Source organism: Excalfactoria chinensis, chromosome 20, assembly GCF_039878825.1.
Source record: "Excalfactoria chinensis isolate bCotChi1 chromosome 20, bCotChi1.hap2, whole genome shotgun sequence".
Classification (NCBI taxonomy): Eukaryota; Metazoa; Chordata; class Aves; order Galliformes; family Phasianidae; genus Excalfactoria; species Excalfactoria chinensis.
This window is the reverse complement of record NC_092844.1, coordinates 4,939,195-5,217,395: the sequence shown is the minus strand read 5'-3', so window position 1 is coordinate 5,217,395 and position 278,201 is coordinate 4,939,195. Positions and strand designations below refer to the sequence as shown.

Below are 278,201 nucleotides of genomic sequence, written 5' to 3'. Positions count from 1 at the left end.
AGCTGGTGGGAGCTGGGGTCCTCCCAGAACCATATGATCTCTGCCAGAAATAAACATCAGTTGGAATGGAAGGGCTCTGATAGGCACAATCTGTTAGCAGCAAATTGAACTGTCACCCTTGTATGTCATGTTCATTTGGCTGATTAAGGAGATATTAATCTACTGTCATTATTACAGTATCTGTCATCCCGGGGAAAAAAAAAAGACCAACCACAAGGATATGCAGGCAGCCTTGCTGGATATACATACACAGAGCGGGGAGAGCGGAGGCGTGCAGAATACAAATGAAACTCCCAACTGCTACAAATACTGAACCAACCAAACTGAGTCCTGGTGCATGCACAGATCCAACAGCAGGGCCTGCCCCAGGGAGCGTCCGATTTTGGCTGGTTACCCCTTGGGGGCAGTGAGATGAAATCGGTACCGTCGAGTTTTGCCTTCTCAGAACACAACCATTTTTAGCCATCTACAAAGTGGGTGCAGTAGGGTGTAGTGAGATGGGGTTCCTCACACTAAGCTGCACGATTTCAGCAGGCATCCTGCTCCCGGCATCGCCCTTCCCATCCTTTTATCTGAAGAGACCAACAGTGACTCAGCAATGCACAAACCATGAGCACCCAACACCAACACTGCAATGGCACTGAAGGAATGCCCATGTCCACATTGCCAGCTGAGAAGCACAAGAGCTAGACTATTGCTTTGGAAGTAGAGGTTGGATGCAGTATCTGCTATGCAGTAACAGTGCACTGAATGTGGTCTGCAGGATTAAGCACGAGATTCCTCCAGTGTAGGGAACTTAGAAATACAACGGCTGACTTAGAGCAGCACAGAGCTAATAGCAGTAAACACTGACTACAGATCTCCCCTGAAGAATAACTGGGAAGAATCTTTTTGAGGTCTAACACCTGTAGGTACAATTCCCACCGTCTTCCATGTGGAAATTCTGGTAAAGAAATTAAAACTTTGGGTCAGTTTCAGACAGAGACAGTTCAGGATATCGATGTCAGCGCTGGTTAGCAGAATCCTTTAATGAGAGGCAGATGGCCACCACTTTTATTAAGGGCATGGCTGCCACTGAAACAAAACTGTAATGAATATGCACACGCACAGAGTCCTGCCTGCATAGGTTTTTACTCAGTTTTGTCCTGGGAACACTGAAACGACCTGAAAGGCTCGAGAATACATGACTCAAATAAGCCGCTAGTTCTACATTTTCTTGGGTGAGGAAATGTATGCTGAGCTCCCCCAACCCCCCCGTGTTTTTGCATCAGTCTTCATAGTTTATGTTTGAATCAATAACTATTTTAATACGGGGAGTTTAGAAAAGTTTGATTCAAATTCCTTTGACACAGTTCCATCAACATCCAGTTATAGAGCCATTCTGCATATGACTCATTAAATATTTAAAAGATTCCTATTATTGAATTAACTATTTATTGATTTATAATTTAAAAGATTTATGCTTGGCCATTAAAAAAAATTCCGAGCTGACTTTCACTTAAAGAGATGTCAGGTGCCATTTGCAGCTAGTGAATGTCTAATGTACCCTTTTCACCCCCAGAGTGAAGAAAGGACAATTACTCAAGGACCTCTGGTTCAATATTCAGACTGTTTAGATGCTGAGGTCTGTGGTTGCTTTTTGTTCCTGCGGCATTAGATCACGCTCAGCAGCCTCTATCCATCCCACAAACCTCAGCCTCCGTGGAAATGCACAGCTTGTAGTTTCTCTCCCGTTACATTTATTGATTTACATCCTGGGTGAATTTTGCTACCTTGAAGAGGTTTGCTGATTATATTCTGGTTGCAGTGATGCTGAGGTCATGAACACACATGGACACACGTATGCACATAATGCACAGCTGATCCTTCTTGTCCAGCACTGCTCTGAAAGGAACTAAGGCAACAAAGCATTCCAGGCTGGGAGCCATGCCTCTGGAAATTAATGGGCCTTTCTAAAATTAAGGATGGAATTAAGAGCTCTGCTGAATCAGAACCACAGAAATTAGAATTTACTCTGAGCACGGTAACATTAACTCCCAGCTATAAATCCAAGAGTTATCGGGCTATCACTGCTCTTTCTATAAAGAGCCGGAGTAAGAAATATTTATATATTGCCTTTATTTAGCACCTTTAATCTGAGGCTCACAAACCACTTTACCAGCATTAATTATTTAAATCTGGAAGAGCCCCTAAGGGGTGCCTATTATTATAATACTCCTTTTACAAATGAGTAAACTGATGCACAGGAAGGTTAAGTGACTCTCTGAAGGCCACACAAAGAGTCCACCCAGAGCCAGCTATAGGCTTTCAATGAGAAGAGAAAAGGGACAAAGCAGAATAAACGCACCGTCTGCCCAACTGTACAAACTCAAGACATTCCCAAATACAGACAGCAACACTACTTGGTCTAAAGGAAGAAAAAATAAAAGGAAAACAAAACATAGGAATGACTTTTGTCTGTACGCAGCCAGTAAGGGTCTGCTTCAGATAATGATCTCTCACTGTTTGTTTTACTTTTGACTTTGGGGACCTACGTTTTAGTGATATACATTTTTCTACAACCCATTCTTGGCTCGGTATCAAACCCACGCAGAGTAATTAGTGCAGGTCTGTCCGCCAAGCAGAGGAGCAATGTGCCATCCTGCAGAAATGCTGCCTCAGTTCCTCCAATCCCTGACTTGTAAATCAAGATTTCTATGAATTTCTAATTCAATTTATGCACTGACATCACCAGTGGAGGAGAAGTTTGCTCTGGAGCTGCCATGGCCCACTCAGAGCTAAGAGGAGAGTGTGGCACAGGGCTTGGCAGGGCTTCCAGCACAGAAGCCCTCACCTGCTGCCCAGCATGGTCTCGAAAAGGACTCTGGTTTGAGTGCAAGGAGGGATGAAGATTCGCCCCTCCAGGGACAGTGCTGACAGACAGGCTCCTTATCAGCTATGTCATTTGTAATGGACTGGAAACTGAAAAGCCCACAACAAGGAATAAAAATGAGCATCCGCCTCTCTGCAGAGCAGGACCTCTCAGGCAAAGATAAACCATCTGCCAGCCCCTGTTAGGAGCCGTGTGCTCACACCTTGCTGCCTGTCTGAGGCAGGACACACAGCCCGTTCCATTGGGAACATCCCCAGGCCTTGGCCGTTCTGTCAGGAAATCAGCTCCTTCCCTCTGCTTTTCAGATGAAGGCTCCTGAGCTGCAGGCAGGTATCAGTGATGCACAGGCAACGTCAGTGCTATCCATACCCCTCCAGGAACCCCACCTCCAAAGCCAAGTGCTTCCTCCTGCTCATAGGCTGTGCTTGACCTAGAAGCTGCTGCCGGGGTAAAAGTAAGGTACCTTTGGCTACATACATCACTGCTGAAAACTTGCATCTGGACACTGAAGAGCCCAAAAGATTTGTTCCATAATCCATTGCCAGGCCAAAAAGATTTGCCTGCATTTGAAGGTTTTCTAATGTTAATCTTAGCCAACACAGCAGCGAATATGACGTGTCACGTTTCGTACAGTACGATATATAAAGCTGACTTTTACGTATGCAACTACACAGAATAGTTGGGAACAGATGCACAAAGTAGCAGCTATTCGATATTTAAGTACCTGAGAATTACAACATTGCTATGTAAATACATGCATGCACAGAGACAGGCAGACTGGAAAGGATACATACATGAATAGACTAATTCAAACTGATTGGAGGCAAAATGAATTATTCACTTAAGGTTTTTTGTCTGCATTATTCACAGGATGCATTGGAACACAATCATCCACTTGGTCAGCAGACCTCTATCCAAAATTCACCATGCTGGACTTACAGGAGACAGAGAAAAGGTTATTCCAGAAATTGAGGTTCAACCCAGCTCTGCATTTAATCGTAATCACTGCACACCAGGATTAATAGAACATCATTCAGAGACTGAGAAAGCAAGTTATGATAAAGAAGCTGTTGGAACAGGAAACATTTGATTTCCCTGGAGTCCTGTAAATCCATTTCTGATGTCCTTTCAAATTTTCTGTTATTTGCTGCAAAAAATTTTAAACACCAGTAAGAGAGCGAAGCAGCTGACGTTGCCATTTACCATGAGAAGGATTGTGTTTGGGCCTCGCGTGTGCAAACTGGTTCAACGTGCTTAGCAGATACATCAAAATGAGAGACTTCCTTGAGGAGGCTTGGATTGTGGTGGCACGCTGGATCAGCAGCTCCTTGCCTTTGCCTTGCCTCCCCATTCCCACTGAGCCCCTTCTTGCTCTCCCACAGCATCTTCCCCTACAACATCTTATTGTGGGTACCTCCAAACCTCCCCATGCCTGCGCTGCCAGGCTCTCCCTGGAGTAGGCCTTGCAGGGTTCTTGTGCACTGCTCAGCCTTTTCAAAGTTCTAGCAAAAGCCGGCCATAAATCTGTGCTAGGCACGCAGCAATCCAGCCAAGAGGGCTCTAATACCTTAGGATTTATTTTATTTTATTCTGTTGACTTTAAGTCAACTAATTTTGTACTGAATTAATTCTGATGCTGTTCTGGGTATTCTGCCAACTTTTAAATGGAGCCACCCAAGCAGAGAGGGCCAGGTACCATCTCCCAGTCAGATGCCAGCTTCATTTAGCAGCTCTTCACTTAAAGGCACATTCCAAAACAGGAGATAACAGCACATACACTGGATACACCTTTATAAGCTCTCCTGACTCTCCACGTTTGGTGATCCCTAATCCAGCAGTGCTGCCCCTTCCATCACAGCAGTAGCCCAGTTAAACACTCCCAGCGTGACTCTGGCAATTCAGACAGTGTGTTCAGTTTTCAGCTGTTGCAGATGCACCGTCGTGCTGCAGGCAGGTCGCTCTCTTTGTGACGTACCTCACTGCTCACCAGCAATGTGTGCACAGCGTTCTTTGTCGGCCCTCTAACCTATTCAGACTGCAAGATAACACCAAGAAAACTATTTTCCACAATAGGGATCTCTTGACATGAATGCTTCCCCGTGACATTAAAAATGACAGCGTTGAGAAGCTGATAACCAGCGCGTGATTCTTGCAGGAGTCAAAGCAATTGGAGCTTCCAGTGCACACACATGGGCTCCATTTGCTGCTGTGCTGAGGAATGAATTCTTCAGAATCTCAGTGCGTCTCTTCTTCACAAGCGTGGAAGCATCATTCATTTTTAACTTCATTTTTTATTTTGCCACTAAATAAAGGAAAACACACCGACAAACAGATTTAAATCCCTATATGCCTCAACAGCTTTATTTACATGCTTTCCTCCACTTTTGTCATGTACACTGAAATATCATTGCTCGTGTAAGAAAGTGTGTTCTGCTGCTTTCCTGGGAAGTATCAGCACATTAAAAGCACGAGGGATCCAGGAGTAAACTCCCTTTCCTCTCATCAGACTACAACGCTTCCCAGAAGGATGAAAAGCATCTCCTCTATTTCCATGATTGGGAGAGACAACTTTCAAGCCAGCTTTCAAAGCCAGTGCTTTAGATTCAGCTTTTTGTCACTTCTGCTCCACTGTCATTTGACGGAGATGCCATCCGTTCTCAGCGGTCCTTAAGAGCAGCACGACGGTGCTGGAGCCATCTGCTCGGCCACAGAGCACTGCCAGGCTCCATCCACGCTGCTGAAGTTTAAGAACTCAAAACACATTTTGAGCAGCAGGTCACATTTACCAAATCCTAGCCATGCATGACTTTACTTTGCGAACAGCCGATTCTTATGTTTCTTCATCAAGGAGTTTTTCTTCCTGCTTTCTCAGCTGTACAGTGTCTCTGCCTTTTTTTTTTTGGCTTGAGGTCTCTGCCTAATTATCTGTAACCTTCTGTTCGAAGATCGCTGTCCTGCCCTGATAAAAACCAGTAACTTTGAAAACAAACTGGGTCTTAATTTTCCTTGACAGCCCTTCTTTAAACATGTGGGCAAAGCCCCAGCTTAATTAAATGCACATTCGTATTCCAAACAAATTAAGTACAATTAAGGACTCTGAGTTATGGGTATCTATCACTCGGCGATGTTTTTGTAAAAATTACCACATTTAGATCAAACACAGAGGACCCTTTGCTTAATTGCTTCATTAGGGCCCGATGCAATAGGCTTCATAAATACAGGGTCTGATGTCTCTTTGGGAATTGCCCAAAAGACGGCTCTTAAAGTAATTGCTTCCACATTTCTCCCCGCGCAGCGTTCATACGCTCACTGATCAACATGGGATGGCTCTCAGACACACCAGTGGCTGTGGGCCCGTTTCCTCTCCCAGCCCACGGCTCTGCCCAGCTCCAGGGCAGCTGCCACGAGTCGCAGAGCTCAGGCAGGGCTGCCTGCAGCACACGGGTTGCACAGTGTCTTCCCAGCTCTCCCGTGCAGAGCACACTAAACCTTCCTTTGCTCACACCTATAGGCAGGACGACACTTAGAGGGAGCCCAAAATGAGTTTGGTTTTCTCCTGATGGGATGCAGAAAGAGCAGCAAAAGGCGACATTCAGTTCTTCCCCTTCCTGCGTTTGTTTCCTGGCTCAGCGGACGCTCAGCGCTGCAGTTTCCCTGCGGTGTGAACCAGGAGCAGCAGGAATGATTGCAGCAGAGCCAAGAGGCAGTGAAAGCCACCTCAGCAGAGCAGTGAGGCACGGTGTGTCATTCTCAAATGGACCGTTTGCAGAAGCGGTGGCGGTGGGGTTTTTTAATCAGGTACTCCTGGTTCTTAGCAAGAACGAAGTGTAACCGAAGATTTTCCTTTCCAGTCCTCTCTCCCAGCTCATTTTTATCTATTTGTTTGTTCATTTGCTTTTTGAATGAGGGCAGAGAACGGAAACATGGAAAGTAAAGGGAAAAAAGAAACAGGTCTCCCACAGAACAATTGCTCCCAAGTTTGGGGTGCTGGAAATCCCCATGCAGGACAGGGATACCCTTTCCCCTGGTGCTCCCAGTGCCTGCCCAGCAGTTCCTTGAGCACCCTGAGCCTATAGAAACCTCAGCTTTGCAGATCTGCAGCTTTTATCCTGCAGATAACATGGGGATAAAGAACACAGCAGTCACAAAGAACGCGCTAACATCTCTTCTGTGAAACAGAAGTCAGCCCGATTTCCACATGCCGTAAAAGTCCATCAACCTCCAGTGGCCGAGGAAACACAGCTACTTATTTTCTGACTGCTTTATTCTCCAGACCAATTTTCCTCAATGCTGAAGAAAAAAAATGAGCGGCAGATTGTCCAGTTTATGACTGGATGGCTGGCAACAGAAATCCTATTTCCAAACTGACCCCTGCTTTCCAGCATGGCATTCATTAATTCCACAGTCTCACATTTCTAGGAAGATGTCAGTCATGTATGTGATTTTTCTATCAGCTATTAATGCCAGATCACAAGGTGAGAAAGCAGGGGTTTTAATCTCAAGACCCTCAGGAGATGGAGCTGAATACATTTGGTGTGAGCCATGTGTCTGGAAATGTCAAGGACAAATATTTTTAAAGTAAGGAGTGTTCATATCCATGTGTAATCTTAAGTACTACAGAAGTGATCCAAAACACAGCCCTTTCCTCCTTGTTCTGATTGTTCAGCTGTAGCCAGCATATAACTGCAGCTTCCCAGGAATTAGCTAGGCATCTCTGCACTTAGAAACTTGCATATTTATACTGAGCAACATTTTAAGGCTGTTCTAAAGTCTCTGCCCGTGACAGGATGTTTAGTTTTCTATTTGCAGAAAGGAAAAGTTTTATTGTGAAAGTTCCCTGTCTGTCTCAGTAGCTGTCTGTTCCTCTGCTCTGAACACACGAGCAGTTCCTCACCCAGCATTTTGCATTGTTCCCCATCAGGCTCTGATCCTGCAAAAAGGCACCAAATTTATGATGAACAGACCAGGAGAAACAACAGGCACTTCCAGCAGCAGAAACCTGCCTTGCCAGCCTGCAGCATCAGCAGGACACCTATTTCATGTACCGCTGATCACTGCTGCAACCAAGGGATGATATCTAACTGACAAAGTGCTGCCAGCAGTCACTCATTTGCCCTTCACGTGCCGTCACTCATTTTCTTTCCTTGAGCCTACTGACAGTTATTCGAGTTCAAGACAGAAGGCTGTATGAATTGTCAGCCTTCCAATTGATGCAGGCCAGGTGTGCTCATTTATGTGCTACCATCAGCAAAGTGAGAAGGAAACATTTCTGAAGAAACAGCGATGGTGTGGAACCCTTCTGAATTCTTTTCCTAGACAGCTTGCTCTGCTGCTGGAAACGCAGATCCGAGCCTGCTTTTAGCTGCTAACTGCCATATAACATATTATCCTACTTACTGCACACAGTTCCAAACGTCTTGTATCTGGAAGCAACAAGGGAGAAGGCTCCTTTATCAAGTCAATCTCAAATCTCATTATGTTCCTCTACAACAGTTTCCGTAAACATTCAGCAATTTTCAGTGTCTGAGCTGCGCAGCTGAAGAGGTGCATAAACAGGCTCCACTGAAATGTGAAGATGACTGATAATGTACTAACATTGAGACCCCTTGCTGTGATTATTACCCCCTGAGTGCTCCTTACAGAATGTGCCTCTTATCTCACACTGACAACGCTAATAGAATATGCATAGCCCTATTAGCATACAAGATAATAGCACCCTGGAGGGGACAGAGCCATAAAACTTTAAGTAGAAATCAAAACAGAAGGAGGAAGAAAAAGGGAACATTGTCACAAGGAAAGAAAAAAAAAGAGAGAGAGAGCCCGAGGGCAAATTTTGCAGCAGAAAACACACGTAGTCATAATTCTTGTTCTAGTCACCATGCGAATGGTAATAGTCCTCGGTCCCATGAATACTATCAGTGCCACGTTTGCTGTGAAACATTAATTGAGATAATGTGCCCCTTTCGGATGCAGCAGGGAGTCGTACGTCAAATTGTACCACAACAAAATTATGGCAACATCTGCAAGGAATACACAACAGCAATTGGGGCGCCCTGCACTGGGGAAGCCCAAGTGGGCCTTTGCCTTTGCAGATGGCATCTGCAGGAGCTGCAAGGAGAGCCGGGCAGCCGCACATACCTGCAGCTCACTGCTCCTCAGCCGCCGCAGCTGAAAACCCTGCAGGTTGGCCGTGTTATCTCTTGACCCTCCTTCAGTCACTGCATAAAGCCTCGAACAGCTCTTTGAACGCCAAGGCCTTTCTTTAGTCACGTCTGCCCGGTGCATTCACATTTGTTCCATGTAACCGTCCATTGTGGCAGACCTTTCATTGCTCACCCATGGCTGGCAGACAGCCACGCATTCATATGCTTTCCATCTTACAGCAATAGCCAAAGTAAATCTTTCAGTGCTTGGCACAAGAGTGTGAATTCAATAAAAAAGGCTTCAAACAAGTTTGAGATGGCTTGTCTCTAAACAAACGAGGAACAGTGAGCTTTTCTAATGCTCATTGTGGTTCAGTTCCTGCCTGCAGCTAAATGCAGATAACCCCCAGCAGCACTGACAACCCCGTCTGGTACACCAGTCACCTGTCAAGTGGGCACGCCAGTGCCCACACATCCAGCCCAGAGGGCTGGAGAGAAGTGACCTGCTCCTTACCGGGAGCTTCAACGGGGACAATCAAAGCTCCTTGTTGGCTTCTTTGTGAGATGTGAAACGTTGCAATATTAGCACTGAATGCTCAGAGCCCGGGGTAATCGCCCCGCGCTTTTTCCCTTACAGAAAGATGGTGTCAGGAGGTAACAAGCACTGGATCCCTGTGGTGCATTTTGAAGCATCGTGCAAAGTTTTCTGGGATTCTTCATAGCATTCACTGTGGTTTCTATAGAGCTAAACTCTTTGTGAAGTGGCTTTGTGTTGCAAAGTTTTTGCAGCTTGTGGGAGTCTGCTGCACTTCACTTTGGTTGATGGTTTTTTATGCTGCTGGTTTCAGCAATTAGAACACAGTTGGAAAAGATTCCAGTAAAGAAAATCCAGCCATTTTAGAAAAGGAAAGTGGAGAGGAGCTTATAGGAAAGGCTCCTGAATGCACCTCTGTAGTGTCTATGTGTTTAAGCAAGCATGAATCCTCCGCACCCATCTTATCACAGGGAAAACTGGTCATGTCAGAAACAGGTGTGCTTCTCCGGGGCACTGAGTGGTGGTTCCTATCACTTAACCACAGCTGAGAAGTGCTTGCAGATGTGGGAGTAATATTTTGTGCATTAGGGGATTAGCAACTACCAGCTTTAAATTGTTCTTTGTACTAAAATAATACTACTAATAATAATCCAAAGATGCTAAAAGCTTGGTGATAAAAGGATTAGGAATATTATAACATGGCAACAGAAACAGAAAAACAGAAAAGTTTGTGCTTTCTAGAGGAAAGTGACTTACTCCCACGTCAGCTTTGATCTGTAACTTTTTACTGTATCTCCTTACTTTCATACCTTACTGCAGTGAGGCCCAGTCCCTGTGTTTGGGTCTTGCCACACTCACACGCTGAAGAGCACCTCAGTTCAGCACTGCACCCAAACACAGGCTTCTTTCTAAACGTTTAACCTACAGATGTCAAGGTTTTGCTTGCGAACATTTCCTGGCTACAACAGTGGAAAATCTCCCAGTAAAAATGTGTTAGTTGTGTATTACTTACATATTCATCCACAGAAGAATGGATGCTCAGCACAGCAAGGCTCTGTGCGTGCAAGGGAGAAACACGGCGCATGTGTGCACTTCAGAAAGACAGACTGGGAAAGCCAGGAATACCAGGCAGCTCATTTCAACAGCACAGGCAGTCATTTAATGCATAAGTAATTATTCCAGAATAAATAAGTATCTTTTTTCCCTGTGCTAAAGCATAACTTTTATTTAGCTGACATTATCTCCAAGGATCCTTAGCAGCCCAGGACACAGCGAAGTATTACAGTGCAGTCTGGATGCTGTTATGTATTTATTAAGTTGTATCAGGGCCCATTTAGTAGCAGCTCTGCAGTTTATCAAGTAAATATCGAATGCCAAATACAAAAGAGAAGAAAATAGCAACATAAAAAATTTATCTTTGGGGGGAGGAGAGGGAGAAGGAGAGAGAGAATGGTGCTGATAATGTGATTGTGCCTTCAGCAATAGTGGCTAATATCCTTTTGCAAGGGGCGCGGTGTAAAAATATTCCAGGGCTGGGGGAGGAGAAGCAAAGAGTGGGGAGCAGAGCTGTTGTTTGTTTGTTTTAAAGTGTATTCTGGTTGCAGGCTAGGTCAGCGGGTGGCCAGACTGAGAAAATGAGTCCCCCGGGCTGTAATAATTGTAACTGTCAGGGAAAAAAAGTCAAGGTCTTACATAGCAGTGGTCTGCTCTGACTTCTGACCATGGAGAAATATATATGAAAACTACTGCCTGGGGCACTATGGGAAGAAACCAAGAGGTTTTAACTCCTGGTGGCTTGTGCTTATGAATTGGAAACCTCATTTTGCACCTTGGTGGTTTGTATCTTCGTGATTGTTTTCATTTGCACTACAAATGAAGCTAGAGATCCTCCTCTCCTCGTGCCCGCATCCGTGATGCAATGAGCACCTACTACTAAGCCAGCTTTGCATTTCTGAGTACCAAACAGCATGGAGACCGATAACTGATAACTGATCTTTTAACAGTGAATATTCACAAGGAGAATTTGAATCTAATTATGTCTGCAGCATGCTCATTACTCACCAGAGAGCTCCACAGCTGCCTGCAAGGGATTACTCCAGAGCTGCACACAGGTAACTTCACTGACATCACCAGAAAGAACCCTAATATAAAAACAATGCAAGAGAGAGGTAAGAAGCTGAAAAAGTTAAACCATGCAAGAACAAATCATGTAAACAGGAGAAAAAAAGAAGCCATAAATTTGTCGCCTTTTTTCCTTTTTGCATTAGATTTTGCTTTTAATTACACAGCCATGGACTGGCAATGAAACTGGTCAGGCTCTTCGTGAATCATCAAATTAATCCTTTATTTAAGAAAGTGTGGGAGCTTTCATGAAAAGTTTGCTAACAAATCCGAGCCCAGAGCATTTTGGTTATTCATTATTGAGTAGAAAATATATATACACATAACGAGACCCCAAATAAAGCATACAAACACCAAGCAGCAGTTATTCTCAGTTTGATCGTGACAGCAGCATCCAAGGTGTTGCCGGTAAATGAGGATAACTGATGCTGGAAAGTGATTTACTCCTTGGAAGCCACCACAGTAGTGAGCCGGGTAACTTTTATGGGCCCCATCTGCACTTTCCCCACTTTCCTTACAGCCTGCCTGTGTCTTGTGAAGGAAGTACAGCACACAGAGTGGAGACGGAGAGAGCAGTAAATGTTTGTAGTAAGGGACTGAGTCCTGGAGAGCAGACAGGCATGAGTATGAGAACACAGCCATGGCATTCGTGCCTTTTGGGGTTACACAAACAGCTCCCCTGCTTTGCCTCCCAGTAGCCCCAGATCTCAGTAATTCACACTTCATTGCGTTTTACAGAGGGGCAGCAGAAAGAAGGGGAAGAAAAAGGAGGACACATTTCAGAGCCTCAGTAAAGGCCTTTTTCCCCCTGCAAGGAGCAGTGCTGGGAAGAGCACGGCAGAGATTCAAAGCCCAGCATGAAACACAGACCAGAACCAGAGCACATTTACACCTTCTTATCCCACACTAAACTTCATCACATTATGCTTAGAAGAGTATAGTTTCCAGAATAGAATCCAGTCTCAGCACAGAGATTTCAAGCACAGAAAAGCTCCCACATCCCTTTGGTGGTCACTCCAGCAGCTAAGGGCATCCCGTGCTAAGAACTGCTCTGACTTTGTCTCCTCACCAGCAGACTTTTTTCCTGCTAATGAGGTCCCAGTGTTCCCTATCTGTGAAGACACCCCATGTGCTGCAGTGCGCAGCGTGGTGCTGAGGTGAGTGCTAAGCAAAGTGCACCAAAGCACCTGCAGTGCCTCCAGGTTGCTGCTTTAGGAGCAGGAGTTGGAGCTCAGCTCCCATGGGATGCAGGCAATGCTGAGTCCTGCAGAGCCTCTCCTTCAGTGATGCTCTCAGGGCTCCCTGTGCCCCCACATCCCCAGAGCACTGCGGTGCCCAGCAGGGTCAGCCTTAGCCCCGTGCTCAGCCCTCACTGCCCTGCCAAGCAAATCATCGCTCACACGGTTTTCTATTTTAAGGTGAAGGTGATACGTGTGGAAGATCTCAATGTCACCACAAAGCAGGGAGGGAGGCTGAGAGGAAGAGGAAGGCAGAAACCTTCACAACTAATGTCAATTTTCTGCATCAAATATTTTGATAATTAAACAAAGCTGATCAAGAGAGGAAAACAGCATGTCTCCAGAGCTCCGGAAGCAGAGGCCCATTAAATAGAAGAGTCAGAAAGTGCCAGAGGCGGCAGCCTCAGATTAATGGCACTCCAGTAATAGATTTTCCCAGGCACAGTCACACAGGAGACAACTACTGTGTAGCCAGAGCAGCGAGGAGGCCGTTAAAGCCACAGTAACATTAAATCACCTGGTACCAGGGGCGAGGGATGGATGGGAGAGCATGGGCTGGAAGGAGCAGGGAGCAGCCTGCTTGCAGACAGCAGGACCTCTACAGCAGGGGAAGCAGCAGCTCGGAGGTACCATATACACACACACAGACTGACAGCAGTGCCAGCAGGGAGACAAATAATCTCTTCCCCAGACACCCAATACCTGAGCACTGCAGTGTTGGGTTTTGCTGAGCCTGGCCATGTGTCGGTTCGGTCGCTCTTCTTTTCTTAATCAAGTGCTGGCTTTATCTCTAGCAGTTCTCCATTACTTTCAGGGTGTTAAAAACACCCTTTTGAATGTGTTTAAATGTATCTAAACTTCAGGAAAGGAATAGGAAGGCAAGCAATGAGGTGGGCAGGCAGCCCTGCCTCCTTGTTCTCCCATCGGTTTTATCTCAGCAGTGTTTGAACTGATCCTCCTTGAAATGGCCATCTTGTCTAAATCATTTCTATCCACTTTTATAATACAATAACAACAGAAACAAGGGCTTCTTCCAAGTCAGGCTGGCATGGATTAGAGTCCACTAGGAGAGCACTTTGCTCCCAGCTGGGGTGGATAGAAACCAGATGAAGTGGCTGAAAATCGGAAACAACTTTTTAGACGTACTTGAATCCCGATACGATCACATCACAGGGATGGGTTAAATTTATGATCTTATCTGGGATTTTTGTTTGTAATCAATCCCAGGCCCACTGGCTATCACTCACTACGAGCTTATGATTTCCCTGTGCTAACAAGGAAAAGTCGGGACATCAAACTCTGATATTAGCAGATAGGATCAGAACTGGAACGCCACACAAAAGAATGCAAAAAGTGACACCCAAAACCAAAGGACAGCTCTCTGCAGGATGGGAGCCTCAGCCTCTGTCCATTTTGGACCATGCTGCACACATGGACTACGGTGTGTGCAGAGAACTCCAGTTTCCAGGCAGAAGGATTTGGGGATAAAAGCTAACAAAACAAATTAAAATGGAATACCCTGAGATCAAAGTACAGCTTCAGCATGGAAGTTCTGTATCTTGACTCATGCACACGCAGCGCAGTATGCACCAAACTGCACTGATTTCCTTGTTTTTTCCTAGTTATAACAGCTACACACAGTAAATGTCCTTACCAGGTGACTTTGCAGTAGCAAATAAGCACCAAAGAACTGGAAGGCACAAGAACAGCATTGCTGAGTGCTGTGCGCAGCCCTGCAGACAGCGAGGAGTTCAGCTCCACACGGAACTGCTTTCTTCTCATCTTTGCAGGGCTCTGAGCCTAACAGTGTGACAAATCTGTTAATGTTTCAGCAGGCAATCTTACATTTGTACATCCCCTTCAGTCATTTTCCATATGGAATTGGAAGTGGTTGTATTTTGTTTTTTTCACAAACAGTCTGTTGATTTATTTATTTATTTGTTGCAATAGAAGCATAAAAACCTCGTTCAAAATGGGAAAGTTTCAACCCAGACATTCAGATGGTTTCAGAAATCAGAATTAACGGGCAATCGCTGCGAGTTTGGTAAAGAAAAAGAGTTATATCTGGAATAGGTGGGATCAGAACAGAGGAGGTTAAGCGGTTTGCCTATGATCACTCCAGGTAGGAAGGTGAACTATGAGCCCCAAGCTCCAAAGCCAGTCCTTTCTCATAAATACTTGGATACATTCAGGTGTGCGTTTGGTCCATGAGCTCACAATCAACCCTATACAAGCAGCAGCCTGCGGTGTAATGAGCCCCCCAAAGCAAACACCACTGCAGCAGGGAAATGGCTAGGGCCAGGCTCTTTTATTGTGTACAAATCATATCCATAAATCAAGAATGACTCATCTGAAGTTATTGGTGTTGCTGTGCTTTAGAATGAATGGATCAGAATCTGGTCCGCACATTTCACACATTTCTGAGAATCAACTTTTGTAACTGTATCAGTAGCCTGGAATGTCTCCTAATTGGCACCAAATGTGAAACAGCTCATTACCTGGGTAGGCAAATAGCTCTAGAGAGATGTCAGAAACTAATGTAAAGTACGCATAGGAACATAAAGAGCAAACAAGTTCCATGCACAGATAGGAACTGAGGTGTAACAAGCATTAAATAATAGCTATAAAATTTTATGTATGTACACGAATTCCAATATTACTTCATCCAAATTGATGCTTACATTGAAGGTGTGTGCTGTTCTCTGTGTGATAAAAATATTACTCATAAAGTCTGTAATTGTGTTGTACAAATATCTTGCAAATCTGTACCGCTGTACGTTGATGGCAAATGATGGAGATTTATGGACGCGTGGAATCTTTCAAACCTATGAGACAGTGAACAGCTTAGAAAGCAGCTGTGGAAATACTGTGTTACCCACAAGCTTTGGCACTCAGCAATACAGGTGTGCACTTTGGGGCTGATGTCCCTCGTGCGACCCGATAGAAGATCAAGGTTGAGACTTGTGAAGGAACTTGAGCACGGTGCCCACAAGATGCTGAAAGCCCAGCATCAGGCAACCACCTTCTTTGTTAATCTTCAGAATAGAAAGTGCTTGAGGATCCCAATGTTTATTCAAGCAAATAAAGTTAATAAATCCTGTTAAAATGTTACTAGAGTTTTGCTGCTCTGCTTGAGATTTGTACCCTCCAGTCCCAACGCTGGCTGGGGAAAGGAAGTGCCATTAACTAATGCAGGAAATAAATCCTGCTTTGTCTACAGCAAATGTGGCTCCTGGACATTCCTGCCAACAACAAACCGTGAGTCTGAATGATGCTGCAATGAGAGCAGAGATGTTCCTGCTGGCAGAGCACTCAGAGTCAGACCGACAGTAGCAGTGGGATGGCAGAACCCCATGCTGCCGGATGGACACAGCCCAGGGGCTGGGATGGAGGAGCTGCATCCCAGCAGAGGGAGGCAATGCTGGTGGTGGGTACCTCCCCTTTGGAGATGGGCAGTGCTGCTGCAAGAGAAATCTGCTCCTGAACTGTCCCTACAATTTAATTTGTTCTTTGATAAAAACTCAGCCTTGGCACTGCAGGCAGAGCTTTGGTGATTTACAGCACCGGGTGACATTTCAAAAAAGATAATGTGGGTAATGAATTATTTGCTGATCCAAACCAACAATTGGACATACTTACTTTTCATGGATTTAATCTTTGCCAAGGCGTTAGCTAGCAAGCATGAAATATCACTTTTTGAAGGCATTCTGTTGCATTTATGCAGTGTACAATTACATTAGGCAGCTTTATGACACATTGACTCGGTCGAGTGTGATGCAATGTAATACAACCAAAGTAATACGAGCTTTTAAATGCAACATGATGGCAAAAATCCATCTCAGATCTGATCTTTGTTTCATTTCAGATGCCAACTGTCATAATTCACAGGGAGTCAAATCCTTCTGGTTTCGCTCACGTGGGCTCTATCAGAGCCAGAGGGATGTGTCCGTATCGGCACGGAAGCGGCGTTCACTCAAACTGAACATGCAAACAAATGGGTTGTGCTCAGCAGCACGCATCCCTTACGCTGGAGCCCAGAGAGCTCCACATTAGCTGCAATTCCTTTTCAAGCAGAGCTACACACGGGAGGCAAAGCTGGCAAATAAGAGCACAGTATCTCTGAATTCTATTTTGCTGGCAAGGAGCTTGGCCCACTGAGTGTCTCTGCTTGCACAGAGGATGCTGTGAACAGGCTGGCTGCTTTAAGGACCCCATCAGCATCCCCTGATCAAATGCTGCACAAGAAGTAGTATCCAAACCTCGAGAACAAGTAACACACGATAACACATTTCAGTGATTTCCTATGAGCAGAGCCCTGTGCTCGAATGGCAGCAGTCACAGCAGGCAGACACGGGGCAGGGTTAGAGTTGGATCCTTGCACTGCTGCTGTGCTGTTTCCCTGCATGAAGCACTTCAGTCTGCTCCTGCACGGCCGGGATCGGACAGTAGACAGCAATGTGTCCATTCCAATTTCGGTTCTGATCCCGGGATATTTCTAACTCTCTCCATATCCTTGATAGATAATGGTTTAATAAGCGATCTGTTTTTTATTTAAAGGGTCGGTAGTAAAACCCAGATCACATTTCTCACTTGGTGGGTTAAAAAACCGCTTACGCTCATTTCTGCAATGTAAAACGACACTATATCAAATCAAACATTTCCAGATGTGGCCAGCTTGTGTATGTAAGTGCAAGAGCAGCGAGCGTTTATAGACAAGCTTCCCAGGTTTTTTTAATAGGATTGGAACCCCACCTACTGGCAAAGACTGTAATAGGGATGTCAGGACAAGAACACATACAGGCTTCATTCCTGGACTGGAATGACAAACCTGCAGAGGGGTTCCTAAACATTTGCTCTCACTTCCATGCAAGCCAAGTGCCACTGAAGCCACTATGGGCAAATCAGTGCTCAGCTCTTGTAAAATCCTAAAGGCTCCAAATGTTGATTGCACAGAAAAGGCACAAAGGAAAGCATGGAGAGACTTAAAAGCTGACTGGTGCTTCCAGCACAAGATCATAGTATCATAGTATCATAGTGATGAGAAAGTGTCTACGTGAGTAAAGTGATTTTGCTCTTAATTTTGATACTTGAGATCAGATTGACCATACACAGCCTTTATTTAGATAACAGTCCTACAAGTCTGAGGCATCACACTCTTGTAATGAACAGTGAAGATGTTGTGATGCCACAACACTTCTTATGGGAAATGAAAAATCAAGACAGATTGGATAAATATTCCAAATGCCTGCATCTGAATCAGACAAGCCTGAAAGTTTTCTTGTATTTCATCTAAAATTCACTGCTGGGGGCAGGGAGATAATGGGGGGTGTCTGACATGAATCTGTGGCTCAGTGTGGTTATCTGCTGTTAGGGGGAAGGTTCTCTTCTGCTCCTCAGAACTACCAGCCCCACTACTCAGATCATCACTGTGGGCTCAGGTCTCAAATACTTCTTTAATGTTAGCCCTTAAATTCCCATTGCAAAACACAAGACAGCATCCAGCCCTGAAACATGCTGCACAGTGGGACTGGCTCCCTGACACTCCTTTCTTTTGCTCTTACCCATCATGCAGCAGAGAGTCCAGCCAACGTCTACATGGCAATGACACAGAAGGAAAAAGTCCAGATGCTGCCTGACAAAGAGGAGAGAGATTGGGCTATTTGCAGTATCTGGCATAAGCACCGGGCATGTCCAAATACAAAGAAAAAAAAGTCTCTATCTTGGGCCAAAGTTCTAAGAAGAAAAAAAAGAAAAAGAGGTTTTCAGGATGTGAGTCAGAAAGTCCTGGAAGGGTTTGCCTTGACGAAGTAATGATAACGGAAGGATAAGTGAAAGCATGGAGCTAGCTGGTGAGATAAGGCTGAGGTGGACACATGCTTCCTGCCCACGAGAAGGGAAACAAGGCAAACTAAGTCCGAACGTGGCAGCTTCCAAGAGCTCTGGGTATGGAGCAGCTCACTCCTAAGCAGTGCAGTCCTCGCACTCTGGGGCACTGGCATGAAACAGCAAAACGAGGACAGGATCCACCTGGCCAGGAGGTTTGTGAGCATACCTGCTGCAGGCACTGCCAGCGGCTGCCAGCCCTCCTCTGCCACCTCCAGGGAGCCCAGCAGCTGCACCGAGGGGCTTCCAAATCAAAAGCAGTTTGCATCAGCACTGGGTTTGCTTGCTCTGCTACCTTCTGTGATCAAAGAATTGAAACAGTTGCATGTCTCAGCTCGCTGGCAATAAAACCTGCAGTTGATTGGCTTTGTCCTAAGCCCACAGCTACAAGGAAAGCGCAACCACAGATTTGATGAGAAAAGAGAAGGCGAACACCCAAGCTGCATTTAGCCACATTCTGCATCTTCCTAACCTGCAGTCTCTTAAGTGCCACTTACCCAATTAATCCAAGCTCTTCTACTTTATAAGCAAAGCTGTAACATATTTAAACAGCTTAGAAACTGCCCACCAAGCCATGCTCCCTATCTTATTCATCAGCTGCAGGACTGACTGTGCATTAACTAGGAAAGCCCATGGCTTGATTAACACTTCCCCTGCCACTGCTCTGCTGATGTTGACTTCTGCTGAGATTCTAAGGCTGACGTTTCCCAGCTTTTTTAGTGGAGTGGATCTCATCTCAGTAGGGACTGTCCCTTGGACCAGCTCCTAGAACATCCCTGCAGCAGCTATAGTAACTATTTTTATAGGCAAGTTTTATTAGGAAAGTATTTTAAATGGCCTTTGAATGCAATTTAGCAGCTGGAAATAAGGCAGTATGCCAGCACCATGTGATCAGACAATTCGTGGAGCACCAACAAGTGCTACCAGAGATCTCTGGTGCAATATGGACCGTGCATAATAGAAGACACTGGGGACATTCAGTGAGCCAGGAGGTGCCCTGACACTGCAAGTGCCTAAAAGGCTGAGCTATGCTGTTCCTGGATCCCTTACTAGAAAAGCCCCTGTTTTCAGAGTCCTAAATCACATGCTTGGAGATAAAACGGCTGCAGAAATGGTGGGTTTTGTTACACAGTGGATGTCAGTTCATCATAAACGTGTGTGAGGACAGAAGCAGTACCAAGTGTGCTTCTGTGGTCATCAGTGCAAGAGGAGTGTGAGTTACGTGCTTATGGGGTTGGTTCTGACCAAATGATATGGGATATAAGACAATGTAGCCCAACATATTCATCTTCTGCCTCATACCCACATAAGGCAGGAAAAGACCCACTTCCTTCTCCATTCTGACCACAGCTAAGTTTGATTCCAAACAAAGACCTTTTTATCCTCAGCACCCTTTAAACAGCCCTCTGCACAGCACTCACGTCATCAGACCTAGTGGGATTTCTCTTCTCGAATGTTTTTCATGCTTTCTGTACAGCAAATATCCTCCCCAAGAACTGCAACAGAGCTCTGCAACAAAAGCTTGATGGACAGACTGGGGAACTGAAGGTCCCTTCCAACCCAAGCCATTCTATGACCTGTGCTGGGTACCTGAGATGTAAGAGCTCGGTGGTGCAGTCTGCAGGCTCCAGCCCTGTGACATGGGGCTCCATGTGGAAAATGGGATCCATCATCTGAGGAGCTGAAGAAGACGCCTCCACCAAATGTTTCCAAAGTCCCCAGAAGACAGAACTGCCCACAGACAAAGGGCTGCCACAGGCTCCTTACACTACAGGGAAACGTTTCTCAAGGGATGCAGAGCTCTCGTGCTCCCAGTGGAGCACAGGTGTGGACTGGGAAGTGCTGAGCACACACCAGGCCCGGCTGCTGAGGCCAGACTCTTCTGAGTGGCCAAGGCAAGAAACCAGACTGGCATAGTTGTAATCAATCACAGGTCTAAGAGAGTAAAAACAAAGCTTGAAATAGCTGAGGACCCAGTTCTAATCCCAAGCAACACTGGCGCAGCCACATGCAGAGTTATGTGGTTTAAACTCATGCAGATGAGAGTGGAAACTGGCCTCCAGTTCAAGTGCATGCTGAGGGAAAAGACAGCTTTCCTTTTAGACATGACTCCAATTGTACAGTCTGAGATTCAATTAAGCTTTGCTTTCCTGACATCTCCTTCCAAATAAAGGCTCAGTCTTTGTGCTAAGCATTTTTAAAAATAAAATAAAACAAAATCATACATTTGGCAGAACCTGGACATTCCAGTTACTAAATTGTACTGTACTTTATGCAAAATTTCAATGCATTAAGAAGAAGGGGGAGGGCAGCCTCTTTGACCAGTGTCCAACTGTTTAGAACTGTTAAATATGAGTTTTTGCCCATGTTTACATGTGGAATGGAACACAGCCATTCAACCACAAAATGTTCCCAAAGCAAACATCCAAAACCTGGCTGCTGGCAAGGTATATTGACAGGATCGCCTGAAACCAGTCATTCACAGAATGCCAAAACAACAGATTACCATTGGTAAAAAATACACAAGGTTATTTTCTTACGTTCTGGGAAGAGGCCATCACAAGTGACAGGAAACAGCGACTGGCAAGGCCGAGTGTAGGCTCAGGGCTTTTTCATCTGGAGGGAGAAAAAAGATCGGTGTTATTTCAGATCTGCAGAAAAGCATGCGAGTAACACAATAAAGCTAGCACATGTTGCCAATAGCACATATGGGCAACTCGAATTAGAGCATGTATATTCTGCTAAGTCAGGACTTGCAGCATGATACATAAAGCAGAGGGAAAGATGGACAAGAAGGACCTAGATCCCTTTGCCAGCCCTTGAGTTGGTTCTTGTGCTTGCCATGCCTGCTTTTAAAACCAATTGCATTTAGACCCTCACAATCTTCATGCAACTGCAGCCCTCTTGCTTCACAAAGTGCCACAGCTGCGCCGTGCCTGCCTGCTGCCTCCCCTTCCTGCCCCGCATCTTGCACATCACTGAGAGGGACTCGCTGACCAACCAACAAATAGAAATGCTTTGCCACAATGTTTTCTTTTCTCCTACATGTTCACACCTCCCCACCAGCTGAGTGATCCCTGTACACACAGATTCCTGTTATTATTCCTCCTGTGCATCGACACCTTGTTGCATGAGCCGCGTTGATCGGTTGCAGGTGCCCCTCTCTATGAAACTGGCCAACGACCCACTCACAAATTTGCTGCTCTTGTTAATATTAAAATCATATGGCCAATACCCTCCTAAATTGGTTCAGGCTTGAGGTACTGCTGCTTCCCAGTAGGAACGGGGCTGCAACAGGCTTTCTGCAGGCCCTACTATTTATGGTAAACACTCCGCTTTGTTGAAATAACTTAAAATTCTGAGATAAACCCATTCTAGCAAAGGAAATGTTAAAGTGGCACCACCAGCTCTGCTTCAGAATGCTAACATGAGCCACAGTGCAGCTGCACCAGGAGGTACTCACTGCACAGGGCTGCTGGAGACAGAGGGACCACATGTGCCCTGCTTTGATCAGAAGAGAGAGGGAAACTCTCCTGCAACTCTTGCTCAGAAATGTTGGGCTGGGTTCCCACATGGATTGCCCAGAGCAGGAGAAGAGCTGCTTTCCACCTTCCCGCACCATTTACCTCAATCTGCAGCATTTGTTTGCAGGTCCCGGGATCATCTCCAGGGAGTTCAGCCACCACCAAAACAAAATCAAAGCCCTTCAATGGCCTTCAAACATGAGGCGTTATCCCAACAACCTCTGAGATTGTCCTGGAAATCTTACCAATGTGTCATATTGAGGAGGCATGCAGATACAGCCATTGTGAGAGCACATGAGAGCTGCTATCAAAGTCGTGAAAGAAATGCATGCATCTTCCAGCAGGATTTTCCCAGAGTGACTGCATGCTCTCGCCTAGCACTGCTTGGGAAGGCCACCCCAGAAGCTGCTGGTTTAAGGTAGTTGAAGTGGGATTAGCCTCCATGAAAGACTCAGGAATACTTTTTCTCAGTGAAAGTTTACAATAATATTTTAAAGACTCTCAACCAACACCCATAGTTAAGCTTTGAAAACAGATAATGCATTTTTAATGGGATTGCACATCTGACAAGGAATTTGACTAATTCCTCTGATAGCAGACAGCTTCCTCCCCATAATTCATCTCAAAAGGATCAAAAACCAAAACACTCCTTGCCATCTCTGCAACAGCCCCCCCTTCCCAGTGCTTGGAGAGGCTCAGCTCGGCTCCATGGCGTGGAGCAGGGCAGGTCCACAACCCTACAGCCCTTCTGCCACAGGAAGGGATGGAGTGAGGATGAAGAGGCTGAAGGCTTCAAGCCAGGGGCTGAGCTGCTGACTCTGAACCCCAGGTGTCACAGGTTAATTTGCAACTTGGAGCTATCTGTGGCCACCAACGTCTTCAAAGTTGCTCGAGTCAGATACTTCTCTGCTCTGGTGCACCAAAAGTTGTGAAACACTGCGAGCTGGTTGAATCTGAGGTGTTTGAAAAGAAAAAGCATGAGGAGTTTCATTAGCTTTCTATATTACTCGCCCTAATGAGGATTTCCTGCTCATAATCATACTCTTTGCTGTGGATTAATGCCCTGCTCCAAAGGAGGACACAAGTCAGTGCTCTTCAGAACCACTTGGCTGTGCCTTTAAAACTATTCCCAGCATAATCCCTTATAGACGATCCACAGCACAAAACCTAGCAAGGTCTGTCAAGGCATTTTTAGCATTTGCTCTGTTAAAAAGAAAAAAAGAAAAAACAAACAAGAAAGAAACCCTGAGGTATTAGGGTGCACTAATCTTTAAAAAGGTTAATTTATTCATAGAGATTTTGACAGAGATGTATGGCTGGGCTGGAGTCCCAGGCACCTCTTCCCAAGGGGAGCTGCCAGTGCAGAGACGGCTTCCCTGATACTCAGAGAGGGCTCCAGGACGGGCCCAGGCAGCACCACCCAGCAGGTTCTGTTGCATCCCAGGCACTTCTGCTTCTCTGAGCAGCCCTGGAGCTGCTTCTGCTCCCAGCACGACCTTCTGCACACTGCAGACCTGTGCAAAGTGCGGGCAGTGAAGCATCACACTGCAATGGAACCCAGTGAGTAACCAACCCAATACTGCAAGGAAACTGGGAGTGTGTGGCTGAACTTCTCAGCAATGTGCTGACTGCTGGCAGCAGGGTTGGGATGGAATGGGATGGGATGGGATGGCATGGAATGGGATGGGATGGCATGACATGGCATGGGCAGCATATGGTGCTGTCTCAATGAAAGCTTTCAGACACGTCTCTCCAGGCAGATTGTGTTTCTGCTGGGTTTTACAGAATAGCATTCTGGGTTCCTAGGTATCACCTCATATTCTTGTTCTCAGGCAAAGTTTAGTGAGACTTCATGTAATTCTTTGGATATTCTAAGCTAATTGATGCTCCAGCAAGAGATACGGTGTTAAATAAACTGTATCTCTGAAATAAAACACACTGGAAAAAGTGGACCATAGTTTGAAATATTTGATCATGCTCTATTTTTTCCACTGGGAACAGAGTTTGATCCGTAACTGCACAAAGACCACTTGCAGATTAAAATTGTCCTCAGTCCTTGCAGAGCCTCCAGACCCTGCAGAGGCCTCTGGGGCCCCCAGCTGTCAGGATACTGTAGGAACTCAGCCTGATAACTGATTTGGTTGCTTCTTTTTAATTTGCTTGGGGTCTGTGCAATTAAAACTAAAGTTTCCACAGGGTGCAGAAGGATAGAGCTAATTTGTGAGTGCCCTCTTGTTTCAGCAGCAATTGCTGAATGTCAGGAATACCTGCACTGTTTCTTTCCAGCTCTTTCCCAAAAGAGGAACGTATTCCTACTGATACAGACGGACCATACCTGGGATGACCTGCAGCCAGCCTTGCTCGGCCTTCTGCATCTCACCTGCATCTCACCTGCATCTCACCTGCTCCTCTGGCACTGCAGAGGACAAGGGACAGGCTCAGTCAGCATGAGCCAAAAGCAATAATGCTCCGCTGACCAGAGCTAGTTAACTGCTAGTTTAGATTATTAACCTCTCGTGTGTAATGAGAGTCCTGAGGCTGCTTAAGCCACAAGACCGAATTTCTCCTAACCACAAACATGGAATCCTCATTAATATGAATCTGAGACACTTTCCCAGGAAGAAATAATTTGCAGAATGTAGAATCCACCCAGAAGCAAAGGATGCTGGATTTAGAGCTATGCCTGAAACTTGGGCAGTTCAGTTTAATTCGTCCCCAAGGAGAGGGAGGAAGGTCTGCAATGAGAAATTGATTTTTGTTTTTAATTGCCAGGTGTCACCGGGCCTTAAAGAGAAAGTTTTCTGATGATTTCCCCAATGCCTCCAAATACTTGTAATTATTTTCTGGGGAATTTTACTTGAAAAATGATCTATTTCTAACTGAATTTAAGCCTGTGTTATGCAAACAGTAAACCAGCTTGTTTGAAAGTAATCTTTACCCAAGGGCTAGCAGAGGAATAAAAATAAATAAAGCATGAGAGGTTTTTACAAAACCACAGACACCACCAGGCTTTCCAGGTCCGGAGGAAGAAAATCTCATTCTGTGGACTCCCCTTCATATCTGTGTAACTTGTGTTTTCTAAGATGTGCTTCAATTGATATTTGGATTGAGTTACCCAACCAGCAGCACCTGCTGCCTCTGCAGCGGAATGCAGCCTTATCCAGCGGCATGCAACAACTGGCTGGGGGCAGAGAGCTCAATTACTGCATGCATCTGAAGAGAAGGTAAAGGTTTAGCAACGTGGCAACCCATTTTCAACTAAATGGTTGATTTTACTGCTGTTTGACCCTAAGCCAACATGCTGGGGTTCCCTACATGACCACAAGCAACATGGTGTCCCCAATGGCAGGGTGATGCCCTGCCTGCAGAGCAGCTGCCCGCTCCCATACGGTCCTGCAGCCAAGCCCCGGACACAGCCCTGTGTGTGATCTGTGCTGCAGCAGCTCCCCTCCAAGGGACTTCTGACCTGACGGGCTTTGAAGTAGAAGCGAGCCGTTCTCCCAGGTGGGATTATGCTGTAACAGAAACAGGAGGTGGCTTTCCCAATTGTTCTGCCCGCTCCTTGAAACACGAATCCCGTCCTTTATCCTCAAAGAGCAGCAGTGCTGGCTGAAACCTGAAGACTGCAGGAAGGTGGAGGCATTTCTCTGAAGTACGACGGGAAGGACCTTAACCTTGTAGTGCCAAGATAACACCCTGTGGGAAAGTGCGCTTCAGAAACTCACATCCTCTGATAGCAACAGCCCAGCAGAACTGCTTCAGAATCGATGTCCTGCAAAGCATCAGCGCGTAATGCGCCATCCCCGGTGTCTGAGCTACTATGCTGGCAGGAGCTCCCCGTAATGACAATCGCATCCCCCCCTGCACACACTGGTTTGCATTACAGAAAACATGGTCCAACAGAAAGCCAATTTCTCTGCTCTGCAATTGGGTTTGGACTAATTCCAAGCAGTCGCTATCTAACAATCTCTTTCCAGGAGTTCCCACTCACTTCTCCTGTATCAATCTATTTTTATGTTGGTATCTTGTTTTAATCTTTCCTTTCACGTGGATGTGAGTGCAATACCAAGAGCAGATGTGGCTCATTTCTGTGTACAACAAGTCTCAGTCGTAATACATTTAAAGAGCTTTCTCAGGTGTGTTTGTTTGGCTTCTGTAACGTGTGGACAATGTTTTTCATTAGATTTACTTCTGGCAGGTTTAGTTGAAATCAGAAGGTTCAGTTGGGCAGGTTTTTCTCTCCCACTCCAATTTAAACCTATTTTGCAGCTTTATCAACAAAGGGATATTACCAATGATTTCACTATTGTTTGGCTCAAGGTTGTGCTGGATGTCCCACATGTCAGACATTGCATTGCTGCCAGCTTTACCCACAGGGCACGGCCGGGGCAGCCCTACCAGCTCACAGCTGAACCAGGAGGCACAGGGCAGCTCCTGCCATGCACACCGCGCCTGTTCTGCGCACACACAGCAAATGTTATTCTGCAGCCTGTCGATAAGGAGTATTCCACCAGCATGAAATTCCCCTCAAACCACACACTGTGCAGGAGTGAATTTAAACAAGAACTCACAACACAATGGCAAGTAATAATGGACTACACAGGTTTCATTCCTGATGGTCATCGCCAGCTCAAGTGACAAATAAATTCCACAGGCTTCCACCTCTTCCTGAAATACAAGAGCTTGTGGGATCAGTGAGGATCAAGACGAGCCATCGAGCGCTGCCAAAGCATCTCAGCAATGGGAGCTGCTCAGCTTTCCTCTGTCTGTGGGCCACAAAGGGCCGTCACACTCACAGCCACTTATCTCACTCACACTGCTGCAGGATTTTTAATGTTGTGCTACAATTGTCATCTTGGTATAAGTGAACCTCCTGCAGTGGAACCGTATCAGACTTTCCCTAACAAAAGTACTTCACATTTTCATTTAAAATAAATAGGTTTTCATGAGCAAGGTGTAGAATCCCCCCAGTGCAGTTCAGGAACTTCATGCAGCTTAATATCCAAATAACGATGAGTGTGACATAACCCCTTCTGACCATGCAGATATTAGAAGGTCAGCTGCAGCCTGACACAGACCTTCATGGCTCCAATACCTCCCTGTGACCTTCCTTCCTCTCTAGGTACGCAGTGATGCTCAGAGCTCATTTCGGTGTGCGCATCCGAGTAACAATCCTGATAGTTGTACGATTTTTGCTGGGTTTTCTTTTTTTTGTTGACATTTTACACAGGACAGATGTTATCACCAACGCTGCTCTTGTAAACTAGATACGGAGATGGCTTGGATTGAGTTACCTTGGTAAAATAGTTTAAAATAAATAAAAGGATGGTTGGTCTGTCTCGGATCAATTAGCTTGATTGGAACTGTCAGGTTAAAAAGGCCTACATAAACAGTTGTGTATCTACCCTTAATGGAATTAAGCACCCAGGACAAGCAGTAAGGACACCCAGAGTGAAAGCCCAGATGAAGGCATTCACCCCTGCACAGATGTGGGTGATGTGTGTGTAAGCATCTCCTAAAGCTCAGTCTGAAGATGCCTTCTGGAGATCAGAGGTTCAATTCCCAGCAGTCACTAGAAGTCATAAGGCTGTGCTAGTTCCTTTTTCATGCTAACAAATAATGCCATGGAAATATAAAGGTGGAGTCGAGGATGCCTGGAGATGAGAAAGGTCACCTCTGCTTCCTGGAGCTTCTGAGCTCCCTGCAGAGGAAGGACAGGACATCGCTCCAAATCTGGGCTTTAAATTGCTTAAGTACTGCAGGACTTTCTTTTACATCTGCCACTTTGAGCCGCTCAGACTGACACTGTCATCCAAAAACACCACCTAAACAGCTCATCTTTGGTTTGAGCTCCTTTGTACACAGATAAAGAAAGGCATTATGTACCTTGCTAAGTATCACCTACGGCCAACGCAGTCCAAAACAACCAGGAGGTTTAAATTCCAGCTTTCCAGAAATCACTGGATGCTGTGAGGCCTTCCCAGCTAACAGCAATGAATAAAGCACAGAAACAGAGGTACCTACACAAAGAATTTGGCCCATAGCAAACATACGTTATTGTAAAATTGTCCAGAAAATAGATGCTGTTCAGACCAGAAATTACCTTAAATGACTGTTGAGTTGACTGGGTTACAATATTTTAAGGATCATAAAAATAAATATAGTTGTCCAAACAGAGAGATGCAGTGTGTTGCCAAGTCAAACAGCCCGCACGAAGGGGTGCTCGCCCCGCGCAGCGCTGGGCTGCCTGTAAACTCCGAGCGCGGGGATGAAGTGACTCTTTGTTCAGTCTGTGTGTTTAAAAATTGACGAGTGCTCCGTGGTATCAATCATGCCTGTCAGACAGCACAAGTGCAGATCTGTTACACTTAAAGGGTTGTCAAATGAGACATGATTTAATTTGTCATTTTTTTTCTCTCTCTCTTAGTGCGGCATGCACGTGCTCTTCATTACTCTTCATCATCGGGGAAAATGAATACATTTTTTGTATAATTTTTTTTTTCCTCGGGAGGGTGGAGGGATGGTTGTTTACCAATGACCCAGCACTTGTGAAGAGATCATAAGCAGCTGTTCCCTACATGCCCTCACGATCGGAGAATTTAACGGAGCTGCGGGAGGGGTGGGATGGGAGCAGGGCGCTCAATGGACAAAGGCCTTGCAACGCACGGCCCTGCAGCCTGCAGGCACTGTACGGGACTCTGCAAAGCTTCCCTCCCCATCAAACTCCTGTGAAAGAGATTTGCTCCTGGGATCTTCTCGTTGTTCAGGGAATAGAACCCACGGCAATGTTGCCCACTTTAGGACTGCGAGATGGAACTCAAAAACCTCCACACTGCCAACATCTGCACACCCCACAACAGCAGGGAATTCAATGAATTGTCACAGGGCCTTAGAGAAGGTCAGAAACCAAACATAAGGGCAAACTGATCAGCTGCAGCTCTATGTTCAGCCCAAACAACACCATTCCAAGCAGCTCATCTACAGGAGGCCAGGAATATCCCTGTCCTTGGAGATGTTCAAAGCCACATTGGATGGGCTCTAGGCAGCCTGACCAAGTGCCCGATTTAGCAGCTGGCAACCCTGGCCCAGCAGAGGGCTTGGAACTGGATGATCTTTGAGATCCCTTCCAGCCGAAGCCATTCTGCGGTTCTATGAACATGAACAGCTTAACAGAGCTGATGACTCTGGAGCAGCCAGCAGCAGGAGGGAACCAGGGGGACAGCAGGCCCTAAGCACATGCTTGATGGCTTTTCTGAACTGTGTCCCAAATGCTGCTTTACCTATTAATGTGAATAGCCCTATTGAATTTGGTCAGGCAGCCCATGGGAATATAGATAGAAAACCTTGGCTCTACTTCGGTAAACTAAATTTCAAGAACAGTCTGAGTATACCATAACAAAGACCCTAAAGCCAGCGAGGACCATGAAAGGAGCTCATTTCATTACTAAATCAATTTATAAGTATAAACACGGAGTTATCTGACTAAAATATGGGTTTTCCCTATTTGAAATACTGCACGTCCAACTTACTTGATGTCACCAATAGGCTCCCCTTAAGGAAGGAGGCAGCATGCTGCCTTTGGATACCCAACCATAAATCAAGAGATTTCCTGAAGTCTGCCTGGAATAGTGGAGAGTAGCCAAAATTACATGAAGTGCTATTTGTGTGCTATTAGTTGTGGGGTGTGTGGGGGGAGTGTGGGAAGGAAAAAGGGGGAAGAAGGAAAACCACTTTCTTAATAGTTCCTACGATATTTGGAAAACATTCATTCATTGCATCCATTTATCAGGCTTCCATGTAATAACTCCGGGTCAAAAAAAAACCCCAACCCTGAAGGGGTGGCAGGGAGAGGAAATCGGGGATACTGGGTTTTGACTGGGAAAAATTGGACTGTTGTCAATGTTTCCATTTAAAAGAAATATCATAATTACAAAGCGATGTTTGTGTCTAGGTGCCACACAGTGGTAGCAGATGAGGTCAATTTGTTCTGCTCAGCAGTTTCACATCTGAACAACAGTTCAGTCTTAGAACTTTTAAGGCTGTATATTCAGACAGTGCAGCACTCCCACATATCCACTGCAATGCCCCCAACAGCTGGAAGAGCCTGGCTGTGGGGAGGACCATGTCCCACAGCAAAGCCCTAAACCTTGTGCCACTCAGGGCCAGGTTGTGCACCACTGCAGGGCTGCAATGTATGGCAATCATACGTTGTGTCAAAGATGGGATCCCTAGGAGGGAACACATCACCATCACATCACCATCACCGCACACACGAGCTGGGCTCCTCCCGGCCTGAGCTCCAAAGCCATTCCCTGCTTTCACTGGTGACCAAAACATCACAGAGTCATCTAGTGGCCAAGGGAGATCCTACAGGGGAGTGCTTCCATTTCCCAACATGAAAAATGGAAAGGTAGCGAGCAATTAGCTCCTGGTATCTGATTTCATTGTGAATTTGAAAAATGCAACAGGAATCAAGAAACCGAAATGAAATGAAATAAGGTGCCCACGTGAAGCCAAAGCCCGAGGATGGGAGCGAGCTGCTATTCGAGCATTTGAGCTGTCGTGAGTGACCTCCCCTGCTGAGCACTGATCCCAGCTGACATGCAAAAATCTGGTGTCAACTGTCATCTGCACGGAAGACAGATCTGACTGCAGCGAGATCACAAATCCTTCCTCTCATTCTTCAGCAGATCACATCCATGGTTGTCTTTTGATGTTTCTAGCTGGGAGAACACTTCTATGAAACAAAACAAAACAAAAAACCTCTTTGGGAATCCCTGTTGGTGCAATGTTTTTGATTAGTGCTAATGTTTTTCTGGCAGGCTGTGAAAATGCATTTAACTATAATTGAGTAGGCATTGTAATTCCAAAGCTTTATGAAACAAAAATCCACAGAGTGACAATCTGATACAGAAATCTGGCAGAAGATGATGTATTTTGCTCCTCAGAGACAAGCTTAATGGAATAAAAATATTGATCTAATATAGAAAGATTGGATATATGTTTTCCTATAGCTTCCACTATTATCAAGGGGGCAAGGGAGAAAATTCTTAACATGAAAACCCATTCATATTTGGAATAGTTTCCTCTTAAAGGAAATGGTGTAATTGTAATGTCAGTGCTCACTGTGCTGCAAAGCAGACAAGGCACCGAGGAGTGCAGAGCAGAGAGGAGAGGCGCAGGGTGACGGCACGGCCCCATCTTCCCCACTGCTGACTTCTATGATTCCACTGTTCCTGATTTCACTCCAACTGGAAGCAGAGGAGAGGGAGGCAGGAGGAGGAAAGCAATTCCTTTCCCTCACTAGAACCAGTTATCCTATGCTTTATTCTCTCGGCCAGAGATGGACTGAAATACCTTGCAGGCCGTGTCCTGAAGAGCTCTTCATTACAGTGGCCAGAAGGAAATCACGCGTCATCTCCACTCAACCCTAGAGCTGGCAAAAGCAAACCCTGCTTGACTCCCATACAGTGCATTTCTGAGAGTACTTGTAATTAATGCTCTAAATTGGACTTTCTTGCAGGAAAAACAAATCTGTCGATGGAACAGACTTTTTAATTTGTGAAACAAGGCGCTCAGCTGTGCAGCAGGAATGGTGACACCACCAATTTGGCTCTGCTGGCTGATGCTAACCGGAGCAGGGCCGCAGGATGGAGCACCATCAGGACCCGTCTGCCACCAGCCCTCCATCCGCGCAGGGCTCAGTACATGGTCTCTCCCTCTTTGCATTTTGAAAGGGGAGAAAAAAAAAAAGACCGAAAAAAAGACCAACCCAAAAGAACACTGCGGATAAAGAAAAAATCACAGCATCGAATCAATTAATGCGAGTTCTTCCTAACTTCCATGCAAGCTTTGCCTTCAATTAGCATGATCTCACTGAACCCTCTTGTGTAGGCCTGGAGCAAAAGCAATGGAAACTTTCTCCCTTCTTGTTTTAATCTTTCACCAAGTCCTGACTTTCGCCTCCAGCCCGTCTAATTGAAACTAATCTTCGCGGGCGAGGCCTGTCTCTTTCCCTTAATCCCTCTCTAAGGAAGCTCACATGGTCCCAATTACAGCCACACCGGCCCCTTTTATTCCCCTCCTCGTCTCTTTCTGCCAGTTTCATTTTTTGAAAGTTTGCATTATTAACTCCATGCTTGCGAGTTCCTGTCTGTCACGGGGGCCTAGAGATGTTATCACTGGTTGCCGATGTATAAGGTTACCATGAAAGCATTTTATGGATTACATTTTGCAAAAAGGCGATAGAGGGCATGATAGCTAGCACAGTGGCGAGCTTTATAGGAGTTTATATCTGCAATAAATGAGAGGCCAAGGAAGTGTTTATCTTGGACTTAAGTGTATACCTGCTTAGCTATCTGAAGGCAGAGACAATAACAGCTAAGAGGGGATCGCTGCCATTCACTGCAGGGCTCTCACAGAGGTGCCTGTGCGATGGGAGGCAGGCAGAGCCACGGCCAGCAAACCCGGCCGGGAATGTGTTTAACATTACGGAGTTAATGAGGTTATGTGAAGGCAAAGATAGCACTCGTTGGTTCCCAAGGTGGCTCCTGATCCCAAGGCAAAGCCGAGCCCATTAATGCTGGAGCTCAAACAATTTATTAAAAATAGACAATTCTCTTTCTCTTCCTTTTTTTTTTTTCTATTTTTTTTCTATTTCCTTCTCATAACTTGCCTAGTCGCAGGCAATAGCTTCTGTGTTCCTCCGGTGCCATGATTTATTGCTTGCTTATATAGTTTCTGGTTCAAAGCTAGCGCATAAATCAATCATGGTGGTTGCTCCCCTGAATACATTCATTTGAACTCCTTCTGGAGCCCTGAGAAGCGCAGCTCAGCACCCCACAGCCACCTCCCTCCTCCCCATCCCCAGCAAAGCTCACTGAGCATGAGCACACACATCCCCAGACTTCACCTCTGCTCTTAAGCAGGGCAGCAGCAGAACAGGATAAACCTCCTGCACTGGCATTACAGATGCGTGCAGCACTGGAACCACAGATCTGCCCGCTCCTCATTCTAAGTGGATGGCAGCTGAATTCTGGCCTTTCTGTAACTAATTATGGGAGCATAGAGACCACCTGGGTTATTCAAATTGCCAAAAAAACAACCAGCCACAAGAGTTATATTTGCTCATATTGACTCCCTTTGGAGAGGAAGGAAAAATGAGGGAAAGGAGCACACGTGAATGCCATCCCTTGCAGTGAATTTGTATCTCGGTGTTATGTACCCAGCTTCACCAGCCATCCAGCCCCAAGGGCAGGAAGGACAGGCTCCTGTTCCACCTGCTGAGGGATGCTGCCTGCAGTGAGGCTGCTCAGTGGTCAGCTGGAATCCCTGTGCTCCTCATCCATCTCACCTCCCATGGTCAGGGTACCGCGGGGTATTTCCCATGGGCCTGCAGGAGTGCTGGATGTCAGCTCTGCAGGCAGGACTTCAGTAATATCTCACAGGAAAAAAACCCGATCAGACTGAATGCACCAAAACCAGAAATGTAGAAATTCCTGAAGAAAATGTTTGAAAAGAAAAAAACAACAAAACATCCATGTCAGCCAAAACATCTTTCCTGTCATTTCAAAGCATTTCAGGTTTTGAACATTTTGAACATTTTTAAACACGTTCAATTCAGTAGCTTCAAAGCAACGAGTAATTTAAGCTACAAAGAAAAAAGCCTCGTTCTTTTTCAAATATCAAAATAACGTATTTTGACAAACTCAAAGCATTTTTCCAAAACACAATCCAAGTCAAGAATGTCAAAAACCATCCCGCAAGGAAAACTGGCATTTTAGAGACGAAATAATATCTTGCACATCTGGACAACGAATTCTTGGCCAACGTTAACTCCTGAGCTGTGCTCTATTTTGCAGTGATTCCACCTGTAGAACTGCAGCAGACCCGCAGTGAGGTCCTGCAGCAGCACTGCAGCTATTTCAGGGACTCCTGCATGAAGCCTGCTCACACTTGGGCCTTATGTGTTCCCCATCTGTCTGTATAATGGCAACACAATGTGTCCTCTTCTCCTGTTGCTTTATGTTATTTTTACAGACTTTACACAACCATAGGAGAAAATACATCAACACGTGGGTACATATGTGATTTTCGATGCCCTTTTTTTCACTGGATGATTAGATCTGCTTGGAATCCATTTGTGTCTGCCTCCTTTTCTGGCCTAGGAAGCACAGTCAGCAAGAAACTTCACATTGCAGCCTCTGGTTTGCTGCTGAATGTTTCACATGCGAGCTGAGAAGTAAAACCTCATGGCGTAACATCACACATCCTATGGCACAGCAAGAAGAGGTCATTCTTTCCCTTTGCCCGAGATATTTATGAGGACCTAAAGTATGATTAAGTGAGGAGGATGGTGGAAATGAATCCTTCTAAACAGTGAAGCTTTGGATTCTCCAACTAAACGAATGGCTTTAATTCCAGATTTATGATCTTTTCACAGCTTGGTGATGATGAGTAATGACCTATCTTCACACTATTAAAGAATTTATTATGACTATTTATCACTAAAGTAACATAACAAGATTTGAAGAGGCACAAAATAATGCTAGGAGAGCAGCCAACATTGTCTTAGCTGTGAACTTTCCCAGATGCCATAAGGCTGAAGAGGGGTAGCACAGGAGGGTGTCTGCTTCTGAGCACATGCCCTGAAGGGAAAGAATCAAGGGAGAGTGTGCAGCTGGGTGGGAGAGAGCCCAGAGGGAATACCCCCAAGGGGAAGAGGGAGAACAAATTCACGTTCGCATGCACAACTCTTTGTCTCTTTTTCCAGGATCTGAGGGATGCTCTCCAAGGATGTCCACAGTCACACAGGATTCCTCACAGCATTCAATTCATACCTCAGACATTAATTTGAATTCTCCAGTTTTCAGTTGTAAAACTCCATCAGAATTACAGCTGTCTTTGATGCTTTTCAGGACCCTGAAGCAGCCTGAACCCAGCAGAGAAGGATAAAAACCCACAGCACTTCTGCCCCTCCATCAGCTTCAAGCTAAGCACTGAAATTCTACTTGACTTCCATGCCAGTTACCAGCAATTCTCATAGAGGAATTTCAAAATTGAGCTGAATGCTGAAAATTCTGCTCCTGACAGTCACACAGGCCAGCAGAGTAATTCATCTCTCTGCAAGAGACTACAGCCATGCAAGGTGCCCGAGCTCCCATCGCAGTGGTTATGCACTGAAGCAGCTCTTCCCAGGGAAGTGGGAGCAAGAGTGGATTTCCTCCAGTCTCGACACATAAGAGAGATCAGACCTTCCCACTTTTGAAGCAGGCTGTCAGTAAATGTCATATTTTATTTTGCTTCCGAAAGACAAACATGGCAACACGTACTTTGTTAGCAGGCCAAAAGAATTATAACTGTATTTTGCTGAAAGCAGTGTTGATTTCGATTTAGCCTAGCACTTCTTGTAAAACTGAATTACTCTGAATTCACTCTAAACAGCTCTGACATTGGCATCTTTATAACATGAGCGCCGCTCGCTATAGCAAGAGTGCAATTGATGCTCGGGGGAAGGCAGCTCCTCTCGACAGCACAGAAATGACAACTCAGGCCAGGACACAAGAGCCAGCAGAGCAAATGAGAAGAGAGAATTCATAGAGGAGAATGGCTTCAGGATAGCTGCAGCTGGTCCCCTGCCAGGTGACTCACAGGGACAAGGAGCAGAACCTATGTGGGTCCCTGAAGTCTCCAGCCAACAGGCCCCATAACCCAAGCTGGCCATTGAGCTTCACACTTCTGCTCCCATGCCACAAGAACTTGGTACTAACTGTCAACATGTGTAGAACTCAAAGACAGTGGGCACTGCTGAAGCGATCAGAGCAGCTGAAATGTAATTTAATGGGGTTTAGATCTGGCCTAACCCCTATGAGGCAGTGGCTCCTCTCTTTCCACAAGGTATTTTTGTTCCATAATTCAAGGAGTTCCAGGAAACTCCACAGGGTCAAACCCAGGTCTGAGCCAGACGCTGCTCTCAGGCTCAATCTTGGGCATCCTTGGTCACAGCTCAGCCCCTCACACAGAGCTGCTGTGCTGACCCCTGATACTTCCTCACATCTTTAGGAAAATGTGCCACATTACCAGGCAGAGCCTGACTGCGGCAGCTGGTTGTGCTGTAACCATGTAGGTGGACGAGGGGAGTCACTAATACCACGGTGATGGTTTCTGTGTTCTCAGAACTGGATCTCAGACCCCATGTGCCAATGCCAGGCTCCAAGTTCCCAAAGCCCATCTGTAGCAATCATTAAATAAACTCTTAACAGTGTCTTCTGCAGCTTTTAATAGACTGGAGTACTTACACTGTCAGCTTTTAGTGGGCAAGATGTAATTTTCCAATAAACACCACCTCTTCCAAAAAGCAGCACTTTCTGAACTTTTTCCAGAATCCAAAGGTTTTGGCTGCAGCTGCAGCAATGGGAATCAAATTATAAAAACAAAATCCCTCCTTTCACTCCATGCTTTCAAATGTTTTTCCAGGGCTGAAATGAGAGGCGTGCTCACTATTTGTTTCTGCTTCTGTTGGCTTTTAAAAGCACAAGAGGGTAAAGGAGCTGGATGGCTGTAACTTTCACAGCTTGCTTATGTACACAGTGCCATAACCTTTGTGTCTTGCTGTGAGCAGCTGCACTGCAATTGTATTAGTCTGACTGACTGTAAACTGTGTGGTAATATGTAAAACATATTGTGAGTGATGATGACTAATTGGAGAACATCTTGCGAGACAATCTAAACGTGTGTAAAATGTCATCCAGCTGTAAGCTGCATTCTGTCGTGGACTGGCTGTATTACTTACCAGAGCTTCAGGGGCTCAGCAGCAACTTCAGAGGGAGAAGATGAATGGCACAAGACAAAGCATCCCATGTTTCAGCCTCTTCCACTTTCAGGTACCAAGTTCTGGTAATGGGGTGCTGGTTTACTTGCAGATTCAGAGCATCCTGACTAAAGGACCCCGATTGCCAGTGGGAAAGTCAAACAATTGAGCTGCGTTTCAAAAATCTCGATAAAGTGCTAGTTGTATTCTGAACTCTTGTCCCTATTTCTAGTGCTCTCATGAAGGGACTGAGCACTACTAGCAAACCGTCACGCTTCTGACACTTCTGCAAATGCCAGAGATACGGGGCAGCAGTCATATTTGAAAAGGCAGCAGATCTTATGGTTAAAAGAGTGATGTTCCCTATTGGAAGGATGTTATATGTTGGGCACCAAGGCTTGCACTGGCTGAGCGTTAGGCTGCCCGTCACGCTGCCCTACACAAAGCATTCCTTCCAGCTCATGTCGCAGGGAAGGTATCACCCTACTGCAGAAAGCAAGAACTCATCTGTAAGAGTCCCTGTGTGGGTGCTAAAGCACATCAGTGCTGCAAGGAACTTCAAATCAGATTTCTAAACTTTCTTTAACAAATGACAGATCTCATGCATAAAGCACCACGTGGTGCATATCAATGAAGTGATCTCCTTTAATGTACATAGAAGGGGAATCAGCTCTTCTCTTAAATACCACTAGGCAGTGTATTTTGGAAGCAAGAAAGATCTTACCCTTATTTCTAAGGGATGGACATGACTGACCCAGAAAAGGTATGTCAGTCTGAAATAGCGTATGGTTTATGCAAGCAGAGCTGTCCTGTTTTCTAACATTCCTTGCCTATGGGATTCGCAAACGGCAGTTTCAGTGCAGTACAATCATGACAGGGGTACAGTAGATAAAATATAACAGATAATTACCATTAGACTCTTACAACTTTTGTCTAGAGGAGCCCCTAAACTTACAGCAATGGAAGCTGGAAGTCCTCATTAAAACAGAGTGATTTATGTGTAGAGGAGACTCCTCGAGACTGTGCAGCAACGTCTCCAGACAGTTACACTGCAGATGCCCTGTGCCTTCGCAGCATAACATGCATTTAAAAACCTTCAGCAGCAGACCCTCAACAATGTCTCCCATTGTTCCCTTCAGCTCACACTGGACCAAAACAATAGGTTGGTTGTAGTCCCAATAAGCTGGAACATATCTGCTATCTGGTGCGCGGGCAACAGTGAGGTTAGCTAAGGGTAAAAATAATTCTGTCCTCCTAGGTGCTGAAAACCCTTTCATTTGTACTGATATTCAAGGGCCTAATTTAAACAGGGACCATCTCTTTCCGAACACATCTGACTGGCAGTGCAGGGTAGAATTACAGCTGTATGGTCTAGATTGTCCATCATGCATTTAAACGCTATCAAGACGATGCCAATAAACCTCACTACAACCGCTGCTCCCTGGGGATCAGAACTGGCTGCCCTGCAGGCCCTGGAGCTGGGAGATGCCTCCAAGCAGGGCAAGGTGCCCTGCAGCAGCCGTGGGCACGGGGTGCAGCGCTGGCAGAGCTCGGTGTGCGCGGCCGCCTGCGCTGACCCGGCGGTCACCTCACACCGGTGCTCCAACAGAGCCGTTTTGTTCCGCCCGCGGTGGAGGGCGTCCAAACAGCGAATGTTCAGTGAGGGCAGGAAGAGCGTTTGAAGCAAATTCTTGCAGAAATAAATGTGAATTTACTTAACTTACCATGTCTCCTGCTTTTCCCCTCGGCCCCCCTTTTCCTTCCTACTGCTGTTCCTCAATAGCATCCCTCTACTTTCCAAGTCATCCTTCACACTCACCGCTGTGTACCTCTCTCCCTTTTGCCACCCACTGCCTATTTCTTTATTTTCTTTTTCTAATTTCTTTCCCCTCCCTCCACCTCAGCACAGACTTCTTTCCAGGTGAGAATATTTTACTCGGTGATTCCAGTTAAAAAAAACATTGTAAAAGAACCAGCTCCTGCTGCTTTTCGCTCCTCAGAACACACTCGCGTAAGCCCATGGAGCAAAGGGCTGGGGCACCAGCAGCAGCAGACCTGCATGGAAATATTTGTTTCCCTTGTTCTTGCCTCTAAATGGATCGGAGGTTTGAGGGCTTAGTCAACCACTCAGATTTTGTTGAGGGTTCCTGCATTTCGCATGTTGGTATTTACACATTAACTAACCTGCCACGCTGCGGCCAAAAGCATGAACACCAGAAATGCACAGCTTCAAAATCCAAAGTTTAAAACAATAACTTTCAACCATAATCCTGCATTTTGAAGCCATCACTACTACGGGGCTCAGTCCACCTCCAAGGGCTTGGGATAAAACAGGAAAGGTCAGGTGAAGGAAGCACCACATCACCACATCCATTGAGCTGAACACAGCTATGTGCTCTGGGAAGGACGAGCAGCACAAATCCTGGACATCTCCTCTCTGGAGCATTTGCTTGCAACCTGCCAACACGCTCCCAGGACTGAGGATTGCTCTGTATGGCAGCAGGCATCAGGTGCTTCTGGTACACACCGCATGGGAAGCGTTAAATCCTCTCCTGCTCTTCTGCAAGGCAGCAAAGAATAACATCCAGGTTGCCATTAAATAGGTTACATTAATGCTTGGTATTAAATTTTAATGTAGTGATTATACAGGAGAAAAACTGTACTTCAGATTAGGAAGGCACTAAAGAGTTTGGAAAACATCTTTACTTTGAAAGAAGCATTTATCAGGTAGTTCATAGGATGCTGCTTACTTGTCAGAGCACTCAGGCAGGATGTTCAGAGCAGGAGAAGTCTCCCATTAATATGAACAACAGATTCAGCAACTTCTTCTCTTTCCTTTTGTTCATCTCCCCAAACTGGGCTGGAATCTTGCTTCCAAACTTAAAACAGCCACTAAATACAGGGCCTGGTCAGCCCACCTTCCCAGAGCAGTGTCTCAGGAAAGAACAGAACCCATTGAGCAGGGATTCCCTTTAACTAAACCCATCAGTGCAGACACTGACTAAAAATAAATAAACTAAAAACCTCAACAACTTCTTCTGGCAAATCCTCTGCAAACCCAGCACAAGGCAGGGTTCAGTTGAGTCCCAGAGTCACAGCTCACTCGCCTCCAAGGGGATTTCATGGTGTCCATCTTTCCAGACAACCTGGAACGCCTTGGATTTTCCAAAGGAGGAGCTGATACGGCCGTGCTGGGACAGCACTGGAACTGCTGACCCCCAGGCCCAGGTTCTCCAACAGCAGGAGGAAACAAAGAAGCTACTGTTTGCTGGGAACCAGAGGAAAGAAAAATAATTTTGGCTGGACCGACATTTTCCAGTGAAAACCCTTTTGGTCAGAAAACTCTCAAGTAAGTCCACTGATGGGAGAACACAAGTATCTTGTCCTGTGCTCCAAATGGTCCCACAACACAACTAACCAAGAGGTGTTACCAGGGAAGGTCCTTCCCTTGCATGCATCAGCAGCAGAACAGCTGGTAAGAAGCTCTGCTCAGGTCAAACTGGTTACAAAAGCATTTTCCAGAAGTACTCAGTAGAAGCAGAAGAGAAGCTTCCAATACGGTGCTATTATGCAACATTAAGAACTAAATATGAAACTGGAACGACACAGAGGCTTCGTGTGACAGGCTCACAGAATCACAGACATCTCCGCATGGCCTCAAACCCCTTTTTGTTTCACTGAAAGGTTTCTTTGCCTTTTTCTTTATTTTCAAACAAAAGATGAAGATTCAAACACATTTCCTGAGGTGACAAGTGCAAGCCCTGCGTTAGCTTCCCTGCATACAAAGACGTTCAAAATAGCTGACAATCACAATTACTGTTAGTTGCCAACAGCAGCCCTGCTGCCTTCACTTCTTGCTTCCTTCAGGTGCACCTTGAAGATATAGCAAACAACCACAGAGCCAGCAGAGAGCCCGAATAAGCTAGTGTCCCTGGACTTTCATTAGCAGAAAAGCCACAATTAATTTCCTTAGGAAAAAAAGGAAATTGAAGGGTTGGTTTTAATCTTGTCCTGGGCTGAGTGAATCCAAGAGTCGGCGCAAATGGGATCCCCGTAAATCTAACAGCAGCCACAGTGAAACATTATCCTGCGCCTTTTTAAGGAAGTACTTAGTGTAAGAAGTAGCAGAAATGGTTAGTGGAAACAGACCCTTGCCTCGGCGCTGCAGCCATCGCTTGATGCTGTGACCCGACCAGATGTGTCCGTTCAGAGGCAGCACGGGGCCAGATAAGAACCCTGGCCATGGAATTAATCAGTTCCCATTCTCTTAACCCCTCACATGCCTGTGTAGGACCTCACGATTTCTGGGGCACTTGGGATTGAAAAGAAATAGGCCAAGCCTCACCTGCCCACTGCAGCCCTATTGAGAGAGCAGAAGGCCGGCCAGCCCAGGGACAGTGAAGCAGTGCATCTGCAAAGCACCCATAGGAACTCAGACCCCCAGCCCTGCTCAGACGGCTGCTGGCAGCCCCTGCCCAGGCCCACGTCCTTGGACATGCCTTATCTCCCATAGACAGGCAGGGGAAGTCTGACCCTGCAGGAGGTGATTTAAATGGCTTGGGAGTGAATGACACAAAGGGATAACCCTGAATGGGGGAAGCTGGAAGAGAAGCTTGGGGAGGGCCAGAGAGGAGAAATGCACCTCTGAGGGCAAAGAGGAAGGTCTTATCTGACAGGAAAACTACTGTGCTCCTCCTGCCCACCTGTGCCTGAGCAACAGCATTTCAAGCTTCTTCATGTTGTGTTTTGTATTTAATTTTCCAGTGAACACACTCTTTTATCATCCAGAACCGTGAAAGTAAATTAAGAAGAAATGGTTTTCTTTCAATTAGACTCACAGTTGCTTTGAGTAACTGCCTATAATTCTATTTAATGAAAAAATAAAATCATTATTCCAGTTCTCCCTGTGCCCTATGACAAGCACACAGACGGGCCCCATTAGCAAGCACTGTAGATTTACTTAATTAGAAAAATATTTTGTTTTCACCAATTCACAAAGAGAGAGAGAAAAAGAGGGAGAAAAAAGAAACAGAAAGGATAAAAAAAGAAACCTCCGGGCACAATATTAATCTAACCTGTTACCTGGTGCTTAATAACTTATAAACGAAAGGCATCTATCAATCTATAATTTAGCTTTCCCTTTGATCTGCTACAGCATTTGGTTGCAGCCTGCTCAGCAGGCCCACCAAGGGGCCAGGTTATCTCTACCAGCTCCATCTATTTTATCTCCAGTCCTAAAAGGTGCTGTCAGACAATGAGATTCTCTTATGCAGCTTCCACTGGACTGCTGGTAAAAGGCAGAATGTCCAGCAGGGATCCATCACCATCACTGCCTTTTGGCATCAGGTGTCAAGAGTTTTCCTGCTATTTATGAGTTCCTTGAAACAATGCACTTTCATTTTATCTGCATCTTGCTTTTTTTATGATGATTATTATTCTGCTGTAGCATGAATGCCTCCAAGAAGAGGAAGTTTCAATTAGGATGCTGAAACCCTAAGCTGTAGTTTTATGGCTTTAAATTAACATATAGAGATTTGCTCCAGGTACCGTAACAAAGTCAACATCCAGCCCTGCTATTTGATTACACGAGCTGATAAAGAATTTATGGAACATAGCACAGGAAGCTCTGTGTTACTGGCTGCCATTCCGCAGGGCAGTGCTGCTCACGGGGAAGCGGCAGAGGAGATGTGATGCACCAGGGCTGAACCAGCTGTTGCCTATGGGCTGAGCATTGCCCTGAGCTGCCACCCAGAGCCACAAACACAGCAATCAGCTCCACAGAGGTCACTGAACTTCCTCACTCCCATACGGCAACTCAGAGCCCAGCTGAGCTGGGGGCTTGCAGAGCTCTGCCCATCGTTACAACCTACCCCGAATTCTGAAGGGCCAGTGATGTGCCAGCACGCAAATTCCAAAGCATAAAATCTTTTGGTCTGGGGGAGGGAGCGAAATATATATGGTTGGAGGTACCCACCACAAACTGCTCCCTTTTGTGTGCGAAGGACTTTGCAAGCAGCTGCCTGGGGATGATTCTGCAAGCTGAACTCACAAGGTAGCAGCTCCCTCCTTTTGTGCCGGCCCCAGCAAGTCACTTAAAATAAGAAAGTCAAGGTTTCTGGAGGACAACTTTTGTCCTTACAAACAGTGCACTGGTACCCTCTGCTGGTACAGCTTTGTCATGGCAGAAGGATGGGCATAGCATTGCCGGTAACGAGAACAGCATCACGGCTGCAACGCCCTTTGAGTTTAACTTCAGCCAAGCAGATATTTCTCTACTCAACCCAGCAGTGAGAACCCCTCGGTTCCCGTGGAAGGAAGGCAGCCAGCCTGACCCTGGGCCAGCCGTGCAGAGATTTCATCAGCCCGCACATCTCCCTACAGCCATCACAGACATTCTGCAACCACAGCACAGAACCTGTCTGCCTTCAGCCCTCAGCTCTACCCCCCTCCTGCAGCGCGCTCCACAGCACCCAGAGCACCTCCTGCAGATGTTTATCTAACCCACTCCCCAGATCTCTGATGACAGACACTCCACAACCTCCTCAGATGATGTCTCCCCTTGTTATGACAAAATTTCTATTGCCTTTCATCAAATGATTGATTCTTGACCAGATGAGAAGTGCTCTTGGCAGACTAATGGGGGCTAATTCCCAGACTGACATTTTAACCATTGTACAAGCAACAGAGAGAGCCTCATTTGGGTATTTACCCATCGAGGATTTCGGCGCAGGCACAGAAACCCAAACCTCACACCCAGGGCTGCTGCCAGACAGTATCCAGCACCAGCTCTAACACACCACGTAATGCAGACATGGCAGAGAGGAGCAACTGCTGCCCAAAGTGCACGGAGCCCTCTGCAGGGCCGCTGCCCCGTGAGCAGGGTGCAGACAGCTGAGCACAGCGTGCACCCACAGCTGTGTGTCCGTGAGCTGCCTGCAGTGGGAGCACGGCCACCCGCCTCCATTAATCTCACTCTTGCTCGTGTATCAAAGTGCAGCGCTTTTTCTTGTAGAAATGATTAAGCTGCTAATTAAGTTGTTTATAACTTGTTTCCCTGGTTGCTAATGATAATTAACATGCAAATTAGCTGAGGGAAGAGAGGCACAGGGGTCCTCATTTCATTACCAAGTTAATTACTGTTTGCATACTTAAACGTAACAGTTATAAATGGTGGCATTTAATGTAATGGCCAAGATGATAATTATACCAACGACATTTTGAAAAGTCATTTCACTGTGTGTTATTTTTCTGGGTGATTAATGTTTCCATGCCTGGTTGATGAACTTAGTTCAAACCAATATGATTTAGAAACTTAGGGCAGCCAAATAACTTATCCCTTAACAATGTGTTCTTATCCCCATTTGCTTGTCAAGTAGGGAAGGAACAAGAGGAAACAAAAGCAGTCGGTTTCATTACTAACAGAGGAGAAAAAGCAGGCTGGTTACCATTGTCTGCATAATTCGAGTTGGCAGGACATCAACCACGATGCTGCAACAATCTCCTTTATTTTATACCTCACTGCTTGTTATTCTTCATGTTCTGTCAGTGCTGGGAGATCTCTGCAGAGATGCAGCCCATCGTACTCATCGGGCCAGCACCATCCTCAGCCTGAGCAGCTCACCTAACACAGCAAACAACACAGCACAGATACAGAACCTGATGATGGCCGTCCTGCACCGGCCATTTGTTCAGGTGTGCCCCAGTTTGTCCCAGCAGCTTCCTCACTGAACACAAGGTGCTGAGAGAGTTGTCAAGCCTGGCCAGGCTGGCTAAATGCTAGGTCAGAAGAGATGGAAAACCCAGTACGTCAAAATATTTTGCTATTAGATGTTAGTCTTGCTCCCCAATTATATGTGGTGCAACTGACACTGATCTCAGCAGTCTCCATCTAGAAAATCTTGTACTTGCAAAGTTGGGCTGCTATTGAAACAGCTCAGCGCAGGAAATTTCAGGTAGAAACTATTAGATTTATGCAACTGAGCTGCTGAATCCCACAGTTAAATTGCAGAAAATAACCGAGAGCAAAGCATGTGTGTGGTGACCTTTGGGGTTTTGTGCTGTTACTGCTTTAATCTCTAGAATATAAACAAAAGGATTATTGCTTTCTCTAATGGAGTGACAATTCTTGTCTTATAATCTTGTTCAAGTGCATCTTAATCCTGCTCTTCATCAGGGAGCCCTGCAGCACTCCACACTGCTCTTGTTGGGGGAAACAGATGAAAATAGTGCAGTGCAGAAGGGTATCGTGCTGGCTTTCTGAGTGCAGGAAGGTACGCAGGCACAGAACGTTACAGGATGCTTATCATATTCAAACATACATAGTTATGCACTGCAAAGCCGAGGGAAGGTTTAAGATCATCACCTCTCCAAGGCCTCAATGAGCAGCTTGAGTAAAGCACTTCATTTTACAAAATCCATTGAGGTTCACAGTAACTGGGCTGGACCATAAAGACTAAAACTTCTGTGACCCACACCACTTTTCACCCATGTTTTTCAAAGTTCTTTACAACCACTGATTTAATCTCCTTATAGCTTTCCCAGGATGTGTTCTATTTCTGTGATTAGCCAGGACTCAAAGGTCTGACCTATCGGCAGGCTATCATAGCATCAAAGGCAACCTACAGCAGACTGAGAACTTGAACATCCTGAAAAGAAAGGTTTGGGTACGTTTTTATACCAGACAGTGTTAGGAAGCAGATGTGTCAATAGCAAAGTTTAGAGCAGCAGATTCCAAACAGAGACCTCTAAGACAAAGGACCAGCAGCAGCTGCTGTCGTGGGGATACAATGCCAGGAGTGCAGATTTCCTCCACGAGAGAATATCCTAACTTTGTTTGACAACAGTTACCAGCAGACTAATGCTCCTGGCAGACTGCGGGTGTGGAACTAAATATGTATAGGGATGAAATTTCATCAGGTGGCTTAACAGCTTAGTACATCAGCAGAGAGCTTCTTGACTTCAGTGCTGTGGGCATTCAGTTGCCCAGCCTGTATAATTTAGTACAAGTCATCTTCATTCCCTGCCCTACACTTACTTACACCAGGCCAAATGAGAGCAGAATTTGCTGTCTGCTCTCCAACCAACGTATCAAGAGAGAAGAGTGCTATTCAAGAATGTTACTCGAGAAAATCAGCCACGTTTTCCCCTTCTTTTTAGCTGTTAATGCCTCACCCCATCACACTCCTCCTATCAAAGATGGCTCATTTTCTAAGCAGCATCTCGTGTATTTCTGGTTTCTCACCTGCAGTCCCAGCTGACTGATTTAAAAGCCCTCAGGGGAAGGCTCATTACATGCACTGCAGGCACTGAGAACCCTTAAAAGTACAAGATTTCTCAGCCAGCTCCCCTTGAAAAGAGTTACTGCAATGTGTCAGCGCATCTCCTGCTTTGCAAAGCCACTTGTGGTGCCTTTAATCCCTTCCCACTCAGCTCCCTTTAAAAATTAATCACCACTCAGAGACATCATGAGGAGCTATTGTATTGTACTTAATATTTAATGACAGTGTAGCAAACTTAATATTTAATGAATGTTTAGATAAACACCTCCGTGCTTTTTTCCCTTCTTCTCTTGCCTTTTTGTTTCATGATCCTAGAAATAGAGCTTGCCATATCTGCCCCATAGGATAGGCAGCAAATTGGCTGTTCAACTGTGAAAACCATGAGGAGCCAGGCTCTCTAAGCTCCACTGCTGCCTGTACCGAGGGGTTTCACAGCAGCACCCACACACACTGCTCAGACATCATGCCAGGCCACAGCCCTTCCCACCAGGGAAGCCCATCAGCTTTGAGCTCATACAGATGCTGTTGCTCTCGTCCCTCTGGGGGCTGAAGGAAGGAAGCTGACTTCAGTGGAGCTTAAGTTTGCTGTATAACACTAATCTGGCTGCATTCATACCCTGAGTAAAGAAAACCATCTCCTCACATTGCTGCCACCTCCCTGGCGGACCTTGTTCATACAGACAGTACCAGCATCCCTCCACACACATCCTTAACTAAACAGGGGCTCCTAAGGAAACAATGAACAGAGGATAGCAGCATCCTCCACGTTCTCTGCATGCAAAAGGAGGCAGTGCTCAGCCACACAGCTAAGTCAAATGGCAGTAAGGATTTGTGCAGCCTGGTGCAGCTCCCAGCACAGCCCATGGGGCTGCAGAGCCGCACACGTCCCATCAGCTCCGCTCCTTTCAATGGGATTTCTATTTCAGAACTGCTTCTTGTTATGCCCTGCAGTCTTTCTTGGCAATATCACCAGAGGCCTGATGTGACAGCAACGCTAAATTATATCTTGATAGCTAATTAAAGTAATTAAAGTGAAAGTAATCAAATCAAAGGAACGGCCAAACTCTTAATAAAATGTCAAAAAATCTCCATTCATCACCAAGGGTTTTTTTTTCCCCCATGTGAACGTCCAACAACGAGGCTGAGGTCCCGGGCTGCCCGTCCCATCCCGCCCCGCTGCGGCCGTGTTTGCTGTCTCCAGGCAACGCCTGCCCGCTGCCCGCCCCAACCCGCACCGCCATCCTACCTGCCTGGGGAGCCGCGGGCCGCCGAACGCCGCTGCCAGGTACTGCTGGGGGGTCAGAGGGAGGGCGAGACCCCCGGGGCCCCGCGAGGAGCCCTGCCCTGCTCTCGGCTTCATCCTTCCTGCCCACTCGTGGTGCAGACATGCAGGGTGCGGGTGTTAACTTTTGTTGTGTGTTTCTTCTCGTGGCTTTGCTCCCCAATAAGACAACGTCCAGCTCGTCACAGGACTTTGGCTCGTGTGTGTCCATAGGGATCTGCGTGCCCCAAGTGCAGAGAAATGGAGCTCAGCAGCCCCTCATGCTGAGTTTCTGTTTTACAGGCTGTTGTCGATGCTCAGGTGACGCTCCTTGGTGAAGATACGGGTGCTGGCAATGTCACCGCAGGGGCTCGCCGTGCTGCTCTGCAGAGAAGGGGACCAGCATCTCGCCCAGCAGGAGCTGCCCACAGCCACGGCTTTCTACGTGGCCGCCTTCAGCTGCAGTGCCCCCACAGCCCTACAGAAAGTGAACTCGTTGGAGAACGGGCTCTGGGAGAAAGTGATAGCCACCTTGGAGATGTGGTGCAGGGGTAAGAGCCAGATTCCCAAGATCCAGAGCAGGAACGTGGCCATCGCGTCGCTCAGAGTGGAAATAGCCGCTGTCTTTCTCTCCACCCTAAGTCCTGACAACGTGCTGTCCTCAATATATAAACTGGAGGCCCTGCTCAGGCGGGGATGCTCAGAGGAGGTGGTGAGCAAATGCAACGTTCTGCTCAAGGCTCACCCAGAATATTCAGTAGAACTGCTGCTGCTGAGGGCGTTGGCATGGGTGCTGTCAGGGACACAGATAAGGAAGGGAGTTGCAGACTACATCCAAGTGTTTGTGAGGCATCAGGCTGAGGCAGTGGCCTATGTGTGTACCAGGCAAAAAGAACACCTGCCACAGATCACCCAGGCCTTCTCTAATTTCCTCTCAACGTATCAGAAGGAAAGCCCAGACGGCAGTTCCTTGGACCAGTGGCTGGGCAATTGCTATGCCTTCTTGTCTGCAGTGGCACCAGGTGACGTCTGGGTTTGCAGAGCGCAGGCAGCTTACCTCTTCAAGAAAAGCAAATTCGAGGAGTGCGTGGCAGTTTGTAGCAAGGCCCTGAAGGGACTGTCAGTAGATAACAGTCTGAGAGATGAGAAGATGCTGGGTCTGCTCTTGGAACGGGCTGCCGCGTATTTCTTCTTGGGTGGCCGGATGCAGGAAATGATGCAGGATTTAGCAGAAGCCTTTGCAGCAACTCCTGAGCTGGCAATGAAGCACTTTGAAGAGCTTTTCTCACCACCTGACACTGAGAGGATAGAAGAACAGGCTAGAACTGTCCTGGAAGTGAAGTTTGCAGCATACAGGGAGGCTGTGCGTGCTCGGACCGAACTCAGAAGCAATGGTTGTAGTGAACTGCTCCCTTCTGTAATCCAAACAGTCCTTTTCCTCCTGCGTATCTCCCCGGGTTCCAAACGTGAGCTCAGTGTCCGGCTGGCAGACTGCCATCTCCTGCATGGACACATCGGAGCTGCCTTGGAAATCTGTGACCAGCTCCTGGCAGCAGAGCAGAAAACTTATCACAATACTCTCCTGGCACTGCGAGGATTCTGTGCCCTCCATTCTCATGATCATCAGCAAGCCCTGCAGGACTTTCAGAAGGTCATTGAGCACGATTCCCCACATCCTAACAGCTGTATTAAAGCCTTATGTGGGCGTGGGCTTATCCGGATTTCTGGTGGCAGCCATTACTTGACAGCCCTGGATTATATCACAGCTTGCCAGTTAAAGCCAGAAGAAACCATCTTCACCATCAAGGCCTACGTGCCGTGGAACCAAAGAGGATTGCTGCTAAAGGTTCTCCAGGAAGAGGGACAGAAGATGCTCCAGAAGAAGAGGTACCAGGAGGCAGTTCAGCCTGTGGACAGAAAAACAAACACAGCTGAGTTTGGGTAGCAGGGACTGGATTTTTTTACACATTTCCCAGCCAGTTCTCAGGGCTGTAACTGAAGCACAGCAGAACGTGCTAACTCACTCAGTGTTGTCTGGTAGATCAGGACGTAAACACAAGCCCCCTCAGACACAGGTCACTGCTCCAGGACCCCATTAACACTGTTCTTTTGAGTCCATGCAAATTTTAACACACGGTTCTTCAGTGGAACCAACATTTTTTCCCCCCACTGTCACTGTTACGTTTTCTTTTCCCACTGTGGTGTCAGCTATGAATCACATGTTGTTAACCTTTCTTTAGATCCACAGCTGCATAGGAACATGCTTTCATAAAGGACAGTAATGATAGAATTAAGTGACAGAGATTTCTGTGGCACTAGATATGGTCAAATGTGTCATCCATTTGATACTGGCCTGTATCTCTGTATCTCAGATGCAGGTGAGATGAAGGTGTTCTGTTATTGTTAGTAGCATTTTACCTGAAAGTTGTCTTTTTTCCTTTCTTTTCTTCTTTTTTTTCCTTCCTTCTTTTTTTCCCTTCAGGGATGCCCTCGGGGTTTACCAGCTGGCTTCTCTCTTGATGGAACTGGACCCTTCTGATGAAGCATCACGGATCCTTTGTGCCGATGCTCTGTACCAGATGGGCTGGGTAGAAGAAGCTCACAAGCTGCTCTCATTAGCACTCTCCAGAAATCCACAGAGATCTCCCATCCTGGCTCGACTCGCACTTCTGCAATTAAAGAAAGGTTTCATGTATGATGGCAATCAGGTAGGGAGCACCTGAGAGAACAAGGAACTGATCAATGATGGTATGGTGAATGTGAATGTGGCTAGCAAGTTGTGCTTGAAACCATGGAAGAGATTCCCACAGGTTGGTTCTCCAATCAAGGATCACTAAGTTGAACTACCAGGTCCCACCATCAGAGGGAACTATTGCATTTTTTAAAATCCCATATAAACTTTCAGCCAAAACATGTTCAGGTTTTGTTGCCACTGATTCCTGTGAAAAAAATACCCTAAATAAAATAGAACATGATGCCTTTGAATAAACTATGAATGACTGACATGACTTTACTAGAGTCAGTAAGTAGCCCTTGGAAGCTGGATTCCTATCTGCAGCTTTTGGCTGCAACTTCTAGATGGAATACGTGTCACCAAAATTCTCTCTTTAAGATGTTTCTGTTCCATCTGCTTGTCAGATGTGTCTGGTGCATCAGGATAATTTTGCTCTTGTCTTTCTGGCTTCTCTGGCTCAGATTTCAATGCTGAGTACCTGCTAAGCACACTTACTTTCCTGCAGGAAACATCTTTTTATTCTTTTCCTTAAGAACTGTAGTAAAAACTGCTCGGTGATTTTCACTGCAGTGAATGGAGGCAAAGACATCATAAGTCAGGCGGGACTCCTTTCCAGGAGCAATCATCCTACAGTTCAGCTGTATTTATAACAAGTTCACAGGCAGCCTGAAAGAGCTGATTCTGCTCAAAGTAACCAAGGCAAGATTAGTGCATCCACTAAAATGACTGCCACAGCTACAGAGGTGATAAGAAAAGATAAGAGGTGATCATTTTTTCCCCAGCATGCTTTTACTCTAGGGCCAGCTGAGGAGTCAGGTAGAAGAGATTCACGGCCTTTGGGTGGACCATGGCTGGCACAGCAGTAAAACATGAGAAGCACTGGGAAAGAACACACTTGTCTCACTAGACAGTAATATTTCCAGCTGTAGCAGTTCTTTACTTCATTTACCTTCCCATGCCAATCTCTCCTATCTTTGTCTCTCACGTTGTTAAGCTGCTAAAGAAAGTGATCAGAATTGGGGACACCTCCTGCCTCCTGCCAATCATGGACATTTTCAAGGATGAAGACCGGAAGCTGATGCAAACTCACTGCCGTTCCAAAGCACTGAGCATCTTGAAGAACAAACAGGAAGATGCTGACATAAAAGAGGCCATTGCCTATCTTTCTTTTGCCATCATTGCTTCAGGTAAGATTATAAAGATATAGACAGGAGATTTACCTCTATGGGAAATCAGATCAGTGGGTGATTGATTTTCAGTGAGTAACTGTGTAAAGGTAACTAAAGTAAGCCAGAAAGCTGGTAATGAGAAGACAAACCAGGCATTTGGGATCCTGTTATCTAAAAATGTACTTTTCCTTGAAAATCGCAAGTAAGCCATTTGAAAAGGCTACTGGAAAAGGCTCAGCTTTAGCTGTTTTCAGCTGCTGGCTTCAAGGCAGGAGGGTTCTGGTTTAGCCTTTGTTACATCAGTTAATGCTCTACAAACCTGCCTACCAATGACATTTATTTGGGACCTCCTGTTCCTCATAATGAACATCATGTAAATACAATCACTGAAGCAAGTAACCTGTCTTCCAGTTCCAACATAGCAGTGACTGTGTGGTTCCAATGCAAAAGAGTAAATGCACCCACTTGCATGGATCGTTATCCTGGCTTTTCCTCAAGAGAGACATTAGGCTAATATGGAAATGCTTCTGGCACATTCTAAGCAAAACCATATTTGTATGGAAATCTGCCTTTCACCCAGAGAAAATGTTATGACAGTAGCACTGAGAAGAAGAGAGAGTGGTTTATGAAAATGGAAAACTGTTAATTGCTTTGATATGGTTCCATTTCACAGCCCTTACATTCCAGCTTATCAACCCCCCACCTGCTAGAACAGATGCTTGTTAAGAAATAGACACTGTCTTTATGGGAGCCAATTGAAAGGGCTCCAGACTGATAATAACTTTTGGTACAGAAGTTTTGGAGCATAACAGGAGGGAGAAAAAGCCTCATTACTGTAAAATAATTGCTAGAGGCCTGTCTGCAGGCTCGTCTCTGCAGGCAGCTGTGCAAGATGCTGCATTTGCCCAATGAAAAAATATTTGCAGTGGCACTGATAATTTATCATCCAGTATTGGGATGACACAGTTATTGATTGCAGCTCTAGGCAAATTAAGATCCTGATCAAAACTGCCTTGAAAGGAAGGGGTGTGTGGACGGGGGAAGGATTTATGCTCTGCACACAGTGGATGAATGGACCATCATCTTCATTGTTGACTGTATCTTTTATTTGGGCAGCACGTATTTTAAAGCAGAGAAGAAGACATTTAGTACCACAAATTCCAGCGCATATTAAGTGTGGCAGTCAATTAGACAGTCCCATCTGGATTGCTGTCTTAGCCAAAACAACTTGTACTTTCCACAGCATGGAAATCTATCACCTCATTTTCACTTAGCCAGTTTGAAGCCCTTTGGTGGAGCCCAGTCAGCTGCACACAGTGGGATTTTACTGTGCCCTATTTTAGATCAGTCCACTTGAGATCTTTAAAGTAAGCATGACTGCATTTCCCTCTTCCAGGTGGCTATGCTGAAGATTGCCTCCTCATCAGGGCTCAATGTTATGGGCACCTCGGTCAGAAGAAAACTGCTATTTTTGATTTTAATGCTGTCTTAAAGGAGGACCCCGGCAATGTGCATGCTCTCAGTGGGCGAGGATTAATTTACCTTGCTCTAAAGCAGCAAAAGGTATCACTATTAATTTGCTGGTGAATTTTCTGGTAGTGTAACATTAGCATAAGATATCCAGGCTTTGCCATGGATTCATTGAAAGGAAGAGTTTCTCAAAGAATTTGCTCATTAATGGCTCTGGTTTGGGCTATTTGTGTAAACAGTCCACTTGACATAACTGAGATGCTTTCCCAAATCTAGAGAGAAAGAGACTGAACCTCAGTCGTGCCATATTCACCATCACTACAATACATTGATCTGCAATGCTGCAAACTCTGTCCTATATCTGAGCTCACGTTTTCATGTCACAGTGTTGTGTTAGATGAGATGCAGCATCTCGAGCTGATGTGACTGGGTTGAACTACACACTCCAAATGTTAGGTTGGCAGCTGTTCTGTGAAGTGTGAGATAATTCGTGACCATTAAGGTTTATCACAGCCAAGTGCGAACCAATGGGCAAAACTTATCTTTGCATAAAATGGTCTAAACAGCACATTTACATTGCTCATTGCTGCAAGGAAAGTCTGAGACAGTGTTGTCGCTGTGTAAAACAATGAATTTTCATTGCTGCTTGGAACTGTCTGGCTGCAAAACCAGCTGCTGTCTGGACTTCAGCACAATCATCAATCTTCATTCCCCAAGCACAAGCTAGATGTAAAGTCTGGAGGATGCAACGATGCCAGATCTGATTCTCATTGCCGGAGATCAATTAACAATTCTGTTCTTAGAACTTTTGCACCAAGTATCATTGATGTATCTATCTGTATTCACCCAAGGACAGAGGGAAGTGGAGGGAGAGAAATGTGCCCTCCCTTATCCAATCAGTGCACACCTTCGAAGGGTATTTTGAAAGTCAATGCTCTTTTTGAATCTTTGATAAAGTTTTGATAAATCAATTATCATTATCAATTGTCCATTACGTATAATACAGTCCATCTTAAAAGTCCTCTGTACAATGCTAACACTGGCTGTTTGCCTGCCAGTTTGTTTTTGGGGATAGCAGAAATTTGCAGTAATGAACAGGTTTTACTGCTTGTTTTGCATGCTTAGTCATTGATTAAAAATGGAAGGCGTTTGATTCTTTGGTTTATAGACTGAATCTGACAGTTCTAATTAGATGCCATTTCGGTTTCAGGGAAGAAAAAGAATTAAAAAGACCATAAAAATTATCCTTAAAAGTTCTGTTCAGTTGATCTTAACTGTTCAGGCCATATTTTTCTAATGAACAGAGGGAAAGAGATTTAAAAAGATTAGATCCAGCCTAGGAGAAGAATAAACTCCTTATTGTGAGTTCAGTTCCTCTCTCCTTCTAGTTGGTGAGAGGAAGCTTGCACTCTTGTTGAAACCTACAAGACAGGAAGAATCTTTCCTGGCTGGAATTCTAATTCATGCCTTGGAATCAGTCATTCAAAGCTTTGTGTTCTTCTACCAGCTTTGCAAGTAGAAAAGTCACAGTACAGGAATAAGAAAGTTTCTAAGTGTGCAACTGAGAACTGGAAATGTTAGAAAACAATACATGTTGTATTGGTTTTTAATGTACAGATGGTAACAAAATGTACAGAAGGTATAAATGAATAAGTAAAGGAAAAACTCACCAATGGTGGTGCCTTGGCTGAAGAAGCTGGGGCAGTCCTCCCTGGTGAGCAATCTCCAAGAGATACTGCTCCAGTGGGAGTCAGCCCTTAAATGAGGTCTCAGAGGGGATGGAGTCAAGCTCCACCCCTCCCGGGAGCACAGCTACATCACTCTCACCTGTGCTCCCACAGCTGACCCCATACTTGCCTCAGCTGATTAATCAGAGGTTCAGGCTGTGATTACCAATCTCCCATACACATGTCAATATGTAGGCGTTGATACCACTTCCTTTTTGGTCTCATTTCTACATAGGAGGCAGTGCAAGATTTGATCTTGGCGCTGAAGGCAGAGGCAGGAATGGTAATCCCAGCAATCCTCTCTTTAAAGCTTGAAGCCCAAGAGCTGGTCGCTCAGTGGCTCCTTCAGCACAGCAGGACTGTGTTAGCTGAGCTTGTTGCTACCAAAGACTTTTCAAAGGAAGAAGGCACCCTCCGAGACCTTCTTGTGATTGCAGGAGCATTAATAAAAATTCGCAAGGAAGCACAGTACCACATCTTCTATACGGATGTTTTGATTGCAAATGGTAAGTACCGAGTCTTTAACCCAGCTAATCATTGCAAGTGAACAAATGATTAGTAAATTCAGAGAAAGTAAATGTTACATAGCAACAATACAAAATGTCAGTCGTAGTTTTCAAGAGAAGCTTCCAGAAGTTTTGGGGGAGGATATGCAGTAATTAATACCCTTAGGTATGAACCGTGCTCAGCCTGCAGTAGTAAGCTTTACTGATGTTGCTTTCTCCACATGGAGTGAGTTACATAGCTTATACTGGTGTTCACCTACAGGAAGGTATGAAGAGGCCCTTGTTCACCTTCAGGAGGTGTTTGGCCATTCCCTTGCTGATGAGCTTGCTAGTGCAAGACTGGCTGTGTTGCAGCTGAAGAAGAGGAACGTGCCAGCAGCAGCTCACTCATTCAGCACCCTAGCTAAGAAAGATGAAAGGGAGCTGGAGTTTCTCCTGAACTTTGTAGATGCTAAGCAACAGCAGCATCTCTCCCAGGTACAATCCCTTTTTGATGGATCTGGGGGGAAAATAATGATGTTAAATAAAGATGTTCATTGTGTTGTCCTGAACGGAAGTATGTAGGAAAACATCATCAGAAGAATAGGAAATAAAGTGGGTTCTTCCTCCATCCTTCACTCCAGGCCAATCTGAGATTAGAGAGTTTGGACTCAATTTCTTTCATTGCTTCAGTCTCTAATAATTCATCACTACCACTTCTTACCACATGGGGAATTTATTGTTGGTCTCTCTAGCATACAACCTGTTTGTTCCCACTGTTAAAGTGCAGGGAATGTGAGGAGGAGCTAGAGATTTAACAAGATCACTGCTAATATTATACTCTGAGTGAGTTGTATGGTGCTCAGAGCTGGCTTCTGGGGAAAGGGAATTCATGTTGTGTTCATTTTCCTTCTAAAATGAAACAAAAGGTTCTGATTCAATCACATAAAATGCTTCAAACCTTGTTATTCTTTCATGCAATCTTTAGGATTTTACATATACTCTAAAATGACTACTCTTTGAGATTGGAAAGATTTGGCATTGGTTTTCTTACCTACAGCTGTTTAACATAACAGTAACAAATTGTTCCAGTCCCCCTGAGTATATATTTTTCACTGTTTTTTTTAAGTTTCTCTCCCAAATTGCATTCAGCTCTGAGAAAGCATCTCCAATAACAAGACAGGACAAGGTCGGATTGATGGTGAGGAGCTTTAACATTCACTCATGCATCTGCAATTCTGATTACCCAGAAGCTCTGTGTTCTGAGAATCAGTTTGCTTCCTTTTATTCAATTTGTAGATTGAGTGTGCCCTGGTGAGAAGCTATATTGTTATGTTTTCTCCCGGGTTATAAAACAAACAACATGCTGATATACTAAATGCATCTAGGGAGGAGTGCTTTGTATGTATTTTAGAGAAACAGCAGGAGGATATAAGTAAACAAGTATTAATTTACCAGTCCCTGGATATAGCCCATTACAGAGAAAAGAGCTCCTCTCTCCTGAATAATGTAGAAAGTTCAGTCTTCTGGGGAAGAGTTTGGAGATTTTAGAGCCAATTTACAATCTTTCACTACAAAAAGTTGATAAAGGTACAATCAATGTGTCTATGAGGACCCTAAGGAGGAATCTATAAATGAAGATAAGTTTTACAGCTAAATTTCCCTTGCTGCCACATCACTCTTACTGTATAGAGGTCTCACAGCTGAGTCCTTCCGTGCTGCTTTCTGAGCCAGTGCAGGAGGGATTGTTGTGCTACCAACCTGAAATAAATGAATTCCTCTAGTTTCAACTGATGGCACAGATTAGTGAATTCTTAACAAGGGGAGAGGCACTTTATTTCTGCCTCTTTCTTTCAGTAGTGGAACAAAGGATGGAACAGAACTCCTTACCGGTGCTTATTTATCACAAAAGATTTCTCTGCCCCTTTTGAGGATGGAGATGGCTGGGTTGATTTCAAGATTGGAACTGTGGTGGAAGGAGACTGAAATGAGGAGTTCAGGGCTTTACCCAGTGTGCCATAGTCTGTCTCTAGAGGAGCGTTGTCTGGGGATTAAAGGTATTCCAGAAATAAATCACCGTTATCCTGGAGTCTGCTCTGGAAAGCTAGAAATAACTCAACGTGAGCTGCACAGGAAAGGGTGGAGCAAGGAAAGCTTCTTGATGTACTATTTATTTTTTTTCATGAAAAACAAAGTAATAACGTTCTTCCATTATTTATAGTGCAAGGGGTCCCATGCTAAGGAATCTGTAAACAACTGGGGAAGCCACAAGGGAATAGGAATCTGAAAGGTTTGTTAGGCTGCAAAAGGTCAGAGGAAGGGAGTTTGCTTGCTGCTGGTGCAGCTTCAGCCCTTCAAGTTTCCCATGTCAGAAGTTACATGTGTGGCTGATTGCCAGCTCCTTGCCCAGGGATGTCCAGAACTCCTACAGCATTTTCCATCATTTTGTAGCAAAACTGAGTTCTTCCTAAACTGTCTGGAATGGCTGAATGATTTCCTGTCACTGCTCTCAGACGTGGTTCTCAGATTTGATCTGCAATATTGATCTATTTCATCCAGAACCTGTTTTCCTAACCTGCATTAAACAGTAAGCAGTTCGATCTAAGCAGCCAACCATAAAACCAAGGCTGGAAGACTGAAGAAGACCTGTGCCATGTCATGTGAGGCTTTTAGAGACTGCTCAAGCATTGCTGTTGAGGCAGTGGCTGAGCTAACTGAGATTTCAGTAGCTACAAGCGTCCCAAATGTGTGACATCCCATGGAATCAGGCTGGTGAAAACATTTATCCTGTGCTTCGTATCTCAGCTTGTTTGGCTCAGCCTTCCATACAACCTAAGCTGCTGGTAGCAGCCTTGTTTATAACTTAAATACTCACTCTGCTGCAGCATGTTAAAAGCTTTGTTTATTACCAATAAGGAGAGATAATGAGACATCCATTTGAGGCAAATAGGTCTAATGGAGTTTTCTTTATTGACCTTTATAAGACTAAAAATTATGTGGCTCTCAGCCTTCTCTATTTTCATGTTGTTTTTCTCTTGAGATAAGGGCAGATAGTTCACTAATGGAGATCAGCACAGCCACCAGTTGGTTTGTTTCCTGTAGCTTTGGGATACTTAACAGAAGAAACCAATCTTCACTAATTAGCTCATGCAAATGTCTGTGGCGCTAACACAATCAACCAGAACACACCATTTCCCACAGTCACCTGTTAGAAAAGATGGCAGAAATGTGCTCTCATGAACAGAATGCTATGTAGTTTCAGTTAGATCCAATCTGTTTTCAGTTCACATAGCAGTTCTTAAGGACATAAACAACTTCAGAAGAAATGTTCTGAGCAAGTTTAGCAGCACATGCAGAAACAAGGGATCTGGTTCAGTAACCCTTGAGATAACAGCAAGCGCCCATGGGCTGATTGGTTTTTATATCTGCCAATTGCTCATTCTCCCACTAGATGCAATTTCAGCAGTTGAAAACGTTGAAAAACATTTCTTTGGTTACCGTAGGTGTGTCCAGGCTGGACTAGTTAATGTACTTCCTCACTACTGCCCTTCTAATATCAACTAACTTTATGTCCATAGGTAGCAGCCCAAGAAGGAAATGTTCTGATTAAAGGGCATCACTATAAGAAGGCTGTTGGTTTCTTTACCCTGGCTATCTTGACAAGCAAAGATAACCCAAGATACCTCCGACAAAGGGCTGCTTGCTTTATGCACCTGAAAAAATATGACAAAGCTTTAAAAGATATGGAGAAGGTGATCGAGAAGCATGGCTGTAACAGTCTGAGAACACGAGTTCAGGACCACTGCTCAAAGGGACACCTGCTATTGTCAGTGTCAGAGGAAGAAGCAGCAGTCAAACAGTATATTGAAGCACTGCAATTGGATGAATCCACGGCATTGTGCAGCATCACGAATGGTTCTGGCAGTGAAAGCGTAGCAAAAACTTTTCATAAGGTTGCACAGTGTAATTTTGAAATGCAGCATTATGAAGAGGCCTGGAAAATCACAGATTATGGCCTTAAAATTGATCAAAACAATCCCGACCTTAAGAAGCTAAAAACAAGACTCAAGCGAGAGGCATCCGGCTGTAGCATACAGTAATGGATCCGTGGGGATCTTCCAGTGACTGTTTTCTTGTTTGCTTGTGAAGCTGCAAGAATAAGGGAAGGACAAGATGCTCCTTGACCACCATATGCATTGGACCACAGCACTGAATGTAGCACAGCAAGACAAGAAGTAAATAATATCAGAGTGAAACAAAACTGACCAACAGAGCTAATAAGAATGAGGCAAACGGCATTATTCAATATCCTTTACAATCACTGTGGAAGAAAGTAAGCTCCACTTTGTGAGGGATATCTGGCTAAACTGAGTAATTAATTGCATACCACATTGGTTCCAGCCACAATGAAGGAAAACATTCAAATTGCTTGCAGTTCATGAAATAACAACACATTTCCTTGCTATTTGTTTGATTAGCTTTAATGCACACTGTTCAACTAAATAGCTTTATTTTGTGGGCCAAAAAGCTCACTCAAAAGTAACATTTGTAATGTGTTTGTGAGTTTGTGAAGCATCCTGCGTTCCACCACCCAGCTACCCCACTCCTGAATGGCAGTTAGTGCCATTTTCTAATGGAACTGCAATAATCAGCAGCAACATAATGGAGTGGGGCGGTACAAACGCAAAGCAGAGCCTTCTGTCCTGGGCAACGTACGTAAAATGAAGGATGAGATCCAACAGAGATGAAACATCCGACCTAGTGATGAATGCTCTGTTTTCTGAGGGACGGAGGCAGCTATACCACAGGTAAGAATGGGTTTCTTTCTCTTTCGAAGTCTAGAAAAGTTACTCTGATTCTAATCCCAGTGACACTGATGAGCACTTCTTGCTCCTAATTGGCATCAAAATGCTATAGGGAAGTTTCTTTCTAAGCTTGAAATCCAAAAGAGCAGACAGCAGTAGATCACTGGATTAACAGCCTCTCTGCTGAGAGCAGTTCCAACTTTCTGAATTTTCATATGTAATTCACAGTGACTGAGATACTCTTAATAATCCGAGTCTTTACATTATGTATAAATGGGATACTTGGTTTTCTTCCCTTCCCTTTTACACCCAAAGCTTTTTGTGCTTCTTTTGTTAAGGAAAACAAAACTGGGGAACAGCGTTCCTGAGATCACCTGGTGGTCATGGAATGAACAGGGAGGATGATGCAGTTCTGCTTCCCAGAATAATATTCCATTGAGGAAGTTTCAGGGTCTTTCAGGCGTGCTTTATTTTGTTAAGTGCTGTGCTCTATTTTGTCGCTTAGAACAGACTGCATTCAGTGCCCCTGGAGCATTTTTTCTTTAAAGACAGTAGCCAAATTCACCCCTGAAGGATTGCTATAGAGTTACACGGAGGAAAAAAATGTTTTCAGCCTGAATAGCCTAAAACTGCTATTTCTTCAAGAACCAGGAAGGCATATCACTTCTTATCTGTTAGTCATGGTCTAGATTAATGGCTGCTTCTCTCTGCAGATCCAAACTGTTCTCATCAGCATTTTTATTTGTTTCTTTTATCTTCTTTGTCTTCTGTGCACATTAAAGTACTGTGATCAAAGTCCTTATCTCTGTCTGTGCCTGAGCTTCTGATTTGTTCTTTATTTCTCCATTGTGGGCTTGCTCTTCCAACTAATTTCTTGGAATATCAAATAGATCTTTCTGATTAGTCACAGTGAGAGGGGTTTGATTAGCAGCATCATTGCATTATGCATGCCTAGCACAATTTCACACTCAACACAACCCATTCTGACACTCATTTCCTGGTCTCCTGGGGAGCAGACAGGATTAAAGGTGACCTATTTCTTTCAGTTACTGCCCAGGCCTTGCACCTAATGGCCAAAAGCGTGCCATGTCCACATGTTCACATATCTCCACCACTCTATTGTTATGCTTTGCCAGAAGACATTATCTTTCAAAAGAAATAACACACCACAGTTGTAGGGAAGGAGTCCTTCCTTCCACAGTGCCCAGCATTTTTTATTATCCAGCTACCACTGCTGGCTTTTGATACAACTCTGAGGCTAATTGTGATTCTTCACTCTGTGCTAATGAGTCCATGAAGACCACCTGAGATGTCTTAATAGCATCACTGCTCTTGAATGTGGCTCTAGTCAGACTGCTGCTCTGTTAAACAAGCTACCACAGCAGCCATCAGAGGCATTGCTCTTGCTAGGGAGCTAGGTTTGGCTGCCTTCCTTTTAGGCTGCCTCCCCTGCCAGCAATAGCTATGCACCAGAAATCCATCAGTATTTATCAGCAAACATCTCCCTCCCACCCCAGGCTGGTAAGTCTCGTTTTTATCTATTGCCTTTACCCATATCAGGGCCTGGGACCACTCAGCTGAATCACAACTATTCCATTACATACACGCTGTTTTCTAACAGGATATTGTTTCCAATTCCAGACTGAAGAAACGGGACAGAAGAAGCCATCCAGTGATCACTTCTGTATGATTCTTTAAAGTTAAGCTGGAATTTTTCAAGATCACAGAACTGTTTCCAACTGCTTTGAGTTTTGTCACTCTTTTCTATGCGTGCAGCTATAAAGAAATTCCCTTGTAACATCTGCTTCTTGAAAGTCTCCTGCGCAGCACACTTCAGGACATCATTACGGTACGCTGGTAATGAACAATGAAAGCTTTGAAAACATGACCGTGCTTCTACACAAATGATGGTTTGTCAGTCATGGCTTTATAAAGTATTCCACGTTTTTAATAGGGATATAAGAGGAATATCAGATGTGAGAATATTTGTCACACTGTTATGCAAGTTTCCTGACTGTGTGCTGCAGTCCAAGGAACAGCTTAGAAATAAAGGAAGATGGGCTGCTGTTAAATATTCAGATGGAAGCTTTTCTCAGAGCTCAGGCAGAGCTGAACAAAACTTTCCTGACTTTAAAGTATTTTTTGCTTTGAACTCATATTATCCTCATTGTTTTTGTGATGTGCTCCCAGGCACTAGGAGAACCTAAAACTACCAGTGATGGATCACATGCATCCTTGAGGCTGACACACTGCCTGGGAAGTCATCTTCCTGACTTGCAGTGTAATCCGCTGAGCTTCCCATATTTACAGCGTGGTGGAAACGTGGCTCACAGCCACACAAACCCAGTAACTTTAATGAGTTCCTGTGTTTATAAGTAAGGACAGTCCACTTGACTTGCAGAGGCAGATGTTCCACTTTAATGACAGCTAATCTAAAAGCCATTCCTTTTACTATCATTTTTCTGCGGAAGATTAACTGTGTTATTGTTGTACTGCTTCTGCTTCGAGCAATTTCCAATTTGCCAAGCTCTGAGGACTCACTGTCATCATTAATTTAATGGCTTACATGAAATCATCCCTGGCATTGTAATGCTGCCTGCCTTTGGTGTCTTGGCTATTTCAGTCATATGTCAGCTCAACCAGTGTTATGTCAGAACCTGTTGTTTCCATCAACTGTTTCTTAATGACCCCTTCAGGAAGGTGACTCGTTACTTAGAAGGCACAGTGCTCTGGAGCCTGGGGGGTAGAGGACAAATGCAGGACGGCATCACTGTCTGTGGTGAGCAGCTGAGAAGAGGTGAGGACCGGCCAAGTCTAACCAGCCAAACTAGCAGTGAGTCTAAGTGTCTCACCATTGAACCCAATCATTTTCATATCCATATGTTCGCTGCATAAGAATTTCCCCACAGATTGGAAAGGAAATTAAGAACAGTATCTGATAACAAGTTTAAATGTTTTATTCCTGAACTGCCTTGCAGTAAATGAGAAAATTGAGCACTAAAGCCACAGGGGGAGTGTTGGAGTGAGCAGGATGATAAGGATTCCACAACATTCCTGCTCTGCACTTTGTTACGCCCCTCAGTTGTACTTCCATCTCCTGGTCAGCACTGTGTGTTGTGTATTCCTGCTCCAACGCAGGGAGCACACCAGGCAGTGTCACAGCACGGTGTGCAGGGCCCTGAACTCACAAGGGAGCCACGTCTTCAGCTCCAGATCAGTAGTGGATGAAATGAGAAACAGACTGATGATTATCTTCTGTTTAAAATGACCATTTTATGGAGCATCTTGATTGCTTAGAAACCCCAGATGTCGTATTATAAGACATTCAAACCCTGGTAATACACTCAGTATATTCTCTAAAAATCACGTTAAAATACTACAGCATTGGGAACATCTGCCTGCTGGTAACAGTGGAGTTCCTCTAATACAGTTTGAACAACAGAAACATTTATACTTCATCATTTGCTTTCTTTTGCAACCTGACCGACAATATTTTTGCAGTGCCATTTCTTTTCTTCTCCTGCATCCTGGGCAATAAAACCTACTTACTGAAGAAAACAGGTAATTAGCCATCTCTATAAATTACCCTCTGTCTACATCATTAATGTGTTTGGATGTTTTAATTGATTGCATTCTCAACTGTTTTGGATAGCTAAAATGCCAGCTAATGTGATCCAATTAAGCCTCCTAATAAACCTGACTGATGAACTGCAATATAATTACACAGTAAGTAGAGATGTAGAAGGAAATGCCATAGAACTGACAGTTTAGAATAGACTGTGTCATTCTGGGAAGACTCAAACCACTTCCCAGCAAGGAAACTTCGACCTGACTCTAACTTTTAATGGGCTGTATCCAAGACCTGATTCCACACACCTTTTAAGCACATGCTTAAGTCTGTTCCCACCTACAAGTAAGATTTCTTAAGTTGATTTTGTTGCTGTTACTTGTACTGTATGACACACAAACAGCAATACATGTAAGACTTCACCGGTGAAGGCTCTGACCTTACAAACACTGAACCATTCACATTTCCAGAGATCCTCACACCAGAAATATGATGTACGCTTCCATCGGTGCCCCGGAGGCAACACATCTAAAGATGGCACAGCATCTTTATGACAGCTCTAGAGGCCTTATTTTAGGCTCAGAGATTATAGATTTGATGGACTAATTTGTGTGAAATTCTTTGCTCTCTATTTTGCCAGACAAGACACAATGGCTCCTCTGGCATAAGCAGCTATTAATCTAACCTTGACTTTGATTCTTTATGTGACTGTTCCATCTGTAAAATGGGGATAATACTTTATTTTCAGATATTTGTCTATATCTCTTAATTCTGGGTACAAAATACTTTGAAGATGACATGCTATTATAGAAGAGCAATGGATTCTCAACAAACCCATTCCCCAGTCAGTGATGCTAGCTGAGGTCAGCCCTGTGTTCTCTCTGATGTTGCACACTTCCTTGTCCATTTGCACAGCTCTCTGGCACCAGTAAATCCAGAGCTTCAGCCCTCAGTGGGAACAAGAAAGCATCCAGGGCACCACCTCAGGCCATGGATATTATTGCTGAAAGTAAGTAAAAGTGTAACAATTCATCAAAAAGCACCTTGCAGTTTGTCTCTTACGGATGGTGTACACATTAGTGAACATTACTGCTGATGTTTATAGCCATCCTGTATCTGGAAATAATTTCAACTAAAATAATTTTAAATCATTGTGTTTGCAATCCATCTTCCCATGGAGCAAAACAAAGCACATCCCTTAATTCATGCACATAGAGTTATAGAAGGTTGTGTCACTGAAACACAACTGCAATATTCAGCCCTGGAAAATCAGACACTGTCTTGCAGAATGCCTTCTTGCCTTCCTGACATAGATGCTTGAAAATCTCTTGGGAAAGAATAGCAGCATGTCAAATTAAACTGAGAACTTTCCTAAGAATTAATTACTGTAATAGGAGAGACTTTTCTAAGTGCTAATAAGCTAGAAAATCGTGTTATTCCATTAAGGATAGCAGTGGTACTGTTTGCTGCACCATCTGCTTTCCAGTGTAGATCAACTGATTTTTAATATGGTGCAAAGAGTTAATTCTCCTTGATAAGTCTGCAGTCAAACCTGTGTGTAAGGAGTGTACAAGGGAAGAGAGGGAGGTGTAGGCACAGTACTGGGCAAGCCAATTCCTCAGGAGAAGCCCTGGTAGGATATCAGTGCTGGTAATGAGAATAAGCATTTGTTTCTGACTGCTAGAAAACGTGAACGTCTGATTCTGTTGCAGAGAGCACACCGACCACCTGCTTCTGGAGCTGAGAAATATTCCCTGCAACACAAAGGTAAGACATCTTCTCCTTTTTACCAGCTGCTCTGTGCAGTGAGCAAGCATTTAGAAATGCACTGCAGAAACCACTCCTTTATATCTAATAGCATAGCACTGCTGGCTGATAATATTTGATGGTGTTCAAAACGTCTTGTCTTTAGAGAGAGAATGAGGAAGAGTTTTGAAAGAGAATCTAAACTTTGAGGTTTTACTGATTCTGATCTGTTTTGCATGTGCATCTACTGGGAGGTTATTTACACTACACACACCTGGTTATCCAACCAGCTAGGAGAAAACATCAGTCATTAATTTATATACATAGCTATATATATGTCCTGCTAGTTAACAGATCATGGAGTTAGGCTGTCTTTCAAAGACAGTCTCATCATTCTGAACACAATGAATTATCCCCTGCAGTCTGCATCCCTGCTTCTCTAAACCCGAGGACATGGTTGTCCTGGAGCCATGCACTGTGCTCAGTCACTGGGGACTGGGCTGCAGTTGGTTTTTTCATGTCATACTGCACATTTTCTGCAAGCTTGGAGCACTTCCAGGCAGTCTTATGCCTTCCCATTGACTTGGTTGTACCTGCCCTGAAAAACCACTGTGTACATACCTAAGACACCTGAAGTATATGCTGTGTTTGCCAAAACAGTGCAAATTTGAGCCTTAAGGTGGCAAAAACATCTTTTCCCAATAGAAAATGATATCATTAATCAGGCACCTCCTTCATTCTCTCCAATAACTGCAAGCTTCTGGATGACTGCTTTGGGTGGTGCACTGCTATTGCTTACCCAGCTGCAGGCTTACAGCAGAAAAAGATTTAACGAAATGATTTAGAATAGGACCTGACAGAACATGGAAATCTTATTAATCCATTTCCTCCATGTTTTTACATTCCCTACCCCAGAACAGGCTCTGCACTACCTAAACCATTTGTCACTGATTCCTGCTTGAGGAGTGATAATGGAAACATTTTCTTTACAAATAACAAGTCATTTATTTCAGAGCTAAGCTGCACAAGTAACAGGAATACAAAGTGTTCGTCACTGCTGACTTTCCAAGCTGAAGTTCTGATCAGCCCAGGAAGTGCAACACACAAAGTTCCTTCTATTTCCTATTGGAAACGGTACACCTTTTCCTCAGCTGTACAAAGAAGTGAAACCGTGACGGATACACACAAAAAATGCTGGATATAGTCCCCATCTCCTCCCAAAAGAAAATTAAAAACCATCTGTGGTATTCTTGTTATGACCAGGACAAGGTGTTTTGAGGGAATCTGCAAATTATCTGGGGACATAAGAGATCTATTTCCTTGGTGCTTAGGTATGACCTTAATTAAGTCACTTCAGGCCTTGTTTGAATCACTTATTACAGATGTTGCTTTGTTATTTTTCTGTCCTTTGGCTATATGGGGGGGCAAGGGTTCACACATCAAAATCCCTCGTGGCATTCTCAGACCCCACGTTAATCACAATCCACAGAAAGCAGTAGGCACAAAGGTCATGGGTTCTTGGCATCTTGATTCTCCAGCTGCCAAATGGGAAAATTCGTGTCCTTTGGTAACTTAAAGCCTCGTTACAGAAGTATCTGCATTAAATCTGGTGAAGCACTTGTCTACTGCAATATGTAGACCTTCCTCAGAGCCAGCTGCATCGCATGGCAACAATACTGTACAGCCAGAAAGAAGGTTCACGTGCATAGAAGGTTCTTTTGCTAGACTCCCTACAAAGAGAAATAATAGATCATCTGGCACGAGAATTAAATAACTGTCCTTCTAAGCAACCTTCACTCCTGTGACTAGCTCTCACATACAGACAGCCCGGATCTGCAAGCTCAGTGGGGTTTGTTCAGACTGAGTTCTTGGATTCCTCTTCAGATGGAGGGATGAGAAGAGCTGACAGAAGCCTAACTTAACATGACTCTGAAGAAAAGGCAGGTTCTCAGAGAGGTTTTAAGGCAGAGCACCGACTGGTAGAGGAGGCTCAAACTCCTGGCAGAAGAAACTGGCATTCATTGTGTCCTACCCCATTCACGGAAACACTGCTGTGCTCATATTCTTGGAACACTCTGTTTGCACATCCCAGTAAACAGCACTGCCACAAAGAAGCCCCTGCTCTGCCCCCAGTGCTTCCCTGTGGCTGCACTCAAAGCTGAGGGTGCTGGTGAAGATCTCAGCTTGAGGAGTACCAGCCTTACAGTCTACAGTTAACTCTGGCATAAGTTACAGTAGCTCCACGCACAAAACAGGAGACAAATAGAACAAACTGTTCTCCCTCCATTACAAAGTCAGCTCTAGAAAATAATTGCATGAAGGGAAGGGAAATGACAAACCCATCCTTCTACTGTCTTACCCAGCTGTTAGCTTTTAGATTTTCAAGGGGAAGCACAAAAGGAGTTCTGCGCATTGCCCACACCTATGTAGAAATCAGTGTGCTTCCACTCCACAAACTGTTGCTGTGTATTACACTGAAACCAGAAGGTTACGGTAGGTTTCAACCTCTGACTCCTCACTCCTCCTTTGAGCACAGCAGCCAAGTAACCTGGTGGCACATTTCAGGAAAGCTGGAGGAAACTGAGCAGCAGCGGTGCAGCGTGCAGGCTGTGAGCACAGAGCCCTCAGCCTGCCTGCGTGATGCAACCCCTCCTCCCCCTGCTGCTCAGGAGCGTCGGCTTGAAGCTGGGAACTGCACACGGCTGAGCTCAGAACTTTGGGAATGGCTCTGAGAAGACCGAGGAGCTGGGAGTCAGGAGCTCCAGCATGCCCGGGAGCTGACACGCTCTGTGGGAGCCTTCTCCTTTCCAAAGCCTCCATCTCTGCTAAGGACAGGGCAGACACAGCTCAAAGACACTCGCATCTGGAAGGATCTCTATTTGGATTCTGCTGCTGCTAACAGAGCCACTCACATCCACAGAGGAAGAGAGGAAAATTATTGGAAACGGCGAGATACTTTTCAAAGCGAGGAGTGGAAGGAGGCAGATTCTCCCCTCCTTCCCCTTTTGGGAGAAAGGAGTTGCCCAACTGCTAGTCATGAGACTTTCTCACACTTCCCAAAGCAGGCTCCTGGAGCGATGACACGGCACCACTGAGTCTGGGTGGCGTAGCCCAGCACAGCCCCAGCAGCACGCCCTGACTGCAGGCAACCTGGTAGGCACGGAGAATGGAGAATGAGGTTGGCAAATCTGTGGACAATCAAATGGACAAATACATGTAATAACCTGGAAGTTTTCTTTACCTATCTTTGCTTTTATTCTGCTTCCTTTTACTCCCCGATTTGTCATGCCTTCACCCCATACTGATTTAGCTGTGCAGCTAATTCTCTCTTACCGTCCCCTCCATAATTTAGAGTTACGATAATGGGGAAATCAGAAAGTCAGATGGATATTGTGGAAAAATCAACAAAATCTGGGAAGAAATCCTGGCGCTTCGTGGCCATTGGGCTGGCTGTCCTGCTGCTCCTCATGACTTGCTCTGCAGTCGCCCTGGTAATCCTGTATGCCAGCAGCAGAGGTAAGTAACCTGTGAATAATTGTCCTTTTCCCCTGCAAACAACAGTAAAGTCTTTTCTGCAGAGCCAAATGAAAGCGAAAATACAGAGAGAAGGTGAGCTCACCTCTCTGAGGGACTTTGCTATCATCTCTGCCTTGTTCGAAGCTCACCGAGAGGGGATTGTGGCATTTGATTTCATTATATGAAGTAAGATTTAAGTGATTTTGTGCATTTTGTCGAGTTTATCATCTGTCTGACAAAGGTCAAAAAATGCTGCACTATTTTAGGGGGGAAGTTTGCCTATGTGTGTGTGTTTTTACATTTCCATATTTTATAGTACAATATGAAAGTGTAAGATAAGTGTCAGTGCTCTGCTGGAGGGGGAGAGAGACTTCTTTAATACTGCATCGTGCAATTTGAGCTCCAGGTGAAATGTGCTTCAGTGACTTCTATGAGAATGACTTGCCAGAAACCTGACAACGAGGCACATTTGATGTGCTCTGCCTGAGTGTATTCATTGCAGAGCAGGGAAACTCCCCATTTTGGGGGAGTAATAATTCAAGAAAAAAGCCTTTTATTATTGTTTACTTCTTCACTGCCAGCAACTGAGTGCTATCAGCATTTGTTCCAATGCTGGATGAAATCCCTGAGCGTTTGGTATTCATAACACCCAGCAGTAAGTTGTTCATTTTTATTCTGCTTAAGAGAGGAGGAAAAACTCCCATAAGCTAAGTCCTACAGCAGGCATTTCTGTATCAGTACACTGAGCTATGAAGAATTTTTGTTGCTTGGATGCATAAAATATATGAGAAACCTGCTGTACTCATTGCTTCTTGGATCCAGGCAAATCAAAACTCGGGCATTCATATTTGTCCAAATCTTGGTCTCACATCCAGAGCCATGAGAAGAGTCTGTGCTGTATACAAAGCCAGTATATGCACACACACAAAAAGTAAGCTTGTTTGTGGGATAGGAATTCCAATATATAAATATTTTTCAGGCCTGTATCAGCAATTAAGCTTTCATTTGAAATGTTTCCCAGATTCAGTCATTCCTGAGGAGAACGTGAGTGCAAAACAATAGCAGAACTGAGGTGCTGCTTGGCCTCTTTGCTATTTCGTTCGTGGAACATTAAGAGTTTGTTCTTCTTTTATCTACATACCAAGATAAAACAAATGAACAAAAAAGAGAATGACCGAAGCTCAACAGCAGTTCCACAGATCTAGGAGCTCTGCGGGGATTTTTGATATCTTCATACTCATAAATCCTTGCCTAACTAAGCTAGAAAAAGTTTAGTAAGAACAGCAGAGTAATATTTGGGTGAGCAAAGAACGGGATGCAGACAAGAGAAGTCGTTCGTTTTTGAATCTGACTACAGCATGTTCTCAATTACATCTTTCCATCACCACCCACACACCCATCTTGGCAGCCTTTTCACAGCTCTCTCTGCTGTGTTCCACAAATATTTACCAACCTCCAAATCTCATCACTTGTAGCAGTTACAGTTTGAAGAACATTTCAACACATATTGTAGCTGTCAAGTCACAATCAGTGACTTCTCTGAACAGATATGAATTGCAAACAATTCGAATTCTCATTTAATTGCCAGTCCTGACCACTCAAATCATCCATTTAATTGATACATTATTCACCTTCTGGCACACAGGTTTGTAGGTTCCTCTCAGGTAAGATTTGCAGCTGTTTATTTTCTTTCTGCTTGCATCCCTCCTGGTTATCACCAGTCCCACCTATCACACAGGCTGCTAGAGCTGAGGGCCTATTCCTGCACCTGTTAGCATTTACAAACAAACAGAAACGCAGTCCTTGAAGTAAGGAGCACCTTGTTCTGGGATTGGATTTCCAAAAGCCATGCCATGCCCCTTGCGTTTCCTATGCTGTTAATGGAATAAATGTGCATTTAAATAATGAGTTTGCAAGAGCCTGCTGACTGTAAGCAGTAGCTACGCTCAGCACCGGCACAAAAAGAAAAGGTTATGGCTGAGATCTGGCTCATCTCCTAGACTGCTGATGGCTCTTTGGCTCCATGAATGTTATTAGTGAGGCATCCTCGTCAAAGGAGATGCAGAATTTAAAGAAGTGGCAGCTAACACAAAAGTCACTGCGAAATGACATATATATCCAAGAGTGATACTGGAATGCTGCCTGAATGGGGATACAGGCTCATTTCATGTAATAGTGGCACATATTTGTTTCTTGTTTGGGTTTTTTCCCCCTCTTTTAGAAGCTACTGCAAGACATTTCTACCATGGAGACAATGAGCAGGTGTGTTAAAACTCACTGCTGAGAATGCTGTTGTCCTTCTTGCACAGAAATGTTCCATGTGTATCCACAGATAAGAGATGTCTGATATCTTTTACTGACACAGAGACTGAACTGTTGGTGGATAACATAACATTGGTAGTGACCTCCATCTAATTCTCTCTGCTCTCTTACTCCTTTCTCTACAGGCACTCAGTATGGTACCAATTCAGGCAATATATGCACCACGCCTGGTTGTGTTACAGCAGGTAACGATTCTTATAATGATTATTGTAGAAGAGATGCTTTACAAGTGGTCTACCCAATCTGGGCAGGCTTTAAGACTGGATAAGCGTTAAAGGAATAGAACTATTTCTGCCAAAGGCAGTAATTACAGCTGTCCTCAAACACAGCTCCATGTGCAAACACTGGGACCAAAAAAAAAATCAAAAGTGCTGTTATTTCTCCATTATTCATTTTCATGGTAAGGAAGTAGTATAGGAAGATTTCTGTTATGGTCAATGGTTCTCTGGCCTAAGCCACAATTGTATGAATTGACTAACACAGTCTATACCTACAAAGTATCACAGAAATCTCCTTAGAATTAATTCTGCCAAGGAGAATGGATTATACACACAGGGCTATTCATTTCAAGCATTTACTGGTATAACTCCATCATATGCAATTAAGAGAGGTAAGACCACAACAGGAATGTTCAGTTACCCTCTGGAAACACTGACTTCATAGGCAGGTGCTCATGCTTGTAAGTCAATGAGCTGTGGGAGAATGATCCTACTGTCATTGTGTTGGTGGCAGTCTCTGTTAGTCCCAGAGATTATTGGGTAGTTTATGGAACTCAACTCTCTAATTTTGATATGTAGCTGCTAGAATCATTCAGAATATGGACACAACAGCTGATCCTTGCAAGGATTTCTACCAGTATGCCTGTGGGGGCTGGCTGAACCGACATGTTATCCCAGAAACTAGCTCCAGATACAGCATTTTTGACATCCTCAGAGACGAGCTGGAGATCATCCTAAAAGGTAGGAATGAGGCTTCTCTATCCTTGGTTACACACTTGTGTTTAGTTTCAGCTCTCACCATGTATTGTACATGACAGAGAAAAGTGTTGATCATGATTGTGATTTTTTTATCTCCAGTCCTTTCATCTCTCCATCTTTTACAACATCCATTTTGTCGTAACATCCTGTTCTCACTAAAAATTGCCCACAGGTGATTTGGTACTAACTTCAAAGGGAGATGGACAAGCTGCGTGCATGTCCTCCCTGACACTTTGTTCTTTTGATAGCTCCTTTAAAGAGCACTCCAGTTTAACAGTAATTGAAGCCTAAGGTTACAAGTATTTTTCACAGACCTGAATTCTCAGTGATTTCTATGAAAAGATCAAAGACCTGCAGGGCAAAAATCTCACGGCAACGGTTCTTTCCCCAGGTGTGTTGGAGACTTCAGATCAAGGGGACAGAGAAGCGTTTCAGAAAGCTAAGATACTTTACAAGTCATGCATGAATGAGAGTGAGTCCCTACTTGTTTTGCTCCTTTGTTCACTACCAAATGTACAACCTGAACAAAGGTCCAGACAATATCTGAGTAATCTCTGTAGCCTTGTCTGAAACATCATTCTTCAGCCAAATGGATACAGATGCCGTGGTGTATGGCATGGATGCTGCTCACCATCCTCAAACATGCAAAGCCTTTCCTTCTGAATGCAAAACTGCAATTCATTTCATTCTTTCCAAAGCCATTCAATCAAACTAAAGCAGGAGACTGATGATTTCATGGTCTCTCTTGTTTTTTACAATGATAGATTCAGTTCCAGATTTAAGCTATAAGGAATATTATCTATTTTTCTTCTTCCTCCATTCTTCCTCACCCTACCTCCCAGCTCCCCAAAACAAAACAGTATTTGTTTCTCCTCTCTCAGGTCTTATAGAGCAGCGAGATTCATTGCCTCTGCTAGAGGTCTTAACAATGGTTGGAGATTGGCCAGTGGCTTCTGCAGACTGGAATAACACCAAAGGTAATACTGTGCCTGAGAGAGGCAGAATAATTTACTGCACTAACATGACAGATAGCCTGACTCTTCCTTCTGAAGCAAAGACTGAAATGTAGGATGCAGCACATACATATATGCCCTGTTCAAATCGATACATTAATAAATAATGTGTATTTTTCCTTTTATCTCCAAGAACCAAGCTGGAGCATGGAAGAGAAACTCTCCATAATGAACTCCAGATTTAACAAACGTGTCCTCATTGACATGTTTGTATGGAATGATGACCGGGATTCCAGCAGACATATCATCTATGTAAGAAAAATATTGCAAGGAATTATTTATGTGCACTAGAATTATAACATGTTTCTTATTTCAGCTTTCTATGAAGTCAGTGTGTATACACAACTGGCAAAATTTATGTAAGGGTTCAAATGTCAGATACATCTCAAAGTCATTTTGGGAAGCACTCCACGGTAGCATAATTTGCTTTTTCAGTTAAAGCAATGGACCTTTGCTCATTTACAACATATTAGGGTTGAAAATTCTTGTGACTTAGAAAATGATTGTGACGTTTACTATATAGCAGGATACCATATTTCAGAAGTTGGTATATATACATTTCAGAGGCTGTTCATGCATGAAGTGTAGCCCACAAGTCAAGCAGCTTCTTTTCTAAGTTGCTTACATTTATTTTTCTGTCTCAGTGACTACTTAAAGACCTTTTTCAATAACCCATGCTAAGTATCCATCCTGTCATCACCTAGATACTCAGAGACAGAGGTTGTACCTTTCATCTCACCTCAGTTTCTAGAGAGCTGAAGTTCTTGAATGTTTGGTGATAGCTCATTGTTGGCCATTCCAACACTGGATGGCATGTGCAGCATCTTAGGGATGTTGCCTTTCAAGGACACCTTTGGACAGCACCAGTTCCTGCTCATCACTAACTAAAGAAATGTGTATCATCTCCTTCAGATTGACCAACCTAGTTTAGGAATGCCATCCAGAGATTACTACTTTAATGGGGGCAACTACCAAAGGGTAAGTACCCCTAGTAATTTATTTACTATGTGCTTCTAAAGTAACATCATGAAGTATTCCTGTTTCATCAACTTTACAAAAGGACAGAACGAATGTCTAAATACCCACAGAAGAGGCTAATTCACACCGATCAGAAGGTTATGTGAACAAAATATATCTGTGTTTTATAACTTTTAACAGTTTTTAATTTTAAAGGATAACTTTCAGTAAAAAATGTGAACCTATGTTGTTTGTATCTTCTAAAACCTCTGGCACTGGTTGCTATCATAGAAGGTACTGAAAACTTGGTTATCAATACAACCCAAAGTGACAATTCCTCTGTATTTGAGCATACAATACCAAAAGTTTTACATGGAATGGCAAAAGCAATATTAATTAATTAACATAATTACTCAGTTGGTAAGAATCTGCTACCGCTTCCTTCCTCCCCGCCTTGTGTTCCCCCAAAAATATATGGCAGTTGTGAGACTAAATCCTAGCTGCTCTTCTGCTGCAAGGCTCAGGGCAGAAGTGTGAGGTTCCTGTGAATACTTATCAGGCTGTGTTTGCAACAGCTTACTAATTTATCAGTTCCCAAGCTCAAAATAATGCTTTTGTACTTTTTAATCATCAATTATGTCATACTGGCAGTGAGGATTTGCAACTTTACATCAAACTCATTTTCCTGGCATGAATTGAAGAGAGTAGAGAGAGAACAATCAGCATTTCTTGGCTGTAAAGAAAGATTTAAAGAAATAAAAATTAAAACAAAAGAGGAAGCTCAGCTTTATGGCTTCATCTGAATAGATTTCCATGTATTATATGGTCTAAAATACATGCCTGTGAAATTTTTGTGAGCTTGTTTTTCCACACCTTCTGGCCACCTTTATAAACTGCCAACTTCTGTTCATCTGTCTCATAATACACAACATATAATCTGCATAAGGCTGTGTTGGGAGCAACAAAGAGCTGCTCAAAGTTTGCTGGGAGCTGCTGGAACCAGGATTCTGTTCTACTAGTTTAACCTACGTAGTAGCAGTTACGATAAAAGGGATATTTATGCATCCCTGCTCAAAAATCCTACTTGGAACGCCTTGTAGGGGGTAGCAAATCAGGCACAGTACATGGATTATCTTTACTTACAAAAGAAAACCCAATAGCATTTAAAATAATTAAATAAAAAGGGCTGTGTTTTTAATTTTTATGAATAAAGAGGAGAGACAACCCCTTTTTATTTGCTATTTAACAGCTCACTTCCCACAAACAATGAGCCAAACTGATGACCCAAACTCCCCCTCTGCGTTGTCCAGCATCTTTTGGCACAACTCTTACTGAGGCCTGTGGGAGTCCAGCCTGATTAAGGCCTCAGCACTCAGCCTAAAAACACAAACCATTATCATGTAAGTGCCCGGACTCGATTTCACAACAGCTATTTTATTTATCTGGTTACCGAGGTCTGTGGAGGAAGAAAAGTATGCAATAATAGGTAATATTAAGCTTTTTTTGTATCATAGATCTGTGCTCAGCAACCAGATCTCTTTGCAAGGTGCATTCTGAGGCGTAACTCAGAGCCATAGCTTTATCTTACAAATAAAGCAAAGGTATCACTGGGACCCATCCGAGAGAGCTTTTCTTTCAGTCGGTAAAAACAGAGTTTAGAGGATTTATGGTATTAATTTCAGAGAACCTAAACCCTTCCATGTTTAGCCCGGTATTTTGGCAAGTAGGAATCACTAATCCCCATAGTGCAAATGCAAGCACAGTGCTTTCTTTTTGCTCTGGTTGAAATTCTAACCCCAAACTGCAGAGTTAGCTTGCGTAGGGATGTAAAAAAAGTTGCTTTTGTTATGTGTTTTGAGACTGGGAACTGCTCTGCAAAGTATTACGGGATGAACAGAGGTCCGAAGGATTGCAGTAATGTCTGTTACGGTAAGGAAAAGGAAAATTAAAAGAAAATTAGGAGTGTAAAAGCTGTGCCACTGAGCCCAACTTTTCCACAGCAGACTAAAAGCTAACATAACAATTGTTTGCTTAATGAGAAATAACAGTAAACCTTTTCGTTCTTCTGTGCAGGTAAGAGAAGCTTACCTGCAGTTCATGATCACTATTGCTAAAATGATCCGAGAAGATATGAATATATCCAAAGATGATTTGTTTGTCCAAGAAGAGATGGCAAAGGTTATGGAGCTTGAAACAGATATTGCAAATGTGAGTAGAGCAGTGAAGATCTTCTCTGGATGTCTGGGTAGGAGGAAGGAGGAAGAGTCTCACTCTATTTTTTCAGCAGTAAAAAACTCATGGCCAGGAAAAAAAAAAGGAGGGGGGTGAGAAGGAAACTTTCTGTGCCATGAGCAGCCCAGAAATCAGAGCCTCTGTGTGTCTAATTATCTCTACTGTATGTGCTGCTATCATGTCTGCTCTAACCCTTGCCATACTGTTTGTTACATGTCTATATGTGCACACACATTCACGTGACTTCAGCCATTGACATCTGTGCCAGTTGATTACAGTAATAACTTTGTGAATGTCTTCAGGCAACTACCCCAGCAGAAGAAAGGCACGACGTTACCTTGTTATACAACAAAATGACCTTAAAAGAGCTACAGGAAAAGTTTGCATTGAACGTAAGTGTTCTCTAGTGACTGCTGCTTCTACTACCAACACTACAGTGTTCAGTGGTATGGACTGTAGAAAGTGTGGACAGTTACTAAGGCACTTAACACCATGAGTATGTGTCTCCTTTCTGCCTAGGAATTTAACTGGACCTTCTTCATCCAGGGTGTCATGTCTTCAGTAGGTGTTCAGGTTGATCCAGAAGAAGAAGTTGTTGTATATGGCATGCCCTATTTGCAAGAGCTGAAAGCAATTATCTCCAAGTACTCAGCAAGGTAAAAAAAGTGAAATTTGAACAATTCTGTGACAATAGTCACAGAAATACAGTGGAAACAAATTATTAGGCCCACTTGCTAGTTCTTCTAGAGCTTCTCTTAGAAAAGAGAATCATACAGCATCACTGTTCTCCTCTGACAGTCTGCACTAATGTTACTTTTTATAAGGGATTAAACTCAGCTTTGCTTTCCACACAGCACCATCCAGAACTACCTCATTTGGCGACTGGTAATTGATCGAGTCAGCAGCCTGAGTCGGCGTTTCAAGGATGCTCGGGCCAGCTACAGGAAGGTATTTCCCCTCTGCCAGTATTATGCTCTGCAGCCTCTTTAGGAAGAGAGTCCCCCATTCACCAAGTCAACACAAAGACATTGTTAGAGCATGTAATCATGAAACAAAGGGACAACAGGAACTTTTGCTTTAAGTTAGCTTTCTCATCAGGCAGCAGTTTGGCAGAGGAATTTTAATAAAAGACGTGTTGGCAGAATTGATCCTGTGGTGTTTTATATTCTAGGCACTTTATGGGACAACACTGGAAGAAGCCCGTTGGAGAGAATGCGTGAGTTACGTCAACAACAACATGGAGAATGCAGTAGGAGCAATGTATGTCAGGGAGACATTTGCTGGTGAGAGCAAGAGGATGGTATGTAGTTTCCCCTTTGTACTATTGTACATCCAGTGTCCACAGTGAGCATTCCCCTCCATCTGATCTCCCAGCCTATCTTATCTGGTAAAGATACCCACCAGCCATGAGTCTGAAAGCATAAGAACTCATTTGTGATTCTCTCTTAAATGCCAGGTACAAAACGCTTTGTACACATTCCTGGGAAATCAGTTTTCAATTGGAAACCCTTCATTACCTTAATTGTGTTTGGGGAAAAAATAGCATGTAAATGATTTGTTTTTTAACTGCCTCTCTTTTAGGTCCAAGATTTAATAGATAAGATTCGTGAAGTGTTCATTGAGACCTTAGATGAGTTACAGTGGATGGATGAGGCATCTAAAGCAAAAGCTCGTGAGAAGGTCAGAGACAACATGAAACTTCAGTACGCTTCCATGAACATGAAATATTTGGAATATTGCGGCATTACTGTTTCCAAATGAGCCAAGTTTAATGTCCGTTATCCTGTTACTTACTATCCACACTATGACATTGTCCTTTTCTTTTTTCTACCCTTTATTTGCTTACATATATTTTTATTTCCCTTAATGAATCTTGTGAACCACATTATTGACTTCAGAACTATTGGCACTGTTGCAATACAAAGAAAAAGAAGTTAAACTGAATCCTGTCAAATAATGCTTAGGGTCTGCACATTTACCATAGTGGTCGGTCACACGTGGAGAGGAGGAGACTGTATGTTCCATGTTTGGCTTTCTTTGTTTGTTTGGAGTCTCACCGGGCAATAGGATGTTTTCAGCTATTTGCATCCCAGTTCTCATAAACAGGCAGGCAATAACAGAAGTGAATTTGAATCAAGAAAGGTTAAACTCTTTTCTTCTAGGCGTTGGCAATTAAAGAACAGATTGGCTACCCAGATTATATTTTGGAAGACCAGAATGAAAAGCTAGATCAGGAATATGCCAATGTAAGTACACTGTATGTACCTCAGTAAGTACCTCACCTCTGTATAAAAGCCTACACTTACTTTCTTGCCACATTGAGTACTTACACCTAAGTAGCTATCACTTCCAAGTGACGAGAAAGCATATCAACTTGATTGTATGAAACATTTTGGAAAGCTCTTTGCATGCAAAGTGATACTTTGCAATCAAAATATTTTAGAAGCCGCATCCAGTGGCACAAAGAATTCCTCATTCAGCACATCTTACCAATACCCAGATATCTTTCTTCAGCTAAACTTCAGTGAACACAACTACTTTGAGAACATCCTAGAAAACCTGAGAGCTGGAGCCCAAAAGAGCTTGAAAAAACTTCGAGAAAGAGTTGACCAAGACATGTAAGTTTCAAGGAACATGTACATGTCAGGTACATAATCCTAAGTCCTGAAATAATGGTGTCATCGTGTTAACTCATGCTTCAGATAAATAATAATGCTTAGGTTTGCATCTCCTGGAGGATGTGAACATTGTCTGCTTTGCTTAAGCAGGGAATACTTAAAGTTCAGAGCAGCTTACAAGTAGCAGTGTCAAGATAATGGCAGGTAGAGCAACCAGGGCACCAAGTGACTCTGAGAGGACAGAAGATGTGGGAAGAGGAACATCTTAGGCTGATGCTGCAGAACACTTGCCGAGAGTTCATGGCTTCAGACTTACTGCCTTGAAGTGGGCTGACCAGAAGTTTATGTCAGGTAGAAGAGGAGGAGGGGGGATGGAAGGGGAGAAACACAAAGGATAAAATACTGTCAAATGATGGGTAAGAATTATCAAGAAAAGCTTACTTCAAACAAGAATTACTTCTCTAAGTTAACAGTCGTTATCCAGGAAACAGTGGACTCCAAACGCAGACATTGGTACATCTGATTCCAGGTTTGCAGTGACTGTGATTATTCAGTTCTAATTAAAATTTTTCAACAGATAAGTTGGGTCTTAACTTCTACTTTGAGTAACTGCCTTCTGCTGCTCCGAATGTCTTCTGAATGTTAATTTTGTTATGAATGTAATACTTTTCATTTCCTCCTAAGCTCAGATAGTGTTAAAGTGACCTGCTAAACAGCCACCACATTCCACCCCACAGTCATTGTTCAGCATCCAACAGCAAATGTATTTCTCACTTTAATTTGGTGCCCTTTTGGATGATAGATGCCAATAAGTTTCCTATTATTTCTTTCCAATTGCATTCAGTGGCACCCTTCTTCCCTATCCCAACCCTTCTCTTAAATGCAATCTACGTTTGTGAACAAAGAGTAATTCTGTAAAAAGAATGTTTAAAAAATTCACTACTGATTTTGTGTGCAACATTTCTTTTTAGATGGATAATTGGAGCTGCAGTGGTCAATGCATTCTATTCGCCCAATCGGAACCAGATAGGTAGGTTAATAACAGTTCTAAACAGCTGCATGGAACTAGTTAACCAGTTATTGCTTCAGAAGCGTGCAAGACTGCTGTCTGGAGGCAAACCTGCCTGAGCCTTTGTGGAAGCTGAGGGCAAGGTAGGCAGGCTGTTCTTTTCAATCAGCAGCTTTGTTGATGAATATTCAACTCCCCACCCCCCCTACTTGGCAGGCATAGTTCATATACTGTAATTGGAACAGCCTTATGTTTGAAAGCCTGAGACAGTAACTGCTACTATACAAGTGCCAGCTTCAGCGACCAGGGAATGCTCAGAGTGTGTTCTGGGCTGTTTCTACTCATGTTTCCACATTCCTGATAAACATAAGGGCAGCCTTCCAGTTTGCTCTCTGTGCAGATGGTACAGAAATAATTTTGCTGAGAGCTATACTACGCTAAGGAAACCTGCCTCTGCCTACAGGATGCTAGAGCTGAGATATTCTGATGAATTGCTAGCCTGATCCCTCTTGTTCCTAGTAGCCAAGATCTCAGATGTAAGAAGACATGATGAATGTGTCTGGTTCCATGTATTTCCGTCTCTGAGCACGTGCAGGTGGCCAGAAGTTCACATTAAACCCAGAGATACTGTAGAGTCCTTGCTGAACTCTGAGCACCTCAAAACAGTAGAGGAACCAAATAATTTCTACTCCATCGTGTTCATTTGCATTCCTCTGTAGCTTGCCAATAGACGCCACCATGGTTCTGCACATGTACTCACCATCAGGCCACACCATCCCTACTTACTGACACTGGTTTTATACTGACTGTAATCAGCTGTGAGCCGGCCTTCCCAGCAGTGAACTCAGGTCTTAAAGAAACCTGGTTCCTCTACAACTTGTAAACAACATGGAAGTTGGCTTAACTTGTAGATGAATATACAAGCCAAAAATCCAAGCACAGCAGCTGCCAGCAGTGTAGATGTTAGTTAAACCTATTTCTTCCTGTCTCTAGTTTGTGGAAACTGATTTTCCACACTAGTTTCAGTCTCCTGCTTCCTCCTTACTGCAGTTTGTCCGACGTACTTCTGCCCAGGACTGCATGGATGGAATCTTTGAAGGCATGAGTCTTTGAACAAAGTATCTGTTACATAGTTACAACGTTTCAATTACTAGAAAATATCTTACCAGAATTAAGTGCTTTCAGTCTTAATTCTTCTAGAAGCATTTATGTCTTTCATTTTACATAAATGGGAAGAAAACTAAATCCCGTTGATTCTATATAAGGCTTTTCTCAGAGAGACTGAAGAAGGATCAGCCTCCTGCTGCCCCCCACGACTGACATGGAGTGCATTTGGAGGTCTGCAGCAGTTACTGCTCTGCATGTTTTACATGCTGAGTGTTTTTGGTGGTAATCAGTATGATTGCTCACCTTTCTGCACCCAAAATAAAGCAATAAAACATCCATTAGTTCCCCTATAAAATGACTTTAAAACACAAACTGTACCCATCTCCAGGAGACAGTTACTAAACTTCCTGTTCTTCACTCACTGCATTGTATGTTATAGATCAAATGAGGCTAAAGCTGAAATGTAAATGATGCTTGGTTCTCAAAAGAAATGTGCTAAATTAAACCTTTATTAACTTGTCACCCTCCATTTATCCAGAGGGAAGCAAATTCACATGAGGAGGCACAATGGTGTGTGTTTCTAACCATCTTATATTTCAGATTCTCTCCTGAGCTTTAAACCAAATAACCACTTGTCTGCCAGGCGTGCAGACATAAAGCCATCCAGCTCCCAGTACCTCCCTCTCTCTCTTTGCAGTGTTTCCTGCTGGGATCCTACAGCCTCCATTCTTCAGCAAACACCAACCACAGGCCCTGAACTTTGGAGGGATTGGGATGGTTATTGGGCATGAGATCACTCACGGCTTTGACGACAATGGTGAGTAGATAACTCAGAAAGTATTCATTGCGTTGTAAGAAATTAAGATGATACACTTCTGTGACTGAAGGATCCACGTACAAGTGAAAAGAAATCTGTGCACGTTCTTCCCTCATTCCTTCTTTGTGATAAAAGAGCAGCAAGCACTGCCTTGAAATACAGGAATCGTTTTTCTCCCCACAGAAACTTATGAAATAAATTTACTTTATTACTTTTCTATAACGTACTGTAAAACAGTCTTGAACAAAGTCCCACTCCCAATCCTGTAACCCAGTAACATATTGGGTTTTTCACACAGGTAGGAATTTTGATAAAGATGGAAACATGTTTGACTGGTGGAGCAATTTCTCAGCCATGCATTTCAAGGAGCAGTCTCGCTGCATGGTTCACCAGTATGGGAACTACACGTGGGAGCTGGCTGGAGGACAAAATGTAAGTATAGCTGCCAGGAACAGGCATATATAGGATCTTTTGTTTTAGGACATGTAGGGGAAACAGGCTGATGCAGGTTTGAAAACAGCCATCTCAAGTACTTGGTTCCAAATCAGCAATAGAGTGTTTGGAGATAAGAATTCAGCAGTTCCCACCACCTCGTGAATTAAAAACTCCTAGTTTTAGATTTACTTCTATTCTAAAGCCTGCCTTCAGTAAACCAATAAAAAGGGCAAATTTCTATCCAAAATTTGGATGAATGAAAAAGCACAGACTAGCAAAACAGCAGCACTTCTGTAAGCTGGGCTAACAGTAAACTGGGACCAGGTGTGCTTTTGCTGCCTGATCCAATTAAGAGTATTTTGCAGGAAGGGGGAAAATCTGATGTTTGCTACTGTATCTTGCCATTCCTGCTGGTGTACCAGCCCAAAGGCTGTTTGTTTTATATTCTTAACCAAACTTCTATTCTAAACTATGTCTCTTATCCTGTTAATTCCTCATCTGCATGCTCTCCTTTCTTTGTCCTATCACAAGGTCCCCACTACCTTCTGTTCCAGACATGACCATCAGCTGTGCTGCAGCTTGTGGTTCTTAGGTTACTGGTTACTGTAAAGGAATGATTATTCTTTCACAGGTCAGTGGAATAAGCACGTTAGGAGAAAATATTGCAGATAATGGAGGAGTCCGACAGGCTTATAAGGTAAATTTCAAATACGCTCTGAGTTATTTTTACCTGATATTCAGCAATTCAAAAATCCAGGAAGCTTTTTATAGCATAGAAAAATTGACAATTAACATGTAATTACCCTGTTGATAAAGTTTGTGTCCCAACAGATCCAAACCCAGTGTAGGATTGCTGGCACTCTTGCACCCAGGAGAGCACTGTTAACACTTTGATGTAACACAATGCTTGATGCTGCATACTGCAGTTTCAGGTAAACAAGGGCTATGTGCATAAATAGGCACAATGTTATGCAGAAAAAAGGTGAAGGACTCTCAGTTTTCTAAAGCTCCCAGTTCTGAAAATGGCAGCTACAGCCACAAGCAGCTGATGACATGGCAGCAGACTAATTTCTACACAATACAGCTTAGGCTGCTATCTGTAAAAACACCACTGCAAATCGTCCATTTCAACAGGGGAAGGCAGCTCCTCGCCTCAGGGAAGTCCAGCATCGTAATCCTCTAGGTTTACAAACTATCGTTATGAATAGGAACTCAGTATTTATTGGCACAAAGGTTCTTTCCATGTGGAGCTCAACCGTGAGCATGGAATGTTCTTTTCTAAGAATAATCCCAGCAAATGTCAGGGTAAAACTTTTACTCTCCGGTTGTGAATATGGTAACGGTTAAGGGTGTTTATAGAAGAACATCCTGAATTTTGAGAAATCTAAACTGAAAAAGTCTGAATCTGAGGAATACCATTGAAAGTAATTACTTCACTAATGTGAATATAAACGTGATTCTAAGATGTGTTACAAATGTGGAAGAGCAGCGTGGTGTGACACGTCCTGTATGCAGAATGTCTGAGGCTCTGTGCTGCTGAATGCATTTGAACCCTCCAGTTCTACCTTTTGTATTCTGTGTGCTCTGGGACTATCTCAGCAACCACAAGAATAAGGTGATAGAACATTTGAAATTAATCAGCATGAGGACACATTAACTTGTCTCCATTATGTCAATATACCTAAAAAAAGAAAATTGGCCAATTAATGTGTAACAATAAGAGGTAATGGATTTAACATCAAGCAAGATTATTATCTGCTATTTTATAAGCAGTTACCTGAAGACACAGAAATCATCAGCACAGAAGTATAGAGAAGACTTAACACTTCTTTTCGAGATACAAAAAATCCTACAGAAAAATTAATGTAAAAGCTGATGATTTTAGCTCAAACTGCAGTCCCAGTCTTTCTGTCTCTGTTGCCTTATTGAGCCAGTATGTACATCCATCTGTAAGCTCACACTTGAGCTGAAAGCACCTGCTATGTGGTGCCATGCTTGCTTGCTGAGACACAATAGCAAACACATGGCCTGGCAGAGTGGCAGGTTCTACCTCTGGGTAAAACTAATCCAGAATGGATCTCCAAGTGTCCTTAAGGAATGAACACCATTCCTTGCAGCAGAGGTCCACTCGCCAGTAACAACTGCCAACCTAGAACTCAACTTCCATGTAAGAAAATGCTATTTTTTCCCTGGTTTATGATCAGTTTTCAGTTCAAAGATTTCTCCAAAGATGACTGCAAATTATCTTCATGTGTCTAATTAGAATACCCACAGTGACTTGTGCCATACTATTTGTATCAAAGACAAAAATGAGGAAAACATAGAACAGAAAACATACTGAGTTCACACACAACTCTGAAATCTCTCACGTAAGCATAGCACTCAGAACACCCATTGTGGATGAATAGGCCGTCCTGTTGCTTCTCTGAATTGAATCCATGATAATTTCTAGGCTTACTTAAAATGGCTGGAACAGGAAGGGAAGGAACCAAAATTGCCTGGACTGAATCTGTCCCACAAGCAGCTTTTCTTCCTCAACTTTGCCCAGGTAAGAACACTCAGAAACCCACAGACAAGCCTACAGTTGAGAGACCCAAATTGCATTTCCTTTAATACTGATCCACTAATTCATTCTCCTTATGTAGGTCTGGTGTGGCTCCTACAGACCAGAATATGCTAGCCAGTCAATAAAGACAGATGTTCACAGCCCTCTGAAATACAGGTGGGTTTATTTACTAATTGATAGCATTACTCGGTTCAATCCTTTGCACTAGTGAAGTGCAAAGCCAGAGAGCAACACACGGCTAGCAGCTACATGCTAATAGACATGGTAAATTCAGGCTAACAGAGAAATTCTCCCCCTGCAGGATGCTGCTCAGTCTGAATTTGCCAATCTATAGCGAATTGTTGTTCGAGCCTCTCAGTAGTCATGTCAGCTTTGTTCTTCTTGCAGAATTAAAGCGTGTGGTGCTCTGAGACTGTAACTGAGTCCCCTGACTCAGTCAGATCGTGAACATAGTTTTCTGTTTTTCAGAGCAATTATCTCCATGCACTGTTCCCATATAAATAAGTTTCTTCTCTTTGTTCAGGGTGATGGGATCTTTGCAGAACTTTGAAGCCTTCTCAGAGGTGTTTCACTGTAAAAAAGGCACCGCCATGCATCCTGCAGACAGATGCAGAGTGTGGTAACCAAAGGACTACTGGCAAGAATGACATACTCTGGTGACACAATGAACAGTTCTTGCCAACTGTGTGCCTGATGTTCTCCCACTCAGTCACAGCCAAGGCTAATGGTGCAGCTACTGGAGTGAGAATCAAGGAAACTGCAGCACTCGAGCTTTTATGGTTCCACTGGGACGTATGCAAGCATCTCAGTGACTGATGGGCTGTGCTGAACTGTGCGCTCCGGAACAGAAACGACTGTTGGAAATGACATCCTGACTGTTACTAAGAAACCACATCAGGGTTACAAAGACTAACTCTTAAAACAAACAAACAAACACAACCCAACAAACCAACAAGCGACAGCACATCTATTTTTCAGAAAGCAACAACGGTTTTAATATGTCTTACAATGACGCCTTCTGAGACTCAGCAAACCTGTTGGAGGTGTTTCACAGAACTGTTTTCTAGTATTCTGATTCAGTTTCTAGCGCTTTCTTCCCAAATTCAGGTTCAATTTAGTTTAAATTCTCATGTTGCCTGTCTACTTGCACTTTGATTACTGCTTTGATGTAAGAGACTGCTACTTGTCTTAATATGTTACCACGTGAGCTGTATGTTCAATGCCTGTAGGCTGCTGACTTCATGCAAAGCTGTACTCTTCTATTGCACTTGAGTCCTTCTGCTCCAAAGAGCGCTGTAATGTGACCTTAAAGTGAATATTGCCACATAGAAAGTCACATTCATAGGAATACAAAATCTGTTGTTATAGATAAAACCATGGGGTCTCTTCCTTCAGAGATGTATTTAAAAAGATGTTTATTCTTGTAGGAGTGTATAAAATACTTTGGGGCAAATAGCAAATGTGAAAGTGGAAACAAGTTGTTCTAATCCTGTGCCTTTTCATTTTGCCATAGTCTATTTTACAGTATTTACATTTGAAAGATGTAATATCATTTTTAATTAAAAAAAAAAACAAACAAAAACAAAACACAATGAACAATTCAGCAAGGATTTTGATATAGAAATAGCCGGGTGATCTTCTTCAGTAGGTGTCCTAATATGATGATGATGATATTTTAAAATGCCAACATTTAATACATTTTAATTACTCTTCCAGCAAATGTTTTTCTTTCTAGCAGAGGGATCACTGGAAAGCAAGATATTAACTGCCGGTGCTTAGCTTTTGAAGTGCCAGGTCACACTATTTGCTTCACATATTTTGTTTGCAGATGACAAACAAGAGGTTTGATTAACTAAACAATAGGGAAAGAAATGAAAACCCCATAACAGAAGCAGCTTTGCCCATCAGAGATGATCTACTGAAGTATATATTGAAGTATTGAAGCCCATGTGACAATAAGAGCAGGATAAATCACTGAATAAAGCCCTCCACATTCCTTTATGAACGTTCATTTCACCTACTAAAGTGAAATTGAGTTATAGGTAAATTGTAGCATTTATTGCAGCTAAGAATATATGGTTCAAATGCATTTTATTTCTATCTGAAAAGTAGTTCTAGAAGATTACTTTCTGAGAGAATCGCTGCTACCTCAGGGATTAACCACTCATCCGTGCTCTTCAAAGTCTTAGAGTTCAGCACAGAATAGACAGGAAGCAGTCACACAGGGTTTAGTTGCAGGTTTATTTATTTAATCTCTCTTCAAAAGATGAAGAACAGACTGCTCAGCCCATGGAGTTGCCTACTGCAAACAAGCACCACACATGAAGTGTGTGAAAAGCATGAAGTTTGGCTTTCACCTCAGTTAAGAGGAAAATTGCTTCATATCCAGTTCTTTTCTGCATTGCACCTCAGATGACTCTGTATAGAGATGTATTCCAGGAGAAGCAATCCAAATCATGTTAGGTTTTGTGTTCAAGCTGTGCCAGCCCACTGAGGAGAAGTGCACTTGAGCACAAATTCTGACAAAGCCCCAGATTTAAGGCAGGTAGGTAAGAGGAAGAGATGATTTTTCAGTGGGAATTGCTGGATTCATACATGTAAGTGCCTGAAAACGTTAGGATCGATCCACACTCGAAAAAAAGGCAAAGAGAGAGCACACTAACAAGCTCCAAGAGTCCTTTCCACTAAACAGATAGATAAATAGATAAATGATTGAATTATACATGTAGTAGGCTTTATTCTTCTCAGGTGTTGCCTATATAGCTATCAACATGATCCAAACCCCCTCCTTAGAATGAAATGCTGTCCACGGCCAGAAAGTGAGGTTAACCTTTCTCATCACATCTAAAACTGATGCTTCACAGAAAGATCATTTGACTACTATTTCCTATTTGGAAGAGATTAACTTCTTTCAACATCAGACATCTGGTTACAAGACAGTCAAGTGCTCTGATAGATCAGCTTTTGTAATTTAATTTGTGTATGGTGGCAGGCAAAAATAAAATCTATTTAACTGCATTTTGTCCATCTTCACTTATTCGGGTTCTCTATACCACACAGTAAAGCTAAATTTCATATTCAGGCAATGAAACCTTTTCCTTATGCGTGTATCTTCCAATGGCTCCTCCAGCAGGCTGTGCCCACACCATTCTTTTATCAGCTGCTCAGAGATTCACCAGCACAGTTAGGGACCCTTTGGAACCCGGTGAGCACAGATTTCACAACAGGTTCAGGCAGTTTTCCCACCACAGTGAAAACGGTTTTGTATGAGGGTTATGAAAAGCCTGCTAAAGATGCAGCCAGTAATACAGTCCTATTAACAGCTTTAACCAGGCTGTAACAGCTGTAAGTTTACTACAAATATTACAGTGCTACTAACGAGTATCAAAAGTGGTCCTGGAGCTAGTCAGATTTGCATATAATTGTTATGTGAAAGTACACGCTACTGTCATTTATTACTATATTCAAACAGCAGTTTTGGCCTGGAGAATTATTTTATATTCATTCACTTAAGTCTTAGCAGAGGGACTATGAAACTGTCTGATACTGATTGCTAGGAAGTTGTTGCCTACTGAGAAACTCAGGCAAATGACAGCCATATATATATGCCAAGCAAGGGAAACAGCATATAACTGTGCAGAGGTCAGGTGGAGGAGGTTCACATGGCTGACAATTTAATTACTCTGCAAAATCATTAAGCTCTGGAGATGTGCCATTAGAAGTTCTGGCACATGCAAGTGCTAAAGGGATAATTAAAATATGCCTGGGAGGTTTCATTCCAAGTTATTATAACAGCACAAGGAAGTTACTATATTTTTTCACGTAAGTTTATTATGCCTCCCACCTGCAGAAGAATCTTTCCATCTGTCACTTTGTGTCTTTGCCAGCACAACCCAAATGCATGAGCTACGACTTCCCATGACAGACCCACACGTGCCCTATTGCAGTCATACTTCCCCTCTCCAGTTACAGCCCCCCATATCCTGAGAGCTACCAGTGACCTACATGAAACAAGAACAGATGTAAGCTCAGAGTAATCATAAGCCAACTAGAGAACAGCACTGCCTACTGATCACTGTTTCTTTTTCATGGAATATAATCGTGTGCAGGCAGCAGAATATGGTACATAATCACGTGCAAAGAATGTTTTCAGAAGGAGTAATACAGAATATGTACACAAAACTCTAACAAGCTGCTATTTTTGCCTTCTTAGTTTGGAGAGCATTGCTTCAGCAGTCCCAACAACTTCCCACAATCTGAAGTCTGGCATACCACATTATTTTGGACAGATAAGTCTGAACACAAGACTGAGGTAGTGTCTGGCTGGCAGTCTTTAAACAGGGTTGGGTGAGAACAAACAACAAAAACACACGCACACAAAAAAAAATCTAGTAATCATTCATACATACAGTGTTACATAACATAAGCAAGAGAGCATGAACCAGAAAGAGCTCCTGACCAAGGCACACGTGCTCCTACCTGAGGCTTCATGCTTTCATCAGCAGATGGAGAGCTGTGATGACTTTTCAGCTGTTTTCAAATGAACGCAGTCACCTGGGAAGCCCTGAGTGTGACCATCTTTGCCTCCACCTGCACAGAGAAGTAACGTATGTTATTGTTAAGAACAAAATTGTTCTAAAAACAACAGCTACAGTATTTTTTAAAGAAATGCCCAATGTCCCAGAGCTTTCACTACTGAAATGGGGTTTATGTACTCCAGGAAAATGCATATTTGTAACCCGGAGAGCTTTCAGACACAAAGTATTTACCTACACATTTGCCCTTCTCAAACCAACAGGACCTGTCAGCCTCTCACTAACAGCATTACTTTTATCATTTGCAGCTGTTTCCAGGCTAAGCCATGTGCAACATGTTTGTGTCTGTCCTCTGCAGCCCCCCAACCCCCACCACGCATCTCCAGCAAAGCTAAGCTAGTGGACAAATATACATAACTGGACAGAAACTTTGCAGAAAATACATCATCCTAATGGAAAAAAATCTGTTCACAAAGGTGTTCAGCTTTGTTGCACACCTAGCAAAAATCCAATCCCGTGTTTACCAGAATTGGGAAGTGAAGATTTCCCTTCTCCCACGCTGCCACCTGGTGGCAAACGAGGGTCCAGCTCCAACAGACCAAAAGACACGCTGCACATCTGCAAGCGCTTTCAGACTCCAAGTACTTCGCACACACGCTCGCTGTAGCTACAATGGTGCTGGCAGGACAGGTTCTCTGTAGCTTTATGTGTCGTGCTGGAAATGTTTTATGCCAAACAGGGTACAAGTTCAGTTCAAAGCTTTCCCTATTCGCATACAATTACAGTGTGATACACAGAAATTGGGAGCTGGAAAAGGCTTTCTAGCACCGACTGACATGCGATGAAACAAACACAGAGTCCCACGCAGTACCTCGCAGAGCCACGGCCCTCCCACGGAGAGCTTGCCGTGAGAGCTGCGTCCCCTGGTGGCCAAACGTTGCAATACTATCAAGCTGCGCAGGGACTGAAGTCTGATATTCGTGTTACAATCCGCCAGCAGTGCTAACTAACTGAACAGGGTTTTGCAGTGAAGCCTTCCGCATAATAAATACTCCAACAACAGCTATGCACGACTGCAGATATTTACATAGAAGGTAAGCCAAACCCTGCTGCCGCCATTTCTGGTACCATTTACATCACAGTAACACACCACGTGCAGGGCTGGAACTAAGGTCTCACTTAACAGAGTTACTGCCAAGAACTCCAGAGTGCAGTGGGCTGTCACTTGGCAGCAACTCCTGCCACAGCCCCTGCATCCCCTACTGTGCTAAAAAGCATAGACAGGACGCAACAGTGATAATGTGAGGCAGAACAAACCATTCCTGTTCATAACATACTGTTGCTTCACAAGCACCTGTACTCCACATACTGAGCTCTCAAAGAAATGAGGAGAAGGTATCAGAGGACATGCAGCGCTGATGTAATCAAGGCTGTTTCCTGTCAGCATCAGGTGAACTGCAGGGCAGACTCAGCTCCTAGGACCAGATGGCCAAGTTTAAGGCTTGACCACTCAAGGGAGGTTTTGGGAGGGGCAGAGCTGAAGGAGGAGCTCTATTTGATTCAGCTGAGAGAACATGTAAGTAACAAATGCTTACCTTATGGGGGTAAAGGTGTAAGGCAGTCATGTGAATATACAGAGTAGACATGGACAGGAGCTCCTTTAACTTCACTTCTTTGGAAGACTGACATGTGAGTGCTTCCCAGGGACCCAAGTGGCTACATATATACATTCTATATATATATACATTCTATTTCCCACAGAGCACAGAGGACCCAGAGAAAAGCTGCACACAAATGCATTTTATTTCTCTCTCCAAACACAGAGAGGCATACACAGTATGCACGTAAGCCATAGGGCTGTCCCAGGAATGGGAGAAACACTATCCACCATGAATTACACCACATAATACAGACAAACAATCATCATTATAATGAAGATGCTAAAAAAAGCATAACTTACACCCATAATATATAACATTGACAAATTGAGCATTTTACCTACTCTTTTCTTTAACATAAAGCAGTAACACATTATTTTTCTAAATCGAAAAAAGCAGCAAAATAGTAGAAATATTCCACATAGTTTCCTAGCTTCAGTTCATCCATCACACTTTATGTACTAGGACTATCAAAGAAGAAAAACCCAGGACAAAGCAAACACCGCCTTTGACACGGGACAAGTTGTGAGCTGATGGGAGAAAATGGAAGTTAAAGTGTGCATGAACTGAAGTTGCACGTTTATCCTCCAGAATGATTGAACAAACAAGAGTTTGCAGTCAAACTAGAGCAAAGCCAATGGCTCTTACATGCCATGACAGCAAAATTCTCCTACTGCAATTCTTGCCCATCACAAATGTAACTTCTACAAAAATACCCTCCTTCATTTGGAAGAAATTTGCCCCCAAACTGGGCAACACACTGTGTGCTGTATCACCAGTACCTACACAGCTTCAATACCACACAACAGAATGCCTGAGCTTTTGCCAAAGGATCCCACAAAAGTCAAAAGCATGCCATTCTTTTCACACATAAATAAAATATATGGGGAAATAATGCACCCTACAGAAGAGAGGATCAGAGCTGGACTATCAGATGCAGTCAGATTCTTCCTCTGGACTCTAAAAGGCAAAGATTCACTAAGTGAGAGCTTCCCTGACTACCAGGGCCTCCAGAGAGTACCGGCGTCTTTTGGTGATGCTTGCTTCAGGGTGCTGGGCTTGCTGGGGGAAAAGAAAACATCTGGAGCAGCTGATTGGCTCTTCTGGAAGTGACTTAGGAGCTTGCTCTGTGTTTCAGTTCGGACTTTGTGAAGAGAGAGGAAATGGAAAGCTTCTTGCAAACACCGAGAATAGCCCTCTCTGAAGTCAAACTGAGAGCTTTTATGGAATCCTGAAGCTAGAGAAGGGAAGAAAGAGAGAGGGGGGGAAAAAAAAAAGTAGTTTAGAGCAGTTGTTCAAGGCAAGAGATTCACAAAACTGTCACGGATTTGTAGTAAACTAGAGGCTGAAGTAAACTTGATACTCACTCTTCATTTGCAGCTGGCTCTGCTGCTTCAGGTAGCTGACAGTCATCTCCAGGATGTCGGCTTTCTCCAGCTTGGAGTTGGGCTGGTGTCTCTGGAACTCCTTCTCCAGGAGCAGCTTCAGCTGCTCAATGCTGCTGTTAATCCGGTCACGGCGCATTTTCTCCACCACCGGCTTCCTGAGCTGTAAAAAGCAAAGGGAAAGAGACTATTAGATATCCTCTCTGCCATTTCACACTGTTCCTACACAATGTGGACCAGTTTCTCAGCTTTTGGAAACTGCTACAAGAACAGCTGTGAGCATGGCTCCAAGCTGCCTTGCTGTGTCTGGACTTACTTTGTTTTTCTCCTTTGGTGTCAGCAGGCTGTCGGGCTCCATGAAAACAACGCTGGGAGCCATCTGTCCTGAGAGGGGAGGAATGTCTCGGAGTGGAAGTCCAGGCGAAATGTGTTGCTGGAAGCTGCCTCGGCCCAGTATTTATACTGTGCAGCCTTCCTGAGAGTCTGTGGGTCTGCGGCTTGGTGGAGTTTCCCACACTCTATGGCCAATCAGAGAGATAGGCAGCACAATAGCAGAAGCATCTATTCTTGCATGCTCCAGTGCCAGTGAATAGCCTGGGGATAATGACCTTCCTCCAGATGAGCAGGTGGGGAGTGCATGGTATGGGATCAGAATTACGTGTCAGAAGCTGGGAAAGAGCTGGCATTCAATGGGCAAAGGCTGCTGACTAATGCCAGAGATCAATGGCACTCCCAGCACAGCCCGACAGCCACGGGTGCACAGGAAGGAGGCGGCCAGCGGCCGTGGAGGGCAACGAGCCCCCCGTGCAGGCTGTGTGCGGCCGCGCTCCTCCTGGGGATGCAGGCGGCACACGCTAAGCGCGCGCTGATGCAGTGCACACACGAGCAGCTTCTGGCTTCCTGAGATAAAGAGCAGGAGTTCTATAAGGCCGTCTGCCTTGTTCTCACAGTGAGCCAGGGGCACACCGTTTTTGCCCAAGTGAAACAGGAAACAGCTTTTTCAGTTTGCCTCACTGCAAAGAAATACCTTTAAATGTAAATACACACAGCCAGAAAAGTTTCTATTTTGATAACTGTTCTCTTTCCTTGAGATCTTATGTATCTCTTTGGAACGCTCTCAAGCCCTGTCACAAGCACCCAATGTTCAAATATCTACAAGGTAAAACCCAAGAGGAGAAATAGCTGAGTTTGGGGATCAGCTCAGTCTCATATGCTGCTTTCATTTAATCTATGCACAAAGGAGTGCAGAACAAATTCACATAGCCCATAAAGTTGTTAGAAGATTCTGATTCCTCATTATTTTGCGCTGCAAAGTCTCTGTTCAAAAAGAGTTAAAGGTGCTGCTACTTGCATCCTATAAATAGATGCTTTATTTATGAGCTCCAGCCACACACAAACAGCCACAGGGAATGGCAGCAGTGCTTTCTGCATTCGCACCCAGGACCTGCACAGAGAAGGGCAGCAGAAGGGCAGAGCAGGCCATGATCCACACATCTGAGCTGTGCCAGCCCCCAGTTTGCTCCAGGTGTGCACTGCGATCACATCAGTTCAGCTCTCCTTTATGCGAGCTTCAGTGTATCCCTCTACAAGCACCAATATGGGAATGTGAATTGTCAGATAAATTACTGTAAAGTAATGCTAGGGATTATGTCTGGGGATCTCTTACTGAATCAACAAGGGTACTACATAAATACTGTGTCTACATTAATACAGCTTGTGTGTTCATCTATATACTGATACACACAGATATGTGATCATGCGTGTATTTTGATGTGAATGCATTTACACATCTACACTTCTCTCTGACCCTGCAACTCATGTATTTGTTTGCCCAGGTAAGGCTTAAATGACCTCTTCCAGGATCTGCTGTTCCATCCCCATTGTACTGTTGGTGAATAGGCTCCCTTCTTTGCGTACAGAGCAGCAGCTGTTGGGCTCTGAGTCTTTTATGTCAAGTTGTGGGAAAGTTTTTGTGACACCATTTCACATGTTCTCCTCAAAGCTTGTGGATTATCTTTGAGCTCATGTAATGCCACCTCTGAAACCAATCTTTCGCTCTGTGCATCCCTCTTGGGGAGATTCTCTGAAAGAGAAACTCCTGAGTACCAAGGAGTTTTTTTTAGCTCATTAACAAGTGCATGAGGAATAAACATGGCAATGCTGTGACCAATAGGGTCCACTAGCAATTTTGCTAGACACAGCTTCAGTTTCCCAGATTAACTCACTAGGAAACAGCCATAAGAGGCATCATTTCCTCTCGCAGTTCAAGTTGCTCAAACAGGCACTCCAGTTTTAGCTTACACAGGTGTTCAGTGTCAGACGCCTTCTCTGTAACCCCAGCACAGAACTTTGAAACTCAGATTCTCAGGAACCTGTGCATTATAGGGTTGCTGTACTGCATGCCTCACTGCTGCAACACATGGCTCAAGTGAAAAGAGAATAAGAAAGCAATAATAATAATCACCATCCCTAGAATAATGCTAACAGAGCCATTGGACTTTACACTAAGGATCATGAATTCTCTATTATACAACTTTTACTATAATTCCAAACATACACGATATTGGACAGAGAACTTACTAGGATCCCAAGATACTGGATGTGGATGTTTGAAATATGGCATGAGTAATGCCCCAGAACCTCTGCCAGATGTTAGCTCTGTAGGAAGACTTAAGGATGCTGCTGCTTTCCCAAGTCCTGATGCTCATTGCCCCCATGGCTCCTCTCCTGATACATGCAGCCCAGATGGCCTTTTGGGAGCAGGGTTTCCCACTGAACACAATGCAGAGGCAAGCACCGTTGCTAATGCGGTTTGTAGTCAGGCACACTTCCTTTGTGACAGGAATGAATATAGTTAAGAAATGGTGTGGGAAACTCCGAGGTACACAAACTTCCATGGCAGTATGTTAGAAAGTCATTGAGAATGCCATAATGCTTGGGAGCAACGGCTCAGAGAACAGGAAAGATAGCAAATTTTAGGAGACCCCACCAAGTGCCTTGTCCTAAAAATCATACTAAGGTTAAAAAATAGAACAGGCCCAGATTTTGGAACTATTTGGGTCCTCACTAAAGCCAAAAGGAACTCTGGCGTCCACAAGGAGCAAAGCAGACTGCAGCATTCAACCTGTAGCTGAGCTGCAGCTCCCTTGGGGATCTCTGACAAGCACCAGCATGACATCCGCACAAAGTAGTCACCAACTCCTCAGGTAATGTAAGGTCTGCATGAGTGTACAGATCCTCTTGGTGTAGAGGAACTGTCTTTTGCTCTTAGTGCTGTGCAGCAAAGAGATGCAAAAATGTCAAAGTTTTGGTGATGGGTGCCTGGATGTGGCCTATACTGTTTGTGTTTTAAAGCTCAGTATTTCCAAGTTTGTTCAAGGAATGGCCACTGATTGACACGTGGAGCTAGGGAGCAGTGCCCTGCTGTACCAGTACAGGCAATGTGCTGTACTTACTTTTTCAATCATTGTGGCAAACATTTTTTTTATCAAGCACAAGCCAGTCTTTAGTAAGGAAGCAATATGGCTCAGAAGTCTTAGTGTGAACTGAAACCACCTCTGCTGCCTTCAGAGGGACAATTCCCTTTGGCCTTACTGGTGGAAGACTAAGGTTCTGCTCCTGCAGCTCATTCTTGAGCCATTTCCCTCCAGCCCTTCCTCACTCTGCTGTTTGGCAGTCAGTCCCCTGTTCTGGGCTGTCACAATTTCTGTTTCTCTGCATGGCATTCTTCACTTTCTTCCTTTTACTCAGACCTAATTTTCCCCTTCAAGCAGGTTTTTATAATCTGATTTTTCGTTCTGTCACTCTTTTTCCCGTCTGTCACAGGCAGATGTGGTCTGAGGACAGGAGTGTCTTACAGCCACTCAGACTGTGTGAGTTTGGAGTCCCTTCCAGTTTCCCACACTGCTCTCCTATTCAGTGCATTCAGGCAGAGGATAAAGGAAGTGTGCCATGCTACAAGCTGAATTAGAAATGGTGTTTGACTTCCTTTTGTACTTCACAGAAACCTTGCTCTGGGTAGACCATCTGCATAGCACTCACGGTGGAGAAAACCATTGATCAAGGCCTGTCAGCCCAGCTGGGGGAACTTGGGAAAGTAATTCCTTGTGCCACTTCAGTTCTTTAGGGCTTAACATCTGGCTGGAGGGGGAGGCGACAGTTGATGGTTTAACAGTCGTGCTTCCTTTCAAGTTTGGGATGCTGTTTTGATCCCCTATAAGCCTTTCTGAAATCCTGTTTTTAATAACATGGAAAGCATCCACAAGACCAAGAATAATGCACTGGCTTTGCATTTTCAAAGTGCTTTACAAATACCAACTAATGAATTCTCAGCAACCTCCTCTGCAATATAAGAATGTATTATTAGCAAAGTTTCTTACAAAGGCAGAAAATGAGGCAGAAAGAAGAAACCAAAATTTCAGTGTTTCAGATAGCCTACAAGTTGCAGTCTAGTGCTCCATTTTAGACTTCTGTTTTGCAAAGATGCTCAGAACTCACTCCTGTCGTCATTGGCTTTATTATCTCTGAACAGCTGCCAGCACCTCAGCTTATGGGAGAATAGGGATTACCTGCAATGGACCACACTTGGAGCAGTGCCCCTCCTCAACTAAGCAGATGCAAAAGTTCTCCTTTGCACCAAAGTTCAGTAGTGGCTTTTGCCAATGTGATTCAGTACAATTTGCTCAAACTAACAAAATAGCTGAAAAGGAAAATGCACTCAAATGCTCAATCAGGAAATAAACTTAATGATCAGATCGACAGAAATGGATTTGATCTCTCTGGAAAGCAAATCAAGAATTAATTTGTTTATTCATGCTCCCTGGGACCCACCAAAATCTCAGCGTTAAACTGCAGCTGCCCCCAGTCATAGTGCAGAGCTGCCTGTCAGCACCACCCAGTTCATCCAGGTGCTTCCCAGCAGTTACAGCTATTCTGGGACTGAGGCTCCTCAGAAGAGAGGATACACCGTGCCCTGAACTACATCAACACTCTGTAAGAAGCTGAGCAGAGTTTATATGATAATTTCAGGTTTGAGACAGCTGTGCTGGATGAAACCAGGGCTTAGAAGCGCGGAAGGATCCATATTGCTGTAGTGAACAAATCCAGTTCTGTCTGTGTGTGGCTGCAGTGCTACATGCTCCATACACCGTCCATAGCAAAAGGTGTCTGGACAGACAGACCCCAGCAGCAGCTTTTGGGGATTTGTGTCCAATTCCTGCCCACAGCGTCAAGCTGCAAATACTCATGGGCACAAGTCCATGCTGCCAGCTATACAAGGTGGTGTTCTGGAGGTTCCCAGTCCTACCTGCAACCCTCTCTAGACTGTTTTTTCTTTCTGGTCAGGCTCTTCCTGTTGCACTACGTTCCCTTGGGCCTGAAGTCTGACAATGCGCCTTGCACTATGACATGATGGTGAGGGCAATAAGCTCCACCTTATGTGCAGTTAGTTCCTGAATGTGTCCCTCTGCCAGTCTTCTGGCAAGGAGGAAAAACAAACAATGTCAATCTAAGCACAGTTCAAATACTCAGCAATCAAATGGTAAGTAAAAATCCACTAATATACTACTTTTACTATAACGATCAAATAAGTTTTGTTAAATCCCTATGACTTTCTACCCCATGTAATCATTTGTTGAAACCCAAATTTTGACATCTGAAAGGTCAGCAATGACGACAGGTCAATGTAAAAACTGAATACCACTTTGTTCCAGAAACAAAACCAAGGAAGTTAAAGGAGCTCAGCAGCAGCAACAGGCAGCTCCCTTCCCTTGGCTGGAGCTGAGCAGGTGACTGCTGGGCTCCAGGTGTTCCTAAGGGCTTTGGAAAGTGCACTGAATTCACCCACCAGGGTTTGGGATGCTTTAGTCTCAAAACTGGCAGCATGTCTGAGCTAAGTGCTGTTCTCAGCACTCCTCCTGAGATAGGAACTGTTTCATTTCTGAGGTGACAACAGACCACTAACAGAGTAATTACAGAGCAAGGTGTAGCTGAGTCCCCTGGTAAAGACAGAAGGACAGGATATTTTCTGTGATTGTTTTGTATGGGTTGCTGAAGGAGGGTGGTAAACACATAACATGGTGGCTCCCGCGAAGCCTGCTCCCAGGGCAATGTGTTCCTTTGAGACATAATTGATTCCTGCCATCAGGCACCAGCCTGCTCTCCCCCAGGGTCAGCGCTTTCCCACATCCAACCCTATTATCCCACAGACCATGCCTTTTGTACAACACACTCCAGCTATTCATGTGCAAAGCAGCTGTAATCCCCAGACCTTTCAGAGTCAATATACCAGGAAATAATAAATCCCTCTTGTGCACTCTTGAATATGCTGAGAGGTGACTTGTGGGAATTTCAGCTGGGCAGAAAAATAATAAATTCTCCTTAATTTTTAATTATTTTTAATACTCATTGTAGAAAAACTATGTCATTGGGTGTATGACTATTTCAGGGCCAGCCACACAAGCAGCTACATAAATTGCTTTTGCCTCTAACAACCCTGAAAACGCAGATCAAGTTGTCTCATGTTTCTTAATGATAAAAGTCCACTTATGCACCTGGGAATAACAGTACATTAAGTATTCAGAATCAAAAAAAAAAAAAACTAATTCAAGAGGTTAAACATGTAAAGGGTGCATTTTACAGTAATTAATGACATTTTTTTTGCCTGGGCTGTGATGTTTAAAGAAGGCGTGATAATGCCACGCTGGGGTTCCTCTCAAACACAGCACCCTGCAGAGAAAACCTGTGCCCTGCACTCTCCTGCCTGCAAAGTTCTGTCCCCAGAACTGTTCCTTCTCCACTTTGCTCTCACAGGAGTTTGTCAGGATTCCCAAGCAATGCCTCTTCTGCCAGGAAAGCACAAGGGCTCTCTAGCACCCACCGCAGTTCCTAACAGGGCTCTGTCAGAATGTCCAGTAGCACTGCTGCCATTTCCCAAGAGAGCACCCTGAGGCACAGCATAGCAGACCAACCAGCCAGGACTGCAGCTGAGCTCCTCCAGCCACCCCTGAGTGTGAACCAGCATCCCTGCCCCCCTGTGCCAGGTTGCCCCTTTCTCCAGTGAAAATGGATTCCTGAGTAACTGCTGCCTGCACGGCAAAACGTGCTTTTCAGCCTCACTCAGTGAAAAAGCCGTGTGAGTTCATAGTGCTCTGACAGAAGCACAGGCTTCACAAAGGAGTTATTAGCAACAGGCTGTGTGGGTTTGAATTTCTCTGCGTTTCCCATACTTTTCCCCTATTGACAACATTTCTTGTAGGGACAATAGAAGTGTGCCTTGCAACTACTCACAACATTAGTGATGGTGCTTGAACCTGAATGATTTAAAGGGAAAGAATCCAACTCCCAAAAGACCATCTGGCTATCAGTTATAAGACAGCAATAAAGGTCAGGCCTGCTTCTCAGGAGTCAGGAAAAAGATGTTCTTTGACGCTGAAGAGTCTCTTAAATTTAACCAGCTTGGTACATGCCTACCTGTCACCTCCTAACTTCAAGGCCTGACACCAGTGCTCACTTGCTAGGAGGGAGAACACAGGACACCAGGTTTTGGAGGAAGTCCATTCAAAGGCTACAGAACAAAGGGCAACATCTTATGACAGCTGGCAAAAGCTATGGCATGGTGTCTGAGCTGTATCTTATCTTGCACCATAATCTTTTGACCAGTTCAAAGTGTTCATGAGATGACTTGACTCCTGGCTTTCCCACAACACAGGAATAAAGGGCTCTGAAGACAACATCTGCTCTTAACAAAGAGCTAAGCCCATTCAGGCCCATACAATGAACACCATGAAGCTGGCTATTTCAGCAACACTTCCCTCCTTCCTGTCAACTTCGTGTTAAACTTGGGCTTCACTTGGATTTCCAAACAAGAATTTGTCCTTGGCTGTCTTACCTCACACACACTTCCCTCCACCGTTTCCACTTGTAGATCCTCAGGCAAACTCCATGCACAAGCAGCACACTGGGAGATGAGCACACCTCTGCCCCTGCAGGCCAGGCTTCAGGCAATGGGACACAGCACAACTTTGCTCCAGCAGTTCTTGATGGTTTTCAGTGCTGCCTCAGTACACACTGCAATCAGACAAAATCAGAGTTGATCTAAAGAGTCCACACAGATTCATTCATTTTCTTACCTTTACCACAAAACAACATTTGCTTATTTTTTAGTGAAATGTTTTGTGCACATAAGAGCAAGCAGCACTATTCTCATCTTTCAGATGAGAAAACTGAGTGGGGCTGGTATGGTAAAGGTCACACAGAAGGGCAGCAGTGTGCTGGTTGAGCTCTCTTGGGAGGTCCAGCTTGCCATGGTGCAGGGGATGCTTCTAGGTGGGATGAGAAGATGCCATGCTGCAAATCTCAGGGAGCAGGAGAACTGGAGATTGGCCTTGGCTACTCAGTCCCTTGGACAACAAGCGTGGGGCTTTGGGATTGCACCTGGTGCTGTTCTTTAGCTCATCCCAACCATCATGCTCGAAAGAATCTGCAGACTCCTAGCCAGTTCTGCCAGAAGGCATATGCCTGTAATGAAAGCTGTGCAACGCTGTCCCAACAGGGTTATGGTCCCTGTGTGTTAATGGGGAAGAGGCAAACAGAGGTTACAATTTCTACTTCTCTCTTTATTCAGTTATCCACCATCCTACCACCTGACTTCAGTCTCTGCACAGCATTAAGACATGCCAGGCCAACAAACTCTTTGTTTCACCCTGATAACATCAGTTCACTCACTACTGCAGCAGAAAAAGTGCAATGACTGCATGGACAAGCACAAACATGCACACATGTCCTGGCAAAGTGCAGCTAGGAGGCTGGCTGTGAAGTGTGCTCTTCAGAAAGAGTAACAAGATGTCCCTGGTGCTGTCGATTTGCACCCTAACAGCATTCCCCGCCTTCCTTTCCTGCCTTCCCCCAGAAGCGTGCCTTCTCCACGCCACAAATGTGACTGGCACATGCAGGGACTCAGGAACGCTACTGAGCGCAGACAACCAGCTGGAGGGTCAGTGTTTTCCCAGATCCCTGGGCAGCCCAGCAAAGCCAAGCTGCACACTCCACCAGTCGGTGTGGGCAGAAGGTTATTCTCTCCAGGGCATTTGGGATCAATGCACCGTGCACTGATGGATGCTTCCCCTATTGTTCAGCTGCGTGCCTGGATTGGCTGAATGGCTGTGGGAAACACCAGCAACCTCCAGACTCACATATCTGCTAAACTCTTCGGTGTATAAATAGAGGTGGTCAGACACTGCCAGAGCACAGCCTCATGCTCAGCACAGCAGCCCACGTGGATAGGCTACACCCAGGGCTGACAGCACCTGGAATGGCTCCCAGTAACACCTTCATGATCCACATGGATGAGAAACTGCTGCCAAAGGAGAAGAATAAAGTAAGTAAAACCTTTGACAGGATCACATTGATCAGGATTGGTCTGTGCTCCATGCAAGGCACTGCCTCTGCCAAATAAGCACTGCATGGGAAAAGATGAGAGAATCTCATCCCAATCAGTCTTAGGGAATATAAATAGGATGCAGTATAAAATGAATATGAGCGGGTAACAGGTAGGAAGCATGGCAAATCTCTCCAACAAAAGAAAGTGTCCTTGAACTTTGTGTGTAACAGAGAATGGGTCAGAAGGCAAAGTAGGTCAGGCCCCAGAAAATCTCTAATAAGTGCTGCATTTATTTTACAGCTCAGGAAGCCGGTGGTGGAGAAAATGCGCCGTGACCGGATTAACAGCAGCATTGAGCAGCTGAAGCTGCTCCTGGAGAAGGAGTTCCAGAGACACCAGCCCAACTCCAAGCTGGAGAAAGCCGATGTCCTGGAGGTGGCCGTCAGCTACCTGAAGCAGCAGAGCCAGCTGCAGGAGTCAGGTGAGCCCACAGCACCATCACATCACATGCTCCCATGGGCCTCTGCTGTACCAGAGATCCCTAGGCTGACCCCTCAGATCAAGGCCCACAATCAAGGCTCAGGCTCCTGAAAGAAGCTTCAAGCATAAGCTGCCACTGCTCCATGCCTGAGAAACAATCCTAACTCACTGTTTGCTTTTCTTTCTTTTCTAGCATTCGTTCACAAGAACCCAGAGCAGGACTTCAATAGCGGATATCTGCGGTGCTTAAAGGAAGCAATGCATTTTCTATCCTACTACGAACCCAGGAAGGAAACTCAGGCCCAGCTCATCAAGCACTTCTGCAAAGCTCAGATGGGCACAGATGTCCTGCACTCTCCTGCCGCACGCAGTGCACCTCGCTCACCCTGTGTGTTTGCCAGAAAGCAGCCTGCCCAGAAAACTGCCCAGAAATCTGCAGCAGTAGCCCATACCATCTGGAGACCCTGGTAGACCTGCTGATGAACTTTGCTTTATTCCTCTCTTTTGCTCAAAAGAAAAAGAAAAAATAGAGGGACTTGTGATTTAATAATCCCTCTTCAAAGTAGGAAGCATTGCTTTCCAAAGGTGGGAGGGGGAAGGCTTTGTTTTTCTGTTATGAGAAATGAAGGTCTCTTAGTAGTTTCCCTTCACACTGAAGGACTGCGTGTGTATCTTGTAGCAGATTTGCTGCTCTTGCGGGTGGCTCCAAGCCGAGGAGGGGGGCTGAGCTCCGCAGCAACCTGGAGGTAAAGCCCTTGGCTTCCACCCCACCTCCTGGCTGCTGAGCCCGGGGCTGTCAGTAGAATCTCTCTATGAACTCTCTGGGTCACTGGTTCAAGTGCTGCATTGTCTGCAGACAATGTCCCGACCTTCCTAAAGAAGGAGCACTTCTGAGAATGTACTTTGTATCATAAGGCCAGCATTGAGCTCTCCTGAGCGAAAGATGTTATTCAGATTCACTGATGCTTCTGAAGTTCCTATGCTATTCATAGCACAATTTCTTACAGATCGTTATTATGATAACAGATAGAGTAGGGAAAATTCTCTTAATATCCAGTATGTGCTGCTCTCTGAGGAGGGAAAATTGATGCCTTTTGTAAAGGAAATACCTGTAATATATCTTGGGTGAGGGTGGGGGAGGAAGGGAGGCAATCAGTGCTGTACAAAGCATTACGCTGAACATGCTAAAGAGCTTAAGAAGCTTTTATAAAGTTGTGATGTGTTCATCCTGTGCGATGCTCAACTTTGGTGTCTTTGCTGTACAATACAATAAAAATGGTTTCAGTCTGTAATCCTTTGGTTTTAAATGATTAAAATGGATAATGCTCTGGGACTCAACGCTGCGGGCAGAGCTCTGCAGTGGGGAAGCCAGCAGAGGTGCCATTTCGGAGCCCTTCATTCCAGGCCATAGTTGATACCTGTGACACACACTTGGCAGAGCAGGATTTCAGATCCTGCAGAGGCATCTCCAGGAGAAGCAATCAGAACCAAAACCGGAGGTGAAAGAGAAGGGACAAACGGAGTGGTGTAGCCCCAGGTTAACAGCAACCTATTTAGATCTCAGCAAATCACTTATTTCACAACCAGTTTATTTTCCCTCATTCCTCATTAATTTGCTCACCAATCTGAGCCCAGCTCCTTGCTTTCTGTCCACTTAACAGGTAGTAACACATAAAACAATGGCTAAAAGGACAGTTAATTCGATAGCAATCGAAGATTAAAATAGCATTTCCTCTCCTAAATCATTTCCTCATAATCTTTACTTCTTCTCTTTCCCTGACACCTACCTAGGGGTGCAAAACATACCAGGAATGGGGTTTGTGCCTCAGGAACTGAAAAACACCCCCAGGCTTCAGACTGCTCCCCACCCTCCTGCAGAAGAGACGCTTTCTCTGCTGACTCTCCTTTACATGGTCCTCCCATGTTTTCCTCACCCCAGCTCAATTCAGCACACAAATCTGGCATATCCTCTTACAGGAGATTTACGAGAGGCTGCCTACACGCCTTGCACCAGCTGGGTGCCCCAAGCTCAGAGGGATTTGCAGAGGCACAGGGCCCACATGCAACCTGGGTTGCAGCCCTGCCAACCCTGGGCAGGTCCCTGGGCACGGAGCACAAGGGTCAAACTCAGATTGTCCAAGCTGATAAAACCAAACTGCAAGCTCTGCTACCTGCACCTGGCTGGTACATGACCTGCCATGGACCCTTTGCCAGCCCAGCACCTCACAGCCTTTAGCTGTACCTCATTATGGCCACATGGCCCCTTTGGGTTCTTATTTTACACAGAACACACGAGCCAGGTGAGAGCTGTTCATCCAGCTGCCAGTGAAGTACAAGATGGGTTTCTGGTATGGCTCTGCAGTTCACTAAGGCTGATACCAGTGCTGAGCCAGATCTGTTTTTCCTAACAAGATATGCAATAATTCAGAGGAGATATTCTTAGCTTTACTGGTTGCTTAGTGATGATGAAAAGTCACCATCTTGCTGTGCTCAACCTGCCTTTGTCAATTAGCACAAGCCTCTGCATCCCAACGAAACTCAAGCTGTTCATCCACGCCTGTGTATTTTTAAACCACACCCAATTAAGGCAGCGAGCAGCCAAGGGATGGGGCAGCTTCCACCTTCTGCCGGCAGTGAGCTGTGCTGGGCAGCCGGGGCCCTCCTGCTCCTGGCCTGCCAGAGGCTGCGGGCCTCACCTCCCCAATTACTGGTGAGCAAAAATCCAGACCTCCGGTTTCACCCTTCCTAGCGAAGCAAAGGTTATGTTTACAATTTATTAATTATTATCACTTATAATAATTGAATGCAAAGCTTCTTATTGCTCCTCTGTCCCCTGGGGTTATGCTCCCTTGCCCCAACACATTCCCGCGCCTTGGGAAGATGTTGTTTATTATGCTGATCCCACAGCCCAGGAATACTCTCCTGACAAAGCCCCTATTAACCTCAGAGTGTGGGCCTGAGTTTCTCAGAGTTTCCCACACTTTCTTCCCCATTTATGACATTCAAAGGGACCACAAAGGAAGCGTGCCTCACAACAGCCCGCATTAGTGACGCTTTTTGGCTCCGCATTGTGGTGAGCAGCAATTCCTGTCCTGATAGGCCATCTGGAGCACTATTTTCCCAAGGAGCACATTGATCTATCAGTATTATGTGAGCCCTTTTAAAACTTGGGAATGTTATGCTCTTTGACACTAAATAGGTGCCTTGAGAGGGGTTGTCAGAAAGATTTTAAACCATTTATGGAAGGCATAGAAAAAAAAAATGTAATTATTTCTTTAAAAACACCATCAAAAGCATTTCTGAGACAGGCTGACGTGGATATAGGAAATGGTCTAAACTAAAGATGCTCTATGGCAAGGTGCATCAAGCACAGCCCCAGGCACACAGGAGCGTGTGGCTGCAGTCAGCCCGTGCCAACATTGCCACCTCCCAGCAGAAGCAGGGCTCCATGGCCCAGCAGGGCTCCAGCTGTTTGGATATGGATGACCTCATGGGTGCTTTTGCAACTCATGACCACAACGGGATTGACGGAGGAACCACTAACAAGCCCCTGGGTGCACAGCATGGCTGCTGCTTCTCAACAGTGGGCCTACACAGCACATCGCCCTCTGAGAAAAGGAATTACTGTGCCACGTTCAGCCAGCTCTACACGTTTCTGTTAATCCTGCTTCCGAGCCCCACTGCCAGCCTTCCTCCTGGCTCCACACAACAGAGGCACAGATCCCTGGCACAGAGGGGGTGAGGGTCTGGACCACCAACAGGTGTCAGTGGGACAGACCAGGAGCTGACAGCTGGATTTCAAGAGCCCCAGCTGAGCAGGCTGCTTACAGAGGCTTTAGTACAGAGCAACCCGTCGGCCTCCAGCACGGGAGTTCTTCCCTTAGCAAAGCATTTCCTGACAGCACATCCCACATGGGATGCAAAGCAGGGACACTCCAGGGAGTTCCTTCACCTGAAATTCACGTGGGGAAGTATCTTGTTGCCAGTAAGTCTCCAGGTCTCAATAATCTATACAAACTTTAGGGGAAAAAAAAAGAGACTTGATTCTCTTTGATTGCTCACGAGCTACCAGGGTAGGTGAGGCGGACCTGCTGCCCTTTTGGGGGGAGGGAAGCTGGAGCTGAAGGGGGCTGCTGCTTTGTGCACGCTGCAAGGCAGCTTGCCTGGTTCACCATTCACATGGGATGGTGTGAGCCCGCGATTCCAAGAGGTTCCCACATTGCCCCATTCACAGTGTTAAACTGCCAACAAAAGAAGTGTGCCTCGGTGAGTCCCGAGCAGAAAGCCAACGCCTGCTGCACCATCTGCCCACGCCGAGGAACGGATAATGCTTTAATCAGCGCGAGCTGGTTTAGCCCTTGGGAGCCATGGGACGCTGCTGATGGGATGGCATTATTTAAACCACTCACTTCATATCTCCAAAACTGAAAACTGGGTCACAGCTTCCCTCCCACCTTGCTGAGCCCTTTGCTGCTGGGCCTTCCCACAGGCCACAGCCATCCCGAGTGGGCACAGAGCTGCACAGCACTTCCAGAATGGAGCAAAGGCATACAGCAGGGCAAGAAACAGAGCCAGCCACAAGCTGACAAAATAATGCTGGGAATCGATCTCCAACAGGACTCACGCTCTCTGCTCAGCATTTTGCCAACTACCAGCAATGACAACAGGTTGTGGCCTTGCTGACGGTGATGCTAAGGGCAGGGAAGCAGGCTGACACAGGAACATGTGCAGCTGGCACAGGAAACGAAAGGTTTCCTCATCAGTTTTGAAAGACTGGCAGAGGAAACAGAGAAGGCTTCCACAAACAAAGTTGTAGTGAGAAATGCGTACTCAAGCACTAACAGTGCCAGCCTGGCTTTGCTCCCTGTTCTCGGAGCCAGCCTCTGACCTTGCATTTGCAAGGGCATGACTGCCCTGCCAGCTCCGCATTGGATGGAGCTGGGTCAGCAGGCCCAGAATCTGCAGCTGCCTGGAAAACACCTCAGAAAGGCAGCTTTAGCCACAGATCCTGCCTGCTCCCTTCTGCTTCCTTACCTGTCCTGCAATGCACAAGGCGAGCATACTGAGAAGGCTGAGGGTGGAAGAGAGGGGCTTCGCTTAGAGGCTCAGAACCAAGGGAACAGGGAGGCATTTGCAAAGTGCCGTGAAATCAAATAGGACTCATTTGGGAAAGGCCTCGTAATCATCACATGCCACGGGCTGCCGTAGGAGAGCCCAGATTATCCAAACAAAGCAAGGAAGAGCTCTTAATATACCTTGCAGAGGGACTTGACACATTTAAACAGGGGAAAGGAAAATATTTCAAGCTAACAGCTTAGAGCAAGTTGTTTCACGGGTTCCTCCCTTGATTTCAGTCAGTAGTTGCCTAAAAATTATCTGGTACTGTATTCATCTAAGCACGGTTTAATGTCAATGAAAGGGTTTACTCCCTCCAATTCTGCGCCTTTTCCTTTTCAACCTCTCTTTTGGTCATAGGGACGCAGCATTATCTCTTCCTGGGATCAGTCTTCTGTGCTTAATTTCAGCACGGCCTGGGAAAAGGCAGCACATTGAGATGTCGATGTTCCCAACATCAGGCAGAAGCTGGATTATAATGATGGCAAACGCTTTCCCACGTTCTTACCCCAGCTCCCTCATGCCAGGCCCTATTGTGTCACACACTCCTTGGTCCACCTGCTCCTTTGGGAGCAGGGTATTATCCCCAGGCAATTCACAGTCAATTTACCATGCTGTAATAGATGCTGTCCCTATTGTCCCAGGGCACACATGGATTGGCTATCGACTGTGGGAAACTCAAAGTAGCTTTGGACCCATACATTTGTATGCAGCTCCTGTGTATAAATAGAGGAACTCTCCACTGCTTTCCCCACCCGCCAAGCAGCCCGCTTCGCGCTGACAGCAGCTCTCAGTAATGGCACCCAGCGCTCTCTCCCTGGAAATCCTGACACCCAAAGAGAAGAACAGAGTAAGTATCCACTCCGACTGCAAGGGCACACGGCTGAGAAGGGCTGAGCCTCTTTAGCAGCGGATGATATAGAGATGGAAGGGGAAAACCTTGTCGCTAACTGTCCTACTGCTTTGTGTTACAGCTCAGAAAACCCATTGTAGAGAAACTGCGTCGTGACCGGATTAACAGCAGCATTGAGCAGCTGAAGGTGCTGCTGGAGAAGGAGTTCCAGAGACACCAGCCCAACTCCAAGCTGGAGAAAGCCGACATCCTGGAGATGACTGTCAGCTACCTGAAATACAGCCGAGGTGAGCGCACGCCCTGATCCCCGACTCCTTGCTGCCCTTGCTTTCTGGCACAACACCCGTCTGAGTCTGCCTGTCTAACGCTTCTTTCCTCATCTCCTCTTTCAGCTTTTGCAGCCTCTGCCAAAAGCCTCCAGCAGGATTACTGTGAGGGGTATGCCTGGTGCCTCAAAGAAGCTCTGCAATTCCTGTCTCTCCATTCAGCAAACACGGAAACCCAGATGAAGCTGATCTGCCATTTCCAGAGGTCACAAGCAATGCCCAAGGACTCTGGTTCTCCTTCTGCACCCACTTCCACCCACCAGCCCTCTGCAAAACAAACATCAGCAAAGCCCTCCTGCAACCTCTGGAGGCCTTGGTAGGCCAAAAGCACACTCACCATCACCTGGACATTCCAGAGGAGACCATGACTTGCTACAGAAGTCCCCCTACTCCTCTCACCAGTAGGAAAAAGTGTTTTCCTTCCGCAGAGCATTACTGCACGGGGATGCCTGCTTCCCTTCTTCCAGAAGGACTGAAACGTTCCCACTATGTGGAAAGAAAGTGATTCTGAAGGAATGCAGGATGGAACCCTCCTGTTAGGAGGACCGAGTCGTTCAGAGAGGAACGCCGACTGTTCTTAACCTCAGTGAGGTTGCACGGGTACATCCATTGGGAAAGCTCTATGTGCTGAGATGGTCAGGTTAGTGTTTTCAGCTCAGCAGCAGCCCCCCCTGCGTGCCACCCTGCTCAGCACCCCCAGGCTGCAGCTGGGGCTGGGCTGAGCACACACGTGTGACAACCGGGCTGCCAGCAGGTTCTATGATATTTGTAGGCTGTACCGAGATTGCTTTGTAAAAGGGCTAAGCCATCACTCCAACCGTGTAGAGGAAATTCCTCGGGATGTCTTGCTCACAAAGTCAGAGTGCTGGTTGTGAGGTTCAGGATATATATGCCTTTTATAAAGGCGAGAGCTCCTTCTAATATCCTTATAGGAATGAAAGTTACGGCCCCGTTGTCGATTTTACATGAAATATTTATCGGTCTTTTATGAAAGGCAGTTGTACAAATTATATTTACTGTTCGGTTACCCCCACTGGGGAGAATGTAAACTCAGTGCTGTCCTTGGAGGATGTTATGTGTTACGTGTGAGCTGCACCATTGCATAACTTGTGTCAGAAACCACCCTGAGCTCAGGAGTTGCACAAACTCTCATCAAAACAAAAACAAATAAAATTGAGTTAAGAAAGAATAACTCGCTGCATTGATTGAGTCATTTGCATAGCTCATTTCCCTGCGTTTACTCTTGGTTTGTGAGCTAAAGAGGCAGATTTTGGTACAAAACCACGCAGAGCCGGGAGCAGCTGCCACTGCTGCACATCAACCCAAACCCCCAACGCTGCTTCCCAGGAATGAACACAAAGCTCCATATGAACAAACGGAGCTCTCCATGAGGCAAAACCAGACGCCTCCCCACTCTGCAAGTGGTTTGGAAGCTCAGAGCCACATCTGCCAAGGGGGGGTCAGAGCAGGGGCAAAGGGAGACGTCACACCAACCTCTGATACACACAATCCATGTTCCTAACAGACGCAGTTTGCTCAGGCACACTCAGTGCTGTGTTCAGTGGCCTGTGAGTCACAAACGGGCTGAACCGTGAGGGTGTGAGCCTGCAGCTGCTCAGCACACTGCACACAGCAGGCAGACACCAGCAGGGCTCCCACACAGAGCCACGAAGGGAGGAGCACAGGCCTCGTCTGTGTGGGTACAACACAGCCCAGCCCCACAGGGGGGGAAAGGAGCTTCACACAAACAGTACTTGCCACCAGAAAGCAGCAGCCAACACAGCCCTGACAACACTCCTGCTGTGCTGGGCTTACCTGCGGCCCACCAGAGTCGAATAAGGGGTTGATGTAAAGCCTGGATGCCCGCAATGCGGCCGTCGGGCCCCGCAGGGCGCAGCATCGCCTCGACGGCGCCGCGCTCCCCTCAGCGCTGAGGCGAAAAGAGGCGCGAGAGCGACCGTTACTCCGCGCACGCGCCCAGTGCCGGCCGTTACCCCGCGCACGCGCACAGCGCGGCCGTTGCTCGGCGCGCGCACGCCCCTCACCTCCCGCCTCAGCCACGCGCCCCGCCTCGTTAACATGCAAATCTATGCGCATACATTTGCATACCGATGAGGCCGCGCGAGGAGCGGGGCTAGCGATCAAAATGGCGGAGCGGGGCGGCAGAGGGAGCGGCGGGCACGGCAGTTTGGATAAGAGCATCACCCTCCCGCCTGACGAAATCTTCCGCAACCTGGAGAACGCCAAGCGCTTCGCCATCGATATCGGTAACCGGGCGGACACGGCGGCGCGGAGCGGGGGGGGGAAGGGCGACGGCTCTCGCTCTGCTGCGGGGACTCGCCGCGGCCCGTCTGGCGCTGTGCGCGGGGCACGCTGGGACATGCAGTCCCCAGAGCTGCCCGGGTCGGCGCGGAGCGCTTGAGCTTGACTACAGCTCCCGGCACGCAACGCGCCGAGGGGGCGGCGCGAGGCACGACGGGATTGGAAGTCCAGCTCGCGGGCTGCGGCGCTGTGCGGGCGGGGAGCGGCACTACAGCTCCCAGCGTCCCCCGCGCGGCGGTAACGGGCAGCGGGGGAGGGGGGGGGTAAAGCCCGGTGAAGGGACGGCGGGGGGCTGCCCTTGGTAGAGAGAGGGGCGAGGAAACGGGCATGGCGGGATGAGCGGGCGGTTTTAACACGGGATCCTTGGGCTGCTGAGCGCCAGGCGGGGCCCGGGGCGGACTGCAGGAAACAGGCCCGAACGGCCCCGGGGCGCCACAGCTGGGGAGCACTAATGGGGGCCGCCCCTGGAGCCCCTATGGGAGCTGTGAGAGGGGGAGCGTGTAGAGCATCACTGGTGGGTGTTCACCATTTAGCCAGTGGTACATCCATCGCAGCTGCACTGATTGTTGTCATTACTGTTATACAGAACACACAGGGGAGCGTCTCCACGTAGCACAAAGTCATTGAGGGGTTTTTCGTTTTGAAGAAGAAAAAAACCCCTCACCTGTGAGCCATGAGCAGCTTTGGATTTTGTTTACCAGAGACGTGAAAGCATTGCACGGTGCCCTGAAATAAGAGCTGAGGTCAGGGGAGCTTTATTGCTTTTGTTACTATTAGTGTCTGCCAGGGATTGCTCCGCGCTGACCTCGCTTGGATGGAGAACGCCTGCTGTTTTCTCTTACAGATGGCCAAAAAATCCCGTGTTGATCTCAGCACTGTGGAAGGGACGAGTGCTGCTATGCAGGCAAAGCTACAGGCACCAGCAGATCAGTTTTCCACTTAGTTAAGCTGCATTCCTTGGTTACGCTCGTTGGCAGAGCGTAGGGCACTTAGCAGTTATGAACAGACAGACTTATTGCTAGGATTTAGGTTTTAACCCAGAAGATGGTTATAACTGTTTGCTTGGTCTCGCATACACGTACTCAGAAGGCAGTGTGCCAGGTCTTTGGGCAGAGGCCAGCTGTTTAAACTCAGCTATGAGACAGAACTGTAGCACTGAGAAGTACGGACCTTCTGTGTGCCCTGTAGTTATGTTTGAGGTATGAGTACAAAGTTAAAGCTGACTTTCTGTAGGATAAGGGTGCTCGGTCTGCAGCCCACCCTGCTTTAATCTGAGTTCAAATTACTGTTCAAAATCAAGTTCCTCAGTCTGACTTCATGCATTGCTCAAACATGGCAAGCTTACCTATAAAACCTCCTTGTAAGCAGCAGATGTGGCGGCTTCTAGAACGTTTTCAGATACACAGAGTGCATACTGTGCTAATACGTGCTTTGCCTTCAGTTAGTTACTCAGCTCAGGTAGCTGAGGGTTTCAACCAAGCTACCTGTAGAGCAGGCAAACCTAGTGGTAGAGATGAGTAAGAACTTGTGGCGATGGCTGGGGATGAAGAGAAACAAGAAACATCAGCTGCTGTACGTGGATTTCCTGGAGTTCTTCCATATAGTGCGTTTGCCATTAACTATGCCAGGTCAGGCTTTAAGACAAGGGTTCTTTGATCACTGTGTTATGCACTTAGCTTAATTGTATTTGGCCTTAGAAGAAGAGAACTCAGCTAAGAACTCTTAGGTAAAGCATGTGTAAACATAAGTTAGGTTGTTTGCTCTAAAGTGAGGCGTTAATCATAAGTTGTCATCTCTTTTAACAGGTGGCTCGTTAACCAAGTTGGCTTATTATTCAACTGTGCAGCACAAAGTGGCAAGAGTGAGATCCTTTGATCATTCTGGAAAGGTAAGGACTGCATCATTAATGAATTATGTGAGATTGACTCATAACCAAGGTAGAACCAGAACTGGAAGTGAGATACTGGGCTTTTCATAGTACAATAGAAGCCTTGTTTGAAAGCTGCCTAGTACTTCTTTCTATAGAAAACATGACTTGCAATTTACTCAGTGCTTCTGAAAAACATGTAAAATGTTGTTTCAAACGTGTTTCGATTTCATGCTCGGAAGAAAATTTACTATATATATTTTAATTGTTTTCTCTTAAAGGACATAGAAAATGAACCTTTGTATGAAATATCAGTTCAGGAGGAGATCACAGCTCGACTTCACTTCATCAAGTTTGAGAACAATTATATCGAAACTTGTCTAGATTTCATCAAAGACCATCTTGTCAATACAGAGACTAAAGTCATCAAAGCTACAGGTGGTGGTGCCTATAAATTTAAAGATCTTATTGAGAAGAAGTTGGGGTTGAAGTAAGTGAAACTGTTTAAAGCGAGTTCAGTGTCGTTGAAGTGATACTTCACTGCCTTGTCGTGGGCAGACTTTCTGCTTTGCCATTCTACCCTTAAAAGCCATCTGCATAGCAAAGCGGAGGCTGGAGGAGAGGCGTGCATCTTGGTGGGGTCAGGCTGAACACAGTAGTTAATCAGCAGGAGTTGCAAAGGGATGCTGTATCATTAACTGGTCGGTAGGGGAGCCACTAGAGAGCCATGCGGCTTTAAGGAGAGGCAGTGCCAGGGAGAAGTGTGTTGTTATCACAGCTGTTCTAGAAACGATTGGTTTGCAACAGCTGGGTTTTTTTTTTTACTTTTAACTTAAATTCCTCTGTATTATGATGATGTTTTTCTATTCACCTCCCAGCTCACAGCATTTCAGTGGTGCTATCCTAGTTATCAGTGGCACGCTTCAGACGTGCTGTTGAACTTTCAGTCACCATCCAACCACACAGAACCTCCAGCTGTGTATAAAGTACAATCTTGGAGCTATAGCAAGCAGGAAATAAGTTTGTTACAGACAAGTTTAATTGGGAATTTGATCAGATACTGTGATGGGTTGTATTTATTTTAATTATGAGTCATTACTGAAAATCAAAAGATGATATCTACAAGGAGGCTGTGTTATTAAAAGCCAAAATATTGCTGGCAAGCTTCTTTTTAATTCCATATGCAGCCAATACCTGTAGCTCCCTGGGTTCTGAAGTCACAAAAACCTTCTGCTGATTTTCTGAGCCTGCCCAGAAGGTAAATAATTGAAACAACGCAGTAATTTATTGCATAGATCCTGCCTAGACTTCATGCAGAAGCAGAGCCTTGCAGGAAACTGAAGGGTTCACCATTCACACGTTTATCAAAAGCCACATGCTAAAAAAGCTGCTGTAAGTACAAATAATCCTATCATTCACTTACACCAGCATAGATCATGACCTGATGCTACTGGAACAGGACTTCAGAATGCCACTCACACAGTGTATTTCTCAGTTCCTAAGGTACCCTTTTCATCTCATTTACACTGCTTTTTTTAATAACTTGTTAGAAAATAGTTCTGTTGCATTAACTGCCATATGGGTATCCTGGCCTACTTTGTCACACGGGCACACATATAGTTGTGCTAGCACTGGAGCTGCAGTGGAGGTGCAGACAGGAGCAGGAGTACTTTTACTGAGGGACAATTAATGTAAGATCAAAGTGACTGTAACTACAACCTCACTTTGGTCTGTGTGTTGAATGGTGGAGCACATGCAAATCTGGCTTTCGTGGTTTAAAAGATCTGAGCTTCTGCTGCATGTAAAGACTTGTAAAGTCTTAAAAACTCATGTTCTAAAAGAGCACTTGCTTATCCATAAGGCTGTGAAATTTATAAGTTCTTTTCCCTTCCCCGTTTCAGAGTAGATAAAGAAGATGTAATGACCTGCCTGATCAAAGGATGCAACTTCCTGCTAAGGAACATCCCCCATGAAGTGTTTGCGTACCAGAAAGATTCAGACACAGAGTTCCGATTCCAGACAAATCACCCAAACATTTTCCCATACTTGCTGGTGAATATTGGCTCTGGGGTTTCAATAGTGAAGGTGAGTGGTTGCTAAAATCCGTTGCGTCTTTTTGTTGCTTTGGTTTGGTTTTGTATTTGTAGAATTGATGATGATGAGCTGAAACTTTACAGTTTTACATTCCGATTTCATACAGAGTTAGGAATGCTTTTCCATTCCTTACTGTAGTTCATCGTTTTCAAATCAGATTCCATTTGGTATTTAGAGAAGCTGCTGTATGAACTGATAGGACGAAGGCTGCCATTATGAACAGCTATAATAGGGCTTTCTAGATAAATGTGCTCTGTTTTGTTGACAGGTAGAATCAGAAGACAAATTTGAATGGATAGGAGGGAGCTCAATTGGAGGTGGAACCTTCTGGGGTCTCGGAGCGCTGCTCACTAAAACAAAGGTATCAAACCCTCAATTTTAAGGAGTGTGTGAATATACAAAATGCGAAGAGAAAGCCTGAAATAGTGGAATGACAGACTCTTTAAACAGGGAGACACAGTAATTCAATATGGTATTTGTATGGGAAATTAGAAGCCCAATATCAGCACAGTAGATGTGGAAAAAAAAATGTATCTCTTGCAGAGCATTCTTTTATTTGAAAACTGTTGTCTTTGTGCAGAAAGAGAAGGGGCAGTTTTGTTGTGCTTGGGACAATCTTAATGACCTCCCCGTGGAGCACTGTGGTCCTATACTGTTAGATAAAGGCTGAATGCTTGGTCTATGTTCATACTTCTAATGCTTCTGAAGCATAAAGGGAAGCTTTACACGCAAAAGGATACAAGTAGAACGCAGGGACAAAAGCGATTAAATGCTCTGTGGCAAAATAGTGATCCTGTGTGTGTCTGCAATAGTATCCACAGCAGCAAAACAGAGTGCCTAATTATTGCAAAGTGTGCGAGAGCAGGAGGGGGGGATTTGTACCTCTGCTATTCTTTTCACTTTCAGGGACTCAGCACTTAAATCTCGGGTTGGTGATCTGCCAGAATAAGGCCTGCTCTGCCTAACTCAGCTCTTAAATCATGCTGTTTTTTCCTGTCTCAGAGTTGCATGTGACTTAAATAGGAGTCACTAAATGTCACCAGTGTAGAAAAAGCTAGAGTTACATATGCACTGGATAAGAAAATGTCAAAGGGAAGACCCGGCCTCAGAATATTTTGTTTGGTGCATTTCATAAAGAAATCTTAGAACATGACAACGTCTGCTTTTTTTCTTTAATGTCTTTGTAGAAGTGGGAATTAGCAAATTGATGACACAAACTGCTGGGATAACGCAGATGGGTTTTTTTAAAGCTGAATTTCAGGGACAATCATTTCTGTATCTGTAAAGGCAGACTTTGTTCATTTTTTAATCTTATATTTTTCTATGCCTGAAGAAGACTTAATTCTACTCACTGTAGCTGTGTTGCTGACTTCATTCCAAGACGAGAGATGTAAAGGTTCTGTTTCATATGTATTAATCTGGAGGAGATTAAAGATGATAGACCTGGGATCATTTTTTGCTAACTTACTTGCTGAAATACTAAAAATCCTTCCTATGGTGCTGGATAAAGTTGTTTTTCCACCTTGTTTTAATTCTTTATCCGCTGGGGTTGCACGTAGGAGAGAACATGGCAAATTCTGCTTAACTTAATGCTGTACTGGTTCTGGATGACATCATTTTGCCAGAGAGCTTTCACTTCTCCAGAATGCTGCAGAGCAGACAACGTGATTCATCCTGCACTCAACCTCAAGTTTGCAGGGAACGTGCAACAAAACATGTGCGGATTATAGAGTCACAGAATGACTGAGGTTGGTCCTCTGATCCCAGCCCTCCGCAGATCATTTAAGAGGATAGTTGTGCATTTCATCATTAAAGGCTCTCCACGTAAGATCAGTGATAAGATGTGGACTCTAGATAGAAGTGATTCATCTTTTACTGGCAGGGTTGGTTCCAAGCCAAAGCCCATATTTTTTCTGTCAATGCTTCGGAGTTCTTGCTGTGTGCACGAGGATCTCTGTCCCAAATACCTGCAGTAACTCTGCTTCTCGTCCTCAGAAATTTGATGAATTGCTGCAACTCGCTTCCAAAGGACAGCACACAAACGTAGACATGCTGGTGAAAGATGTGTATGGAGGCGCCTGCCAGACCCTGGGGCTAAGTGGGAACCTGATAGCCAGCAGCTTTGGGAAATCTACTACAGCAGATAAAGGTATTAGTAGAGAAAATTCTACTGAAGATTTGCCATACAAATAATATCTTATATGGCCTGTCAGATTGGATTTGCTACTTGTTGTACTTGTTCATGCCATTTGTTCCTGGCCTTTCAAGCAGGTTTCTTTCAGGCAGTTTTCGTTCTGTCTTCAGATTGGTTTCTTTTCCCCTAGATGTAAACAGTCCCTTTGAGCATTCTTCAGCTGTACTAATTTAGCTCAATCTTTTCTTCCTTTAAGAGTTTTCCAAAGAAGATATGGCAAAAAGTTTACTACATATGATCAGCAATGACATTGGTCAGCTTGCCTGCCTCTACGCCAAACTCCATAACTTAGATAAAATATATTTTGGAGGATTCTTTATTCGGGGTCACCCTGTTACCATGCGCACAATAACCTTCAGTATCAACTTCTTCTCAAAGGTAATGAAAACAGAATTTTTCCTGCTTGCGAATTCATGTGCCTGGGTGTCTTTTTCTAGGTGACTGGGAAACTTTGCTAAGTGGAGTCACACATTAAGTAAGGGCTGCTGGTAGGTAGGTAAGGCAGGGCCTTGTCGTGGGAGGGGTAAAATAAATGTGAATTTCCTGGGAGTTCTGTCTGGCCTCTCTCTATTTATTTGTTTGGTTGTTGGACAGCTGTCTTGTAGCTGCCAAGGTTTGAGCTCTTACTGTTTGTTTAGATAGCTACCATTGTTATTCAATTCCTCTTGCTGACTTCATCTATTTCTTTTCACCCCCAGGCTATGCAGTGTTGGATTGCTCTGCTGAGATAGTTAGCAACTAGTATCAGTAGTTGTTGGTTGATTTTATTATTATTATTATTATTTTCATTTCTTTTTAAAAAAGAAGCAAGCTGTAATTCTTTGCAGCTTTTGAAGCTGTGGAAACGCTAAAGGTATTTCAGTGGGAAAATGGTTTAGTCCAAAAGCTGACATGCTGCTCATCACAGGTAGATCAGTTCCTCCTCCATCACAATGCATATCGCAGTATTACAGTTTATTTTTTCCTCAGTGCTTCAGGCAAGAGACTCCTATAGAACGTTTGTATTTCCCCTTGTTTCAACCTTGCAGTCTTTCTTTAAGAACTTGGTTGAGTTTCAAGAAAGCTCCAGCTTTAGATTCTTGCAAGCACAGTTTTATCTGTCCAGAATCTCGCTGTGAATGATGCATTTCCTCACTACAGCTAAAGCCAAGTGTTAACTTTTCTTACATGACGTGCTGTAGACAGAGCTTATTTTCCTTTAGAGGGGACAACGTCTCACAATAAGAAAATGAAAGGTGTTAGATGGGGGGATGGTCCTGTTCTCCCTACCGTTCCTGTTAACGTTTAAACTTAATTAAATTCATGGGGAAAATGCTTGCCTGTGATAATATACAGGGTGACTGTTGTTGTTGCATGTTCAATACAAGATAAACTAAGAGATGGCTTGGGTGTGGTGGATGCAGAGTGTCACACATTTATGTTGTGTTCTGACCAAGAAATCAGATGATCTTACACTTTCAGCCTGTTCAAGCAAGAGGAGTTGAGTACTCATGGAATAATGCAGCAGTCTTTGCTAGTGAAGCACTGGCTTCCCTCTGCTTCTGTGGTTGTGCAGGCTTAGAACACACACCACTTCTGCATGTATTTTTTTTCCAGCTGCCTTAGAATTGTGGGATGATGTATGTTAGCAGCTCCTCCTGAAGCTGTCATTCAGAAACACCCTTTTTTGGTGCACCATTAAACTTACTGAATGTGTTAGAATGTAGTGCAAATGAATATTATCATCTTCTAGTTGTTTCTATTAAATTTAAGTGTAAATCTAGTGACAAAGAAGTACGTGTTAGCCATCAGGGACCATCCAATTGCAATGTTTCATATTGTGGCAGGGAGAGGTTCAGGCATTGTTCCTGAGACATGAAGGCTACCTGGGAGCCATTGGGGCATTTTTAAAAGGAGCTGAACAAGACAGTAAGTACAGCATTGCTATGTTCTGTATATGCTGTGTTCTGAAATGTCAGTGTAATGTCCAAGTTTCTCTTAAGAGGCTGCATGTAAGTTGTTGCCTAGATAAACACATTTGGCACTAATAAACACAGATGCTGGGCTTTGCTTTCATATATTTTGGCAAGGACGTGATAATTTCTCACTGTTTTCCTGCTTGCCTCTGAGAATCCAGCAGGATTTGGCTCTTCTCTTTTCTGCCTTTCTGCACAGAGCAGTCGTACCTCTAAATGCAATCAAGGAAACTGAGTTCCTGAGAACTTTCTTCCTCTTAAAGAGGCCAGCTTCTGAATTCAGTTAATGTACTGAAGAACAGCATCTCAAAACTGTGTTCATTGCAGAGTGAAAAGCCTCATAAATGTTTATGAAGGATGAGACACTTCTTTCCAGCATTCTTGGGGCATAGGATGCTTTGGTTGAATTCTGCCATTTGTATTTTCTTGTTTTTTCTTGTACTACGTGCCATTCACTTCATCAGAGTGGAACAAATAACAGGTTGCTAATAGTACTTAGTTTTAGTAAATATCAAGTGTATCTCAGAACAGTGGATGTGGAAGTCATTTTGTACCCACTCCATAGATAACAGCAAGGAACTTGGCTCATAGCTGCTTAGACGTGGGAGATGTTCTTTCTGTTGGACATACGGTGTACGTCTGAGCTTCCATACACTCAAAAGGAAAAAAAATCTAGAAGTAACTTTAACGCTCACGTCAGACTTTGTGCTCTGAGAGTTTTGCAATCTATTTTGTTAATGATGGACTTGAAAAGAAAAAAACTCTCCAATAATAGAAGCCTTAGGCACCCATAGTGCTTTGAAGACATCCTGCTCTTTATAGCCCGTAATGATTAAAGAATGTGTTTAAGAAAGAAATGGTTTTTGAATTGTAATTTTCTCATCTCACTCAGTTTAATTTGAAGCTCTGTAGAGTTAGATAATTCAGCAAGTAGTTAAAACGTTCCTATTGGGACTTAGAGGGGAAAAAATACATTTATTTTTAAAGACAAATGGCTTTAGCAGTGGAGCAGCTTCTCTGTAGAGATGCTGACTCCAGACTCATTCACGCGAGTGTTTTCAGTTTTATTTTCAGATTATGTGTCTCTCTCTTTCTCTTTTCTAGATCCAAATCAATATAGCTGGGGAGAGAATTATGCTGGGAGTTCTGGTCTTATGAGCACATCACCCGATGTCTACCCCATGCAGAGGACCCGGAGTGGTACAGTATGTGGTTGCCTTTCCTAGAGCTAAGTGTTGGCACTTACTGATTTGAACTTAGATGGCTATTTGCTCCTTGCCCCTGCGACTGTGCTGTATACCAGAAGTGGCTGACATGGTGTCTTATGTCACGTGTGGTGGTTTGACGTGGTATTTCTTAGAAGATTGTGGCTGCTGCTTTGTGTTGCTTGGCATCACTAAAAGAGGGAGACGTCCTGCTGCTGCTGCTGCCCTTTCTTTAAGTAGCTTGGCTTTGCTGTGGCACTTCAGAATCTTGAATGTGATAGATTCAATAGGATGCCTTGTTAATGGCTGCATGTGCTAACGTGCAGATGTCTGCAAATCTGAGTTGTCCGATGATGGGATTCTGTGGGCCTTGTGCTTGTTTACTTTCTAGTAAATTAATTTCTGAATAAGGTCTAATAAACCTCTCTTGTTTTTCACCTAGTTTGACATGTTTGAAATGGATAGGTTGGAGAGACCGCTGGTTAACCTGCCGCTGCTGAAGGACCCATCAACCTATATTCCAGACACTGTTGACCTCACGGATGATGCCATGGCCAGAAAATACTGGCTTACTTGTTTTGAGGAGGCGCTGGATGGGGTAAATATCAGTGGAGCTGTACCTACAAATGGTCTGCACAGTTAGAAAATCTTCATGTGGGAGGGACAAGCGAGTGTGCAGGAAGTGAAAAACAGAGCAGATGAAAAGCAGGTTGCACGAAGGAAGAATTCAAGTGGTAACTCCAGTGCCTCGTTTCTCTACCAGGTGGCAAAGCGTGCAGCAGCCAGTCAGCCAGATTCAGTTGATGCACCTGAGAGAGCTGAAAAGTTCCGACAGAAATACTGGAACAAACTGCAGACACTCAGACAGCAGCCTTTGTAAGTGTCTTCGTTTCCCTGCTTTTGTAATCTGGCCACCTCTGATGAGCAGAGCAAATTAAAAGTTAACTGAAAGCTAAATAAAAGCTCTTGTTCTTAAGCAGAGCAAGCTTAAAGCTAAGTGGGCTGAAGGCAGTAACAAGTTGATGCGTCAGGTCCTCTGAACAAAACATGGGATCCTCCATATTAGAATTTAACTGAAAAATTCTATCTGTCTCTGTAGAAAAATGACTAAAGGTCTACAAGTTACTGAAAATGTATCTGGCATCTTTGTCCCAAACATTTTCCCTCTCTGTATTTAAATAATCCATGCAATAGATTTACCACGTAGGGGCAGCATTTAGCACATGTAGCATGTGAAGACTTATAACTGAAGTGTTTGTCTTACATGCTAAAACTGTCTGGAATTCATCCTATTAATGGAGGAAACAGGAGAAAATCACTCTTTTTTTTTCTGTTTGAAGTAGTTGATCTGTTTTCCCCTCTCCTTTTTAAAGTGCATATGGCACCTTAACAGTTAGAAGTCTTTTGGATACAAGGGAACACTGTTTAAACGAGTTCAATTTTCCGGATCCTTACTCGAAGGTAAGCTGTTCTTGCTTTACAGGGCAGACAGTGTGAGTTCAAGACGCTGTTTCTGTACTCTAATGCTTTGTATAAGTAGTGGCTTACATAGAAGAGATGAACAGTATTAACTGGTTAGCTGTTGCTGTTCTCAGGACAAACGGTTGTTAATTCAGATAAGGCAGTGCCACCAAGAGATCTTGATGTAAAGATGGCACTCAATTACTTCCTTTTTAAGGAAAAAAAAGAACTAGCTGTGTAACATTTGAGCTCATTGGAGATAGAAGTGGGGGGGGGGGAAAAATCGACAGTCCTTAATCATTTAGGATGATGAACCTTTTGATGCAAGATTAAAACACAACCCACACTTTCCCATCTTCTGCAGAAGCCTTCTCACGCAGCTTACCTGGTTTCACTGTTGCTACTTAAGTCTCTTTTTGGTGTCCATATATACTGCCCATGATCTGCCATACCTCTCATGTATTAAGACAAGTAATTCTTAGCCTACACGTGCTAGCACTAATAAAGCTTTCTATTAGAATCCCAGGAAACGTTTTTCTTGTTGGTACTAAGCATGCTGATAACAGTAACTTGTTGGTCCATTAGAGGCCATGAACGTAGAGGAGAATGCTTGAACGCGGTCTTGGGACTGAGACAGCCAGTGATGGGTAAGAATTTTTTGTCCGTAAATGCGATGTTTCATGTCTTTCTTACAGGTAAAGCAGAAAGAAAATGGCATAGCCTTAAAATGTTTTCAAAGCGTAATCGAATCTTTGGATTCATTAGGCTGGGAGGAGAGGCAGTTTGCTCTGGTGAAAGGACTTCTTGCGGGGAATGTCTTTGACTGGGGAGCAAAAGCAGTCTCAGAGTAGGTGTTAAATATTTTAAAAGCACCCTTTTAAGATATAGAATATCCAACTGTTGTTTGTTTTGGTTTGGTTGTTTTTTTTTTTTCCTTTTAGAAATAAGTAAATGAAATGCACCGATCTAATTGTAGTTTGTATTTCACCTCAATCACGTGTTGGTTGTTTATTTGCAAGCATTGCTGCGGTGCAGCAAAGTTTGTGTTTCCACCCTTAAAATCTGGCAGAGGCAGCACTGATGAATGTTTGAATTCAGTGACACAGCACTTCATGTTGCAGTCTGGCTGCTGTGTTTGTAGCACTGTTACTAGCTCTGCTTTTGAGTATGTGTTACATTTAAGCTGATATCATGTTCTTATAGTAGAAAATCTGCTCTCTGTAACCCACAGTTGCCCTGATATCAAACTATATATTCAATGGACTATAAGTTAGGTTGCGTGGTCTCTTACAATAACTAAATCCCAGTTGTTTTCAATCAGCATACATTTCTATGGCCATTTTCAGAGTTTTGTTTCCTCATATCCTGTCAGCAGCCATGAATTCAGAAAAGGATGTAACTGATGATAATATGGAGTAGGGGAGGTGGGCAGTTTTGCAGCTAACATTCAGCACTTCCCTTCCCTTTGAGGAGTTTTTCCCTTTTGAGTGAATAACAAAAAAGTGCAAGTCAATCCCAAACAAGGTGATTCAAGGCAACTTGGACTTGTGTTAATTCTAATGCTGCCCACAGCTGCAGAAACTTGAACTGACCCCAATCACAGCAATTAGTCTCATTGCCACTTGTGTAAGTGTAGCTCTCCCTCTCTTTGAGGAAGAAGCTAAGATTAAACATCGCTTGGCGTAGACTTAAGGCACTTTATCCTTTATGAGACTTGACTGGCAAGCACTGCCCACATAGAGTAATATTTTAACTGACAGCTTAGAATCTAGCCTCATTATGTACATCCTCATCACCAGCTAAGTTTGAGGCTACTTTGCTATACATACAGCCAATAGGAATAGCTTGTAAAATCTCTCTAGTTAATTTCTCTTTTTTTCTGCCTTCACACAAATACAACTTAAAATGGTGCAGACCAATATCCAGATAAAACTATAAGTGTTGTTTTATGGCTATGATCATTACTACAGTTATGGTCACATGCAGATCTAAAGTGTTTTGTGTTTGGTTTTTTTTCCACATAGAGTAGTGCTTGCTAATCTCTAATTTAACTCTAATTTAAAGTACATACAAGCCTTTTGTTTTTAAGGGTGGATCTATTTTTCAATCATTGGACCTGTCCATACTCCCAGTTATAATCACTGCAATAAAATTGCTGACCACCTGCTATATAAGTATTCAAATTAAGTGAGCTGAAGTTGCTTAACTGCGTACCCTTTATTTCTCTTCTGATACAGTGTTCTGGAAAGTGAGCCACAGTTTGGATTTGAAGAAGCCAAGTCAAAACTGCAAGGTATAGGGGGGAGATCTGTAGTGTTGGTTAGATCTGGATGTTGTGTTAATAAGGGAGTATAGAAGAGTGTGATGGTGTTTAATGACAGTTGTGCTGGTGACAAGGACTCATTAGTACTCACTGGTGTTATCTGAAATACAGCTGACAGTCTCAGCAGAACGTTGCTTTTTGTGTTCTAAATTATGTGGAACCCAAAAACCTCTCTCCTTGTATGGAAGCCCTAGCTGCTCCAATACTCAGAGTAGCCTGTGCTGTTTCTTATAATGGTTCCAATCCTGCCCTAGCAATAGTGTCCTGAGGTACAGCAGCACCATCCTCAAATAAGCCATTGTGAGAGCTGGCTCAAGTGACTCTATTGCTCTCAGAAAAATTCCACTCCAAGACCAACTTCCAATAATTAAGAGCTCAGGAACTCCTTAACATTTAAAATCTGAGCTCAAATATTTCACATCTTTAAAGGGACACTTCCTGCTTTGCATAATGTACAGATTGACTCTTTGCCTAAAATTTATGCTAATACAATTTTGTCTGTGATGCAGAACGTCCCTGGTTAGAAGATTCCTACAGTCAGTGGCTGAAGCGGCTGAAGGTATGATTCCAGAACTACCACTAACTGTTGAGTAATTGAATGCGTTAACTCATGAAACAACCTTAAGCTTGTTTCTAACAGATTTACATAGCCCTGCTAATTGCTAATTAAGGAACTTCAAGCAGCATCCTGACAAATCGTTCTTAAAAATTACTTGTTATTCACTGCAGAAGTTCTTCTGCTCATATGACCTGGACTGAACTGCATTTTGTAACATCAGATATAGGATAAACTAAAGGTTAATGGAGAGTAGGAAATGTCTTTTTATTTTAGGATGTCACTGCCCCCAGCAGTCCATCCTGCCCTTTCCTGGCAGAAGGGAATCCTGTTTACCCTACAGCATGCTAGCTTATAACAGCCACAAAGGTAGGTTGACCCTAAAAACCATACAGGCAGCTATCCGTGCTGCTGCTTGTATTCTAGAGAATGGTATTCTCCAGCTGCATGGCATAACAAAACATGACTGACAGCTTAGCCTCCCAGCAGCAGGATTACAGGCCTAACCACCCCTCTGGAGGAAGTTCATGTTCACAGCTGCTGGAGTCAGACTTGTCTTTAATTAATTATTAATACTAGATAAATAGAGGGGTATAAAATCCTGGACCTTAAAATCACTGTTTCTAAATAATACAAACTAGTCAGTGAAATGAACTAAATGAATCCTAAATGCATTGCTTTTCTCTTGCAGGAGGGTCCCCCTCATAAATGTGCCTTAATTTTCGCAGATAACAGTGGAATAGACATAATTTTAGGCGTCTTTCCTTTTGTTAGAGAGCTCCTTTCTAGAGGAACAGAGGTAAGTGTTTTTCTTTGTACAGCCAATATATAATGGAGCTTTTGTAACTGCTGAAAGGTTTGTTAAATACCTCCTAGCAGTGCACTTTATGAGACTGGCTTTTAGCACCTAAATTGGGAATGATCCAATTGGAGTCAATGAGCTTGTCCCTAAATTCCTGGAAGTCTGAGGTCTAAGTAAATATACTGCAAAGCAGAGTTGGGGTGAGGTCAGATCTAAGCTTTCTAATTGAGGATCTGTAATGTCAGAACACCTGGCGTAGCTGGCTACTTTGAGAGGAAAATAAGGACCAGGCCTCCAGGCTTTCTCTTCTCTTGATTCTTCTGTTACTGTAAGCCAGAGACAAAGGCAGTCATCAAACAAACAAGAAGCTCTTACACCATATATGGACTGTGTTAATCAGTGAACTATTTTGACATCTTTGCCTCAGGTTATATTGGCTTGTAACTCTGGCCCTGCCCTAAATGATGTCACCTACAGCGAATCCCTGATTGTTGCTGAACGGATAGCAGCAATGGATCCAGTTATTCAGTAAGCATATAACCGGTCTTCATTGTGTATCTAAAAAAGCACAGAAGGAAGAAGCAAGTTCCTCATTACATACATAGGTCCTTATTTGTGCTTATTACTGTCTGGAATCTGCAACTAGAAGTAAGGTAGAGAGGATTCACTTCAATGATGATGAAAAACTTAGAAAGCAGTTCTTATTTATATTTAATAGTATATGTATCAGTTTCTTGTCAGTATCATCCCTGATAAGCACTCAAGCTACTAAAATGTTGTATTTTATTTGTTAAAAAAAGAGTAGTAGAAGGAAATATGTGTCATTTCCAGCCTATTTCCTGTAGAGGACAGGTAGCTGAGCAGGGAACCTGCTGCTCATGGAAGAGTGTTTCTGGGTGATTTCCTAGCAGGAAAAGAAGCCTTTGCAAAGAATGCTTAGATATTCTTTATGTCTCTTTACTATATTTACAAGACTGTAACTTCATTTGTTCCTGTTTTTAATTAAAGATCTGCACTGAAGGAAGAGAAGCTGCTGTTGGTCCAGACAGGTTCAAGTTCTCCTTGCTTAGATCTAAGGTATAATGGCAAATTTGTCTTTGTCAAATGAAGGATGACATGACTTTGTATGTATTCTGAAGTACTTTGGCCACCCTTCGCAGTTGCTTGGTCTGTTTTACAGACTTGTAATATTGATGAAGCCTTAGTTGCTCTACAGCTTACTTATCAGTTTGGTGTTCAGCAATTACACGTTGTCAGTAACCCACCTGACCGTAAGAAGCATTTCGCCTAGTTAACTATTTTTAACTGAATTTCTCTCTTGGTCACAGAACTTAACCTGTGTTTTCTCAGAAATCCCATTTCTGTACACATTTAATGAAGCTTTTAAAACTAACATTTGACCCCATTTATTTTGATTAAGGTGTTATTGTTTATTGGCATCGGTAATTCCATCCCCTGCCATGTTTTCTATAAGTGACAAAGCCTTTAGGACATCTGCTTTTTCAGCTATACCATGTATAAGGACGACTATTTCTAAGCCATACCTCTCATTTCAGCCGCCTGGATAAAGGTCTGGCTGTGCTGGTCAGAGAACGGAAGACAGACTTGGTAATCATTGAAGGCATGGGTCGTGCCATCCACACCAACTACTACGCAGCTTTGAAGTGTGAGAGCCTCAAGCTTGCTGTTATCAAAAACTCCTGGCTTGCCGATCGCCTTGGAGGGAAAATATTTAGTGTCATTTTCAAGTATGAAGTGCCATGTAAATGATAGAGATCTGGTCAACTGGGTGAACAGGAGCAGCAGAACGGACTTGCACTAGTTTTACTTTAACTGTAAAGAATGTATTTTTATTACAACAGGGAAAAGAGGTCACAGGAAATTCCATATTTATATTGTGCTTTTGTGACTTAAAAAGCAACAATATGATTCACTCTATAGTATACACACTCAAATATATATATGTATATCACTCATTGTTTATTTTGGTAAGTGTTTATTTTAATGATGCAGTATTTGTGATGAAAAGACTTTATTTTTTTGTTCTGTGAGACATTCATATAGAAATATATTTAAATGTCAATGAAACCTTTTTTTATACATCTCTGCCTACTCTGCCAGCAATGACATGGCACATACCAAATAGTTTTTAAAGTGCTAAGCGAATCTGACATTGTATTTTTCCATGTCAGCTTTTAAACTTACCCAAACAGTCTCATGCTCTTTGCAGTTAATTGTGTTGAAGGACTGATCCGTCTCCTAATCTAACGAACTTTGTTTCAGCTGCATTTAAAACAGAACTGTTATGATGTGAGAGCACATAGTAGATAACTGAACAGCACTACCACCAGTTAGAGAACTCTTAACTCCTACTGCTTCCACTGTTACTAACAATCTGATTGGGGGGGAGGGGGCAGGCTGCACCCATACTAAATTACTTAGCAGTAATCAGAAGTTTAAGTCTACATTGCATTCAAAGTGAATCTGTAACACTTTATTCAGGAATAACCAGCTCTATCCCTGTCACAGACACATTAATTTCTATTTCCTTCAGTTATTTAATGCAGGAACAGACAGGAATTAGTCTCTCTGTTCATACAGTGCAGTTAAAACCACTTCTAAGTAACTGAATTTGCAGCCTGCTCCGTCAGCTGTGCAGTACATAAATGCAGTGACAGAACCATGAATTTGCAAGACAGTTTGTTCATGCATCAGCCATTCCACCTCTGAAATGAAAAACAGCTTAACAAGAAAACCACTTAATTTGTAACCAGAGGAAACTGTTCCCTGTGAATTTCAAAGATTCTTTTCTGACAGCAAGAAAGTAACAAAACATGCCCGTTGTTCACTCACCCTTTTTTACTGAATTTGTACTTTCTTTAACTGATTTTGTTTGCCAGTGTTCACGTTGTCCTGCTCTTGGATTTGAATTATGAATCTTATTCCTAAACACTTCCCAGTCAGGTTAATGAGGACAGACTGTCTTCTGTAGGCAAACAAGGAAACCTGTCTTGTGATGGAAAACAGACGCTTCTTAAATCTAGTTCCTGATCTGTGATGCTTCCCTTTCTCAGATTTTAGGCCTTTGTGTAGAATACAATTAAATCCCGCATTATTGGGATAGAAGCATCTGTAACGTCCTTTCTGATTCAGAAACGACCTTCGCAGTGATCACTATCATTTGCCTAGAAGAGGGCAGAAGTACAGTCTGTTTATAATTAAAATCTTAAGAAGCAGTTATTCTTGATTAGAAGAGTCAGATGAAAGCTTTAATTTTCAAGATTGCACCTCATTCTATAATTAGGCTTCATATTAACGTGTCCCGAGCCATTTACTCCTGCAGGCATTCGTGCACTTTCATAGTAAACTTCTAAATTAAACATGGATGTGATTCCCCCCACCTTAACCTCCCTGAATTTCTAGCAGCTGCACTCTCACTCTTATCAATTTAAATACCTCCAAGCTGCTTGGTTTTCTTCTATAACCAGCTCCACCATCAATCCAGAAGTACTGTGTTTGTAATTAGGAAACTAACACTCTAGTCTTGCAGAAAATTATCTTCCTACAGCGATGTAGCTCCTATGACATATAAATGGTAGAACATTAATATATGCCCATTCTTTAAGCATTTATTTTAAGCATTAGCCCTCCCTGAAGTCTCCTGGCTTTGTCTTGTATTTTCTTTTATACGTAGACGAGTGCACATTTCTTCTGTGAAAATGGAGCAACAAGATTTCTGGAAAAGAAGAGGGGAGAAAACAAGGGAATAAGTTTTTCTGTATCGTAGAATCCAGCTTTTCAGTGTTCACTGGACTTTCATTGCAGTGGATGGAGAACAAGAACACCAAAATACTCATTCAAATTCTAGTGCAGTTTTATTTACATGTGTTTTCCTGCTTGTCAAATGACTTGAGAATAGCCATACTTGAGAATAAACTTGTTATGGATGACTTACTGTCCTCTGTACACATTGGAGTATTGGAATGCAGCCCATCTGCATTACAGTCAATGCTTCTATATAACATTTTAAGCTTCTTTAGTATTTTATATTGCTCAGGCTACATAACTGTCACACAGCCCAAGCAACGACATCGCAAAGATTTTAAAGAGTTAATACATAGCATCTATTTTCCCACCCCATTACATTTCTTTCCTTAAACAAACAAGATTGCCATGGGAAGAAAGCCAGCATTCTGCACAGGGGAGCATTAATGCCCACATTAAACAGAAGGGATCCCAAGAGGAAAACAGAGATGATGACAGTCACCCACCTTGACATGTCCAGCAGCATGTCTGCTCTTATTTGACAGCTCCACCATAGCTGCAATCACTCCTAACGCGAGGCCAATTGCAAGAGTAAGAAAGAGCCCACCCAGAGCTTGGGGCTGCAGAGGACTCCATCTCTCTCTGCTTTTGTGGAGGCAGCTGGATTCCCACCACTTGTTACGCAAGTAGTCGAGATCACCCGATTCACGCAGTTTGAGGACAGCAACTGATAGCTTCTTAGTCCATGGCGATGCTGGCAGCAGTGGAACAAATGAGAAAAGCACGTAAGAGAGATCACAGACACTAACATTTTTAATCAACCTGCTACTATACGACAAGCAGGGTTAGCTGGGTGCTGCTTCCCAACTTTCAAATGGCCTTTCTGCAGAGCACAGCAAAGTAGTGTGAGTGCTTTCGTAGATAACAACCATTCCTATCCCACCCAGCAACAGAATAATGACCGTACAAAGGCCCTTTGAAAAATACCATCAGTCATGCTTGCAAGAGAACAGATTTGATTAAGAGTTCTGCATTCTTGGTATTAAAAATAAACAAACAGAAAAGAAAAACCTGGTATCATTGGCAGTGGGAACTTTTAAAAGCTACAGTTCAAAACAAGAGTGAGCATTTGATAATTCAGCTACTGAATGAAAGCACTGGATAGCTGGGTTAACAATTTGTAGTGGATTATTAGTCTTAATACATGGAAAATGTCTCAGTTTCATGTCACAGCTATGCCAGGCTCTCTGCTCTAACAGGCTATTTCAAAACCACGAAATCCAAGTGGAGAAGTGGGACAGAAGCCATACACAAGGACTAACCCTGGGCAGTGGCGATGCCGTATCCTCTGTCTCCAATAACTTCAGGGGCTCTGATCAAATTGCAGTGTCTGGCGGCTGCAAGGTCTTGAGAGATTGATTCACCAATGAAGGCATAATTGGATTCCATCACACGCTGAACTGCTTCCTGGTAGGTTTTGACTAAAACGTGGTCTCGTCTCTTGTCCATATATTCAAAGATCATCCGATGGATGGGATTCTTGGAGTTCTGCAACCCAAGAATTCAAGAGATAAAGTGATGTGTTAGTTACCCAGACAAACATTTGCCTACATGTGCAGTGACTGCAACAAAAAATAATAGAGAAAAGAGGACTTAAACTATTTACCTTTGAGCCCTCTGTGATTAAAATTATCATCTAATGTTCAAGGTACACAAGAATAACCCCTGAAGACTCGTACCGTTGTCTTAAGCAAGGGTACACTATTAACACAATCTTCTGCATGCTTTTCTCTCAGAGAAAAGGTGAAAGAAGGGATAAGAAAACAACATATAGCAACCACATTAAAGTACAAGAGAACTGACAGAATCAGTCTGCAGAGGTGGTGTAAGACCCAAAGTGAGCTAGACAGCTTGGCTGCACTTTAGCAGTTCTAAGGCAGGCACCTTGAAGAAGTAGAAAGTGGAGGAGCCATCCAGCGTCCCAAACTCGATCTTTCTTTGCTTCACAAGATCTTCAAACGTTTGGATCGTGAGCTGCTCGCTGCCAGAGCTCAGCAGCGCAGTGAAGTTGGCGATGTAAGCAGCCAACAAAGCTATGGTGAAGAGCCACCAGATGGCAGCGATGACCCGCACGGAGAACGCCTTGGGCCGAGGGGTGGCACCTGCGGGATGAAAGGAGCCGACACAAAGTACGGTGGTGAGAGAGCTCAGGCAAAGCCAGCCACCAGCACAAGTCCCTAATCAAGACATCTCTGAGTTTTAGCACTGCCAAGTGTCCCTATTTCAACATCTTGTCCCTCAGCACCCTAACCATGCAATACAGCACAGCACTGCCATGGCCTGCTGGATATGCAATCAGCTCCTCCCAGCTCACCTTGCAATGTGAGCGCTCCTGCACCAAACCAGAGGCTGTTTAAGAAGGTGAAGTGATTCTCTTCATTCTTTGGCTCATTCCATTCACAAGGGCTCAGCCTATGAGGAAATAACAAGACGAAACCAGACACTAAAGAAAAAAACAATCCTGCAGCACGATGTGCAACAGTGCAGACAGCCTAGAAATGCCCTATCTTTCCATTGGAGGTCCTCCTTTACCTGTAGCCCAGTTTACCTAGTAGACAAAAATGCTCCTGGTCAATACCTCAAGTATTTTGCAACACTGAAGGCTCAGGAGGCTTTTCTCTGTAGGTTTGCCAGCTACCTTCTTGAACCACTGCATGATCTAATCTCCCTGGGGCATTACTGCCTAAGGAGCAGCAATGGCTCTATTCTTTAGTATCAGATGAAGGCTGCTCCTCAGAGCAAATCCTTATCTACAAAAGATTGTGCACAAAACAAGAAAAGCAGCAACAGATATTTTGTTCAAGACTGCAAAGTCAGTGCATGAAAATAGTCCAGGAGACAGGAATGCAGGCAGGAACATGGTCAGAGTAAAGAACAACTGTGAAAAAAAGTGAGAACAAAAAAGCTGAAGCACAAACACGCCGTCCTTCTGACAAGAGTGGACAATCCACACCAAGAGACACGGTGATTTTCATTGGGAGATCCTACTCCTAATCTGCCTTTAAGCTTTATTAGCTCTGGTTCTAGATTTGTACAGAAAGTTCCTCAAAGCAAAATGCACCCTGGTACTTAAAATCCCTCCATAGCTGGGAAAGCAATTGACTTGAGCAAAACCTGCAGAACACATTTATACCTGGCAACAAGGAAGAGGCAGACACACGTCAGCACGTAAGCAAATAGGAGGCCAGTCCAAGTCTCCTTACTGAAAGGAGCCAGGAAGTGGAAGAAAGACATCTCATCAGAGATGGTGTCCTTTCGAAGCAAGATTCCAATCCCAGTCTGCAGGAATGGTGTAGTGAAGGAGACAACCTCTTCCCTTGCTGATGTGACTGTCAAGGGAGCCACTGCAATGTCTGCTTCCTGTAAGAAGAAGTTGAAATATAACCAACCATCCCACCTGCCTGAAGATTTCTATCACTCAAACAGAATGCTTCCCAGGCTGAGTGGACAGATACCTACATGGCCTATCGCCATGTCAGCACAGCTCCTGGGCTTGTTTGCTTGTTAATGCTGCAGTTTGTCCAACATAAAATGAAAATTACCTGTCTCAGAATCTCTCCAATCATCCCTGTCCAGTTCCCATTGGAAGAGATGGCGCCATACTTCCCATCTCCCACCACCTTCACCTTATAGCTGAAGTGAAGCATTGAAGCAAGTGCTTTCAGCAAATCAATGCAGTATCCCTCCAGTTCTGCACTTCTCACCATGGCATAGGGATCTTCCTGCATAAACAGGGAAATACAATTACATGCCACCACTATTTTCCACTTCAGGATAAAAACAACTCACAGCTAATGTAACTTAGACAAAGAATAGCAGAATGAAAAGGCTGAAACAGCTTTCAACTCTATTGTGACAACACTTGAAAAGTACTGATGAATATGAGTGTCAAAAAAGGCAAGGTGTAACTCCAGCTATCTCCCAGCTACAGTGTTTTGTTATTGCCTTACCAAGATTGTTGTGACAGTCAAAACTGGAAGATTCTCTTCTGGTCCCCTCAAGTCATTCGCCTACAAATAACAAAATAAAGGGAAAATAATTGGATTTCCCCACTTATCTAGGGTTTAACATTATAACGTGTGTGTGTGTGTTCCATGACAGTAATTAATCCATCAGAAGCATTTTGCTTTATTGCACGTTGTCAACAAACAAATAAAAATCTCATTAAATGTTGTCACAATCCTTCAGGTACAAAGTGCAAGTCTTCCAAAGAGAGATGGGTTTATGCTGCTGACAAAACAGCTAGCAGCCAATTAAGGCCTCATTAGAGAGCAATTCCTGGGGACAAAACAGTGGGAATCCTGAGATGAAGAGGAAACATGAATGCACTTTCACGTGGAACACCAAATTCAAGAATGCATCTTCCAACCTTACTATCGTTTAACTGAAGATGCTTTCTGGTCACTTCACAACAGTTCATGCTTTTGCTACCAAAGCTGTCTTTGTAGATTAAAGGCATTGCACACCACGACCTCATCTACTTCTGGATTTAATAATATCCAAGAGCTTTTGCATGTGTGACTTTATTGGTATCTCTGCACCAATGAACTTAAACATACCTTAATCATAGCATCGTCATTCCTCATTGCTCCTGAAAAAACAACAACAAAATCAACTCCTTGCAAGGTTTATGTTTACAGTTCCTTAAAAGTGAACTTTCATAAACTCATTTCACTTAGATAAACGGAATGATTGTCCTCGACTCAGTATTAATGTCAAGCAAACTGAGGCAGAAATACACACAGATTCAGGCTGCAGAAGCTTCTAATTCTAGCTTCATTATTATCACTCACACATTGAAAAACAGTTTTTGCAGAACTGCCCTTCCTGATGAAGGAAAAGCCGGCAGTCCTGCTGCTTCACATGAGGAAGATTCCCCCCCAACTCCTGCCAAAGCCCATCTGTACACCTAAGGAAAAGCCCTGTAAGCAACCTGAAGTTCATCAGCATTGAAATCCAAGACAAAAGGGTTTCTTAACAGGTTCCCATTGTTGCAGCAGACTGAAGGAGACCATCTTGCAACCACTGGGGCAGAAATCCTTCTGCACCTCATCCAATTGCTTTCTCCCCCAGAATTACAAGTGTTTTGACTTTTCATTCCCGTGAAAATTGACTGAAGAACGCCTGAGTCTGTCACCAGATCTGCTATTGATCTGTTGTTCTGTATTACCTCTCCTCCTTGTGTCTGTTTCCTCTTCAGTAAAAATCCGCTTGTAAAAGTATTATTAATGAGATTAATTAAGCCTTTGGCTCTACTCTTTGCTCCAATGTGCAGCTCTTAACAAAATCTGTTGAATTATTTGATCCGCAGTTTCCTTTATATCCTAACACTCAGAATACCTCAACTCCCCAGACCTGCAAAAGGTCTGAGCTGTAATAATAGAGATGCAGAATTAAAAACACGATCATGTCAATATATGGCATATTAACTACCCCGGATGGTTTCTTTATTTCTAGAATGTGCAACATCGTTCTCCATGGAATCAAAGAATTCACAGCACAAAAGCCAAAAAAAACCCCAAGATAAAACAAAGAAATCAGAATGCTTTCACTCTTCCAAGGAAAAGCTGAGAGTTTCTCATTAAATATAACAACGTATTCATTCATTATGTATTATTCATTCTTTGCATTTGCATTTTCTTGTCTTGTGCTCAACTCTACATTATTGTTAAAACAAAACCTGCTTTTTCCCTCTCCTCCACAGTTCTCCATGGGAGCTGGAAATCTTCACAAAGGAATTCTCTTGTCTCTTTTCAGAAACTCATTAGAGCCAGTGAAAGCTGTTTGAGGCTCCTTTTTTGAAGACCTGCTAGGGTTTCTTGGAAGAAAACAGTCTGTACCGAGGGCTTCAGCTCCCCCACAGCGGCACTGGATGCAGCTGTTCAAAGCCCCATTGTAGGAACTCCTGAAAGGGCCATAAGTAATCGAGTTGCAGCACTAACTCTAAGTTCATCACAGTGACACTTCTCGGAAGCCAAGTCCTCATTATAAGGCATCACAAAAACATACCACAAAGGGTCTCACCCCTCCACTCTTTTCCCCAAAGGTTTGCTGCTGCAGGAAACCACTGCTTGTTGCTTACTCTGGACTCAGACACAGAACGCCAAAAAGCCACAATAAGATTGAAACAACAGCATTTGTTTCAGCTGCAAAAGCAAGCTCCCCAGCTCCTCACACTGGGGATGCAGTGCGATCCAACCAGCTGACTGCTGTGCACAAGTCACTGGCAGGCTCCTTCTGCCGGCCCTAAGGTAGGTCCTGGTAATGTCTTCATAACCAAATCTAAAGCAGATTTTAAGACTGTGTCCTAATCTAGCACTAAGATTAACAAGAATGAATAAGCTGCAAAAGAACAAAATCAGACTGGAATGCAGCTAGCATTTTTGGCCAGATATTCTCACCTGTCTGGCTCGATTCTCTCAGGAGCAGCACAGTTGTAACCACACAGAACATAAAGTGAAGTCCTCTGTCCATTGCAGCAGAAATAGTTACTGTTTAGAGGAAACTTCCTGTTGAGGTTAAAGGAAAGTCATTAATACTGGTTTTATGATTCCTCGGTGCTGAGTTAAATCAGTACATCTTGGATTTTCTGCATCTCAATTCTGAAGAGTCCCAACTCAAACAAGGGTCTCCAGGTCACATCTGAGACCAAACAGAACAAACATTAAAGAACAGGTCCCAGGGAGCACTTCAGTGCAGAAAAAATGATGTGATGAACATATGAAGTGGAGGTATCCACTGCCTGTTGTATTATATAATTCCCAGCCAGCTCCCCACAGAGGAGAGGAGGTTTCTCCTCAGCTGCCAGGTTCAGTGTGCAGGCATCAATAAGCAGGAGATTTATCAGGAGGTCCTTATTGCAGAGACAGAAAAGCAAAGTGTTAAATTTCCCTTGTTTGGGTTGCAGAGGAATAAAAAAGCAGCAAGAACGATACGCTTGAGCCAGCGAGGAACAGCTGTTCTGTTTCGTTTTCTGGTAAATTTAACCAGTAAATTATTGCTGCTTTTTCATTATGATTGGGTACGTACTATAAAATGAGCTTTATTTCAAGTGTTCTCCATCAAAAAAATAAAGCTATTCTGAGCTGGTAATAAAAATGAGAGCGTTGTTATCACACTGGCTGCTGTCTGTCTAAAAGAAGAATTGCAAAATTAGTGCAAAAAGAGCATTTTTGCAAAGCAAATACACTTCCTTAACTCTGTGTTAGTACTAAGAACATTTAGGGGTAAACGGAATCAGCTACAGTGAGAATACTGGGAGGACAGATGACTTCAGTGCCTTGCAGCCCATAAGGAGCTGCTCAGCTACTGCTTAAATTAACCACTGCAACATCCCTTCACCACCCACCTAACAAAGTACTACAACATTTCCTCAAGTTTTACAGCAGAGCAAATTAAGGATTTAGGAGGTTACTTCGTTAGAATTGGCTCTAGAAACTTCTGAGTCTTATAAAATGTGAAGAAAAAAAGATATTACTCCTCAAACTCCTCCTGCATGTAGTGCTGAAGGGAGGCATTAGTATCAAACCGAGCAGTGGGAAAGATGAACAGCCATCAGCTAAAAAGGAGACAGCCTGTTGCACACAAGCTTCAATCTTTGCCAGCTATGAGCATGGCAGTGATTGAAGGCAGCATCTCACTTACGGCAGTTCCTTTAGGCTCTCCTAGCTTGGTCTGTCTGACCAGGTCCCAGCTGCAGCACTTCGATAGGCAGGCAAATGGAACTGCTGGAACTGGAAGGCTCGCTGCATCCACGCTGTTATAAGGCCAGCGGGAGGAGCCAGGCACGGGGCTGTTAGAGGAAGGACGTGCCAGCCGGCAGAGCAGGCTCTGGGGACATCTTTTGCCTTGGAGACAGAGGAAGGGGAGCACCCCCAGCAAAAAGAAGTTTGGAAGCAGGTCAGTCCAGCTCAATACTACATTGAGACTGGGAAAATACAAGTACCTCTCCGTGGCCCGCTGTGTGGTCCTGTAACAGCTTTCTTTCTGCAGTACCATGTCCTATTCAGCTGTGCCGATCTCCTGTTTACTGCTGCTGCAAGATAAAGGCTTTCTCTGCTCTGTGATTGACTGAGATCAGTTGAAGGATTCTGGTAAAACATCAGGACTCTCACAAACCAGTTACATACAGCTACTATTTCCCCACATCCCAAAATGCTGAAGAAAGGCCTGAGCTTCAAGGTAAAGCACAAACTCTGGGCTGTACAGAACTGTGCACACAGACGTGAAATTCCTGACTCCTTCATCCATCCATTTACAAGCTCCACTTCAGAAGTGAGCTGCAGTACAACCCTGCCAAGTAGCTGACTCTATTGGGCCAGGTCATTTATAAATACAGCATTAAGGCTTGGAAATTACAAAGGATTGCTTTCACAGGAATTGAGCAGAGAGTAAATCATTACAGCACATCCTGCAGGGGAGCTGGAACAAGTCCACACTCGAGTAAGAAAAAAGAAATACTTCACACTTACTTGACTTTAAGCCGTGTTCAAGATGGAAATGTCTCAGGCAGCTCACACCTTCCTCCCTGAGCCCTTTCTATATATGCCATTGAGTTAATCAGTCATTCAACACCAACTCAACTTGTCTTCAACAGTCAAAATTTGCTTATATTTCAATTTTTAAAATGCTTACAGTGATGCATTTGGTGATACCAAATTGGAAGGGTGGGACTCAGAGCATTGCAGTGCAGGGGAGCTCGAAGATTACTTCCTCCTGCACTTCAGACACCAAATGGTGCACATCATTCTTATGACATGAATTACAGCAAGACGCTAACGTACACTATAAATGATAAGCACATTCTTTCTATAGGACAAAACTAAAGATACCAAGAGATCCATCCAGCTCGGATTTCTCTCAGCTGCTCTGAACTGCTTACAGCTCCACTTCAGGCACCCGGTTTGGTAACTGGCCCCTGATTTATTTTCCACTTTTTTATGTGATAGCCACACTTTGAGGTTCGGGCAAAGCTTTGCACATAGAGGGAGGTTAACAAAAATCAGACAAGTTAAGGTTCCCAGCTGCTTCTCATGAATATTTTTCTAGGCTTTAGCAAGATGCACATTATGGTATGTGATTTTTCACAGCTGGCAGCTAATGAGGGCTCAGCCACTAATAAGCTCAGCTACAAGCAGCTGTAAACATCTCAGCACTGTCAAAATGAGTTTTTACAGATACAATCAAATGTTCATCATCAGTGATCTTCAACACCAAGCCGGAGGAATACAGACCATAAATGCCAAGGACAACCGTGCACTGTTAAGACTCCTAAAATGACACTTTAATGAACTGAAAACCATCCGGGACAAGTCTGTGACCTCACAGGGAGAGCACAGGATGAAGGAAGATGGCTGCTGTTACTCTGCATGCCAGCAGGAACAGACTCAAATGGGCCTTTTCTAGACAGTTACGATCATTACTGTTGCCTACAAAACAAGATTACAAGGACCAAATACTTCGCCATTAAAAAGCCATTAAAAAGATCCATGCGCTTGTTATGCACACTTCACTGAATTCTTACCTGCAGCTTTGGATGAGATAGAGCCAAGCAAGTGTTTGTTACATTAGTTGAACCTCCCTATGCATTCTGCCTTTCTCTCTAACTTCTCTTTCACCAGCTTGATTTTGAGACCTCCACTATTGTTCCAGTTCACATAGGAGAAAAAAAAACAAACAATCTAAACAGTTTTGCTTTGAGTTTGTCGCTGTTGTGAGGGGGGGGGGGAGGGAGCAAGTCTTCTGCAAGGTGCATTAATTTAACAAGTATGGCTTAATAAAGGACAAAAAAGGATTGTGGATCTTGATCTTTGAAAGGACACAAATAGACACATTAATGTTCTAAAGCTGTCAATCTGCATGTACTTTCTTGCTTTAAAGATAAATAACAGCAGCAACTCCCTGCAGCTCTTCAGCCCATAACTGCAGTATTACAGGCTGACTTTCTTGCCTAAAGAATGTTAATGAAATGCACTTTGTTTTAAGATACAGTGCAGGACTGATCTTGGCAGATCACACATTCTGCTGATGACCTGCTTTTTTTCTTCAGAAACTGCAAAGATATTGTAGATTTACTTCAGTGCACGTTCCAAACCTTTGTTGCACAAACCTCAAGGGCCTCTCATCCAAATTATGAAGACAAGTAATGAAGACCAGAGCCAGGATGGAAAACTGCAGGAGCGTGTTCAGACAAAGCATACTGAAGATCATTTTAATATATTTCATCAGAGAATATTACTCCTCCCAGCCCCTACCTCCTTGTTATGCTGAAATCAACCATAGTTAGCTGCACCTTTTGTTATCACAGAGTTGAAATGTTGGTGACTGAACGCCAAGAACTCCCTTCTAGCCCCACATCCCACAGGTGAACTGAGGACCTTTCCAGGTAAGAGCATGAACACAGTAATGCACATTTTCACTGTGCGCTTTGCTGGGATAGGAAGAGATTTTTTGAATGCAAGAAGTATTTTCAGTCAGATTTTAAACAACCTTCAGTGATGAAACAGGTCTACCTTACATGAAAAAAAACCTGTACTTTATCTTTGCATTGTTCTGTACAACATCCACTTCCTTGGCTGTCTCAGAATAGATTCAGTCCTTGGGTAGCGCCTGTTTGGTTACAAACTACACGACTCCCCCAAGGATTTCCATCCAAACTGTCCTCACTGGCTGCCAGCACTCGTTCAGAATTATCCACATGCTGTGTGTCACACATCACAATGCCAGACTCTACCAATACTTGCAGAGAAAATCTGAGCAGGATCTGAAATGGATTTCATTCTGAAAAAAGAGTAAAATTAAATGTTATGATGGCATTGGAAAAGGGTTCTGTTGCAGTTAAACAGTCAACAGCTGGAAGATTAAATATGTTTATTTTAGTAGTACAAGGTGGTTTTACAAACGAATTTTGAGATTTTGCAATATACACAGAAGAATCATTACAAACAAAAGCAAAATATTTTCTCAATAATAGGGACTCTATGCAGCTTGAAAATAAAATTAAAACCTCTGTTTCTCTTTAAAATGCATCTCAGTAAACAATCTTCTCCATCATAAAATACATCTATAATAAATGACTTTGGAGGGGGGAGATGGGATGGAGGAAACACCTTAGGGAAAAAAAAAAGTACAAAATAAACTGGGGAGGAAAAATGATTGTTCTCTTTAGCTTGCTAGATAACTCTAAACATGTTCATCTAAAAAAATTAAATATATATATATTTTAAAACGTATCATTGAAAATTTTGCATGGCAGTGCAATACAGAAGTAGTAAAATTCATCCAAAAAAGTGCTATGTACAGCAGCATTGTTAAAATACCTTAAAGAAGGGATGGTTCTGATTTCAAGAAAAGATCAGTGTGCTTTTGAGTCACTTCTGAACTGGTGTCAGAAGGTGTTTCCTGCCTTTTCTGACTATTTCCCCCTTCTCATCTCATTCCCACAGATGATGTTTTGAGACAAGAAACAGTCACAGCTCAGTTTAAGTGTGTGCATGTGTACACATACAAGCCGACATATACCTGCATACACACGGATGCATACATATATTTATATATGTATATTTATATATATATATATATAAACAAGCTTGGTTAAAAAAAACAAAACAAAAACATTCCTTTGGAACATGGCAACAGATTTTCTTTCTTCAAAGAGTGCAACAATGTGGATTTTCATTGAAATAAACAAGTCCACAATCAAAGATGGACTTTATCTACTATATCATTAATTAAGGACAAAATACCACTGCAACTTTGACTGTTTCCCAGATGCCTCCAGCTCTTCAAGAAAACACCAAAACAAGTTACATGATTTCAAATCTAGCCTCCTTTCATGGATATATAATTAATAAGGGTAACATTAGCTGTCACTGACATCACTGGTGTTTAACTGCTAGACAAAGCAATTAATGAACATAATAAGGAGCAAAAGTTTTGCACAGAGCGATTTGCAAGTGCAAAGAAGTGGTCACACGCAAAGGAGGCCAGATTTGAGGCTGGAAAAAACGTGATAAAAAAAGGTCAGATCATTAAGACTGTAAAAATGTGTCTCTGATTTCACTTGGTCGATCGAATTCCACAGACGGATGACAGGTCTAACAATCGTCTGTTATTTGGAGTCAGGATCTTAAGTACCTTTACCATCGAGGGAGGGCCAGGAAGCACTAAGCCAATCAAGGATATTTTGTGCCTCTCAGGTCACTACATTATATGTAAACATCACCTTACTCAGTGCACCCCAGATTTACAGTTTCAGCATAAAGAAGACTTCTGTGTCAGTATTATAATCAGTTTGGTTCTTAGGCTGGGATGTAAACACAGCAGGAGAAGCCATATCCATACAAACTGCTTTTGCAACGCTGCAGGCTCCCTCTGGATTTCCTCTCTCTTCAATGGGACTCCCACCAAGCTGGCCCAGGCTTTGCAGTCGCTGTCTCTCCTGAGCTTGCTTGGCTCTGTTGGCAATGTACCTCACCCTGCTCTGACTGCGAGATGATGACCTGCGAAGGAGTCCTAAGCTCTCTGCCTCCTCTTCAGATTCAGTTGGATCAAGAGTGATGGGGGAAGTTATATCATTTTCCTGCTGAAAGGCTGTTAGCTTCTTCAGCTGCTCAGTCAATTCATCCTGGGGTTTGACAGAAGTTCTCAGGCCTGCAGAGCGACGCTGCTCACGCATCGATCGAGTGACAAAACTCCTGCTGATGCTACGATATTTGCTTTCAAAAGTGCACACAATATCATCAGAGGTAAGGTCTCCAAGACTCTTGGATTTTGCCTGGTTATTCCCAACCTTATCCTCTGCTTTGGATTTGTTAGAAGATTGCCTGAGACTTTCTATGTACAGCCTGCTCCAGGTATGCCTCCTAGGAATGGATGAGAATGCATCCTGAGGACTCCTTGCAAGAGGACGAGGGCATAACTCATCCACTGGCAGCTGGTCAGACCTCAGGTTAGGATTGGATTTACTCTTGCTCACTATTGGCATTTCATTACCTGATGTTGTAGCAGACCGCGGGCGAATACCCCTTCTCATGGCAAGGGGCTCAAAGTTCTCATGACGCATGCCAAGATCTGGAAGGCTTTTGCGAGCTAGATTAGGTAGAGACAGATCTATCACAGTGTCATTGGAGGACATGCTGGAAGAGGAAGACATGCTGTCACGATGATTGCTACAATCTAGCTTGCTCCAGATCCGGTCATTAACAGTAGCATCAAAGTATACTTCTGCTGCTGGAGATAGGCTACTTGGATTTTTTATTAAAGCTGAGGAGTCTGACTTTTTCAGCCCTTCACTCTTTGACTTCCTTATTAACATGTAAGAGCTTGTCTGAGAAACAGGTAGAGCCTGTGCAGCCTGGGCTTTCTGGAAAATATCAGGAGACAAAGTTGGACGTGTGCCATTAGTCACACTGTTTTGCAGGACAGCTGCTGCACCAGGTTTTTGGCTTTTCAGTTCAGCGGTGGTTTTCAAGTCTTTCAATATCTGCCCTGTTTGGTCATTCTGCATCTGGCAGTTTTCAACAGGCTGGCCAGCACTCTTAGCTTCTGCCACCACCAGCCAGGCTTTTTGAGGATGCACAGCCAAATTAACTTGATCTTCAGCTTCACTGCATGCCTGTGTCCAACCATTTTCTTCTTTGAGAAATCCTGCCATGCTTGTCCTCTTACTGTCTTGGACTAATACATTAATGTCAGCTGCTTTTGTGGCTACCTGCACTTGGTCTTCTGCAGCCAAATTTGGTCTTTGTTCTGTAGTGAGCAGAGGTTCTGGAGGCCGGTTCGATGGGTTGCTTCTTTTTGTTTGAGATTCAGTGGAATAATCAGACACAGACCCTTCTTCAGAATCACTGTAAGGAGTAATGGTTAAAGGAAAGAAGAGGCTGGCATGATGGCTGTCATTTGCAATAACAGGCTCTTCAGTGATAGTTTCTAGGCTGCATAAAGAAGTGACTGACCTCTGCATCGAGAAATGGCTGACATCTACTTGGGAGACATGAAAGAAGAAAAAGAAACAAACAAGAAAAACAGAGATACTGCATTAATTAGCTATTACGAACTCCACTGCATATATTAATAGTGATATATATTTTTTGAAATAACTGATGATTTCAAATGCCTAGCAAAGGCAGCGGCGTTTTTGGTTCTTTCCATCCATTTCTTTGTGCCTTTGGGTCCTCTCTTAGATTCTAACTTCTTCCTCCAGCACTCAGCACCAGCTGCATTGCTCTTTTCCTTCTTCCCAGCACTCAAACATGACAGTACATCAGATCATAATCAGATCCTCTATAATCATCAGAACACCTTCAGTAACCAATAGATATGACCTTAATAATCAGTTACTCAAAGAAGAGAAATATTGTAGGACTTCTGGAGCAGATTTCAAAGTAAATCAATCTGTGTCAACCACCTTTTAAAGACAAAGCAAAAAAAAAAAAAGCTTCAAAAAGTTTTCCTAAGTTTGCCATTATCTTATGAAGATGAAGAAATACAGAGATGCATGCTTCATGAACACCAGGCTGCCAATTCAATCCTCAAGAATCATTACATCCACCATACTACCTGATAAAAACCCAACGCTCCATCTGCAATGTTTATAGCCTGTACCCTAAGAACTGAAGCATTCATGCCAAAAACACTGCTTCTCATGTCTGCAAACCACAACGTGAACATGCTTCAAAACAAAAAACAAACAGGAGCACAGGCAACAAGGTGCTTGAATCAGTGACACTCACTTGACAGTTACCTTTAACTTGCTTGTCCTTTCAGTTCTTAACTAGAGAGGGAGAGTGTGCATGTAGAATAATAGGACAGAACAGAGGAAAAATCCAGTTAATGTAGGGAAGGCAGGTGCAGGTAACAGGATAAATTAGTGCTGAGGGAGGGAAGGGAGACAGACAAATCTTCAAATGTTTTTGTAGGATTCTAAGAATTTCTGACCAACCAGAGCATTTAATAGAATCCATAAATGGACAGATATTAAATCCACTGTTTTGCTTTAGAATAACAAAAAACAATTTTTGCTGGTGTTCAAGAAAAAAAAAAATAATAAATAAAAACAGAAACATAACACGAATGTATTGCCACTAGTCACAAAGAAAGCATCTTGGATGTTGAAGGCTTACATGCACATGAAGCCCATCCGGACTAATCCAGAGCTGGCCAGACAAATGAGCTCTTCCTCACCCCATGCAGGCCAGGTCAACCATACAGACTGCAGCAAAACACTGGAAACTGTAATGCTTTATGTTGCCATGAAGGAGACAAACTAGAAGCTATACCTTCCTGTCTCACTGCTGTCACATATCCCATCAGCAGAATGTTAATTACGAAACACAGCCATATTAGGCTGATGTTACTGGTTTCCTTGGTGCCTTGGCCCAAGCACTAAAACAGCAGGAGGATGGGGAGAGCATGCTGTTTGTACAGTGTTTGTCACTGGACTATTGGCATTCAGTCTAAGTGACTATTTCACAATGTTAAAGGTTTGCTGGTTCCATGCTTGAGAAGTCAGATGGATTTAATCAAATTTCAAGCGTATCACAATATTTATTTAGTGACTTAGGGGGCTAGCAGGGGAGCTGGCACTGATAATGGGAAATGACTCCTTATGTCACACTCCTCAGAGCTTATGAAAAGCACAATGCCAATAATTTAGGCATAGGAAGGGTTCTGCTGCCTTGGATTAACTTCAAGTCACAGGAATTAACAAACTTCTTTCTCTCCTTCCCATTACCCTGGTATTTTCCTAAAAGCTCAAAGCAGATAAAAAGAATCAAAAAAGAGAGAGAAAGGGAAACGGTAGATGTCCAATTAAATCATATTTGTCAAAGAAATAAAGTATTTTAAATATCTATATGAGGCTTTCAAAGAGCTCACTATACGAGAACAGCCAGAATCTGCTATTAAAAGAAGGACTCTGTCACAAACACAGTTTTGTGAGTACAGATATGGTGACATGGTCCTAGCAAGCACATGCACAAACCTGGCTTGAAACAACAACACAGTAAAGTGTTGTAGCTTAAATAATCTTCCTTCAAATGGGAGAATTTCACTTTGCAGTTGAGAAATGTTAACAGTTGACGCTGCTTGGCTCATGTCAGGTGACATCAGATCACACACCTCATTTGCTTTGTATTATATAACTGGGCCCTCAGGTCACAGTCAAATTATATATGTAATACTAAGCACATCTATAAATGCTTGCTTACTGGGGACTTACATATATAGGACCAGAATGATCAAGTGTGATCTCTTTAATAACCCAGACTAGAGAATTCCCTGAACTGATGTCAGCAATTTTCACAATAAACTGCAGGTTCTTTGAGGAAGGAATTTTGTTTGATTGTTTAAAAATAAAATAAAATAAAAAGAACATTAAATATCAGTTCTGTTGTGGTTATTGTTCAATAAAACGCAACGTAAATGATGGAAATAACATTCCTTAAAACAGATTTGCTACATTCAATCTCTACTTAATGCTCTGGTTTGGATCTTAAAATTTCCTTAGTATCATACCACATTCACTGAAAAAAAATAAAAGAACAAAAAGAAAAAAAAAAGGGAAATAAAAGACCCTGAAGAAGCAATCCAAACATTCATGGACTACTGACAGGTTTTACTACTGCAGACGGACAACCAGGCATGGAAAGGACTAGTCTAAACCAGGCACATCTACAAAAATAAAATAAAATATTTATGCATTTTTCTTCTGTAATTGCTAAAAATAAAGAAAAAGAGCTCTTGGTAACAAAACAGCACACAGGAGCTTCTAGGTAAAGATGCTATGCAGAAGCTGAGACAATGACGTGATCTAAGGTGGAGAAGGGTGAAGAAAATCTGGTCTTACCAGTAAAGAATATAGGGGATTTACTTCGAATTTCCTCCAATTTTTGAACGAATAAGGCATTCATTTCCCTCTGTAGGGTGCCCACTTGCCTTCGAGAAGTTTCAGAACAGCGCTTGGGAAATTCTGGGCTTCCAAGGCTTTCTAGACTGCTGGAGTTGGAGGATATAGAGCCATTGCTGGCTGCAACCAAGTTGATAGTGCTTCCATACTTGCCACCTGATTGGCACTGCCACCGCTGCCGGGAATGAGCCTTTATTCCATGACATTTAGATTCAACATTTTTCTTCCCTGAGGTCACGAAAGACTGGGTGCTTCTCGTTAGATCATCAACATCTCCAGGGCTACTGCTAGACTGCAAATCTGACTCTGGTCTGGACTGAGCTTTAATACCCCAGTTTTTAAGCTCTAACCTCTCTTCTCCAGTTATACTGCTATACTGATCATGGTGAAGCAAATCTTTAGCAATAGGCCTGGTGGGTTGGTCACTCCACTTGCTTTCTAGATCTGGGCTTTCTTTGGAACCAATCATGCATTTCATGCAGTTGGTGGCCACTCCAATCCTACCAGAGCTGTTGATGGCGCAGCGTGCAAAGACACTTTGCTTCTCACTCTGCTGCTCCCGGAGCCGGACCCTGTTAGACCTCTGTATGGGTTCACTGAAAGCAGCACAACTTTTGGCTTTATGAGAACTATGGGCCTTACCTTTCAACCCTTTGCCATGTACCTCCCCACTGGCACCATCCCTGGGAGCTGGTGACAGAGAAGCACTTTCTGTCTCTTGCTCGAAGTGAGGCTGTGAGGCAGCTTCTGCTTCGTGGTCTTCACTGGCCCCTTCAGAGCTGTTGTCTTTTGTGTCAAAAACAATTTCAGGAAAGCCCTTCTTCTTCTTCTGGCTTTTGGTGGGTGCACTTGCTGTCCGTCTCAAGATGTGGCTGCTAAAGGAATGTTTGCGATGGAGCTGACCAGCAGCATGACTGTCCAGGGAGGCCTGCTTTGGATTTCTGAGAAATAGGCCTTTTAGGCCCAGAGCTTGTTTGACCTGGAAAATTAAGAAAAAAAAGAGTCCTTAAAAGAAAATGGAAAACGATTCCTTTGGACCCAGGAACTCCAACGATCCAAGTCACACAATGATTCTATGGTTCTATACTCGTGCACTGCACACACATGCACTTACACACAGTATTCTGCCATATTTCTAACACCAGCATAGAAACAAAATAAAATAAATGGGACAGGAAATAAAAATGTAAAAATTCCGTAGCAGCTGTTTTGCAGAAATTCACTTTTTTGTGTGTGTGTTTGCATTACATTTTCCAGCCAGGCCTATCTCTGCATTGGTCATAAATTTCTTACTAGTTTATAGATCCCTACATTCAAATTTAAAGAACGTGTGTAAATAATTCCTTCAAATTATTACAACAGAGGAATTAGAACATCCTACTGCTTACACTGTGAACTCATGTCCTAACAAGCATCTCTATCAGAAAATACTACACAACACTCAGGCTTCTATATCATGTTGTGATTAAAATAAAGCTACAAACACCACACATTGATGTTATCTTCAAGTATCATTACCAGCTTTGGGGCTTTGCTAAACTTGAGACCTGTTGGCAAACAGAGCACCTAAAAAAAACTGAGCATGCTTTTCAATAAAAAAAAAATTCACCTGCAATTTCATACAGTTGAATGTATTAGGATAGGGCCAATTAGAATTGTTGAAGAATTAAATTAAATTTGAAGCATAGCACTGGATTCTTCAGCTTATGTAAAACATAACCCTTGTGCAAAACTGCACATTAGATTCTGACTAAACCGATCTTTCCTGTCTCTTTAACTGGGCATGGTAATACCACTCAGACTTCAGACAAGAAATTTGCAGCATGCAACAGAGGTTCCAGCAGGAACAAAACAAAACGTTGTGAAAAAAGTAGAGGAAGAAAGTAAAAAAAAAAAAGAAAAAGCCAAACTAGCAAACAAACCTCACACAAAACAAGCTGTAGAAATGGTGGCAATTTCAAAAGATATTTTAAAATCATTTTAACTTCTCGTGCAACATCAGATGGTTACAGAATTTAAATGATAGTGACATTTTCAGCTAAATCATATTTGTGTCTTATTTTATTATTGACAATAACAAATCTGATGCCAAAATCTTTACATCTTTTGTAGCTGTCAGGAAATACACTGTGGACTTAAGAATATCATATATTGTTTTTCAGTATAAACAATACTGGTTCCTCACTTGAATTAAGCAATATTGCAGGTACCAATTGAACATCTGACCCATGATCTTCAAATATTTCTCTTTCTACCTGTGTGATTACATTTTGATCATTTCCTACCATACAATACATCCAAAGACACTCATGTATGTTTTCAACACTGAAGAAACACATCATAAACAAATGAAGTTAGTCACGTTGAAAACAGAGCACTTCATATACTTCAGTACTTAGGTATGAAAAACACATAAGCACTGTCAAAGATCTCCCCACCATCATACAGTTGATTTACATTTCAGTGAAACTGAAAGAATTTCAGCATTCCTGTGAACATTCCAGGTGTACTTGCCAACTTTTAAAGCTGATGTATGATAAAGAGTAGATTGCTCTTGATCCATGCATACAGCCTCACACAAATAAAGCAGAGAAAGAAGCATTACCTTTCTGATCTACTTCTCCTTTGTTGCTTTTATTTTCCCATTAGATTAGGCTCTCTTTAGTAGCAGTAATTCATTTCCTTAAGTATAAAAAATAATAAAAATACAGTACAGTAGCCTATGACTGAAAAGCATTGTGAGAAACCCATGGTAAATTTGACTGGCATTAATGCAGTTTACTTATCACATGCCAAAATCCACTGTGAGAAAGAGATAGCTAAAAAGAGACCTAGAATGGACTTTACAAATATATAGAGAGTAAGATAAAGAAGGCAGGGATTGTCTTCCCTACTTGTGGAAGAAACAGTGCTAGTAATACCCAGCAAAGAGAAAGTAATTGAAATATTAATAAGCATCCTGTGAGAGCCAGGCTATTTAACAGTCCGCGTGGATCAAAGTAGACTCAGCTTCCTCTAGGAAGCTTCAAAATGAGATTCTGCATTTGTTAAGCAGTGAGGAGAAAAACGTTCCGCTCCGATTGGTCAAAGTTGGCAAGTACACAAATTTATTGCTATAAAAATCATACAATATAAATATTTGCAATGTTAGGGGGAAAAAAATGACACAAACACACATATGCGTATCATTAAAAACAAAAAAAAGAAAGAAAAGCACTAATGGAATGGGTGACAGGCAATGCAGGGCCCAGGTATCATTCCTGATCATTTGGCGCATCTTTGTAAAGTTAGACACTATGGCTTGAATCAATTGACTGATTCAAGAATGCAAAGATAATTTTGGTTAACATAAAAAAAAAACAATAATCTTAAAAGAGGTTAAAAAAGAGCCGTTTTGATGCAGATCCAGAATATGTGCTTTTATAGCCTCTATTCCAGCTTTTACAGGGCCATTTCATTTTTCAAAATAGACTTATGAAGAGGCTTCCCCACAATTTAGAAAAGCATTCACTGCTAAAGGTTCTTTTCCACATGAAAGAATTGCAGCTTACGAGAGAAAAGATGGTAAGCAAAAACTCAAAGAAGAGAGAGATTATAGAAGGACTTTTATCCTGGATCTACTTCATAAATGGAGGGCTCTCCAGCTGAACAATGACCCAACAAAACTGACCAAGTCAAATGCCACAATCCATGGTATGAACTGAAGGGGCTTCAAAATGCTAGTAAGGAAACACTGATGCTAACGAAGTTAGAGGCATGCAGGTGTGTGGTGGTGGTCACTACACCTCCCTGAGTTAGGAGGGGGTACCTTCAAGGCGTCTAAAAATGTTCTGCTTCTAAAAGTAGACTTTTTTTGACATAGAGAAGCCCACTGAAATCACAAACAGACAGAGTAAAGGCAAATAAGACACACAACAACAGAGAGGGAGAGTCTCATCTAAGAAAAAAAAAGGAGAAATTCCACAATACATCAATAGACTACAGAAGAGACGGACAAAGAAAAGAGTCTCCAGGAAACAGTGCAAGCTAGAAAGAAATTTCAGTTAAACACATGTTAAAGCAAAAGAAATCTAAGACTGTTTTTGTGATGCCAAACTAATGAGAGGGTAGAATATCTGCCTCTGGAAAAGCTAAAAAGCTTAATGTTTGCATTGGAATATTTGGATTAGTAAAGGATGGGTAAAACCAGACCTATAGCTACAGTGATTTTTCTGCCCATAATTAGGAGAGGGACAGCAGAAATAATTCTATTTTTAGTAGAACCTTGTTGACAAAAACTCACAGCAAAACATGAACAAGACAGATGAAAAGTGAAAGGGCTGTGTAGCATCTCTTTCATATTTTCAATTATTTTTGCAGGTAGGACTGCAGATGGGTTTACTCATAATTACTTAAAAATAACAACAACAACAAAACCTTTGTACAAGCTTTCCTTCCAAGTCCTTGCATTTTAATTAGGTTGTGCACTGCATCAACATTTCAGCACCAGAAAATCGCAAGAGACTGCAATGATGATGAGAAGCAACAAGGGGTGTGTAATATATTGAGAACATGAAAAGGGGATAAAGCAATCAAGAAACAAATTAGTGCAGTAGATTGTAAGCTAGCAGATAAGGACAGGGGAGAGATACTGTGATACATAAGGGTCGTTTAGCTGTTTAATAACTTACCAAGAAAATCTACTGACCTCAAAACAGCTGCCAAAGTTAAACAGGCATGTCACCCTACTTCAAATTATAACTATTATCACCAGTTACTCATGAAGAAGCTCTTAAGAGCAAATAATTATGAAAGATAGATGAAGTAAGGATGAAAAGAGTGATAATGCATCACAATATTGCCAAGTAAGAGTAGCGGTGCAAACTCCTAAAAGACTGTGAACACAATGTCTTTTGCAAAGAATCACAATCAGTATCAGTGATTTCAGTTACTAACAAAGGATATCGAAGTACTTGCTATCCCTGCAACAGCAGCGCAGGTGTCACCTGAATGCAGGGCACAAGTGGAATATAAAAACCACACACAACACTGGGTGACAGAATAGAATCTGTCTATTCTCCATCATTTTGACTAAGAATAGAACAGAACAGAAGAAAAAAGATGAGTAGCGCTGGTAAGGTCAGTCATCATGTCTGCTGGAGCCATACAGCAAATAGATGCCTGCTTTCATTAAAGGACAGAGGTGAAGGACACAGCCACTAAGAAGGTAAGATCAGTTCCCACTGGCCTCCTGACCAAGGGTGAGCTTATCCAAGACTTGCCACAAGTCTGGTGAGTTTGAAAGAATGAGCAACAGACCTGAACACAGGAGCTCCAAAGAAATTCACAATCAAAAGTAAAGCTTTTTCAATCTTTGTTAATGCACACATCCAGCAAGTGTCTGCAAGGCTTCTGAGAGAATCACATCCCTACTCACAGCCATAAAGGCATGACTTAGATACTACACAGTTCCTTCAGACACAAAAATACAGTCAGGAAAAATATCAGCATTGAATTACTCAGCTTACCATTACTCTTCCCTGAAGAGCATTAAGCGGCCTCTAATGACCTTCGTGTTAGCCTTTTATTTGTGACAGGCACTACGATCAGATATTAAAATATATTCTCTCTCTTACTCAGACCAACACCATCTACCTCTCTTGCTCCATAGAGCTAAATTCAGACATTCATAATGAAGCAACAGGGAGTTTCAGGCAGGACTTCCATCTCTATCAGGATGAAGCTATACCTGCCCAGAGACTCTGGTGTCAGATATCAGATCAAAAAGCAGGAACTGAGCTTAATATCTCATTTCAAGAGATATTTAGTATCTCATTTCATCCTCATGAAAGCCACGCTTTCCAGAAACAGCTCTTTTTATAAACTTAAAATGAAGCTTTCCTAGTAGTTATTTCAGTTTCACCTCACTAAATTATAGCAGTTTAAAAAGCTATATTCCTTTGTAAGAATTACTTCAATTCCTTCTGCATGAACACCGCACACACAAACAAAAACAACCAAAAAAAAAAACACCTTCGCATTCCCATTCAGTTTGATGCTGCCTCCTGCTGTCAGGATACTGATATATCACCTTGTTGAAAGGGTTCAACCTCACACTGAGTGAATCTAAACTGGTTTTGAGATTCTCAAGGCCCTGTAAGACACTCAGATTCCTGAATCTCATTGAAATTTAATCAGTGGAAGCAATTAAATCCAGTTTATTTCCTCACGGTGCACTCATTTCTAGCTGGCCCAGGAAAAGTTAGAGCTTTATTTTTAGCTTGGGAGTTATTTACATGAATTAGGTGTACTTCTGCACATGAAGCAAGCACGCTATTACTAAGAAATGAACAGTGAAGAATAAGCCCAATGATGATTATGAAGACCATATTTCCCCTGCACATCAAGTGCTATAATGGAAGAACTCCTAAGCAAATAATGTCTAAAAACTTAATTAAATTTAAAATGCAAAATCATCAGGCAGACCAGGCCTCCATAGAATAAACTTTTCAGGAAGAAAGCATTCATGGTTCTATACTGGACACAACCATATTTATTCCTAAACGTGTGTACATTGCAATGAAATAACCTCCTTTGGCTCCCTCAAAAATGTACTGCAAGAATCTCACAATGTATCCTAGGAGCTGTCTTTTGGTGTGTACTCAGATTTTAGGCTACCATGACAATCACAGAGATGAAGTTAGAGTAAATATGTTTGCATGGACCCTCACTCTGGCTTCTCTGGTGTGATACAACTTCCTGTCAGGTCATTTACATACACAGACTATATAACACTGCACTGTCAGCGCTTACCTTACCACAGATGTCATTAATAGCCACATGAACAAAGATGGATGCCTCTTCTATACCTTCTAGATATACATGTCGGTAACCTGAAACACAGGATAAGCCACGATGACAAGGAAGAGAAAGAGGTGATTGGAAAAGCATCTAGAAACTTTCCTTTTGTAAACAGCAAAAAAAGTCCTAGCCAACTGATTTGGTAACACCCCATTTCTTTCTTACCTGGCATCATACTGCTGAAAGCTATTGTTCTTTGTCCAATAAAATCCCGCCCAATTGGATCATGATCCCACACAAGGAACCGAATCAATGCAATCTCTGGCATGTGCAGCATGAACACCAATGTTTCTTCCCACATTGGGTTAAATCCTGGGAAATAAAGAACCGATTTTTATTTTGTTCATAAGATACACATAGAAAGGAGACTGTCTATCAAAGGAGCACCTGAACTGCAATGACATTATAGTTCTTTGAAAATCTAGCACTCCTACTCACTTCAGGAGACACAATGGTATAGGAATTTGCAAGAAACACTGATCTTACTTAAAGTTAGCACTGCTTTGAGTAGGTGTTTGGACAAACTAATCTTTTTTGACTCTTCTTTTGAGCACAGCCAAGTTCAAATACCTTCCTCTCATGCACAGTGAGAAGTCAGACAAATGGCTAGTTTCATACCAAGACTTTCACAGCATTATAACAGCTCACCTGAACAATTCAAGATCCAAGACTGATTAACATCAATAACTGTATCAATTTTTCAGTTTTTTCTCTCTATAATCAGCAACATGTTTCACCTGTTTGTCTCTTGATGAAAAAAACCTTGCCTTAAAGAGGATGTTTCAGCCACAAGAAAGCCTAAAAAGCCCCATGATCTTACCATTATCATCAACTACTCTCGTTTGTTCTTTGAAGCAATCAACAGGTAGGCCTATAACTTCTACTTCAACAAATGGATCTATGATCTGAAAAACATAAAATAACAAGTCTTGAAAAAGTGATAAAGGCAAAAATCAAGCATGTGGCTAAATTTTAAAGCATGGGCACTGTACATTATTGTCTAAGACTTTTTATACTTGCAGAGCAAGCACTTAAAACATGACTGCAGCTGCAGGGAACTCGATTCAAGGGCTCAGATAGTTTTCTTCCAAGATTAGGTTCTGCATGTAAAAAATTCCCCAGTTTCTCAGGTTAAAATGAAAGTTCAACAGATTATTCTTACTCTTCTGAAACATGAGTTCAATCTGAACTAGGAAAAATTCCGTACTGTTGTACGGAATTTGGGTTTTTTTGAGAGTGACAGCTCTGTTTGCAAGGATATTTGAGGGCACTTATAGTGCTTCTGAGAGTAGAATCCAGTAGTCATGAGCTTATTGGCCTGTTCTTGCTTGTCCTGGTGGCACTGTTTTGACAACTTAAGGAAAAAATTTCCAGCTATTGCTGTGATGCCTTGAAGACTTGAAAACCACCTAAAGATCGAAGATGATTATGATCTAGCTAATTTATTCATGTTCTATGTCTCCCAGCAGATAACTGCAGGAAATTAAATCCTCACTCTTAGCTCAACTAATTGGAAATAAACCTTCACCAACATATAAGAACAGTCACTAATAATTTAATACCTCTCCTCTGTCTCCCAACATGGAATCCCGTGGTTTTGGGAGTTGTTGACCACTGATAATTCTTAGAACCAGCTGCTTCTTCAACTGACCAGGCAGTGGATCTTCAGAATTTGGATTAAAGATGCCTGAATGAATGAGAAGTCATAGAACATTAAAGAAAGCAATTTTAGATACAACTTCAGTTATATATGCACATTATGGCTTATTTGCTTCTAGCATCAGAAACAATTTTTTCAACAAACTACAGTAAGGATCTACACTCCCTGCTCTCATGTGGTAAGTCACCCACTTATTCTAATAATTTTTCTTACCTTGACACATGCAGTTTGGTTTGAGAACATAGCCACAGTTCCCATTGGCACTAAATTTGGCCCGGTTCAGTTGCAGCATTCTCCCCTCTGACTGGTAGTTTAAAGCCACTGTTTAGAAATAAAGCACAAAAACAAAAAACAACAAACAAACAAACAAAAACAAAGAAACAAAAATGATGATAGTATTAACAAATTATGGTATCAACATTCTTGTTTGTAGAACCAGGTTAAAGGAGGAACATCTACATATATTTTCACTTTTGATTTCATGGATGCAAAAACTCAAATGTATTTTCTATGATACATTTCTATGATACAGCATACATCAGCTTCAGGGAGAGAAGCTCTGCAAATGAATCTCTGAAGCTGTCTTGCATTTGAAAAGGATATTACTTTATCTCCATTTATCAGACAATTGCCCTCTCAGAAGATATATGATTCAGGTATTCTGTATATTAGTGTTGAATAACCAAATTCAAGTATTTTAAGAAATGATTCTGAAACACTGAAACATTCCTCCCAATATAAAACAAAAATAAATAAACCCTCTTTTTGCTCACCAAGTTGGCAGCCAGCATTCCAGAACGGCTGGGGATTGTAGTTGCTAGAGTCTACACGGTAAGAAGATGGGTAGATGCGGGATAACTGATGTTGGTTGAAACGTAGATACTGTGCTGGCTTTTGCTGCAGTATCTGGTGGGCTTTTGTTTCACTGAAAGATGAAACCTGCCAGCTGGAAGAGACTGCAAAGAAGAGAGGAAGTGATTAGAGGCTTAATCTCCTTATTTATTTATTATCTAAATAAAACATTCAAACAAAGATAGTATTAATTACTTATAACAATCTATCATAATTTGAATACATTCTATTTTGAGGGAACTATTCTTTTCTAATATTACAGCGGAATAGAATCGAAGTAAGAACATAAATCTTTCAATTTATTTGCACAGCAATTACTTTCAGCAGACTTCTGGATCAACCTACTTTCAGTTTCAACATCATGGATTCCAACAGACTTTGTATATTTCACCAGGTCTGAGAGTGCCCGGGACAACTTCATTGTTTTCTTCTGTCGGTTTATCCTGGAACAGTAAAACATATGAATTTCCCATGAAATAAGAGATAAACTTTGCTTTTCAGATTTAAAAATAAAAGAGAGTAAAGAAATAAGAAGGTTTTCTTCACCAAGGAGGTATTCAATTTTTATACCAGAGACTCACTGCCAAAGCACAGAAGCTGTGGAAGCAACTGCACTGACATCAACAGAATGAGTTCTGTTCTTACAGATTAGTGGCAGCCATAAATATTCAGAAACAAAAACCTGACGGAGAGGACTCTAAATTACATTGACCGAAGGGTAGAACATCTATTCACACATACATTTCCTTCTCAAGTCAAGTACCAACAGAAACACTTTTAAATCCCAAAGAAATAGCAAAACTGTAATGCTCTGATCCTCCTCACTTGCTTCAGGTTATCACTAACAAAATATCTACTAATCTCCTGAAGAAAGTTCCAAAGTATCCTAGAGAACTGCTTGATCTGATTTCCTACTTTTATATCCCGAATTTTACATTGCCATTCCACAGAGGACCTTTGATCTCAGCATTTTTGGAAAGGTAGTTTCAAAAGAAAATTCAAAAACATCACATGAATCTTTATGCAATTTCATGTGGCAAAAACAAGGAAACAGACAACAAAAAGCAGCTGGCAAGCAGATTTACTTTGCAAATCAACTTTAATGGGTTCTCTGGGTTGCCAGTCAAACAGTCTACATGTCAGCTGGATGAGATGGTAAGAGCTCAAAAGACACACTAGATCCACTGTACAATGCTAACTAGTCCAAATGGCACCAAGAGATCATTCTGTTAATGTTGTGGCTGACACTGTATCTACCCTCATATGAAATTCCTCTCACCCAACTGAGGATATCCTTCAGCAAGCAGGCTTCTAGAGCTCAAGCACAGCTATTTAGCAGGTACATTCAGGTAGGAATCTTTTTCAGAAACAAAGCTGCCAAATCGCATGTTACAAACCTGGTGTAATGTACAGAGCCTCTGGCTACATTTCCTTGAGAATCAGCATCATCTTCACCTTCTTCCAGACTGGCTGATTTTTTCAATTTGCTCCCTTTTTTCTGTGCCACAACAAAATAAAACCGTTATATACAATGGATATCAATGTTCAGAAAAGATTCACTTTTTTTCTACAAAGTATGGGGACCAATCAAGAAAACTAAACTCATGTTAGACCTCCAGTGTAAACTGAAACTGGATGTTATGCACAATTATAACCAATTCTCTGTCCTATTCATTCAGCAAACAGAGCGACTGCAAGCCAGATAGTACAAATATGATATTCCCCTCCTACTGCTGCCTGCAAAGAAAGAAACTATCAAAGAATGCAACATTTGCAGTAGAACTTTCTAGGATGGCTTACCTTACGTTTAGAAAAGCTGCCCATCAATGTTCGGCTTTGCCTTTTATTGGCACTAAAGTCTTCTCCAGATTCTGCATCATCCTCGAGTTTATTCTAAAATAATCAAACAAACAAAAAATAGTGCAGCAGACCTAGTAGAGCACTACAGACAGCATGCATAAAGATAATCAAAAGTAGTTTGGGATGCAATCCACCCTAAAATGCCAAAAGAACATGACCAGACCAAAGCAGGGTTTTCTTGTTTGTTTGCTTGTTGTTGTTTTTTTTTTCCTAACACAAGCTGAGTACAGACTCTTTTATTCTTGCAATAACTGACATTGCTTTTATCCACAGGAACTTTGAGAGCAGACAGAAATCACAGTAAAACCAAATTCCATGCATCGAGAAATATTTTTATCCACATAAGCTCTGAGTGCACCCTAGCAGTGTATATTCACTGGTGGCAAACTGTTTTCTAACTTAATATATGAAAAGCGTAGCTCAACAGGACTCATTTCTGCCATGAAATGTGACCTAAATTACATGGTTTTCCACGCATAGTCCAGTCCATGACAAGAAAGAATCAAATTTCTTGCACTTTCTCAAAATGTATATCACTCATTGGTGCCACTAATCTTTAATATGACCTCATAGTTTCACTGTTTCCCACTGATCTAACACAGACAATTCTGTTAGCACTTGCTCAGAAGGATTCCTAAGGTCTTGGCCCTACAGCAGATTTTACAAAAGTAATGTCTGCTACATCACATAAATCATTAACTTTAAAAGTACGCCCAAAACTCATGAAATAGAAAGTTCTGAGAAGCTGAATTTTAGCTTTCATCTGGTTTTAATTCCCAGTTAGTTCACCTGCATGTTGGCAGATCTCCAATGTGTTTTTTTTTTGCACGCAATAATATTCCTTAGCTTTCTAACGCTTATTATAACTCCAAAATGACAACATCTCATGTTCCTGAAGTGCTGGTTATTTACATTTTTGTAAGGAACCATTAGTATAAGATTAATTTACAAAACTAAGTGTACAGAAAAGAGAGAGCAGAGGGAAAAATAGCTCAGCTTTCATATGCACTTCTTTATATAATGGGAAACAAATTCTTTTCTGTTGAAAAGTCATTTCGTGTGTACATTTCATGCTCCAATTGCTGAGTGAGAAAAAAAGCTTCAGAAATCTGACAGTGATGTTCACCTGGCATCATCATTAACTGAACGAATTCAGCTATGAAATCTGAAGTCTGTAATATATTATTTATTCAGTAAGGTAATAAACCAAAACAAACTGAAATGCTACACACCTCTTCCTCCAAAACCATTGGAGAAAGACTTCAGATGTTGGACAGAGAGGTATTTAGCATTTCAATTTATACTTTGAAGGACTGCCATATTTCATTATTCATCTGCAACAACAGACCATCTCTTTGCACCAAGCGTGAATAATGAAAGCAACCAAAATTAAAATATCATTATCATCAAAATAAGAAGAGGCTTTTACTAAATGGACAAAAAGGTGGAAAAAAAACCAAAACATCTTCATATTGTAGCTTTCATATAAGAAATATGAAGAATTAACAAAATACAGATGAGAACAAATATCAAGTACTACAGAAGAGGGAAAAAACATTTTCTGTTCTGCCATATGAATATATGGGGGCAAAATCTTATTTTACAATGACAATAAAGTTAAATAACTCTAATAAATGTAACTACATTTCTACCAGTATAACATTGATGACCAGTGATGACAAGACCTATGATTCTGGCCAAAACCAGCAAACAAAATTTTCTAAATCCACATTCATCTTGTAAATCACACAATTTTCTTTCATGGGCAGAGCTGAGCATGTTTCAGTTTCATTAATACTGTGACAGCTGCAGATTTCACTGGTAAACTAAGCCACCTTTATTCAGAGTGTCAAAGTAGGTTCAGAAGTCCAATCTTAGGCACTCTTAAGGAAGAAGCAGGCTTATGAAACAACAGCACTAAGTAGCCATAGAGATAGACAAAAGTGCAGTTAAATCTCAGTGGTGAATGAAGTACAGTACATGTTCACCTTCTTACTGTCTGATTTCTGACCAGCCTTTCCAGATGATGGCAGAGTGGTAACTGTAAAGTTGTTTGGATCTTCACAGTCACGAATTTTGGATTCTTTTATCAGTGAGTCAAGTTTTTTCTTTGCTATATTCTCCACTCTTTTCCTATTAGTAGATGCCTACAAACAAAACAAACATACAACAAGATACAGACAAAACAGTCTAAGTAATTGCAGGCAGGATTAGCAGAAAATAAAATGTTATTTGCAAGAATCAAACCTTTTTTTTGTGTGTTTTTTGGGGAGGGTATTCAAAACACTCTGGGAACACAGATTAAAGAACTAATAAACAGGAAAACACAAAAGTAGATTTTTCTCCCTTTCTTTTCTTTCGCTTAAGATGGAAAGAACACCGTGATGCAGTGAAGAATAATGAGATATTACCAGTTAAATATTAAAAGGAGCAAAATCCCAAATTTGAAAGATTACAACTAGAACTGGTGCAGCCTAATACGTGCTTCTGTCAAAACTGTCTGCAGAAAGGATTAAAACCTTATAACCCTGTGATGAATCCCAAAATTACACCACATGCACTATTGAGAGAACTCATACAAGGTTTCCTCTGTCTGGAATGGGAAAATGTAAAATACATTTACATTTAAATGATCACTTAACTTACATCTCCATTCATTATTTTACAGTCATCATCAATCTCATCAGCACTGTCCTCATCAGAAACTTCACCTTCCTCTGCATCATCACTGATGTTGGCTGGAAGTTTCTTCCCCTAAAATATAAAATGATTACACAGGTAGGTTAGCATACAGCTCTCGCTATGACATATTTAAAACAAAACAAAATTAAACAAAAAATCATTAATCATTGAAGGTCAAGGAAAAGAAGATACGCAGCCAGACAGATGCTGCATGAAAGGTAAAACTTTTTCTTTAGCTACACATATTTCAAAAATTGTTACTTAAGTTGGCTTATCTAGATAATACTTGCAAACAGCCCTTGACAGCCTTTTATCACTGCATTAAATCTTTATTAAAGATTGTTTATTGTGATGTGATTTAAATTAGCATGCAAGTGATAACCAGACAGAGATTGTACTGATCACAAAAAAGGAGAGACGGAACAAACCAACCATGTTTTTACCTTAACCAGTATCTTCCCTTTAAGACTTGCTGGTGAAGGGAGCCTGGTAGAGTCATCGTTGTGCACAGAAGACAGATCCAATTTGTCACCCAGAATTTCTGTAAGATATTGGGCCATCTTCTTCTGCTGAATTACACTGCAATGATTCTCAATTGACAAGATAACAGGATACCTGGCAAGACATAAGGAAGTCTCATCAACTGCAAATTTAGTTTTTACGGCATTACAAAGATAAGGGTTATTACTGTCTGTCTGAGCCATTCCTATAAGGAGAATCACCACCAATGAAATCTACAGGGTAGATATCCTGATTGATATCCCAGTACTCAGTCCAAACTGAATGGTCAATTTTAGACCACTACAGAATAATTAAACTTCTTCAATCTGATTTGACGCCTTTTTCCAAAGCACGCTTTTCACTTCCCTATACTACCCAGTACTGATCTTCACTTCCTACTAGAGAGATTCAAGGAAGCCAATCATAGGAAAAAACTAAACAGTCAGTGCTTTCAACTGTCCATCTTGTATCTGTGCTTCAGACCTTCCCTATATTCACAAGTCAATAAAGGTTCCAAGAACTGAAAAGATCCCCAAAGGGGCTTTGCCTTCATGTTCCCACTTCCAACAGTCAGTGCAGAAATGTGTTGCATCAGTTCTTCACAAAACCTTTTCCAGTAGAAAAAGAATACCGTTATACAATGTACAGATAGAGACTCATCCACAAAGAAGTAATTATTACTTCTAGATTTAGTTTATTTTTGACTGTTGATTCTCTAGGCTAAGGCCAATAAATAACAATATCTGGTTTGAAAAGCATTGAGATAAGACTTGTGAAACATCAGCTTCACTATGATTACCATCAAATCAAAGCACACTGCTGATGGCTTAGTTTAGAGATTATGCATTTTACACAATGAAGTTTAAATATGAATTATAAGGGATTCATTAATTAAAAACTAACTATGAATAAAAAGAGAACTATCTTGACATCTGGCCTGGATTAGCTCCTCATGAGGAGGAAAGACAATGCCCACAGGACAAAAAATTCACAACTAGTAACTACAGCTAAATTTCCAGATTTGCCTGAAGCTTATTCCTTAGGTGAACCTCCACTCTAGCAACTAGTTTGCCTCCAGCCCTATCCTGGGAAAGGAAACAACACAAACAGGATGCCTCCAGTTTACAGCCTTATGTCTCAAAAGTTAGCAGATTGTACACATACTCATTTTTGATAAAGGCATATTTGTTGATAGTTTCAATCACATCTTTGAAGAGAATTTTGGAAGTCAAAGTGTATCCATGGTGGACAATTGGTTCACCATCCGGCCCATCCCAGCAGTCAACTGCAGAAGAGAAACAATGATACCCATCAGACAAATTACATTTGGGGTCACTACCTATAGAAGACTTCCAGACTCCTAAGTTCCCCTCAGCAATCTAGCCAGACACGTGTCCATTAACTCAATGCATTGGTTCACTACCACACTTCATTTTTATCTTTCTTTCCACTGAGCAGAATGTTTCTCCTTTAAAGAAACTTCCTGACCTTAACATCTTATTGTGTGTAGGCAGTTGTTCCCATTGTTTGAGAACAAGATCTCTTTCAAGAAGTGCAGAGGAATATTATGAAAGGATGAGAGATGACATAGCATAGCATTATTTTCATTACACTACTGCTGAACCTGAAGAGGAATGCAAGAGAATCTTAGCCAGACTCCTCACATCACGAGCAGAGCCAAGCTTTAAGCATCTCTAGTCTTCCTTGGATTTTGCCTACACGTGTTTAAGGTCATGTTTCTGTGAAATGCTTTACTCCTCCGAAGCACACACTGGCATGCCCACAATCTGACCTGAGCAAACTATAATATTAGCCTTCTGAAAAAATGTGAAAGCACTTTGATGATCATGATATTACAGATGATTACAGAACAGGCAGTCTCAGAAAAGCATTATAAACATCAGAGGAAATTTCAAAAAAAGCTTTCTGGTCGTTACAGGATTATCAATACTTTGCACTATAAAACAATGCTTTTCTACTAAGAAATACCAGCTTTCTCCTTCTGTTTAGCAAGAATTCTGCCCTGCTCTTCCACTTCCTCCATTGTCTGCCTTCTTCCTATCTTTAAGAAAGTTTATCCTCTACAGCAATATAATTTACTGTTTTTAATAACAGGAAGACATCATTTCATAAGGCTTTTTAGTCCAAGCAATTACTACATCTTCTGCTGAAGTCCTAAGTCTTTCTTTACAGAGGAAAAGCAAAAGTATGGAGCTCACTGATGATTCCTTTATGTTTTTTACCTTCTACACAACGACAGCCAGATTGTAGCACCCATGCATACATGTCCACCCTAGACTGGGACATCAGCTGATCTCCCATGAGGTAGGTATTATGTGAAGAGGTAATGAAATAGTGACTCAAAGGGTAACTCATGTCCTGATTCACTTGGTAGTGTTCTGGGTTGAAAATGTCCCCTGATGGACTCCGCATGTAATTGGTGAAACCTACAAACAAACAATGCTATAAATAAGACAGTTTTATTATTTTTGTTGCTGTAGCCTTCCTAAAACCAGCCTAAAAACTCATGCCTACACGTACCAACATACTCATGAACATATCAAGTAAAATAAAGTAGTAAATAACTCTACTGTATCCCACCTGGCACAAGACAGTTCTTTGCTCTGACTTTCCTGGAAAACATGGCTACATTTAACCAAAACTTGACACTGTGGGCTTATAATTCAAAAGACTCTGATGGAACATTAAGAGGTATAGTGCATAAAAGTCTCTGAAATCTTCCACAGAATACTAACTCCACCTCAGTAAGTAACAGACACCTCCCCTCCCACAAAAAGCAGCATCCCAATGCCAAGCTACTTAAAAGCATTCTCTACACTATCTAATACAATTCTATGACTTTATAAGCATGCAAACAAATGTGATTTCGCATTAGCATTTAAACACTGTTCACCCTCTCCCACATCAGCAATGCCAGTCAGCTTACCATCAATCCCCAGAGCTCCTGCCTTCTTGTTTTCCAGGCATGGTTCAAACTTGTTGATAATTTCCAGACAGTGTTCTCTGGTCACGTCTGTCATCTGTAAAAGTAACAAGAGTGAAGCGTTAACTAACAATCCACAGCTTCTCCTGGCTTTTCTTCTCTGTACGCTGTTGAACAATTGGTCAGATCATCCGGAGTGGCACTAAGGATTTCCAGTTACACAGTGAGATTCTCACTCCTGTCAATCAACGTCAGGTCAGATAAGAACTAAACTGCTTTGTGAGAAGTTTCTGCCCTATTGGCAGCTGCCTGATCACATCCAATAAAGACAGAGTTCCAGACAAGCAAGAGAAACAGTACAACCTACTATTCCTGCTATTTACTGTTAATTTATTCACTAACCATTATCCTTGCTATTACGTTTCCTGAATGGTACAGTGAACCCTTTCCAACAAATTTCATACATGCCACTTGAAAATACAGCCCTGGACACCAGAGGGGGCTGCCAATTAAGTGGATGAGTTGATTATGGTTTTGGCAACATGGAATCTTTTCTCAGAGGGAAATAAAACCACCAGCACGTCTGCAACAAAATCAATGCTATTTTGGGGGGGTAATTTAAAACTCAGTAAATAAAACCAGAGTAAGAGGAAGGAAAACAAATAAACAACAAGAACCATATACTGCAGGTTTGTTGGGTTAAGAAGAAAAAAGCTCTGAAACAGCAGAAGGTTTTTCTGGTACAGCTTCAAACACACAGAATGAACACTTGTTTTCCCTGCACACGTTGTGTAAGAAAGGGCAGAACCACACAAGGGAGTGAAATCCTAGAGGCATGTGTTGTCCATGTCAGTGATTAGCTGAGCTGATTTGTGTCCCCTGGCCAGTGTTCATTTTCCTCTCACCATCTGGAGGATCAATTGACCAATGAAATGGAAACACACCCCAATTATCTAAAATGATAACTGCCAGAGAGAGGTGGCTTTATCATTCATTCATTTCTTAGACAGCTTTTGAAACTCTGATGGAGCTTTATGACTCACAGGCATGTAGTTTCAAAAGAGATCAGGAGAGGAAAAAAATAAGCAAAGACATGTCAATGCATTTGTTCCTGCACTGACTGCACCTTACCATCCAATTATTTTCTCTCATTTCAGAAACTGACAGAAGTCTCCAGATAAATGAACACAGGATCGTTCAGGGAACTCAGGACATCATCCAGCCAAAAAATCCTGCTCAGAGCAGAATCATCTATAAGGTTACACTAGTTAACTCATGGCTTTATTTATTTTGGTTCTCTAAATTTCCATGAATAGAGGCTGTACATCCTCTCTGCGAACCTCTTCCATTGGATGAATGTCCTCCTTGCACAGATAAAGCTTCAGAGTTCCCTTATTAAGTGCAATAAGACACTGCAACTTAGCACAGAGTTTGGTGGTATTTGCTGAGTTGCATAAGCAACTGTAAGTATAATGTGTGGGTTCACTTCAATTCTTGAAAAGCTTATAAAGCCATAAACTAACGTTTCTGAAGAACTGTAAAATATCTTAAATTCATAGGTAAAATTAGATAGCATCACTATTTACTGGCCTACATCAAACACATATTAATGTCCAGGGAATATACACACTACCTGGTTCACCAGACAAGAAAACTAACTGAGCCTGATTTAGATCAGTGCAGTGGGAGGAGTCTAAGACCCACTCCCAGGAAATGCAATGTGAAGTATTAAAAGGCAACCTAATATGCACTACTACATATCCTCAAACACTTCCCCAGACATGAATAATCCTCTCAGTAGCTCTTTAGAAACATAATCTACTTTGCAAACTGGGAAAGTGTGACAAAGTAGTGTAATGTCTCATCATGAACTCTGCAATGAGACAAAAGCAGAGCCAGAGGCAGCATCAGATACTGAGCATGGGAAAAATACATCGATGGCATTATCCAAAAGAACACATGGAAGAAGAAGGAAAAAAAAGGAAACCATAGACACTATATTAGGGGCACAATGAAAGAACCTACTCAAAGAGGTTGTGATGATAAAAAGATTCAAGAAATTGTCATGACAGTCTACCAAATGAAAAATCAAGAAGCATCTAACTATTTTTAACATCCATTCTCTCCAGAATGAAGCTGCTAAAACAAAAGCAGCTGCTCACTTATCACACGCATGACTACCATTCTGACCTTTTAAAAAAGACATTGTGTCCCCAATGGCAAACAGAATGGCATGAGAATGGAATTCTTTTCCTGGTTTAGACCAACCTTTTGTTCATTCTCCAGAAAGCGTCTCAGGTCATCTGTATCCAGGAAGTCCTTGTGGTTGCTGTAGGTGAGCATTAGCAAGTACAAATCACGTCGTGTTGACATCATCTTGTAGAAGGTGCAGAACTCATCAAAGCCTAGTGTGCCCTGGTTATCATCTGTATCAGCCTCCTGCATTACACAGCATAAGGCAATGAAATACCAAAATGCCTTGCAAGAGAGAAAACAAACCAGTTGCCGAATCACTGCTCTTTTAGACAAATTCTATTTTCATGTCTTACCTTAAACATTTGCTTGACTTTTTGCCGGGGTAGATTGACATTCAGTTTGTGCATGAGCTGGAGCACTTCGTTAATACTCAGACAGCCATCACCATTTTTATCTGCTTCATCAAATGTCTGCTTCAACCACATTGAACAGGAGTTAAGGAACATCATGGAATATCAGGGGACGTTACTGAACATAATGTACATATGGATGCTTCCACACTAGGGAAAGCTTTTACGCAGGGAGTAACAGATGAAGGAATATACCTGAATATTTTTCAGTCCATTCTTGCCCAGTCACCTTTTTCAGTCCACTCTCTTGCCCAGACTAATTTTCTTCAAGGACTTCTCTTTCTGTCTCTGGAAACAGGGAATGCAATGGGAATCACTTTGAAACTTTGAGCCTAGTGCTTGCTTTTTGTACAACAAATACTTAAAGGAATGGAATTCTTGTGCTGTTGAGTGCTCTCAACCACAGGAAAATGCTCTTTCAGTCAGTTTAGGAAGGATATTGGTCTCTGGTTCTTTGGCGTTTTGAGAGGCTGTCTTCATCACTGATCCCTGCCATCAGATATTTTAGCCCTGTGATCCAAGTACGTGCTTCATCTCCACTGGAAGACACCAGGTCAAGGGATTCCATGTGATCTCCATAGTAGATGCTGAAGCAGCAGTTAGGATCAAAACTGCCATCAGCATAGCGCTGAAAGATCTCCGATTGCTTCCCCTCACAAACCTCTTGAATAGAGTCGATGGAAACTACAAAAACAAACGCATGCAGCTCATTAGTAACTGTATAGGAAAATATTCATGCAGGCTGGCATACAGTAAAACTGCCCTAAAAAGGAGCCCTTTTGTTTGTCCTGATGTAAGTTCTCTCTGTTAATTACACTGATGAATCACACTGCTGCTTGTCCAAGAAAATAATAAACGATCTTCCAATTCAATCAAAAAGAAAAAGCAGCTCTAACAAAATTAACCTAAACTGCAGAATTTACTGGAGTATGAGAACACAGAGAAGTGAAACAATCTGCATATTAATAGAACAGGATACCATTTCTAGCTTCCACTCCCTTGTATGTTTCCTTAAGATTCTTAAAGGAGACTATTCTGCTCTTCCAAGAGCACAACTGATTTGAGGATTGTACACTGAAATACAAAAGCTTAAGTTTTACAAATTTTACCCATTGTGAACAAGCATAGAATTCACCAAGATAATGAAATAGATGCACCCAACAGACTGGTGCAAAGGCTTCATTCTGACATGGAGAGTCATCCTAGAAAAATTGGTGGTCTGGGACACATTGTCTATTGTACTGTGGATACCATCCTTGTTCTAATTCATGCAAAGGGCAGAGAAGATCATGCATGACCTACGCCAGACAGGCTGTGTTTATCATCTACTCACTTTCCTTTCTCTTCAGATAAAGCAGATGAAAAGTCAATTCCATGTAATTTTATAAAATCAAAATTTCTTTGAAAGAGCAGTGAAACAACGAATGTGTCTGCAGTTGGCCAGAACAAAAATTCATTTTTCCAATAAACCCCAATTTTTCTGCTTTTTAGTTTAATGTAGAGATGCGCAGATGCTAAATATTCACAGCCTGTGCACCTTATAATTACACGAACAATTTATTTCCCTTGTAATGTTCCTGTTCCCCAGCTGATAGAAGATAAATTCTAATAATAATAGTAAAGGGGGGAAAAAAAAGGACAAATTTTAGTTTTGCTTTGTTGCATTGTTCTCTGGAGACTACAACAAACAGACATCTGTTTGCTGTGGTGTGGCTACTGTGCAGCTGGACAGTATATTATACACAGACAAACAGCCAAAATTTAAAAGGGAAAAGTTATTACGGACAAAAACATAAACTGGATAATTAAATAAGTTTCACAGTGCTGAAGACGAGTGATTGTAACTTGCTAGGAAGCTCCTCTGAAGGAAACAAGTCCCCTTCCTGGTCTGCTTTGAGGCAAATACCTTGAACACTGAAGCCTAGGCTCAATCTGATTCACAAAGATTTCATGTAAGTAATTTTGCCCTGGTTTCTCTTCCTACACTTCAGCTTATCTGAAGTAAACATCTCCAAAACCAGTGTTGTGATCTAGTCAGAAGACCACTCTACGTTAAGGAGCCAGAGCAATATGTAACAGTTACACTGAGGTTGTGTTGTGCTCAGCAGGACGTACAGCTTGCCCTCCTGGCCTTTTATGCTGCATATGTGCTTTGACTGTAGGGTAACTTACCTGGCTTACTGTAACTGCTGTCTGCAGGCAATTCTGACTCAGTACCAGCACTAACATCACCTATTCATCCCTGATTTTGTCTACAGCTACAGCAACAAGTATCCATGGGAACATCCTTTATGTCTGATGGTAGAAATGATGAATAGAATCGTTCTCTTCTATACAAAACTGTAAGTGCCCAGAAGAAAACCTTTCCTAGCATGGCATCTACATAGCACTGCAAGGCTCTTGATTCACACAGGTTTTGCCTGCAACCGACTTCCAACATACTTAACTACTGTTGCCTGCATAGTTAACAGCAGCAATTTAATCTTCATAAACTATTAATCATTGTAAATAACGCCCTTTAAAATTCACATACAACATTTTCCTTGATCACCTGTGAATGAATTAAAACCGTTCATGCTGGTTTGGGTTCATTCATAAGAGGGCAAGCTCCTACCTAGGAGGAGTCAGAATAAATGGCTCTGTGGTTGACACTCACTTTTGGCTCTCTCATTCTTTCGGGAAGGTCTCCAGCGAATGCATGACTTGTGCTCATCCAGGTAATAGAAGCGGACCAACCCTTTGGAACCACCACGGAGTTTGATCATTTGGGTACCAGCCTGCATGGAGCTCATACATCTTTCCACTGAAAAGAGAAATAAAGTAATATCGGTATGTCAGACTTTGTTCCCTTTAAAAGTCAGCTTTACAGGAAAAAAACATATGAACAACATATAATTGCTCAGTTAACAATTCAACAGATGATTTCCTGTCTGATATAAGAGATCACGTCATATGATCATGAAGTTAGAAAAACTCTTGGCATCTGAACTTACCTGTAAATGTCAGTTTCCACTCTCACATTAATAGATATGTTTTGACCATATACGTCAAAACAACTGCTGTTCTGAATGGAATGGCAAATAAATTTCAGAGTCCTGTCTTCAGGGTCCTAAAACAATCAATGTGTTTCTAAGCCTACAGAAACCCATCAGTACAGGTACACCGTAAGAGCAAGCTGTTCCCTTAAAATATTACTGAACGAAAGCAGCCTTCCCAAGTGCCAACAGAAGACTCCCACACCCATCAGAGGTTCAGCACTGCATATCCACAGAAAGAGAATGATTATTACACTTAATAATAACTCTCCAGAAATGACATTACAGCTATGGCTGGCTCTTTGATAGACAAACCCAAGCTCCATCTTTTCCTGCCAGGAATATAAGTTCCAGCTCAGAAGGAAACATCAAATCTTCTTAAAGTCAACATAAAAACAATATGTAACGCTTGCATATATCTCTGCGCATCCAGTACAAGGGATCTTTCTTAAACAACTATGGAAGCTTAAGAATTTTGTCACTGCATGCCTGACTATTTCAAACCGCCTTACTAGAGTCCAGCGGCCTATGCTGGAAGGAGACAACAGGTCTGTTCTAGATATTTATTTCAAAGAATGAAAACCAGACAAATATTGCACAGAAATTCACAATTCTGGCAACCAAGACCAGAGAGCAAAACTACCATTATGTGGGTACGGAGAACAGAAAATTTCAGAAGTTCACACACAAGATAAACAACATCGCATTTGCATTTCGAGTGGAATGAGAAGAGATTAATAATGAATATATAACTGTAAGGTTCCTGTAGACCAAAAAGTGCACTGGCAGCAGATCAAAACAACTGTAAGAAATCACAGGACTAGAGCTGTGTCTCACCGTACCGCTGCGAGACAAAGTTGTCACTAAGCAAGACTTACAAATAAATGCCCAAGTGTCACTGCCTTGAGCAATGGAGTGGCAGGCATGCAGCCCACATCTTACCAATACGGCCAATTTTCCACCGTGGAGAAGCTACGATGCTGCCACCAACCCAGAAAAATTCTTCAGCCAGGCGGGCAACTGAAAACTTATTCTGAAGCAAGGGGCTTCCTGTGGCATCCATAGCTGAGACAAGGGGCAGCTTCCGAATAAAACACAAACACTGCAGACCTTATTAGGATTCTGTAGTTGCAAACTTTCAATGTTAGTTATAGAAATCTTATTAGGAAAAAACACTTCAAGATCATTGGCGATCCCCAGAATCCAATGGTATTCTTCAGGCTGATACTGAAAGAGCAGTTTAACAGTAAATTTAGGCCTCCTCTTGTGCTGATTTAGACTACTGAACCCTCCTCGTTCTGTACGATGTATCTGTGTGTCTGGTTTGGATGACGGCTATGTTTCAGTTCAGCATTTTAAAACAGACAAATGAAGTGAGGCAAAATGGCACGTAGATGATTCCATTTACGGATAGAAGGACCTTCCAACAACATTCTTTTCCAGTGCTACATTCCCAGCTGTGGAGCACCCAGGACAATACACCAGCTCACAGCTGTTGGCTTTCCCCATGCTGCTTTCTTCTGACAGGGACAGCTATGTAGCAGGAAATCAGTTCAATGTTAGTAGCACAATCCATTCCCCCAAGTCACCCTTGCCTTTCACTGTGAATCTGGCGAGGTGCTCAAAGCTCTTCAGTCTCCTTCCACTTCCAAAAAAAAAGAAATGACCCCTTTTTCTTCTCACACAGCTCTTCAAAACATCACTGCAGAAATCTTCATCTTTTCCTAGAAGGTTCTTCTCAATATTTTAATGGGAATATTTCTCTTCAGGCAGGAAAAACTAGATACGCTGAAAACACAGCAACATGTTTGCTTGAAATCCTAAATCCCCCGTACGCACTAATCCTAAAGCTGTGGTTCTGCCCTATCCAGTCAAGGGATTTAGGTGACACGTTACAGCTGTAGAAAAATAAGAAGGTTAAAAAAAAAAGTACTTTTTTCTTTTTTATTTCCTTAGTTAGCAGCATGTTTTCATCTCACAATCTGTGTGGCAGCGTCTTTGCAAAATGAGACAACCCATAGAAGATGCTTTCCTATGGGACAAGTCAGCCAGCTATACTGTACAGAACAAATGCTGTTCACAGAAACATGGAACAGGGTGCATGAAAAGTGGCAGAGATAAAAGCAGGTAAGTATTAATTTTTAAATAGCTCTAAGTTACTACCTCATTCCCTTTGAAGTGCATCCAATAAACTCCAAATACAGAAATCTGTCATTTATGTTATCGCAACCTCTTAATCTACACTAAGTACAATATACAATTGCTCTTGCCATCTGTGATCTGCACAAGAAACACAAAATGCTTCTAGCTTGATGAACTAAGCACAAATTGCCCATTTAAAACGTACTCATTAAGTACTTCCCACTCCTCCTTTCACAGTTTGCAAAAGCTTTAGAGCAGATAATTCTAGAGATGACTGATTCTCAAGCACGAGTCATTTATTTCACTGACTGTGTACAGAGATCTTATAGTAGACTGGCCACAGATTTACTCACAAATAAAAACCAAACTGAGTCTGGGCTATGGGTAGAAGACAGCAACAAGCCTGTGTACACCCTTACTGCTTTCTTCTACTTAATTAAATACTTCAGCAACAGTCTACCATTCTCCTAACATGTCTTTCAAGAGTTAATTAGTAAGATGCCTCCACGCCAAATGCTAAAATGCGTATACCTACACAACCGAAAAGTGAGAAGCTACAGGCAAGAACTCAAAGGGTTAAACATGACTTAATCCCCCTCCCTACTTTTAAGCTATTGAGCTGAGTACTTAGGATATAAGCCTATTGAAATGGGTTTCTATTCTTGCCCCACTTGACATCCTCAGAAAAATCTTGCTCACCTGACCAAACGTGCAGATTAAAGACTTCCTCCCATGGCACTCATAAAAGTCATTATTCTCCAGGTGTACCAAAGGCTTTTCATGGCTCAAACAGATTTAAAACTGAGCTGTACTCGAGTCTGCAGGCTGCCCTGTGGCCCTTCTAAAAGTGGGATTCAGAAGACATGAAGGACAATGCTGGAATGTCAAAGGTCTTGTCAAAGAACATGTTCACTGTCACAAAGGGGCAGAGAAGTCAGGCTGCATCACACAGAGAAGGAACATCTTGCAGGAGATAGAGGTACATAGCACATATGGTTTGGAAGACAGAAGTGAGTAAAATGAAGATCCTCCTGAGGCAAATGGGTTGATGATTAATGCAATCCATCAGGCTGGGTGGATTCATTTCCAATGCATGTTTTAATGTTGAAGCAAGGGACAGGTGCTAAAAATGTTATTTAATGCAAAGGGAAATAGATGAAGCCCATAGTAGAAAAGAAAAAAGCAAAAACTGAAGTCAGCACAGAAAACATTTCAGGTGTGCACAGTGAACCATCTTTCATACAATATATATATTTTCAATATATTAACTGACAGAATATTGAACATTACAGAGCTGGTACTAAAACAGGTCTATAAATCCTCTAGGATTAGATTTGTCACTTCACAGCTATGCGCTCTGTTTATCCTTGCATGAACATGCTTCACACTACAGACCCACTTTACCAGATTAACAAACTAACCTCATGCACAAGGATGATTCTACAATACTTATAAAGACACGGGCAGCAATTACTGACACACATATGAACACTAATACAGGTATCACTGTTTCCTATTTCCCACACGTGGAAATCTTGTTCCTAATGGCTGCAGAATAAAAAGAAAATGATTGCCAACCTGCAGTAGAAGTAATAAGATAAAAGGAGGAAACAAAAGGTTTTGATGTCAGCTGGCACAAAGCCATTATCTGTGCCGCCTCTCTCCCTCGCTTTTCTCCTTGCCTTTGTACTTTCAGCTGTAAACAGCAGTCAAAAGGCCCAGAAAACCTGCAGAAATTACAGCTACCACTATATCTTAGATATCTCTGCAAAAGATACCACAGCCTACGGACTTCATATAAATTAATAAATCTGCCTCTGTCATTTGAAGCACTAAATGCTGAGATGCTTCAAAAGCAAAATAATAAAAGCATACTGGCTGAAAATGTGCATCACTTAGTACAGTTTAGAAATACATCTGAATAACAGTACAGACTCAGAACTCAAGATACATGAACAGCAGGAGCACAGCAATCTTCCCTTGAGCTGAAGTTATAGAACTCTTAAATACTACTAAATACATAATTTATGTTCCTCTTTTTTTTTTTTTTTCCCCTTTTCCCCATACTGCTTCCTAATGGTCTAAAGCAGCATGATCTAAGACAGCAAGACCTACAAACTCAGTTTCAGTTTCTCTTCAGCTGGATCCATTTGTTTTTGGGTTTCTATAACCGTGTACTCTTTTAGTGTTGCACCTGTATGGAACAACATGAGTGTTCCCCAAGAAGAGGGGTACTGCAAGCACATGCTGACAGAATCTATAGGCAATATCTGCTACAATTCCTGCGGTCACCTAACCAGCAATGTGTGGTGCACAAGGCCAGAGCACCAGCTGGACCACAACATTATCCCAGCAGCACATAAGCTGCCTTTTCCTTAATTCTAACACAACAACCCCACTGACCTTTGGCACGGACCCGGCTTCAGCCTCCTGCAGACACGAGGGCCATCTGGCCACAGCTCCGAGCACAGTAATCCTCAGGCAGATTACAGCCTGCAGCGTGCCCGTGGCAGGTGGGAGCAGCACTGTTTACCAGCTTCTGCTTCTCACTTGCTGTGCTTCAAAGCTGAATATTGCTGCAGTGGCCCTAAACCAAGTTATGAGTAGACTCAAGTTATTAAGTCGTACAGAAATACAACTCTGTTCAGTATGCATCAATTTGCAAGGCCACTGACACCTCTGGGAGAAACACCAGTGGCTGTCACATAGCGGTGCATCTTGCAGCACTGGAAACCACAGAGGGCAAGCCATGAGACAGCTGCTTCATCTAAGAAACCCCAAACACGATCACTCCTAGGGCTTTCCAATGCATTACTAAAATGAACCGATCCTGAAGCCTCTTCAATTACTTTATTCACGTGAATCAATATTTGTGGAACTGAGGCCTGCTAGCAGCAGCACCAATGTAATCCTAACAGTGAGGTCACCTCCTTCCATGACGCTTAGCTCCTTTGAGCTCATCAGCAAAATTTGATGCAATTATTCTAATTAAATAAGAATTAGCCTTTGTGATTTCAAGTAGGACTGATTCTTAATGAATTAAGACTTTGTGTCACATTTTATCAGTGAACAGCAGAAATATTATTAACCTTCTTCCATTGAAAACATGTACCATTTTTTAAATATTTCTTGTAGTTGAAGAAGAAATATTCATGTAGTTGTTGCCTGCAGTGATTAAAGTATCACAATGATATCCCATGCACTCTACTCAGAATCCTACTAGCACTTCTGGAAAGGAAATTCAATTTCCACGTTATCTTCAGAAAATAAGTTTTACAAACTATTTGTTTCTTTTTCTCGTGAAGCTCTTAGAATGACATTTTGCACATATACATCGCCATTAACAAAAAGGCTTTAAGTTTCTTCTGGAGATCGATTCTAAATGTTTACCTAAGGTCAACCTTATTTCCAGCAATTACAAGAAAATATCCGTACACAATTACAGAAATAAGATCTTAAACTCTTTATATTTAAAGGTCTAAAGATCTTTCAGTGCTTCGCCATCTGTTCAGTGACACTGGTCATAAACACCGAAAGGGAGATGCTGGCACACTGGGGGCAGATATCCATCAGTATCACTGAGCACTTTCTACGTTCCTGCCTTGTAAGAAAACACCCAGCTCATGTTCGTGCCTTGTTAACATTTTAATTGGTGACTGTGCAACTGAAATGAACAGCTAAAGAAATCATTGCTATCCGAAGGGATGCCACAGTTTACAATATCAGTTCAGCATGTGTTCTGAACAGAAGAGCACGATGCGCTGAGCAGCAAGACAGAAACATGATTTGAAAGCAATGCAGTGCACTGACATTTCCAGTAGTGCCTGGTACTGCAGAGCACAGGCTGTGTTCTTCTATGGGCTAAATAAAGCAAACACTCTTTTATGTGAGATCTCTGCTTCAAGTTCCACTCCGATTAAGTTGAAGTTGATTTTTGTTACTGATTTTGTGTTGCTGCACTTCTTTTTTTTCTTCAAACATTTGTGACAGAATTACTTAGAAAGCACATTTATTGATCAGTTTCTCATCCGCCTCTCCAAAGCGTATCACTGCACAGAACCTAGCATCTCTAAACCTTAGAAGCTATCTGCAAGTCATCTCTGCAAGATGATTGTAATTATGGTTTGTCTTCAAGCAGGAGCCACCTGCTGTAATTCCCAAAGGACAAGATTAAATCCAGTGTGTACGGATGCACAGTAAGCACAGGCTGGTGAGCTGAAGTCCATCACAAGATCAGTGACTGCAAGCCAATAAAGCTTACTGCCTGATACTTTTTTTTTCAGTCTTTGATTCAGTAGTTACAAAACCACATAGGAAGCAAAGTAATTGTTTCTGGGCTCTTGTGGAAAAAGCATTTATATTTTTCTATGGTCTCCACTATCCACTCCAGTTTGAAACAAAGCAGAGTGCCTGATTCACTTCCCTCGGGGGCTTAGAACCAGATGACAGGCAGCAGGCATCTGAAGGCTGGTGAAGAGTCATCTTGCAGGCTGAACTCCGAAGACGCGCTCTCTCTCCCTGGCCACATCATGCCACAAAACACTGTTGCTCTCTGCCACCAAATGCCTTGAGCTCTGCAGAGAGCAGCGCTGCCACTGCCCTGTGCCCCGCACACAGAGGAGGCAGGGGCTGAGTAGAGGTAACTTCCCCACCAGATTCAAACAGAACACAGCATGCAGCATGCTGAACCCTGACAGAACACACTGTACCAGATTATCCTCAGGCTGTTTCACCCAATCTCATGGAAACAGCTGTAACACAAAATGCCTTTAGTAGCACAGGTGAAAGCATTCTTTCTCAAGACACCTGAGCTCCATACCGAACCCTGATGCTTACTTAAATCGTTGCACCATCTGGGCCACCATTAACGTGTTCAGTTCTAGATACAGTTTGCAACATCAGTTTCTGTGAAAGTTTTTATTAGCATCTTCCAGCCCTTGGTGTCAGAAAACACACTAAATTTAAGGGCTTTACATGGCCAAGTGGGATCTGAAATCCTCTGTGTTTTAAGATCCCTTTTAAATGCAAAGATCTATATGGGATGCACTTTTCCGTTGCAATATAAACACAATAGCTTAGGGACCATAACAACAACTCAATGTCTTACCATAGAGAAAAAATGCTTTTGATTTATAACAAGATTGTTATATATTCTCAGAGCAATCCTTATTTGCAATCCTAAAATTAGACAAGAGTTCACAGCAGTTAAACGTACCTTTAAAGTGTTATGTTCCTCCTCTCAGAAGCTAGACATTTATCATTTCCTTCACTAAGTGAACTGGATAAAATAAACCATACCAAGAAAAAGATAGTTCCACACAGACTATTTCTTTTTCCTCTTAATCAGCTCCCATGTATTGAACACATTTCTGTGGCAAAAAACACATGCACTCAACTGCAGGCCCACAAGACCAGCTGCACTGCCACAGTGTTATACTCGAGGGAGAGGAGAATCACGCTTCCTCCAAGACCACGAATGAGCTGGATGGTGACCGTACTTTAAAGGCAAAGTCCATTGAGTGGCCTTGCATGTACTTCAGCTCATGCAATGTTTAAGTTATCCCATCTCTCTTCAGCATGCTTCCACCACCTGGCTTAGAACGACACCATCTGGCAGAAACACAAAGTTGATGAACATCCTTGAATCATACAGGTGAATTAACCCTGTGTCGAGTCTTACAATTATATAAATAACTACTCATAGAACCATGCAATCATCACAGAATACTAAACAACACTTAAATGCACTCCACTGTCACTGCTGCAGTTCTTTACACATCTCAAAGTAACACACTGGTTAAGATTTTCCCACTCCTCTGATCCATGCTGTGAATCTTTCCTTATTTACCTGAATTATCTGCATGGCGCTCATAACCACTGAAGCTGTCACAGACTAAAATATTTCTTGGCTCTTACATGTTTTTGTTAATAAAGTGTATCATTGCTAAAGCATTCATAATAGGCAGAAAAACTATTTTTGTGGCTCTGGGCAGCCTGGTTTGGTGTTTGGCAACCCTGCACACAACAAAGGGGTTGAAACTAGATGATCATTGAGGTCCTTTTCAACCCAGGCCATTCTATGATTCTACGATTCACAACATTCACTTCAGTGAGCGTCTCCTCCAACGGATACAGCAAGATGTTCCTGAACATGTCACAAAGTATTCTGCTGGCTGAACACACACCAAGGCAGAGCTACTGATCTGCTTTCCCACTGACATGAAGGTGCTGATAGAACAGCACAGAGCTGCCGAGCACACGTAAGCCATCCCTCTTGTTGCGTAACTACTGTATAAGCCACATGCCTAATAGGCACAAAACACAAAATACCCACAGACTAACAAGCAGGTATTTGACTCAATTAAAATCTATCATAGCTAAGGATATGACCCTAAACAAATTAACGAGACGATAAAGCTTTAGAAAAATAAAGATGGTGTTTTTGAGAGCTGGTCTTGAATTGCTGTAATCTCTTAAGAAGCCAGAGGTTTTGCATCCATTTTCGAGTTGCAGGTAACTTTTGCAGCATAGTAAGAAAAGACTGAGACAGTTCACAGAGAGGATTGGGATGCTGAAATCGCCTCTGGTAAAACTCCACTAGAGACAAATTGAACCCAAACAGTTTCTGTGCACACGTTTAATGGGTGTAAAGAAACTGTATCTAATTAGAAGCAAATCACATATTAAAAGAAACCATAAAACAATACAGTTGACTCACAACAGCACCAAGTCTTTTTTTTCTCTTCTAATGTGAGTAGCAGAAGGTCTATGGTTAAAAATAGAAAGCCTTTCTTTATGGTGACAGCTTGCTACTTAAGTGAGCAGAAAAGGGACATAAATATACCTGGTACCTCCCTTGCACTCATGCAGGAAGAAGCAGCCATTCGAAATACATGCATTATTCAAGGTTTGGAAGTAATAGGAGGCAAAGGTATGGAACAGCAAACACTGCCTTAAGAAACTGCAATGTATTTAAGGGTTTAAGTTTGAATAACAAAATAAGCCACCAAAAAAGCTCTCTCAACTCTATTTTTCTCTATGACCTAACTCACTGTAGAAGTGGTTTAAGGTGATATTAAGGTGGTTAAAATAACAATTTTGCTTACCTTTATCCGGGCTGAGGCATTTAATGGTGCTTGTATCATCCATATTCCAGTGAGAGAATCAAGTGAACAAAACACCAGAGGAAGAAGCAAAGACCATATGCACATCACTGATATTTCAAAAGCCTCTTTTAAATAATAAAAAATATCATTGCAGGTGGGTCTTTAAAGCAACACCAGGAAGTTCCTAAGGATGCTTGCTGCTTCTGGTCTGAGCAAGCTCATTTTTTATTCTCTGTATAGCAGTGTATCAGGAGCTGCTGACAGGTAGAAACCAGCACAGGAGCTAAATGAATGTTACCAGCCTTTCACTGCAACTCAAGTGTTCAGCCACCTGGGATAATCTTTTATTAACTCTTTGTTTCCCCACTCTCAGACAGGATGTGGGCATATGTTTCGTTCCCCCCCTCCTTCAAGAAAGAACCCACAGAAATGCTACTGGATGTTAGGAAATAAGTAGAAGGATAATCCACTTGTCATCCCGAGGGATGATTTTCATTCAGGAGGCAACAAACGTTAATGGGGTGCTAATTCATTCATTCAAGAAAAAAAAAAAACCTCATGTTGATTTCAGTGCTGTCCTTGTGTTCATACAGCATCCTGCATACATACATGCTAAGGTATCTTCAAGTCTACAGTTCCTGTCTGTACTATATGCCACTGAAACACACAGGGTAAGAAAATCTGTGCCTGAGAACCTGAAATCTGAGCAAACAAGACAGGCAAACGAACAGAAAAAATAGTCCTCTTTAGGTAAGAAAAACTGATGGATGGGAGCAAGGAATGTATAGGAGTACTCTGTCCAAACGTGCTGCAGTCTGCTGCAGAACCCTGCATCTCCTCACGCCAAACAATCCACACAGACACTGCTGCCTCAATCTCCCCACAGCAAGCAATGTCAATTTCTTTCTGCTCTTTGACACTGCTGTGCTGCCTTGTAACAATTTCAAGCTCTAATCTCAATTCACTAAAGAACCTGATTTGCTGTGTACTGCTTTTACATTCACTTTTCTCTCTTCTGATTCAGTCCTTCCACATGAGAAACATCAAGGCTTGTTCATAGTTTCCATAGTAGACTGTCCTGCTAGGTTTTGATGTTATCTTATCTTTACACCTTAGGCACCCATCAGCATTCCAGACAGATCAATACTGTGCAAGATCCAACATGAAAACCCGACTTTCATTTAGGCATGAATTCCATTGTCCTGAGCATCACACGATTTGAGGATTTGGCCCAAGCCTATTTTCAGCAAAACACAGTCCTGTTTGCTTGCTCTTTTTCAACGTTAACTAAACCTCCTGAGATATCATCTCCTGAGCAACTCAGTTCAGGTGCACTTCAGGAGCACTTATTCCAAGAGCCTCATGAGGCAGGGGCACTGTGTATTTACTCCAAACTGCTTTTGTTTTAATTCCTATTGCATCTGCTAATAAGGACAAAGTACTAATAAGTACTGAGGACCCTTGCTGCTGTACTGCACTATGCAAACTCAGGCTGACTTCTGCACTGGGGCAGAAGGCACAAAGAACCTGCAGCCATCATCACGATGACATTTTACACACAAAGAAACCGTATGCTGTGTAATAGGTTGAGGTTTGGCAGACAGTCCTCCAAGCCTTTGAAAACAGATGATCATTTCTTATGGAGTCTGCTCAGCTACTGATACACCACACCAGTCACTGCAGGGTAAACGGCAGCAAGTCTCTACCCAGAAAGCAGAACAGATATCATTCACTGGTAAATGATTTGCTATTAAAATACATCCATCCTCAGGAAAAGCAAGTAAAAAACTAGATTAGATTGGAATATTTTAAAGGCAAAAATATGTGCAACAGCTGCTTATATTCTGAATGCACACATCAAATCCTCCCAGGATCTACCCTTCCTTCAGTATTTTCCATAGGTAAAAAACATTTATGGGGGCATCACATTCAATTCTCCTGTGCTTGTGAGGGAAACTGTTATTCAGTAATGAAAATGATATTACTCAAAACAAAATACCAAGAAAATAAGCACTTATCTTTCAAAGCGAACAGATTTCAATGTGACAATTATTTTTAAAGTCCACCAGAAAGCCAGCTTGAAAATGAATGATGACTATCAATCAACATCCATTGATAAGAGAACAAATGTGATGGAATTCTGGTCTGATTCACATGAATTATCTTCCAACGCCCCCCAGCAAATGTTACAAAACATCTCACTAAAAAAAAAACCACAGTCATAAAGTACTGATAAGGCACTCGATTTTAATCAACGTTTGTCACATTTCCAATTATTATTATTTTTTCTTAACTAAAAGTTAACTAACCAAATGTGGGACTTCAATACAATAACTAAATCCTGATTTTGAATATAATACCTACTTAAGAAAATGCTTTATCTCTGGGAGGTTTTTGCTAAGGAATTAAAACAGTCACAGAGCGAACATCAGAAAAAAACTGAATGCATTCCCAATACCTCTGAATTTTTTGATTAAAATAAACACAGATTATATCATCACAAATACAAAAGTATTTTACCAGTAAGATGAAGTATGAAACAAGAGATTCCTATATAAAAAGCAGGCAAAATCAGCTTTCACATTCAGAAGTGCCAACATGACAAGGAAAGGTCAGTGCACTTGGATGTGGAAAGCACACTGCTAGCATGGCAGAAGCCAAAGGCAGATGTGACTGCCCAGCCCATGGTAACTGTGTATTGGCACAACCAAAGTAAGTGAGAAATGCAGCACATTATAGTGCAGTTAAGACAAAGGTACGTTAATTACATGCACAAGATCAAGGATCTTTCTATGTAACTTCTGCCAGCATCATACTCAGCTCTCAGTGAAAGCCAAACTCCATGCCAGAGTTCCATATAGCACAATTCATAGCATCACTTCAAGGCCTTCCATAAATCAACTTCAACACATGTGGGTGTCAGAGTTCTTAAGTTTTTGTTCCCATAGTTACGAATGTTCTTTACCTCAGAAGAAACAGCAGGTGGCTAAGAAAGAACAAAATCACCATTCTTTTTACATATGTAGAGTCGGGATGTTTCAAATCAAGGTTTTGTTGCCAAATGTTTACAGGCAGTTACCAAGGCTAACACAATCAGATCAGCAAACTACAGAATCCCTCCATACACACATTACTGAGTAGCAGTAAGTTCACCAGCAGACAGCAAAGCAAAAAATCCTTTTTTTTTTTATTTTTTTTATTTTTCATTTTAGTATTTTTAATTTGGAAAACGTGTTTTCCTTGACTTTGCTGTACAAACAATCTATTTACAGTTTCTGAGAACAGCAAACCTGAAGAAACATCCCGGTATCTGCCAGTTTGCCAAATACCCATTCATTTCATGTCCTGTATTAGTTCCCCACAGGTAATAATCTTCCCCCTCTGGCACTGTTGGTAAGGCAACAGCATTATATGTTTTTTAATCATTCTCTACTTGTTCTTAGTCTGGAACAGATCTGATTTGCAGTTCCCCTCGATGTCAGGGAGCAGGCTGCTGAGGGCACGATGCGGTGCTCTGCACATTTCTATCACCAACAAATCAAAGGTTTTGAACAGCTTGTGCACACACCAAAATGAAATCAACATGGCTTGAGTGCTGCAAAACCTACACTTTTGCTTTGTGCTATTTTAGTATCAGTTTTAAAGGGCACTGACCACTGAAAATACCCAATCTAGAAACTTCTGCTGCTGGGTTCAACTTTGGCTGCACAGAAGTAGGTCACAGTTTTTCCTGCTTGTTGTGCCTTTTGGCAGAACAAAGCACTGTTTCCTAAAAGCATCCACAGTCTAAGACAAGCGCATTGGTTACAAATGCACTGCACCTTCAAAGCCACCAACCCCACTTTGACCAAGTTGACTCCTGGAAAACAAAGATACAAATTACTGCAACTTTCATTTTTAGATTACACTTTCACTCTGTTCACAGACTTTCCTACTTTCGAGTTATTCTGGTATTACAATAGTTCAGGAGTACAATAACAGCACAGTACTCTAATAAACTCACCTTCCATGCTAAAAGGAAGGAATTTGTGTTTTTCCAAGAAAATCTTTATCAGTTAGCTTACGTCTAACCAAGGGAGAAAGACAACAGGGAAAGAAGGAAAAGAGCAGGTTCAAGTAACTCTCAGGGTCTTAGAAAGCCTTAAGAACTGAAGCTGCCAACCACAATGTGCCAGAACAGATGAATTCTCAACCACTCTGTTGAAAAGCACACTCCACAGTGTTACAACCTCAGCAAAGCACACATCCATAAGCCTATATGATGCATTTCTATTTCCTGCGGTCTCCTATAAACAAGTTTCTAACATGTTTTCAGAGTCATGAGTAAGAATCCAGAAGTGAGAGACACAATCATCTGCTCCACCTGGTGTGAGCAAAAACATTTACACTTTTTGCAGGAGATGAAAATCTACAGCTGCTCAAGCGCCAGCTGTAAGCAGACACAAGGCTCAGGCCGTTTTCCACTGGAATGTGAGCTACTTACTTTAAAGACATTGAGAGAAGAAAAGAAACCCATGACTTGCTCTTCCTCTTTGTGCTTCAGACATCCCTTCCATTTTATAATTAAAAAGTCAAATGTGTCTTGCTGTACAATCACTTTCAATGCACCATCATTAAATATCTGACAAGCTACAATTGGCCCATATTCAACAACAAAAAGCAACCTTTGGGTGTGACTATGCATACGCCTCATCTCCAGCCATAGGTGTTTCTAAAATGCATCGTATCCATATAAGCAGTTCCCAGGCAAACCTCAACCTGCCTTTAGGAAACAGACAGCGGGAAGGTTCGATGTATGACTCTACCTGTAGTATTCCTAAAGTCCATATTTTATGACAAAAAAAAAGGAAAGTGAAATATTTTTTTCACCCAGAAAGAAGTCCCCACCTGAAGTTACAGCCAAGAAGAAATGCACGCACAGCAGCAGTTCCAGTGCTCATATAAGAATCACTCGTGCTGCCCTGGAAGGGTGGTGATGACATTTCTAAGTCACAAGAGGCAGACACCCATCACTCACCTTCAGCTACAGACCTGAGGGAGATGGGCGGTCAGGTCTTCATGCTGTCACCTTCCACACCATATAAGGCACTTAGTTTCTCTGCCAGGTTGTAAAAGAGATTCAAGCCAGTACACGTATACATAAGCACTAATTTTCAGACACAGGAAGGCAGCCTACTTCCCATTTGCTTTACAAGGACTTCATAACCTAAGACTTCTGAAGACTGCATTAGCCACCTACCTGTATCTGGGAATGCAAATGATTTAAAAATCCATCCAACCTTAAAGTAGAGATTTTTAAACTCCTGCCTTTAGGCAAATTGCAAAGTATTCAGTTACCAGGCAAATGAACTCTCATATACTCTTTTAAAAGCTACATCAACTGAAATTCAAATCCACATTAATGAAAACCAAGTCAAACTTTGCTGTGACAGCTGTATTAGCAACTTCAGAATTGTAACACTGATTCCCACAAACTGGGGATTGTTTGACTGTCTCCCCATTTGCTTATGGCTTGCTCTTCAATTCTAAAGGGTGAGGAACAGCATAAGTAGCACAAAAAAAAATCATTCCTTCAGAAGCGACTTCATCTACTGCCACAGTCACACCTTTCAAATACAATCCTAAAGAGGAAGAGGTACGCACACTGCATTTCTTACCACTTGTGGGGTAGGTATCTTTGATCTTAGTGCACAACGGGACTGTATTCACCATCAAAAACAAACTGCAGTCTGAGAAACAGCTCAGGGACATACGCATACCTGAAAGGACTGATTTCCCACACATTCTGTGCTGCAGTGAAAGTGTGCCTTTGAGTATACACAGCGCTGAACAGGAAATTAGGTTTTATTCCTGGTTGTGCTTCTAATGTGAGTATAGCAGCTCATCCCAGCTGCTTCCTTCCAGCCACACCTCTCTGTCTCCCCCAGTGAGGAGCTAAATCTCAGCTGCTACCCTATCGGCCTGGTTATTACAGATGCATCCACACAACGCTCTGAGAAAGCTCACAGATTAATAGCAAATGACCTCAGATACCTTCGTTTCTCCACATAATCTTTTTCTCCACTTAAAATATAAATGCATCACAGTTCTTACTTGAATGCAGCCCAACCCAATTTCTTTACTTCATTTTTATTCTGGTGGTAATGGAATGGAGCATGTTTACAGCTCCCTTCACTGTGGCTGCCTGCATTACTGCTTTTGACATACTTTTACCCTAGCAGCCTATTATCTGCAAAGCGCTGTATTCTAAGAAGCTAATGTCAGCATTATTTCAGTGCTGTGCAGAACGCACAGAACAACTACAACCAAAAAGGATAATGACTGCCAGACACATACGAATTGTCCTTATAAGTAACTAAAAGACTTCACAATAAACGGCATCTTCAGCAATATGTTGGGGGTAAGAGACAAGATACCCCGAGTCAGGAATGGAACAAGAACAGAACAAGTTAATCTTTTCATTTTTCAGAAACGAGAGCAGACAGAACACACAGCAGATGCAAAATGTGTGTTCAATAAGCAATACTTGGAAGCCAAATCTATTCTAATTTGCTTGGCAGCATCAAAATTTATAATTCATTCCATCACACCTATGACCTGAATTTCTGAACAGACTTTGGGTAGTTGAGCCATGATGTGCTGAAAAACTGCATGGCAAGGTGGTCTCAATTACAAATTAATAATGGAAGACAGCATGTTCACACATATAAAAGTAGCTGTGTTGCACTCAGTTCCATTTTTCCAAGCAAACTGAAAAAGAGAAATGCACTGCTCTGTAAAAGCACTAAGAAGGTAAAGCATTCATGCTTTGTTAAACTTTCCAGACACTTGAGGGTGTTTAAAATTAGGATGCATGTTAAATATGAGCAGATTTATCGTCCACGTGTTCTGAATGTAACAAACGTTTCTCAGTCCTGCACTTTCTACTTAAATACAAAACAGTAAATGCACGTAATATGCCTTGCACAGGTCTAACAAAAAGCCCTTAGTCATTTAAATATTCTCAAGTATCAAGTAATACCTAATTTTAAATGTATAGTTTCCTTTTGTTTATGCTTTTATAACTTCAATTGCCCACAACAGTGGTTGGAGTAAAGCAGGCATCCCAGAGCAGGAGAAGCCTGTGAGTCAAAGGGAACTTTGGATACTTTGCACTGGAAATTCTTGTGTAAGTTTCATCCCCACTGAAAAAGAAATATATAAGAAAATTTCAGCAAAGATAACATCTACAACTCCTTGTAACAGAGGGAGGGACTTTGAGCAAAAAGTCCCAGCACATTCTGGTATCACAGAAATATATAGTTCAACAGATCCTATGAGACAAGGCTGCAAATCCTAGAGATAGAGTATGAATGAACACCCAAAACAAGATACCCAAATCCTACCTGAAAATGTAGGGCTTGTTTCTTTACTTCCAAGCATTACTTCTGCAATGTTTTAATTTAAATTACTCTGAATAATAACACACAATTAAAGAGGTCACTGAAGGGAAATGACAAATCCTGGGTACTCCACCTTTAAATGCTCTTTTTTGCTGTCAGCTCAACTGTTACGGCTCTATTTTTAAACGGGTTTCAAACTGGAGACCTATGAGAGGAGTGGGGAACAGACCCTTCTGCAGAAATGCCATCGAGAAGGGGCCAATAACCTAAGCTCTAGAGTCTTCTCCCTTTTATTTTTTTTCCCTACAGCTTGTTTACTGGATTGTTAAACATTCTGGCAGCAAATGGAAGGGGGTGGGGAGGAAGACGAGCTGCCACATTTCTAAAATTAGCATCTTCTGCCTCTGAGAAGCCTGTGGAGATTTAAAAAATTAGGTTTCTCTGCAAGATGCAGACGGATGTGGAGTTTAAGCTGAGTTACACGGTTAACGTCTTAAGCTCTGTTTTACAACAGAAAACTATTCCACTGTTCTTTCCCTTGTGCTGCTAGCTGTCGTTCAGAGTTATCACAAAACGTAAAGTGCATTTTACACAAAGTAATTGTGTTCATTTGCCCCGTCATCCAGAAGCATCTCCAAAACATCTTCCACTGGAGCTTGCCTATAAAGTCACAGACCGTTCTGTTTTACAGGTCACCCCCACTGTGCTGCCACAAAGGAGCTGTGAGGAGTCCAGCTCCCTGCACACAGCGTGTTCTTCTGCATGGTGGTTGGTCCTCAGGTGCCCACTGTGTCCTGCTCAGAGACAGCATCGTGTCCCTTGTCAGTTTCCAACAGGCAAATATTCCTAGCAGAAGCTGCTGCAGCTAATAACTGCCGTATGACATACACACACGTAGATATGGCCACCACAGTACTAATTCTAATTCCAAAGAATTACATAGAGTAATGCTGATTGTAAATACACATACCACCATTGAAGCAGAATTTAAAATGACATTTTGGCATTTGTTATTTAGTAATAAAACCCAACCTCTGTTAATATACAAAACATTACTTCCTTATCTCCAGAAGCAGTAACAAAATCTTTAAAAATAAAACCAAGCTATATGAAGATTGCTCTTTGCAGGAACTCCTTTAAGTGGCAAGCAACATTCATGTCAATTAAATGGTAAAATGTAGATGGCAGCTTTAAAGCAGATTAAAACTATATTAGCAGTAAATAACTTTGCAGCTCATTTCCCCAAGCAGCAGTTCTGAGGGTCTGGCAGTTCTTGTCTGCATACTGTACAGCATGCGGCATGCAGCTCATGCTTGCCTATGGTTCTTCAAGACACCCCCTGTGGGGGTCAACACCTGCCCATGACACCCAGGCCCCACAGACTTTCTGGATGGAGAAAATGCATCTTCAGACCACCAGCAAAGTTCAGCTGCTGCTGTTACCCATATCTCAAAGGCACCAAGCGGTCACCAGATCTGGTAAGGTCACTTCCCTCTAGCAGCCAGTCACACAGTGCATTTTGGCCTTCCAAATCTTTGCATTCTATTATCAGCCTTCTGAATTACCCAATCTGCTGAGAACTTAGTCACAAAACAATCCTGTCTGAGCCTTTTATCTTCATATCTGTTTGGAGGAGGCATACATGTTGAAGGAAATATTTATTTCTTCGTATAGAGATATTTATTTCCTTGTATAAACTCAAGAAGATCTCAGAAGACAAAAGGAACTCTCGCTAAACTTGCTCCTGAGAGTCAATGACAGGGAAAAGTACTGAAAAATATTAATAACTTTGTGCAGCAGCACAACAAACAGACGCTGCTGTGGAGTGTGGCATTTTATCATGTTGAATGACAGAATGAGAACATATTTTTTTCTCCCCAGTCTGTGTGCACAGCTAACTTGTCCTATAGCTTTGACCATGCTGCTGCAGCAGCTTTGACAGGAAGAAGCTTAATGTCCTCAATTTTGGTTTAAATTTGACTGCCCTTAATGGTGCTCATCATGATGCACGGCATGCTAGGCAGAGTAACAGTGACCCACTGCTGCAGTGGGTTCTCAAAGGACAGTGAGCTTCACTTCCAGAGATCTCTAAAAATATAGGAAACAGAGAAAGTGCAGGATGCTGAGGCTGCTAAAGAACAGAGGAAGGAGAACATTCCAACAGTTCTTGCAGTAGCTCCAGACTTGCATTAACCACACAGACCACCTCTTCACTAGAAGCTATATATTAAAACATTATTGTGCTGTAGATCCTTTTCAGAACAAACAGGGGTAAAACAAGTAATCGAACAAGCACAGCTATGCCAGCTGAAGTCCCACTCCTCTCCCAGTTCCTGAGCCAAAGAGCTACCCCAGTGGAAGAGTGAAGTATAAAGAGAATTAGGCTAGCTAATTAACTCAGTGTGCCATGTTTAAAACAGGCAACAGCAGTTTTATACCTCAAAGCATCATTGATGTTCTGGAAGCCTGTGATGCTCTCATCTAGTTTTATACACTGTATTGCACCTAACCCAAGTGAAATACATACTCTAGGAGTAGTTTTACTCCTCATCTGCTTTACATGCAGTACTGCCATGAGCTTTCCTACAGCACCTTGTGGCAGCACAGCTTTCCCTGGCACCTCACACAAACCTACAACCACGCCACAGGCAAACATATTTTTTATCCTATGAATGGGAATACGTAGAGTTTCCCATGGCACTTCTACAGTCTTAGAGTGAGGCTGGCCTTTTGAAGAGGATAAACCCTGTGGGCTGACTACAGCCTGCTTTGCATTCACAAACTTGACATAAAAGAATATCCTGGTAACAACAAGTAGCAGCTGCTTTTGGTCTGAAATGTCATTTGAATTTGAATTTCAATTTGAAATGAAAAACAAGAAAATCTAACTTTCTGTAATTTTTCATGTTTGGTGAAACTTACAGATCCAAAGTAAATGGTTTCATTCAAGTTTCTCTGGTCATCTCTAGTTTAGATTTTCAATGTTGTGTGTTGGATCTACCTTCAGATTTCACTGAGGATGTCAATAAAAACCAATCCTTTCAGGTACATTCTCACTGGAGATAGAAACACCTGCATAATCTCAAACCGAAAACCCAACAGTACAAAGAAGAGGGTTCAACAGGCATCAGTTCAGATCTCACCAGATCCTAAGCATTAGTATTGTCCTACAGTTACCACAGTGATGCTGTAAGTTTTAACATCACACAGGAGTTCCGTGCAAATAAGTCTCCAACATGCATATCTCTACACACCGCTGCTGAACTGCACACAGCAGCTCTGTTCTCTGTGACACTCTGCACCCAACACGCCTGCTCTGCTATGTGCACCCCAGGGCCCGGTTTGTTCACCATGGAGTTGAGCATCCCTAAAAGTGACCAAAATCCTTCTTTTAAGAGCAGCCTGTGCTCCCAACAACTCAGCATTTTTAGACTGCCCTCACTATCCACAGGCCATGGTTTGCTCCCTCTTGGTAATAAATTATTAACGTCCCCCTATACACATCTGTTACTCAAATCACCAGCTAAATAATATATGAATAAATGAAGAGATTCCTCTTAGGGGAGAGAACTGTGGGGGACTAAACTTTGAATGATGTGCTACAGCAGCATGCTTCAAAGCTTTACTATCAGGTTTGACCCCAGCAGGGTTTTACTCTTTAAAAAGAGCTAGAACTGAACTTTTATGAACATGAATGGCTAAACAGCAGCTTGCCCAGAAAATTTATGGAGGAAATACAGAGAATGAATGAAACCTTAAATAAAGTACACCAGTAGAAGCAAAGGCCATCAAAAATCTTCACTATTTTTTATCATTTTTAACTGTGGCTGAAGCCCACAAATGAACTGTTAATGTATTTCTGGTGAAAACTGACAATTCCCATAAACAAAAATGACATTCTGGTTAAAATAACTGATGCAATTTGAAAATACAAAGCTTGAAAATTAAACCAAAGTTGAAAATGATGCTGTTCAAGGAAGCTTCTGAGTCCAACCTAGTTTTCTATAATTCTAAGCTTATTCTAAAGACACTGACAGTCCCTCACAGCCTTCACCTAGTCAAACCAACCACACAAGTACAAGCCTAAACTTTGTCATTCCTAGTAGCGCATTATGAGACATCATGCATTTATAAACACGTGCAAATAATTTATAGTTTCTGTTATGCAGAGATCTTATGGCTGCTTCAGGCAAGAAGGATCCGCATTAAAATATATCTGCAAATCTGTATTTCAAAACAATGCATTTGGAAAGTGCAGAAAGTGAACACTGCACTGCATTAGTCTGCATCTTTACATAAGACAGCCCTGAGGTACGTCCCTGGAACAGTCAATTAAAGCTTGTTAGACCAAAATTTGAATGAATCTGAAATGAACCAAAATTTCCCTAGCAGATCAAAGGATGAATAAAATGTCCTTATATCATAAAGGGGAGGTAAGGGAAATTACTTTCATTCTTACACACCTTTTACGCTAAAACAAGTACTTGTGGGTAATACTGGCTACATTGATTCCTTGGGCAGTCTCTGGTGCCTCATCAGATATTTATCTGATCATTGGAAAGCATGCTGAATTCCCTACCAGCTTTATACAGATAAGCAATTTTTCTTTTTCCATGTAGGTAAGTCAATCGTAGCAGCACTACTTCCAATTTCACCCCACTGATGCATTAAGAGCTTCACTGCACTTACACATCCAACAAGTCAGCACTTCCAGCACTCCCATGCCTACAACTCACTCAAACCTCTGACTTATTACTGGATCAGAACTGATTAGTTCCAATCCAAAAGGGAAACCTGCATAACTTGGATGTTACATTAAATCAGTTAACAAGTTTTACTGAGAACTGAACACCAAACTGCACACAGCACAATTACTCAAGTTATCTGGACTCACTGTAGGAAATACAATCAGGGTTTAAACCAGATAGTAAATAACTCAGCACAGACTTTCTGGAGATATTTATCAGCAAAAAATCACTCTGATACCAAAATAATATTTATGAGCCATCACAGCTCTGGTACACAGCACAAAGAATATAGGCGTTATTCCTATCCTACTTGTCTGTGGTTTTTGGACTGTCAGCAACAAAGCAACAAACTGGAGGATTAATTTTAAGAACTGCAATAACACTGTGGCAAATGGATGCTAGATGAGTAGGAAACGTTACATAAAGCCCATAGAGAGAAGAAAACACAAGAATAGAACAGTTGCTCTGGAAAAATGTCCCTAAGGTTGCTTTTTGTGGACACAGAAAGAACACAGTGCTACAACCTGCAAAGCCGTAAGTGCATGTTCAGCAGAGCCTGGAATAAACTCTGATCTCCTCATTTTATATTTTCTGAGGACTTGGCATTGTACAGCACCTGAATGCCTGCAGGTGCTTTTAATAGTTAGATGTATTCCATATGTTAGCTGTAATTTACTTGTCAGTCATTTACTTGACTAATTATCTACTTAAAATTGCTCATCACACACAATATCTGAAATGTTATAACCATCATTAAAGATGCAATAGAATTATGCTTAAGCAGAAGATACAAGTAACATCACCCTCTATGCAAATATACCTTGGCACAAAAAAAGCAATTGAAATATGCACATATAGAGCCACAAAAACACAACACTGGAGAATAAATGTATGATTTAAATGGCTGATAGTGGCATCAACGTACCATGTAACGCAGGCAAAGATGAGTAACTCCACAATCAAAACTGATCAGCATAATCTACAAGTGCCAAACTGCTGTATAATCACTGGGAGAATGCAGGTACATCAGAACTCTGTGTCAATTAGCAAGAAGTTTTTTATTCCAGATAATGATTAATGGCATTATGAAATGGCATGTAAAGTATTGTGCACTGCACAGTGGTGTAGTCTCTCCAATTTAAAAGCCAACATTCCTTCTATCAGTGAAGTCTGCAAAGTACACTTGTCTGTAGCTAATGAAACTGCTCTGTAGGTAAGCAAATTGCACACAATTATGTGTTGCTGTATCTTCAGCATTACTATTTCCCTGAAGCAGTTCATATTTCATTTCCAGTAAGTGGAATGGATTTCCATTTACTTAAGTCTTCCTATTCATCAGGATACTATGGCCATAATTAATAAAACATGCCTACTTAGAGATAAAAGAGCTTTTGAATGATAAGATTTTAACAAAATATTATCCTCTAAACAGTCACTGGCAGCTAAATTAATAACTTTGGACAAGTGAGAAGAAGAGTAATATGATGTTATAAGAGTACAACTAAAAAATAACCATGCCCAAAAGCACAAGTATAATTGATCCTTCAGCTAAAATAATCATAGTATACGGTAGAAAGAATAAATCCACCTACTGTGCTTCTGTGGTGTGCTTCCTAAATCCATCGTCTTCTAGAGATAATACTTCTTATTGCCAATTGCCTCTCATAGAATGCAAAAATACTCAGCATTTTCCCTCCGTCATGCTCCCTCTTCTGCAAGTCTCTGTGTGAGACGGCAGTTTAAATTTCATCCCATTTGTTAGCTCAGCCACTGAGGAATCACTGTCACTTTTCAGATGGTACAAGCTACTTTGCTGTAGATAACACCCGAGGAAATGTGGGAGAGAGAAAAAGATTTTATCTAAACTGCTTTTTGCTGGAACAATTAACTCTTCATTGACTGATATCTCCTTCCTGCAGCTGACACAGAAGTGTCAGCTCCTCCTTGGCAACTGGAAATTCTTTATGACAGCTGTTTAATGCTCACGCTCCTTCTCTTCAAGATTTTCTCCGCTTTTCTCTTCCACTGCTTATCAAGGGGCTCCAGTCAGACACCACCGCAGCCATGACTGCTCACAGCCATTAGGTGTCCCTTTTCAATTAATCTGAAGCGACTAAGGATTAGGAATTCCACGAACTTTCTAACTCTATTCTGATTCTTTAGTCACTAAAAGCTAAAAATTCGAGAGATCTATTGGAGAGATTTGCTCACCACAAACTCATGTCTGGTTATTCTTTTTAAAGCCTCTAATCCCAGCAGTACTGTCTCCATGAAGGAAAAAAAAAGCTGATGCATTTGACTACCACCTTTATCACAAAACTCTCAAATTTTTAAACAATGAGGATCACTTCTGTTCCTTTGCTGTGAATTTACTCTCACATAAGGAATGGAAGATTTTTCTCTCCCTTTCTCAGTCACCCAGGAGAGCACTCCCAATGATTGCAAGAAAAAAAAACAAGAACACATTTGTTAGCAGAACCTCTCTCATCACTAAAGGTAACATTCATATTCTTCAGCAACAGCAGCTGTACCAGTTCCTCAGAAAGCTGCCTTTCTCAAGATGATCTCTTTCACTGTATTGGCTTGACATTACTGAACCTTAAGTGTTCAAAGAAACAACCTGTTTCCCCATTGCTGTAAGTAAGATTCAGTTCACTTGCTAATAAACAATCCTGGATCCACGTAGGATGCAGCAGCAACCAAACAAAGCAGTTCCTCACAATTACCCACAGAAAACCACTATCAATGGCTTTAAAAGAAAATTAGCCAGAAAGTTTTTCTTTCTCCCAAGAATCAAAGTATTTAACTCCAGATCTAATTTGCAGATAAGATTCTGATCTGAACAAAGATAAAAGAAAAATTCCTGGTTTTAGATGTTGGACATTTAAATGTTTGAAGATGTAAGCAATAACAAAGGCCAGACAGGTTTCACATTATCACAAAGATAGGCATGGCTTGGATTTTAAAATGCCTATTACCTAACTCTAAACACAAATCAAAGCCAGGCAATAGACTGCGTTTTTAGACACAATGTCTAATACTAGTTTGGGTATATCTGCTTTCAGTGACTTTTAGAGGGATTAAATTTACTCAGCTACCAGCAGATACAAATTATTCACTTGCAAGAAAATGTAGGAGGGAGAGATTTCATTTACAGTGTTTACAAGAACAGCATCCTTTTGTGAGCTGCCTTGTTTGACAGATTTAATGGTCATGTCTTAAGAACTTCCCACAGATAATACTAATGTAGAGGAACTTTGTTAAGGAACACTGCATTTTTCCCCCGCCTTCAACAAACACACAAGCTACAATTCCATCCAAACTAGTAAAAGTGATCATTTCAGGAATCAAAGAGATGTAGATACACTCATTAAAAGTCCTGTTAAGGTGGCATACAATGACCACTATATAATCAGAATGAAAGTTCTAAACAACAACAGGCAAATAGTCTTACACAACTGTTCCTTAGAAGCTGTGTACGTACAGGCACACATACACAACATTCTTCTCTGACTTCTTTTTCACAGCAGTGCTGCTCATGTACAGTAGAAGAACCACGTTTATAAATTACCTGCCATTGTACTGTTAGCTAATAACTGCATGGCAACCATGGAAATGGCATATATATCCTCTCATTCCAAAGTCTCTCTTTTTCTCTCTTTCACATAGGTTTTGAGCTCAGGATGCCAGCTTAGCAGGTGTACTTCCATCCAGGAGATGGCAATAATGATACACACAGACTGCCCTATCAGCAGCACTCTCCTTGTAGGTTCTAATGTGTGTGTGTAAACAGTCCTATTTACTCTCTCAAACTGTCCCATTTTCTCTACAGGCTTACAAAATATTTACATGCAGCAAGACATAGTTAAGAAGAAGCAAGAAAGCGATAAAACCACTGAGAATTGAGATTTTGGACAGGTAACTTCATAACATTCAGGTGATCCACGTTCAACCATAAAGCTCTTTCTTAGTACTAATGCATCAAAGATTTAACATGCGCATGACTTTGCCCCAAGAAACAATTCCACTTCTTCAACAAGAGACACATAAATAAATTTATTAACATCTCAGTAATAGCTTGGATCAGACAACACTGTGCTCTGCTGGCAAATTGTTCAGGTTTACATTCTAAGTCTAGAGTAAAGAGGGAATCAGTCACTCTCCTACTGCAAAAGTAGCTCTCCCCCTTTTTACCACAGTTGATTGACTTCAGCATTGCCCAGCAAAGAAAGGCAAGGCCAAGCTGCAATATTCCTACTGACAACAGAGAACAAGCAAGAAACCAGACCTCTGCCTTATGCACCTTTATGGCTCCTGTTGCTATTTCTTCTGGTTTCACTTACCTGCACAAAGCTCACAAAGAAAGGCTGTTACCAGGTCAAAGGATGTCTGAATTGGAGACAGCAAACTGAAGACTTCTGCTCCATTGCAGGTGTCAAATTCAATAGCATTTAGACATTGCTGCCAACAAATTTTAGTGGGAATGTCTATGCCTAAAAGGAAGATAGGAGACTAACCACCTTTTTGCATCTTGGCACAGAGACTCTGAGAACTACGCTGCAATAATCTAGTAAAGCAGGTAAGCAAAAACTCCAAACAAAAACAGGAAAGAAATTCATCTAGGAAGCTTGATAGATTTACCAGTGATTCAATTGAAAACTGTTTGGGATGCTAAGTCTTAAAAAGCTCATTTGATCAAAGCTATTATTCTTACGGAAACAAATATTGATTCCTCAAAGACAACAGAAAAGAATATGTGAAATGCATCTACTGAAAGATGAAGCAAAAATATTCAGTAGTCAAAATGAAATGCAGAGACTGCATACCGAGTCAAAAGTCTACCTCGTACCTTCTGTCATGCATGATTAGAAAACTGTCCTACATCAGCTACAGTAGAGGATGGATGGATAAAAGGAAGACCACCGCTGCCCTCTAGCGTTAAATTACAGCCAAATATGACTTCCTGAAATGCCAACTGCCCGAGGAACAGAAGTTAATGCCATCAGTACAAGATGCTTTTTCCTTAGCTACGTGGTACACCTCTTACTGGTAGATAAAACAGCACAAAGAATGAATTCTTGGTGTTAGAATTTTCTAGTATCCACAGCTTGTACCAAATCAAGGATTTGGTGTCTCTCCAGATGTTACTGAAACTATCAACAGAAAAGGAAAAATTTGTGTGGTCACTATCACAAGCAAAACTAGAACAAAAGCATCAGTTTATATTTCATTCTCAACTGATGGGCAATATCACAGCAATACATCTTTAAACAGAGCTACTTCCAAGCAGCTGGTGCCAATTAATATAATCTCACCTTTGTCTGCTCAACTAAATTGATATGTTAGAGGTTTCTATGGCAGAAGCACTGATCACAGCAGGCAGCATGTTAGAGCCACATGTTGAAGGCCATCTTAAGTACATCTCCAGGCTAATCTGATGTACCGTATACCTAAGCAAACAGGATTTTGCATGCCTGAGCACAGCACTCTTTCATCAGTTTAGAAGGAAAAATTGAGTCTAGACATGCAAGAACATAGTTTAAAAATAGAGGATTACTGAATTTTCCATGTATCTCCTTGATTTTGGAATTTCCCAATGCCGCTACAACCTTGAATCACTATTATAATAAAGCAAAATTACATGCAAGTTAAATGCATTCCACTCAGATTTACTTTTTACACAGCAATCCTATTCCTCATCTGTACACAGCCTACACAGACAAGGAAAATTCCGATTCTAAACGAAGTAATAAGTTTTGAAAACTTCTTGTATCTTATCAACTGATAAGACAAATCAGAAAACCACAGATGAATGCCAAGAGTTCCAGGCCATCTAAGATTTATAACCATTGTTCAGAAGACTGTAGGTAGATTTGACACTACAGGACCAAGTTATCAAATGAGGAGCCTCTTAACTGCACAGATTCATCCCAAGCAGGGATCTAACTCTTTAGCCCAGTGCTTCCCAAATTTTCTTGGGGATACACACATTCTAATTAGAAAGCTGAAGGTGCCAACATTTGAAAGCATAAGCTTGATAAAGCTGAAATGTCATTTTTGAAAGCACAGGCTACTCAATCAAAACTAACAGCTAAAAACTAGTAATATCACTTGTGTACTGTTTCTTTAGAATTTATTGTAATACCAAAGTGATATCAAAGTTGTCACTGCAATACCTGGCATTTAAAATGAGTCATATAAAGAGTTAACTAGAGAGATAAGAACAAACTCAAGTGGGTGTTCTGAACAAGTCTGCAACAGGATTCCTGAGCAGGAGACCAGCTTTTGTTTGGGTTCAGACCCACTTGCACAGGAATGCTGGAAGGGCTGCACAGGCACAATAAAGACTTTCTCTGCCTCCAGCTATTTCTGCCATCTCTGTGCACTTTGTCCTACATACACACTCTGACAGAGCTTTATGTACAGAATTATATAAAGGACAGTTCTTGTTCAAGAGGCATAAATTTCTTTTTAATACAACAATACAAATATATTCAACTCTATTAATGCTAGCAAGAGCTACAGATAACAGTTTGAACAGTGAACCAGCAGAAATGAATCCTGCAATTGCTGGAAATTTGGCCAGAATTATGGAAATAGTTCCTGTAAGCACCCAGCTAAAAAAGCGTCATCTGCTTCACAACTGGGTATATTTCAAGAAAATAAGTCCTGTATTGAATACATTAAGTTCTAATTAGAGTCTTGGGCTAAATCAACTGTCTTTTCAATGCAACAAGCCCTCTTCTCCTTCTTCAGATCCATCCTGTAGCACAAATTCATCTGCCACAGACATCAGTTACACAATTCCCTTCCTCCTACTCAATCTCCAATCAGCACCTGATGTGCAGAATCACATCTGTAATCTCCAAAGCTTCCTAAGATAAGAACTCATTTTCCCCTGAGCAAACTGTCAACACTCAAAAAAGACCAAAAGCCAACAATAGTTATTCTTTGAGCTCTGCATCTTAGATTGCTTCAGACAGATTCATGGCACAGAGCCACAACCTGAGGCAGTATAAATCCCTCCTCCCCAAATCAACTTCAAGAAGGATTTTCCAGAAGCACTTGAATCAAGGAACAAAAGCTGCAATCAGTTCTGACAGCCTGGTCCTATGATGCTAATTCATATTTTAAAAATATCTAGCCCAAAATGTTTTGCTTTGAGAAAGAGCTTGAGATCTCCTTGTTTTTTCTACAGACTTCATGACTAAATTCTACCACCAATTCCTTGTTTCCCCAGAATTCAGAGATCCCTTTGGAATTCATCTGTTAAAAATTAAAGAGTAAAATATTTAGGAGCACCTGGTGCTGCTGAATAAAGGAGTCTGGTTAAAAGCCAAAAATCTGTGTCATTCACAGAAAAGAATACTGCTATGTTCTAAATTCAGCAAACCAGCATTTCAAACAATCCCAACCATGAGGGATCAGCTGAAGTTCTGAAGGAATCACATGCACATTTCTATAAAATGCCTATCCCACTTAAGTCACAAGTCTGACAGTGATTCAGAGCCACTTTGTTACTGACACAAGCCCACATTCTTTGAAGATCTGGTAAATAAGAGGACAACTCTCCTTCAAATCTACCTGTGAATTTTGCCACATCCCAGCTTATTGCTATATCATTATTTGCAGCCACAGAAGGCAATACCTCGGGATTCTAATCAGAACTTTAGGAGGAGATACCGTTCATATTTTACATTAACACTGGAATGGAAGCACTTGAAGAGGTGGGGAACCTGACATCTCAAAAACACTCTGATCATTATTCAAGTACAAATGTCACCATTTACATGAAGATACAGGCCTGCCTAGCATATCTTGGAAACTGCTGATAACATTACTGTCAATCTGTTTGTTACCATGCAGTGAAAGGTTTCATAACACAACTCACAGCAGGTACTTCTAGCTTTGTGTATACCACTAACTCCTGGATGCTACAGGAACAGGTCAAACACAGGCCAGAGTACTAGTAACTGAAGTGTAGAAACACAAGATAAGCCCTTTTCATCATGTGAGCTATACAACAAAATTGAGAAATTCAGTCCCCTAATTTACAAGCACAATTTCCTCAAACAAGTGTACAGAAACTTAGAAGTTCAACATGAAATCTCAATACCATAAAAGAAATTGGGAGTAAATATTTTCAATTACCGAACTATTAGGTGGAAGAAACTTTCACTTACCTACTGCGATGACATTTGCAGACAGGAAATGAAAACAGCTTTCATTATGGAGCATGAGTTCTTCTCTTTGTGTTAGATCTCCTGCTATGGATTTTGGAGAAGGCAGAGCCATCTCTAGCTTTTCGAGCAACCTAGCAACACTGCTCGCTCTTTCAGTTGAGTAATAAAAATCCACAAAAAAAATTAAAAAAAATAAAATAAAATCAGAGGATGTTGCTGGCTTATTCAAGAAATCACAGCACGTGCCTTCTCAGGAATTCCACTTCCAGGAGACTCCTCGTTTAATTCTGCAGACACTTATTCCACATGTCCAAGAGTAAAAGATACAGTATCAGTGTAGACAGTGAATTATAACTGAGCTCAGCCTTGGTAGAATGGATGTGATGGTCCTTCCCAGCATCACAGAGGTTCAGCTGTGAATCTTTCCAGGATCTCTAGCATGCCACAAACCTGGAGAAGACAAGACTTTTTAATAATGGAATTTGCTATAACTGTTCATTATACAAGACTTACTGCAGCAGTGTAGTTGGATTACAAATAATGGACCAACTTCAGCAGCTGTTTATCACCAGATAGCTCCTTGCATAAGAGAAGGTGCTGACACCTCTTTCCCTCACCCTGGTATTTTCTATAATCATAGAAAATTATGCTGTTGCAGTACCTTCTCCAGAAATCAAACTACTCTGGGCTTCATTAGGCACACATACATATTTACGTAAGTATACACACAATTTATACATACAATCAAAGACGTTTTTCAGAATTATTTAAATATCAATGAAATCCCCAAAGAGTAGCCGGGGATTTGACTGCTGGCTATTCATACAGTTCTGGTTTTTGCCCTTCACAGCTCTTTTCTCTTGCACGCTGTCAAATGCCTACATACTTGCACCTCTTCAGATGTTTCCTAGCATTCTCCTTGTGTTCTCCCACCTCTCTCTTGCTCACTGGTTAAAGAAGACCCACCTTCTCAAAATTTTCAGGCAGGTAACTTCCTCCGAGAAAGGAGGTCAAAGGCTCAGTCCAAAAACAGCAATCACACAAGGCAGAAACCTGGGATCCTTCCTTATGCTGTTAACTGTATGAATCTATGGGTGTCTTCTTTAGTGTGTAATTACAAGCTGAGCTCTGAAACATTGCCCAAACATGTTTTGTTGTGAAAGCACAGATCCAGTTTGACGTTATTTTAGAAGAGACGGGGCAGTGAGGCATCATTATTAACTTAGAGTGTGTAGAAATTGGTGGAGGGGGAGCTTTGCAGAAAAAGATGGTCAAAGAGATGTCCCTGCCAGTTTGAAGTACCTCTATTTTTGTCTATGGTCCCTTATTCAGCATCTTTAGGGAGTCATTTCCTCTCTAAGATCATCTTTTCACCATGCCCCACCTCCTCCATTCTCTTGTCAGAAACTCCTCTTTGAGATATAAAGTGGCAGTTAGTGAAGTGGGATCCATACATTGAGCCAAATGCATAGTAACTTCATGTAAGGAACAAGAATGATTAGCAATGCTAACACTGTGAAAATCCACTATTACTAAAATCACTTATTTCCACATTTAAATGGGAAGTATCTTGAAGAGAACCCTGTGGTTCTGAAATAATTTTGGGCATATCAGCAGGTGAAATTTGTTTGGTAAGGAATGTTAGCTACAAAGCACAGCTGGAAACCAAAACAACACTGCTTGTGCAGCGCTGATCCTACTTTAAGCAGAAGCTTGTCCTATCCCTTGAGGGCCCCTCAGGCCTGAATTATTCCAGGATCTGAAATTAATTTATTACTTGAAATAGAAATGGCATCTGACACATTGTAAGAGTTAATGATCCTATAACCACAGGCCCTTATGGAGATTAAAATTCAGGAGAAATATTTTTGTTAATGGCTTCTGTAGGAACATCAAATATCCCGAAGCCAACAAGTTATCATACTTCTTTAACGGCACCATCTTATCTAGTACTGATGTCATTAAAGCACACAAATGTTATAACAATACAGCAGCTGTTCTCTGATAGTGAGCAAAGTTTAAGACTAAAACTTCACAGTGTTACATTTGTGGCTGCTGTTCCCGTACATTGCTGTTCCCATACACAGCTCGCAGGACACATGGAACTGTTTCAACACTGAGACAAGATCTATCCACTTCCTTTTCAGAAAGTTGAACTGTTTGGTGGTTACACTGCCAGGTTCCTTCACCTCTTTGCTTCAGGGGTTATCTCAGAGGTCCTTCATTTGTAGGAAGTTCAATCATTGTGACTCACTATACACCAAAAAACAGATCTATGAGACTGAGGAAGACTGAACAGGAACAGATGTTTCTGCTGGTATATACTGGCATCATTTCAGTGAAAGCAATCAAGCTACAATACGCGTGTATATATTGTGTGGCTCACTGAATATTTCGATGCCTTGAGTCATGTCAAATTCATATTCTTTACTCTCTTCTGATCTGAAAGTGAAACTACTGTGACTCAGCTGATCATAAAATATTCCTTCTGCAAAAGATGCCCTTTCTTCACTCCATTACACCTATTAGAGCTTCTGTCCACATCCTCAGAAATTCACCACCACCTCTTCAGAATGCCTGGTTTGATTTCGGTTGTGTGTTAAGAGTTTTGTTCTGATTATTTCCCCAAGATAGCCAGCTGAATGTCCCCGTAAGTCCCAGGCAGCCAACAGAAAAGCACACAGTTCATACTTAAACAAACACAACAGGAAGCAAAGAGTCAACAGACAGACTTCATAGGAAGGTAAATGAAAGACTCGGTTGGCGTCGCCTGAAAATTTCTTGCAACAATTCCACAGCAAAAAACACTGGTTACACTCAGTGCAAATACTTCATCTCTGTTATGCCAGGAAACACTCTGGTCTCCAAGACCAGCAGTTCATTGACAAAAGTCACAACATGCACAAAAGAGAGTCACATAGTATCTGTAGAGACTATATGAAGAAGACAAACTTATAGGTCAGTTTGAGAACCCTACTTTAAGTATTGTGTCAGATTCCTTATTCCCTTAAACAGGACGTCAGCCCTAGAGGCAGGGCAGATATCACTGGGGGGACAACACCCTGCATATAACATGATCAATCCTTTAGCCAGTTTTATATCAACATAGTAGTTGAAGTTTAACCCCAAAAGACATACTTTTGTGCTGAGAAAATATCACACTGCACCAACTAGAATTCAGAAGAGCTCTAATATCTTCCCAGGACAAATTCACCAATACTGAAGATGAAACATAGAAAAACTAAGCTATCACTTCAAACTCAATAGTTCGATCAGGAAGCAGATCAAAAGATCTCATTAACTTACCAAATGGCGGGGGAGGAGTGGGAGAAAACATTAAAATCTGAGACCTGGGGTTTGGTTTTAAACTCTACTGCAATTCCACTATGACAAGCTGTTCGTTTTAAAGAATGTAACTTCATTCACTGAGCAATTCCATTTGAGATAACTTGCACGCCCAGGCAAGTTCCTTCACATCCAAAGCAACTGCAAAAGGAAAGAAGTCTGCTTCAGTATTATGGAACAAGGGGGTAAGCCCACACCTTAGGGTGTGATACAAGATTCTTTTTCGCAAGGGACAGAGAATGCACAGAACAGAACAAACTGGCACGAGATATAAACCCCTCTGGCAAAAAATAAAGGGAGCAGAGAAAAGGCAATCTAGAAAAAGGGACACTGCAATATTTTCCTGGCATCTTGATGAACTCACCTTATACCCAAAGCACAGTCATTCCCCTTAAAAGGAACACTTCACATTTGTCAGCTTTTTTTTTTCTCCCCCCTCTCCTTAAAGCCTGAATTACAGGAGCACATGCAGAAGAGCCCTGCATTTTTGCTGAATGATGTAACTGGATATTCCTTATACAAGTAAGGAGACAATTCTTGAAGCCAAAAAGTACTTATTCCATATATATACACTGACTTTGTTATATGATTATAGCATTTACTTTACAAAGCTGAACTTAAAATTGGAACAGTTTCTCAAAGCTATGTAAGGGATTGAGTTATTTGTGATCTTTTCTATTTATTTAGAGCTGCCAAAAAAAGACAAACAGCCTTTCACAATCTTTACTTGCTGCTAACCAGTTTCCAAGCCTACCTGAAATGACAAAGGAAACAACACAAGGCAGCCCACTGTGTGCTAAGGAACAATTCACATCTCTTACGAGGATGGAAAAGGAGAATTTTTTATTAGAAAACCAAAGGACTAATTATTGGTGATCTATATCTCATCCAATGGCTTGGCTCAGAAGTACCTTGAAACAAGTTTCACACAACATATCACAAAGAACGCAACAACAAAAAAACAACAACCCAAAAACAGGGAGGAATAGGGAGAGAGAGATCTCCCTGTTAGGAGACAGGCAGGAAGCTAATGCTGGGAAGAATAAGCTTTTATTGCACATGGAATTTGTGAGTCATATTAAAAGAGAAGAAACAGATTAAGGGCTCTGATGCCATTTACATTCAAGAGATTTATCATACTGATAACAGTACTGCTCCTAATTATGTTAGCAGTCTTGGTCATTGTAGAAGCCCTACAATTTTTTATTTTTGCAACCTCATCTAAAGAGAGCTTCTTTAAAGAACAGTATATGACTTTTAATCAAGTAGCTCTAGTTCTGCACACCACTTTAGTGCTGTACTAATCAATCTCTTAGATATAAAGGAATAACTTGTGCTGCAGGATGTAGAAAGGAGGCAGCAGTAACTGATCTGTATTTAAGTGCCTTGTATGACAAATTGGGTCAGCGCAGAATTCTCATGATTGGCAATTCAAAATTCATTTCCAATAACTACTCCTAGAATAGTGCTGACAAAACACCATCCTCCATGCACTTTCCTAATGCCACTGCCCATATAGATCATCTTTCAGGCATTTATGAAAGCCTGGTAAGTGGTTATTTTGGACATCAGCCTGGGCAAAGTGTTTCATCAGGTCTGCACTGTTGACAACATTTTCATTCACCACATTAAGGAACCTGAAGAGAATCAAAAGTGTAGTTTCTTTTCAAGCAGGTCTTTCTTTGCACCACCCTACTATGAAATAGAAACAGAGAGGGTAAAAGTGACTGTTGTATTTGTAAACTGCAAACAAGAAAAACATGCTCGTACTTGGACACTTAAAGGGAACCAAACATCTAAACTCATTTCTTCAATAAATTAATTTCATTCTCCATTATCACAAAAGGGTCTAGGAACCATTCAGTCCATTCTTAATCCTCCATTCTGAGAAACAGCAGCAACATGAACAAACACTGACTAATCAACTGCCACAACGTAGCATGCCTTTAGGACATAATCCAATAAATCACCAAGCACCCTTGTTCACCACTTTACCATGGACTTTAGTACTTAGTCAATAAATAACACTACATCCATGACTGCTCACCTCATTCTGTATCTCCCTGAACTCATAGAAAAGGAATGAATAGGATAGTATACTGTATACAGTAGAAGGTAGCAAAAGTACTAAGTGGTTTAACAAAGGATGATCCAGCATCAGTCATAGAAGACAATCTCTCTATCTAAAGCCACCAGCACCAAATCCATTAAGTGTTTTCCAAGTGGACATCACAAAAACAGTAAATCATGTCTTTATGAAAGAGTCATTCCAAACCAATTGAGTTTATGCAAACCTTCCTGACCACTTCAGCTACCTGTCAACCTATCATGCAAAACCATGACACATGTTTTTTTTGAAAGTTCTGGCATGGCTCCACTGAGCCAACTCTCTGGTCACATTTTGACACACCAAATCAAGCTGAAGAATGTTTTACTCAGTTCTCATACCAACTCCACTCCATGTAAGGTGGGGGGGGGACAGGGGGTGGAGAGAAGTGGAGAGACAGGAGTTTCTTTTAAGTTCCTTTATAGTGACTAGTCTTGCAAGGAGGAGACATTCACTTAACATTAGATTCAATATAAAAAGTAGTATTGCAGGTTTTTGCATAAGGGCCCTTGGCAAACACCACCTGGAAAAGATGGGAACTGCATGCTTTCTGCAGCACTTACAATCTCTCCCACGAATATTAACATATAAAGCTCCTTCAACTTCCCACCTGATTTCCCTCTTAATTTCTGAGACAGACCAGAGTTCCATGACAGCTACACAGATGGAAGAAGATTCTCCAGAAGCCATTCCTTAATTAAATGGAAACAAGTGAAGAAACAAAGAATAAAAATGCACGGTCAGATCAGAAACATGTATATAAAATCAATCTCTCAAGCTGCATGCTTTATTTCTGCCTCAAAAAGAGCTGAAGACCTTACTCAGCTAACGTTTCAATTCCATGGACAAGGGGAAGCTGCCCTTCTAAAATGAATTCAATGGTTATTTCAACAACTTAACTCTTGCTTTAAATTCAACCTGGGATGGATCTAATTGTGAGCTCTTACAAATCACATCCAGAAACCTATAGGCTAGTTTCAGTTAGTTACAGGCTTAGTAACACAACTGACGTAGTTCTTGTTAACAGAGCCTGAAGCAATTTACTAAAAATCTACATTATTGTGGCCAGCTTGCACCTGAGGAGGTTGTTCATGAGAGGAAGCCTGAAACATCATCTTCCCATCCAGAACCGTATCCATCTCCCTGTCCTCTCTATTTTCTCATCCCCTAGGTTAAAAATTCAACATTTTGGTTCAATTTGCATTTGCAAAAATAGCAATAAAATCCAAGTGTGGGCTTCAGCTACCACTGCTCCTTTGTAAGCTATTACACCCCACACAACACAACATAAACCAAGACTCTAAAGAAATACTGAAGCATTAGCTCTGCTGGATTGGAGGACTACAAAAATTTGTCAATAAAGTAGACACTCACATGCAGTCTGCCAGATGGCAGCATATAGAAGATAACAGGAAAGGAAGTCAGAACTTTGCCTAAGCATGCGTAAAGATTTGCCACAGCCTGTAGTTTTACAAGTACTTAGCCAAAGTCTTTACTGTATACTTATGTGTGTTGAAGGCAAGTGCTCCACCCCCAGCAAAACAGACAGATTACACAATGAATAAAAAAAGTCTGGAAATTCCCTACAGATTTAAAGACTGGGTTCTAAACAGTAATGTGGACTTTGAATCTGATCCTTTTAAAGGCAGGGTTCTCCACTTCTGCAAATAGATTTTATGTCTGCCTTACCTACAGAAAGAACTAATTGTTCTCATATAGAGTATACTCATACACTCATATAGAGTACTATAATAATCCTCCAGACCTCAATCGCTTCCTTTAAAAACAGGAGGGAAGGACAAAATTAGAATTTAGGCTATTTTATTTTTTATATTATTATATGACTCTACTGTGCCTATGGAAACAATATACATATACACTTCTACTGTCTGTATCCAATTTATAATGCACACAGAAAGCAAAACCACACAGAAACCAAAGTTTTAAGTAACACATAAATACAAGGATGTATCTATGTCTGCTTATGGTCTCCAGTCCATACAGACGACCTTCAGCACCCAGAAGCAGACAGCCCTCAACCTCAGAGATGAGCAGGCCAATTATTCGTCTGTTCTTCACACACTGGTATTGAGGTTATTGCAAGGCAGTTTTGGTGAGGATGCAGTCCCTTGGATAGCATACAATCTTTCTTGTACTTGGATAACCAGCGTATCTCATCAGTAGTCGCTGACCTTCCTTCACAAACCTTCCGTCCTTCAGTTGGTCCAAACTGTCCCATCACACATAACAGTTCCTTCTTAGCAGGCTAGAAAGAGTTTTACCTAGATAACACTTTTCTCCACTCAGTAAGAACAGAAAATGTCATTTCATAGACAAAACTTCAACCACTTTCCTTTAAACAACTGTCCAAAGACAGCACGAATTTTGCAGCCCAAGCATACCACAGCCAGCAGTAACCCTTACCCTGCTTCAATTTTATTCTTTAGCAGTAGAACTCACCCGTATCATGAAACAAAACATGTTTCTAGAACTTACCACCATCAGGATTTGGGGTATGCTTAAGATCTACAACTAAACTCTGCAGCCTGAGGCATTTACAGCACAGCTATCCTTGTTATTTGCCAATCTCTGCAATGCTAACTCGCTTTGCAATGCCAAAAAAGAACTAAAAATTCCTTGTCCACAGTCCAAACCAATGACAAAAGAAATCCAGACCACAGACATCCTTTCGACAGGTCACACACACCTTTCCAAGTCGTGATTCACTAACTCCTCCTCACAGAATCAGAGAGGTTATATTACTTTCTGGTATTTTACTTAAATATCTGAAGCTTACTTAAATATATAAAGAAAAGAATCGACTTTTCTTATTCAAGTCTTAATCTTGTCTCTGTATTCCTTCAAGAGCTCGATGCTCAGGTTATCACCTTGCAATGAATGTGATAGTCTCTTGCATTGAAGGGAACAGTCCACTTAGAAAAGTCTGAGCCGCTAATATAAAACTCAGTTCTCTTCATCCCTACAAGCTCAAAGAATCGAAACATTTAGGACTAAGAGAATTCCAAGGCCCGAAACATTTTCATAACAAGAGAAATCATAACCAGCATAAAACAAGCACTAGATGTGGTGCTCTTTCTATTCTCTCCTCTCTTTCTTCAAAAAGAGGAAAGCACAAGAAGCAACAAACTACCGCAATCATAAAGCTATATGCATTCCTGCGGTAGCGTATCATAAAATTTGCTGCTGATTTTAAGAGTGAGTGTGTTAAAAGCACACCAGGACGATTCCTGACACAGGAGGCAGAAAATTGAAACAAAACAAATAAACAAACATACCTTTGTCTCTCCTCTCTGGACACTGCAGTCAATCTGTCCCAACTTCTTTGCATGGTACATGGGAACTTCCATGAGCATGACAAAAAAAAAGCAGAGGGGAGGGAACAGCAAAACCTGAGAGAGAAAGCTCCTCCCCTGCATCTCACATATTGAGGGCACTCAGCTAACTGATCACAAAGCAGCTTTTACAGCCCTTATTCAAACAGTTCGGCTCCAGGGTAACAAGTTCAAAGTGGGAGGAGGCAAAAGGAGTCAGAGGGCGGTAACAATCTTGAACAGACACTTAGCTGCTTTTATATCTGCAGAACCTGTTCTTCAGGTTGGAAACTGAAACATCTGCTTATTGCGGTGTTTGAAAGCTGCACTCCAAACCTCTTCCATAATACTAGCAGGTCTGCAGTGGTAAAACCATACTTAATAACACACAGACATGCAACATGTGGGAGGGAAAGTTAATCATTACTGTGCGGTGCGTTTGTTTCACTTTTTGGACTTCCTTGTGTTAATGACGGTAAAGCAAGTCACTCCCTTATCAGGTCTGTTATAAGGAAGAGCTGAGAAGTGTGCAATGGAAGGAAAGTCTGCACAGAAGCGTTGAATGTCCACATTTAAATGAGTGGCTAAATACAAATTATGAGACATAGCAATACGCATACACCTTTGCTCGTATGGATTTAAGAAACTTTAAATGATGCTTTACTTACTGCAGCAGTTACTCGTTTTTCCTAATATGGAGAAATACTGCAGACACTGTTTGCTAAACAAACAAACAAGACTCATCCTACACAGAGGTAAATTCCTTCCTGGTGCTGCAATAACAATTAAGTGCCCCAAAGCACATCAGAGTGGCTACATCGGATATGGAAAGTTTCCCTTTTTTCACTCAGGAGCATAACGTGTAGAACATAACAGAATCCATTCAATTTGTCAAGAACAGTCAGGCACAGGGAAGTTAAACATATCTTAACAGTTCTAGGAACAGTGTCTTGGCAGCCTGGAACCCTGGGTGATGATAAGGAATAGTTAATATGTGAGCTAAATATATATATATATATTAGTAAATAATTAACAAAATGGCTTCATAAAACTTTGAAGCAAGGAACAGATTGAATGGACGCAAAACCAAAGCAATTACCATAAGTCAATTAAAATAGCTGGCACTTTGGATTTAAAGGCATTACTAAGGTTGGTTTGGGTTCTCTGTGGCAAAAACAGCCACGTACCAAAAAGCAGCAATAGACTCCATCACCCACAACGCCCTCCAAACCATAACTTTATTTCCTCATTCTTCTTGGATACACTCTGACTACACTGCTTATTTTTTAAAGCTCTGCTATTATTTACCACAATAACAGTTATTTAAGAAAAGAAAATCTGACCTTTGGAAGCCTCCAAAGCCTTGCCTTATCTTCAGCTTCATAAACGGTTTCCAATCTCCTAATTAAGAGCTCATTTGCCAGCATTTCAATGTTCAGGCTAAACTGACAGCTTCCTTGGCTTCTCCACCTTTAAAACCAAGAAAAACGTATGGAATAACTTCAGCAAAAATGGTGACAGAACGCCCTATAGACTCTAAAACCGTATCATGAACACCAAGTTGGAATTCTCCCAAGCCCTGTTACCAACCTCCTAGCTATCAGCCTGACCCTGCCAGTGGCACCAACAAAACACCACTGTTTGCTCCCAGCTCCCCCTGGAATTCCTATGTTCCAACATTCTCATGTGCAATCAGTTCAACCCATCGTTAACCCCTCGATTGCTGCACAGTGAACGGACAGTGTGATTAAACCGCAGTCGGGATGCTCTCATTGCACTGCATGCACAATATGCAATATTGTGCCCTCGCTGCGCTGCATGCACAATATTGCAGCTGCAACCATTTTTATGGGGAGAACGCCCCCCCAAGACTCGTGATTCTAAATATCTTCACTTGTTTGTTGCTTTTATTAACGATTGAACTGCATGGAAGGATGGAAAGCACAGCTTCGAGCAGTATCAAACACGGGGCTATGAGGTGAGCTCCAATTATAAGCAGAGCGATGGAAAGGCCGGGGCTGGCCTGCTGTGTGGGGCAGCTCCCTGGGGAAGGCAGTTTTCTGATGCAGGAGCTCCCCCTGCTGTTTCACCACAACAAACTTCAAATCTCACCGGTTGTATGGCTACAGATGGAGCGATCTGTAGCAGCTCACCACAGCTCCACAGCCCGTTTGGCGCAGTGAAACAGGCGAGCTGGATGGCGGTGAGCAGAGCGCGGAGCTCTGAGGGGCCGCCAGCACCTCACTCGAGGCGGGAATCACACCTCCCCTTCAGCTTCCCGCCCAGCCGCTTTGACGTCATCACCCTGCGCCGCGCCATGGCGCTGGGCGCCGCCGGGCCGGCTCGGTTGGTGCGCGGCGGGCAGAAGGACGAGCTGTACCAGAGCGGGCTGCGCAGCGGGGCCGGCACTGCGCTGCACGGGATCGCGGGTAACGTCGCCCCTCCGTCGGGTCGGTGTTGTGCTGAGGTGACGCGGGGCGGGACGGCTCCGATCCTCAGAACGCTGCTGAGGAGCGGGATCCCGGCCGCGCGCTGCCTCAGGGGGCTGGAAGTGAGGAGGGGGGATCAGCGAGGAGTCGGTGTGGGAGGAGAGATTAGATCAGAACGAGCCTTAACATAACGGCCCTGATCTCTTAGGGGCGAAGAAGTGGCTGGAGTGGAGGAGGGAGATTGAGCTGCTCTCTGACGTCGCCTACTTCGCCCTCACCACTCTGTCAGGTAAGGTGCCCACCTTAAGCCTAACACCATTGCAGATGTAAATGTAAATGCTGATGTAAATGCGCTGCTCGACTCATTCAACAAAATAGAACCACGCACAGCTATTTCTGAACGCCAAAACTTAGCAGCTGTTCCACCCTGAGCAGCCCATTACCCCCCCCGGCCACACACACTAAAGCTACTTATTTTCTGTTCCTCACATCTAGGCTATCAGACTCTGGGTGAAGAATACGTCAACATTGTTCAAGTGGACTCATCCAAGAGAAGGGTACCTTCTTTTCTTCAACGTGCCATCTTCGTTTCTCTTCATACCATAGTACCCTATTACTTAGAAAAGGGACTGCAGCATCTGGAACACGAGTTGCAGATAGAAGATGATGGAGCTAGAACCTTGCAAAGCAACCCAGCACTTGGCTTGTCCAGTAGAACCTTAATACGAAGCTGGATTCAGAAACAAGTCAGGAAGCTTACGGAACAACGGAAGAAAACAATCCTACGAGTTGTGTACATCCTTAAACAGTCCATCCCTTTGCTTCATCGACTACACCTGGCAGTGTTTTACATACATGGCACTTTTTATCACCTATCTAAAAGAATTGCAGGAATCAGATATGTAAGTGGATCTATTGTGTGAAAATCATGCGCACCACAGTATTTTAGCTTCTTTCAGGATGCAGTGTGCACAAAAGGGATATAGAATTTTGCTGATTATAATATGCACAGTGCAGACTGGGTGAGAAGGAGATAAGGGACTTATTGATTACAGGGCAAGGCATTGAAGCTACTAAACGTCTCTATTTGTGTGTATTATGCAGGTGCACTTTGGTGGACTACAAGGAGAAGATCAGAGCATTCGATCAAGTTACAAGTTCCTTGGAATAATTTCACTCTTCCATCTTCTTCTGACAATTGGTGTTCAGATATACGGCTTCCAACAAAAGCAGAGAGCAAGGCAGGAATGGAAACTACACCGCAACCTAGCTCTCCAGAAGTACGTTGATCTTTAATAAGAAAAGCATATAATGGGAATAGTGGGAATAGTGATGACTTTCACAAACAGGGAGAGCACTGGAATTGCATTGTAACTTAAGATGGAACCTGATGTAGCGTGACACAGGACACGCTCACTGTACTAAACATCTCTTAGATGTCACATTTTGTTTTTATGTATGGGACTCTCACAGGAAGGGTTAGTACTTGAAGGAGGGCTTTACAAGATTCTGCGTTAATAAGTATTTCTTGCAAACAGGCCTCATAAATCTAATTCATACCTATGTTGATTAGAAATACGATAAAGGAAAAAGCTACTGGGCGCCAGTCCCGCTGCACTTTGTGTTTGGAGGAACGGAGACATGCAACAGCCACACCTTGTGGGCACCTGTTCTGCTGGGAATGCATTACGGAGTGGTGTAATACCAGAGTAAGTACAGTGGGACAAACAGCCCAGGAGTAAACGTTATGAAATCTCTACTCAAAAATACCTGTCAAGCTCGTTGTTGAAATATTACCTTTTCCCTCCCTAAGACACACAAAATCCCCCCAGATGTTTATGAGATTCATATACTGTATTAGAATATAATGACTATATATTACTTTGATAAGGTAAATGAGTTGCTTCTGACTCAGCCACTGAGAGGCCATTGAATTAACTAGAGAAGTCAGACACGATCATAAGAAAGACACAGGCTATAATTCTGACTGCAAAGAACAGAACTGATAAATGTTATGATTTCCAGTGTAAAGGGGTAAGTTACAACCTAGCTGCACTAACTTAAGATGATTCTGTCTTGCATTAATGAAATAACATAACTTTCATCCATTAAGGTATTTTTTACAGTTGTCCTAGAATAGGACATTATCCATTTATTTTACAAGTAAAAATTGCTTGTCCAAAAAAAAGGGCTACTTGGAAATAAAGTCTTTGCCACAAGGCCTGTAACTCTGATGTATTACTGTAGCTGCACTAATACTAATATAACTCTGGCAGAACAGAATCAAGTAGGCTGATTCATTTAATGCTTTCCTAGCACAAACAAAGCTACTCTTCTTCCTACTGCTGAGTTACCAATTTCCAGTACCTCAGCTATTGTTTCTGAAATATAATGGAGGCAGCAGATGTTACAAAGTTGACTGGATGTGCAAGTTCAATACGCAGTGATAGGGAACTCAAAGTTCACAAGGCCTTCCTGCAGAAAACCAAAGTTCAAATGAACTACTGAGTATAACTGAATCTGGATGCTGTGTACAGTACCTGTGGTCTTAAGGTTATATTTTTAATGAATCGACTCAAGCTGCTCTTGGAGTTTAACTTTTGGAGCTTTACCTGGTTAAACATGCAATGCAGAATGGACTGAAAAAAGTGTAGTTAAAGAAGCTCATTTCCCAGTTGTTGTTTAACATAGTTTGATTTTTTTCTTTATTTTTAACTTTTTACCCAAAAAGCAATTTAGAATCTCTCTTTGCTTTTTGTAGACAGAATGTCCGCTGTGCAGAGAGAAGTTTCCCCCTCAGAAACTGATCTACCTACGCCACTATCAACTGTAAGGAAAAATCCCATTACATTACAAGGGCTTCTGCTCTCATATCTTCATACAGAGTGGTCATACAGTTCAGGTTAGTCCAAGAACAAGACTTTATTGTAAAACTGGTAATTGCCTGTACAAGGTGGCACTTCATTCCTGTTTTACAAAATAAATCTATTTCTGCCTCTGTTTCTTGCATTATGGTTCTTGACCATATTAAAAACTGCCTTTCTAAAAGCTGCTTAAACAAATGTGATAGTCTTCACTTCAGACAGTGAAAAATTTGTTTTCTCTAAATCTGGGTAACAAATCTTCCAACCTTTCTTAACATGCTTAAGGCATTAGTAATATTTGACTATTTTTAAGACTCCCTTTAGGTAATTAATGTTGCAAGAGTCTTTGCTATAGATTTCAGGGGAAAACAAAACAAAAGGATGTACGTCCTTCCTTCACCTGCAGTGGGAATTCTGGTGATAAAGGTATATCACAAAACATTCCGTTTTCATGGTAAAGTTAACAGTAAAGCAGCTTTCTTTGATTTGACAAAATTTCCCTAGATCAACAGAAATAACAAACACAAGCCCAAAGTAATGCAGAATGCATATTATTCAAATTAACATTGAGCTTTTAACCTCAAAATTCTACCATTACTAATTAAAGATTTTAGTCAAGTATTCCAGACATTTAGGCTATAGCAACTGTAAGGTGAAATGATACAAAGATGGTAACAGATATTCAAAAGGTTATTTATGAGGAAAAACCTCACCAATACAAATGCCTTCGCTGGGAAATGCTGAGGCAATCTCCACCAGGAAGCAATGGCCAAGAGATGCTGCCTTAGTGGTGGTCAGCCCTTAAATGAGGTCTAGAAGAGGTGGAGTCGAGCTCCACCCCTTCCAGGAGCACAGCTAAATTACTCTCACCTGTGCTCCTACAGCTGACCCGACACTTGCCTCAGCTGATTAATAAGAGGTTCAGGCTGTGATTACCAGTTTCCCATACAAGCAACATAAAAAGTGTTTCAAGAAAGTCCTAGTGTGTATGCGTAACACAATGAAAAGTGCAACAATGACAGCAGAGCAGCAATATCCCAGGTCACAGCAAAAAGATTTGGTCAAATACAACAGCCATAGGCACGTAAATAAAGGAAAAGAAACTGCTTGCCTTCAGAACAGGCATCTCCAGCAAGATCCCCTTGCCACCACTGCCAGCCCCTAAATGAGGGCTGGAAGGGGTGGATCCTGGCTCCAGCCCTTCTGGTCACTCAGTACACTGCATGCACCTGAGCTCCCCTGGGCTGGCCCTGCCTTCCTACCAGGTGGGAAGTTGTGACTTAGCATTTCCACTACAGGATACTAATAGTAAACTATGCCCAACTGTAACAAATTAGTTTTATAACACAGCCTACACTTTGTCTAACACAGGGAAGAAGCTGATTTCAGCCACAAGCCTTCTACTCTCTTTATGGCAACATGAACTGTTTAGGCAGAGCCAATATGTGAGAGTGTGAATAAGGAGGGATTCAGCAGCATTACTTCAAGTTTACTTCCCTAAGTTCTAACTAGTTCTGTTATATACGCATTTACAGCATCAGGGAAAAAATAAGACTGTCAGTTATTAACACATCATCTTGTTCTTGCACAGTGTGTGCAAGAGGAAGTTGATTCTGTTTCTTCAATACAGGATGGAGAGGGAAGTCCATATGATCCACTGGTGGATCATGAGTTCGTTTTGATAAATCTTGCACAAATAGCACCAAACATGGATTGGAGGGGCGAGCTACAGAAAGAGCACCTCTTTTAACAGTTATTTGTATTGTAGAGATGCTAGTTAGCTAGTTAATAATTAAATTAACAAGCATTATCATGAATTCTCCAATAAAAATCAGATGAGTGTATCTCAGTACCTATAAATGCAAGAAAACAAGTTACAGTGCAGGCACTTCAGCTTTACTGTACAAAAGCTGATTTTCAGATTTGCAACATCTTCCTCTTCTTACACTGGAAAAATTTCAGGCATCCCCATGATTAAAACTGTGAAGACAACCACTGCAGAAAAATGGTCCGTATGACTCAAAGATGTGACCAGCTAAGGAAATGACTGCATTATAAGCATTCTCTTTACTAAGAAAAACAGTGAGCAAAGATATCTGCACATAGAAACAAACAGGAATCAATCAGTGACTGGGAAGTCGCTGTGAAGTTGGTGAATCAGTTTTTTCATGCATTCTCTAATGGTAATTCATCACTCCTCAGTGATAAAAGTAGAGCAAAGTTTAACAAAATGCTACCAAACTTGCCTGGCCTTTGGAAACTGTGAGTCACTGAGGGAATTACACAGTCGTTCTGATGTCATCCACAGTATGTATTTGAAAACTACTAATCCCACTGAATATTGAACAGCTATACATCTGTGAATGAGAAGCAATCTGTTCTTATGCTTCCACTCAGGTTAGTTATCAGGTGAAGGTAAAAATCTAACTTGCAATGACTGTTTTTCATATCTCATTGCTAAGGAGTCACTCCAACATTAAAAAAATAATAAATCATACAAATCTCCAAGATTTACCCATATATTCGGAAACCCCAATAAACCTCCAAGTTAGGGCTTTCAGACTTACGGACAAAGAACTACAAATATCAAAGACAGGTACTTCTGTAAGGCCCTTTCTAGATGCACTGTTTCTGTAATTTGAAGTCAGAATAGTTCCCATACTGATAAGAAAAACACACACTGACAAAGACCAGGCCAACATCAACTTAAACTACCTTTCTCCTTTCAAGGCTTCACAAAGGCTGAATCCTAGGGCACCATGACTTCATTCAACGAAGTCATATAAAAGGGTTCCTACATATGTTTTCCAATAAGGCATCAGTTGAAGTTGATGCTGTTCTCCATTTAGAATCTTTGAAGAGCTAAACTTTATCTACCTTGTCCCAGTGGATGTTCCCTGAAGATCTAAAATAGGTCACGTGAAGAAAAATTCTTAGGGTAATCACTACTGCAAAGAATCCATAAATACTATTACATCTTTCTATACATATATTATATATAAAGATAATAGAGAACAAGCAAAGGGGGACACTGTCTTTTAATAAATTTTGGAATTAAAAAGTCACTTAATAAAACTGCAGTTGTATCACATGAAAAAGTTCACATGCAGGTCATTTATCTGATTGTTTGTTTTTTAACTATAGAAAATGAAAATCTTTGTTAAAACCCACAAAATTTGTCTCCTATGGCCAGTTGGAGCATATTCTGAAGGGGCTGCGTGAAGTTGGCTTACGTTAATCAAGAAACCCTTAGGGATGAAAGAAATTCCAACTAAAACAATTAAAATATATATATTTATAATTCCAGGTCCTCAAAGGAAATTGGAATAGATTTTGAAGAAAGCTTTGAGTCATCACAACCGAACCCAATTTTAGCATCTGCTAGGAGATGTAATGGTGAAACTGGCATTGAAACCTAACAGAAATGAGTTACTTTAGAAGCTGTGTGTGTTTTTCTCCCTACTGCAAAATCTTTACGTTTGTATATTTCTATTTATATTTATGACTCAGTAATACCATGCATTTAGCAAACTGGCATCTATTTAGGTCTACTGAATTTTTATATGAAAATAGCACATGGCCATGAAGCAGAAAACAGCATCATGTGTGCCACCTGGCTTTTTTCCTACATACGTGCACAGCACTTCAGGGTGATACTGAGAAGAACGATGTAAAAACACCAAACTCAAAGCCATTCATCTCTCCAGTGCAATGGATCCTGAACGAAATCCGTTATCCCAAATCCAGGGGATTATCCAAAGTTTCTCCAACTTCTTACAAAAGATAAACTCAAAGCAAGTTGGTTAGAATGCCAGTTTCTTCAAGCAACTGATACTTCAGATAAAAATAGCGAGATCCTCTTAAAATGAAACTTCAACTGCTTTGTCACAACTCAATCATTTTTATGAAGAAAAAAAGGCATTGTTACAATGGCTCAAAAATCGTTCCTTTAGTTATAAGTAGAATTGGTCAAAAGGTTGATTGCACCTTCTAGCTAGCAAAGGTCTTTCCCACATCTTCTTTCCCTTTGTATTTCCTCTTGCCATGTGTGAAGGGTATATATCTGTACTTTATCATATGCTGTGAAGAGAAAAATAGGGATTTTTAGAGGCAAGACATTTAGGTAACGTTTACAACTCGCACAAAATGAGCAGAGGCTCTAAAAGACCCCTCCATTAAAAACAGTAATAGTTAACCTCAGAAAGGAAGTAGGTCAGAAACTGTAAGACTCATTTAAAAAAAAAAAAAAACAGATTGAATTTTAAGATAAAAAATTTTCTGGAATTAAGCATCAAGTTTTGTATATGTACTACATGAAGGTTTTTCCCCAGGCATTTTTGTTTAACACCTAATGTTTAAGTATTAGGTCTTCAAGTTTCTCTAGTAAAAGAAACATATACAACATATTTAATACCTATAGTACAGTTAACTTGATAGGGGTTGAAGCAACACTATGCATTTTGACATCACAAATGCTATTATCTGTCCTTAGCTACTTACCTTGATTTGCCTCTTCATAGTGATACAAAACAGCATAATGAAGTACATCACAAGGATCGGCCAAAAAACAGGAACATTGAAAGCCTCAAAGAACGTACATGCCATAGCAACCAGGATGCCTTTAGTGGCCGAGTGCCTTAAAAATAGCATTAACAATTAATCCTTCAACACCAGTCACTGTTAATTAATGCAGATATTTACATGTTACAGAAACAGAAAGTGGGCAGATAGACTGACTCACCAGAATTTAAACTCTGGGAGCCTCCTAATGAAAGGCCGAAATTCTTCATTTTGCCTTGTAGGTAAGGAAGGACCATCATCTGAAAAAGATAAAATAACAATAAAATAACAGTGTTACCTAGATTCCAGCTACCGTTGAGGTTTTAATATAACAGGGTTGGCTTCCCATTAAAAAAATAGATAACAAAAATGAGTGTCAGTTCACTGAGTTACTGCGGGGAGAACTTAAGTCACATATACCCTCTGTCAAAACAAAGACTAATAGTATTGAATTGTTCAAGACCTGAAAAAAACATCACATTGGAGACCAATTTCATAGCAGTTCCTAACATCAAGTTGTATGGAGTTTCAGCAAGTTGAATACAGCATCAGACTGAAACTGCACATCCTTACATTGTTACACCAGACAAAATGAGCTGGAAGTTTGATTAAGCTCAAAATTACTGCAGAATAAATTGTTCATCATACCTGAGTCTTCCATTAAAGAGGGATCTACCTTTGGCGACAAGAAAGCTATAAAGAGATTTAGATGGTAGATTCCCAAGGCATATGTCACAATGTACCAACCCTGAAGAAAGGAAAGAAATGGAGGAGAAAAGGTTAAAGACCTTCCGTACACCACTCTCAGATATCTTCCATCAAACAATTTGGTTTCTGCTTCCTTCATAAGTGCTTCTCTGTATCCCCACATTCACATGAGAAGTTTTCTTCTTAACAAAGCAACAAAAAAGAATTCCAACCAAACGTGTTTCCCACTATTTCTATACGGATAGAAAACATAGGAGTTTTCATTTAAATTTACTTAAATAGTGACTAAACTTAATGGAAGACTAGCAAAAAAATTTAAATCTATAACTCTTAAGAAGCTAAATATTTCTTAAGCTCCACAACAGTAAACCTAATATATTAATTACAACAAGCCTTAAAGTGAGTGGTACAATAATGGATTTAATAAAAGCGTTTCTTGGACACCTGGTTTCCATATTTAAAATACAGATATGATAAAAGCAGCAAAAAGAAAGCAAGGCTTCCCACTTTACATTACCATCAAATAAATAATCTTAAGCATTCACAAATTCTTTAGTCTGAAGCCATGAGTTAAACAACAGCAAGTGCTTGCTCCTCAGACTACCTAATTTACCCTTAGTGTGTTCTGATGACACAAAATGTAACTCCAGAAATCCTCCTACCACAAGAAAATAGATGATATCTAAAACTATCCATCAGTAAGCTCAGTTTTCCTACCTGCAGTAAATAAACTCTAATCATGTAGATAAAACTCAGACCCAAAGTTACGATCCATCGCACTGCAGTATATGGAGTAGATTTGTCTAACCAGGACTGGTAGATCTAGGAAGAAATACAAAGTATGCAGCTGTAAAGTATATGATGCCCAGTGAGCACTGCATATTGCAGAGCAGCAATAGAAATAGTAAGCATTTGTAAATATATTTTGGAGACTAACATGAAACATTCTTTTTGCAATTAACTTCAATTATAAACATAGATCTTTGAAAATACAAGCTCAGTATTTCCACAGTGGCCAAAAAACCCCAAATCCTTGGGGCATCAGAAAGAAACCTAGATCTTAAATCTTTCATTGCTACCCCCCTTAAGTTTACTTTCCTTAACATGATTATGACAGGGAACACAAAGCAACATTTTTGGATGATAAGAACATATTTCCCCTGTGCAGCATCATACATACCCATTAAATATTCCATTGAACTATCTATTACAATATTTGTTGTCTATTTTTAACACGTTCAAATGAAATCTTTTGTACAGATATCAGTATTTCAGCAGTTAAATCCGACCACAAACTCATTATGCTTTGCACCACGTCCTGCTTCTAATGGAGACAGAGAAATCCTAAAGGAAACCAACCTGCCCAAGTCTTGTGAAAAATCGATAGACCACAGAAGGCTTCCCATGAACAGACTCACCAATACTGTCCCCTTCTGACATGGTTGCTGTGAAAATAAAACACAACACATAGGTAACATTCCGAACAAAAAGCTGTGAAACTTCATAGGATAGCATGTCTTATGTTCTTATATTCTTTTGGATAACCCTATTTGAAGGGAAAAAGTGAAGAGTATTCTTAGAGGAGGCATTTATTCCAAAAGAAATTCAGTTCTAGAAGAAATTGTCAAAGTCAAGAAAAGGGTATTTTTACAAAGGCAAGAGAGGATCCAATCTATTCTAGGGAAGGAAAAACAAGTCCACAAAGAAATGCAGGAATGAGTCTTGTTAGACATCACCTTGATAAGGCAGGAGCTGAGTTATAACATCTAAGCATTGATATGCACTGCAGCACCACCCTCCTGTCACCTCAGTGTCTAAAGACAAAGAACAAAACCAAAATAAATATATATTTTTTTCAAGCTGCTTAAGATTTTCAAATACAGAGTAACCAGACAGCAAAGCATTTAAGTTCAGGACTCTGTACACAAGTGGCTACAGAAACAAACATTTGTCACAAGCACCTAAATCAAAACATTCCAGGCATGATTCAGTCAGTTTATCTAAAGAACGTGAAGAGCTTTCCAGTCACAGAATAGTTTTATGTATTGACAAAACTGTAAACATAAAGAACAGGGCCAGGATTCTGACTCCAGATAAACAAATACCAAGGGGATTATTTTTAAGGGCATGTTCCTACTACCAATTCGAGATCTTCACTCTTAAGTTTAGCCCAACTAAGCTTTATCAGCCTATTGAAGATGGAAAGCAAACAAAATGAAATGGATTCTAAACAGAAACACATCTGCCACATCATCAAAAGCAATCCCTGACATTACTTCCTGGAGTCCCCATCTGGGGGTGGGACTACACACCTCTGGGACAGCTGGAGGACTTTCACCCCAATATTAACATCTCCAGAGCCTCAGATGACAGCACGTATGAGTGAAACATCATTAGATGAGAGAAATACAGATTTAGATACTGCAGTGGAAAAACTGAATCTGAGGACAATCTGGGCAGTCAAAGAATCTTGAAGCTGAGTATTTCTTATAAACATCAGAAAACCAAATCCTATGGAATAAATAGGAAGTAGGAAAAAAGGAGTCCTGTTACACCTGAAAAGGGAAAGAGCATCACAAGGCTTCAAAAGATTCAGTCCATTTCAATTCTAGTTATGGCTAAAAAGAAAACAAAACCTAATGGAAACTCAAAGCAAAAAAGATACGGACGTTTTAATTACAGACAAAAAGGAAGTAATTATTATTCTGCCCATCCACTGCACTGCAGAAGAAAGAAATTACTCAGCACTATTAGCTGAGCATCATTTTGTGCTTTATTTGGGGCGGGTTTGAATCAACCTGAGATATAAAAGCACAACAAAAATGATATTCAATCTACTGATGATTGAATAACAGTTTTCTAAAGATGGCAAACATCAAAACTCAAACCAATCTTTACATCACAACTGCGTGCTACAGGCAGACCTACCACTCCAATCTTGCAAAGAATAGCCTACACAGGCCAAGAAACAAATCCTGTCTATAAAGCTACCAATGGCTTTCAGGTGGAAAAGATGATTTGCTCGCTGTATAGAACCACTGTATGTGCAACTACATATGACTGTTCAACATCCATGCGGTTCCTCCATGGCAGGCCAAGCAATGCAAGCAGCTATCGCTGCCTCTTTGACTTCAAGGAAACCCCACTGGCTCCTTTAAGTAGTGCAAACCAAAACATTATGTGACAAAGTTTAAGAGTTTGACTCTCATTGTTTTAAAACATTCGCTTAAAGAACATCTGTAAGCCACAAGCATCAAGGGAAGCCACCTTTCCCACTGGAGCAGGTCTACAGCTAAGAACCTAAGCCATACCTTACTGCTATATGGGATTAATTACACCCAAATGGTAGCAATTCCTCTTTCACAATGAGTTATGATAACTCTAAAGCCAAAAACCAGAAGGACGTACAAAGATGAATATAATAAATGGCAGTTTGCAACCAGCAGAGCACAGCCCGCTAACCAACCTGCCACTGAAGAACACCAAGCAGGTGAGCAGAACGAGGGCATTTCTACCTCCGTTGTTACGGTAATACCATCACAAACCTAACTGTATCCTTGAGGCCAAAAGCCATCTATCTAAACCACCCATCCCAAAGTCGCACACACAGTTACGAACCTCTGACCACAGTAAATAGCATAAAACACCAAGGAAGCAAATCGCTAACAAGACCACAGCGCAGTTTGTGTCCTTCTCCTCATCACTTAAAGACAATTTCTTTCTAAAGCAGCGCCCAATAGCCGCGTGCTGGTGACAGAGCGAAGGACCAGCCTCAGACCGTCCCACAGGGACAAACCGCTCCGTTCTCCCCGCAGTCCCACCCACAGCCCGGACAGCAGCTCCGGGAACCGAGTCGGAACAAAATAAACCCAAACGCGCTTCGCTCGGCACCGCTCAACGCGGACAGCAGCGGGAGGAGCCCGCAGAGCAGAAGCGGAGCCCGCCAAGCAGAGCCCGGGGGCGGCGCCGAGACTCGGCAGAGCGAACACAGGCCCGGAGCGGCCTGACGGGACCAAAGGCCCGGAACGGGATGCGGAACGGCCGCCCCGGCGGCACCCGGAGGCTCAGCCTGTCTGTGTCTCCACCCCCACGCGGCGGCATCACCGCCGGCCCCGAATCCCCCCACCCGGGCCGGGCTCCAGGCGCGAGGCCGCAGCTACTCACAGGCGGCCGAACCGAATCTCGCCTGCCGTCCCCCCTCCCCCCGCCTCCACAGTCCAATATGGCAGCCACAGCGGGGGGCGCATCCACTTCCGCTTCCGGGGTGAGAGGGACAGGAAGAAGACTCGATACCAGCCTGCCATTGGTGGCCGCGGGAGGAAGTGACGCAGACTATATGGCGTGGCCTACACCATCTGCGCAGGCGCAGATCGCTCCGCTAATCCTAGTGGGCGGGCCGCCTCGCCCCGCCCCTTTCCCTCTCAGCCAATCAGCGCCGGGCTGCTCCTGCAAGGTGGAGGCGTCGCGTGCTGCGCGGGCACGTGGCGGCAGCGCTGCTCCCGTTTGCTGCCGTTTATCGCATCAGCTCAGGGCGCGTGCCCGGTAACCAGCTTTGCTTTGGGCCGCCACAGCCTGCGGTGCCACCGCCTTGTGTGCGTAAAGCAGTTCTGTTTCTTGTTGGTGGAACTGAAACGCAAACCGATCCACTGAAGCGTTGTGTTGTTGGCGCCTCACCCCTCACAGTTCTGCGTGTGGTAACAAAGCAGGTAAATCTGTGCGTCTAAACCCTATTTATTGGGTTTAAACATCTCCATTAATGCGCATACGTAGGAAAGATTGCGATTAAAACGGCCAGCACAAGAGCAGAACCCCTCCTTAGGCAATGATAAGACGGCATTAAAAGTTCACCCGAGTGCTGCTGTGCGTTGGATGAAGCAATCCGAGCTAAAAACGTTGAGCAAAAATGGGGCTGAGTCGCGGTGTATCTGCCTGCAGTTCCGCTTGCTGCCGCTGGGCGGCGCTATCGCTCGTCTTTTGGGGCCGAATGAGTCGCTGCTTCGGGCTGGTGCTGGGCTGGATTTGGAACAGGGTGAGCGCTTAAAAGAGGAAGGGTACGTTTGCAAAGCAACAAAAAGCCGTTGGTGGTGCTGGCAGCGCCATCTTGATGGTTCGTTTGGTGTTTATATACAAAACAAGGCAGCTACTGGATGCAGTTTGTTATTCAAGCGTTCCTTTGCAAGGTGCTTTTAAACATAAAGCATAAGAATAGCAACAATAAAATGCTTGTAGAGTAACAAGCATTGACTTAAAATGCATGAAGTTATCACACAAAGCTCTACAGGTGAGGTCTGGAAAGCCACTTTGTTGGTGAATATCGGCCTTTGTTTGCTCAGTGCTTCCTTACTTTGTACCAATGGTTCCATGTGTAACCATAATAAATGTAGGAATTTGGGGAAAGAAAGAGGAAGAGCACTTTTTCTAAGCTGTAATCATCATAATAATATAATGATATCTCAGCCTTCTGCGCTGCTTGATCACTAAACTAAATTCACTTCAAGGAAGAACATTATGAGAGCCAAGATAGGGACTCCAGCTGGTTAATTGGGGACCTAAACTAAAGCCAATGGACACAACCTGACTTGAAAACAAACCACTAACGTTGCCTGTCTGGCTTTAGTGCCTTTGCATGTGTGTGTATGCATGGCAAAGAAAGGGAAGCAGTGAGAGGTAAATGAAGTTTGCAGCGGTTACTGAGGTAAAAGCAAACAAACAAACAAATAAAAATCCTAATTTTCCTCAGAAGTGTTTTCCTTTCCGTGCTTTCTCATTTCTGGCTGCTGCGTATCCATCCTGGTAAGCAGATGCTGTGTTCCATTCTGTCCCCGTTGCTGCTTCTTTGTATGTTTTGGCTGTGTTTAGTTTGTCTTCTTTCCCAGAGGAAGGCCTGCTGTTTGATACACCTGTTAACAACACTAAACAGGTGGCTTAGCCTTATGGGCTTTTTCACCTGCAGGCTTTCAGGCTTTTTTTCTGCCCTAGAATCCATGTGAGTTTTGGTATCTGTTCGGAGGAGCCACAGTTACATTTAAGTGACTGGAATTTAAACTGGTCGGCATTAAACTTCATAATAGCAATGGGGGCAAACGTAGGTTTTGCTGCTCAGTTTGACCCACCGTCAGCTGAGGCTGCACCCTATCAACACAGACTTGTTCTAAAGCTAAGCAGGGTGCAGTCATCATTGGAATCAGTTAAGTACATTTAATGTGGTGTTTCTGATCGGGGCCCTGCAATAGGGTTGAAAGCAGTGATGAACAAATGCCTAACATCTCAGTTTTTTTAATGTGAAATGTGTCGTGCTGATCTGTTCAAGAAGGCTGGAGCGGAGCTGAATTAACGGTGACCTTGTGAAGCTGTCGTTGTTGATGTACTGCATCGCCTTATATTACTCAAAACATTTAAATGTGACTTTAAATACACTTTGAGTCTAGAGCCAATGCATGAAGAGATGGGGTGTATTTTCAGAGTAGATTCCTACTACTGAGCCTTAGGATTGGGGGATTTCTTTGTTCGATATCTAACTGATAACAGACAATTTTGTCCTCATCACTTATTATATTTCAACAGCTTCTTTGCCTGTTTTGGTCTCAGTTGGTGGATTGCAGTGTATTTATCCAGCACATTGTATGCCTTTGAATCAGAAAACACGGGGCCTTACTAAAACTCAAAGGTTTTTGCTTTGTTTAAGGTAGAATTTCCCACTGTAGGGTTTTGTTGTGTGTTCTTTTACTAACAATAAAACCCACAGCATCACGCAGCCCATCACTGAAACCCTTTTCTCCATTCCCTGCTCTCCTCTGTTTGTGTAGTAACTGGTGGCTCTTTTTTCTGGAGGCCTCCATGTCACTCTGGTTGTTCACGCCTTTGTTTCTCTGCAGAAATGTGTGATGTATAGATAGTGCTTATGTGGACGTCAGCATTTCCAAACCTTGCATGTGTTGCATTGCTAAGCAACTTTTAGCAACACTTATCTCTCATCCTTATGCCATCTGGAAAAGAAAGGATTAGACAAGGAAATGTGCCAGAGAGAGACAAAGGCAAATCTAAGTAAGAGCTGGCTTAATTACTTCAGAGAATGGGTGACATTAATAGTAGGCAATCACGAGAATTGATTGAAAGCAGAATGCCTTTACAGGTAGAGATAAGGAGCAGTAGAGAAAGGTAGTGCATCTTATTCCCCTGCTGCCTTTTTTGTTCCCAGAGGAAGCAGAACATAGCAGAACCTACTGTATGTTTATGTACAGTGATGCAAGATGAAAACCCACATGACTTCAGTCCCTAATTTAGTTCCTGTTACACTGAGCTTTTTTCTCCTGTTCCCAGTTATATGCACTCAGGAGTGTAACAAGCTGACAGCCCTTTACAAAGTCTCTTTTACCAGGCAGAGAAGATTGTTAAAATGCCAGGGGAGCTTGAAGCTTCTGTACATCAGAGCTACCAACTGCTGTCATTGAGATACCTGCTGTAGGTGCTTGCTTTAAGCAGTGGCAGAAGGAATAGACCACTGCAAATCAGAAGTGCATTTCCAAAGTACAACTTCGTCACTGCTTTCATTTTCCAGCTTAAATCCCGGATTGCAAACAGAGCATTGGAATCTTCAGCCACAAAGTGGGATTCCGATGGGGTTCACACAGATTTTAGAGTTATAGTAACTCTTTAGTTTGTACATCTGCTGTTTATCACGCAAGAGGCCAGAAATCCAACCTCATAGGAGGAGGTCTTTAGAGTTTTAAGTTATTATTATCATGATTAACGTTGGAGGAATTGTACCAAATCCCATTCAACACACATCAGAACGAGTGACATTTGTTACTGAGTTGTTCTCTTTGCTATGCCTGGACTTTTGACTGAGCTTTGCCCGTTTTCTGATAGGACAACTGCTGTATTAGTGAGAACGTGTCTGTAAATTCATCTTGGGTAAGAAGGGATCTGCTGGAAAAGCTGTTCATCCTATTGAACAAGATATCGATATTGCACAAGGTTGAGTGCTTCCATGTGCCAGTTTAGGTTGTTAGAGACCTTAATTTGGTCACACCATAGCTTTATATATATATATATTTGGCTTTGTAGCCTTTAAACTTACATTTTATGTGCAGGCTGCATCTTGGGTCAAATGCAGCACAGGTTTAAACCACTGAAGCTTTCTGGAATTGTTTGCAATACTTTTTCACTTTTCACAACCTTTACAAGCAAAAATAATGCACGGTTCTGCACGTGACAAAGCAGTTATTCTTTCTCGCCATGTAATTTAGTGCCATGTAATATATGAACTGCAGGACCTCACATAATAGTATCCCACAGTAACAAACGTTAGGCAAGAAGTGTTTGATTCTTCCCCCCATCTCCTTTTAGAGGAGTGCCACATAATCCTTGGCAGTTGTGTGGTCTCCCATTCAACTTCTGACAAAAAATGTTGGAAGGGTATTTATAAAGAGCCTTGAGGACCACCCACTTTGCTATTGAAAATGTGCTGAAATAATCCCTTCTTTATAATGTAGCTGTGTTGTAGTCAAAATTTGAAATCCATGTGTATTTCTGTTTAAAGGGGCAATGGAGAAATGACATATTCAATGGACAGGGCACTATAATTCATTGTTCCTGTGACATCTGTGATAGACTGTGGATCAATGGCCGCGCTGCTGGTAAGTAGATTCATTATGCTCTCCAGTTATTAACGAGACTTTGACATAATGCTTCGGTTGTCCTTCTTTTGATTCATATCATTTGACTATAGTGTCTGGTATCCTCTGAGTGTTCCTCCTAGCATGTGTAGTTCTATGGAGCGTGGGGAGAGCTGTTGGAGTGGGACCTTTGCTGAAGGGAGAGAGCTGTTCAGAGTAAATGCAGAACTACAGCGAGGTATCAGATGTTCTTGTAATGGGTTTTTATTCTTGTCACGAGGGAGTGCTTTTTAATAAGGTGAATTTTTCGCTTTAAAGTGAAGGTGTTTTGGAATAAGAAAGTTGGAAGGATAGCAAAAGAAACGACTCGGTCTGTGTGTGAGAGGAGTGCGTTTGTGCAAGAGGAATCCTAGTTCAAACTGATACTGGAAATGAAGAACTGCTCAGCAGGTCATAATTTGTGAAGCACGGAGCAGAAATGAATCTTATAATGCAAAGCTATGGACTCGGTGACTTACTAGAGAGCTTTCCAATCCATTTGACTTATGTATGGCGGGACTGTATATGCAGTAGTGTAGTTAAAGCTTCAGTGCAGCTGAAGGTACGCAGATATGACTGCATCATATAGAAGGACATGATCTGATAAACCTGAAATAGAGCATATATGCACGTCCCCTTGGTATCAAGCACTAGAATGTATGGAGTAGAAGAGTGCATTTAGTGCAATAAGATAATAATCAGAGGAGTATCATTAGTCTTATTTCCATCTTTAATATCAGGCATACTTGTAATGTTAGGCTCGTGGTTTTAGAACACAATGAAAACGTTTACTTTCTAGAAGTATTTCCAGTGAAGGAGCTGCTGTGGGTTTGAGAGGAGTCTCACACTCCAGTGCTTCTTTAGTCCAGTCAGAGTTGGTAGTAATCAAAATTCATCGCTATGTTCAAACCCTATAAAATGTTGTGATGGTCTGTTTTGTGATTAGTTAGCAGATGTTAACTTTAACAGGCCTTTTTTTTTTCCTGGCACTGTAAGCAGAACAATAAGGAATTGAATGGGTCTTGAAGAACTCTCTACACAATCATGGAAGCATTCTCTTCAGATTACTATAAGGATACATTTGAAGAGAGGAAATTTGTTCCACTCCTGTTCATTGGGTAGTTAGACTTAATTGTCCCTTTTCTCAGCAATGCAATCATTTACATTCTGTACTAAGATAGCACGATATTCCTGTTTATAATTAACACTTAATAGTTTTTTAACCTTTTTAAAGTGCATTTATGTGGAAGTCAATGTTATTCACAGTTCTTCAGTTTAAAATAAATGTCTAGGTATGTATTTCAGGCAGAGTGATAACCTGGTTTGGCTGAAACAAAGAAAATGGAAATATTACTTACAATGCAGTATCTGGAAGGGAGAAAAATGATTGTTTTTCTTCACAATTTGAGTAGGAGAAGAAGAAGAAACTGCCTTCATTGTAAGCAGTGAATCTTCTTACCATCCTTCCGGGAAGACGAGTCAGCTTTCATGTCGTGATTGTCCAAGCCAAGTACAGATGGTGTTGTTGGACAGGGAGCTCTTAATATTATGGCTAGTGCCTGTTTTCTGGTATATACTTACCTGTAAACTTAATATACCGAGCGACTGTTATGGTGAGCTTCATAGTATAATATTATATTTGGACTTGAGATTTTAAAACCTACCAGCACAAACAAAACCATCAGAGCTATTTTATTTCACAGTGGATTTGAGGTTATAAGCTGTCTTCTGACGGTTGCTGCTTTGCATAACATTATCTTTGCATAACATGAAATAACTTGAGAGCATAGGAAACTGCCTCTTATAAAAATGGATGGTTCTTAAGTGGTTTGTTTTCAAACCTTGTAATAATAACTAAAAACCAATGCATTTCATGAAATTTAGTCCACTTCATAAGAGAAAACTACCCCTCTTTAGGTTTATTTTGCTTTTATTTCTTACTGCAGTGCAATAAGGTTAAGGGGGTTCAAGCAGTACTTCCTACAGCCTCATTTAGCAAGAATTAAATGAGGCCTAAAACCAGAATATTTATTGCCGCTTTGACTGTTTTATCTCCAATTTCCTGATTTTTCATTGGTAATAATTACTGTATTTGGAATCTGCATTCTAAATATCTATGTACACTTCAGCTCTACCACTCGATAACAAAAAGATTATTTTAATGGAGCTCCAAAAAAAAACACCACACCAACAAAAAGAAAGTTGAATGTTTCCTCAGCTGCCTCCGTAGCAGCTGGAATGAAGCATCACTAATGCTTATCCCAGGTCTTTGTTGTGTTGCCAGGGTTTTATGTGAACATTAAATAAAGAAACAAACAACAAAAAGCTTTGGCATCAGAAGCAACCTTATAGGTACCTGCAGAAGTGATTCTGTTTATTTTGAGTCTTTATTTGCTGTATGAGCAAAATAATCTTGACAAATTTGAGCTGTAATTCGTGTAAAAGCTGGAAGGAAAAAACAACCTTGGAAGGGAGAACTTGGAGTAACACCTTGCACGTTGGAGAAGGTCAGATGTAGGAGTGTGCGGCCTCACTGTGGTCTAGTGCAGAACTGTACATAATCTGACACCAGAACCAACTTCTGTGAGCCCCCCAATGAGGATTCAGTCATTTTAAGGCTCTGATCATTTGTGAATGCGTGTTTAAATAATCAGATCTTATGGCCCTGACTATCGTATCTTATAGTAAGATGTTGAAATAGGAGCTGTCTGACTGTCCTGTCTGTAATTTCTAATACACGTCTGCAATTTCATTTCACAACAACGGGGCAGCAAAGTGATGATTAAGATGTTTGCTGATTTTGCAATTAGAAACCCTGGGCTGGTCCTAAACATGCTGATTCCATTAGACTTGCAAGGAGTGCTGGAGATGTTGCACTAATTGTGATAAAAGGGGTCTCAGCATGAGTCAAGCACATCTATGTTAACTCAATTTAATGAGGCATCAATTTGAAGTTAGGATCTAACTGTACAAGTCTCTTATCTGCTTTGCTTTACTGCTACTTCTGTAGCCTGTGATGTGTTTCCCTGTAATTATGTCATTCTGAGACCTGTTAATTTAAAAAGAAAAAAGAAAGATAAATTATTGGGTGGTAAAAGGAATGGAAAATTTCCTAGCAGTTCTTTCTTGGAGTTTATCTGGATCCGGAGTTCCTGTGTGGCCATTTGCTTTGTCGATGCAAACAGAAAAGCAGAAAAAGAGATAAAATTTCGACAGCTACCAAAGCTGTTTTCCTAATGAAGTCACTTCTTGCTAACGTCTCTTCTACCTCACCAACCTCAGCATCTTCATTTTAGTACAGCTAACAAACTGTTCCGTTTCTGCTCTGTCTGTATCTTCAGTCTAAATAAACATTAACATAAAAAGCTGAGAACCCAAACATTACCAAAATAAAAAGAAACCAAACTCCGAGATCTTTAATTTCCCTGGGTAGCTACGCAGGAGTCAAAGCCACTGCTGAAAACGTGTCCTGTTGTGATAGTTTGAGAAAGCTGTTTGTTATTCACAGTTGAATTGGGAAACTTCTACCCTTCTTTACTTTGTCTAATGAAACGTTTCTCTCTGATTTGCACAATAAAATCATCTGAGATTCTGGATCTGACCACATGAAAGAGATCGTGGAGTCCTGATTAGCGTTCATTGAGGTATTCAGCTTAAATGAATTACAAAAAAAGAAGAAGATATTAACACAAAATTCTCTCTCTGAGTCTCTGTTTTGTTTTGTTTTAAACTTTCAGATTGGCTGCTCTGTGTTTTTTGCTTAGAAGAAAAGCCAAGCTTACACATATGGAAGACTGCCAGATACTCTAAACCCTATTTTGGTTAAATTACAGTACCCATATTTTGATAACAAAGCGCATTGATTTCATATTCAAAAAGATTTTTATATTTAGTCTGTTAACCTTTTGTAATTCCCACCCACAGCTTTAAACTGTAGAACATTTTTATGCTAATTGTTGTCAGTAGGGTATCTGCCATGGCCCCTTTGGTAATTTAAACCCATTGAAGCGTAATGCAGGTGCCGATAATTGCAGAACTGTTATTGTTTGGCTGCAGAGTGTGCGTCTCTCACAATTCTTTGCAAATTGGATTTAAGAACTCTTAAAAAAATCCCGTATTTGAAGACAAACTTACATTGTTTTAATAATAATGAAAGGAAGAATTTTTCTTTCCTCTCTCGCCTTTGATGGATATTTTTATGTACTCGCAGTTTTAAAGCAGTCTTCACTATGTCAGATTCTGTTCAGCAGCTATTGTAAGCTCATAAAGATGTCTCTTAGCCTCATTGTTTCTGGATGTTTATAAGCATTCTTGTCTAGCAATTTTTGGAAAGTATGGCTGTTTGGTGCAGCATTGTAATCCAGCAAATATCGTGTGGAAATGAAAGGGAGAAAGAAGCTTTGTGTGTGAGCCCAGGTCGTCTGGGTGATTTGGGATATTGCTTCCTCCAGTCTTGCTTTCATGGGGTAAAATAATGGCATTACTTTGTCTTTAAGCATCCTCTGAGCTACGTTGTACCCAATGGAATTCTGTCCTGTGGTCTAAGTGGACAAATCTATGTGTTTTCTACCCATAAGAAAACAATATTCTTTATTTTATTAGAATCTCCATTACGTTCTTCGTAAAAATCTACATAATGCAGAGTTGATTATGCAATAACACTTTGTTTGGAATACACAATGTGCTAAAGTGCTGCCTGGGAAAATATTTTAAATACAGAGTAGTCATTACTTTTATTAAATGATTATAATTTTAGTAGGTTTGATGAACCCTCCCTCTGAGTGAAGTCTTTGTTTCCATAGAACGCTTTAATATGGATGAGAGTCTTTCTCATGAGAAAAACCTTCCGTGAGCTGAAGTTACCATCCAGAGAAGGAAAGTAAATTTAGGGTCAAACATAGAAGCCCACGGAAGTCAAATTATCCACATATTAAGCATTTCTTAGTGAAAGGTCAGATTTAATTGACTGAAAACTTCAGTGTTGAGTAGCTGATTGGAGAAGAGTTCCTTCTCTGCTTGTTTATTACTGCTGGATACGACAGGTACAAATAGAACAGAATTTATTTCAGTTAACAATCGATTTTCATTTCTCTTCATGGTTTTGTGTATTTCAACCAGCACTGAAAGCAAACCGTTTGTTAAATGTGTTGCCTGTGTTTTACATTAGGAACGTTTGGGTTTTGCTATTGGAAACACGACGTGCGTTTTCCTTATGGAAAATCTGGCAGTCCAGTTGTATGTGGTTTGTTATTATTCTAGGTAATTTTAACACCATTTTCTAATGTTGGCTGTATTTTTAAAGCCGCCCTGAGAGATAAACTGTTATTTAGGGGATGTGTGTGTGCGTATGTTTAAATAACGAAGGGATTGAATTAATAGGGTACGTGTTTTGGAGCATCACCAGCTCGCTGGGCAGGATTTACACTGAAAAAGAACCAAATTAGTTGAGCACTGTCAACAAGCAAGGTGTGGATTCCCACTTTAAACAGTCTCCTATAATACTACATGCACAATTCCAGGCGGTAAAGCCCTTTCAAGTGAGAGTTGATTTGTGCCCTGGGTAATTTTAATTGGAATAGTATTGAAATGATCTTCTATAACCTGAGTTATTGCAAATTGATTTAACATAAGTTAAATTTATTTTGCTTTCTGCTGAATAAGTCTTTGCTCTTCCCTTTAGTGTTAATGAGCAAAGCTCTTCGGTGAATTGACTTTAATGCTGAAGACTAATGCAGTGTATCTGGTCACCTTTAAACGAGACACATCCATTACTCGTAGGACCAATAACTGTTTCTTTAAAAGTTCACTTAAATGAAGATATTGCAGCATTTAGTCTGCTAATACCTTTTTGTATGGTATTAATAAATATCACATCTGCAGTATAGGATTTATCGTCTTTACTAACTTTTATCTTCCTGACCTCATCCACCCCCACCCGCAACTTCTAGTTTGATGTCCTGCACAGGTGATCAGTGTGCTGCAATTGAACTGACTGTATAAAGGTAATTAATTGATACTTCACTCACAGAGAGGTCAAGCTGCCCTATCTTCAGTGGCTGTTGTGAAAGTAGTCATCCTGCTGGCACGAACTCCTCAAAGGTGGCATATGATCTCTGCCTTGCTGACAGTCAGGATAACTATTTACTTCACTGGCAATAAGGTTTTAACTCTTCACATATAAGAAGTGCTTAAGATTGGACAGTTTGAAACAACTTCTGGTTTGAAATGATTTTATCTACTGAGTCGTGCATTCTCTCTTCTACATTTTCCGTGCTTGGGCATGGTTTGTTATAGGGAATACCAACAGTTTGGTGACCAGGATCCAATTTTGTTTGCAGAAATAAATAATAGGAAATCATGAGAGAGTGCTAATATATGTAAATCAAAACTCCAGCGTTCAAGTGCTGATGATTTTGCATTTGTAGTTAACTTATGAATGCAAAGGAAAACACCAGCACATCATAAATTACACCATTTTTGGCACTTTCCTTAAGCACTATAGAAATATGTAGGTTTTTTCTTTTTTTTTTGCTGTAAAAAGGAGGCAAAAAGCCAAGTGGCAGGATATCTGCTGAGAAAGCTGAGAAGATGAGTCTCAGAGGAGAAAATGGGAGACAGCAGGTATGTGTGAGTCACTATTGCTCCTGCTCAGCTGGAGAATGCTGTCTGCTGAAAGCAGTTTTGCTCTTTACAGCACACCGCTCCTAATTGGTGTTATTTGTTTAGAGAAGTGATGTCTTTTTCTCAGCTGGCCGCTGCAGCATAATGCTACCTTTCATATTTTATGCCAGTTCATCTTTTACTGCATTATAACCTCAGCTGGCTTGCAAAAGCAAAGTCTCTGTCATTCAGTGTAGAGACCATTTGGTGGTCATAGCAGGAGGCCCTTGGACAGTCCAGGCTGCCTTCGGTGGAAGAGAGCTTACAAATGTCAATGTACAGGTTCTCTAGCTTTTAACAAAGCAAACACGACATCTACAGCTTTCTTAGGTTCAAATGATCTCTCCTGATACAACTGATTCCTGGAGTCACACCAAAGCTAACTTTGGCTCAAATCTGCAGGCGTGAATAGTTTCATACGCGTGTTAAATAAAGGCAGAAAGAAAAAATGTTTTTTTTTCTGAACAGCATTATTTCATCAAAAGAAAAAAAAAGGTGATGTTTTTTTTTTCATGGTGTTGCTAATATGTGATTTAAAAATGCATTTTTTACCTTTGGGACAACATGAATTCTGTAATGTTTAACATTAAGACACTCAGTTATTTCCTCTGAAGGGTGCATGTGGAAGTAGACCCACTTTTTACGTTCAGGGTTCTCATACAGATATTTTTGCCAGGTGAGTAACTGGAATAATACTAAGATACTTAAAAATAAACTGTCACTTCAAGCACAGAGAATAAACCGTCCTTTTAATAAGAGTCATTTGAAAACATAAATCCCAAGTATGTTTTCTCGTAACCATTTAATTGATATGCAACTCTCAAAGCGATACTGAATCTTTTCCATGATCCAGCCACAGATGTTCTTGCATTAAGGCTGTGGTATGAGACAACAATAAATGAAATTGCAGCTACTGCAGCAAGTATTAGGGGGAAATGAAAATTCCTGACTCAGAGGAGTAGGGCAATGACAGAAAGACTCCTCATTATAGATCTTTTCATACGAAGAAGAATGACTGGTAAATGAGGTTTCTGTGACACAAAGAAGATGGAAGCGGTTGGACATTCATGCCGAAATTATGCTCAATGTACAAAACAAACAGAAGAATAGGGAATATTGAATTTGCATTTCTTATCCAACAAAAAGAGCCTGGAGATGGCCTCTGAAATGGGTGGCAGATACCGTCAGCAAGAGAAAGGTATTATTTACCTTTAGTATTATTTGGGTTTGACTGAAGGTGACGTTTTCTGTTGCCTGTTTATTGTCAACTTTTTCTGGTCTTTGCTTCAGTTTAACTCGCTGTTCAGAAGCTTGCAGGCTTTCTGAAATACTGATGAGCAGTTCTGTCACAACGAGCAGTTCTCCAGTATTTTTACCAGTTAATCTAATAGCGAACTGTAAAGTAAATCATCGTTGGGATTTGCTGTTAGTCACACAAACAGGTGTAGTTATTTTGGCTGCTAAGCAGGGCTGGCCCCGCTGTGATTCGCACTCTGCAGTGCATGAGGTTGGTTGGTTGGTTGGTTGTACTTGAAGCAGTGTGAGAAACGGTGTTGATGTGGACAATAGGCACTGGTTGATAAACAAAGACTGAAGTACCAAACTGCTTGCAGCACGTTGAAAAACTCTCACCATGCAGCAACGGTGTCATTTTCCCAATGTGACTGGGGAGTTCAGCGTGATCTGTTTGGTTCTTGTTTTCCCCTTTTGCTTTGAGCTGTGTTCCAAGCCCTTAAATGTGAGGTTGTTTCATTTCACTCTGTTAAGTGTCCTTGGGAGGCACGAATTCCCCTGTCTCCTAGAACTTCTATTGTCTGCCTTTGGGCCAAAGATACTTCAGTGTGTTTTTTTCTGAGCACTTGAAGAAATAAAACTTCTTTGTGAAATGTTAAGGAGAGAGAGAGGGAAAGGGGGCTGTCTTTCAGTCAAGTGTGCTTTTATACCGTATGTGTATGCAAGGAGGGAGTCCATTCAAGGTACCTGCAGTGATTTGCTTTATTTTAAATATTCAAGATGTTTAATCCTATGGATAAGTTACGTAATCAATATATACAGGAAAAACACAACACTGGAATTTCAAACGGGTCATTTCATGTACCTGCTGCTGTCTCACACATTGGTCTTCACCACTATCCAGTAATTCATTCAAATCTACACTAAGTTGTACATTGTCATTAATTAGCTTCACCTAGAAGTCGGTCTCTGCCTGCTGTGACAGTCAATTCATTATCTTCTGGTATATTTCAAACAATAGAAATGATTGAAACAGGAACTCCTACATTTTTTTGGAGATTAAGAACGGCACGCCACCCTGTAATTTAGGCGGTCGTGCAGCAGTTTGCATTTGCATTGGCAGAGTAGAGCAGATTCCATTGAATTACTTCAAAAAAGATATCTTCAGGTTCTGAAGTCTTCACTTCAGGTTCGTCTTTTTTTGTCCCTAATTTGTGTTTTGTCCCTCTGTGTTGTTAATCAGGGGGGTGTGCTTTAAAGCAACAAGTGTTCACAGGAGGGTGTCCATTTTCAGTGTCAGTGCAAAGATTTCTGTTAGCATTATTGGCCAGAATAGTGCATTGGGTGGAAGCAACAGGCAACAGAAGTTTAAGAAGCTTATTCAGTGCTAAGAGCTGATACAACTGGTATACTTTGCACATGCGTTTTATGTGCATTTCCATTAAAAACTACAGATTTTGGGTACAAGTTGCATCAAGTAGGAAGTTGTTCTACCTGGTTCTCAAGACTCATTACTTTTTCATTACCTTTTAAAATACGTTGTTACAAATAAATTGGTCTCAGCTGCTGAGGTAGAAGCAGTTTGGTATCTTGTCATAGCAAACTTCTCTAAGCATCAGTGTAGTCAAGTGGGTGGTAAATAAATTTAGTGTTATCTTGTAGTTTTATACTGACATCTTCCTTTTACATGGAGGATTCTTTAAATCACCCAGTCATCTGATGGATGCAGGAGAAGTTCCTCACATTGCAGAACTTTGTAGCGTGATGGAGTTCTCGTCTATTCATGAAGAACATCAGTGAGCTGAACAGGATGGCCTTGATTTAGTGTGTGAGGTATGGGGCTTTACCCAACCATATATGAAAGTCATCTATTAATCTTACGCTGGATTGGCTGGTGAGAAGATGGAAGAGGAAATGACAACTTCCTTTATTACTTATTCTGAGCAATATTAATTACCTATTTTGTGATGAAAAAATGCAGCCACATGCAGAACCCAGCCAAGCACCAAGCCCTAATCCAATCAGCCTGATGTATGCAGAAAGTTTACAGAATGACCTTGTGCGTAATTACTCATTTGATGGCTGTTAGTAAATGGCACAAATGGAATCTGACATACATTATAACACATTAATGAATGCCTTCCTCCCTCCATCTTCTGCTGTACAGAAAAATGATTTTAATTAAGACTTCCGTGATTAGTCATTTAATCAGTCATTAGGCCAATACAGATGGAGTCAATTAATTTTTTTACACTTGAATAGAGATTTGATGCTACTGCAAACCATACAATCTATTTTTTTAACATTGTATCATGGGCAATTGCCTTGATGTCTGTCTAGTAAGTGTACATTACTCTTGCAAAAAACCGGATAGCATTTACAACACATCAGCGATGACTTCTATAGGTGTGCTTTATTACATGCTATCCAGATTTCAACTAATTAGTTCAGTTCTGGATTTAGACTGATGGTTGTTCTTGTTATGAAGCGGTTTGGGGTTTTTTAAAGAGCAGTAGAGCAGAGATGCCTTTTAAAGCTAAATGCATTCAGCGTCTCCTAATGAACTAATATCATTTGTGATGACATCTTTTGTGCAAGAACTTGATACTTCACGATGGTTGTAGTTGGAATGGACCCCCTGAGCCTACCATGTCCCTCACCTGGAAGCACACGGTTGTCTGGTACATCTCATTCATAGCTTAAATGGGGCTGAATAATTGCTACTGAGTGGTTAATTAATAAGATCCCAATGTAAGATTGGACAGTGACACTAGAGAAGATTGCAAAAAGAGTGACTTATGAGTCCCTCTCTGAAAAAATTACATGTTAAAAAGGGACAATCGAGTTCTGAACAGTCTGACCTCTTAATGGGGAACAGAAAGGTGATTTGTATGCAAAGCTCCATGGAATGAAGGCTTGAAACAAGTAAAAGTGGAGATCACTGCCACGTGCTCCATTCAATCTGAGTCCAGTGCAAATTAAAAACAAAGTAATTAAAATATGCAGTAGTAAATGGGATTAAGAGTCTGCTCGCAGCAAGTTTCTGTAGCTGTAGCACTTGTCCTGTCAGTGGGGCTGCAATGGACTGTCCTGGATCTATTCCTCAGGGCTCTGTTAGAGCAGGTCCCTCCTTGGTTCCTTTGTCAATTCATTGTGCTACTGCAGGTATGCAAAAGGCAAAGGAATAGATTGATTTGTGTCTTTTGTTTCTTAAGAAAGCTTTTAAGGATTGAAAAATGAGCCTTGTCTTGTCTAGCCAAGGAATAATAAATAAAAGCAGGTGTGAGGTGCTGGAATTGAAAACAGCTGGATGTGACGGATGTGATCTGCCTTCTCCAGAGCTTCAGTCTTTAATCCCTGTGGCTCAGTGTGAATATTTCCCTACTGAGGCAATGCAGAAATAATAAATAGAACACAGCATATGGAAGAGTTCCTAGGCTGAGGAGGGAACAAACTGCCATTAACTCTCTTTATGCTGACTTCTCCTGCACTTCTATGTACACCTCAGCAAGTTTTCATTATGCACGCTACTAATCTTCAGTGTTTGCAGCAAGGCACATTGTGCTATGAGGAAAATAATAGTTACAACTGGAACCTACCTGAAGTGGGAGCTGTTTCTTGAAGACATGATGTCATCACCTCCACATTTTTGGTGTGGTTTTTTCACATGAATACTTCCCAATTAAACACTGAATCATCCATTTAAATTGTAATCAAATTCCGCTCTCTACCAGTAAAATGATCTAATGTTGAGTTAATATATAGAACAGTCTGGCCTCGTTCCCTGTCTTGAATCTTGTTAATTCCTGACCCTTGTGATCTGCCAGGGGATGGGTTTGTCCACTGGAAAAACTCTGCCATCTAATCCAGAGAGTTCTGCTCAAGAAAGATGCAAGTAGAGCAATCCAGGTGATTGAAGCTAACGTGATAACTCAGATGACATCAAATGATGCAATAACTGTCTGTGAAAGCAACACTGAGAAGCAGGCTTGGTACAATCCTATTCTATACAATAGAGCTCCTTTCATTTCTCTTGGGTTTTAAACGTGCTTTGTCTTGGAATAAATTGTTCAGCATCAATGTCAGGTAGTATAAAAGAAACAAAGAAATGCCGACCGAAGTAAATTGTTTGAGGGTTCTTTCTTTCATGTTTTGTATTTGAAGAGTGGTGATCGGGTTTATTTGGGTCACACTTCGAAGCTGTCTTGCAGAGGAGACCGTTTAGAAGAACATTTTGGAACCCTGCTGTTTTGTCATATATTCCAAGAAGGCTGTGCCTGAAGAAAATCATAGAAAACGCTGTGATAGAGCACCAAATCATTGGGTTTATAATAGGGAACCAGTGGTGAGAATTCATTATACATTCACACCTGCAGATAAAGAGCATCTAAAATTGGAATTTTTATTCCACTCATCTTTGATCCTGATATTATTAGATGATATTAGCATCATCCTACGCTGCATTCTGGAATTGGAGCAGTTATGAATTCCATCCATTAACTTTTTCATGTAAGTCATTCTTTCTATACAGCAACTGCATCCCGTATTTAGAGCAGTAGTTCTGGATAGTGAGACTACTGTTCCCTGCATGCAGGCTGGAAATACATACTAAAGGGCTTTAGCAGCCATCATCATCATGTGTGACGCCTTACAGTGCCACAAAGAGTTTGTAACAAAGCAGTAAGGATCTGTCACCTGGAAGTTTTAAATTGTACCCTGGGGAAAGTTAGAACAAATTTTTGTCAGTTGTTTTAAGGGAATTAATAGCTTGCTCAGATGAAGGCGATGTTATTCAAAGTTTTACAGACAAGTACTACGCAAACACTGTGAAAACAATTAAATACCTAATAGCAGTGCAATAGAGCCAACCGAGATGCACTCATTTTTGGAGCCCCTCCTAAGGAGCTGAGAGCTGGGGTACCTTCATACAGGTGCAGCGAGCCTGTTTTCTTTCCCAGCTCAAGTGCTCATTCGTGCAGTTTTGAATGATTAACTGTGAAGACTTTTAAATCAAACTTGATGGCAGATTCTGCAGCCCCTCCCATGATATATTTGATCCATGGCTGGTGAAGTTCTAACAAAGAAAAAAGAAAATGATACTCCATTTCTAATTAAAGAAGTAATTTTCCTTTGCAAGTAGACTTTTTAATCTCAGCTGCAGTGTTAAGGATCAATGGGTTGTCAGATGTATGTCTTTTTAATAAATGCTAGCTGAGATGACATTAAAGTGATAGACTGATCACTGTAATCAATGCAATTCAAAATTGCTTTATGACTTAAATGAACTTGGTTCCTTTCTGTGATTCTCCTACAGTTAACATTGTATGAGCAATGAAGTACAAGGTTACAGCCTCATTTGATGTAAAAAGCGATGATATAAAATTAAGATATTTCACGTGGGTGCAGGTTTTGCTGTTTAACTCCTATTTTTGTGCAGTTCAAAGGACCTCACTATGAAGTCTTATGGCAAAAAGCAATAAGAGCAAAAAATACATTTAAACCATGCTAAGCTTCCCCCTTCTTCCATGTGCACTACTTGCCCTCCCAGAAGGAAGAAGTCGTGGCTAAGGGGTATTAAGCTTCTTATTTGCTCAGTTGTATGTTAAGCTGTGAATGCTGACATCCCAAGATGCAAAAGTTCAGCCCAAAGTCAGTCAGAATTGTCATTTCATTGTATTTAGATGTGAATGTGTGGTTCATCTGACAATAAATAATTGTGTGCATCAGGTGTAGTGCCTGTTGTGTTTAATGCAAGCGTGGGGTTATCTGATGCTACAGATGTGTTTTAGCTTCCCATAAGGGCATCTTCCCTGAGCTCTGACAAAAAGGCTGCCCTACTGCTGGTGCAATACGTGATGATACAGGAGGGTAAATGTGACACCAGAGAAGAGCCTAATTCTGAGCTAAGGAATCTTCACACACCATATTCTCTCGGCATAATCAGTGCCTTTAAAATCTACTTATGTGCAATACTTTTGAACTCTTTTCTTGCTCCGGATTTATTTTTTCCAAACCCCAGAGGTTCTGTAAGAACTCCTAGGATCCTTGTAAACCCTTTTATTTCTCTTAAAGCTGGCAGACTGACAGGCTTTAGTTATTCTTAGTGCTAAATTATTTATCTTCCTTTTCCCTCCTAGCCCTGACTTCTGAATCTTTAGATTGACTCTTGGGACGTATCTGATGCCATTTTTTCCCCCCATTTAAAGAGAAGCGATTTCTATCTTTTAAAGCTTTTTATCATTAAAATTGTACGTGAAAAGTTTGAATGTGTAAGTACATTTAAGATGAGGTGACCATTTCTGTAGGTGTAACCTCAAATAGAATGATGTAACTTGGACATATTGATTATTTTATGTGTAATTGTGTGTGATCCTTAACTGGCTCTGTAAGTTTCAGTGTAACATATGGTTGTGATTGATTCAGGCAGTGCTTTTTTATAATTATATTTATGATTTTTAATGTACAATTTTTTATCACAGATGTTTATGTCTTTTAGTGTTGTACAGATGGGTGATATTTGACCTGTTTATGCAAACAAGGCAACATGGCTGAATACCTTTAAAAACAGCATAAAGGATCTGAAATTTACTATGATATTATTTTGACAGTGGCCAAACGTATCACATTAAAGCTAACACAACAAACATTTCAGAAGGAAGAGTCCTGAACTGCCTTCTGAGCTAATAATAACAAGCTAATATCAACATATATATAAGCATTATTATGAGTAGCAATAATCTTATTCTACTCCTTAGATCTTAGATGACATCCAAAGAATACAAGCTATAAAAGGATCAGCACCTCATAAGGAATTCTAAGGCATTATAAGGTAAAGGGTTTCTTTTTTCCTTTCTATATTATCATATTCATCAATTGAAATGCTGCAGAAACTGCTTTATAGTGTAATTTCAGGCATGGATGTATCGATCATGAATATTACATCAATTTTTAAATCACTTCTAACATTAGTAATAAACCAGTCCAATCATTCCAGCACTGTTTATTTTGCAACATGCATCTTCAGTATCTTGAGTAACTGCCTGATGTGTCGTGTTTCTGCAAGTTTAGCTGCAGTTTTAATTAGAATTCAGTTGTTTCTGGCATTCTCTAAAACTATGTTATTTATTTTGCCTATGGTTATAAACGCCATTGTGGAAGCCCACATTTCCAACTCCTAGCACCAAGAAACCAAGTCATATATGGAAAGAAGCATTCATTGAAGTTTGTTATTAAAATAAATGTAAAGAAATAACATATAGTGTGAATAAAGACATGTTTCCATGCCTCAGTACAGCAGAAATGCTGAGTCACAGCTTGCACCAGTGATGGAGCACCTGGTGGGAAGGCAGGGCCAGCCCAGGGGAGCTCAGGTGCATGCAATGTACCTGAGTGATTGGAAGGGGTGGAGCCAGGATCTACCCCTTCCAGCCCTCATTTAAGGGTTGGCAGTGGTGGTAAGGGGGTTTTGCTGGAGATCCCTGAATGCCTGAGGTCTTCTGAAGGTAAGCAGCTTCTTACTTTTGTTTCTTTGCTTATGGATGTTGCTTTTGAGCAACTGGTGTCATTGCGGTGCTTTCTGTTGCGTTTGTACCCATGTTAGTATTGCACAGTAACTTTCTATTCTATTTGTGGTCAGTGACCTTTGAAGGATTTGGAGCTCTGAAAGCTTCATTGGAGGAAAAATATCTGATATCACATTCTGGAAAGCCTATGGCTCGTTAACTTATGCCTATTAATGGCTGCAAAATTCATAAACCTTTACATAATGATTTTCTTTAAGTGCAGTATTATTAATTTTTATGGTAATTTTACTGTTATTTATGATAGTCAAAAGAGTCTGTTGGAAAAAAAGATAATCACGCAGAGCTTTTAATTTGTAGATCCTTCTAGTAATTGTTGCAGGCTCTATTAAGGATTAAAGGGGCTACAAGATTTGACTTTATAAGGTGAAAGTAGTTCTTTGAAGGGAAAGTTATATCATTAACTGTGATTGGACTTGGTTTCTCAAAGAGCTGTAGTAATTCATTCATGAGTTCTATTCAGTTTCTTTTTAAGCTTTTAAAACATACCTGTCTTATTCTGTTGGATCCTAATTTCTGTTTTCCAGAAGATTTTAAACTTAGATGTGTGGATGTTAGGAATTCTGGGACTGTTTTAATGAGTCCTCAGCTGAACTTTCTCTGTTGCTGTTACAGAGCTTGCAGAGGATTGGTTGCCTGTTTGTCAGTCTCTGTCAGGGCAGCTTTTCATGATGGGAGCTGTATATACATTGGTGCTCATCCAATTTACATCTATCAACAGGCGCATAGGGACTATTAATGCTGCTCGCGTGCATTAAAGGGAGATGTGTATGCATGCATATGGGACTTGGCCTATTATTTTTATTATTACCTGTGATCTTATGAGAGAGGATCCTAGAGATATGCTAGCTATTATTAAAATGTTCTATTACCGTAAATTATTGTTTAAATTACCACTGAGGTATCCTTGCTATTTTATCTGTATATTGTCTGCAGAGATTGTTTTATATGCTATTGAATGATGCTCCTAAGTGGTAGCACAAGTTGTCCTGCTGTCTACTTGATTGCAGTTTTCTATTAGCAGATGAGAACCTTTGAAAGTTCTTGATAACCCTGTGGTAACTCATCTGTGTGATTGTTAACCTTTGAATTTCCTCCCTTTAAGGACTGTTCTGTACCTCTGTGGGTGGGGAAACAGATGCAATTAAAGTAAAGCAAGGGATTGCAGAGTAGAGTAATGCAAGGGATGCTGCCCTGGCATTGACTTTTTTAGATCCTTGTGATGTGACTGAATGGTAGTTCTGTTCCTCTGCATCTGACTTTCATGAGATCTTCTGAGTATTACTGCGTGCCATTAATTAACCTTAATAGAAATCCATTTGCCATAGGAAAATTGATTTATCTACAAGTGTTGCAGGTCTGTGGACTCCATAGTATCACAGGGACCTTGCTGCTTTCTCTGCAACTAAATACACACCTGCCAATTTCTTAGTTCTTGGACGCAGCACATCTTAGTTCTGGCTATTATCAAATACATGATCAACTCCTGTGTACTGACCAGAAGATAAATCAAACTCAGTGATCAGAAAGGCTTTATCCTGCTCTGGACTTTCCAGATTTTCTCATTTGTCCTCTGAAATACACTTCCTAATGAACAGAAAGCCTGGAGCATGCAGGCTGTGTGCCTGCAGACCTCATTAATTGGCCATTTGTGAGTTTGTTTTAAATTCCAGTATAATGAGCGAGGTTTCCTATTGATGTCGTGGCAGTTCTCAGTACAAAGAATCAATCTTGCATTTTCAATTTGCTAAATCAAGTTTTAACTGTAATCCTTTTCTAGGTTAGCTAATTTTGAACAGCCACACGCTCTAACATCGTGTCTCTTGGGAAAACAAGCTACACAAACTGTTATAAAAGTGGGATTCTCTTTCTTCTAATGTTGTCAGTGCAGAAGTCTCATTTCCAAACGTGTCACCAAACCCAATGAGATCGTTAGCCCTTTCCCTGCTGCAGAGCACACAGCAGCTCAGTCAAATGAAGAGAACAGAAATTCCCAATAATTCTTTTTTGTGATGGAAATTTTTTTGCCACAGATATAGAGATTTTCAGATGAAGCCTGAATACTTTTAAATTTCTCTGTTTTGGTGACTGTGAATGAGTTTGGTTTGTCTGTTCAACCTTCTGGCTCACGGACTGTTCCTAACCTGAGGAGACCTCGAGGATTGCTGCATAGATGTGTGCAGACCAGAACTGAAATGTAGAATATCTGACCTGGAAAAAAGAAATATTGCCCAGTCAGATCTCTTATAGTCTAAATTCTCCTGTGTCATTTCTAAGCGTGGCAGATGTGCGTTTTCTGTCAGTTGTGTCAGCGCTACAACCTGTGTAGGAAATTGTGTAAATGTTTGTTATGGAAACATTTGGTTAATCACCCCCATAACGTGTTTAAAAAGCGAGGAAAACAGACAGCCACGTAATGCATAATATTGCATTACAGACAGCCACGTAATGCAAGATATTGCATTACAGACAGCTACGCCAGGGAAGGGGTCCTGTTCATAGTACATGAATTTGTCACAAAATGTGTTTGCTGGTTAGCACACATGGAAGGACTCTGTCTTCTTTGAGTCCTGGTGAACACTAGTGTAAATTTAACCCTTTGTGCTGATTCGTGGGATGGTATTGAAACCTTGGTAACACTTTTCTATATGCTCTTCTTTCAGTTGCATCACTTTTAATTCCACAGTAAGTTCACTATCAAGGGGTTGTAAATATGTACAGACCATTGTTTTACTAAATTCCTTGGCTTCCCTTCAATTTCTTTCAAAATAAACGAAGCTCAAATGAAGCTTCAGATGTTTTTAGAAATCCAGGAGGCAAATCAACATTTTTCAACTCTTTGGACTTAATCTGATAAAGCTGAAAGCACAGGAAGCAATTGCAGTATAAATCTTTTCACAAGAGCTGTCTGAATTGTGTATGAATTAGTGATTCCAGGAGTGCTCAGCACTGGGTGATGTGTGTTTTCTTACATAATGCTGAGTAACAGCTCTGGTTATTGTTTTAAGAGTAGAAGCAGAGCAAATGTGTCATTTCCACCTTGGAAAGTTCACATTAGTTTTGCTGTTGATGTTGCTAACCTGACTGCTTGCCAGTGCCAGTATGGCTTAAACACCTCTTAATTAAGAGCTGGGCTGAGTTTTCCCAACCAGTGCAAGCAGTCCACTGAATAGCTACTGAAAGCCAATCAATTTCCTTTGTTACTAAATCCCTTTGGTTAATTAGTAGCGTACATTCATTACACAATTCTTTAGCCCTTTAGTTAGTGGGATCTACCACCAGCCATCTTCTCTCTAACGTCAGTGGGAGTATTGCATGAGGGTTATGCTGTTAGGACTTGCATAATATCTAACCATCATCCTTATGCCCCAGCTGCTGTCAAGGCCCACGTTCACCATTCCCTTTTCCATCACGCTTAGGTTTAAAAAATAAAGAGAATGTTATGTACAACTGGCTATACCTAAAGGCTCTCTGCTCTCCAATGAGGTTTGTGTATGTTTTTTAATATGAAGCTGGGAAGTGAAGGACTGGAAAATGTTACAGCTGTGGTTTGAGGATTTCTGAGAAGTGCAATGAAAGCTTTATCCGTAACACTTCAAATATTGCCATTGTTAATGTATTCTGAGAGGGCTGCGCACCGACAGAAGGTTTCTTGGGTGTGCAGCCATAGAAGTGCTGTCTCTTTGTTTTTCATTCTTTACGGGCAGTTTGGACAAGCAGTTGCTAAAGACATTGCTTTAAAAAATGAGCTAACGGTGAACCTATCTGGAATATGCTTTTGAAAAGCTTGGAGTGTGTCCATTAGTACGCAAGTACCAAGAAATATATCATAAAAGCCAGTTGGCCTCCCAACCTATGAATCTAATACCAGTTAATAGTATCAAGTTGCAGTTGTTTTAATGTTTTCTATGTAAGGGGTCAGAGTTCCAGCAAACATGTTCCTGGAGTTGCTGGCAACTACAAGAGAGAGGCTGCTTTATTGCTCTTTCATAACTGTTCTGATTTCCATAGCCAAGAAAGCACCATTAGAGGTTTTTATTATTTTTAATTTAAAAAACACTTCAGAAAATACATTACACAAGGACACCTGCAGGAGAAGCAGAGTTCTGAAGCTTTGGAAACTCATTCTGCTTTGAAAAGAAACACTTTCTTTTATATGCTTAAAAAAAATTCTGGAAACCTCCATTTATGGCTTTATAGCAGTGATAAATTTTATTTAATAAGCCGTCTTTTTGTTTAGTATCTGGTCACATCTTCACAGGGCTTGAAAACTAAGAGCCATCTTTGCTTTTGTTGTGTCTTCATTCCCTTTCATTGCTTTTAAGAAGTATTATCCCAAACTTTACACACACACTCAGTCTCTAATACATATCTGATGTTTTCCCCCTAAGTTTAGAGTCCTCTTGAATGAACTGCAGTCTTTCCTATGATTCTCAGCAAGTCCATTTCACTTGTTTTTCAACTTAATCTTTACATTCCCTTCTGCTGCTTAAATGCAAGACGAAAGATTTTACAACTGGTTGTGTGAGTACGGACTAACAGTTGATAGTTGCCCCTTATTTGAATGTTGGATATTGAAACACCTCTCCCTGCCTTTGTGTGAAGCAACACACGTTGGCTGTGCAGAGGTCGGTTAGTACCGAGCAGACTGTGTGAAAAGCCTCCAATGCAGCAGATTTCTTTAAGGCATGGAGGAGCTGGGTTTGGGAGAAAACAGGCCTATGAATTCTCTTGTTTCAGTCTGCAGCCATATGTTAATTTTCACATATTCTGTGAGTAGGGCAGAAATGCCTTCTCCATAGGGTATGCTAATTTCCTTCCTTGGGATCTTCGTGCATCACTTATGTGAATATAGGGCTCATCTGTCAGAATTTTTCAGATAGGAAGAAAGTATAGCTTATGCCTTTGAGAAGCAATGGATGCAAACTGGAGGTGCTTTGTTTTCCAAAGAAGCCTTCAAGAAAGTGATTAACCAGTGATGTGCAGGAGCCTGATGTCTATGGTGTGGCCAGTGATATGAGACCATAACCAGCACTTTGTCTATGAAACTGTGCATACACAGTCAGAAAGGGAGGGAGAAAATTCTTTGATAAATCCAGACCTGTGCTGTTGCTCAGCAGCAAACACATTTCATGTAATGTAAGCAGTGTACTGTGATATAGGATATGTTGTCCAGGAGAAAGGCTGAGTTTAAGGGCATCTGTTTCTTGCTTTGGATGTAGCCAGGACTGGCCATGTTCTGTCATTCATATCAGATACTATCATAGTTTAGCCATGCTTGCAGGATAATGGAGCCAGGCTGTGGTGTTCCCGTATTTCTAGCTGAGTCATTCTTCAGGGAAAAAAACAAACCTGATTGAGAAAAATCACTTTCTAGGCACTGATCTTGCAGCCTTACTGAGATGACGACTACTTGTCTTGATACAGCAAGGAACGGCAGCACTTTCGCTGTTTCCTTTTTATTTTCCTAAACATTCAATATACTTTCCTACCAATCAGAATAATGCAACTTACAAACTGGACTAATAGAAGCGCTTTCCCTAATTGGCTACTGGTAGCTGACCCCTGAGCAATGAGCATCTGGTTTATTTTGGCTGTTTTTCAAAGCCCACAAATAGTTAAACTGCTTTACCAAAAAATGAAAGCATTTGTCTTCACTGTAACTGCAGTGTCTGCTCTGCAAGAACTTTTCCTTTTTAACCCTCTTTGTGCTTTTTGAGATAGCTCAGTGTCTGTGACCGAGACCCAGCCTAAAAGGGGATGTGAGGAACAAAGTGCATGGAAATAGCAAGGAGAAATAAGTTGTCCTGCTTCTTCTGGATTTAAAAATCAAAACTAAACTGTTCTCACTGTAACTTTTATTCAGATTTATGTGTTTTCTAAATAATGCATGTCAAAGGATGCAAAGAAGTGTTGGGGTTAAACTGGAAAAGCTCTTATATCTGCCTGGGGGAGAAGGAGCAATGAGTGTGAGAGCTTCAGAGCCCTGGCTGTGTCCCAAGGCATTGGGTATGAGGCTCTCACTGTGCTTCCTGCCCTGGGTGGGGTCACCTTGCATGCCTTCTTCTCCCCTTCTTCAAACTGTTTTGGGTTAACATCTGGAACTTCTATCCTCATCAACATAATTTCCTTAGCTAGAGCAGAGCATTCTTTTGATTGGGGAATTCCTACAGTTTGAGATCAGCCAGAAAAAAAAATAAAGTCAGGGGCTTTGGCTTTGCTTCCCTTCTCCCTTTCTTTTATTTCATGAAGAATTGTGCCTGCAGTTTGTGCAATTGCTGCTCTGACTCCACAGAGAACTTCGAATTCCTTAGTAGGATGAGCTGAATGCAGCAAGTTCCAGGTTTTACAAGCAAAAGGCACTAACTGATCCTATTGCTCGTACCTTGAAAATCTATTGCTCTCATTTCCTCCTTCATGTATACGTACATCTGCTTTTAAAATACGTTTACAATTGTAACAGCCTACAAAAAGCAACATCTGCACAGCCACGTTGAAAACACTGAGTTATATTCCAGTGGGAAAGTGCCCAACATTATATTCTACTCCAAAGCAAATAATACCAGCCATTAAGTTGTGTTTCTTATCAGCAGGGTGCTATAGATGTTAAAAGTTATTTGAGTGCATAAAAAGGAATATTCTGTAGCTTTCATAAACATGAATGCAGCAGCAGAGATGCAGTATGCTGTGTCCAGGCCTGCAGACTGGTGTTCAGAGGTTGTTTCAAGCACAGGGAGCACAGATTTACCAATGTCAGGTGTTCATTTTGGTGACATTCCTGTGTGCCATCTCTGCAGGCAGCATTAGCCACGGTACCCCCGGCAGTACTGCTGCTTGCTGTGGTTGCTGTGTGTCCTTGCTTGGCAGTCTTGGTGAGGCTGGTGCTCTGCTGCTGCCCCTCTAAGCTTTACAGCTCCTACCCACTTCTACAAGAGATTCAGAACCCTTGTGATTCTGTGATCAATCTCTTACAAGTGATCTTCACATTTCTTTCCAAATGCCTTTTAGACTCGGTTCCTCCTTGGCTTTCCTTAATTCTGAAAAGCTGTTTTCAGTTTCTTGGCCTGATTTTTCCCTCACGTAGTTAATCTTCCCCTGGCTTCTGAGAATCTGCCAAATGTTTAAAATCTGCTTTGGTATTCCCCTGTAAAAAAGGTTACATTTACCAGAGTTCATCACTGTGAGCTACTTCTCAATTTTCAATGTATTTCTTTGCTATGAGATCTTTCTAGCAAACAAACAGAACTCCCATTTTACTATTACTTGCTGCTAGCAATACGAGCTGCCCTTGTACTCCTAGTGGATTCTTTACCATAAGCACTGCTCTCCTCATTTGCAAAGATTTCCACCAGTGGTGGGACTCTGGGCCTTTGCAGCCATTGGCTGCTTTTGCAGCCCATTGGATGTTATTAGACAGACTGCATGCTTTATGCATATCTCTCTGGAACTACTTAAAATGGGCTTGTTGCATATCTTAGTCAGCAAAATCTGTTTGTAACTTTGGGCTGATAGATTCAGAATTCCTTCATTGGGAAAGGGGTGGTTCCTACTTTTGCTGTACTCTATCACAGTACCTACAGCTGACACTGCCAGCATTGCTGTCAGTTGTATGTGGGTTTGTGCAAGTGGGAATTTGCTCAGCTTCAGCCTGCCAATGCATCCTGCTTCCTGTGGAGCTGACCATCTCCAGCAACCAGCACACAGTGTGTGTGTAATTTGCCTGGACAGCAACTTGGCAATGCACTGTTACAGCCCTTCTGTGTACCTGCAGAATCTTTTCTAGCTGGCATTGTGAAGTTACAGCCATACTTGCAAAACACCCTGTTCACAATGATATACTTCACTAGTTGTTCCTCCTGAGCAGCCATTTATTCTATGGGCATATTCATTAAAATAATTGCACTGTTTGGGAGATATTCCGTTTTGTGAAACCTCCAGGTTATATTCTGTTGTTTTTTTTTTAATGAAGAGCATTTGCACATTTTTAGTTTATTATTTCTAACTTAATTTCAGTTTAAATCACTTGATTTGTGAAGGAGTTTCAAAGTATGCATGCAGTTTGATGCTGTGCTATCAGGAGTGTAGTTGGGATGTCACTATCACTTCTCTGTTGTCTTTAACCTTCTGTTCTCAAAGAGACAGCCTCTATCATGTTAAAAAATATCCTCAGGTTACCCCCACACATTATTAGGATGATGCATCCTCTGGTTTTTGTTAGCTATTGTTTCTGGGGTTTGGAAGTGGCACAGATTAATGCTTATTGCTAAGGTCACAAACACTGTTCAGCAGAATACTGCTCTTTCTTGCAAAAGCATTTGGAATTATTTCATTAGGAAACTCAGATTTCACGCACATCCCGGAGCCTGTTATTCAAGGGCTGTGTTTGAAGAAGGCTTTTTGTCTTTCACGGCATGTTTTCTTTCCTCTTGCTGTCTTGGAAATTAGAAGTTTCTCTTGAACAGCAAACAGTTGAGATTCTGCTGTAAAACGTGTTTTGCTTTTGGGCTGAGAGAATAAAAAGAGAAATGAGTGCAGTATTCATGCTGCCCAAGCCAGCTCTTAGGGAACGTTTAACATTCCACATTTGGTTCTTGATCTGAGACTTGTGGCTTCTGTGCAAGGTTTTGATTAAAAACGTCTCGTTACTGCTTTCCTCAAAATAAGAACCAATTGGATGTTTTAAGAACCGACTTCTGATTCCGAATGCTTTCTTTTTAATCTTTGTCTCAAGAGACATGAAGATGCCTGAGATTTTTTTTGACATAAGTTGTCTTCACCTGAATAACCCAAATTGCTGGTAGCTTTTGGTACGTTCAGCATTTCTCATTGCGTGTGCTATGATGCATTGTATAGCCCTCTGTATTTCTTATCTGCTACCCGTTCTCTTTTGGCAGTAAGTAACTTAAAGTCACTTAATAAGTTTAATAAAGTCTTTTTTCCTTCACTTCTTCATACATTCATTTCCATATGACCCTTAAATAGCTTCACAAAACACGCTGGGGGGACAGGCCTACAAATGGATTGATTCTGGCACAGCCCGAGCTCTGCAATCGCCTCCAGTTGCTGTAATGCAAAAATTCATCAGCAGTGATATGTAGCAACCAGACCTGGTTTCTAATTCTGCTGATTCCAGCATATATGGAAGGCAATGTAGTGACAGTTGAAGTGTGTAGTCATGGGTTTGTTATGATAGTGTTGCATGCTGAAGGAAGCCCGGTTCTCTAATAACAATGTAAAACATCACTCCCTGTAATACATACGTGTTTCTGCTTGTGTTCCAAGTGTCACTGGGTGGGGCTGTAAGAAAAACCAAGAGCAGCTGTGCTGGTGAAGCAGGGTGAGTAAAAGTTTGAGTTATTGTTAACATATGTACCACAGTAATAAACCCCCAATCTGATCACTTGCATGAGCACAGCATATTGCTGAATAAACCCCCTCTGGATACGTTTGTATTCCAAAACATGTCATAAGGAAAGATTAACAATTTTGGAAAGGGATTGTTTCCTTGGGATGCAGATTTAATTTCCTTGCCTGGTATTCTTGGAAACCTTTCAGGAAGCTGAAAAGCAAAATATATATTAAAATAATAATAATAAAAAAAATCTTTGTTAAAGCCTGACCAATGTCTTGTTTAATTAGCATAGCAATCAAGCTCAAAGGAGCAAAGTGCAAGCAAGGCAAAAAGTTGTGGTCTTGGGAAGGCTGAGTTTTCTCTGTGAATTAGGCTAAAGAGTTTGGAGTTGTTGCACTTTAGGAAGATTGCAGGTTTGCAGGGGGAGAAAATGTTTTGGTCTTCTAAGAGAATTTGCTTTATCTTCTGTGAAGAAATAACATAAAGTGAGTTTCTGGGCATAAAGAAATCTAATTGTGGTCCTTTGAGAGATGTGTAGGTCTTCCTGGTTTCACCTCTCAGTGTTATCCTTCTGACCAAATCCCAGCTCAGCACTCATTGCAAGTCATGAAGACAAATCATGTAGTGACAACAGCCTGAATAATTTCAGGAGAAGAACAAATGAGAACCAGATTTAAGCATAACTTGGGGAGATGTCCTAACAGAGACCCCACAGTGAGTGAGATCTAAATCCTCTGCGTTTGTAAATGAAGGCAAGAGATGAACTGATAGGAGTTTGCTTGCTGATGGAGTCCAAGTGAAAGAAACGTTCTACGAGTTCAACCATTGAGCTCTCAGCAGCTTTCTTAGATATATCTACGCCATCTGAGCTGTTACATCTTCATCCAAAGGCATTTTTAAATAATCTGCTAATGCTCAAAACTAGCTGTAAGTAGTAGCTCTCCAGCTCGGGGGATTCAGACGTGCATTAACCCTGATCCAGAACACAGTGAAGCTCAGCAGATTTTAATGCAGCCCTTTGAATGATAAGAAAGAATGCACTAAATGGAGTAGCGGAGAGGATTTGGGCAGGCATGCTTGAACTCCAGCCCTATTTGTGTACATAGCCTGTCCCATTTTCCAGTAAAGATGCAGCTGCACTTTTGCTAGCAGCAGCACAGTCAGGCTAGCTACCTAGTAATTAATAGATATATATGAATTTTGTTCCCTTTTGTTTTTTAAGCTTTTTATCTATTTTTAACTATTTTATGATTCTTTACTGTTAGTGAAATTGCATTTTTCCCCACTAAGTGCTGTTACACAGTTTGCAAATATTATTTGCCTTTTATTTCCTCCGAGCTGTTTCCTTTTTTTCATAGCAATGTTGTCGATTTTAGAGCAGTTGTGTATTATCAAGTAGGCCCTTTATTTTCTCAAAACAAACATAATCAAAGAAAACACTCCAATACAACTACTTTTTTAATACTAAATCTATTTCTTTTCACTCGTCAAAAAATCCACATCGTAAGATACAAAAGTATCTTTGAGGTAGAAAATGATTGGTATCATTTATAGGCAGGAATACATTTGAGTGTTTCTGGCACCTTCAGCTGACAGTACAAAGACTGAAATCACTCATTGTAATACTTTCTTTTCCTTCCTGCTTTAAACAAATGCTTAACAAGTGGTCGTGGTTTTCTGTTCTGTGAGGAGCCATGAGTTCTCTGGCATGGTGAAGTGCTCACATGGGTTAAGGGTTCAACTACTTGATGAGATGGCAGTGTGGAAATCAGCGATGGGATCCTTTATCACAGCTCCTCCCCTGGGTCGTCAATGGGATTGGGCTCTTGAGCTTCCGAGCTGAAAGCCTGAATCCTTACCTTGTAAAATAAAGAACTCCTCTCTATTATCAGCAGTAAAACCTTATTCCCCACTTGTGAAGTAACACTAGGGGGAATGCAGTGATTCATTCTGTACTAGTGCAGGTCAGAATTACACCAACAAGAAGCACTTTCAGGAGTGTTATTTAAGTATAGAAAACAGGAATCTGTTCAAAACATAAGAGCAAATCAAAGCTGAAATGTAGAAGAAGGGGAAGACAAAGAAGCTTACAATTGTGTATTATTTTTCATATAAGTAACTACTCAGAGCAAGCATGTTTGTGTTAAGCAAAGCAGACTTATTTATAGTCCAGTGTGAGCAACAGGGGAAGAGATAGAGAAGTGCCTCAGGGAGAATCGAGGAGCTGGGATTGAGGTGGTAGGAGAGAGGAGAACAATGTAAAGATGTGAATTCAGATTTGTCATCAGCTGGGATAAACCTTTAAATCTGACCTACCAGCTGTTGGAGGGTACGAGGGTTAATTTTCCTGACTTCTCAATGCTGTATTAGTACACTTCCAGTGTGCAGCACTGCACCCCCTTAGGAAATCAATTCATCTATTTTCTGGGTGCAGTGCATTTCTTAATCAGCAGCACTAATGTCCTGAAGTTAGAATAATTAGCAGCCTGAGTAGTGTTGGACCTCATCAGTTCATAGATGAGAAAACAGCCCTAAAGGGAAATGCAGAGGTAATTTGCTCTTTAACAGGTGATACTTTTCCCCCAGGGTTATAAAGCACCCTAAAATTTTGTGATTAACTGGTTTATAGAATAAGTGAGTGCTGTTAAAGGCTGCAGCCCCAGAGGTGACTGAATATCAGCAGTGGGAGCAGTGATTCCTCAGGTTTCTAAAGCACGGGGTCCTCTTTGGGGATATCAAAGCAAATGGTGAACATCAATTTTCTTTCTTGATCAATTTTGTTTTTCCTTTTTACATTCTGTTTCCATGTGTACTCCTTCTCCTTCTTCATCCAGTGTGCTGCTTATCTATGTCTATCCACACGCCTTTCTGTAGGGTTACCACATGTTTAGGCTCTTTCCAGCGCTGACCTTTGTGATGGTTGGTTTGCTGTGACTCCTTCGATCTGAACCTTGTGAGACCAGCAAGAGACAGCAAGCAGAAGCTTTCATGAGTCTCGCAGCTGCCTTCCTATCAGAGTAAAGATTTTATTTCATTCCTGAAAGCTCCCATTGTTTTCTGTGAGGCCTGTGAAATAGTTACTTGCTGAGTGACAGTGAGTAGAAGGGCAGCTGGGCAAGCAGGGATGGCTCTCCCTGAGCCACTCACAGCTGTGCACTGGGGTGGCAGATGTGAGGGTTTAACAGCCCCTTGTTCCCCCAGGACACAGCACAGGAAGCTGCTGTTGTCAGCTGAGATGAGCCCTGGTGTGGCAAAATACATATCCAGGTCTGAATAGCCTCTACCTTCTCAGAGTCTCATGTGTTCTTTAATGCAGTATTTTTATCAAAAATAACAAGGCTCTGATCCGGTTTATTGACTAAAAGAGGAGGTGGTTATATGGTATGGACAGACAAATCAGTGGGGGCTGGAGTGTAGGCACAAACTGGGAGTTCCCATAAGCAAGTAGCTGGTAGCACATGTGATGCTTACTGGTTGACAGAGGGAGTTCTTAGAGTTAGACCAATTACAGTGCAGGTATATGTGCTAATTCACAAAGTAAGAGAGCTTCAAGTATTACTTAAAACTCCTACAACGAATAAAGAATACATTTGAAAGGAGCAGGTCAAAGTTCCGAGGTCTTAAAGTCAGAAATTACAGACCAACAAGATAAGAACGTTAGAGAGACCAGAAGTTATTTTACATCTGCTTTGGAAATTCACAAAGTGGGGGACAGCTGAGAGCTGCCTTGGGTTGCACTCTGAATTTTCCTATAGATGGAGTTTGTGGGAAAGCAAGAGTTAGAAATCGAGCAGCTGCTAATGGTGATTAAGTGCCTTTGTCAGGATCATTGTGTTATGCCCTATTGAGGGGTCTTGTGTTGGAAAAAGTCAGGAGTGAACACTGCATTGTATGACACAGAGCAGTCCTGTTGTCTCCAAGCAAGCTGACATATCTCGTGTGGCTTCAGAATGTAACACCTCCTCCTGATCCCACTAAGTGAAATTTCCCAACTCTTAAGAATTAAAAGCTTGTCAGAGTAGAAACTTGGAGTGTTTCTTAGAGATTACTGTGAAGACTTTCTTACATGTGATCAGCTTCTGTCCCAAAGACTCTCATAAATCATGCTGAGTAGCTGGTTTCAATTGATTTTGTGGATAAAAATGGGCTCAGGTTAATGATGATGTGGCAGCTGAAGTACTAGAGTCAGGTGGTGGCTGTTCATGAGTTACTGTTGAGTCTTTGTATGGAATGGGAGAGAGCACACATTATATTTGCTGTGTTATAAATTTAGCATAGAAGCCTGCAAAGCGGCAGTGATTCTGAGATATTCATATGCTACAAGCATTAGAGGACAGATTAGCAGGGCCATAGTTAGTGGTACTGAAGGAGCAGGAACCAGAAAGGATTTGATTTTCATCAGTGCTTATAAATTAGTACAGGATTGGAAAGTGCAAAAGGGATGAGCAGAGCTGGAAGAAATCCATGAATGAGAAGACTTTCTGTACTTGCAAATTTTCTACATGTTTTCTAATATGAACCCAGGGCAAATCTAAATAATATTAGCAGCAGTGCTGGTTAACATTTTGGCACCTAAGATCCTCCTTTACTCTAATGAAAAATGCATAAACCACAACAACAAATACAAGACAGCATGCCAACGTGCGTAAATTGAGTAGCTCTGAATAAGCTCAGCAGTAGTTGATTCTTTATCCTATACTTTCTGTAGAACCAGTTCTGCCACACATTAAAAGAGGAGCTTAGCGATTCGTAGGCTGTGCTTTAGGAAGTCAGGGATGTAACTGGTTTGTGTTAAGTGGATCCTACGACTTCTTAACCTCTAAGAAAAATTTCTCACTGCCTGCCATTTCCAGTGGGCCACCTACTGACCCAGCCAATCACTATTAAACCACTACTAAAAGTATTTTCAGTGCATGTGCATAGGGTTAAGAGTCACTATCCGTTCACTCGGTAGCACACAGACCATGCAGGCCACTGACGTGACTTCTGAGAAGCCATGCTGAAGAATAGCGGTGTAGTATAAGCACACAAGAGCATGAGGTACATGTACTTTCTAGTAAACTTTTTCAGCTTAAACTGCTGAAAAGAAAAACAGGGCTGGTGCAAAAGATTAGGCGGCTACAACAATAAGATAAACTGTGGGGCTCACAGTGGGAAGATCATCACATCTTTCTTTCCTGTGCTGCTGTGTTCTTATGCTCCAGCAACAGGATATTTGATAAATGTTCTAAAGCAAAAAATCTCCAGCTGCTCCCTCCTAGACAGAGGGATGCTCCAGAAATACAGCCAGTGGGTGGCCCAGATTCTGTCACTTTTGATACTGATGTTTTCAGGCGAGCAGGCTATGGCTAGCACCTGCTGTATTGACTCACATATTGCTAGGTATATAAAGACACCACAAATGGCAAGCAGCAGTCTGTGGACCTTGGGGGTTCAGGGAGAACCGGTGGGAGCAGCACAAGCTGTCATTTGGCTTGGATTGGGAGCAATTGTATCTTCTGAAAGCTGGTCTTGGTTTTACACAGAGGGAATTCCTGTTGGGAATGAATGTCGTTTGCATGCTACTTTACCAGGCTGTCATTATTTGAAATCTATAAATAAAGTAGGACAAAAGGAGCTACCTGCATGGATTCGGAGAAGTGCTCTTAGGAAGAAGAGTAATTTTTCTCTCTAGACAGACAGAACTAATGTTGGTATTCATTCCTGTTTCCAAAGCCCTTGAGAGAAGTCATTCTCCAATACCCTGTCGTGTTCCCATGAGAGTTCTTGAAATCAGTATTTTTAGGAACAGAGATTTCATCAGGACCTCAGTGCTCTTTTGAACACAATTCTGAACTGCTTCCTGCAGTCTGGCCCTTTTGGGGGCTTCAAATAAGGGACATTGACTGCTATAGCCCGAGTATCTGCTAAGTTCAAAGGCAGAGCACGGAGGTCAGGTATTGGACAGTTGTCCAGCAGAAAGCACAGACTCCTTGCTGCAGTCAGTTCCACGTGCACACACACATGCAAACACTTGAGCATCCTTGCCTCTCCACAAAATGACATGCAGCCATAATACTATTTTTGCCCACATTAAATCAAGCTGTCTATAAATGAACATACACCAACACATGCAGCACTGCATAAGCACATACCTGGTTCCAGACTCATGGTCCACGTTCAATTTTGCCTCCTGCAAAACCACCTCGAGCATACAAATAACCACATCTCAACCTGACATTCAGATCCATGTTCACACCAATGCAAATATTTCCACAAATAAGCTATACGAGTGCATCCATATATTGCAATAAAAATGCTCTTAAGCATATTCACATATTCTGCATGCAAGAACAAAAACTACACAAGTGGTGCGTATGTATACATAGGTATACAAAAGACAGGAATCACTCAGCAGCTTTAGTGTTTATGCTGGCATGAGAATGTCAGTCACTGAGCAGCCTGCCTCCAAACAGATGTTTGATTGTTTTTGGGTTGCAGTTTAATTGTTGGATAGTGTTCCAGCACTCAGAGGGGATCGAAAATACTCCAGGTCTGCAGCTGCAGCAAATGCCAGCCTTAAAACAAGGCGGATTCTGAAATCATTGCTCGGGGGGGAAACTGCTTGCACAGGAAACCTTGGCCAAGTTCTGCATTAATACTACTTTGAAGTCAGAAAATTAATCTCTGCCATTTAAAAAAAAAAGTTGTGTTTTTTTAGGGCCTTTGTGAGTTTATCTAAGACAAGCCAATTCCTTCCGGGCAACTGTGACAGTTTATTGACTTGCCTGGGCTTACAGACTTGATTGGGTCTCTCTTCATTATCCAGAAAATCTTTCTTGGATTCTATCCTGCACTTCAGGGCTCCTGGTGGAAGTGAGAAGCAGCCACTGGGCAGCCTCTTAGGTGCTAGTCTGTATTTACTTCATTAGAAGACTTGGTCACAATGATTGACCTTTGTCAGGAGCAATGAGTATTACAAGAACATCTCTCTACCTGTCCAGCCACAGAGTGGCATTGTTGGATGTGCCACTGAGACTTCAGGAGTGGTGGCAGAGGAAATGCTCCTCATTTAGCTTTGGGTTGTGGGAAGAAGGAAGCAGGAGGGAGCGTGTAGGTGTTCTCTTGAGGTCTAGAAATGATAGTTTGATAACTTGAATGAGGGGAAGGAGATACGCAGAGAATCCCCCAAAGAAAACTTGACTGAGGATAATAAAAAATAGCGTGTGTTTGACCCACTATGTTGGATTTGTTTAAAATGATCATTGTATCACTGACCCTCTTGGTTGGTGATGCTTTTCTATGATGGTTTCTTTGAAGTAGGCAGGACAGTGATGTGCCTGGTGTTGTGAGGTTACGGGTATCCCTGCAAACATCCTACAGTTACCTGCTGCAAACAAAAAAGCAGATCAGATCACAGTGCTATGTCAGATCTATTGTCTACTATGGAAGTGTAGAACAAGTGACTATGAAATCCCTTAGGTTGAAAAAAGAACAATATCTGCAAGTTCTTGTGGCTGCTATAAAGTATGAATGGATCCTCCTTTTTATAACATAAGCACTGTGGGATTAACTGTTTTTTCTCTATGCTTTTGAAATGGAGGGATATTTCCTGCAAGACTGTAGAGGAAAACTATTAGCCCAAGCTCAGAAGCCTATTTTTTTAAGTTTCATCTGGTATTAAGCAGTAGATGCAGCAGGACAGGTAATAAATAATTCCTTTGCTTGTTTGATCATAGATTATGCCTACAAAATATATCCTGAATATGTAACCAAGAAAAGAGCAAAGAGATTTTATGCAAACAGCAATCTTCTGTATCAGTGTGCGTGGATTCCCCTGGCGTCTGCTGCAGTGCTACCTTGACAACTCCAGCTCCAAAGCTGTAGATTTAATAGGTATCAAGAGGAACTTCATTTAACGGCCCATCATAGCAAAATATGACATCATGGAACTTGCTTGGTCAGCCCCAGGTTAGCTCAGCCTTAGCACAGCTGTCTCAACTAGATTCTCCATTGCAGACTTCCTCAGCTCTCAATTTTGGGCCCCATTTGGTTTTTCTCACTGATGTTTTTCCATTTCCACTCCCTTCCTTTCCCTGGAAAAAGAAGAACTGCTGTAATTCCAAGACTTGTTCCAGTTTCAGAGTACTGCCACTCCTGCAGCACTGACCGGTGCAGATGGCGTTCCTTTCAGCTCACACGTACCAGTCACAGGGCTGCAATTTTAAAGGTGAAAAATCTGAGGTTTAACCCCATTTAAAATCTTCCTGGTGCAGTTTTAGGGATAGCTGGAATTAGTGGCAGGCCTGCTTCAGAGCCTGTTATTTTTTTTGTTTTATTCACGATCTTCAATATAGATTGTTTCATCTTCCTGTATTCTGATGTTGAGATGATACCCCAATTTTCTGTGCTGAAATTCACTGAAGTGCACAGATAACAGTGGGTTACACTTACTTCAGACCATGACTAAGTCTTTTAATAAGAGCAATTATGTAGGTAGATGCAACTGCTAAAGAAAGATCTAAAGTAGCAAAGACATAAAACCAAACATGCTAAAGCAGTCAAATATTTTAAGAGTCTTACCTGAACCCTTATGTAATACATGGATGGAAAGGCTGAGGAAAGATAATTGGTAATGAAGCAGAGTGTTAGCTACCTGCACATAACAAGAGGAACTTGCAAGCTTCATCCTATTCTGCAGGAAAGCCAAAAACTACAATCCAGGAAGCCAGGTTCTCAATTCCTTTTGAATTTACCATTAACAGTTTTAACAGTGCCAAGAGCCAACAACGGTTAAACACGAAATGGAAAATACCTGGCATGAGAAGAATAACGTATTATCTACTTTGTCCATTTTCTGGAAGGTGATTTCAGAGCAATGCAGAAGATCCTATTGTGTAGTCCCTCCTTGAGGGAAGGTTGGAGTGATTCACTGTGCTGGAACTCCAGCAGAACAGGAGTGAGGTGGGTCTCAGCCCTGTGTCTGCTATATTTGTAATTGCTTGGAATAATACAGTTCCTCTGCAGCTTTTCAGCATGACAGTCTCCAAATACTGCATAGTAAAAGTGGAATATCTAGGCAGATAGTTGGGCAGACTAAGGATGAGGGGTTTATGAAGGCTGAGCTCCTTTTCCTCTCCTGAGGAGCTGGGTGGAAGCAGCCTGCTTCTGCTCAGCCCAGTCTGTGTTCAGAAGATTGCTGTAGTTCTCAGTCTGTTACATGGGACAAACTTTGAAGGACTTTTAATTAGGAAAAACACTGAAGGAGTTAGTACAGTTTCCCTAATCTAGTTGTACTCCACCTCTTAACGTGAGTTTAAGCTGCTAATCCACAATCCTAACATCATTCGAGTGTTGGCTTTTGTTTAGTTACACAAGTTCAAGTGAACTACAGTTCTTGAATAACACACCTTTTTCCTAATCCAGAGAAAATATCTGGACTTAAAAGGACCAAATGAAGGCAGGACCAAGCTTGGATGGCTGTGATTCAGGCACAGCTACTCTTCTTCCAGCTGCCTTCCTCAGAGCATGCCTTAAGAATAGTAATGAAGAAAGTCAAGCAACGTATGTGAGAATTCTGTTCCTTGCCTTTTCATGTGGCTGACTGTTTAATTAAGCCAATTTTTCAAAGGAAAAGATGAACAGGAACTGCATTCTTTCCTCCACAATCTCCTTACAGGTAGTTTTCCAAGTTTTTAAAACAATTGCTTCTAATCCCAGACTTGTTTTATGCTCTGAGTAGCCATTTCAAGCATGATTCCCCACATAACCAGCTCTTTGGGCCAGGATATTCCTTCTCCCCCCTCCCAGTTTCTCCCTCCCTCCCCACCACTACCTCCTTAGCCGTGCAGCACTGTTCCTTCAAAGTTTTCTTGAGGGAGTATCCTGCATCAGCTTGCCAAGCGCTGCTCTGCTGTGGTAACGCGATGGAGCATTAATAGGATCTGCTGCTCATGCCAAAGCCTCATCCAGAAGGGAGGTGTTGTGCATGTGCTGGCTGCAAGAGAGCTCAGGGAGGGAAGAGCTTGAGTGATTTATGCCTTTTGCTTTGCAGCCCTATCCCAGCCCTTTTAATTCTTTCCTGTTTGTTTTTCTCCCTCCTGTGGCAGCATTTAGTCATCTCACAGCGTGTCTTAGGGAAGGGAAGTACAAGAGAAGGAAGGAATGTTTTCCAGGAAGATGCAGCGTTCTTCCCAATGTGGGTTATACAAAGTATGGTTTAGCAGATCAGACCCTTAGGTCTGGGCTACTGTAGATGATGCTTGCAGCAACTTCTGCTATAAGGGAAGGGATAAAGGCAGAGCTGTTCAGTCAAAGGTTTTTAGAAAACACAGAATTGGGACATATGATTCTTTATTCTTTTGAGAAGTTTCCTTCATTTTTATGTGAAATTGACTTGACATAAGGTAGCGATGGGCAGAAATGTGGTGAAATGGATCCGAACTGTAAAGAACATTAAAGGCATGAAGTAAGCTTGGAGCAGAGCATGGATTAATGCAAGCATCCGTCCTATCTTTAAATAATCCCAACCACCAGGAACAGGTGCCATGTGCCAGTAATGGTAGGTCATACTCCTACTGTAATGTAGGGTGTGATCCAGCTTCTACTGATACAAAGATTTCCCTTGGTATGTTAGTGTCCGTGAGCTGAGGACTTCATTGGAACCTCATTAAAAACAGGTACAGATTCCTCTAGGATGAAGTTTCCAGTCCTTTTTCTTCGGCTCTGCTTAGGCCAACCATGCCAGAGCCCCCAGTATGCCGAGCATCCCTGATGCTTCAGCCTTGCTTTAAAGCTATGTAAGGAAAATGTCGTCTTTAGGGGAGACTAATATACGATTTTTTAAAGAATAAACAAGAAACGTTCTCACTGATCTAAGATATAATTAACTGTGTTTGCACTGACACAAACATTCTGTCAGATTTAAATGAATATAAATGGTTGTTCAAAAATAAAGGATTTTTTTTTAAGGGCATAGTCTGCTCTAATGGGATCTAATAACTCTTAATAGTCCTCCATAAAAGTAACAGTGTACTTAAATCTCCACTTGGCAATAATCCGGGGCAGAAAAAAGTGCATTTTAAAAATGGGAACAGCTCAAGGCTGCGTGTTCCCAGCCAGCAACGACAAGCTGAAACAATACAAGGAATCCAGATAATGAAGCACATATGTCTTTCCAGTACCATGCGAGTCAACAGCTTCCTCATTTACGCAATGAGAAGGGGAAAAACAGTTCCCCATTAATCCCAGCACCTGAGGTGAAGGGGTGAGGACTGCAGAGCTCAATAAGCCCTCATATTGGTGTTGAATAAGATTCACAGAAATGAACTCATGTTGTGCTATGAATTCTTTTCTCTTTTAACATCCCCCCTCTCTCGTTGGTATATGCATTTTCTAACCTGAGGATGCTGGGAGTGCAGATTAAAGCCAGCCCTAGAGGGTTATATAAACCAAATGAAGTACAAGGCTCGAGGTCGGGCATGAAACATAGGGCAGATTTGTATGAGAAAGTGTATATATAAAGTTTAAAATGGGGTGCCTTTGGCCAGAGCTTATAGCAGTGTTTCTCAGCACAGTGCTGCTGTGGAAGGCACCCAAGGCTCCTGCCAGGCAAATGTCCCGTCTGTTTCTTTTCAGGATGTGCTCGAGTGAAAACCTGAACATTTTGCATTTTAAGTCACCTTTCACCTGTAACCAACTGAAAGCACTCCCAGATCTATTAGTCTGAAAGAAGAGTGTGGCAACCTGTGATGGGAGTATATTCAGGTGGATGAATTCTGTTATATTTCGGTAAATGAATTCTGTCTGAATTCAGAGAGATTTTTCTTCATACTGGGAGCAAGAATTCCCCCCAGACTGACTAATAGCAGATCCCATTATCTGCAAAGGCCAAAGGGGAAACAGACAAGTGAACAATTTGGCTCTGAAATGAGGTGAACTAATTTGGAGAGGAATGAGTATTTCTGAGCATCTGGTGGCTGGGCTGACTGTGATAGCATGGATAAACTGCAGGGAAAATGAGTGTTTGGCTTGTTTGGAAGTAGGCAGCAGTGGCCCCAGAGCTCCTTGGAGCATGTACAAGTTCTCTGTATTACCAAAGATTGAAGTTTTCTTTGGCTAAGCTCTTCTTTCCTACGTAACATGTTCACAGCGCCATTCAAAGCAGCAGTGAACAAAGCCTACTTAGGTGCGCAGCCACAGATGTTTCTCCCATTTGTGTGATCTGCGTGAGGCTGCTGTGGCTCTGTGATGTGTTATCTCCAGGATTAGCGATGGACCAGTTTCAAAAGGTTTGAAGTTTGCAAATAATTGATTTGGAGGAACTCCCCCAGCAGTGCAGTTTGTTTGGATCTTATCAAAACTCTTTGTTCGTGATGGATCCGTAGCAGCAGCCACTGAGGAGTGGAACAGCAAAGGCAGCCCCATCCCTGCCAGAGCAGGAGGGATGCAAGTTTGTTAAGCATACAAAGGGAAGGAAATTGTTTCTGTCGCTGCATGGAAAGAAAATGGTTTAGAGAACTGTGGGACCATGTGCTCATTTCCAAGAATCAGTTTGGATCTGATCTTAGTGAATAAGAAATAGTCATTAAATCTATTAAACGTTACCTTTTTATTACCTGAAGTGGGCTTGGATGTCTAGTGGAGTTTTCAGGTTAATGCACATATCAAAAAGTCAGGGAAAATCAAGTGGTTCTAAGTGAAGAACCTCCTTTGGAAAATGAGTACTGTGTGATGAACTCATGGATGAGCTGAGAGGACTGAGCAGCACAGTTTGTGTGACCATTAAACCAGGATGGGATTACAGGAATGGAGCCACAGCAGCACTGAGCTTGCTGTTTCTGAACAGATCCATGGGAATGTTTCTTTCCAGATCTTTGCAGCTCTCCATGCCCTGACCTATTATTTAGAGCATGCACTGAATTTCACAATGAAGACGAGGGCAATTTCTTAAATAACACCTGGATATTCAGCCTTTGTGTTCATGGGAATTATTCCTTGTGGAGCTTCAAAGTAGATGTCTGGGCTTGAACAAGGGGCTAAATTATAACAGCAGGAACTCTCCCAGAGGAATCTTTTAGAGAAGTCCCTTGAATTAACAAGGATGAGGACACAGAAGCTGCTAATTAGTTACACTGAAATGTTCTTCCCACGTATTTTTGTTTTCAGAAAAGTGATGGAGTGGAATTATGAAATGTGTAGCCTTGGTTGCTAGAATCAGCTGCCTTCTTTCTGAAAGCATTTTGTGAGAGAAGGGTTGAAGAACATAAGAAATAACAGGCTTTACTCTGGGAGTGCAAATTGCCATTTCTCATTTGTTGCTATTCTCCTGCTAAATCAGCTTGCATGCATAAAATTCACGATTTCAGAAGTTGTTGCCATTAACTTTTGGTTTTGTGGAGGTAGCTAAATGGCGAAAGATAGAAGCCTGAGATAGCTGTTAAAACAAAGGCTTTGAGGAGAACTGGTGTCTTTTCTAGACCAACGATGTGTTGCAATCAGAAGAAGCAGATGAGTGATTTGGTGCACTATGGAACCATAAGAGAAAGCTTTACTGAATGCACAACTGGTTTCTTCTTCCCCCAGTGAAGCCACGTGGCACTGGGTCTTCTCTCAGCACTCCATACTGCAGCCCCCACCTAAATGTTGTTCTTCCTGCAGCTGATGTCCACGCTCTCCATTTCCTTGACCAGCCCCATCCATCCCTTTGCAATCAACCAGCTGGATGACGAAGTGGATTTTTTCATTGTCAGTCAACTTGACTTCTAGTGGACCATCAGCAAGAACGAGTCCCATTACTGAAAATTGATTTCCAAACTTCAGAGTATTAGAAAGATGAGTTTCTTTCTGTCAGCTGGTAGCATGAAGGAAAGTACTGTGTGGGAGGACAGGCAGTGTCTTTGAAAACTGTTCAGCCTATTTATGGCCACAGAATAATGATTTCATATCAAAATAATATAGAATTAGTAATTTCTCATTATCCTGCTAGTTTTGTTAGAAATCTGGTGTTCGTTTAGTGTCAAACAAAATTAGAGATGTTTAAAAAGTGATTATTATTAATCCAGCTCAGACTCAAGCGTTGATATGAGTGTATCACCTTTCCATCTTGAAGCCCTTGAGTTTTTTCTTTTTCTTCCCATTTTATTGATTTCCTCTAAGTCTCACAAACTGAATGTACGTCTGCAGCCTCACTATTTTCCATTGTCTCAGATATGGGTTACATCTGTAATATCGTAAGGAGAGCACTCCATCAAGGACTGCTTCAGCATCTATTTACAATATAAGGCATCACTTCTAGATGTTCTGCTTTCTTTTGTTTGCCTCTGCCTATCTAGGCAAGATGTGGTAGGAACCAAAGAGGAACTTCTGGCCTGGTGGCTGTTGCCTGCACATCACAGGCATTCAGAGGAGAATGTTAAAGCACTAAGAATTAGCAGCATGTAACTTATAGACTGCACCAAGTCTGTAACCTTGTTGTACTTAGAAAAAGTAATTTCATCTTGATTGCCTGTTGAAGAAGTCTGATTATTCTTTAAGAGTCACTTTGGAATGGAGCCTGAAGGTACAATATAAAATAATTGAATTGTGAAGTTCCAGCTGGTAACCTTGTCGGTAATTTGAACGAAGATCTTGTATCTGTAATTCGGGGAGTTTCAGATGTGAATATGAAGTGGATTCTACTAATACTTATGGAATTTGTCCCCTCCTTTTTTTTTTTCCTCCGACACTGTAACTTCTTTTCTCACCAACAAGCTCATTTTAATTGAATTAACATACCAGTTGACTGTAGCTTACTGGAATTAGAACTGTATGGTTGGCTCAGATTTATTTCATGCTATATCACAGTATGAACTTGAGGAATGATTTCCAGGAGACTAATTATCACATTATACTGTACTGCACTGTAATTACAATAAGTAGAGCAAAAGGATTCTTTTTTATCTTTTTTTTCCAAGTAGTTTGTTGCCGTTTGTCCTTAATGAAACTTTAAAAGGAAAGGAAGAATGGCAGAATTGTCACTAATGTCCCTTACGAAGTGATGGGAGTTCTCTTGGAGTATAAAACCCAGAGCTTTGGGATTGTGATGGTGTCCATGAGCGTGATGTCTATTGCAGCTTTGGGAGCTGCTGTCTCTGGGCCAAGCGGTTACCTTTCCAAATTCTAAATTGTTAATAACTACAATCACCACCTCAATGAGAAAACAACATGCTGAGGAATTTCAATTCAATGCTATTTGCAATAATGAAGCACATGCACAGGCAGATTAATCGTTTTTTGTGTTTCTTTTTTTTTTTTTTTTTCCATTGGTTAAAATCCATATTCCTCTAGAAATAACTATATTGATCCTCCCTCCAAATTTAGGATGTGCTTTCCTTATTGCAGAGGCAGCTTCCAAACATGGAAATCAACTTTTTGCAGGCATTAGGATAAATGGCATGTTACTATGGCATTTTGGGTGCCTTCTTATTTACTAAGCTTTTTAGCCCTGTGTGTTGCTAAGATGCAGGGCTGATGCACAAAACAACGGGCCATCCTTGTCTTAGATAATAAGGTGAAAGTACGGAGCCAGTAGGATGTAGTCTTCCACAAATGGAATGTGTTCTACTTAGAATCTTTTTAGTAGTGTTGGAAGTGGTTTCTGATCAGAACAGGGGACTGGTTGCTAATGACATCTAAATCCACCGCTTTGATTTAATAGATGGTAAATTTGCCAATTGGAAACATGCTAAAAATGCATGCATGCATGTGCCTCTATTCTGTACACTCCTTGGCCACCTGCCACGAGCCACAGCTAGTGACACCAACACCTTGATTTACTGTCTCTGAAAAGCTATGTCTCATTTAATGAAATGCTTTAAAGAAGTGGTGCCAACCATTCCATGATGCTGTTATACCTCCCTCCTCTTTTGATAGCTCCCTTCTCATGTCCCAGCTGGTATTCCTTGGAGCTTTGCCTTTGGTAAACTGCCATATATTCTTTGCAAATATGCCACAGCTATTCACTTTTCCTTCTGCAAATGACTCGCATTAGCTTCTATTGTTGTTGCCTGTCACTGAGAATATAGTTCCTTCAACTCACTAGCTGCTGTTATTTTTCTGTAGCAATTTTCCCTAGCCATTAAGATGCATTTCCTCCCAAATGTTATGAAAATATATATTTTTTTTTCATTTACTTAAAGTTTGTAAAGCTTTTCCCATAGGTAAATATCTCCCAGAGGAGTGACTGGAGAGAATGCAAGAGGTTTCTGTTGTTGTTCTTTTCCATCTGCAGTGCATTTTCTGCCCTTAAATTTGTGTTCGTGCCTTCCCCCTTTCTAGGAATATATGTGGGAAGTAACAGTTATAGGGGGAGAAAAAAGGAGTGTCTGTTGATACACACAGATGTATTTGCTTTACGCCATGATTTCAATTCCTGTCTTGAATATTTGAACGTTGCGTTGGTCAGGTAAAAGACATTGTTATTGCAGCTGAATGGAAGAGATACACCTACTGTAGTGTAGCAAAAAAAGATGCATTCTCTACTTAGATTAAGTAGGCACAAATTGGAAAGGAGGGAGATGGAACTATTTTTCACATAACCATAATTGTGTGCTAATTATATCATGGAATGAAAGCAATTGCCCAATTATAAGACAATGTATCACTCTATCACAGGCAGAGCTTTGAAGGTTTATGTACTTTAAATTACTGTGACATTCCCAAGGCTCTTCTGTTTACTCATTTGTCTCAACATCTTCTAGCAACAGAAGTACTATGACTAAAGCTATTAATTAATACATTCCTTGTTTCTTTGCTGAAGTTACGGTGTCCTGTTCAGAATGAATTTATGCTGTTTTGTGAAGTAGCTTGCTTTTCCTGTTGCACTGCTAATGACCGCTCTGGGTTTGATAGCTCAGAACAGATGAGGTGGATTTTCTTCTCAAATCTCCTTGCAAATGTTTGTTCTGTCAACACATCCTCTGCATTACTGAACTTCTGCTCCACTCTGAGTTTTAACACGATGGGGTTCCTAACCTCACGGTGGTAGATTCTCCAGTCATGCCAATGTTACTATGTTGATGCCTGGAACCAGGAAAGGAAAATCTTGCACCACTCAGCATTGCAGTGTGCCTAATAGGTCAACTAACAGTATTACTTTGGTGCTTGGAGGAGGATGGATCCTTCCACAGAACAGTCACCCTCAGGGCATCCGTATCTGTAGCAGCAGCACAGGAAGAGGCAGGATCTCTTGAGCAAATGGATGTCAAGATTTCTGCGTGCTATTGGTCAAAAGCAAATTGTCAAACCCCATGAATAAATCAGTAGATTGTCAACATGGATCTAGGCGTGTGGGGAACCAGTTAATAAACGGACTGCCACTTTCTGTAGCATCTTCATTTCACAGAGAGATTTAAGGTGCAGCCCCAAGTACAGCATGCTGCAATATGCCTTGCTGTCAAAGTAAAAACTGGGGAGTGTTGACTTATTCAGCAGTTTCACACAAGGACAGGCTTGACAGGTGGCACCAGAATGTGAGGTCTGTTTCAGATTCTTTCATTAATTTTTTTTGCAAACTTTAGTGGCTTTTGAAAGGAACCATATTGACAACACTGGAGGCTGCACTCTTCTATGTATTTGTAAAATACAAATGGGAAAGGGGAGAGCAATCTTACCTGTTTGTAGTACTGTTGGAGACTTCAGTTTTGGCTAAAGGATGCTGTGGTTACAAAATCGAGTTAGAACATGAATGGAAATCAGCCTTCACTGATAGCAGAAATCACAGACGACTTCTCAGGCTATTACAGCCATTGATGTCCAGGAAGCCCTGGAGATCGACTGCATCAGTCCAAAAACTCCTGTCAACTTAAGGCTTGATTTCAAACCCCTTTAAATATGCATTACCAGAAAATACAGAGACAGCTTCAAAATAGCCAGCTGACAACAGCAACACTTGCCTGAATCTCTGATATTCCAATACAATCATATTCATTGTTTAGAGGTGCACGAGGGGTTTCTGAACTGTTTCCACTTACTGTTAAAATAACAAAGGAGGATTAGGTAATAATATTTAGACTCTTTATTAGAACTGCTTATTAGCTATATGCTGTCACTTTGTTCCACTTACCTTTTTCTGTTGTTGTTTTATTTTAAATGTATTTGCTATAGTTATTTATTTTGGGAATTTATCAAGTTCTTTGCATTTTTTTGTGAAACAGATTTTTATGGATCTTGGTGCAATATTAAGTGAATGGCTTTCCGGGTCACAAAAGCCCCTGTTCAAAGTGCTAATCATTGGCACCTCAACATACATTCCCAGCAGAGGCCAAGGACCAAATAGTTTTAGAGCTGCAGTGACCATCTGCCTCTTCTTGGTGGTTGCTCGTGGTTGACTGAGCAATGTCAGGAAAGCTTGTCTGCTTTGCCATTTTTGGGGACAAGTCAAGGATTTCTGTACTACCCATCTGGTACCTGATCCTGCCATTATATTCCTTTCTTATTTTTAAGTTAATTTGTGTTCGTCCCCCATCTTCCCTATGACAAAGAATTTAAATCCCCTACTGCTCAGATTTCTTTAAGTGGCACATAAGATGATGGAGGCAAATGCATGACTGTTTAGCCCCTACGTTTTGCTTCCTCAGGTGATGCTAGTGGTCGGCCTGCTTCCCTGATGCAGAATGGCCCAGGTGTTTGTCATGTCTAAGACATGCAAGTAACCAAGAACTTGGTATCTTCCTTTCCTCTACTGTTTTGATATTAATGCTTTGGCACATAAAAAATGCCAACAGATGCCATCAAGTGTAAAGAGACAGGTGGTGTCAATGCGTCAGAAGAGGGACTTCCTCCAGAAAGATGGCACTTGCTGAGTTATGTAGGCTGCCCATGCAAATCCTTACCCATGTGACATCTCTCTCCTTGTGAGACAGCCCTAATGTCCTTGTGAGCAGGCAAAATGCCATTCTCAGCCCATGAATAGAAATTTATTCTAGGTACTTTATAAAAAAAAACCAACAGATTTGTATGTGATGGATTCACAAGTGATGCTTCATGTTTGTGTGTATCACATAGAAGTCAACGTGACAGAATGGACTGGGTAACGGTCTGAAAGTTAGATAGCAACTTAGTCTTTCATTTGTCACTGCTGTATGACCTGCATCTTCAGTTTATCATTATCATCTGAAAAGAAGTTTTGTGGCCAAATATCCGAAGGTCTTTATTTATTGTATTATGCAGTTCACATTAGGACTAGAGCATAGAAAAATATCTTCTCTTACCTCTTCCATAGCTTGTTTCACATTACAACTAGGCAAGCTGTGAGCCCAGACCTTTTCTATTTGGCATCAAAATCCTTAGACAGATAATAGGATTAATTCTCTAATACGGGTAGACAGCTTAATGAAACATCTAATCCCCAGAAAATGCAAACAAAAATCTGTTTATTTTTTTGTTCTTCGTCACTACTGACCTCTTCTGTAACTCACTGTTCTATTACTGTTCTGGTTTGTTAGTTCACGGGTCTGAAATCTAGAGTGGAAGGTGTTGTTCTCTCTTTTTGCTTACTTTTGAGTCTTTATAACAAATGAGTGCAGACGTAGGGGATCATACTTTCAATTTAAACTTAATGACTGCCAGATCAGTCTTTTTAGGCTATGTTCTACTTCTCTCTCCTGAAGATGATGTAGCCTGTCCCCTTGAGGTAATCTAACAGGTATCAGTTATAGGGCTGATTGTATAACCTGTGCAGTCTACCCTGTCACTTCAATGATGGATTCACATGATGGGAATGTGTTTTGACTCGCCTAACCAAAAAGTGTTACTCACATGTTCCACTTAACTGAAATGCATCTTTTCACAAGGGAGAGGAGGGCTTGTGACTTTGATTCCAGGTGTATGAGCTTCTAGTAGTATGACAGCAGAGGGCTGTGGATTAATCCCTTCTTACGCTTGGATCTGAGAGCTGACATTTTGAGACCAACGTGTTAAGTGGCCAGAGTCAATTATTTACATTCCCCATAACTGAGTGCTCAAATATGGGTCTGCATATTCTATCTGGAAACCAATCTGGTTGCTCGTCATCTTTTACTATCCTCACCTTAGTCTTTTCTGAGTGCTAGGGGCAAACTCAGTACTCGGTTTTTACATTCTTTCTTTACAACTACTGATTGCTTGAAGCTAAAGGGGAAGTTGCAGGAAATATAATTAATGGCAGAACTTGCCTGCTGCAGCTTTTCAGAGAGATAAAGGGCACTTCTCTATTCCTTTCCCAGTGATGCTGTAATCTGTTGCTAAGGCAGTGGCTATGCTGTAACACAGTGTTCTCTCTGTCATTGTATTTATGAGCAGGTGGAGCAGAAATTGCTTGTTTTCCACACAAATAGCTATAGGACAAATGTACCAAAGGAAATTGGGATGGGGGGAGGAGGAGAAGATCCACAACATGATTAACAGGAAAATAAAAGATGTGAGAACATGCCATATCTGAATAGTAAATATATAAATAAAGCTGATCACTGAGCACCTTCTCAGTGTGAGGCAATCGAATTCATGGAGCATCAGACTAAACACCGAGAAATGGTTATTTTATTCTTAGCTTCTCCACTGGTTTGCTGAATAGTTTTAGCCAAGGTGTTTTTTGGATCTGTGCCTTGGTTTTTCTATCCATAAAGAGGGTTGCTGATTCTCTGTAAAGATGCGTGAAAGATAGTGAAGAAAAATCCTGGTTGACATATGGATTTTACTGTCACAAGAGGTAGGATTTTGGCAAAGGACCGGGAAGAGCTATTACTAAAGATGAGTTCAGGAGGACGTTAGTAAAAGCAAAAAAAAAACTCTCCAAAGGAAAAGTGATTCAGTGTGGAGGCTGCTTGTATTCCTGTTTCGTATAATTTTACAAGGCCAAAGAGGAAGAATCCAAGCCCTCTCAAGTCCATTTACATCACTGTGCTGTATCTGCAGACGTTGTTACCTTGACATTAATGTACAACCATTCACAGTGCTGGCGTTAGCACAGCACGTTTTGCCATCTATCAGACACATTGCACTGCAGAGGAAAACAAAGGCAGATGAAGTGAGAAGTGGGAGTCATGAATCATTTAAAAAGAAATAGCACACACAGAGCCCACTGCAAAAAAGCATGACGGCATCACCATTCAGAGCCCTGCCAGGAGGGCAGAGGGCAGGCACCAAGGCTCAGGATGGGGAGAGGGAAGGCACGTGCTGCATGGGGCTGAGACAGCGCCTGCTTCACGAGCCATCCTCAGAACCTGAAAATAGAACATCTCCAGCTCACTGTACCCATCACACACGCTGAGTTTATAGGGGTTCACTCACACGTGCACACATGAATGTGTACCCGTGCTGTAGGCGCAGAGAATCCTCTGTTGAGAACCTTTATATCTATTTTACAGATCCTGGAGGCCTGATTCTTACTTCAGTCTCCAGGCTTTTACAATGGTATGGCCTCACTGAAGCTACTTTTGATTTATGCTGCTGAAACAGTTAATGCAGAGGGGGGGATAAAGGCTTTAATCTGTGGTGAGAGGTACCGTGGTTCCACACGCAGAGTATATACATGAAGGTGAAAAAAAGAAAGGCAGGTTCAATTACTGAAATGATTTTGTTTCCTTAGCATTCTGTAGAAGCAAAGAGGGGGGAAAAAAAATCATATCACTTAATGCAAGGAAAAAAAACCCACAACAACAACAAAAAAACCAACCTGTCAAGACAACATTTTTAACACTTACACCAGACAAACTGTTGGATTTTAAATTGGCAAACAGTCTGTTATGACAGTCCTTTGATGGAGCAATTCATAGAAAGAAAACTATCAGGAAAACTCCGCTCTAAGCAAGTGGTGCTTCTACTCAAGAAGATGATGCCACTCAAATCCAGATCAAAAAAGAGTCACGGCAATAAAAGACTCTGCAGTGAGATTTGTGTGGGTAGAACAGATCGCTGAGTAGAATCTGAAAGGCAAGAGCAGGCTTCTGAGCTGTGGTGGTGCAAAGAGATACTGAACTGGGTGCAATCAGTGCTACGTCCTCACTGGCTGATGTTTCAGCACTGCACCATCTCCAGTTCTCTTAACAGCAGAGGGAGTAAAGCAGCTTTCAGCAACCATTTTCTTCTACCAGAATGATCCATTCTGCATTCTAGAGCCCAGAGGTCTTACTGAGGTAGCCTTGAATACTGCTGAACTTAGAGGAGCCCAAAGTAATCAGCGTCACACGATGCTGCTGAAGGTTTCTGCCTCTTCTTGATGCTGCCTCAGTATGTCCTCCCCAGTGACAGTCTATGGCTGCATTCCTCAGCCTGTGTACAGTGGACTCTGTAATGCAAAACTTAGGGAGGAATCCCATTTCCTTTGCTTAAAATACCATCAGGTATTTTGGGATTTCATTGGGAAAAATCAGTATTGCCAATCTTATCCTAATAAAGGCACAAGCCTGTACTTCAAAATCATGAGTGGCATAATCATGACTTTAAAAATAGAACACTTTTTAATAAAGGCTGAGGTATTCAGATGACATTCAAGCAGCTGCATCTTCAAGTGAAACAGCACATATTATGGTACTGCTAATACAATTTTAAGTACTGGCAACACGGTACTTCATGCAATCACAGTCTTCAGAATATGTACTCACTGCTTGAATTGCTTTGAGCTGACACATCTCATTGCATGGAAGTGCATCTAACACAGGCTATAGTTTGAGATCTAGTGGTCACGTAGTGACTGTGACATTCACTATGGGGTCAGGCTCCAGTTTTGCACACCCAGCTTTTCTCTTTCTGTCCCAGGCTCTCTGTTTTACCTTGAGAACAGTCAGTGTTAATGGGGGTTGTGGCCAGGATGCCAAATCTCCCACTGCAATGCTTGGTATGAGCACAGAGAACCTTCCCCCAGATGCAGAGCATGTTATAGAACTACATGCTGTACTTTGCAGCCCTAGCTTTCCAACAGGAGTGTAATAGCACTGCCTGATGGCACAGAAACGTTCAGAAAACTCAAGATTTTGAAGTACTTTGAGATCTAATCAGAAGTGCTACAAAGTGTTGTTAATTATGGTTAATTTGTTCGTTGACTCGATGAACATAATTTTTAGCATGAGTTTCACCGATAACAATGATAATGAGAACTAAATAGGTATCTTAATGTGATTTTCTGTGATTGTCAATATGAAATTCACTTGCCATGTGTTTCCAGTAAAGTGTGCATAAATTTAGCTATCAGAGCAAAGAATATTCAACTAGAAATACTGGAACAAAAGCTTTAACTAATGCTTGTAATCATAGCACTTTCTTAATGAGTGACAGGTGCTCTTGTTTATGTGCTGCTCTTGCAAGCCCTCCTTGTTCATTCGAGTAGGTTCAATTCACAAAACCCTGCGCTGATGCTGCAGTCAAACAAGTGGCCTAAGAAAGAAAAGAACTTCCAAAATTCCTGTTGGGCTCCACTTTTTGAACTTTTTCTCTTTGCTGAACAGCAGCAAGTGCTTAAAGTTTAAATCACTTAAATGGATGCTACACCTACAGCTGGATGAATAATTCAGTTCCCAGTCACTGTCTGACTTTGATAGGAAGAGGAGGGAGCATCCCTGAGGGTCTGATTGTGTGAGCAGAGGGGGAGGGGAAGGCTAATTAATTACACACTTACAGTGGGGAATACTTTAAAAAAATACATCCACTTCAGTACTGTTTTTTGTTACATATTGCTGATCACAGCTGAGAGCATAGCATCAAGGCAACCATACTCTTGAAAACTTAACTCCTTGAGGGCTGTTAACAGGAGATTAACCATCAGCAACAACAAAAAGCCCACCACCACCAAACCAGGGTTGTGATTCGTTAGATAAACGCTTCATCTGAAGAATGATTCATCTCCTGCTGATGTCAGATTCGTTATTGATGCAACTGCAATGTGAATTTCTTTTCTTCTCCGTGTTATTTTCAGAGGTTTTTCTCTCTGAAAGCAGTGCTGAGCTGGCTGCATCTCCTGGAGCGTTAAGGCAACATGGTAGTATTACCATTGACACCAATGCAAATTATTTTTCTTTTGGCACTGGAAAGATTTGTGCTGCCAAGAGAACTATCTCTAGATTAAGCTTTTTTTAAATACTGTAAACTATTTTGGTAGCAGCAAATTACTGCTGCTTGGTGGTACGTGATCTCTGACTATTTTTAATGCCCGTGTGACAGAGCTGCAGCGTTCTCTCCAGTGTACACGAACAGTCGTTTTCTGAAGGAATCAGGGCCCCTTTTAGAGCAGAACCATTTCCATTCTCTGCACTGCAAACAAGAACCGCAGTAGTAATTGATTTTCTCAAATAGCGCTGGAATTATCTCTAATGAAAACCTACCAATTCACCAACAATTTTTAATGACTGCTTTTGTTCCATATTCCCGTGTGGGTTTATAATTCCTTGCCATGTTCTGCTCTAAAACTGAACAATAAAGCTGTGTGCTTTCAAAAAACCTGCTTTATTTCATCCCAGAGTAGGTCATGGCATAGCATGTGTTTGGGAAGATGCTGATTACTGAATACTGTGCATTTTGAGGCATTCCTGTCTCCAGCAGGCAAAACCAGTTGGGAATCCACTGTTGTAGGTCTGCATCCCTTGCACCACCCATTGCCATGAGCATCCAGACAGACAGCTCAGTGAAGTGCAGCCAAATAACAAGGGTGTAGGCAGCTCTGCTTGATCTGTGTTGGTTTATTGTGGGATTGGCTCCTTTCATAACAAATGACAGAAGTTGGAAGTTTGAAATACTGAAGCTCATTGCTACTGATAGTGCTTGTATCAGCATCCGTTCTGTCTCCCAGGGCCTGGGTATGGTTATCAGTACTTTGAGTTGAAGAGTTCAGATGTTCTGGTTTAGATCCTCCAGTTCAACTGCATGATATTTATTGTTAAGTGTCAGGGAGAAGAAGTCTTGGCCTTTAAGCCTTGTAGGTTCACCTGTAGCACATTGTGACCAGCATTTCTGTTCCCTTGAGGTTTCTCTGTCATCTCTGTGGCAGGTATTCCTGCCTTACCCTTCATGTTGGTGGAAGATTCCTCTTCAGGCAGAGGAATGCCATATAACCAAGTTACACTGAAAGGAAACAAGCCCATTAAATTTAAGTTTAATAAACAATATTCTAAAAGACAAAAAGAGAGGTTGCAGCTTTGCTGGAAGTTTTCACTACTTTGTATGTCAGCAATGTGGTATTCTATTGAGGATACTAGTTGGGAATAATTATTAACCGGACAGCCAAATCTATGAACTGAATGACAAGGTAGGGGTCTCTTTTGTTTCTCACATGCAAGCTTGACTCCTTTAGCTAAGTTTTCTGTCACAGACTCTGGGATCCTGGGAAAATCTTAGTGGATAACATGTGAACAACCTGCCTTTTGCTGCAAAGCACAATAGGTAGCAATGTCAATTGAGGTTTTAGGAGATGCCGTATCATAAAAGTTTATAACAATGTTCAGAGTAATTTAGTTCTGGATTAAAATACAGCTGGCAGGAGAGATGGGCAATTACTCTTTAATATAGATAGGGGATGTATTCTTCCTCCTGGTTATTATTGTCAATACCTATTATTTCAGAGCCACTGGACATGATCATGCCTCGCTATGGCGCAGCTTCCACAATGAGGTCACCTGCAGCTTGGAAGTACAGCTGTTTCCCTTGCCTTCATTTTTAATTCATAGGATTGTTGTGTTGTGTTGGTTTTTTTTTTATCTGCTGTTTATTCTGCAAGCCCCTTTTGGGCACATTGATGCCTCCAGCATGCTTTGTATGCCAGGGAATTATGGGTCCAGAGATTCTGCAAATCTGCATCCCAGCCAAAGCCTTTGAAAGCTGCTTCTTTTGAATGCCATGCATTTGGCTCGCACCCCTCCTCCCTCTCTCTTTCTCTCTCTCTCCCCCCTTTCCCTCCCTTTCCTCCCCTCTCTCTCCCACTCTCTCCCACTCTCTCCTTTCCTTTCCTCCTCTCTTCCCCATTCCCACTTCCCTTCTCTTTCCTTCCCCCTTTACTCTCCTTCCATCCTTGCCCTTTTACCCTCCTTCCCCTCTCTCCCTTTTTCCCTTTTTCTCACCCATCAGTCCCCTCAGTAATGATGGGAAATTGCACCGCGTGCTGAACTTGGCTGGAGGAGCAGAGGGGTGCTTTTCCTTCTGCGAAAGATGAGCTGGAAGCCTTTCTGCATAACGATCAGGAGTATTCACTGCAGTCTGCACACTAATGTCTGTAAGATTACATGCGCTCTAGAAAACCCCCCTGAGAACCCCCAGGATGTCAGACAGCTTGAGAAGGTGTTCTGCCACCCAGCTCCTCCATTAGCACCCTGCGATGCCCACTCATTGCTCCCTCAGCGGGGTTTTACATCCTTTCCCTTCTAGTTCCCTTTTCCTGCCACTCTGTTTTATTTTTAAATATTAAATCTCTCTGGGTTTCCCTCGTAAATCAGTGTGTGAAGTGCTGGTTCCTTGTAGCTGGAGGCTGCTTTCCCCCCTCTGATGGACTGTAAGCAGTTTTTCTAAGCCCGTCTCTTCCTCCCATCTCTCCTCCTGTCGTGTCCCCCCAACCCCCGCCCGAGCGCAGCGAGCTCAGCTGCACATAATGACATCCAATCTGTTCAGGAAAGGAAAAAAAAAGAAAAAGAAGAAAAAAAAAAAAATAACAGGATGGGGAGAATGTTTCCCTTTGATTTA

At 42.0% G+C, this 278,201-nt stretch overlaps 10 protein-coding genes and 1 long non-coding RNA gene across 19 annotated transcripts; 6 read left to right on the top strand and 5 right to left on the bottom strand.

Moving 5' to 3' along the window:
* Window positions 1-47,628: 47,628 nt before the first annotated feature.
* TTC34 (tetratricopeptide repeat domain 34) lies at window positions 47,629-59,349 on the top strand. Its single transcript, XM_072354605.1, has 8 exons — window positions 47,629-47,688; window positions 47,968-49,605; window positions 50,147-50,372; window positions 51,393-51,585; window positions 52,964-53,130; window positions 55,000-55,274; window positions 55,537-55,747; window positions 58,828-59,349. Exons 2-8 carry the CDS (start codon window positions 48,020-48,022, stop codon window positions 59,347-59,349), a joined length of 3,180 nt encoding a protein of 1,059 aa, XP_072210706.1. The 5' UTR covers window positions 47,629-47,688; window positions 47,968-48,019.
* LOC140261320 (uncharacterized) lies at window positions 50,248-110,899 on the bottom strand. The gene is made up of 4 exons (XR_011905697.1): window positions 110,778-110,899; window positions 100,404-100,582; window positions 89,417-89,527; window positions 50,248-50,333 (listed from the first exon to the last, which is right to left on the bottom strand). It is a non-coding gene; the product is annotated as an uncharacterized lncRNA (long non-coding RNA).
* On the top strand, window positions 64,576-86,498 carry MMEL1 (membrane metalloendopeptidase like 1). Of its 2 annotated transcripts, XM_072354563.1 has the most exons (24): window positions 64,576-64,631; window positions 65,335-65,389; window positions 68,721-68,884; window positions 71,332-71,391; window positions 72,004-72,165; window positions 72,575-72,655; window positions 73,065-73,160; window positions 73,330-73,448; window positions 74,109-74,174; window positions 76,227-76,361; window positions 76,688-76,777; window positions 76,905-77,041; window positions 77,240-77,333; window positions 77,557-77,685; window positions 77,967-78,065; window positions 78,548-78,631; window positions 78,900-79,003; window positions 79,975-80,033; window positions 81,817-81,936; window positions 82,235-82,368; window positions 83,003-83,068; window positions 84,824-84,919; window positions 85,017-85,093; window positions 85,461-86,498. In XM_072354563.1, exons 3-24 carry the CDS (start codon window positions 68,731-68,733, stop codon window positions 85,558-85,560), a joined length of 2,262 nt encoding a protein of 753 aa, XP_072210664.1. In that variant the 5' UTR covers window positions 64,576-64,631; window positions 65,335-65,389; window positions 68,721-68,730; the 3' UTR covers window positions 85,561-86,498. The 2 variants fall into 2 exon arrangements, with proteins under 2 accessions (XP_072210664.1, XP_072210663.1); XM_072354562.1 differs by lacking the exons at window positions 64,576-64,631; window positions 65,335-65,389 and adding an exon at window positions 68,047-68,584.
* On the bottom strand, window positions 91,255-93,265 carry LOC140261319 (transcription factor HES-5-like). Its single transcript, XM_072354611.1, has 3 exons — window positions 92,832-93,265; window positions 92,498-92,678; window positions 91,255-92,367 (listed from the first exon to the last, which is right to left on the bottom strand). Exons 1-3 carry the CDS (start codon window positions 92,892-92,894, stop codon window positions 92,129-92,131), a joined length of 483 nt encoding a protein of 160 aa, XP_072210712.1. The 5' UTR covers window positions 92,895-93,265; the 3' UTR covers window positions 91,255-92,128.
* On the top strand, window positions 101,769-102,845 carry LOC140261190 (transcription factor HES-5-like). Its single transcript, XM_072354367.1, has 3 exons — window positions 101,769-101,891; window positions 102,195-102,375; window positions 102,568-102,845. The coding sequence occupies exons 1-3, from the start codon at window positions 101,769-101,771 to the stop codon at window positions 102,843-102,845; spliced, it is 582 nt and encodes a 193-aa protein (XP_072210468.1).
* Window positions 108,243-109,822, top strand: HES5 (hes family bHLH transcription factor 5). The gene is made up of 3 exons (XM_072354368.1): window positions 108,243-108,339; window positions 108,464-108,629; window positions 108,735-109,822. The coding sequence occupies exons 1-3, from the start codon at window positions 108,286-108,288 to the stop codon at window positions 108,986-108,988; spliced, it is 474 nt and encodes a 157-aa protein (XP_072210469.1). The 5' UTR covers window positions 108,243-108,285; the 3' UTR covers window positions 108,989-109,822.
* On the top strand, window positions 110,720-127,528 carry PANK4 (pantothenate kinase 4 (inactive)). The gene is made up of 19 exons (XM_072354607.1): window positions 110,720-110,935; window positions 112,796-112,878; window positions 113,139-113,347; window positions 114,759-114,942; window positions 115,220-115,312; window positions 116,947-117,100; window positions 117,342-117,523; window positions 118,972-119,053; window positions 120,205-120,305; window positions 120,748-120,903; window positions 121,069-121,181; window positions 121,679-121,766; window positions 122,462-122,613; window positions 124,004-124,059; window positions 124,599-124,648; window positions 125,337-125,444; window positions 125,875-125,975; window positions 126,456-126,524; window positions 127,004-127,528. The coding sequence occupies exons 1-19, from the start codon at window positions 110,758-110,760 to the stop codon at window positions 127,215-127,217; spliced, it is 2,373 nt and encodes a 790-aa protein (XP_072210708.1). The 5' UTR covers window positions 110,720-110,757; the 3' UTR covers window positions 127,218-127,528.
* On the bottom strand, window positions 127,275-137,283 carry LOC140261318 (probable glutamate receptor). Of its 3 annotated transcripts, XM_072354608.1 has the most exons (12): window positions 137,218-137,283; window positions 136,917-137,119; window positions 135,674-135,781; window positions 133,832-133,863; window positions 133,223-133,282; window positions 132,815-132,994; window positions 132,406-132,632; window positions 131,587-131,684; window positions 131,157-131,374; window positions 130,535-130,760; window positions 129,719-129,966; window positions 127,275-129,183 (listed from the first exon to the last, which is right to left on the bottom strand). In XM_072354608.1, the coding sequence occupies exons 3-12, from the start codon at window positions 135,744-135,746 to the stop codon at window positions 129,082-129,084; spliced, it is 1,464 nt and encodes a 487-aa protein (XP_072210709.1). In that variant the 5' UTR covers window positions 135,747-135,781; window positions 136,917-137,119; window positions 137,218-137,283; the 3' UTR covers window positions 127,275-129,081. The 3 variants fall into 3 exon arrangements, with proteins under 3 accessions (XP_072210709.1, XP_072210710.1, XP_072210711.1); XM_072354609.1 differs by lacking the exon at window positions 137,218-137,283 and having other exon boundaries at window positions 136,917-137,123; XM_072354610.1 differs by lacking the exons at window positions 136,917-137,119; window positions 137,218-137,283 and having other exon boundaries at window positions 127,279-129,183; window positions 135,674-135,808.
* Window positions 137,284-140,132: 2,849 nt separating this feature from the next.
* On the bottom strand, window positions 140,133-202,068 carry PLCH2 (phospholipase C eta 2). 4 transcript variants are annotated; one of them, XM_072354383.1, is made up of 23 exons: window positions 202,026-202,068; window positions 198,720-199,169; window positions 168,780-168,926; window positions 166,564-166,807; window positions 166,067-166,196; window positions 165,786-165,956; window positions 163,521-163,614; window positions 162,817-163,020; window positions 161,738-161,858; window positions 160,516-160,687; window positions 160,037-160,144; window positions 159,379-159,537; window positions 157,331-157,423; window positions 156,928-157,028; window positions 155,876-155,973; window positions 155,452-155,634; window positions 154,892-154,999; window positions 154,581-154,705; window positions 153,839-153,923; window positions 153,184-153,330; window positions 152,971-153,050; window positions 146,119-147,157; window positions 140,133-143,252 (listed from the first exon to the last, which is right to left on the bottom strand). In XM_072354383.1, the coding sequence occupies exons 2-23, from the start codon at window positions 198,829-198,831 to the stop codon at window positions 141,517-141,519; spliced, it is 5,457 nt and encodes a 1,818-aa protein (XP_072210484.1). In that variant the 5' UTR covers window positions 198,832-199,169; window positions 202,026-202,068; the 3' UTR covers window positions 140,133-141,516. The 4 variants fall into 4 exon arrangements, with proteins under 4 accessions (XP_072210484.1, XP_072210482.1, XP_072210481.1 ...); XM_072354381.1 differs by lacking the exons at window positions 140,133-143,252; window positions 198,720-199,169; window positions 202,026-202,068 and adding an exon at window positions 192,129-192,276 and having other exon boundaries at window positions 145,855-147,157; XM_072354380.1 differs by lacking the exons at window positions 140,133-143,252; window positions 198,720-199,169; window positions 202,026-202,068 and adding an exon at window positions 178,407-178,694 and having other exon boundaries at window positions 145,855-147,157.
* A 7,737-nt stretch (window positions 202,069-209,805) lies between these two features.
* On the top strand, window positions 209,806-212,932 carry PEX10 (peroxisomal biogenesis factor 10). Of its 2 annotated transcripts, none has more exons than XM_072354227.1 (6): window positions 209,806-209,932; window positions 210,141-210,221; window positions 210,428-210,834; window positions 211,037-211,212; window positions 211,506-211,641; window positions 212,694-212,932. In XM_072354227.1, exons 1-6 carry the CDS (start codon window positions 209,821-209,823, stop codon window positions 212,763-212,765), a joined length of 984 nt encoding a protein of 327 aa, XP_072210328.1. In that variant the 5' UTR covers window positions 209,806-209,820; the 3' UTR covers window positions 212,766-212,932. The 2 variants fall into 2 exon arrangements, with proteins under 2 accessions (XP_072210328.1, XP_072210329.1); XM_072354228.1 differs by having other exon boundaries at window positions 209,808-209,932; window positions 210,428-210,489.
* A 2,884-nt stretch (window positions 212,933-215,816) lies between these two features.
* Window positions 215,817-222,361, bottom strand: RER1 (retention in endoplasmic reticulum sorting receptor 1). 2 transcript variants are annotated; one of them, XM_072354230.1, is made up of 8 exons: window positions 222,229-222,361; window positions 219,801-219,878; window positions 219,424-219,509; window positions 218,782-218,886; window positions 218,005-218,104; window positions 217,538-217,616; window positions 217,297-217,432; window positions 215,817-216,876 (listed from the first exon to the last, which is right to left on the bottom strand). In XM_072354230.1, the coding sequence occupies exons 3-8, from the start codon at window positions 219,502-219,504 to the stop codon at window positions 216,787-216,789; spliced, it is 591 nt and encodes a 196-aa protein (XP_072210331.1). In that variant the 5' UTR covers window positions 219,505-219,509; window positions 219,801-219,878; window positions 222,229-222,361; the 3' UTR covers window positions 215,817-216,786. The 2 variants fall into 2 exon arrangements, with proteins under 2 accessions (XP_072210331.1, XP_072210330.1); XM_072354229.1 differs by lacking the exon at window positions 219,801-219,878.
* Between the last annotated feature and the right edge of the window lie 55,840 nt (window positions 222,362-278,201).

Bases quoted from the DNA above. Each gene is read 5' to 3' on its own strand.
- RER1 (XM_072354230.1), bottom strand. From the start codon at position 219,504: ATGTCAGAAGGGGACAGTATTGGTGAGTCTGTTCATGGGAAGCCTTCT. The intron at 217,433-217,537 runs GTGAGTCAGTCT...GCTATTTTTAAG, and splicing joins CTCCCAGAGTTTAAATTCTG to GCACTCGGCCACTAAAGGCA. The intron at 216,877-217,296 runs GTAAGTAGCTAA...TTCTCTTCACAG, and splicing joins CTATGAAGAGGCAAATCAAG to CATATGATAAAGTACAGATA.
- LOC140261190 (XM_072354367.1), top strand. From the start codon at position 101,769: ATGCTCAGCACAGCAGCCCACGTGGATAGGCTACACCCAGGGCTGACA. The intron at 101,892-102,194 runs GTAAGTAAAACC...TTTATTTTACAG, and splicing joins TGCCAAAGGAGAAGAATAAA to CTCAGGAAGCCGGTGGTGGA. The intron at 102,376-102,567 runs GTGAGCCCACAG...TTTCTTTTCTAG, and splicing joins GAGCCAGCTGCAGGAGTCAG to CATTCGTTCACAAGAACCCA.
- MMEL1 (XM_072354562.1), top strand. From the start codon at position 68,535: ATGGAGAATGAGGTTGGCAAATCTGTGGACAATCAAATGGACAAATAC. The intron at 73,449-74,108 runs GTAAGAAAAATA...CATCTCCTTCAG, and splicing joins CCAGCAGACATATCATCTAT to ATTGACCAACCTAGTTTAGG. The intron at 76,362-76,687 runs GTGAGTAGAGCA...GAATGTCTTCAG, and splicing joins TTGAAACAGATATTGCAAAT to GCAACTACCCCAGCAGAAGA.
- LOC140261319 (XM_072354611.1), bottom strand. From the start codon at position 92,894: ATGGCTCCCAGCGTTGTTTTCATGGAGCCCGACAGCCTGCTGACACCA. The intron at 92,679-92,831 runs GTAAGTCCAGAC...TGCTTTTTACAG, and splicing joins CACCAAAGGAGAAAAACAAA to CTCAGGAAGCCGGTGGTGGA. The intron at 92,368-92,497 runs GTGAGTATCAAG...TCCCTTCTCTAG, and splicing joins GAGCCAGCTGCAAATGAAGA to CTTCAGGATTCCATAAAAGC.
- LOC140261318 (XM_072354608.1), bottom strand. From the start codon at position 135,746: ATGGACAGAGGACTTCACTTTATGTTCTGTGTGGTTACAACTGTGCTG. The intron at 133,864-135,673 runs GTGAGAATATCT...TTGTTTTTTCAG, and splicing joins GAGAGAATCGAGCCAGACAG to GAGCAATGAGGAATGACGAT. The intron at 133,283-133,831 runs GTATGTTTAAGT...TGTTATTTGTAG, and splicing joins ATGACGATGCTATGATTAAG to GCGAATGACTTGAGGGGACC.
- PANK4 (XM_072354607.1), top strand. From the start codon at position 110,758: ATGCGCATACATTTGCATACCGATGAGGCCGCGCGAGGAGCGGGGCTA. The intron at 113,348-114,758 runs GTAAGTGAAACT...TCCCCGTTTCAG, and splicing joins GAGAAGAAGTTGGGGTTGAA to AGTAGATAAAGAAGATGTAA. The intron at 122,614-124,003 runs GTAGGTGTTAAA...CTTCTGATACAG, and splicing joins GGAGCAAAAGCAGTCTCAGA to TGTTCTGGAAAGTGAGCCAC.
- PLCH2 (XM_072354383.1), bottom strand. From the start codon at position 198,831: ATGGCTCTGCCTTCTCCAAAATCCATAGCAGGAGATCTAACACAAAGA. The intron at 159,538-160,036 runs GTAAGTTAAGTG...TTTTGTTTGTAG, and splicing joins GTAAAATAATGAATGGAGAT to GCATCTACTAATAGGAAAAG. The intron at 155,974-156,927 runs GTTTGTAACATG...TTACTGTTCCAG, and splicing joins GGCTCTGTACATTACACCAG to GATAAACCGACAGAAGAAAA.
- PEX10 (XM_072354227.1), top strand. From the start codon at position 209,821: ATGGCGCTGGGCGCCGCCGGGCCGGCTCGGTTGGTGCGCGGCGGGCAG. The intron at 209,933-210,140 runs GTAACGTCGCCC...CTGATCTCTTAG, and splicing joins TGCGCTGCACGGGATCGCGG to GGGCGAAGAAGTGGCTGGAG. The intron at 210,835-211,036 runs GTAAGTGGATCT...TGTATTATGCAG, and splicing joins GAATTGCAGGAATCAGATAT to GTGCACTTTGGTGGACTACA.
- TTC34 (XM_072354605.1), top strand. From the start codon at position 48,020: ATGTCACCGCAGGGGCTCGCCGTGCTGCTCTGCAGAGAAGGGGACCAG. The intron at 49,606-50,146 runs GTAGCAGGGACT...TTTTCCCTTCAG, and splicing joins ACAAACACAGCTGAGTTTGG to GGATGCCCTCGGGGTTTACC. The intron at 55,748-58,827 runs GTACAATCCCTT...TTATGTCCATAG, and splicing joins AACAGCAGCATCTCTCCCAG to GTAGCAGCCCAAGAAGGAAA.
- HES5 (XM_072354368.1), top strand. From the start codon at position 108,286: ATGGCACCCAGCGCTCTCTCCCTGGAAATCCTGACACCCAAAGAGAAG. The intron at 108,340-108,463 runs GTAAGTATCCAC...TTTGTGTTACAG, and splicing joins CACCCAAAGAGAAGAACAGA to CTCAGAAAACCCATTGTAGA. The intron at 108,630-108,734 runs GTGAGCGCACGC...CTCCTCTTTCAG, and splicing joins CTACCTGAAATACAGCCGAG to CTTTTGCAGCCTCTGCCAAA.